Source organism: Harpia harpyja, chromosome 3 (assembly GCF_026419915.1).
Source record: "Harpia harpyja isolate bHarHar1 chromosome 3, bHarHar1 primary haplotype, whole genome shotgun sequence".
Lineage (NCBI taxonomy): Eukaryota > Metazoa > Chordata > Aves > Accipitriformes > Accipitridae > Harpia > Harpia harpyja.
The window spans coordinates 59,706,901-59,929,047 of NC_068942.1; the positions used below are offsets into that span (position 1 = coordinate 59,706,901).

At 37.4% G+C, this 222,147-nt stretch overlaps 1 protein-coding gene across 24 annotated transcripts; it reads right to left on the reverse strand.

Annotated features, from left to right (window-relative positions):
* Positions 1 to 62,115: 62,115 nt before the first annotated feature.
* On the reverse strand, positions 62,116 to 212,405 carry CEP128 (centrosomal protein 128). 24 transcript variants are annotated; one of them, XM_052782906.1, is made up of 25 exons: positions 211,664 to 212,039; positions 206,609 to 206,769; positions 205,090 to 205,176; positions 200,236 to 200,362; positions 199,161 to 199,282; positions 196,634 to 196,725; positions 195,817 to 195,889; positions 184,803 to 184,919; positions 174,781 to 174,867; positions 173,228 to 173,302; positions 171,846 to 171,978; positions 169,991 to 170,151; positions 157,356 to 157,706; positions 152,593 to 153,243; positions 148,494 to 148,658; positions 143,705 to 143,881; positions 140,389 to 140,448; positions 138,758 to 138,784; positions 138,592 to 138,640; positions 105,052 to 105,101; positions 98,361 to 98,384; positions 83,466 to 83,543; positions 81,383 to 81,496; positions 77,601 to 77,709; positions 71,668 to 72,175 (listed from the first exon to the last, which is right to left on the reverse strand). In XM_052782906.1, exons 2-25 carry the CDS (start codon positions 206,753 to 206,755, stop codon positions 72,069 to 72,071), a joined length of 3,183 nt encoding a protein of 1,060 aa, XP_052638866.1. In that variant the 5' UTR covers positions 206,756 to 206,769; positions 211,664 to 212,039; the 3' UTR covers positions 71,668 to 72,068. The 24 variants fall into 24 exon arrangements, 16 of the variants coding, with proteins under 16 accessions (XP_052638857.1, XP_052638866.1, XP_052638858.1 ...); XR_008234531.1 differs by lacking the exon at positions 71,668 to 72,175 and adding an exon at positions 135,879 to 135,935 and having other exon boundaries at positions 77,690 to 77,709; positions 138,742 to 138,784; positions 211,664 to 212,042; XM_052782897.1 differs by lacking the exon at positions 211,664 to 212,039 and adding an exon at positions 62,116 to 62,798 and having other exon boundaries at positions 72,041 to 72,175; positions 138,592 to 138,784.
* Positions 212,406 to 222,147: the final 9,742 nt, after the last annotated feature.

Here is a 222,147-nt window from a genome sequence, read left to right on the forward strand (position 1 = left end):
ACTCAAAGCCGATTTTAAAACAGCATAACTTCAGCTATTTAAGAAATACATTCTTTCTCTCAGAAAACTTAATGTTTCATGTGCCAATAGGCAGGATTAAAAAGGATCCTCATTAAAAAAGCCATGAAGAACAGATACAGGAATCATGAAAAATTTGGGGAGACAGCTCTGAGGCTACAATGTTACATCTGAATCTAGTTCGATATTGAGGACATTTAGATACAGAAATAGAACCTACGTTGTGGTCTTATTTCCAGTGCGAATCTGAACTAAACAATCTTTAAAACTGCCCTACCCCCACTCCCCAGTTAATTTGTTGATCTAGCTGTCTATAACATACATATTGCCAGTACACATATAAGCTTTAGTTGCTGTCACTCCAGAATAGCCTCAGGGGGAATCTATACTTTCACATATAAAACCAGTTTCAAAAACAAAGTGTGTATCAAGGAGGTTATCTCCAGGGGAGAGACAGAGGATTTTTAGGCAAAAAAAAACGGGCCACAGCCTTCCAAGTGGAAGGGACAGTTATGCAGCAATAAAAGTCTTATACAATGGCAAGGCAGGAGGGCCTCATGTCCTGCCACCTGCCTACTGCTCACAGTAGCTGTTCCTAGTTCCCTGGGATGGGGAATAAAGGCAGGTTGATTCTAACTCACTTTGCTCATTAATTTTCTAGGTGATGTAGGCAAAGCATTTATGGTCTCTGTGCCTCATATTCCCATGTGTGTATTCAACATAATGATATAAATTTATCTATATTTAAGGATCTGAGACCTTCCACATTGATATAAATGCTGGGATTCCACATATTTTTACATTAAAAAGCCACGAGCATGTGGGTTTTTACTGGCCCCCATTATTCATTTTGGTAAATGAAGACCTAAATCTGCAAAGTATATTTTGATAAGTAGAGTCCCTTGAATTTCCACTGATTTCAATATTCATTGTCTGTCTGTTGTCACTGCTTTGGACCTAAAACAGCTGGTAAAATCATGGCTTTGTTGAAGACAAGGGGAATTTGGTCTGGCTCAGTGCTTAACAAACATCATGTTCTGGTAAGATCTGATTGTTTTTTCCCAATGTTTTTCCACTGCCTTATTTCTGAGTATTTAAACACATGTAGATTGATTTGACCCTGCTTCTTACAGGGTCCCTAAATGTTATGCAACAGTGACACCAATCAATATCGAAGTCATGTTCTGTGCCACTGACCATTCTTTCACTGTATTTACACAAAAAATTCTACCACAGAAGGCCTGAGCAGGAGCAAAACATTTGCATATCCCTGGCAAAGGCAGGCTCCTCTCTGGTGCAGTACCACAACTCACTTCACATGGTCACCTCAAACAAAGCCAGTCCAAATGAAAATCACTGCAGTGCTGCAGGACCTGACACACTGATCTCTAACCACAGGTAATGCTGGGGAACAGAACTTGTTCTGTCTTCTCACAAGGGTGTGTACAAAAGTAAGAGCCCTCCTGACCTATACATCAGGAAATCAGAATCACACTTCACTGGAAACTAAGTGGATTCAAATTTTTAAGCCGTGCAAAGCAAAATTGCATGTTTTTAGGAACTCAGGTGTCAGCTAAGATTTCTGAGTTTCTCCTACAATGTTTGGGGAATGTTTGTCCCATGTTTGCTCTGACATCCAATTTTCAAGAAACAGCATTAGAAAACAATGTTCACTTGATGAAATGTTCAAAGGAATAAACCTGCTGCTCTGAAGGTGAAACAACACAAAGCCATCTGTGTCTTTATAGCCCTGGGTAGGGCTATATGTACATGAGGAAATGCAGATGAGTGACTTAAAAACATATCTGTTTACATATATAATGTGCCAAGGGTATATATACCAATAGGACATTAAGGACCATGGAGGACATATCCCAAAAGGCACCAGGGAGAGGCGGCAGAGAGATCTTGAGGACCCTTTTAATAAATAATCCATTAAGCAGATGCAGTGACTATAGCTTGCTGAAGATAGCTGCTGAAATTATTATTCATGCTGAAAGTTCACCTAAGAATAATCTACTATGTGCAGTGTTTGCAGAAAAGGCAGAGGTGCCTGGATAAAAATAGGTACCCTAAAATTCTCTACAGGTATTTGACTTTTTAATCTCCACAGCAAAATGTCAACCATGCCATATAAACACAAAAACACATGTATCTACAAACGTGAGGGCACAAACAAACTTCCCATCCAAGAACCAGTTACACTAATTCACCCTTCTATTGGGGAAATGAGCATGCTCGTGCTTTAACCTTTTGCTGTGGGGAGGAAAAGCAAACTGCTCATCAAGAGTGCCCAGCAGGGCTGGAAGGGGGCAGCCTGGTGTCTTAGGACAGCCACAGAATGCAGCTCTGTTCTCTTCTTCTGCAATCATATTGGCAAAGGGTCACCGTCTCTCCCAGGCCAGCACAATCTTCTTCTCCTAGTGATGTATAATGGTAAAGGCCACTTTTCCAGTCCCCCACCCTCCCCAGAGTGACAATGGGGCTGTTCCTACCTTTTCCCTCATCCGAAACTGACTTACTGCCATTTCCCCTTTCCTACCAGAGCTCAAGTCAGGCTCTTCCCATGGACGAGCCCTTAAGTGATGTAACAAGGTTCTGACATGAAGGTTAATCCTTCTATTTTATTGTGTCTTAAGTCCATATGGGCCACCAGTGACAACCTAGTGTAACCATCTATTTGACTCTCCTACCTCTCTTTACAGTGAATTGCCAGCAAGACTTCCTTTTGCAAGTAGAAGACATAAAAAAAAAGACAAAATATCCTAAAGTAACAAGTCCCTTAAAAAAAAAAAAAGAAAAAAAAGCCTCTTGGATTCAGTTGCTGCAAAACTGCTGGCTGCAACTACTTTCACTCACAGCCCATGCTGAGCCAAAGCTCTAAAACCGGGGTGTGGAAGGAGAAGAGCTCACTGCGAGACATTTCTGCAGGCAGCCTAATTGCCTGGGACAAGCAGTGACAGCTGCCATGTGCCTGCCTGACTTTCAGGTGTACAAACCCTGATCAGGATGCACACTTGATCAGGAGTAAAGTTTTGGCTATTTCTTGTGTCCACAGAACAGAACGGAGTTTGAGGACTTTGGTCCTCACGTCTGGGCCAATATCCATATGTGGCCTAAATGAAGCACCCCAGTTAAATTCTGAGATTTTGGGGGGTGGTGGAGGGGGCGAAATGTGTGCATGCAAAACACTCTAAGGCACTTTTTGAGGTGAAGAACGTTGTTGCATTGACTTAGCGGATGAATCCAGAATTGGTTTTCTATTAAGATACAGTTCGTACCTCTCAGGGCTGTTTGTGTTTTCAAATGCTGCTTCCTCAGTTACACAGTAGTTGTGTTTTTAAAGTAATTTTTTTTTCTCAAACAAAAGACAGAAGCTTGAATTCTGTGATAATCACATGACTCCAGCAGCTGGGGCCCTTGGCCCTGGTGTTTGTGATTTAACCCACCTCTGCGTGGTGAATTTTATGGGAATTGTCTTCATGGCTAGCACTCTGTCCTTAATAAAATGGACAGAACATTTTCTCATTAGAGCACATTCCTTCAGAGAAACTGTGGGAGGAAAGACATTAACAGAAGATTGTGTAACCAGAACCAATTAAAGGCAATATCCTAAATTATTTAAATCATAGGGCTCTTTGCCATTAACATGAATGGGGCCGGGATGCCAGTCCAGCTTTCCATTGCATTTTTCCTCTTTCATCCTCTTAAAGCAAGTATCTGCATCAGAATATCCTTCTAGAGGTGTACTGGACTTTTTCATGTTGAAAGGGATCCAGAAAGCTATGCAGAGTGTGTAAGTTGTGGGCATGATATAGTTCTGAGGTTCTTCACGTCCACACTGTGGTTTTTCTATATATCTCATTGATGTGTATCTCCTTGGTAAGCACCTAACAGATTTAAATTGCATCAGTCCCTGCTTTACTCACCACAAAGGTGGAACTTTGCAGCTGTTTAGTTGCACACAGCACAAGCTAAGGATTTCTGATCCATGAGCATATTGCACAGAACTGAAATAGCACTGAGTCTTTTCAGGTCAGCAGAACATGCTGACCCCCACTGGCACCAGCCTGCCCGCTGCTGACAACACTCCTACTCACACAAGTGCCATGAAAACATTGGTAACCACAAGTGGTCAGGGCTCTAGTTTTGTATTTCATTCCAAGCTCACCAGAATGGCAGAGCTTCTTAGGTCTCAGAGCTTCCTACAGAGCAACTTTTTCTGTGGGTGGTGAAAGTAGAAGTTGTGGTGTTTGCCCCACCTGCTGATTGTTTATAAGGTTATAAAAAATTGGCAGATAAAAAAATGTCAGCAGGCGTGTCTGCCATTCAGACCTCACCATCCACGACTGTTTTGGTCCATTTGAGCTGTTCTTCCTATGCTGGGAGTAGTTTTGAAGTTAGGACCACTCCTAAATGACCCCATTTGTGTTCTACACTAGAACCATGTTGTCTCAGGTAATTTGTACTCTTCCATTCTGCCATCACAACTGTGCCTTTCGTGAGTTATAAACTCTGTAAATAGTTCTGATATTTTCTTCATAAAAATATTTTCCTACCACATATGTGCTTTAGCAAGGAATTAGTATTTTTCCCTTCAGGCTTTGTAATGGCATACATCACTTTCTCAGCATCTACTCGCCTGTTCTGCTACTCGGCGACACACCAGAATTTGCATTAGGGCTCTTCTGCTACAATTCTATTCTGTATTGTTTTAGGTAATCACTTAATCTTTTTAACATATGCACTGCTTTGTAATAACACAAATTAAACCACCAAAACTACAGTGGGAAAGATTGTTCTCTACTGAGTAACAGAGGAGTCTTCATAATTGTTTTCTTCTGATTTTTCTATTACCTGTTTATCAGTGTGAGTTACCTAACTTCTGGGGATGAACTGACCTGCAGATGTGAGCGACAGTATTTGGGTGTTCTTCAAAAGACACATTTACATCGGCTTAGGTTATCAGGGGGTGGCAGCTCAACTTTTCCCAAATAATGTGTCCTTTCAAGATGTCTCAAGATAGGAACTCCACAGATGCGATAAATAGTGACAGCTTTGTGGAAACTGGTGCTTCATTCAACATCTGAACTCATGGAGGAGAACAGGGAAGCTCTGGCAAAGACAGACAAACCTACGTCTACTACTACCATGCCATAGCTTTTTAGCTGCAGAGAATTTCTATTCAGGAGAAATCAAATTGGGGCTGGTAACTACCATGAAATTCACTGAGAAGCACTAATAGAAGAAAACACCTTTCAAGAAAATGAGATTTACCTTGAGGTCTATTGTGTTCTTTTCATAGCCCTGGTGTTGCTTCCCTGTATATCGATATAATCACATTTCTTCAAGGTTACCCAAGGAACCTTGGGACATGGACATGGGACAACAAACAGACTCCAGCTGGTAGTATGTAACTACTATTTCTGACATTGCAATGGAATATCTTCCATTTGATTAATCTATTAATAGTAAATCATTGTTTAAAAATCACAACAGTTTTCAGCATCAAAGCATTTAAGGAAAGCCAAACCAACATTTCTTCTCCTTTTAGGTGGGCCAAAAGCATCTGTGATGTTTTATCTGCCTTTAGATGTAAGAAATAAAATCTTGGATGTTACATTTTGCCCATGTTTGTATTTTGGTACAGACATAAGAAACAACAGCAAAATAGAAACAAACCCCATAACTTTCCATCTGCAATCTCAAAATAAACACAAGAAACCCCAAATGCTATGTCATCTTTGGCTACCATAAGGTAGTAAATAACGGGTCAGCCTTGCTCTCACAGAGTAGTGGTGGCATTTCCCTCAGCTCCAGTGGGAACAGACCAGGGCTAATATACTCCAGGAATTCTGAGAAATTACTTGGAGCAAGACCTCCCATGTCAGGAGCTCATTAACTGTTCATAGTCCTAAATGAGTTAGGCATTTCAGTAACATCCTTCCCTTCCCCCCTCATTAAATCTGGTAGCACTGTTGATAATCTTTCCTTCAGAACCGATGAACCTCATTTAAAATTGCTTACTAAATCACGTGCCACCTTTGAGGATAACAAGGTAACATTTGTCATTTTCCAGTGGCTGGAAAACTGGCTTTCCATCAAAGACGTTTCCTAAAATGTGTGTGTATTTTAAAAACTTGTCCTTGGATTGCCATTATACATGTCATTAGGGAAGTGTTTGATTGGCTCCAGATGCATGTGATAAAACTCTGTGTGTATATAAACATTTTTATTTAACTTCTGTGAGTTTTAAAAGTTTGGCTCCAAGAGAATGTATTCAACATAATAGTTACCTTAGACGAGTGCTGCTTAAGTTGTCATTCACAGGCCATGGGGTGGCATCAGACCCTCTCACTTCACCAGCAGTGTGAATTTTTTCTGTTTTAGGAGAAGAATGGTCTAATGGAGGAAGCCACTACATTTAGGGACCCATTGAAGTCTAATGCCAGGTCAGCATATGTTCCTTATCCATATGTTCTATGCACCATACTTGCTGCTCTTTTTGCGTTTGTCTGTATTCCAGCAGTATAAATGATAAGAGAGTGCTGCTGTGCCTACAGTCAAGGAAAAGGCACAGGGACTGCACAAGACAGGTGCTGAACTAAGCACGTGTTCCTGTTCTTACAGGCAGCAGTCTACGCTTAGAAAACAGGTCCAAGAGGGAAGGCAGAGCTCTCTCTCTCTCTCTGTCTCAGGGTCTGGAGCACTGTGCTAGGGAGCTTGGGCTCCTTCCAGGGGTGGGGTTCCCCCCCATGTTCTCTGCTTGGAGATTGCTCAGAAGTAGTCCAGACTAAACTAGCAAAGTGCTGCTGAGCAGACAGCACCCAATTAATTTAAAATTGAACCTAAGGGAACTGCAGTGGCCAGAGCTGATTTCACCATGCCCAACCAGAGGATGACAGCACAGAGCTAAACTTCATGGTCAGTGGGATCCACCGGTGCCTATGCCAGGGTTGGACCCTGGAGCTCCTCATCAAACAAGGCTTGGCTGCAGGGCTTGTGAAGAGTAGTGTAGACCCACAGCCCAGTGGCCTTCACTTTTGCTAAACCTGTTTGGTCTTACAGGTAGATTTTAAGAGGCTCAGGGTTGCTCTGTGACAGTTTTCAGCTTCATTTCAGATAGTTGCAGCTGGGAACGCTGAAGCTGGCCAAATTTCCAGTGAAACCATTTGTTAGTTTTCAGTTTATTGCACAGATGATATACATGGTTATCATGTTTCTTGTGGGTTTTTGTTTTCCTCCCCACTCCATAAAAATATTTTATCATTTCTTGTTCCAAAAGATGCCGGAATGTTTGCAAGTTGAGAAGAGTAATATTTGAAACGTGACATAAGAACGTGAACTTTTATTTCTTTGACTCGGAAAAAAGAATATAGCTCTGGCTTGTGCTCTAACCATCAATGTTTCTTTTAAGAAAGGATTTATAGGACTTGAACCCAACACTTTTTGCAGCTGCTGACACTACAGAAACCTACACATAGGTCTTGTAGGGCACATTATTTAACAGTGATTGTGGTTTATGATTTCTGACTTGGCATGCTGTCTTTTGTATATTTTACTTTTTTAAATAAATGAAAGTGTAGGGAGTATGGGATGCAGCACTAGGGATGTAAACAGGACCCAGAACCTTCAAGAACTGGGGGATAGAGATGTCAGTGTCAAAGCCTGGGTCAGCAGGTGACAGATGTAGTCTGTGACAGATGAAGTCCCACTTGCCCAGAGACCGTGAGAGGTGATACCGCACTTGCGCAACATGGCAGGAAGCAGAATGCCAAACTGGTCCTGAAAAACAGAGCAGCAAAAGGTACGGAGAAGGCTACACTGGAGAGTGGGTTATAATAAAGGCTTTGGGAACTGACTGCAATCTAAACAGTCAGTTCAAGAGAATCAAACTGAACTGGTTCAAGCACAGATTACAGAGCACAAAGCCACAAAGGAACAGTGCTTGGTGCTCTGCAAATAGACACAACTATCCTTCCTTGGGAGCCAACAGAGAAATTAAGACAGAAAACATAGTTTGGGCCTGTCCAGTAGATGTTGACAATTTCAACTATAACTAAGTAGAGCTCTTGGAGAAAATGTTTCAGAAAGGAACTGAAAAAAAATGATACTGCAGTTGTGTACACTGTTTACAAGTACGAGGTTTCTGGTCTGGTCTTATCTCAGTTGTAACGCATGTCAGGAGACCACATGCCTTATATGACTGTTTGCCCTCACATTCTTCACAAATTCCAAACTCCTGTTCAGATCAAGGGCAATCTAGCATGGGAGAAACACAGGACTGGATCTGTGTTTGCAAAATATGCAGGGCTATGTTGCTATCAAGTGTATTAATTCACCAAATGGTGAGAGAGTAAATAATGGACTTGAATAATTTTTTTTTTTTGTTCCCTTCAAAATCAAGTTTGCTCTAATTTGGATACCTTTCTGCAATATACAGCAATAAAGGAGACCTCTGAGCCATTTCACACCAATGTATTTCTCCGTCTCAATTAAATCAACCGTTACGAGCATTTGCCTGTAGGATAGGTAATGATGTAGAAAGAGTCAAAAGTAATATCGAAGGAAGGGGGAAAACTGTCAGCTATAGCATGGCTGATAAAGTTACATTCAGGAAACGTTTTCAGGTGCTTAGAAGAGCCAAGAATGTGCTCTGATGCATTTTAATACATAGCAGAGACCTATTTTATAGCCTAATCGAATTTGATGGAGTTATTCAGCTTAGTTTGGGCCAGGCACAATAGCATATCTCATGGAAAGCAGCATCTGGCTTAATATGATAGAACTCCCACCATAACAAATAATTTAATGAATGCCCACTGCTCCCAGAGGTGCTTAAATTACATAAGCGGATTAAAGCACATTTAAACCTGTTAGTGTGCCAGTCCTGAAACACTATTACAAACTGGCTGAAAATTCTGCAAAAGTACAGCTTCTCAGATGCCAGACTCCTGATTGCACTGTTTTCTCATGATTTCAGCATCCCATTTGTCACTTGGAGCACTGTGTGCTTCTAGCAGGGAGAGCTTATGCAGAAAGGACTGAGCCAATGGCCAACAATAAGAGGACAGCCAGAGGCAGAGGTCTTGTATGTTACTTTTCCACCCATTTATGAAATGGTCTTCATAAAGAGTGGGCCAGACTCTCAGCTGATGCATAGATCAGCACAGATCCACTGACATCAGCTGGAGCCTTTCCAGCTCACAGTATGTGAGAACATGGTGCTCCATTTCTTCAGATACTTTGAAAATACTTTGTTCTTCACCACAGTTCAATAAATCTCTACTGAAATTATCACTAGCAATTTTTGCCTAACCACTGTGAATTTCAAAGCATTTTTAAAGTGAAAAAAACATAAACCACCACCTCTTTCATGGAAAACTAGCCTGAGACATAGGTAGATTAGGTGGCTTGATCTAACAGAAATCAACCTCACATCTGAAGACAGACCTCATGATAAAATTGTAATGACAATGTAACTACACTTTTGTTATACTAGGTTGTTGTCTCTGGCTAGATCTAAGCTGGTTTGTGAGTGTACCCCTCACAGGGGCTATGAGGTATATACATGCAAGTTTCCTTTGCCACAATCAGTAGCTGTTGCATGCTTCACTCTTGCCCTAAATGTGACTGGATTTAGGAGCTGATAAATGCTCTCCCAGACTTCCAGTTTAGACTTCTGTGACCAGCTTCCCAATTATCCTTTCTGCCTTGCTGCCTTCTATTGTTTGTTTACATTGCATAAATACCACACTTCTTCCCAGCCCCAACTTAGCTCTAAGAGTGCTTTACAAGCCGTGAAGGTTAATCCTCTCTCACATCTGGCCCGACACACAAAGGAGATGCCAACAGAGAATGTCTGATATGAACAGCTTCCCTAAATACATTTAATGAAAGGATTGGAAGAAAGAAACAAAGCAAACTTTCCTGCAAAACTGTGTTCTTCTGGGATAGGACAATGTGAAGAAAAGTACAAATGTGACAATGGAAAAAGATGAGGAAGATGAAGCAGTTTCATAAAACATGCTACTGCCATTGCTTCTACTATGAAATAGGTAACACGGGTCTTTTATTACCACCTTCCCACTGGCTTTGCTTTCTCCCATAGTGCTCTCCTGGAAACAGAAAATTGGGAGAGTCACAGAAAGCACTTAAAATGCTGACTCAGTTTGGGCTACCCCTGCACATTTCTAAATATGTATTAACACCATTTATTTGGAGTTCAGGTTAACAGCTCTTGCTGAGTCATATGGCCAAATAAAAAGCCAAAAGGAAAACTGTATTGTCTGCAGTCACTCTTTTTTATGGTGTGGTTGGATTTGGCAAACTGGCAGAGAGAGAAAAATATCTGAGGGATGGAAATTTCCAGGAAATCTTTCAACCATATAACTCTAGTACCCTTAAGATCACTAAGGATAAAGGTAAAGTGTATTGATTCTTATTCCTGCACTGCTTTGCATCAAAAATAGTTGCATTAAGGGAACAGAATTCAAGAAATTTAACACAAATTGAAGAACATAATTCCCTCATCACCATGTCCCTGGAGTATGCAATTTCATGTCTTGCAAAGAGTAGGAAAAGAGTTTTGTGATGAGTTGTCTCAACTTAAATAGCATCTATGGAGCTCAGGGCTATAAGATATGAGATTTCTAGGATTTAGAACCAGGTGAAATGCACATATGACTAAAGAGGACATCCTGATTTACATAAAATAGAAACAAAAATATTAGAGAAGGGGCATAAGACTGGAACAGCTCTCATGTGAAAGAGGGTTAAGAGGTCTACTAGACCTCCTTAGGCAGTCTAAGCAGGTCACAAGGTTGGTCCTCAGGTTGGATCCCTGATGGAACAAGTCTCCAAAGTAAGTGGTCAGATGGAGAGAACTGAAGGTCATTTTGCCATGTCCTGTCTCCCACCCACACCTCTGCCCAGGCACTGCAAACACTGGTGTTTGCAAAGCCTTGTTATGGCCCATCCTTGCCTCCTCCTACCCAAAATCTGAGGCACATGGGGATGAATTGGACAGGAGCAGTAGTATTGCACCAGGAACATAAGTTTTGCAAGTTGTCTATTAAGAAATCTAAATGAGAACGGCTCTCGCCTCACAGCAACTCTTACTCCTTTCTCTCTGTGAAACTGTTCATGTATAAACTTCGTTACTGAAAAGCATACGTGAAATACTGAGGGGGGGCAAAGGAGAAACTTTTCCCAATAGATAACACACCCAATTGTTCAATATGTTGTTTCAGGCACACACTGAAATGTACCTGAGATGGATTACTGTGAGGATTGGGAAGAAAACACTCATGCCACCAGCTTCTATAATTCTACACATTAAGAGAGGGTTAATAACATCTCATGCATTGTTGTTTCAGCAGATCACCAAAGATCAGGGATGAAATCCAGTTCTGTGTTTCAAAGAAGCCACAAAACTGAACTGTGGCCCAAAGGCACGGAGATGTGACATGAGTGCTGCCTTTCTCTGAAGCCTCAGGCATTCAGAACAAACTTCATGGATCATTGTTTGAGATTTCACAATCGTTGGTATTGAATAAGATGCAAAACTGTACTGAGTAGGGCGGGAGAAGAGAGACAGCATTAATTCTTCATGCATGCCTTTGTCACAGACAAGCGGACATATGGGAAGAAAAGATGGAAAGATGATACTGAGCTAATGAGAGAGGTAAACGTGCCATATAAATCTCTGAATTGCTGGTCATTCCAAGGAGAAAGGATTAAGTCAGAAGAGTTCATTTTTCTAACTCCACTATAAGAAGCTAGATTAACAACTACCAAGTATAGCCATCAGCAGAAGTTCGGTGCCTTGAACTTTGGGTATTTCATCACTCTAACAACTCATCATAAACTCCAATAAAATCTTGTAATAGGGAGACTGAAGAGTGAAGACATTTACTTCCTAATCCTTCTAGAAACTCAATTTTAAGGCGTTCACCCAAGGCCTAATTTAAAAAGATGAGATGAAAACTACAATTTTTTTCCAGTTCTCCTTTAGATGTGAATTTTCTTTTCATTCTGATGTACCTTTGTTTGCTTGCTAGATGGAAATCCTCCTCTACATTCCCCAACACTAGACCAGTTAAGCCTAACTTTTTCTAGCTCTTCAGCAGACTGAGGATAGGACATTCTGTGAATTCTTTCAAGTGTGAAATCTGCAGCATGATTAAAATCTCCTGCTGCTGTTTAAAAAAAACCACCCACATGGACAGGTTTAGATCCCCCAAAAAGCATCTGCAAGCAGTTTTTAAATGCAGCATAGTCTTCGCTAAAAGTAGGTGCACTTATATTAATAAAAGCACAGCTAAGCTTGCTAGCACTGCTACTTCGACATTAAGCAGTTTTCCTTTTACAGCCTTTTGAATAGCAAGACTCGGCATTTCTGCCTTTGTGAGAATAAAGCGGCGTCATGCTGAGACTGCTACCTCTTTGCAGCTGCTGAACCACAGGTACTCGCACTGTGGGTAAGAGCATCTCCTGGAAAAAAACCAACAAAGCAGCTTAAGAAACATTAACACCGCTGCTCATCTGGATAGATGCAGTCTTGGAAATGGGTGTGAAAAAGGGCAAAATGGATCCCCTTATTGGGGTTTCCTGATGATTATGTATCTTGAAACAAATGTGTGTCCTATTAGAGCTCTGTGCGCAGTTCTTCTCACTGCACATGAACATGTTCCTGAGGTACAAGAAAGATGTAAGAGGATGAAACCAGTCTGTGTCACATTTCTCCTCTTCTGTCAACATACTATTGCAGAGAGAGGGGACTTACTCCTTACACTCATTTGTGCTGTCTGCTGCATAGCCTTGGAAGTGAGCAAACATTTCCACAGACAAAGCTGCTTTTCTATATACACCTTTGTTTCTAAAATGGTTATAACCAATTCTTGCAGCACCAGGAAGAGCCAATCTAAAGGTTACCAGAAGCCACTAGTTAATGGGTTCACCTTGCATTTCAAGTGTACTTGCGGTGGCAGTTCTGCAGAGGTCTTTAGGTTTTTCCAGCTGGCGCCTGCAGTGGCATCCCGTTTCCCATATGCTTGTTTCCTGTAAATCTCATCATCACATGTAGTATTGCCTGTGCTCTTGGCTGCCATCAGACATATCAAGGGACCCTTACCAGGCCCAAATTTCCTAACTCAAGGAATCATAAAAGCATTTTTTTTTTTTTTTACTGCTACCTTATCTATAAGATACATCTGTCCATATACCTCAGTGCTTCACAGGATTCTTTCTGACCCTTAAGAAGTCATTTTTCTAGATACTAACTTCAGTTTCACATGGCTTGCTTGTGATTCATGAATCTTTTGATCTGGTGAAATGTTCTTGCTTGGATGTCATGCTTCAGGGCTGAATTCAGTTTAGAATCTGCGGTATATATAAACGTGAGACTGAAGAGACCTATTTTGTTCCATCTGTTTATCTTACTACCAAGGCTGAGTCATGCTCCATGGCAGATTTACTATTAACCACTCATCTTACATTAGTGCCAAAAAGTCTCTCTCAGAATTGGGGCTTTACTGTGCTGTGCACTATGCAAGCAGATGGACAGCCCTTGTCCAGGAAAGATAACAAAGCAACAATCAGTGTGCTTAAGTACTGTCCTTGTCTTTCTTCTGTCAATAATAGTGAAAAGCACTTCTGGCTCGGGTAAGGAATCTTTCTCCCCTGCCTTCCCAGAAACAAATTCAGAAATTTGTCATGACTGGAGGGCAGATTCTAGAACAGCTATTGTTGCAAAGGCAGAGGCTATACAGGCCTCCACATGACAAGCAAAATATGACCTCATCTGTAAGAAAAAGGTATCAAAATGACAATTAAGAAAATATCACCTGCACAGAAAACAGTTTTGTAGATAAAGAAGTGCTATAGTGCAGCAAAGGCCCTTATACTCTTAAGATCCCTCTTAAAGATGTAGCTTTTAGAACATCACAAAGGTTAAGTGACAATGATATTGCCATTAAGCATCAGTTTCAGTATTTGCCTTGAGTTGTATCTTCAAGACTTGGTTTCAAATTATACATGCTGTGCTTGTATTCTGCATGGTATGTTTAACTCTGAGGATTTTATATCCTAGTGAGCTATCAGAGAAATAATAGCTGAAATCAGAGCTCTTTACACAAAGAGAGCCTTTGCAAGCACAATGTTTTCCAATGGAAACGGCTACTGGAAAGAAGAATTAACTAAAGAACTAGATTAAGAGAGAGAATGGAGGAAAAAGATCAAATTTCTGACTTAAATTTGGCGTGCTACTTTGTACTAAAAGTTTATTCATTCTCAATGGAGAGTTAATGTTTTCCTACCCAACATTCTTACCAACTGCATCTAAAAAGTCCTTCCCTGACCCATTCCTATCAGGAACACATGTAAAGCTATGCTTTCTGTGCCAACGTTGAAATTCATTTAATTTGGAGTCCATTATAACACTTGCAGTCTGGCAAAGTCATTGAAGAGGTCCCTTCCAGCAGAATTAACTAGTTAAAGTGCAAAAGACTATGAAACTGGGGAAAAAGCAAAAGCAAGTGTTTTCATTCCTCTCTTGTGCATACAGCTTCCTTCTCACTGTCACACTACTGAGTGAGAGGAAGACAGATGAGGTGTAATTTGAAAAAAAAAAAAAAAAAGGATTAGGAAGGAGCAAAAATGGGAGAGAGAAAGATAAAGAGAGGAAAAGTTCGCAACATGGAAAGACACATATGGGAAACGGACACAGTAGAAACGGATGTTGATACATAACATCGTCTCATCATGATGCAACTGACTAAACCTCACCAGAGGTCATGCAGCGTAGGAAGAGTTTTCATTTTCATTTGGAGAAAGATAAAGGTCACCACTCAAACAAACTAGCTGCAGGAAACTTTCCTGCCTGTGTTTCTTTTGCCAAATCATCTTTAAAATGAGGCCTGGCTCTGCTACTGAGGCCTGGATCTCATTTAAGGGTGGGACCTGAAACTCTTGTCTTCTTTTTTGTGGAGACTTAAGAGAAGCAAATGGCTGTTCAGGATTTTTTTGTTTTCATGCTAAGCCTTTCCCTGTGTTTGCTAAAGTTTTTCAGGCATGTAGCCCTACTGAGGAAACTGAGTAGACCCTCTGCATGCAGGAAGATTGAAAAGGCTAAAGTGAGGGATAGATCAGAGACAGCAGGTACCACAGCCTCCACCAGGAGTACTGGGAGATGTACCCGTGGGACAGGGCTCGCTGGGGGTAGACAGAAAACCAGGGCAGACCAGGTACCTTAACAAGTGAGCCATTTCCTTAAGAAGGGAGAAGTTTCCCAGCTTTAACTGACTCCAGAGATTTTCACTGACTGTTTTAGGCAAACCTTCCTGCCACATAATCCTCACTGCTGCACACTTCTCCACCTCCTTAAGGCGTACGCTGGAAAGATAACGGCAACTTTGTTTGCTATAGGATGCATTTTAGCACTGGCGCTTACATCTTCTCCAGCACATAAGGGAGGGAGGGAGGATTATATTGCATGTGTTTTGAAAAGGAGGATAAACAGTAGAATTTTACTTGATGGTAAAAAGTTTCAGCATCAACTTATTTTAATTATGAAAAAGTGAAATTATGCAACAATTTTGCAGTGTGACCTTAGACAAATACTGAACTTAAAAGTATTAGACTGTATTAAACAGCCAGTGATTCTGAACTCCAGCACTTATGCTAGTCTGAAAAAGGGCAAATATAAAGAACTACAAAAATACTATCTGTGTTGTTTATTTTCACCTTTTGGTCTTCTGTAAACACTTTAGGACAAGTTTTACTTTCTGTATCACACTGCGAAAACATACTAGGTTCAAACACAATGAGCCAGGCCCAGAGAATATAATGTAAAGAATAATGATGTTTCACTGTTTAAATAATTTACTCTTTACTGCTACTGTTTGAGGATCATGGTAGATAAATGACATAGACCCACTCAGAACATTTTCAAATGATAACAACGCAGCTTTCTCCTCAAGTCCATTCTGGCAAGTCTAGTGCAATTGGCTTCAGTGTAGTTACATGGGGTACACGCTGGAAAACTGAGTTTGCCTTCACATATTTAGTGCCACAGCTCAGGTCTGGAAGCATTTCCAAGCTATTCTAGGGAGATGGAAATTGAGGTACACTTTTCTCTTTCTTCCCCTCAGTATATCTAGTACAAAGACATACACCCCCTAAATAGGTGCACATTTCTGACCTAATATTTCCAAACCAAACAAAGCCCTGAGTGGAGATTGAGTTCAGTGATGTAACATAGCACCTGCATGCCCAGGAGTATCCACAGACTGACCTCCTACCTACCCTTGTGAGCTTGTATCAATGTACCAAGTGCAATCCACTTACTGGCATTCATGTAGCAGTAAGAGACTTTAGGGGGTATTACTTAAAAATTACCAGTTCCTTTTTCAGCTTTATATATCCTCCTAGCACATTTCCAGATAAACTGTTAATTTAGATTCTCTTATGAACTGTTCATAACTTCTGTTATGAAGTACTGCAAGGACATCAAACTACACATGGGTGTCTCTTGCCTACCTCAAGTTACATCACATCTTTAAAGACCTTTTGTTTCAAACAGTAGCAAGCACCATTGCAAAATGAAAGGAAAGAGAAGGAGAAACTACTATGCAACCGTAGGGCCATGACCACCTGCATGATTAGGAGCAGATGCAGCTAATCAGTCTCTCCTAGCTGATTAGAGAAAGTGTTCTACCTTTGGAGGAAGGTTGAAGCCATAAAAATATATTTAGACCATGCTATTCCAGAGATCATTGATATCTTGGGAGGAAGACTTTGCTCTCCTGTACAAGTTACCTTCGTGCTATAGATGTCCCTGTTCAGGGGGGAGTGCGTACTACAAAACTAAAAAGGAAGTTAAAAATATGTGCAAGACAAGTCTCAAGGAAAATCTCTAGTGTTGAAGGATGTGCTGTGTGTTTGCTGAGGATGTGGGGAATGAAAATTACACAGAAATAGACTAAGCAAGAAGTATAAAACAAAAAACAAGATGCTGTTTTTTCTAAGCTGTTAAACTTTCCATTCACTCTCAGTGTAAAAAATAATTTTTTTTTTTTAGATCAGGTCAATGACAAAAGAAAAGTAAATAGTTTCTGTGAGACAGGACAGTAGGTGTCAATTCTGCAGCCATTAGCAGCAAAATGGGAAACAAAATGACATAATTCCTTGGGATTTCCAAGTATATTCCATGAAAAACTGAAGTAATACCATTAGATTAGACAATGTGAAAGACAGTCCGCTGGGATGATAAAATGTTTACTGTAATTGTTTCTCCAACAGAGAGTCCTTGTCCCAAATTAAAAAGCAAATTCTACCCTGATAAAATGAGTGCCATCAATATCTATCTAAATGACTTTTCCTCACAACAGATGGCAATGACTGAGGAAAGCAAGGCATCCTAAGGATGACTTTGAAAGAGGCATTTGTTTCTTCTTTGATAGCTCTATCAGTCAGAAGATTTTCTTTAAAAAAAGAAAGGAATTGCTGGAATCCAAGAAAGAAGTGTGCTACTCCTCTACAGCATTTTTGGCTTCATTCTTTCAGGTTAAAAATGAATAGATTACTACACAGAAGAGAAATCTTAACTGGAATACTCATACTGCAGTAGCTATTTGTCATTCAGCTATTGGCAATTAAAGTATTAATATTAAATATAAAAAGGAGGGAGCACCGCATGGGTAAGAAGAAAGATGAATAAAGTTAACAAGCCCTAACAAGAGCCACAAGTCAAAATTAAAGCCAGATTTCTTACTGATCTTTCTAAATGAAGAAGTATCTGGGGTTATATGACTACAGAGACTGTTTTTTACTTGGTTCTGAAGTAAATTTTGATATTGGATGTAACAATTTTTAAAAATTATTTCATGACATCACTGGCATGTATGAGTTAATATCTAATAGGTCTGGTGACAAAAGTCATCATAATATACCAAGTGCATATTTTTCTGAATTAAATCCATGAAAATCAGAAACAAAAGCAGTTCTAACAGGGTAACTGGAGCTGAATTATAACAATAGAATAATAAAGCAGAGTGTGTCCAAGAACAAAGCCCAACCAGAAAAAAAAAAGTAGAGAAAGAAACTAGATTAAAAATCCATAAAACAATAATTGCCTCTAGTATAATGAGCCAAATTTATCTCTGGAGTTTCACAAGCATTGCATTTGGCTTTAAGCAGGATTCTTATTTATGGGAATTCAGATGATGGGAAAGAACTACAACACAGTACCATTTTCAATGAAAGCTAACACAATTCAAAAAATCTAAGTGGGAGTTCAGAATGTTATCTGAATCATACAAGCTGTCCTCACCCAAGTGTTCATTTTGTTGGATTTAGGCAGTAGAAGAATCTACTACTTTTGCTAATGATGCACATGCACACGTACACAACTACTGGGCTATTTGCTTATGTAAAAGTACCACTGGAGGAACAAGTCACCTGAGGAGATTTCTATATTCCAAGTATTCATGTACCTCCTAGATGCGGTAGAGGACAATGTTCTCTGCATGGAGAACAGAAATGTTTTCTAGCTTATTTGGTGCTGTTGCACTGTTATACCTCCAAAGTATTGGTCTATCAAGGTACACGGATGTTTATTCCCATATGCACATGTGCTTTTCTGTCTCTTACTCCTCCACCCTTCACAAAAGAGACTAATAGGATGATGCTTCTATTTTAATATGAAGCTATGTTTTGATCTGAGACAGAATACAAGCAAAACTACTATAAACATATAAATAGTTATAGGGCTTGTAAACATGTAAGCACTCAGACTTTCTTTTTTGTGTTGGTACAGTACCTCAGACAACAAGGCCTGACACTACTAGGTGATTCTGTAATACAAATAGAAGTGGATAGACATGTCAAACACACTAATTCACCTGAAAATCTACAAAGAAAGTTTACAGCCTTAGCATAGTTAATATTTTCACCTGTGGGGAAAAAACAGTGCTAGAAATCCAGACATTACTGTATAATCCCTGTTGGTTATAGAGGACATAGAGCGGAAGAAAGTGAAGACCAGAGGCTTATGCATTTAATCATGTTTTATCAAGTTTCACGGCAGCTTTCAAGTTTCTCTAGACTTCTATACAAAGAAACTTCACCCAGCATTTAGGCAAGGGCAGCTTTTACATTGAGGAAAGCAGAATCCATCCACACTGGGACTTCATAACTCTTGGTAAAAAACTTTGTATTTCATTTCCTCCCTGTGCTGAGTGCAGGTGGTGCACACGCTAGCAGGCAGCCCCGCATCACCGCGTGCTGGGAGAGGAAGGGCACAGCACCCCGCGCTGTAGGGAGCTTGCAGTGGGGATCCCCACCACCTAAAAAGGATTAGAGCCACCATTGCATGTAAGTATGTCCACATTTTGCTCACTTAATCAAAGAGTTGGAAGACCAGCAATGGGAAAACAGAATGGGAAAAAACCCCTCTCTCCCTTAGAGGAGATTGCCTGTTTGGATGTGCAGAAGACGACTGTAGACAGGCCCTTTCAGCAGCAGCTTGTGTGTCCTGACCCAAACTTCCAATAAGCTGGCTCCTCATCCCTTGCCTGGAAGCATTCCCAGCCCAGAGACAGACATCACTGTATCACGTGGTCCTTTTATTCCCACTAGTAAGTATGTTTCGGTCTTGGTGGAGTCAGCTTTTCCTCAGAATTTCCACTCAGACGAGAGAGAGCAAACTCACAGCCACCACAATACTCACAGCCATTAGTCCTGGCCAGCTGCAGTAAATCCTTCCCTATTCAGTCAGCTTATTACTGGAATAAAACATCAGCTTCGTTCTATCGCTCTCTTTGCTCCTCAAGTGTATAATTACAAGTCAACTGTGGGTCATACTGTTACCATAACACCAAAGAACAGAGAGCCTGATAAGAGCCAGCAGAACAACTCACGCTGATTTTGATGGGATTTGCCTCAAACCTTCAACAACTATCACACTGGAAAAGTAGATGCAGGCCACAAGGTTAAATCATGAGAAAGGTTAAGGACGAGAAAACAGGAGAGTATCTGCACCTCGGACATCGCTTAGGAAGCCATTTGCTTCTCAGTATTTCAGTCTCCATCAGAAATGTGGAGGCAGTGGTACAAGGTAATTCACAGAGCTGTTGAAAGGCTTTATTCATTTATACTGATGATGCATTTTGTGGGGCCTCAAAGGTATGGGATGGTACTGACAAGTAATAAGAACAGCAAGAGAAGAATAAGGCTTCATCAGGGTCTTCCTCTTTCAGCTTTTCACTCAGGTGTGACATTAACTGCTGAAATAGCAATGTGGTCACACTTAGTCTTTATTAAAGGCCTCAGTATGGGCATCAGAACATCTTTTTGGTGACGAGTAACTTTAAGCTGCTCTAACACAGTCATAAGCGATGGTGAAATTATCAGGGAGAGGCTGCCTTCCCTATCATGTCATCTAAAAACATTAGAAAGGGACCCCTCAGCCACCCAAAACCAGTCAGGCAACTAGTATGTCAGCAACTGAATGAATTGCAGCATACATCATTTATTTGTGGCTATGTATTGATATGGGATTAATTTTTATCATGTGTATAAGAATTTTAAGCCACAGTGGTGATTGAATTTTCCCAGCAACAGCTTTAAGACTAGATAACAGTAAACTGCAGTAGAGGTAAATTAGGGTCTAAAATGAGTTGCTTCACTGATGTTCATGTTTTGTGCTAGTGTATATGCACATGTTTGCAAATGAACAACCTAATCCTTTTTTATTGTCTGGTACTCCCTAGTGGCTCCTGAAATCAGTATTCCATTTACACATTGTATTCTTGGTATCCAGTATGATTTTCAAGTCCTTGAGAAAAGTTCCGTACTTCAATTCTCCACATTACATCACCTTCCAAACATTTTAAAATCATAATTTTGAAACAGGAAGTTGAAGGTGCAATCTTTTTGCTGGCCTGACCACAAATAAAAATGAGAAAGTATTGGAAAATCATGCTTTTCACCAAGCCATGGAAAACAGATGAAGGTCAAATCATAGCGCTCATAGCTGGAAATTCTTTCAGACATCTTGCAAATGCATGACATGATTAAATGTTGTGGTTTCTGGCTTTTTTTTCACTCTGGAAAGAGATGTGACCAGACCTGGGTATACAAGGACAGGAAAAGAAATATAGCTCTGCACTGGCATTCAGTCATCTGTGATGGGTTCACATGCTCTTACTTGAGATTTCAGTAGATATTTAAGAAGATCTAATGGAGCACTGATGCTGAAAGAAGCGATCCTACCTTCTACTCTGTACTGCCACCTGCATGGTGCCACCCACTCCCTTGTCTCTTCTCTGGAGCTTGTCCGATGTTTTGCAGAGATGTTCCATTCTGTGGACTTCAAAAATGAGTGAGTGAGCGTGTGTGTGTATGTGTGTGTGCTCACTTTGCCCCGCTTTGGCTTGGGGTCCTTCTCATGAAGCCCCACACTTTTTGTGCCCTTTCTTTTCTCAAATACATCCATCCTGTGATTTCCTTTAACACTTTCTGCTCCATAATCCTACTGCTGGTTATAGACAGGTTACATAAAACTGTGCACCAGTTTGACAGAGGGAAAACCATAACATATAGAGCTGAAGGGCCTTGGGGCAAAGCTGAGAGCCAACCTCATAGATTCTTATGCTTAGCCTCCCTACATATTTTATATCCAAATCTCTGTCTTCCTCTTTTTACCTCTCTTATTCACTAATGACATTTTATTGGACTGGAATAACCTTTATGACTACAAAAGATGGAGTTACATTTGGCACTATTCATGTTTAGTAAATATTCAAAACACTGTATTTGTTCTTTTGTGCATCTTCTCTGGAGATAAGTATTTTGTCACTCCTAAGAGTGGGTGTATGCAATTCTATACTATACAGACTAAAAAAAATACTACATTTGTGTTGCCAGACCAGCTGGCAAAGTAATTCTAAATAGAGAAAATTAAGGGTTGAACACCAAATGAAATTATCATAAATAAATTCTTGCTAATACTGAAAACAAATTACAAGTATGAAAACCTGCTATGCCTGGACAAAGTGTAATAATCAAGTAATAACATCTGTCAGTGTCACTTCACTATTGCACAACTGGCTCAGCCAGCTCAGGAAACATGCCGAGGTCTGAGCAGTTGCAGTTATTGTGGACAATACATGGTACACAGCTGGTAATCTCCTAAAGACAGAATCTGTGAAGCACTAACTTAGCTTTGGTGGAGAAAATCCTATTAATCAAAAAAAAAAAAAAAAAATCTCATCTTCAGTGTATACTATCATTCCAGATAGTTGACACTTGACTGGAAGAACCACACCTAAGTGTGCTCAGATACCATGAGGGTATCTGTTACAATGCCCTCTAAAAGCAGCAGTGCCTCTAGGACACTACCACACAGGGAAATCAAATTCATTTCACAGTGTCAGAAACATTCCAGCTGCAGGACTAGGTTTATTTGTTTATTTTCACAACTCTCTCAAAGGAAATCCATGAAATTCTGTATTGGAGGGAAATCTTTCCCAAGATCTAGTTACAAAAAGAAACTCTCCAGACTGTGTGTGGCCTCGTTCTCAGCTGTGCCATTGTTCATTAGATGTAACTAAGGAGGAGGCTGAGGATGAGGTCCATAAAAAGCCAATGCATTTCTCTTATCCCGGGGCCAGTTCTTTGCCAGCCCAGCCCTTCCATAGATGAAAGCAATCCAAAAGCTGCTCTAATCTATACCAGCTGCTTCACCAAAGCCTGATGTCAGTCAGGAATTGCTGCAGCACAACCCAGCCAGGTTTCCTTCTCTCTCTCTCCCCTGCCATAATCTCCCCACAAAAGGCTCCAAGAGTGCATGATGTAGGAAGATGACATGTAACAGGGAGCTGTGCGTGGAAAGGATCATTCTGCCAGGGAAACCTGGCCACTTCCCACCCTCCTCTTAACACAGCAGCAATGAAAAGGGAATGAAAGGGAGACCAGTCCCGAGCCTCTGTGCATACCAGGTGTATTTATTGTTACCCATGACTCCAGCTCACAGTATTCTTCCTCACAAGCCTGCAGAAATGGCCCTCAGGGTTAACATGAACATGTCCCATAAAAAGTTATCATAAATCTCAGGACACCACTGTCCTCTAGGGATTTTAGTTGCTGAGGATCTCAGGATTTACGAGAGTCATGAGTTCACAGTATGACTTCAAATTATAAAAATCTGTGTGCTAGTATAACACTATTTAACAAATGTAAATAGTTGAATGTATTTCAAAGTTGGTTTTGGACTGCAACTATGAGGTACTCCAACTCTGCAAACCAAAGATCACCTTGGAAGTGGGGGGACAGGGAAGGATGGGCAAAGCCTTTCTCTGGTAGCCAGGTGCCAAGATTTTGTAAGCCCAGTGACAGTAAAGGCATTGTTGCCTGCTTACAGATCAGAGCCCGCAAATCCACATAGCATTCAGGATTTGTATCTCACCTTCCCTGCAATCTACAACATCAACTCAGCAGCATACTTGTTACAAGAAGAAAAGGAAGAAAGAAAAAAAAATGCCACCAAGGGCACTAAACTTTTAACCAGAAAGAAATATTTGTGTGCAGAAAGTTTCTGAAGATGAAAGACACCATGAATGGGAGCAAATCACAGTGGCCCCTTGCATGCCAGTAAGTGATTTATCATCAAATGGTCACAACTGTTCCTTCTAAGAAGTGATCAAAAGTTGTGGACATTACAAGAGCTTAGAAAAAGGATTGTGGTTCATTGTGAGATATTCTTTAGAGTACTCAACCATACAAACTCACCAGAAAAGTTGGCATTCATGTAGATGGACAAAGGTTAAAAAAAAAAAAAAAGGGGGGGGGAGGGTTGAGATTGAGGTCATTTGACAACTGGAGATTTACTGCTTTTTTGCAGTCTGCTGCTGTACTGGATATGCTGTTGGTCTCCAGTACTGCCCGATATCCTTTTACTGAACTATGCAATAGAAGAATGTTTTTTTTAAAAAGCAGGGAAGTCCCAAACACTATATGCTAGAAGAAAACAGTTCTTGCTCTTATTTGATAGTTTATATCTGTGGAAAAAAACTGCTCAAAGTAGTGAATTTATGCTTACAGCAAACCCCAATTAAAAGGGAAATGGCAACATTCATAATGAAAAAATATTTTTGCCATTGAAATTAAATTTTCACAAGAAGTAGTCATTTGTGTCAGCATTTTCTGTTTTGCTCAAAAAAAATTAAAAACGCCAACAAACAAATCACACAAACCTAAAAATTGCCATAAAGCTTTCTGGTGAAAAATTGGTCATTATCAAACCTTTAAAAACCTGACAAAATGCTTTTAAAATTCAAGCTGTACTTTTTCAATATCTTTAGTTTTGTTTTCAAAAAACATTTTCATAGAAAATGAAAAAAATAACATCATTTAAAATTATTATTATTATGGAATTGCTCTGTTTATAAACTCCCTTAAGTGCAAATAGTCTTCACCCCACCCCCTTCCTTTACAGAGTGAGAAGTGGAACCAGAGGGAAATTTAACAACTTGCAGCATTGCCATGTGTTAAATTTGTAGCAGAGTTATGATGGGAACCCCTGTGCCCAGTATTGCTTCCCACATCACCCCTTTTCACTTGGGGTGGTGCATGGGGAAGGAACTATTTGATACTTAAATACCAATTCCACACCTTAACTATATGTATTTATGCATATCTTAACAGTCCAGCCTCTTTAGCTCAATTTTTCTTCTGTGACCCTTACTCTACAATAGGAGTGGCATTTAAGTGAAATCTCTGTTTAAAAATATATTCACAAACTGTTCTGCCATTTTCCTGGCCAAACAGCATGTCAGTGGGCTTTGTGTGTTCACTGATGTCAGAAAATGTGCTGGCAAACACTGGGGAACAGCGCGAGAACCTCTCCGCGCCCGTTCCCAGGTTAGAACCCTGCAGCAGGAGCACACAGCAGCTGCCCGGCTGCCCAGCATCCTGCGGCATTTCCATTACCACATTTCTGGCATGTTTGATATATAGCATTAAGGTGTATTTTGCTTTGTTATTAGAACATCACCAGCGTAACCTCACCCAAATACTTGTCAGTGGTATTTTATTCCCAGTGCCTTGCCTACAAGGTGCAGCAGCATTCCTGGAATTACGTCTGCAGACTCTCCACCAGATTGTTTCGAATCACACAGAAGCACTTTAAGTTCCATTACACGCAGGATAAAACATGAGGCAGTAGCTGAAAAAATACTACTCATCTTTCTCTAAACACCCTGAAAAGACTTGCACAGAACTTGAAAACTCTGACTGGGTTTAATACATGGCTTTGGTTTTTAAGATTAGACATGTAATGCATTGTCACTGAGCAACTACTTTAGGGCGTTTGCTGGGTTTGGTCACAAAGGGAATGTATCCACTACTGCTCTGTGTATGCAGTTGTTCCTTAGAGCAGTAAGAGATTCTTATCAGATTCCTAGGCTGATATTTAGAAATCCTGCAGGGGTAAGAATCTCCAGCACTGCTCATCTCATGGCCCACCTTAAAGGTTAGGCTCCACAGTGACATTTCTTCTAAAAGGTTGAGCTCAGAGGTAGAAGACGCAAGCCCAGACTTTCATATTTAAACATCGTTCATTCTGACCTACTGCCAGAGTCCAAAAATAAATCAAACACCGGTCTTTATAGGACGGGGTACAAGACATACCCCTTTGTATCTCTATGAGAAAGCAGAAAATGCTGGATGGCCAAATACAGGTACTAAGTTCTGATTATCCAAGGCCAGAGAGTAGAATCAAATAGGGAGGTACTGAGTATGATGAAATATACTGAAATTTGGATGAATTTGCTTTTAAATAGCCATGTGCTAACTACCAAGGCAATCCCAATAAGTGAAGAATAAGTCACACCTTTGAAAAAGGAAGTGCCCAAGTGAATCCCATTTTATCCAAACTATGCTCAAAAGACACAAATGCAGATTGATTATAAACGTATGAGGATGGCTTTGTGTTTTGAGTAGCTTTAAAGAAACTTAATTAAAGGAGAAAAATAAACCATTCCTTGTTCCTTATTGGCAATACCCTGAAGCAAACAAACACCATGAGTCCTGGCCAAGATTCCTAACTGTTAACACAAACTCCATTCATACATTTAAAAATCAGTGCAAGGGGAAAGCATGATAAAGCCTGATATGTGAAACATCAAACTTTCTGCTTTAGTTATTCAGATCTGGATCTTGGGCTGTGGCCAAGCAGCATTTTGTACTACTCAGAACGGGGGACTGGAGTGAATGCATACATATGGCTTTAAAACCCCAGCTTGCCCCTAGAGTGCATCAGAGCAGCCAAAAGATTGTTCTAATTAACACCTGCTACTAACAGTTCCAAAGGGTCATTCTGACATCTGAGGATCCCAGAGCGAAGAACAAGGCAGTTTTTCTTGCTTCAGCAGTTCTAAAGGAAGGGGGACTGGACTTTCCTAAGCCATTCTTGCTGTGAGGGTGGAGAGATCTTCCAATATATGGAAGAACTTGGTTAAAGGAAGTTTTGAGACAAGGGAGTGTCACTAAATATATTTTGCAGTACTGGAAAAGTTGGGCCTATGATATATTTTGCTGCACATAATGAAAATAATTGTAAAACCTTTCAGTTTTAGTCAGCTTCTTCAAATGATCCCATCTTTGCCAGAGAGATTCCTTTCTGGAGACAGGAGACGGACTAACTTTTTCCCAAAGCTTATTATTAGCAAAAAATGGTTTACTTTATTTTTAATTTAAATGAAATTGATAAGCCCATTTGAGAAAAGGTACTCGAATTTTGTTGTCCTCGGAAGATGAGTGAAGAGTATCCTTTTCCCAAGCAATCCAGGTCTCCCAGTTACACTAGAATGAGCTTTTCATCTTCCCATGATATACAACCACCAGGCTGTGGACAAACACATTTTTACTTAGCACTCTCAATGCCCCAAGTCCTCCTCTCCCCTCATAGCATTCTTTCTGTGGGCTCTTAGTCTCCCATATCCCACTACCAGTGCTTGGCAAGAAATCCTGAGTGAGGGGTAAGGGAAGAGCAGTACAGTCAGGTGCCATCAGTCCATGGTATTTTGGGGGCTCCTAATGATTAATGGGTCTCAGGGAAGCTCCCATCTACTGACCTCCCTCACCCTTGGCAATACTACTTGGAGTATTTTTAGGAGAAATTTTGAGCACTTCTTTCTTCTTAAGAAAAAAAAGTATCTAGAAAATCAAATGAAAAAATAAAGTGAATGCACTGTTATGTTCCTGCAGACATTTATCTAATGACTAATGTTATCCATGTATATACAAAGAGGCATAAATATTTCAAAATTTGATCCAAGTCTGGTAAACCACTTTCAAAATCAGGAAATTCCAATTGAAAGGTTAGTTACATTTGCATCTGTATTATTTTCTGCTCTTGCTTCCATTTTTGGTGAAAATTTTAGTATAATCCTAGTCTCTTAGTCTATACTATAAAATAAATAAAGGGTTTAAGTTTTCATTGAGTCTAAGGCTAATTATGCCACTCAAGCAAGTAAGAGACCATGGAAAGGAATTTTGTTTGTTCACATTTAGTCTCTCAAAACAGCTGAAGGGATACAAAAATGTTTTATTGTAGAAGGAAATCAGACCCAAGTTTTTCAGAATGGCTGTGGTAAAGACCTCAGATCTGGAAAATTTCTGACTAAGAGCCTTTCATCTTAAAAGTCCATTTTTAACATTGGACAAGTCTGCCTCTTTGAGCCAACCTCAGCATAGATGAACTTGAGTGCAATAAAGAAAACAAACAGAGAACCCCAAGGAAAATCAGAATGTAATGAACTATTCTACAAAAATAAGTAGCCCTTATAGTACACCCAGAAACCTGTCAGAACTGAACACCACTAGCTTACAGATTGCATGAGCAGGATGCATTTACAGTTTACAGACGTAATTCTTAACATACCATCAACACTGAGATATATCAGAGTACTTACTGAACTTTAGATTTGGCTCAAATACTATACAACATATGAAAAGGGGAAAGAAGAAAAGAACAAAGGTGAACGAGAAGGAAAAAATACCATGAAGTAGTTTGTACTTCACTACACCTACTCTACGCTTATTGTTCAGAGCCATTTCCCTGCTACAAATACACGTGTGCCTGCATGAAAGAGGGACTTCTCTGGTACATGTGGGTACAGCAGACTGGTTCTTCCTGCTGCTACACATGTAGCAAGAGCCAAACCATAAACGAGACCCAGATAGATTAACATTTTACCACGTTCAGTATTCTTAAACCACCAGTAATTTGAGTTAGCTCCTAATATTTTTTAAAGGGTTACTAAGGAAGGAAAAAAATATTTCAACAAGATTCTTGCATTTCATACCTCAGCTGGTATATGAATCAGCATCAGTGCAACTTCACATTTTTCTCCAGGATCAATTCTCTCAGCTGAGAAAAGAAAACCACTCTTTCCTACCACTAGTGACATACTCAATTTTCTAATGAAGCATATGCAAAACTAAACAATGAGGGTGATAAAATAAAGACAACTTGAAAGATTAACAGCATTCAGCTGTACTGCCAGAGGAAGGGATTATCTGCTAAGTGCCACACCCTAGCTGTGCTAATTGAAGTGAGGATAAAGTGGGAAAGACCAGCCCTCACAAGATGAGTTCAGGTTCTGTTTCCTAATACTTCCCTCCAACGTCATCTGCTCTATGGATCTTAAAAAAAACAAACAAACAACCCAAAACCAAACACTAGGAGCAGTCTCAAATAAATTCACTCAGCAAAAGATGTCAGCCTAAAGGAGTGGAGTCTTATTTGTTCACAGAACATGTACAGCATGGGAAGCTGAACTGAAAGCTTCCTCTGCAGCCTCTTGCGGGTCAGCCTGCTCCCTGCCCTGGAAGAATGCTGGATATTTTGAGAAATAAGAACAACCGCAATTAGAAATATAACAGGTATAGAGACTTTCAGCATGTATCTTCACCACCAAGTCTCAAAACTGAGCAAGAATCATCAACATATGGCCTGGATTGGGGTTTGCACCATCTTTTCAGAGCACTGGTATTGCTTCCTCTCTTTAAGGCAAGATACTGCATTAGATGGAACAGGGGTCTGGTCCTTCTGCCTTTTGAGTCTGCTGACCCAGCAGTAACTGTACTGTGATCTTGAAAGATGCATTGCTACCAACCAGGAATCCACTATAGTCACCAGTTCATTTCCCAACAGTGTCAGATGATGGCTGAACTTGTGGCTACTCACAACCAACGCACAGATGAGAATGACTCGTTAACAAGTTCACAGTCACTTATGTGGTATGTAGCTCCAAGCTACTCTTTCATTTGGAATTACTTCTTTGATGGATTATGCATACGGCGACCTGATACAGTTTACCAGAATCTGATCACAAAACTCTTTTATTTGTGCTTTTCTTTCTAATTAATGCATTCATTTTGTCTTCTTCCAAGTTGTATTGTAAAGTCTTTAGAGAAGGGACCATTACTTACATGTCAGTAGACTATTTGCAGTTTGTCATATTTAGAACACATTTTTATAATTTTATTCTTCCAGCATTTAATCAAATTGCCTTATTTGTATAATAAATGAAAAAATTTTACTGATTAAGTGAAATTAGGAAGGAAGTAACAAGACTCTTTGTGGGGGAGAAGAATAAAAACTGAAAAGAATGGAATACAATCAAACACAAACTATTCACAAACATACACAGCTTTTCTAAAGACATCATAGCATGTCCTTTCCCTCTGGAAATTTTCTAGGCTATGAACTTCAATGCATGTGGGATATTGGTGCCTATATGCCCTCTGGGGTCTTTCAGTAGTACAACAGCTTTATCTAACCAGCAATCAGGTGGACTAGATCAGATAAAGTTTTCCATTCAGAAATAACAATAACACAGTTTGAGATACTCCCATCTCCACCCCTCATTTCTAGACAGTGGTGTAGTATCCCTTCACTGCTGTTGGCACAACTATATGTGGTATCACATTTTACACTGAATTAGGGAAACAATCCTGCTTCAAAATAACCCAGCAGAAAAGAATGGTGGTTTTCAGCCCTTGATCCAGTTTACAACATGGTCCCACAAAGACTTGTGCCAGCAAAACTGAGAGGGAAGTGCCAATGATAGCGTCAAAGTAGGGCAGTGGGTGCTTTGGTTCTTGTCCCATAGGGCATGGCCTTCTAGAATGAACCAAGCTTTTTAGAAACTTATTTCGACATTTGGACAGCACTCAAGTTTCAGTGGGAGCAACCACTGTGCTTTTTTAAGCACCTGGAAGCAGCAGACAAATGATGTAACACATTTTCCTGAGAGATAGCCATAGCCAAGACTAAATATTAGGGTTTTTTTCTGTTGGGAGCTCATCCAAAAAGCAAGGAGCAAAATCCCTTTCAACTCATGGTCATTATGATAGATGTTTTATTCTATGTCTTCATTTGTTTCAACAGCATCTCTTTTCTTCCATTTAAGAGTTTCTATCTTATAATAGGTCCACTGTCTAGCTAATCCAAGAGACTTGTGTCAGAAGCTTTGGAGAAAAAATAACACTCTCTTGTGTTCTGCCTGTCAGAAGCAGTAGGTACTCTCCCAGAGTTTTAAGGCTGCACAATTGTCCTTCCCCTGCCTCCAACCCCCATATTATCAATGGTCTTCAGTATGCAGAATAGCACAGTCCATTAGTGTGCCATGTGAAATGACAAGAGGGAAAGGGACCTACTCCATTTCATTCAGAACATTGTATCAGTTCCTGTAATCTTTTCACTGAAAATTCATGACACAGGAAAGCCTTTACAAAGGTGAAAGGATTTCACACACGGGAAGCTTATCTTATCTCCACTGCTCTTCCAAACTTTGTACTAGATTCCAGGAAGTATTGATTTTTTATTTATTTTTACATTACTGGAATAGATTCAAGAGACTCCTATTCTGAACACTGAAAGAGGTGAAGGTCTGACATTTTATCTGGGAAAAGCTGGAACATCCCAACATTTCACAGTACTCACTTACCACTTTCATAAGGCCAGGGCCATATTTAACAAACGTGGGGCCTGGTATGAAATCATGATAGAGCAAGCAGCAGAGAAAGATACTTGCAATGTCCAGGGCAAGGAAATTATCAAAACTAAACTGAATATGTAATGTTATGTTGCTCAGTACTGTAGAATTATTTTCTGTGCTTCCAATGGCTTGAAGATGGGCAACTTTTAAAGGGTATTATTACAGCTACAAATTTATAACACTGAAGTTGGTAGCACATGAAATGGTATAGTAAGTATACAAAATCAGGAATAAACTAATAAAAAGACAAGTAAGAGCTTCTGAGATCAGTATTCAAAGTTGCAAACAAAAAACCAGAACTAGCTCAGCTGGCTTCATTGCAAAATAAACATCGTTTCACAACTGAATAATAATTTTAAAGTTACTGTATCAATTAAAAATCCATATTCAGAAGCTTAGTTCAAAAGTGCCATATATTTTACTTCTAAGATTGGAAATAAGAAATAAATCTTCAATATCCTCCATTCTACCTGAAGTACCTTCTTTTCTCTTCCATCTTCCTTTCTCCACTACAGAGTCCTGGGCAGAGGCACAGATAGCACAAGCAGCAAGGGTTTAAAGATAATTCTGTATATCAGAGAGTTGTATCAAAGCTTCCTATTCATTCCTACACTGTACTCCGTGCTCCCTAATCTTCAGTGGGGCTCAAGGCAAAGACCCATAGATCCAAAACTGAACAATGGAGCCAAGGCATTTTTAAATGCCCTATTTTAAAACTAAAATTTTAAGGTATTTAACTTCACAACATTTATAACACACAACTCTGAATCCCTTTATTTATTTTTAATGAGATATTTTTAAAAGTAGACATACATCCCGTAATATTTATGCCAGAATGAACAGAAATGTACATAAGAAACCACTGTGAATCCAAAAAAAATAACTGGTGGTTTCAACTTGCTGGAGAAATAGATCATGAAGGTCAAAGTGGGTCCAGATAGCTTTTTCTCATATAAAGAATTACTACTGAAAAGGAGGAAACTAAAAAGAAACAACATATACCAAAAGCTGAATATGGTGAGGACTTATGACACCAGTAATCTAAAGGTCAGCTTATTATAAGCACTTACTGTAAAAATATATTGTGTCGTATTGTCATTTCTGATTATTTCTACAGCTGGGACATGCAAAGTAACATGCCAGAGGTTACAAACAAATCGGTGCCTGAGCTAAGAGCAGAAGCAAAGTATTCAATTCTGCATCCCTCTTTTCAATCAGTAGATAGCATAACTATATTTAAGAACCAGGTTTGTACAAATACATCTCCCAGTAAACATTTTTCATTGGCTGACTTTTTATAATGCACCACAGTTTAACATATAAAAGTAGTGTTCTTCAGTTCCATAACAAAAAAAAAAAAGTAATTCATTAGGTGAGCATGTTGGTATTTTCTTTCTGTCATCCTATGTCTTTCTATTTGCATTTAGCAAAATTAAATCCTCAGAATAAAGAAAAATATTGACATGGGTCTTTCTTCTTTAAAATATTAAGTTAGCAGAATAAAGTACTGTTTCTTCCCCATATGCTTCCACACATTTTACTGTTTTTTTTCTCAAGAGAAGCCATACACATCCCAGCTGCATCTCTTGTATTTCTCCTATTTAATCCTCTTTTCCCACAACTGCCTCTTGAAGCAACCAGTCAGCTGTTTGAGAAGGAAGCACACTCCTTGAAAGCCATTGGCACTGATCTCTCTGGTTTTATTTTCTTTTCTTTATAGTTAATTTGTAATATTATTTAAGCCACTGTGCTAGTGAAAATGGTGACTTGCTAATGGGACTAAGATCATCCTAGCAATGGCACTTATTATAAGAGTAAGAGAGATCCATCTGGTGCTTTGGCTGTGTGACAGTCCTGAACTCTAAAGATCTGAGTTCAATTTTCTGCTGTACAGTAAACATTCTGTATGCCTTTTAGCAAAATATAATGACCCTTAGTCCATCCAAACTGCACTGGTGAAGTATAGGTAACATTCTCTTGCTCTCCTATAGAGCTACATCAAGCAGCTTCATCACTAGAAGTACACTCCCTCTGCACCCCTTCTTTCTTTTTACTTTGTTCTGTTCTACAGCCACCCTCCCTATCAGCAGCTTCCTTCCACAGCTCAGAATGACCACCATTTATTGGATTCTCAGGACAAACCAGTACCACACATAAAGAGACTTAAGAAGGACCAGAAGAAAGCCAGCATGACTAAAAAGCAGGATAAAGTCAGCTTCTAAAGCGAGAAAGCACCCTTCAGAAAACTCAAGTGCTGGCATGTTAAGTGAAAAAAAAGGACAGTAAGGCAAGCCAAAAAGAAAAAAAAAAAAGCATGGGAAGAAACTTGCGAAAGACATAAGAAACTAATAATAAGCCATCAGCAACTTCTGTTCACCCCAAAGTTCTAAGGGAACTCAAGATGAAATAGGGAAGCACTAATTGTGGTACACTGCTTCTTGCCTAAAATTGCTTTGGTACTAGAAGATGGCCAACATGATGCCAAATTTTTTTCAGAAGTTCCAGAAAGACCCAAAGAAGACCTAACCAATGAGCCACACAACCCTCTAGGCAAGTTAGTGGAAGTTATTTTACATAATAAAATTAATGGACATATGGATAAATATGAATAGGGAAGAGTCAACATGATTTGTTTCTCGGGTTTTTTTTAAGGAAAGGTTGTGTCTTACAAATTTATTCTATTTCTCTGAAGAAGCAATTAAGAATGTGGACAAGGAGTATCACTTTGATACAGTCTACTTGTATTTTGAAAAGGCATTCAGTAATGTTCCTCACCCAAAGACTTTTAAATAAACTAAACAACATGGGAACATCCTTGGATGGATAAAGAACTGTTTAGAAGATGAGAAACAGAGCCTAAGAACAAAAAGCCAATGGAGTCCCATAGGGTTCTGTGCTGGGACCTGAAGTCCTCAGTGTATTCATAAATGAATCAAAGAGGAGAGAATACTGAGGTGACAAAGAATGGTGATGACACTAAACTATTCAAAGCAATAAAGAGAGACAGTTTCAGAAAAGCCTCATGATAATGAGTGATTTGGCAAAGAAATGGCAGATGAAATTCCGCTTAGATAAATGCATATGGGGAAAACCAACCTGAATTTTACATATAAACTGTTGCTCTGGGCTGACTATTACCAGGCAGGATGAAAATCTTGAGGGTTTAGCAAATAGTTTGATGAAAACATAATCTCAATATTTTGTAACAGTCAAAAAAAGACTGTACAATATTAGGAATCATAAGGACAGGATTATTCTACTGTATAACTCCCCGTCACATTGGTATCATGAAAATTGCAGGTTGGTCTGATGCCTCTTTCCCAAAAGAAATAAGGTAGAATTGGAAAGGATATCAAAAAAGGACAAGTAGTATTACCAGAGATAGGGAGGGCAAACCAGAATAACTAACTAAGATTCTTCAATCTGGAACAGAGTTCATTTATTCTGAAATATACTAGTGGTTTAAAAGATAAATAACTAGAGAACAGCAAACAAGATGATCAGGGCTAGATTCAAAAGTAACAGAAGGAAATACTTCTTAACCACCTATGCTTAAGCTATGGAACTCCTGGCAGATTCAGAAAGGGAATGAACAAACCCGCAGGAGGAAAATCCATCAAAGTCTTAAAGGGACGTGTAGATTCCTGGCTGCTGAGAGAGTGTACTTGCCAATGTGACGCCCATTTACAAGAAGGGTCGGAGGGAGGATCCAGGGAACTACGGGCCTGTCAGCTTGACCTCGGTACCGGGAAAGATTATGGAACAGTTCATCCTGACTGCGCTCACATGGCATGTGCAGGACAACCAGGGGATCAGGCCCAGTCAGCATAGGTTCATGAAAGGCAGGTCCTGCTTGACCAACCTGATCTTCTATGACCAGGTGACCCGCCTAATGGATGAGGGAAAGGCTGTGGGTGTTGCCTACCTGGACTTCAGTAAGGCCTTTGACACTGTCTCTCATGGCATACTTGAGAAGCTGGTGGCTCACGGCTTAAGACAAGTGTACTCTTCGCTGGGTGAAAAACTGGCTGGATGGACGAGCCCAGAGGGTTGTGGTGAATGGAGTTAAATCCAGTTGGCGGCGGGTCACAAGTGGTGTTCCTCAGGGCTCAGTATTGGGGTCAGTTCTGTTTGTCTTTATCAATGATCTGGATGAGGGGATCGAGAGCACCTTCAGCAAGTTTGGAGATGACACCAAGCTGGGAGGGAGGGTTGATCTGCTTGAGGGTAGGAAGGCTCTACAGAGGGATCTGGACAGGCTGGATCGATGGGCCAAGGCCAACTGTATGAGGTACAACAAGGCCAAGTGCCGGGTCCTGCACTTGGGTCACAACAGTCCCATGCAAAGTTATGGGCTTTGGGGAAAAATGGCTGGAAAGCTGCCCGGCAGAGAAAGACCTGGGGGTGCTGGTTGACAGCCCGCTGAATGTGAGCCAGCAGTGTGCCCAGGTGGCCAAGAAGGCCAATGGCATCCTGGCCTGTATCAGAAATAGTGTGGCCATCAGGAGCAGGGAAGTGATTGTCCCCCTGTACTCGGCGCTGGTGAGGCTGCACCTCAAATATTGTGTTCAGTTTTGGGCCCCTCAATACAGGAAAGACATGGAGGTGCTGGAGCGTGTCCAGAGAAGGGCAACCAAGTTGGTGAGGGGCCTGGAGCACAAGTCTTATGAGGAGCGGCTGAGGGAACTGGGGTTGTTTAGTCTGGAGAAAAGGAGGCTGAGGGGAGACCTTCTCGCTCTCTACAACTACCTGAAAGGAGGTTGTAGTGAGGTGGGTACTGGTCTCTTCTATCAAGGAACTAGTGATAGGACAAGAGGAAATGGCGTCAAGTTGCAGCAGGGGAGGTTTAGACTGGATATTAGGAAAAATTTCTTTACTGAAAGGGTTGCCAGGTATTGGAACAGGCTGCCCCGGGAAGTGGTTGAGTCATCATCCCTGGAGGTATTCAAAAAGCGCATAGACAAGGCTCTTCAGAACATGGTTTAGTGGGCATAGTTGATGGTTGGACTCGATGATCTTGAAGGTCTTTTCCAACCTAAATGATTCTATGATTCTATTCTGGGGAAATACGAGTATGCACTTATGCACTTACCTGTACTTATTGTCTTCTCTTGCCACCTTCTACAGGCCACTGTTTCTGGTTGGTTTTTGAGACATTCATTGATGCAGCCACGCTACAAATTTCGAACTGCAGATTTTGGAAGAACTGCTTATTCTTACAGTCCTGAATCTTTCCTCAAATTTTACCTCAGCTTCATACTTGGCTTTGCATATTAGTACTTGATGCTTGAGTGCACCCTAATTGACAGCAGTTTTGTACAAAGGAATATCAACAGAATAGCTGTGGGCATCCAGTAGTTGTAGTTATAAATCTTAATAGACTACTTGATCTGGAACATCTTTTCTACCTTCTTCTGCCCATTGTGTCTGCTTGCTTCCATGGGTAGCAATCAGTACTTGTCACCTTGGTGTCTATGTTCTTCACTATTGTGGTCCTATGCAGGGAGCAGCAGCTGGTTTCATGAACATCCCTGCCTCAGAGATCCTGGTGCAGTAAGGCTCAGGCCATGTGAGGGAACCACTGTTCCAGTGACCATTCACCTTATGACTCCAGTACATAAGTTCTCCTTCTTTTCCTGATACAAGTCCTGCTGGAGTTAGAGCACTGAGTTAAATGGATCTTTGGTCTGACTTGGCATGACTTTTCTTACCTTCATCACTATCTGCTTCCCTAACTCCAGTCTCCTGCTCAACTTCTTCCCCTATGCTCTATTTCTCACTGCCTCCTAGAGTTGCTGCTGTGCTTCCCACACTCTATTTGCCAATGCCTCTGCAAGCAGGAATGGCTAAAAGTAGCTGAAGAGGGTTGTGAGTAGAAGTGGGAGGACACAGTGCACAAGAACGTTTCCCAGCTTACTGTCTGGGCAGCAGTGGCAGTAATGGTGACTCTTTCCAAAGAGATAGAAAGGATCAGACTCCTGGTTTTTCATTATTCCACTTTGGTGGCTCCTTGTGTTTAGACTATTAATGGTCATGGCCATTCTCAGTCTTGACCTTCTGTCCTTCTACTAACTGGATCTGGGTAGTATCCTTCAGATCCTGTTCTGCTGTTCTTCATAGCATTCCAGGCTGGGGAAGTGAAATGAGAGATCTGGCAGCAGGTTTAAGGCAAAAACAAGGAAGAATTTTTCACTCAACACATTATTAAAATGGGGAATTCATTGCTACATGATGTGAGCACTAAATAAACAAAAAGGGTTCAGGAAATAGACTAATGGAAAGTAGGTCTATTATCATGGCTAAAAGTGGTCTGGATGCAGTTTCTAAATCACCGCTTAAGGGAAACTGAATACAGAGTTCACTCAATACATCCCTCTCTAAGAATCTTCTGCTGGACAGAAGGCAGGCTGGTAAGCTACATGGATCACTGGTCAGACAAGGAATGGCCGTTCACATGTTCTTACACTAGCATTTTTGTAATTGATTGATGTCTTTAACTCCTTGTCAGTGGGGAAAGGAGATGAAGGATGGATTGGCTACTAAAGTAACCTTCGGTAGAACACAGTTTGAAATTCTTGGATGTCATTATAAATGTCAGTCATTAATGTTTTATTAGACTGGGCACTCCTAGCACACAGAGCAGTTAAGCTGTCAGATTCATACTGAACTTAATATCTGCAAGGTGAAGGTGAAAGCGAGGAAGGTAAGGTTATTTTATCAACCAATCTGACTGCATTAGTAAGTAAAGCTGTTTCCTAGTTAAAAGACATAAAAGTTCCAAATATGGACACATTATCTATACTTTTTCTCCTAATGTTAAAAAACACACTAACCTCTTTTTTCCTTTGGCTAAATATTAGGAAAAATAATTAATAGCTATTGATATATTATTATATTAGTATTTAGTATATGGACTGCAATACCCTCCTGAGGTCTCTGCCAGTACCAGGACTCACTGTATTCACAACATGACACAGATCTTTCCAAGGACAGCACTGCACTACAAAGGTTACAGCCCAGGAAGGCATGTAGTGAGTGTACAGAAGATGAGAAGACAGAGAAGCAGCCAGACAAAATATTTTTGTGAACTTCATATTTAAACAGTCAATTACTCCCACTGGGGCAGCTGTACACTACTGTTCCCTGTGAATATTCAGGAAGAAATGAATAGCAATATTCAAGAATGGACTCTGATCAGTCCTGTCAAGGTCTGGAGAAACATCAATAGCACCTTAGGCAAGTGATATTAAAGGCATGTGCTAAATCTGAGATATTCAGCATATTCTTCCCTCAACAGGAGTTCATCAGTGAGCACAATCAGATCCCTCCCCACAGAATACATAATTGTATATGTAAAACTCACGTGTCACTAAAGATCCTACACCATGTCTTAAATGAGAATGAAAACTTCAAAACAGGGACATGCTGAAGATTTTTGTCAGCATCAGAAGATGGTTCTCCATTAGGGAAGCCAAAGGAAACCCAGAAAAGAGAACCCAAAGGAAACTGGCATCTTGCCTTTTAGTTGGAAGGCATTCAAAAATAAACTTCAGACAATGGCTCTAACATCTCCCTAGTGATTTTTACCAGCCAAGTAACAATTTGCAGTCACAGCTCAAAATGATGCCTGCAGCTCTAAAATGTCATTATGGAGCACTGGCTAATACTAAAGCAAAGATGACGACTGCATTTGCCTCTGCAGGATTGAATGGAAGCAGCACTCTGCAACAATGGAAGCAGACACTGTGGTCCAGATTCCAGGATCTTATGGACTCCTTTCCATTACAGGGTGTAAAACAATGCAAATTAAACACAATGCTCATAAGCAGGATGTGTTCTACCAGCTACACAGTAAAAGCTATTTCCAGCTTCAGAGTGTCATTTCAACTATTGTTTCAGCTGTGAGCTTAGGTAGTACATAAGGTAATGGAGCTTGGCCAACAAGTTACAGAAACAAAACTGTAATTTCATTTAAAGCTTCTCCACACAAAGAAAAGGAAGAGGAAAGACTGGGCTCCAGACTCTTGCAGCTTAAAAAGAATGTAGCTGGAGACTAAAAGCTGTAGTATCAGTTTCTTCTGTAGAATACAAATGTATCCAGATTCTGCCACACTGATGTTAGTCTCTGTAAATCTCTGATTTTTCAGTTTTGCTGTTACAAAGTTACTGAAGTAATGTTTTCCCTATCTTAAAGTAGATTGTACTGTTATAATACTACCTAAAGTACTTAGAAGTTCTGCATGGGATATAAAACAACAAATATCTTTGCACCCTACAAATAACTCTCCATCTGAATTTAGCTGTATCATCGGCTATGATTTTTCATTCTGTGAAAAGAAGTTTTATTTAATTGTACTATTCAGCCTACAGTCTTGATTGTGGGAGAGTTAGCAAAATCCTAAATTTGTTAGTAGCTCTACTGATACAAACTTGGGGTCTTTGAGTATAACTTGCACGGGCATGGCCATTGGCCATGATGACAGCTGTAGTTCCCAAATTTGTGCCAAAAAGAACATATGAATAGAGGAAACGTGCCTTTAACCAAAGCTAGTTAGAAGCTGTAATGGTTCCATAAACTTTTGGTGGACTTCTGGTCAAGAAAGAAAATGCACTTAAGAAAAAAGGTACACATACTAGAAGTGAAGTGTATCTTACTTGCATATTTTAACAAATAAAAAATTATGATCATGGGAAAGGAATGCTTGCTTCTTAACTTATAACCTTGTCATATTCAGCATTGTCTTGGTAATCTTCAGAAGGCAGCCTGATTTCAACAGCAATCCATAGCAATGATTTTAATAGCAAAGCTGGTAGAGTACTCAAGCTTTCAAATGTGGGTTGGGAGTAGAAAATATAAGTGGTCACCAAAAACTACAGTGTTTTCATCTTTTTTCTCAACTACAAGTTGTTGAACAGCTTTCTTGAATTCCAGATAAAAATCTCCAACTCATGACAGCTCTGTCAAGCTCTCTCTTTCCCTGGCAAAAAAGCTAACTCACTGAAGATCTAAAAAAAAAGTATCCTTTTTCCAGTTTTCATTAACTACATATTGGGCAAAGTATTCACAAACTTTACAAATTAAATCATGTTTGATATTAGACATCAGCAGTGAAGTTAGAATGGATTTTGAATTCACGTTGAATGAAGAAATTGTTCAAGGTTAAAGAAATACTGGTATTCTTTCTTTTCTGTATCTATAGCTGCAAAGTAAAGCTTTTTATATTTTCTATAAACATGAAGTGGCATCATTCTTATGAACTGTAAATGACAGTTCAGCTCTTTGAAAGAACTGTCAGCTGCTGCCTCAACATTAACAACTGGTTGTGATTGCAAGGGCCAACTGTAGACTTCAATACTCTCCATGTGTATAGAACGGATATCACACGGGGTTCTGACCCCGGCCCTATATTTTGACATACAATCAACAAATGGTTATTGGGGTGGATGATTAGGGATGCCATGACAGAAGTAGCCCTTGAGCTGTTGCTAAGTAGTGGTCAGGACTAGGTTTAAAATCTTTAGAATTGAAGAACTGGAGCATCAGCCTTACATGCTTAGATTCAGTATCCATAAAACAGGAAAAAAAAAATTTACACAGTTGCATTCACCTTCAAAAATGAGAAATAGATAAGACCAAGAATGTTTCTTTTAAAAACAGCTAAAAGGAACTTCTAAGAGAGTTAAATCTTTTCAAGCAGCATGGTGTCTAGCTAAAGGTGCCCTACTAGAGGCACATCGTGAATGCATACTACCTATTAGGAAGTCTTATGAAGAAGCAAAATTATACCAACATGGCTAAGTAGGAAGATGACACACATATTTAGTAAATTCAGAAAACTAAAATGTTAGCCAAAACAAAACAAACAAACAAACAAACCATTAACTTGTATGAGTTAACTTTAAAAATACCGTGCAGAACCACCATGCTGCAGACATAAACTTTGGAAACAACTTCCAAAAACCTAAAAAAACTTGGAGTAAAAAAGCTACACACTGTTGTGTAGCCTCTTGCTTGATATGATGTTGGTACCTAGAATGGCAAGGTGACATGTTTGATGCTAATTCTTAACTAGTATTCCAGTGGAGAACTGGAGAACTAGGGATCAGTAAAGGACAAGTTGATAGGGTCTGTAACAGAGAATAGAACTGATAAGCACATGGATAAATCTGATGTCCTGGGGAAACATTAGGATGACTTTGGTAAATGAAGTCATGGCTCACAACCGTGCTGGAGTTCTTTGAGGAAATCAATAAGCATGTGGGTGGAAGAGATCTGACTGCAGTCTATGTGGATTTCCAAAAGATGTTCAGCAAGGTCCTGCACCAAAGACTCTTCAGGAAAATAAGTAGCCATCACACTATAAGATGCTTTTTTTGTGAAATAAAAGATTTGGAAAATAGGAAGAAGAGGTATGAGTAAATATGAAGTTTTCATTAAAAATGAAGATCACTTGCCAAGCTACACAGAGATTGATGCTGGTCAACATATTCATAAATTACCCAGAAAAGTAAAATAATTAATTTACAAAGTTTGTTCATTAAATTAATCAAGTACTGAAGAGGACTTGCAGAAGGACTTCATAATTTTCATGTATTAGAGAAACAGAAGATGGTATGTAATCTATGTAAATGTAAAGTGCCACAGGTGGAAAAAAGAGATTAATTCAACTACAAATATAAAATTATGTGGCCTAAACTAGCTATTGCCCTCCAGGAAAGATCCTGTAACCTGCGAATACTTCTGAGAGAAGATCTTCTTAAAATTCTGTAGTGGCTAAAGAGCAGTTGATGTACAAAGAGTTATTGGAGAAGGAATAAAGAAGAAAACAGAGAGTTCTTTACACTATTATATGAATTGATGATGTCATTCTGGTTTTCCCATTTCAAAAAGCATATACTAGCAATGTTTTCAGAGAAGGACAACAGTACTGATCCACAGAGCATCCATACAAGTAGGATCTCCTTGTCTCTTCAGTTTGGAAAATGACAACTGGGATGGTGGAGGAAGGAGGATATAAGCATTTTGTCAAATCACTGGTATTAAAGACAGGTTGGAGAGAGACTGATTGTTCATTGAAATTCTAGGTGCACATAGATATGAACAGGAACAGCGAGAACACATGTGGGATTTCTCCATTGAGGCTCTACACTGGGCCAAGCCCTGAATCGTCAGGATGGAGTAGGTGAGCTTTGTTTGACAGATTCAGCCTGGACTATCTGGCCATGTCCTGCTGCTGTTGCTGCTTTCCCTGGGCCATCTAGACAGTTCTCCAGCCTCTGTCAGTGAAATTCCTTGAGACAGTTTCCCAGTTGCCATACTTGAACCCTGTATTTTATCATTTACAGATGTTAAGTTTGGGGTTAGGTTCCACTCCCTTCACCAAATCTTGGCTCACAAAGACAAACAAAGTATCTCAGATATTTCCATGGCAATAAATGCAAAACTCCTATTCCTGAATCACATGCTAAGGGACAGATACATTCAGAAGTCCCAGGATTCCTCCCTCTCAGATGACACCTGGAATGACAAAAGAGCTTATCAAATGTACTCCTCAAAGAGGCAGGATTTCCCAGCTCCTGCTACTTTTCAAAAAGAGAATGTCAGATGGGCATGTTCTCTTACCTTGCTTCCAGTATCCCCAAATCTCTTTCCTTTGCCCGTCCTCCAGCTGGTAGTCATAACCCCATCCACCTCAATTCCTCAACTTTCTGATCCTTTGCCCTCTTAGCAAGCATTTGTAGATGCACTGTATTTTATTCGTAGGAGTAAGTGGAGAGCTGTATGAATTCTTTGCATATTTCAGAAAACACTGCTACAAAATAAAAACTCACTTTGACAGACATATTTTAGAAACATTAATTATTCCTCCAGCATCTAACAAAGGGTGGAGCTAAGCTGAACTGACACTGTTCAGGTATCCTGCCTGTTACAGATCAAGCCTTAGGGCTAATACATGCCCCTTAAACTACCCACCTTGTGCAAAAGCCAGCCATCTGAAAGGCTGTTTGGCTGCTCAGCGCACACGTATTGTTTTACCCTATTTGACTGTGTTCTGTGGAGTCAAACTTCGTGGAACACCACTTAAATGTTGCCTGCCCCAAGGGAGCTCTGGTTTGCTCTCCACATGGAAGAGGACTGGCAGTATCCTCCATTAAAAATCTGTCTGGGAAAGAGTTAATATCTCACTAACACACCACTTCTAACCCAAGATCATTAAAGGAAGAGTATGGATTCAAAAAACAATCCAGCTTCACAAAGAGAGGCTTTCAATTTTCACTCTGAAGGCTCTGGTGTTCTGCTTTAATACCAAAACCATTGTTCTGTTTCTCATCAAAACCAGCAAAACGAGATTTACCAGACATTGTATTCATCTAGATGGTCTCAATTTTAAGATAATTGAAAAGTTTTTTGCATTCAAGTGAAATTCTGACCATTAAAGACCAGGTATCCTCAGTTGTCATGGTCTCAGCACAGGCAGGATGCTCTCACCATCTGTCAGGCTTTGAATGTCTTACTCATTTCCCAGATGCTTTGGGGCACTGGGATGGCACTTCTGTGCCAAAGACTTAGCAGGAATTGTATTCTGTTGTTTAGCTGGCTGGCCGATTTGCTTATTACTTCTCCCTTCAGATGGCTCTTTCTGATTTAAACCATATGTAGCCATTTTTTCAACCACCTTCAGGTTCCTCCTCAAAACTAACCAGTTCATAATGCAAACAAAACCTGCCATTCATACTATAGTACATATGTAAAACAGAATTGATGAAAATATTCAGAATACCGCAAGCTATAAATAACAAATTAAAGTTTTGCTACTTTTATGTGAAGGCATCTAAAGTCAACTATACCAATTCTGCAAGCTGAGTCACTCATCCTAATGAATTATCCACTCCACTATAGATATTAGCTCCTTAGAGCTGTGAATTTTTTTACAGGCTTTCAGTTTATAAAAACATAAACCCAATATGTATATTAATATTATAGAGCAACTTGCAAGAATTGGAACTGTGATATGTCTGAACTGAAGAAAATGTCAAGTTCAAGCATTGTGAAGTTTTTAAGATGGCCAAATTTGAAAAGAGCTGAAAGTTTTGTAATTTGACTATACCTTCTAGGTTGCAGCACGAAATACTGAATTTCATGTTACTGTTGTGGGACTTTCAAAATCCTGCCTGCATGATCAAAGATGGAACCCTGTGCACTAGATCCTGCACGTGAGCACCGTCAGGGTTCCATTCTTATTGACTTACAAGAATCAAAAGAGTGGAGATTGAAAGGGTCCTCAAAGGCACAAGAAAAGGGGATATACTCAAGATAAAGAGAATCCTAGTTGATTGTCCTTCCTGAAATTGATGGTAACTTTGCAGTGTGCTTGACTGGGACAAGATTTCACCCATGGTCTATATACACCATCCAGAAACTGAACTTTGATGCCTTGATGTCTTGCCTGCCTTTTGATTGCAGAGGGTTAAGTGATGTCTCATTTCTAACTGATTTTGCTGAAGAGTGGAAGTTCTGCTTCTTACCTAGATTTGTTAGACTTCTCTCCCTTCTTTTCAAATGTCAATTATCTTCCAGCATCTCAGAAACAAACTAGAGGGTATTTGAGATGTTTGCTAACAGAAACAACTTAATAGAGAAGTTACATAAAAGCACAAGCTCAGAGACTGCCTAATCAGTTTGAGTTAAGCACATCAGGTTTTGTTCACTCAACTGGAAAACTAACATTTGCTCAGCTTGGCAGCTCTTTGTGTTTACTGGTGTCTGAACGTAATGTACAGATCTCTCCAGCACAGTGTTTGTTCAGTACCTGTGCAAGCACCTACTGCTTGGTTAGATTAAGTTGACAAACTTCCAAAGGTACTTGGCATTCCCAAAGAAAATGTTTAAAAAAAAAAAAAAAATCTTTAATGCTTGGAAGGATCCTGTTTTCTTCTGTTTCAGATTCTCAGCTGTGGAAATTGGTACACTTCTATTGTCAGTGAGGTTTTGACCCAATCTCATTTTTTCTTTTATCTGTGCCATTTCAGATGAATAATTCAATTAATAAAAGTCATACTTCTTTTACCAGCAACTCAATAGCTGTGGGCAAGGCTACCCTACTCACAAAAGAAACTCGGACAAACTTTAAGTTAGCCTGCTTGGAAGACAGTCCTGCTGTTGAAGTACAGATCCTGACAGGCTATATATCCTGGATAAATTGAAAGTCATGTCATGCAAGCTAGCAAAGCATTGCCTTTTTCTTTTATTTAGAGTGTATCGGAAGAAGACTGGCTTGTTTCAGGAGCATGAGAGAAGGTATTTTAATAGGCACAACAGTGAAGTTTTCACTTCCAGGGACAACTTTGTTTTTTACTCACAAAGCTTTCCATGAACAGCTTGCAAAATGTTTTGACCTATTAGTCATAAACTTGCTTTATCACTTACCAGTTTGCCAGTAAACAAAATTATGTTTGCAGTGTTTCTTTATATCTCAACCTATTTGTCCTTTCACCCTTTTAGGAAGACAAATAAGAATCTAATTTTTCTTCTTCTTCTTCCTAATAAAATGAGTATTTCTTCCTCAAGTCATCTCAGTGTTTTCAGCATGCTCTGTTTGGTCTTTGATGGAGATAATGTTGTCTTGGATCATGTATTATATCTTAAACCTCTTCCTTCTCTTTTCTCTGCATCTCATTCCACTTCAATTTTCACTGGTATTTTTCTTAGCTCTGATACTCTTACTCCTTTCTTCCATCACTGATAATGTGAAATTTTTCCTACCTGTTGTCTCACATATTTGTTCTTGGCATTAGCAAGGACTTCTCACTTTGGTATCATTGTTTCCATCTCTAAATTTCTCTCCTAGAGCTGCCAACTGGCTATTATTTCCTTAGCAAGCAGCACAGCTACTAGATCTACTGCACAAACACAAGTTGATGTACGTATGCAGAGTAGACATTGTTCTTAGGTGACCAAGCTGAATTTCTGCAGTGACAACTTTATCGTCCCACATTTATTGTCTTCTTTCATTTAGCATCATTTTCTCACTCTGCATTTGATGAATTCTGATTTCACAGTCTCCTCAACCAGGCTTTTGCTGCTATCCCTCCAACAGTTCTGGAGCTCACAAGTCTCTGACTCTCCTCATTCTTTCTGTTCTGTTTCATACAGGTTCCTACATGCATTCCTCAGTGTCTGATAGTTTTATCCTGTTTGCTGGACTTCCATCCACCCATCTATCCATCCATCCATCCATCCCATTGTCAATTTTTGCTCATGCTTTACCAGCAATGGCTTGAGGATGGCAGATTCCCTTGGTTTTGGCAGCAGCCCTCTGCTCTCTCCATACAGAGACAGAAAAGCAGATGAGACTGACTGTATTGAATAAGGCAGGATGAGAATACGTTCCAGCCAAAACCAGTGACAGCTATGCTCAAGAAGCTGTCTTTTAGCCTTTTTTTAAGGTCAACTAAACTACAAGGCAGAAATCCCAGAAATATATGGTACTGACCTTCTTTCTTCTATATATTGTTTAATTTGTCATAAGATCCAAATGATACTGTCTTATGCTGTAAAATAATCTGAAACTTTAATGGAAAATGCTGGGCATAACTCTAGCTGTGATAATAGAAACTGAATATGAATCTTTGGTGCAATAAAAGAAGTATGACCACAGAACTGCAAAAAGCAGATAAGGAATATAGGAACTGATTTGTATTATGGTCTCTACACACACAGCATCAAACTTCTGATGCTCATCATTTTCATTCAGATAGTTTGTAATTGAACAGTACCACGTATCTGTGAAGGTGAAAGTGGTATTCAAGAAAAAGGTAAATACTGCCAACTACTTTGAATGAAGAACTGCTCACAGACAGAGCAGCTGAAATTTCCCAAAGTTACAAAGGCTATGACTATATTAGCAAGCAATACAAAAGGCTCTGTAGATCAAAGCCATTGGTTCTGAGACTCTGATATCCCAGCTGTCTGCTTTTCAGGGGATTTTACACCAGACCAGGTTCATATTGGTCACCTAGAATGAAAGTGGTCATGAACATGGTTTGAAGCTGTCTGAAAGCCTGGTTCTTGGTGCTGGTGTCTCTTAGGGGCTGCTGTGCATTAGCATGCTGGAGTGAAACCTCTAATTTAATTTCCACTGAATGGAGCCTTGTTCTTACGCACCAAAACTGCTAACTGAACTAATACATGACAAATTTGAATCTCTAGCAAATTGTACTCACTTTACCTTGAGCAATGCAGTTTTGATATAAGTAGTGGTCAGATAAAACAATCTTAAAAGAAGATGTCCATCTTTCAAGTTCAGTATCTAGACCCTCAAACAAGCACATCTGAAACAAAATACTAAAAGAACCATTTGCAATTCTGACTATACTGAAATTCTGGGGTTTTTTATTTTTAAGGATTAGTGCAAATCAGCTGGCTGTGCATCTGAGAGGTTTTTAAGGTGTCTAAAACTTATTTCACTTTAACGACCCACAGAAAACCAAGGGAGGTAGTAATGCTAGCTGGCATCTTGTTAAATCCTTATCCCTTAGCTCTGATGCTGTTTCTTTCACACACTCCAAAGTCTTCTGTTTCTGAGTAGTGTGGAATATATATCCTCATTGATTCACAGATGATAGACCACTTTGAGGCACAGGAGGCAATTTATATATGAATACAGAAAAAGTCAAAGTGACACTTAACAGCAATAGCTCCACTTACACAGTCCCTGTGGAAACAAAGTTCAGTTGGAAGCAGTGTGGAAAAGACAATGCAATCATCATGGTATTTTAGATTACTCAAGATATTGTGTAACCCAATTAGGTTACACTATATTGGAAATGTTTTTATAAGGTATTATTTTAGACTCAGGTGGATAAGAAAGGTTTTTATGCAAGATAAAGATCTTAACTGGAACTATCAGTGATTCTCTGCTTTTGCGTTTTTGAACCAACATAAATTTTATTCCTCCTTGAAGCTTTTTTTTTGCCAGGATATGTGCCAATGGAAAGTCTGATTAACTTTAAAAAACAAATAGCTTTGTGTGGCTGTTAGTGATATTCACTGGCCAATTTTTAAGAAAGGTTTGTGAAATTTTGGGAGCCAAAGGGTAATCATTATTTTTTAAAAGTTCTAATTAAGATGTCAGACTGGGCAGTGGAATGTATTTAGAATCCCATGTAATTTGATTGTGTTGGCCTATTTAGATAAATTGCTTTGGAAAGACAAATAAACCAGCTACTTAAAATGTCCAAGAGGCCCAGGCTTCGTTCCAGTGTTTCAAGCAATGACTGAAGCAACAGCCTTTTGTAACTAACAGCCAATCCAACGATAGACATCCAAGTGTCAAAGTCTGATACAAAGAATGATACAAGCGCCTGGATCACCGTCACTAATAGAATAAACAGTACACAGTGTTATTTAAGCACAAATGCTCAGCTTTTTTTCCCCTTTGAACTGCAGATCTTTGGAGACTAGCATTAAAGGAAATGAACACCCAAAGTTGGAAATATCTGAAGCTGAAACAGCGTCCTACATAAACCCCTGGGATTATTTGGGTTTGTTTAGTTAGTGTGATTTCCGTTCAGTAGATGTACTAAATCTGTATGGCAAACCCAGGATTTATAACATATTAATACTGTGCTGTCAGTAACCTGAGACTCTAAATCCATAGTACTATTCTTGAAAATTCAAAACAGAGTCTGGCCCGTTAATGTATATATATATATATATATCTCCAGTTTATCAGTTTGCACTGCAATGAACCTTACACTCTGTTGCCTTTTCCTTTTATCAGCAGGGAGTATCAAGAGTGGAAAGGGTTAGAAAAGTGTGTTCGATTTCCAGAGGAAGTAGCTTGGTACTTTCTTGTCCTTGCATCCATTGTCATAGGGTAAATTTAGGCATGGACAGCTCTCCCAAGGGGAGGCAGATGAGCTTCTTGGTAATCTACCCCAATGGTACACTTTTGGTGCTCTCAGAGCACCCTTTCGTCCCTGACCGTTGATTTTATCTGCTGCTCCTATGCAAAGGGCAGCATTTAAGCACTCGGTAGTGCTTTAGCTTCACTCATGTTTGGGGATTTTTGTGCCATTGATTCCAACCCGTTTTTTCTTGCACTGTGCATCTCATGTAACACAACCACAGCTCAGTTTCAGGGGCTTAGAAGGGGAATTGTGAAGTTGCCAGAAGAGATGAAACAAAACTTTTTCTTTGAGCTGTGGGCACAGCAAACACAGTAGGGGTCTGTGGTGCTTTGGCATAGCAGCGGGGGCATGCTGCCTCCCCAGGTCCCCTTCCTGTTCCCAGGCTGTACTGTGGATTATGCTCTGAACACCCTCCAGGGTAGCGGGACACCCGACTACTGTCATGCCAGGCAGCACCAAGGAGGACAAGAAAAGATATTTGCTCTTACTTGGGCAGACCTTGGTCATTCCCTTGATTTTTTTTTTGTTTGGTTGGGTTTTTGTTGTTGCTGTAGTTAAGCGGGGAGAGAACATTTTCCTAGCCGGAAGGTGAACAAAGCTTAGAAACAATTTTGCATGTCTTTGCAGCTAATGTACCTGCTCTAACACTGCCTGGAGACTTTATTGGGAGGCATAACTTACACCCGACTTCCATCCCCCCTCATTTGCATCTGAGCTTTCAGAGCTTAATGAAACAAAGTTATATTGAAATAGCCACCTTTCTTCAAAGATAACATGGAGAATAAGGCAATAGGATCTGAGGAAGTTATTACAACTATTAATTTTATGCTGGTAGCTGAAGTACTAAATCAACCCAAGTTACGATTCATTAATCAGGTTTAAAGCAACAAGAATAGAGTGTTATGGCACAAAATCAGAATAATCCCAAAGCCTTGGGGAACTGCAGTTCACATGACAGGCATGTATAGGAGCTCCCAGACAGGGCAGCAGGCAAATTATGTGAAACATTAGATACAGGGTAGGCCCTGGCATGCTCAACTTCCCCAGCGTGTTATTTTATATAATTAAAATTAAATTCTTCAGATTTCTTTTCTTTCCTTAAATAGCGAAGAAGATTGGGAGCAGGACTGATGTTTCCTGACAGCTGTAACCAGTCACAGACTCCTGCCTTTTGAAGTATTTTTCTTCCTTCCATGACTTGTGCATTTTCTTTCAAGGGCTTCCTGTGTTGATTTACTCCCAATTCCCCTAACTGATACTTAATTCTCCTCTGTGCTTGGCATGGGTGTACACTCCAATTGCTTACTTACACGGACTTAAAATTAGCGATGCAACATCTACAAAGGTAATCCAAGCCTCTTGCCAGTTCTCTTTAAAAAAATTCAAATTTGGTAAGTAGAAAGATATGTTACATTTTCTGATGAAAAATGTGCCACTGCACTCTTTCTTTCTGCTTAGCTTACTAACAAAGGCAACTTGTTAGACGGTTTAATGTCATTTTTAGTGCACATAAAGAACTTTACCCATAAATACCTTAAGTAGATTACTGCAGAGTCTTACAGCTAAAGCAAGGACACTTGGGACCAGGATTCTTCCTGGTTTAGCCACAAGCTTGCAGCTTTACTTTGGCCAAGGCACTTTACATACCTGGAAATTAAGACAAAAGTTAAAAGTAGATATCACTCCTTACCCACCAGGAGAAACAAGAGGGCAGATTTAATTACAGGTTTGGCATGTAGGAAGAAAAGCTACAGAAACAGTGTGAATAGTAAAACATTTTGCAGAAGTACAAACTCACTGAGGTTACTCACTGTGTGAGGGGCCAATTTTTAGAAAATTATTCTCATGCATAACACTGATTATTTTATCAGCCATCTTCACTGCATGTACAGTATTTGGCATGTAGCATTAAAAATACAATAAATAATAATTAAAACTTCATCAAATACACAATAGAGAAGACAAGCAAACACTAAACGGAGTAATGGAGCATTGAAAAGCAGGCTTTTACATCTCATCCCCCGTATAGCTTCCAGCATCCTGCTGGGACATTGTTTCAGTACTGAAACAGATGGAAGAACAAACCCTCTTGAGTCACCCACATCAGTACTTCTGGCACCATGGAGGATACTGCTGTCAGCACTGACTTTAGTGAAGAACAGCCCCTCCCTGCAATACCCTCTCTACTGCCTGTAGCATAGACTGCTAGCAGTAGGCCAAGACTCCAGTGGTCACAGGAAATGTTAAGGAAAAACACTCCTATATTCCACAAAACGATGGACTTCCCCCAGAACTGCTAAATTTGAAAAAACTTGGACTCTTCAGGATCAGACAAGGACAAAAACACTTCCAGATAGGCAGAGATGAGAGCTGATTTAAAAGCCCAGTTGTGTGCAGCAGCGGCCAGTATTCTGCAGATCAAATTTTGTGTATGCTTGAACAAAACTGTGGATGTATTGTAGGTTTGCCTGCACACTGTAGTATCTCACAAAGGGTAATTCCTTCCATGTTAGAGCAGTTTGTTGAGATCCAACAAAGATTACATAGGCTTTGAATTCCAGTACAAAACAACAATCCAATATGAAACAGCAATCTTCTACTGTTTGATAAAAAGATGCAGTTGCAGTTACATACCTGATTAGTCTAGGCTACTTGCGGGAACAGGGAACATCGTTCCTCTCCAACTTCATTCAGAAACTCCACTTTGAAGAAAGCAGTTTTGCTAGGCCCCAGGTGCCTTCTGCGCATTCATTGCCTTCGAGCATCTAAATGAGCTAGTCTCATTTATTTTATTAGCTGATCTTATCTGTTCAGTAGAACAGCCCTGGTTCCTCAGAAAAAAAGGTGTTCTCTTGAGACTAGGATGTGTCTAAGGGACAGATCCTCCATCAGACGTCATGGGATCTCTGGTTCATATGTTGTCTTCCAAGTGCCACAGAATAAAGCTAGAAGGGTCCAACCAACCTCTCTCCAGTAACTAACAACTCTAATAAATCTTTCTTTCTTGTTAAAAAATTCCCATCCAGATGGGATCCTTGCTGCTGAAGCACTTGCAACATATCAGGCAGCCACAGCAGAGACTGACCAGGAAAGAAACAACTTGATCCTTTTCTTTTCTACATTCATTTTAGAAGGACACAGTTTATAATAAAAGAAAGGTCTTCAGGAGACAAATTCTCTTTTACTATAGTAAGAATTAGATCACTTGAATTAGAAACTTGCAGGAGGCATTTTCAAAAGGGTGACAACACCCACACTGCAGGGTTAAGTAGCAGAACTCTTTGCTGAAGGATTTTATGGGTGCTAGAAGTTCATACAGGTTCAAAAAATGTCAGCACAAATTCATGGAAGCAAAAAGAAACCTCGAGGCTATTATTAAGTACAAGACTATCACCAGAGGTTCAGGAACTACATGAAACAAAAAATATGAGATGCTAGGAAAATACCCTTAAAAAACATGATATATTTGCAAAGTTCTCAATACTGTTCCTTGACATCTGGAGACAGGATTCTAGATTAGATGAAATTTTGTCTGAAATGGTACCACTGTTCTTGGGGTTTATGTTCCCAAAAGAGTATTGCCTTACTTTGCATTCAGGTACCTTTTCTTTATAACAGAGCATTTGAACCTTGGGCAGTTTGGGCTGAGCTAGGTTCTTGCCAATAAATGTATGATGAAAGTTGGCTAAATCAGGGGCTACTGCCAGCCAGTGCCAGCTGTAGCCATAGCATCAAGACACTTTGAGCAGGCAGTGATGGAACATGTGGAATAGCTGGAACTGAGCAAGAAAGGTTTCCTTTGTGAATCTGACCAGAAAGATCCCAAAGGAGCTGGAATATATAACTTTTCCTGGATTATCAAGAAGCTTCCTTACTGGAGGGATTATGTGCATGTTAAGTAATGATGTGATATCAAGAGGAAGAAAAATCTCTAATCAACTTGTGACTGGTTAATTGCCTTATAGTGGAAGAGGAGTAGCTGGTTCCTCCAAGGACAGAGGCTCGAGCTGAGAACAGGAGGCAGGAAGGAGAATTAGGGGACAGATTAGAATGGCTGGCAGAGAACAAACAGGAACAAGCAAATGAATGAAGATGGACAGGTGCATGTAAATAATCCTGCTGAGCAGCAGGCTTGTGTACTGAGGCCCTGAGGTAAAGGGTAATGAGCAGTATAGCTCCAGGATTTGGCCTGCTCTGAAAAGAGACAGAATTCTGAAAAAGAAAGAGCTTGAAGACACAGCATGATGGGGTCTTGAGTCAACCAGGGATGGAAGGTGGATCATCGTAAACAATCAACCTAGAGCAAATTCCCCCTCCAAGACTACAAAGATTTTCGGCAGGAAAAAAGAGGCATTGTCAGAACTCAGGTTAGAATAATTATCCTTTCTAAAAAAAGAGAAATCTTAAAATGTTTAAGTAAAACAGAGTAAGATTAAGTAAGATCTCTAAACAAATTTCCTCCTGCCCACAAATGAGTCCTTTCTTCCAGGCTTGGTCTCAGACCAGCAACATGGTGGTTTTCTGAGATGCAGCAAATGATGCACAGTCCCTCCTAAGTCCCCAGGAATGTTTATTTCCATCACACCTCAGTCTTGGCTGTGTGTCTGTTCCCTCCTTCTCTCTGCAATGCACTATTTTTGCATCTTGCTGAGCTCTCCCTCTCTGAGTGCCCCACCCCACATACTGAAAACTTCCCTGCCTAAGCACATTCAGTTACTCCTTGGGGAGAAGTCATCTTCCTGCCTTTCTCCAAAGGTTCCTGACCCCATCAGTCTCTTTTTAAAGAAACATGATGTATAAACTCAAACAAATAAAGCAAATGTGACCCATTGCATGGGGATTACAAGACAAAAGGATCTGGGAAATGGAAAGTTGCATGTGCCCTGAGGGTAAGATCAACAGATGAGATGCCAAGAGAGCAACTCTCAGGAACTCTGAAAAAATGACCAAAAACCTGGCCATAAAATCTGAAAACGTGTTCTCCTAACTTGATTTATGCTGGTAAATTTTGTTATGTCTGTATTCAGTGGATGTCCTGAAGGTTGAGTTTATTCTACTTCTACCAGAAAATGGAGTTTACAATAAACTAAGAGAAATAGCACTGCTTTTCTAGACAGGGTAGATGTGGGGAGAATTTTTGGAACCATCTCTTAGCATGGTCATAGTATAGTTTGTTCCAAGGGACTGTAAGGAAATCATAAGCAGCACTCATCTCTATCACTGTTGTTGGCTGCAGCAGTCTATGCTAGATTCAGTGTTATATATATCATTGCCTGCTTGGAAGTTATCACAGAACTGACTATTAATTGGCTTGCACATTGCTGTAGACAGACTGTTTCAGAATTCTCAACTCCTGAGATAAAATCCAAATTTCAATTTTCAGCAGTGCTTGTTCTTATTCCACAGTTCTTGGGAATCTTTCGTAGACCCAATCTTGTACTCTGGTGTAGTTCCTATCGGAATTTGAGGCATCAGGCCAGGACAGGAAGAAACACCGCTTTATAGTTCAGTGGGTTCCTAGCTTATAAAACAAGAATAAGGTGAGGTCAACACTACTGACCTAGGGCCAGCTGGAGCTTCTATCATCTGAGGACATAACAAATGCATTTTCCTGAGACTACCACTAAAATTCCCATGAAACCAATTTGCCTGCTCTTTGTATCAACCTACCTTCCTTACTCAATGAAAAATCTTGTTTGAGCAGTAATGGGGTGCATAGCCAAGTGCATCAGAGATGTTGATTGACTTGTCCTCATAGTCATCCTGTCTTCTGGACAACCACTGGTGCTTCCAGCAGTGGTTTCAGGCAGCCTTTTCCAGACAGTATTTGCTGCTTTTTCAATTCTACCTAAGGATCACATATTCTTAAAAGTATCCAAAAGGAGACTAGAATAACCTTCTTTTTTACTTCTAAAGGAGCCTGTAGGGTATTTGCCATCATGAGAGCGCTATTGTCAGGGGATACATCTCAGGCTGAAGTCTCCATTAGCAGCTGCAGACTGGTACCTCCTTCAAAAGCAACGAATTGATGCCCCATTACTTCGGCACAGTACAGTAGGCCATAACACCATGCTACAGGCCACTGATACAAGACTGCACCAATTAATGCTGATCCCCATCCAAAATTTCCAGTAGTTCTGAAATACCTTTCTTCCAAACCTATTGACTCCTGGGAGAATTCTATAACCCATTCTTTAGGAAAGATAGTTGAAACAAACTAATACAAAATTTGCATATACATTTCTACTTTTAAAAGCTTTTTAAAGGCACCTGGAGTAAGTTTTCTTCTTTTTGTGGTATTTAATACGGTCCTGGTTCCTAACAAGTGGTTTATTAATACAAACCCCATATAATAGGATGCTCCTGGCATTTTTTTTTCATTGTGGATTCCTAAGACTATTTATTATTCTTTTTCTAACTCTTTCGTCTTGTAAAGTGCCAGCAAAATTCCATCATGTTCTCTCTGGAGTACCTGTGACTTGTGGCAACTAAGCACTGACCTTAAAAAACATTTTAAAATGTAATGCAACTGCTTTGCTTTCAGCATGTTCATTGGAAGCTGCAGATGGAAATAAGAAACATTGGAAATAAACATCACCAAGAAATTGGTAAAAGCAAGGTAAATGTACAATATTTCAGAAGTTATATAGGGGACACCTGTAAAAATTTTTTTAAAAAAAATCTGGCAAACCCCAGTATCTTAGAGTTGAAGTTGCTCTTTGTTGCACTGCAAGGTAAAAATACCAGCCAACATATATTACAAAAAACAAAAAAACCCCAAACCAAAACAAAATGGATTTGTACTTGAAATTTGACCTTCAGAAGCAGTGGGAAGATTTTGAAAATAATAGTTTGTTTGGGTAGTGGTTTTCTCCCTCTTTTTAGAACCACTTGAAAACATGTTCATACTTACATGTCACCAACTACAAATTCATCTTAGGGAAAATGGTGTAAGAAATCCAAGCAGTTCTGGAATTAATGAAGCCAGGTTTCCTATGGCTCTGTGCCTTACAAGTGGAACTGCAATACTCTGGTGTGGCTGGTGTCAATGCCAGAATTTTGGGGGTTTCAATAATGGGATGGTCTACATGGCACCAGGCCTGCTGGTGTTGGATGGGATTCATCTTTCTCAAAGGGGTAAGAGGGTCTTTGCTCATGAGCTAGCAGGGCTGACTGACAGAGCTTTAAACTAAACTTGAAGCAGGGCAGGGATAATATCAGGCTCGCCCGTGAGAAGCCATGGGATGACATGCCAAGGTTTGAGGGACAAGTTGCTAGCAAGGTCCCTCAGCCTGTTGCTCTGAGACATGCTGGGTACACTGGAGCACAGCTGAAGTCTTACAGAGATGAGCCAGGGGCTCCTGAGGCAGTAGGAGCCAACAGGGAAACACCAGTGAAATACCTCAAAGGAATCAAGGTGACACCTCTAAAAAGGTGTCACAACCAACAGTCCAGCTGAAGTGCTTCTACACCAATGCACGCAGCATGGGCAACAAACAGGAGGATTTGGAAGCCACTGTGCTGCTAGAAAGCTATGACCTAGTTGCCATTACTGAAACTTGGTGGGACGAATCCCATGGCTGGAGTGTGGCTATTGATGACTACAAGCTGTTCAGAAGGGACAGGTGAGGAAGGAGGTGCAGAGGGGTTGCCTTCTACGTCAAGAAATTGATAGATTGTGAAGAGCTGTCTGAAGAATAGCCACAAGCAGGTTGAAAGCTTATGGGTAAGAATTAGAGTCCAAGGCAACAAAGGCAACCTTGTGGTTGGTATCTACTACAGGCTGCCCAATCAAGGGAAGCCTATTGACAAAGCCTTCTTACTCCAGCTACATGAGGCATTGCACTCGCAGGCTCTCATCTTGCTAGGGACTTCAACCACCCCGACATCTGCTGGAAAAGTAGCACGGCAAGCTGTAGGCAATCCAGGAGATTCCTGGAGTGCATCGAGGATAATTTCTTAAGCCAGGTAATAGACGGCCTTACCAGAGGGGATGCGTTACTGGACCTGTTGGCCACCAATGCAAGTGATCTAATCAGACATCAAGATTGGAGGCAGCCTGGGCTGCAGTGGTCATGCACTGGTGGCATTCGCAGTCCTGAGGGATATGGGACAGGAGAAGAGTAAAGTAAGGACCTTGAATTTTAGGAAAGCAAACTTCCAGCTGTTCAAGGAGTTAGTCAACAGGACCCCTGGGAAACTGCCCTCAGGGACAAGGGAGCAGAACAGAGCTGGCAGATCTTCAAGGACACTTTCCATAGAGTGCAGGAGCTGTCAATCCCCATGTGTAAGAAATCAGGCAAGGAAGGCAAGAGACTGGCATGGATGACTCAAGACCTGATGGTCAAGCTAATGAGCAAGAAGAAAATGCACAGGCAGTGGAAAAGGAACAGGTATCCTGGGAAGAGTATAGGGATGTTGCCTGGCTGTGTAGGGATGGGGTCAGGAAAGCCAAGGCACAGCTGGAGCTCAAGTTGGCAAGGGATGCAAAGAATAAGAAGGGCTTCTATAGGTATGTCAGCCAGAAAAGAAAGGTCAAAGAAAGCATAACCCCCCTGATGAACACGGCTGGCAAACTGGTAACAACAGATGAGAATGCTGAGGTACTCAAGAACTTTTTTGCTTCAGTCTTCACTAGCAATCTCTCGTCCCACACCCCTTGAGTGGACGGACTGCAAGACAGGGACTGGGGGAGCAAAGTCCCTTCTACCGTACGAGAAGATCAGGTTCGTGACCACCTGAGGAACCTGAACATACCTAAGACTATGGGACCTGACAAGATGCATCCCAGAGTCCTGAGGGAATCAGCTGATGTAGTTGCCAAGGCACTCTCCATGACATTTGAAAAGTCATGGCAGTCAGGTGAAGTCCCTGGTGACTGGAAAAGTGGAAACATTGCACCCATTTTTAAAAAGGGTAGAAAGAAGGACCCCAGGAACTACTGACCTGTCAGCCTCATATCTGTGCCTGGGAAGACCATGGAACACATCCTCCTAGAAGCTATATTAAGGCACATGGAGGACAGGGAGGTGATTTGAGACAGCCAGCATGGCTTCACCAAGGGCAAGTCTTGCCTGACCAACCTAGTAGCCTTCTATCATGGAGTGACTACATCAGTGGACAAGGGAAGAGCCACTGATACCATCTATCTGGACTTCTGTAAGGCCTTTGACACGGTCCCCCACAATACCCATCTCTCTAAATTGAAGAGATATGGATTTGATGGATGGACTATTTGGCAGATAAGGAATTGGCTGGATGGTTGCACTCAAAGAGTAGTGGTCAATGGCTCAATGTCCAGATGGAGATCAGTGATGAGTGGTGTCCCTCAGGGGTCCGTACTGGGACCAGTACTGTATAATATCTTCATCAATGACATAGACAGTGGGATCGAGTGCACCCTCGCAAATTTGCAGACACCACCAAGCTGAGTGGCGCTGTTTGATGCACCTGAGGGATGGGATGCCATCCAAAGGGACCTGGACAAGCTCAAGAAGTGGGCCCATGTGAACCTCATGAGGTTCAACAAGGCCAAGTGCAAGGTCCTGCACATGGGTCAGGGCAACTCCCAGTATCAATACAGGCTGGGTGTTGAAGGGATTGAGAGCAGCTCTGCGGAGAAGGACTTGGGGGTATTGGTGTATGAAAAGCTGGACATGAGTCAGCAACACATGCTCGCAGCCCAGAAAGTCAACCGTATCCTGGGCTGCATCAAAAGAAGCATGACCAGCAGGTCAAGGGAGGTGATTCTGCCCCTCTACTTCGCTCTGGTGAGACCCCCCCCTGGAGTACTGCATCCAGCTCTGGAGCCCTCAGCACAGGAAAGACATGGACCTGTTGGAGCAGGTCCAGAGGAGGGCCACAAAAATGATTAGAGGGATGGAACACCTCTCCTATGAGGACAGGCTGGGAGAGTTGGGATTGTTTAGGCTGGAGACGAGAAGGCTCTGGGGAGGCCTTATTGTGGCCTGCCAATACTTAAAGGGGGCTTATAAGAAAGATAGGGACAGACTTTTTAGTAGAGCCTGTTGTGATAGGACAAGGGTAATGGTTTTAAACTAAAAGTGGATAGATTCAGACTAGATACAAGGAAGAAACTTTTTACAATGAGAGTGGTGAAACACTGGAACAGGTTTCCCAGAGAGGTGGTAGATGCCCCATCCCTAGAAACATTCAAGGTCAGGTTGAACAGGGCTCTGAGCAACCTGATCTAGCTGAAGATGTCCCTGTTCATTGCAGGGGGTTTGGACTAGATGACCTTTAAAGCTCCCTTCCAACCCAAACCGACTCTATGAAGCTCTTTCTCCACATTGTTACTATTGTTAAGACTATGTAATTTATATGTAAGCAATGTGATTAAAAAATGTGGACCAACAAATACAATTACAGATTTTATTATCTATAACAACAGAACTCAGGTTCTCTGTTCTATTTCCCTGGCCTGATCACTTTTGGACTAATCTATCCTTCCTCCCACAGAGAGCAGCAGTGCAAAAAAATGCAACATTGATATGAAGAAAGAATTCCATATCCCAGTGAAATGCCAGAGGGTAGAAAAAGTGTATGTAACAAATTAAACTGGAATTTGGCTAGAACTACCAAGTTAAATCATGGAAGTTGGCAAAAACTCTTGAGAAGTTTGTCAAGAAAAGTGATGGCCAATATCCTTACACTTTTTTTTAATAACCTCATGTGGCAGTACATCCCGCCCCCCCCATCCTGCCAGCAGGAAACAAAACTTCTCCAGGAAGGGAGAAGGGGAAGGAAACCCTGGAGGCTGCAGGTTGAAATTTGAACTGGCCAATCGAGATGCGCCAGGTACACCAAGGTGACCCTCCTAGCCAATAGAATTAAATGACCACAGGTCAGATTCAACAGGGGTATAAACGGGTTCCTGCCGGAGGACACGTGGGCAGTCCTCCTCAGAGCAGCGGGTCTGCAGTCGGGGACTCCCCCTCGGGCCGGGGCACCACCCGAGGTAACTCCTCGAGGGAGAGAGCCCTCAGCTTTTAGGTGAGTGATACGCGCGTTTTGAGCCATCACTTTAAACCTTGGGAATTCTTAAGTTGGCCGTGTAGTATTAATTCTCTTTACATCATTGAGCCTGTGGTTTTATAAAATGTTACCGGACTTCTAACTAACTTTTGCTGAAGAATAAATCTGAGTTTTAACACCTGTTGGATTTGGTTAGTCGTGCATCCATAACACCTCAGCTGAGAGCTATTACAACTTAATATGTTTTAGGCCAACCAACCCCTAAAATCCCAGAAAATGGGATTAGCAGTGGGCTAGCAGTGGCTGGAGCCAAAGACCACTTTTTTACAACCAAGGAAAAGATATAATTAATGTTAGTTACTAAATGTTAATTTCAAATATCTTTTTTTTAATGTAAGAATGTATTCAAAATATATTTCTGTAAAATATCTGCTTCGATAAAACATAAAACATTCACAGTAAAATTTGTCCTTGACGTTGTTTCTGTGGCATCAGTGACTATTCCTGTTCATGTACTGCTTGTGTGTATGAAAACTTGCAAGTTCATGACTTCTGTTGACATAGCTACAGGACGCTGCTAAGTATCAGCTGCTTTTTCAACCTTACTGACCTTAGTTTTACAGGTAAAATTAGAACCAACATCTGATGCGTATTGGGTTTGTGTGGCAAGGTTTTGGTAGCGGGGGGGGCCCGAAATGGTTGCTTCTGTGAGAAGCCGCTAGAAGCTTCCCTTATGTCCGACAGAGCTAATATCAGCCGGCTCCAGGACAGACCCGCTGCTGGCCAAGGCCGAGCCCATCAGCGATGGTGGTAGCGCCTCTGGGATAACATATTTAAGAAGGGGGACAAAAAACTGCTGCACAACAGCAGCCAGAAAAGAGGGTGAGAATATGTGAAAGAAACAACTCTGCAGACACCAAGGTTGGTAAAAAAACGGTCTGAGAAGGGAAAAAGATGTTTGCCATAAAACAACTACAGACACAAAACTATGTAAAAGACATGCAAAACCTCTTAACTCCAAAAGGCAAGGGAATATGTAATTGAGGAGAACTGAATTAGTAAAATAATTACAGGCTTTAAATGAGTGATTTCTCAGGATATAAAGAAACTGTAGTTTGGCCATCTTTTCTTGAGAAACCAGAATAAGAAAGCTTCTTTATATGGAACCATGCAACACACATTATTTTATTCTTGGTTTTACTTTGTATTTTAAAATATAATGCAAGGCTTTGCTTTTCCGTGAAATTTAGCTCTGTGGAACTTTCCAGCAACAATGATTTTTGTTCCATTAAATACTGAGATGGCTCAACCTCTGCATGTTTAACTGCAACCCATTCCACTGACTCCAGTGGTGTTTTTTATTTAAGGTAATAAAGAACTTATCCTGAAATCCAGATGAAGCACACATAGATAGACCCCACCCTGCAGGTGGACACTGTGAACCCCGCCTGACTTGGGCCTATAATGCAGGCATATGCATCTAACGTAGCTGCGGGGTTTCCCTTTTTACTAAATGGAGATCAAGTCAATATAGTTAGAGCAGTTCTCTGCAACTCAGTGTTTACTTTGAGGTGAGATGAATGATGCCACAGATCCCAGGTACTCTGTTGACTACAAAGGCAGATTCATTTAGATTGAGGCATGTGTTCTGTCCAAACCCAAGTGCAGTCAAACGAATCTCGTTCACACTCTGTAAGAGGCTATAGGCAGAACCGCCTTGTCTCATTAAGGACACCTCTGGAAACACTCAGCGATTCATGGCCAATGTGAAGACCCACCCCTATTGTAACACTGTAATATGTTGCCAGATTTATTTTTTCATCCATAATGGCAAACAAATCTTTTACCTAAAAAAGTGTTTTAAAGACACACTTTTGAAGAAAACTACTGATTCTCACTGCAAAACAAGTGACCTTAGTTTTTAAACAAATTTTACAGTAGAAGAAAACAAGCCCCCCCTGAGCCTATTGTTCTTAGAGGCAAGTTAAAAAGCAAAATCAGACAATATAAATCCACATCACACATCTATATTTCACACAAAACAAAAAAGATCAATTACATAAAACAGGTCTTTACAAAAGTTTGGCAGTGTTAAGCAAATGAATACAGATGCTATCCACTGCTTGGAAAAATAATTTATTTTGTTAGCTTACAAAAATGACAACGTTTCATGTTACACTTTAAAGTACGAGCACAGCTAGCAACTTTGATCCTGCAAAGGTACTAACTATCTCCTGAGATGCAATAAACACTTGTGACCTTGCTTTCAGGAATAGCTTGGAGTAAGTCCCAAGTCAGCAAAAAGCAATGAAGTTTGATATTTTTGTTACTGCCTCATTGGCTAACATTTATATTCTGATTGCAGAAAGTAGGTACAAATGTTGACATTAAATTAACATATGAACTTTCCAGGTAGAGCCTTAACCAAACTTAAACATACCTGCAGACTCTGTGTCAAGCTATCAGTTTGCAGCAACATACTCACAGCACAACAGACAGTTTTCATATACTTCATACTGTAATCACTTGACATGATCCCAGCACTTAGTATTCTGATTGGTACTTATGCTTTATACACGAGGTTTGATTCTGGCTTCATATTGGTATAAATCAGGCATAGGCATTCTGAAGTCAATGCAGCCACACAAGAATAAAACTGGTGTGACACGAGTCAGACCTCATGTGTGTAACTGAGTATCATAAACCTCACAGGTTGATGAGGACCTGTGCTTCAGAATAACATGGTAACAAGCTTCTCCTTTTATACTTCTACAATGCCTTGTTCCTAAACCTGCAAGAGGGGTTCTGAAAATGCAAACTGTAGACTTAGTTTTATGTGCATCCATGTGATTCACAGAAAGTAATAGTCAAGCAGTAGTTTGGTTGGACTTACTGATCTTAAGGGTCTTTTCCAACCTAAATGATTCTATGATTCTATATTTTTTTAATTCATTATGTAGTTCTCAAGACAGCTAAGTTGTCTTTCCCTCCTCAAGATGGCAGATAATGGAAAAACTGGAATGCAAACACCTTGGGAAGCTATGTTGGAACAAAAATATCATAGGGCAAAAAAAAAGATTTGTTAGAGAATGTCTAACAAATAGTCAAAACTGGTTTTATTTTGTGAGTCTTTTGTTAAAAAAAAAAAGTCTATCAATAGTGTTGGTATTTGGATGTAAGGTATAATTAGCTTCTACCTACACATATGAAAATTCCCATTTTAGGTACTTAATGAATTACTAGATTTTGTTGAAAAACTGATAAATTGATGTGAAACAAAACATTTAGCAGTGAGTGTGAGATACAACTGATACACCTTAACAGATGAACTATCTCTCCTTTGAGAAGGTTTCATTATTTTGAAAAAGCTGTAGTAGCCCACATTGGAGTGGAACAAAGAGCTGTAATATTTCCAAATTTTGCAAATTTCATAAGCTTGTATTGATGCCATTTAGGAGTACAGCCATTTTCATTATATAACTAAAATTGTTTTAGTCTTCTTGAAAAATAAAAGTACTTATACAAGAACCCAAATGAACTCAAAATCCCATTTCTCAGATTTTGAAAAAAAAATCTAAAGTAGAAAAATGAGATAGTGCTAAATTATTCCGAATGTTTACAGTTTTGTATGAAATTATTTTTATAAGATCATGGATTTTTCAGTAAGTATTTGTTGCTCACCAGACCAGCACATGCTGTAGAATTGCAGACCTCCAAAATGCAATGAAAAAGCAGGTTGAGAAAATATTTCTCCCTCCTTTTCTCAAACTTAGCATGAAATTGTAACTCCACTGGTCTTAGAGACCAGGCCTCTGCTAGCTTTGGTGTAGTCAGGATTTCCAAGCACAAAGTATTAATTTTCTTTTTGACCAGTAAATTTTTACAGTGTATGAATATGTTTATGTATGTCTATATGTATAAGAAAGATATGTAATTATGTGAACAGGACTATACATGACATCTGCATAGCTATTAAAAGTCTGAACACACCTTTACATTTCAGAAATCAAGTTTGATGGAAACTGCAACAGCTCTGGTTACCACAGCAATGTCAGCTTCAACATGCTGCCTTCTCTGGTGCATTTTACAGGAACAAAAAGCAGCAGCATGTTTATACGTACACACAGAATCAAACTCATGAGAAAGGAGGATAAACAAGATGAAAATTTAACAAAGAAAAGCAGATACACATTTTTTCACACAGATGTCCCTAATACCCTGCTGAGAGTTGAGCTTATATGGGTATGTGGTCAGGGAGCCTTTTCTATTAAATCAGGAACTGGACTCCTTGCTTAACTACTGGCAAAGGCCTTTCAAGGTCTTTATGTCAGGAAATAATTGCATGTTGAGGAATTTCCTTCCACTATGCCTATCTCCATTACATTAACAGGTACAACAAGGTTTAGAGGTATGAAACCAACCTTTCCGACATCACACCAGTACACAGACATCCTGCATTTGTGTAATTCGTTGAAATTCTGCAGATTCCTTAAGGTCACTTCACAGTGTACTGCAGTGGCAACAGTAGACTCGGAAATGTGATGTAATATGTTCAGTGTCACATGTATAAGATGCCTGGACAATCTTAGTTTTAGAATTTCCCAACCTAAATGCTAGATCACAAGACTAATTTTGTTCCAGATTTAGAATACTAAATGTAAAAAACACTGTATTTTATTCAAATTAAATGAAACCAAAAGATCTGGAGGCAAATGACTCATGCATCAACTAAATTAATTAGGAGTGCTTGTAATGAGGTATCAGAATTAGCTGCTTTTTTAGTTATCCCCAAATTAAATAGAAACTGGCAGCATAAAATGACAAAACATGTTCCAGAACTCAAAAGTGACTAACATATTTTTTTGTCACACTCTCCAAGGAAAGAAAAAATTTTAAAAAATCAGCATTTGCTAATAAGCACATATAGAAATTTCAGCTTCAGAAGTGATTCACCTTCAAAACCACAGTAATACACTGAATGGACACTCTTACCTGCTTTCTAAGTGTTTATCTAGTTGTCACTTTCTTCCGGTAATGTAATACCAAGGCTCAAATTTGGACATCTGACCTATTTGTTAAAATACATTGTACCAGCCAGCACGCCATACGTAGCACATCAGCTATCACCAATGGATTATTTCAAGCCTAAGATTCCGTGCACAGTACACATAACAGAATCTCCCAAAGTATGGACATAATTAAGTCTAAATCAAAGCGAGCAATTCTTTCACAATAAGAGATGACACAAAGTGGGATTGATGTCTGCTGATTAATATATTCGGGGCTTCAAAGACAGTCTATAAAAAGCTGTGACTCTAGTGAAGTTTAAGAAATTACTCGCATTCTGGAAAAAGGAAGTGTTTCGTGACTGATACTTGATTTTTCCGTTTCAACAGAGGTTGTTTTATCTACCAAATAATAATTTTTCCCACTTTTTTTTTTTTAAACTTTGTTGATAAGGCTTTTGTTAATTTTACAGACCTCTAATCAAATCAACAGACAACATGCGTGGCTAGTGAGCCTCACCACTGATGTAGCTCACACTGACTAAGGTTTCTGCATTTTCTAGCTTTATGACTGCACTGGAGACCTCTCCAGTGAAGACAAAACAAAAACCTCCATGTTTCTGATGGACTTATTGACATTCTGTCAGTCAAAACATATAACAAAAATTCTGCCAGCTACATGATGTCTTCATGGTTGCAGCTGTTTGGATGAGATTGTGTTGTCAGTGCTGCACACAGCAGTGAAAGCCTCATTAAAAATGGTGCACTCATCGAGCTCCATACACAAAATAGCTTATGCCACAGATGCAAACTGCTCTTTTGGCCAGCAGTAAAACACAGCTCATCTTCATCATTTTCCACACTAAGTACAAAAGTGGGTCACTGGTGGTTTCTGTGAAGAGCCTAATGCCAGAACATAAATTGGGCTGGCTTCCCAGTTCAATGCTTGTTTAACAATGTGACACAGAAATCCACATTTGCAGAATGATACTGTGTCATCAGTTGGACTTGATGATCTTAAAGTTCTTTTCCAACCTAAACGATTCTATGATTCTATGATCATCTTTAGCAAATTTCGGTATTGCTTCTCAGAAATATTTTAGATGTCAGCAACTGTTTCTACTGAGGGCAATTTGATACTGACACGCTGAAGAAATACACTTTGTAATGTGAGGGGGTTTTAGGTTCTAGACTAAGCACTTAGGCAGATCTAAATTAGTTGTAGCCTCTTTTTCTGCTTGGAATCAATAATATTTCAGGGTTATTGCAGCAAAGTCTATCCTTTACTATTTCCCTCTACAAACTGATAGTAGAATGAATGGTAGCATTTAGAAAATCTAAACAAATGTAGTAAGACACATTTACTTTTGCCTGTGGGATAATCTTTAAAATTACGCAGCATGTGATCTGATGTTAGTCAGTTTACCAAGTAGGTTTTATTTTAGTAAACAAATAAGAGTGGCAGAATTCATATGAAAAGAGATCATGTTATAAGAAACAACTGCCTTCAAAATTAATGTCATTCCCTGGGCATATCAACTACCAAAATTATTAAAATGGGGTCTTCTGACATACTAGTGCACTGTAGATGGCAGATGAGAAAAGCAGTCTAAGAACAAAACAACTCTGGTCTGAAGACAGATGAAAATAACAGACAATTCAGAAACAACTGCTGTACTTATTCAAGCAATACACCTATTAAGGAGCCATGTCCCTCAATAAAGAGAGCACAATTATCCTAAAAGAGATATCTTTATGCAGTTCTCATATTTAAAGGTAATACTTTAATGAAAACATGTTAATAATCAGGTTCCAAAAATATTTAGTTCCAAATAGCACCAAGTAGATACCTAAATAAAATGACTAGAAATTTTAAAAATATCATCACTGCATATTTTCTCAAGGCTCATGATATTACAGATTTTGCCACTATTAAGGCAAGAGAAAACAAGATCTCATTCTTACAGCCTGAGAAATGGCAGATGTGCAACTTCAGCTTCAGAAACATTGAGAGCTATTGTTGTTAGCACAAATGATAAATGCTGGATGTTGCTGTATTTTAACCACAGCAATCTTTCATTTTTGTTGTCAACATTCCCAGAGGCATTAGTTTACAGATTTTTGAAAGACCGAGGTTATCAGATTCTGCTTTGTTGTACTTCTGTATGCAGCACTAAAATGTTCTTCAGATTTAAAATCTAATTTAGCCCTTTACATAGAAAAGCAAAACAGTTCATACTCACAAACGCCTAGACATGCTTACAGAAAAGAGTTGAGATGAGTTGTGCTAGAGTAGAAAGTATTTTAGTATGTAAAAAAAATAATTTATCCAAGATGGAATCTTATTTAGGGATCACTGTTATTTAGGTGTAAATACTAGCTCTAAAGCAGTTTTTAAATTAAGACACCAAGAAAAAAAGTGTTCTGTAATTTTAATTTAATCATGAGCTGCTTTCCATTCCTTCTACTACTAGTTTTCCTCTACATCTGCTTCTAAATTCTACAATTAGATCAAAAACACAGGAATTTGTGTGATGTCCTCCTGCATATCCATTTTTGACAAGGCTGCATCCCCAGATATTGGCCTGCAGCTCATATTAACTTCAGTATCAATTACTTCTGTGAATTGAAGACAGGGCTTAGAGAGAGAGATAAATATATTACTAACACTCTTTGAACATGAAGAGTTTAACAGAGCCATGGTAAAATTCAATTGTAACAAGTAGTCCTGCATAAATTTATGAATAAATTCTTCTGCATGTTGTAGATATGCGAATGTATTCAGGTTTCATACTACTAATTTTTAGCCATAAAAATGGTATCGGTGTTACAAAAATACCTACTTGGTTACTTTCAGGGTAATACTGGCACTTTCATTAATGAAAAATCCAATCAGTGCTGCACAGTGTAGAGACTATGCCTTGTAAGCCAGAGATGAACTGATATGCAGATTCCTTAGCTCAAAAGTGTATTTTAGAATAGTATTTTCTTTGTTCTAAGGAATTTTAATGTATCTTCTTTATTTACTTTGGTGGCATAGCAAGTAAAAATGTGGCTGAGGTTTGAATATCCAAGGAGTACTATCACCATCACTGAAGATCAGCTGCCATCAAAAATTTGAGAAGTAAATGTAAGAAAATTGCTTTGGTTTACACTGTAAAATTTTATTTCTTATCCTGGACTAAGTTTTATTTTTATTTTGATGTTTCTTCTTAGGATGGCATAATTACAAAATAAAAAAATAATTTTGAAAATTTAGTAAACACCACCTCAAAAGTAATTAAAAGTAAGTGCTCTTAAGTCTGCTGTAAAACATTAAGGAATTGAAGGGCATAAAATTTAAAGGTTAGTCAAGTGACAATTATTTGATGCTGAAATAAAGGGCCAGTGCATTTCTGAAAGCACAATATTGAACCACTGTATTTCAGGACAGCATTAAAAAACCACAGATGCCTGATATTAGCTTGTTAAATCTGTATGTACTTTGTACATACATACAAATTTGCCTGATTTACCAAATGCTGAGCAGAACAAAGAAACAAACCACCATTTTTAGGTTTGATACCACATTTTTTGAGTATTGAAAACTATTGCTTTGGGCAAGAATCGAGGAACAGGTCATTAAAGGGGTAAAGTACTAAAAAAATCTGATTACCAGAAGGGAGAGCAATTCTTAAGAGCTGAAATATACAAAATATTTTATTAAAAAATTATCTGGTTTTCCACTTTAAAAACTGAAACTGATCAGAGGAATATTACACCAGGCCAATATGGAAAAAATATTATTTCTTAAACCACAAAGGGACAGTTTCATATAATGTCATGAATGGAACTTTAGCCTTCAGTAAAAAGGAAACAAAATTCACTTTGTAATATGAACCTCTATCAAAGGTGGAAGAGAGACAAATATTACATGCTATCTGGACTGCCATGCCAAGAGGGTAAATTTAAGAAAGAATTTACTGGCTTTGGAGTCCATAAGCCTACTCATTAAAAATTCCTCTTTTTTTTTTTGAGGTTTGATTTCTTCCCTTCTGTTCCCCCAGTCCTTTTAGAAAATTTTAAAAAAGGATATAAAAGTCTGCTGAAAACCCAGTCACACGGCCAAAGGCAAATATACTAAGCACTGAGCATATTTAAAGTCTTAAAGCCAAAATTATTCACTTAGTAGACATTTCTGTTCTGGACTCTACAAAAATCAATTCAATACTTGATGTAATAATAAGGGAGTTCAAACTGCTTATCCTTAGTTTTTTAACACTATAAAGCAGTAGTGATACTGTTTTAAGAAAACATACTTTAGATTTCTGAGTTGCAAGTGAGGAAAAAAATGTATAAATACATAAAATGGTAAGAGCAATCAATGTCCAGATTTTTACAAATTCCTTAGGAAAAAAAGAGGACGTTATTTTTCCATGTATTACTTCTCAGCTGAGACTCTTAAAGCACAATTCATTTACCAACAGGCGCTTTACCTCAAAAATTGTTTCACCTTCAGTAAAGTGGGTTGGGCATACTTTTATCCATCAGCAATCCATGCATCAGACCTCATGTCCTAGTTTCAGCTGGGATAGAGTTAATTGTCTTCCTAGTAGCTGGTACAGTGCTATGTTTTGAGTTCAGTATGAGAAGAATGTTGATAACACTGATGTTTTCAGTTGTTGCTAAGTAGTGTTTAGACTAAGTGAAGGATTTTTCAGCTTCTCATGCCCAGCCAACGAGAAAGCTGGAGGGGCACAAGAAGCTGGCGCAGGCCACAGCCAGGGCAGCTGACCCAAACTGGCCAACGGTGTATTCCATACCGTGGGACGTCACATCCAGTGTATAAACTGGGAAGTGGGGGTGGGGAATTGCCACTCAGGGACTAATTGGGCGTCGGTCGGCAGGTGGTGAGCAATTGCACTGCGCATCATTTGTACATTCCAATCCTTTTATTATTGCTGTTGTCATTTTATTAGCGTTATCATTATCATTATTAGTTTCTTCTTTTCTGTTCTATTAAACTGTTCTTATCTCAACCCACGAGTTTTACTTCTTTTCCCAATTTTCTCCCCCATCCCACTGGGTGGGGAGTGAGTGAGTGAGCAGCTGTGTGGTGCTTAGTTGCTGGCTGGGGTTAAACCACAACACCTCATTACAACATGAGGTATTTTGAGAGCATGATTTACTGTTTCATAATACATTTTAAAATGACCGTTCTATATTTTTAGCCATAAATTGTAGGTACCATAAAGTCTGCAAGCTGGTGACATTTTATTTTGCAATTTTTAAATATTTCACCAGACAAACCAGCTAAAATATTTTAAACACCATATTTCCAGCTGTGCTCTGATCTAATTAAAAAAATAAATTACAAATGTTGGATACACTTAAAGTAAGTTTAGTTTATGGTAACTGTGGCTTGAGCTAAACACTGCTTCATGACATCCACACTCTTTGTAGACCATGACACAAACAGGTTTCTATTTGTCCTGCCTTCTCCAGAGTAGAAGTTTATTTGTTTATGTTTTTGTCTTGGCTCTGTCATTGCTGTTGAGATCAGAAGAGATGGATGGGCCTGTTTTGCTTTCTTGACATTCTGAGTGAGCAGATGTGCCAGAAGTCTGCAAAAAGCCAATGCCAGCACTACAATACATAGCATTATACACATAAAAAAGGTAAAGAAAACTTTTTTAACCATATTAGAATTTTTTTAAATTTTAAGTAATTTAAGTGTATAGAAAATGAAAGGAAAATTAATTCAATTTTTTTCTCATTTCCTTGTCTGATTTTGATGTTCTCAGCAAGAAGTTCTGTTTGAAACAGGCTGAATACAAGGGGATTGTCAAGTAAGTGCACTGTCCAGAGAATCCACTGGGACTGCAGAACACTTCTTCAGAAAATTTAAAACAAAAAAAAAGAAAAAAAAAAAAAAAGAATGAAAATGTCCTGTTTTCAGGTGGCACAGAGTGACCTGCTTGTCACATGTCTGAGACACCTACAGTGCTAAAAAAAGACAGTATTTCAGAGTAGAAGAAATATGAAAGAAGCCTACAAAACAAAATGGTTTCAATGGCGTTCATGTTGCTACAGTACTCTGATAGATTTGGCAAATTTTTTAAGGCAATTAGTAGTGATTCAACCAGAAGCACTAGAAAGGAGAATAAAATAAGGACCATCCGAAACACTTGCACTTCTTTTGACAGCAGAAAATTCTGCTGTGATGTGCTGTTTGAGACCACAGTAACACAGAATTGTATCCAATTTGTTTAGAATAGAGATATCAGAATAAATACAACTGTACGATATTGTATTTCCCTAACATTTTAAAATCAATATGACACATCTCTTCTAATAGAGAACAAAACAGAATACATAAATGATCAGTGAACCCTGCTATTAAAATTTTCACAGCCACATAGCAGTGCCCTTCAACATGCTTACTACAGATGGGTGAGATTCAGGTGCTGTTAAGTGCCTTACCAGAGGTCATCCGATAAAACTGTTCTGGTCAGAAGAATAATTCTAAACAGCTTATAACAGATATATGCTGTTTGAGGAAATTGTTTTGTTTAATATTTATAACTTCTTTCTTAAATAACTGTTGCAAACTGGAGAACCTAAAATCACAAATGTGTCTGCACAACACTGTATAATGACTCTCATAATAAATATTAGGACAAAGGTAATTTCCAAATATTTTTTCATTATTAATAATGTTATTAAATGTTATAAAAACCCAAATGTCAGTACAATTCCTGTACAAGGATAAATAACCTCATAGCAAAGATTAATATCACAGGTCTTTCATTTCATAATATTTCAGGAATACAATAAATTTAGTTTAGGAGGACTGCAGAAACAAATACAAGAGAATAGCATAATCCCAGAAAACCTTTGGTGTACAAGTTACATAAATTATCAGAAGAGTTCATTAAACTCACTCTTGGTGCTCTTTCATTTAAGTGTTTGGCAATAGCTGAATCATTAAGGGTGCATTACTCCTATAGCAGATGGAATTACTACTGTTCAAAACCAAAAAAAGAGTGGAATGGAATTTACCACAGAGAAAGCTGGTGTGTAAAATGTTCTACTGCTTCCCTCTTTCTGCTTGCAGCTTCATTTCACTGACAGCAATATCAGTGGAATCTTCCTTGGTGGCACTTGTATCAAAAGGAATCATCCTTTTCATAAGTGCTAGAAATAAGTCAGACAAAAAAAGTAATTAAACATCTTCAGAGAAACAGATACAATTTGCTGACCAACCATCAATGTTTATATGAAACATATATTTCATTATACAATATTATAATTTACAGAGCAAGTAATATGGTATTAATAAATATTCAATATTCATAATGCTATGAATTGAGAAACTGACTTATTTTTCTAGAGAAACAGATTTTAATACTATATAATACAGGCATGGCCAAGAGCTTTCTTACACAGAAGAAATGTAAAGTCTATTTTTTAAAATTTGATAATTCCACTAACATTTATTTTCCATTTAATTTTCCAGCATTTTTGTTTACATAAGACAAAACAAACCTGAAGGAATATCGTTACCAATAGCATGGACTGAAGTCAACAAGTGACACTGAACAGGTGTTCTTAGGATAACATGTATATACCTTCACAGCAGGGTGCATATATAATGCTTATTTCTAAATACATTATACTGCATCAAAATCTAGACAATCTGAATTGACAGAACATGTTATGATAAAGTGCTGGAGGAAAAAAATCCAAACATCCAAACATCTAGCAATAATTTAAGAAAAGGCAGAAATTAAGGGGAATAAAGTGGATATCAGCTTATACAACATACCCTTCTTCGAACGGCCTTCCTTATATCATAACTGTGTAAGAAAAGTGATCCTTCCTGACAGTTTGTAATAAATATCCACAGTGCAATTTTTTAATAGTCCAGTAAAATCTAGCAGTATATAACCAAAAGTTATTTAATAGGGAGTAAGTCTTCACAGTTTCATTAGGAGGAGTGAGATGTTTTCACTTTCAGAAGGAGAAAAAAAATCACTGTATTTGGGACATTAGTGAAAGAGTGAGCTATAATTTTTCAGCATAAAGTTTTCAGCATTGGTCTAAAACTATGCAACTGTGTGCTATTTCAGCTGTACCTCTTGTGGTCAGTATTCAAAGTAAAGTGAAAAATCATAAAGAAAATTCATTGCCAATCTAAATCAATTTACATTTTTCAAAGTGATGACGTCAAGTTTCCAATCATTCCAGGTTCTTATCCTTGAGCAGCCTTAGAAGGTTTTGTTCTAGAATGGTGTCCCACAGCATCATGATGTTACCATGTCTTTTTACTTTTAATTGTCACTTCTTTATAAATGTCAATACAAATAATCTTAAGAACTTATGAAAAAGTATACATAGAGGGATAAAGACAGACATCAGCATACACTGCAGGAGTTAATTGTTATGACAATAAAATCAACATTCAGAACAACTTGTTTTTCTTCAACCATGATATCATTCCTACTATATAACAAGAGCGTTGTGTATCACCAGAGCCAAAGGGTCAGAGAAGACTGTGATCCCAGCTACAGAGGTTGGGAAAACTGGTGGCTATTTTCTTCTCCGTAAAGTCACAGCTTATGAAGCCCTGGAACATAAATTCCCAACAACAACAGAAAGCCTGAAAGCCATATGGCTTCTGGGAAACCATCCAGGTTAAAACCTTGAAGTGATGAACTGTACAAAGGGAAAGGCAGGACCCTATTCACAAAGCTAATGCAAAGCATGTGTAACTCTAGGGACCTTTGTAGTACAAAATTTAAGAAAAATACAGTGGCCATGAAAAACATTTTCTGAGGATTATTCTTTAGATAACAACTAGCAGTTACTTTTTAGACCAACTGGTTTGGTCTCATAATACAGACTGCAAACCACGTCTAATGAATGCTTCCTTGTATAAATTATTTTCTCAGTTAAACTTCTTTCTTTCTAAGAAAATGGATGAGACAAGGGGAGTCAAAAGAATCTCAGTAGACATAATAAGGGGGGATGAAGGATGATGTTTAGCGCTTACATTGTTGAAATTAGCTGAGGCAAAGACAGTCTTTGATAAGAAGAGCTAGTCCCAAGGACCAGCCAGTGAGGTAAAGACAGCTCCTGATAAGAAGCAGGAGCAGGCCCCAAGAGCCAGCTAAGACTGGTCTTGTGGCTTGGGTGAATACCAAGAAATCACTGAGCCTGCGCAAGAAAAAAGGTTACTAGCGGTGACGAAGAGGAGTCATCTACCTTCATCTCTGCGACCACCAGACGACCACCATAAAGAGGCACTGCGCAAGCGCAGTTGAGAGGAGACTATGGAAATGACCTCTCGGAGCTAATTTTAATATGAAGCGGGGATAGGTCATGCATATGTATAGGCGTATTGTAAATATGTAACACTTGACTGTATAAACTTGAGACAAACTGCCGAGTTGGGCGCGCACAACTTTGGTGGGACTACCCCCTGTGCGACCCAACGCTGAATGAACATACCTACTTTACAATCTCACTGATTGTGGAGTCTGTTTTCCGCACGTCAATGGATATAGAAATAAAAGCTCATTCCCACAGCATCTTTAAAATAGTTTGTTATGGAAAAGCTGTTATAATTGTAGAAATTATACCAGCAACATGAAGACCAAACATAAAACAGAATGATAATGTTAATTACTTTTCCTTTTAACTGCCTGCTGCACTGGCAACTTCTTACTAAATATATGTATGGAAGCAGATTGTTCCCTTATTTATTTTTTCATACTTTTTGTCCTTCCTTCTTCAACCAATTTTAAACTGAATTCCCAGGATCCCCCTCGCAGACAAATTAAATTATATCAAACGTGTCTGGTCTCCTCCCTGGTGCTCTGTACAAGTCATAAGAGACCCACATTGGGAAGACAGCTTCTCATACTACTTATTGACTATATAATTTGTAAGGTTTCATGAATTTAAGAGAGATGAAGTGGGGAAACATGAAATCACAAAGGCTTGCAAAAACTGCTCTAAAAGGTAAATGAAAAAAAAGTTCATTCTTCTGTTTCTGAAGAAGTAAGGAGATAAATTAATCACAGAAAATAGGTGATGACATTTATAGGTAGATTTATTGAAAGCTACAGGAGGTTTGGGAGCAAAAGACCTCAAATTATACTTTGCTGTCAAAGTTTCAAATTATAACTAATTAGTATCATTACTGAAATTAAAAGTTCATGGTGTTTATGTGACTAACATGACTGTAGAAGCTGATTTTATCATTTGCCACTCACTGGCAATTACAAGAAAAGCTCCATAATGTTAATACCATTGTGGAATTTTCACTGTCCTCAAGAACTATAGCAACTTCAAAATACACATTTGACTGGTGGAGATCAGGTTCAGCATAAAGGTAAAACATTCAGTCACTAACCAAAATCTCTGGAGTAATTCATATACCTTAGTGCCATAAGCTACCACAGACGTCCACAAAGGGCTGTGAAAGATGTGATGGGAACTATGGAAAACCTATGCCTTCCTGGAATGACAGCTAGAAGCATACTCTAGGACATCTAAAATGACACCAGGTGTCTTCAACAGGCACCTGTCTTGCTCTCATATTTGCTTACTAAGCATAAAGAACATACAATAGCACTAACTCTTAGGAGAAAAGAATCAGCAAAGTGAGAAATTCAGAACACCACCTTCATTCTATCAGAGTCAAATCAAGTCAGGGATAGGAAAAATATTCTATGCCTACTTCTCTACTTTAGCCTCAGAAAACTTGACTAATGGATTTTTATAGCGTACAAGGAAGAAACTAAAACTCTCAAGATCTTTGTATCCAGTTCTATTCCCTTAAAAACAAATAGGAAAAAGTGAAACACATTCACTGTTTTCTTACTTTTTTGCTTTAAAAAAAAAAAAAAAAATTTAAAATAGCTCTTTACCATCTGGGCAAAAGAACAAAACTAAAAACACTCTCAGCACCATTCTGGGATATGGAAAATATGAAATATGAACATCAGCTTAATTTATGATGTGAAAAATACCTTCCTAAAAGTTTTAAGCAAGAAAAAAAAAAAAAAAGTCCCTCAGCCATGCCTGAACATGGTTTCAAAAGGAGCATTCCTCAAATGAGGAAGACTTTGCAAATATTTCATAATGACCAACATTGAATCACTACTGTCTTTCATTCAACACTTACTTTTCTACCTCCAGAAAGCTTAGTGCTGGTAAAAACCAGTTGAATCAGAGAATAAATACCCAGAACTGGTTCATCAGATTGGTATTCAGATCACACGGATCCTATTTCTCTGACAACTGTCTAAAATTGATTAAAAAGTACTAAAGTAACAAGTTCCATATTCAGGTTAAGCAATATAAAGATACTGTAATATTTTAGGAACATTTGTGCCACATCTTTAAATTCCAGCAAGTTTTTGCAGTGGAATCACAGAGTTGTTGAGGTTGGAAGGGACCGCTGGAGGTCATCTAGTCCAACAGGCCTGCAAGGTATGGGTTCTTTCTTTTCTATACCCCAACCAGGCTGAGCTGTACTTTGACTTGCAAGACTGACAGGAATTAGGTTAGGGAAAATGGAAAACCGACTCAGAGTCGGGGGAAACTGCTCCTGAAGTACAGATGAGATGGAGGCATTTGCTATTCCCTCTACTGTTATTCAGCATGCTCTGCAAAAAGATATTAATCACAACCCACAGATTCTGAAAGGAAAAGAAACCAATTAACTTTAACCTCATGAGATCAACTCAGGACTTACTGGTGAGCAGTAATGTACTGTAGCACTCATTCTAAGACGCAAAGGTTTGAAAGTGCAATGAAGCCTGAAATAGGACTTTCCATTACATAGAAGGCAACTTACTGAATAGGTTCCCAGTACACAAACTGGCTATACTGAAAGGAAATGGAAGGTGATATCCTTCTGAAGAAAAGTATTCCGACATCCATGTGCTGATATGCTCAAAAAAAACCTTAAAAAACTTTTTTTAAAGTTAGTTTTGACACTCATGCAAAGGTGTGCCTGTACCAGATAAAAATCTAATATTTCCTATCTTTTACTGAGCAGATCCTAGCTGTATCAGAGATCTTGTGATCTTGCATGACCACAAGTTGTACACGCACTAGGGGATAGAAAAAATAGTTAAAAACAACTATTGAAGTAGAAGCTGAAGTAGTGAATTCAACTTTCACTGTTAAACTGCTACACAAGCACGAGACTAACTGGTACAAATGAAAGATTTGGGAAATAATCCTTGGCTGAGGATGTCTCTCTGGTCCCTGAAAAGATACACAGCTAACACAGGTATGATTCTTCATGCAGAGATTCAGAATCCAAGTGCAGCCCTTTTTCTTTTGGTGTAGGTTTGGATGCCAAACAGAATATATTGTATGTCACAGTTAAAAAAACCCAAAAAACTATCAGTGGGAGGTAATGAAGTACTTCCTAGACAAAGGCATCCATCCAGTATCCAAAGCTAAAACACAGGAGGACTCTTAAGATGGTTCTAGCATATTTTTTTTGGTCAAAAGAGTCCTATTCTCTCAAGTAAAACAGCTTTAAAACAGGAAAATACATTACTTGTAGATTTTTTTTTTTCTGTGAAACAATACTTACAACCTGAATCTGAGATCAGTGAGCTGGACAAAAAGCTGTTTTGAGTTCGCCAACTAGAAGAGGGGGCAGCCACTTCTGTATCAGAAATTTCAGCATCCATTTTCACATCCTATGGCAGCCAAGTAAAAATAATTTTTCTGTTAATATCAAGCAGCTGCAAACTTTCACAAAAAACATACAGTAGCACACATACAGGTATATGCTGTGATTTCACACATGCTGGAAAATACTGATTTGAATTCTCAGAATTCTCAGTATTGCAGTTAGGTTCAAATAACTTTGCTTATGAATTTCATGACCATTTCATCACTACAAATCTCTGCAAAAAGCTGCTCTGCCTTGACAAAAGCATTGGGAGCATTGCAAGTTTTTGTCACTATGATCAGTTGCAAAAACACTCTTTCCTGTTTACATCACATCCACAGTTCAGGACAAAGCATGGCAGGGCAGACATCAGCGAATGATGAATTCCTCATCAATGAATGGTCCACATTAATTCACTGAAGTTCCACAAGTAAGTAGTAATAAAAATTAAATCCATTTTCCCTGCCACTGAGGAAACTCAATCTTCATTGATTTCTCATATCAAAATACCTGAAGTTGCTTTTCTATTTTTCTGTTAAACCATTAAATAAAGTCTGAAGTACAATGTTACTATTTATGGCTAGACCTATACAGCACAGCATTTTGGTGAGTAAAGTCATTTTGGTCTATAAGATAAAAAAAGAAGATCATTTTAAAAAGGCCATTTAGACAAAAATCTCTATAAATCTTTATTAGCACTGCAGCAAGTAGTCCCCAGTTGCAATATCTTCCAAAGTAAGATTAAGAGCTTGGTTTGGTATCCAAATTACTCAGTTTCTTGAAATGAGAAGAGATAATAATGCACAAATGCATCACTTCATAAAACACTCAATTTTCCTACTGAATTCTTATCATAAACAGCCTCAGGGAATCTTGTTAAAACATCTTGCAATTTATCATTCATGCTGATACTACGATGTGAAAACTAAACAGAAAACAAAAAAAATTCAACATTAATTTAGAGTTACAATGAGCTTTTGTCCCATCACTGAAGAGGGATTTATTCTATTAAGACTAATGGGAATTACACATATTAATCCCCTTATGTGCTGATGAGAGACTTAATACCTAAAGTGTACATAGCACAGTAACAACTTTTAAAGAATAAAAAAAGTTTGTGTCTTTTCATTCTGCTTCCAGAAATGCTATCTTAGAACAGAGCTTTTAAACAAGCAAGGTGCTTCTACCAGCATCTGCAACACAAAATGGCTTTCTCGCTACTGAAGTTTTAACTCACAGAATGTGTCTTGTTTCATGTGCTTCATTTACAGTTACATCTGTATGCTGCGTTTGACTAGCCGGTCAGTTGTTCATGGCAGGGAAACTGTCATAAAATATTTGCATCTACCCATCATAACATTCATTTCGAGTTTTCTTCTAGCTTTCTCTTTTGATTTTGCTTCAGTTAGTATTCGCTATTATTTATTTTATTTTTATACGTTATATTTACCTTTTTCCCCAATTTCTTCTTTATCTACTATCACTCAGCCCTTTCTTAGTTGAAAAGTCCTGATAGTTCTACTTGATGGTATTCTGCCAGCCTCTGGCCTCCTTTAGTACTGGAAATCTTACATTTTAACTCATACAAATAGCAATTATGATTTTCATGGGTGTCTAAGCAACTGGTATTTTACAGCCATCTGATGAGACTACAGAGGAGTAGGAAGACTGAGTGGGGACAAATGAAATCATAACAAAGGAAGAAAAATAACTGCTTTTAGGGGAATGTTCAAGTTTGGTTTCATTTTTGCTCCTTTAAATGGAAAGAGGGTAGGACGCAGGATTAGATAATGCCTGTCTGAGATTAATGTTGGCAAGCAAGCTGAAAGAAGTGTATTAGAAGAAAGGCTAGAAAGAAGATCATAATGGAGGAGAAAGATTAATTCCACAAGTAATTTTATCTAAAATGGTCAATGTAAGAATTTTACAAGAACTCCCTTTTTTAAAACATGCATTTTCTTATCACCTACCAAAATCTACTTTGTATAGCAGAAGCACTATGTTGTGTACAGAGCATGAATCAAAACTATCAGAAAGAATGAATTTTGATGTCCTCAAGCCTACACTCTTCCACCAATCAATTTCAGAGACTCCCAATTGACAAATAGTAAAATAAAAAAAAAATTAAACAACAATGTATTTGAGTTAGTCCCAAGAGAGAGTAAGAAAGGCAAGCATTAAAAAGGGTTTTTTTAGACTAAGCTAGCCTGATCACTGAAATCAGATTAGCACCCGTCTGTTACTTGGTTTTGAACATTCTGTTCTATTTGTAACAGCCGTGACAGCAGAGAGTACTGTATGTCATGCAAAAACGCAATTAGGCCTGACTAAATGGAAGCCATTAAATGCTCTCTGTTGTCTAAAGAAAGAGGAAATATTGGTTTAGAATCAGCTTTATACTGGATTCTGAATATAGAGTTCAAATTATGCAAGCTCAGTACATTCAGTCAGCTTAGTGCAATATTATATTCTACTGTCAGCTGATTGCATTCCACTTAGCTTTTCAATGTTTTCCAAATTTCAACAGCTACTGAATTAGTAACTCTTATGTGAAGGCAAGAGAAATTCAAGAAACTGAAGATTATCATTAGCAACATACTGAATCTGTCCTGTTTCTTCCTTTCAATTCTTTCTTACAGAAGAGCAAGGTGTCTTTTTCAAGTAGCTTAATACCTTCTTCTTACAATAGCAACTTCCTAGGCTAAAACACTATTTATTTTACCTTTTCCACTTTTTAAAAGACCTACTGGTAAGTATGTCCTCATTTTACAGAAGGAAGACCGCTATGGGGGAGGTGGGGAACACAAACAGCTTAAAGTTTTTTGATATGTGGTGTGTGATCCTAGATTTTGAGCTCAACTGCTCAGAGACACTGGTAAGATTCATTGCCAAAGAATCTTGAGTTGATTGTGATAAGTAGTAGAAATACTAGCATGATTCTTCAGTTCTGATCATTTATTTCAACCATGTCCACAAAAAATTGTAGTTCTGCTGAAGTAAGCTGCTATCACAATGACATGCAGTTAGAAGTGATATAACAATGAACAAGCTAACATGACGAGAAAGAAAGCATGTTAACGATTGGAAAGGTAAACTCATTACAGGCAATGTTTCTAAACAAGAGCACTGTATTTGTATTGCAGGAAGTTGAGTTAGGAAATTATGCTCAGCCCTGCTATCAGTCAACTGGTGACTTTTAGCAAATCACTTCCCCTCTGTTTGCCTGGATTTCATTTATGTATGAAATAAACATCATACAGTATCTTTTGTAAAGAATGCAAAGATCAACTACTGAAAAATCACTATACACAATCTACAAATTAATCACTCTTTTAATGGAGGAAACAGGTTTCTATATTTATCTTATACATGAAAGGACAAGGGAAAATTGAACAAACCAATCAAAAAATTGCTGTAGACAGCAATTTGACAAAGCAGGTAAACACTTCAGAGTAGTAAGACACAGTACGACACTTTTCTGTGAAATTTTAAAGATTTTTTGAAAGTATCCGTGGCACTTTACAATGAAGACAACACTTCTGTCATCAAATTTTAAATCAGCCATGGCAGCTACATAAAACAGAAACATTCATGAATGATAGTAGTCTGTGTTTGTACTAGGAGTTAATATACATAAAATAAGCTTAGGTTGCTGTTTGAAAGTAATCAGTAAACAAAAGTGGAGTACACACACATACCTCGAATTGTTGGACTCTTTGTTTTGAATCTTCCAGCTGTTGGTGTAGAGAACTCACTATTTCTTTATACTTTGTATACCTTTCCTCAATCATCTCCCTTCGGCAATGGGACTCCTAGAAATGCATTGAAAGATCTAATGATTTTGTAATGTGAAAAGCAGTTAATAAATGTTGGCTGGCTATTGTAAACACAGATATCACCAAGGATTTTCAATATAGGAAGAATGAATTAATTACTAACTTTCAGGGGCCATATGAAAGCATAATGTTCTATACAGAAAACTAATGTTAAAATGAAAACAGGTTAAAATGTGAACAGCCTCATCCTTAACAGGCAAATGATTTCTTGTAACTCCTTCCAAAATTCAGTAATATCATACCTTCTAACAAAGAAATTCTGTAATGGTGAAAAATTTATTACAATACTGTAGAAACAAGCACTTGAAGAAAAAAAGTGTTCTAAGGATATGGACTAAACAATATTTTCAAATAAGAAAACATAACGCTTCTCACTGAACTAGCTAACGATTCACTTGAATGAATACAACTACCAGACATCTTGTGAGGCATTATCATTTACTTTCTCTTTCCTTCTCCCTTCCTATGAAAACATTGAGGGAAGAACTTGCTAACAGTGGAAAGCAATGAATGGCTTTGAAATACTTCATTCATGCGTACCACTTGAGAGTAAAATATGCTGTTGTACAAAAAAATCCAATGTATTATTTTCAAATAGAAGAATTAATGAAACTCCAAACTGACATCATTCTCACTAAGGTATAAAGCTTAGCTCTCTTGAATAATAAATTATTTATTAAACAATACACAGTTGTTGGTAGGGGCTCATCTTAAGAAAACAGTCTTTAAAAACTAAGCATCAGGGAGAAGGAAAAAGCTCAAATACAAGCGAAGAATTTGGGTTCCAATCTCAAAAACGCTGGCTAAGTGATAACTACAGCAAACCAGAAAATGACAATGTCATTTCATAGTAATGTTAAGCAAGAGAGTGCAAGTGTGAAGGAGATTGTAGAAACCCCACATTCCAGCTTCTGCTTTGCCTAGCTGAGAGCAGAATTTTTCCTTTGGCAGTGCGGAACCATTGGAAACAGAAGGCAAATGTCAACCTCCATCAGAGCAAAAAGCTCTTCTGGGGATACCTGGAATGTGAAATTAAAACTATACATCTCAACAATATTTTTCTTTAAAAACCCAAACATTTCAATCAGCATTTGTGTTCCTAACTCTGCCGATGATGACAGCAATAAAATAGTGTACATGTATTAACACGTGACCTCATGCAAGAACACTGAGAATAAACGTTTCAAACAAGTACATTTTGAAATGTTTATGACTACCTCAGGATGAGAAATTCTATATAGCAAATAAAATGGAAATCATCATGCATTTGTCGATCTGTGATTTAATACTGATTTAAAATTTATAGTGTGCAATGAGGTTCCAAATTATTTTTTAGTAAACCACCAACTTCATGTATGGAAAGTAATAATACAGTGGTTTAGCCACTTAGCCACTGAAGACCTAATGTGAGGCTTATCACTCTTGACAGTACTCCACCACTACTGTCAATATGTCCCACTGTGTCTAACCAAACACACCTTGATTTGATAGTGGTACTGGGAAAATAAGTGACAATTATTGGCATTATGTTAAAAGAAAACAAAAAAGCTATAAAGCTCACTTATTTTCATTTATACTTTAAATATTGAAATGACTGGCATAATTTATTTCATTACAAAATTTTAATTTTTTAACAAGTAATATCAGAATTCACCACTAAATACAAATATTCTGAACCAGTAATTAGGACTTGACCTATTATGCCCAGTTATCAATATTTGCTAACGTTATGGTGCACCTCAGCAGTGTTACTAATTAGGACTAAATTTATAACCTCAAAAAAATCTGTATAAACATGAAAATACATTTCTATATGGTTTTGTCTATATAATATGTACATATGTAATTTTAAATATCTTATTAACCAATTTATACATATAGAGAGGACATTAATTAACCAAAATATTTTAGAACTGCTGGAAGAGTCAAATGAAGTCTTTCTCACGCCAGTATCTTTGAAATCTTCTAACAGGCTCAGTTTTTCAGGAACTGACTCCAGATGGTCTAAAGCTACTTGAGTACTCTAAAGAACAGAACACAAGATAAACATAAAAAATTAATCTTTCAGCCATCTCAAACATTAAAAACCTATTACATCTATGGCAACAGGTTTATAGGTATGTATGTGTCTGTAAATTAAACAGGTCAACAGTAAACAGGCTGCTAAGGAAAAAGAAGGACAAAACCACACAGCACAGTTTCCTTAATTTGAACCTTCATGAATAGTTGCCAGTTTACTGAGCAGAACAATACTTATTTACAGTTTTGGAGTTTATGTAGCCTTCAGAATGAAATTTTCTTTTATTGCACTTCAGGGAGTAAAGTACATTTAAAAAAAATATAAATGTATACTTACAATGTTTATATCTTTGTAGTTAAACACATAGTAGAAACGTTCTTCTTTTTTCAAATACAAATATGTGCAATTAGCACTTAGCTAAATATAGAACAATCAAATTTTGTATTTTTGGTTTAGACATACGGTGTGTACTGCTGAAAGAGGAATTACCACTCTAGGCAGAGTTAGGGTTTGACTCAACAACAAGATTTCACATCCACACCCGTAACACAAAAAATCTAGTCTATAGCAAGATGCAAACAACTGAAGAAAATGAGTATCATGTTTGGGGTTTTGTGCACAGGTGAGGTTGGTTAGTCATGCATAAAGAATAGTCATGCCCCATAAGCCAGATGCCTCTGGAACTTCTCAAAGGCTGCCCTTCTATTATTTGCTGAAGAGCAAGTAGAAACAATACTGTTTATCCTTTCTGAACAACAGTTGGTATTTCCTCTACAATTCTATAAATCACACTTCTTTGGATAAGGTTCTGTTAACCTGATATGCAATCTACCAATAAGGAGCTTCATTAACCACATTACTGCCCTAGCACTTTAAAGCAAAAATCTATACAACAAATAAATTTCATCAATCCTGAAGTCAAATATCGTTATGCTGTAAAGTCTGTACAAACTTGCCCTTAACTACAAAAGCTCTGTTGCTAGTTGGAAAGTCTCAATCTAATGAAAAACATCCCATTTAGATCCCAGACTTAAGACCTGAAGAGACTAAAACTTTCAATCACACCAGGATAAGAAAAATCAGTGGGAACCTCTCAGCACAAGTGCAGTCTACTCCAAAAAGCTGGTTTGTACCACCTAAAGCTCCCTGACAATCTTAAAAAGCAACCCAATGAGTCAAGACTGTAATAGTGTACTATGCTGGGTATAACAAGCCATGAAACATCAGTAGTATTAGCAAACAACAAAAATACTTCACCAGTGACTAATACCAAAGGAACTGTCCACAGGCTTCAATGTTACAAAAAAAAGTGTATATCCATGTAAGCTAATTCTTTAGAGAAGAATGTGATTCTTTAGAAGCATAGCTGATGTTTCTTTAGTTAAAAATCAATCACATAAAAATTTATTAAAGAAACAAAATGGGAGAAACAGCAACGAAATGAACACTCATGTGAGCAGGCAGCTTAGATAACAATATCAATATTGTTATATTAATATTTTGTTAATAATATTAAACACATTACAAATAAAAAGGACATTATATATTGTGTATCAATGTAATAGGTACATTAATAATTTAGTAAGATATTAAATAGCATTATATGCAATATATCTTGTACATAAAGCAACATACAAATATTATATATTTATATATTATCATAAATAGCAGTATTATTAAAATTACTATTTATACTGCTACCATGACTGTCTAGTGACCGCAGATCTTTTTTCCTACATGCTGCTATTAATTATATAGACAAGTAGTTACCTGCATAATGAACTAATCAAGCCATTGCTCCTATAACTTATAAGCAATATTGCAAATTATAATAATGCAATATATGAAAAGCCATCACGTTTTGGTTTGAACCAACCACTTGCTAGCTTAATTATATGCTTTCTCATTCCTATAAGAAAGAGTGTACAACCAATCTCTATTCATCTTCTCTCTGCAACTTCTCATTTTACAGACCCCTTGCGATCTTTCCCATTCATAACTTTTTCAGGCTGGAGAGTCCTAGTGTACTTCGTTGTTCCTCACATGGAAGAAGTTTCATGCCTTTGATCATTCTTATGTCTTGTGTAGCCTCTCTAGTTCTGTGGTTTTTAAGATGGAGAGGGGGAGAGAGGAGTGGGAAACCAGAACTGAACAGAGCAACCTAAGTGCAGACACACCATCAATTTAGAAGCAACGATGTCTGTCTTGTTATCTGCTTCTTTCCTAACAGTTCCAAACATTCATTTTTTAAGATTGTAAGAAATATGCTTTCCATAACAAATGAAGGTCAAGTTCCATAAACAATAGGATTCATCTGCATCTCACAGGACTGAATTGTAACCAATATTAAGTCCCAATAAACTAAATTAGGTAGCGGACGTGAGACTGGGTTTTCTGTTTCTGTAATTATATGTATGCAAAAATATTATTTATGTAAAAGCATTTATCTAACTTTCTGTAATCAGGAAAAATGTGTATTGGCAGTTAATATGCTAATGATATTAGGACCTATTTCTATAAAACAACTACTGGGTTAAATCAGTTTTCCAGATATTTGCATTCTTTTTCCTTCTGTGACTAATGAGGTTCAGACAACATCTCCCACCTTCTAGGAATAAACTTTTACCCTTGAGATTGTATGCTTAGCTAAAAAAGGGCTCTCTGACCCACTAATACATTCTGCAGTACGAATGCAAGATGCAATAGGAGAAAAATATTCAGGAATTCCCAGATCTGGCCCTTTTTTCCAGGATAATTTCTACTCTTCACACAGCACAGAAGATAACAAGAATACACTGCAGTCAAAGGTTCTAGAACAATAACAACTCCATTATCACAGGTAAGGGGAAAGAATTTTACGAGAGGGTTGGATGAATTGTTGCTTCAAGAACAACAGGAAGAGTATGAAGCATACAAAATGGGGTAAAAGGATTCACCAGCAAGGAAGGATATTTTAGATTTCAAGAAGTACAGGAAGAACTGTCAAAAGTGAAACAGAGTGAAAGAAAGATTCCTTAGTCATTTAGCAAGAACAAGAAAATAGAAACGAGACAGGGAAAATAAAGTGGAGTTAATTTAGGTGTGAACCCAAAATGAGTATTTTTACTTTTCTTTTATACTAACACATTTTGTTAGATTTTAAAAATGTGCAGCAATTATACAAGACCAAATATATGAAGTTATGCCTGAAAGATAGGTAAATCACTTCCTGAAATGAGCAGCACTGAGGACACCCAGTACAAAAAAGTCCTTACTGGGCATGTTGATATCTGACCATGGCAAATGCTGGAAAAAGCCTGGAAGGACAAAAAGGTGCATACTTGTGCTGAATTCCAGTGAATAAAGTAGGGCAAATCAGTTTTACAAAACTTGAAGTCAGAATTAATAAAGGTTATTTCTTCTAACAAGAAAACAGTACTTTCTTCTTTCTCACCTGCTACATGAGAAAGGTTAAGTAGATTTCACACTTAGCTAGCTGTGTTTTTCTCTTTACCAGAAAAAAATTACAGAACCTGCAGTTACATATTAATAATGAATTTGTAAAATGGATTCTTCTTCATATTTTCAGGATGCAATCAGGCTGGAGGCCTACATATTGCATTTAAACTGTTTTTCACAGATTATAGTGTAGAAATGTTTTTATAGTTACAATACTTTTTTTTTTTTTCCCAAATGCTACTATACATCTCCACTTGAAAGTAAAATTGCCTAGAGGTATCTATCAATCTCTAATGTTTCCCTCTTACAAGAATCAACCATTTCACTTTTACCACAGTAAAGCAGTATTCATTCATATTTCACACTTCATTTATAATGGCCTTATGTTCATCAAAGCATTGATTTTCCACTCCATTAATTTATGATGAGAGGCAATGTTTGCTGCTTCTTCCCAGAGTAGCCCCTGGTACTGGTCTGCATGTGTGTTTCTAAGGCTGGGAAATATGAGAGACAACAGACCCTAAGCAATCCAAACTTAACTATGTGTGAAACAAAATACTGAATCCTGATGTTCAGACATCATCCTAGTATCACACAGATCTGATGGACACATGCTCACAAAGTTTTTTACTTTGAACACCAACAACTCCCCTACCCTTTCAGAAATAAAATCCTTCCTCACAGGAAATAACCCCAAAATTGTAACACCCCTCAATCTCTCTTCTTGGTCCAGCACCAAATTAAACCATAAATATTTTAAGCTTATGGTTTATATTTCCTAACATATTTTGCTGAAGTATTGTACTTATGAACTGCAGAAAACTACATATTTGAGATGTCACACAGAGTTGACAAAGTTGCCTGGGACACAGGACACATTTAATGTAGTGGCTCCTCAGCATGCTATAAAACATATTCAATTTACAGCAATTTTTTTTCCAACTACAAAGATTTTTGCTTTTTCCCCCCCTGTTTCAATAAAGACGACCCGTGATCTGTTCTCAGCATAAAAGGAACTCAGGCCCTAAGTGTAAGCCCATGCCCTAAGCAATCCAATTTTTCAATTCTTTCTCTAAATTCTAATGCCAAGACCTCGTGTCAACAGTCTGTAAATGGAACTAAGGAAGATGCTCATCATCTGTTCTCCCCGAGTGTCTCCTAAATATATCCCTGCTATTTCACATACTTTTTATGAAAAAAAAAGAATAAAATTAGCTGTGCTTCAGCTAGTCCTCATTATTTGCATTATTAAATGTAATCTTGAAAGCAGAAGACCAGCGTTCAGGTTATATGCATACTTGGTCCTTAGTTTTTTGGTTTTATCGAGAATCATGTGGATAAAGGATGATATAGGCTACTTGGATTTCTGAAAGGTTTTTTAGATTCCCAAAATTTAAACCTAACTTCACACACAAAATGACAGGCTCTAAGCTAACCGTTACTTCTCAGGAAGTAGACCATGGGGTAACAATACATATTTCCAAGAACTTGCTAACTCAGTGCTCAACATCAATCAGAAAAGCAAAATCAACACTGGATATAATCAGGAAAGGAAAAAAAAAAAGCCAGAGAACATAATTATTCCTGAGCATGAATCCACAGTGTGCTTGCATCTTGACTACTGACTGCAGCTGTGGAAGTCTGTTTCAGAACAGAAACAGAGAAAGGTCAGAGAAGAGCAACAAGAATGATCAAAGTCATGGAGCACTGTTTCCGTGTGAGAAATGATTAAATACAATGACTTGAAAAAACAGGACTCTTCAGCCAGGAAGAATTTGCATAAAATCAGAAGTCACATAAAGATAGAAAATTTTATATGGGTTTAAGCAGAAAACTGGGCAAGTTCATGAATGAGAAAGACCATGGGAGGGTTCCAAATTCGTAGAAACTACATCTAAGTCTGGAAGTCTCTGAGCTTTGAATGGCTGGAATCAGAATGAATGAGTGGGAAACAAAATATACGTCAGTCCTGTTCATACACTCTAAGCATTTTATTTTGGCCTTTGTTGCAATGTCTATAGCTGGGCTAGATTGACCTTTGGTCTTAATCAGAACAGTTCCTTTTATATTCTAAAATTCTCACAGTCTTCTGAGCAGTTTATGAAGTTATTTTAATAGGATAACTCACAGACTAACATTTTCAGGGACAGAAATGTGTGCCTTTTTCACAAAACCAATGAAAAGAATGGTAGTGAAGTGCAAATAAAAACAGAAAAAGAAAAAAGTCAAGTTTGTTAGGGGAAATTTAATAAAGGAGGCTGCAACAAAAGAATACGCTGAAGAATGGGAGGGAAAGGTGATAAAAGAGCTTTTAGCTGGCCCACAGAATTGGTCTGGTAATTTAATGAAACACACAGCAACCTCCTCAATGTGGATCAAATGCCATACTTGTATCATTAATGACTGCACTCTATTCTATTAAAAGAGATGGATTTAGCTGCACAGATAAAATGCGAAAAAGGATGTCAGAAGCACCTGACATAGAGGGCAATTAAGTACTGTTAACTTTTTTTCCCAGAAGTCAGAAAGCTGTATGCCATAATGCATACAAATAATCCTAAAGAGAGCAATCACATCTGTCTGCTCATTGTTTAACAGGGAACAGAAGGTACTGACACAGTGCACTGATGGTACCGATAAGAGGAAGAAACTCCAACTGTACTGACTGAAGTACTATTAATGGTATTTTACTTAACAGCAGTCTCTTCCATAGAGTGAGTGCTATTAACCTTTCTGTTTTTAAAATAAAGATTATTTACTTTGAAAAGGGGCGTTCTGTGTTTTCACAGAGAATGATAAAACAAATTACTCATTTTCCATGACTTCATACAAATACTTTGATGTTTAAACTGCCTGTGAACAGTTAATCCTCCTATATTGATGTATTCTTGGTGATAGACCGTTTCACGGTGTCACAAGGGACAGATCTAAATCAAAATCAGATACACATTTTATTTTTAGTCTCAAAGCTGCAATGCTAAATGCAAATAAATCAAAGCAGGTTTGTATATAGTCCTCCTAAAGTTTGCCTTTATAGTCGATATATTGAAAACACATAAACATAAACTAGAAACCAAACTTCACTGACTTTCAAGTATAGTGCTCCTTTCTTTACTGAGGTAGGTAAAAACAAATGGCTATCTATATTGCACAGATATTTTTGAAAATTAGAGCTGACTTAAGTACCAGTTAGCTAATCCCCAAAGAATACCCATAAAAAGATTAAATGCAACTGTAATTTTAACTGACTGCGATGCATGTCAGCAGGCAGTTACTCACGATTCAGATGAAAGATGTAATGTTAAAGGTGACCTACGATGACTTATTTTTAAATGGCCTTAGCGTGTTGAATACTTAAAAATAGCAAGCATAGGATGCACCCAGCATGTATAAAGGTATCCTTTGCTTTCCCTGTTAACACCTGTAAAACTATGCATTGTCAGCTTCTAACTCCAGCACTAGACTGATACATCACGCTCCTCTTTTATACAAGGTGTGGTTCCACTTAAAAGGCCTGAGGTTCTCTGTTGACTTTCATATGCCAGACAAATTCCATGATAGCTGGGACATTCTGTGACGTAGTACATCATATGTATAGAGGGAACTTTAAGAGAAAACAAAAAAAAGGTATTTTGTGTCTTTATATTCCACATATACCATTACTCCAATTATACCATTGTTTTGATGATTTCAGCACATCAAGAAATCAGTTTACCTTTACAAAGATAAGCAACGCATAAATTTATTAAGTTATACAACATTCAAGTTCAATTGACTTTTTTTTCTATACTACAGTGTTTCATCAAAGTTTTAACCAGGAAGATTTTTTTTTAAGCAAAAACTACACTTATACTAATGAAAAACAAAAGACCTTTGTTAACAAAGCATTGCAAATGTCAAACTAACTGAACTTTAAATTTAGACTCCAGATGTTTTTGCATAGGGTGGCCCACATTTTAATTGAGAGCTTCATGGATGCTTCCTTTTCTGTTTGCAATGACATGGATCATCTCTTCTCTCATTCATGAGCACATAACAACCCTGTGGTAACTACGGGAATTGTTTACATGGAAAAATATTAGGAAAGTATTTCATGAATTTTTACTTGTTTGATGCATACTAGCAGCTGGAAATGTGGAGGAGACAGTGTGGTCTTTTGGCAAGACAGTTCTCTGTGAATCATCAGCTAGTGCTCCGAGTACTACTGGGGGTCCACAGGACTAATTTTTGAGAATCTATTCTTCATCATTTACTAAGATTTTGATCAAAGACATCCAGACATAATTACTGGAAATTAAAAGAAATATAACACAAGAGGCAGAATGTGTTAAGTAAAGCAACATTAGCAGGCACACATTCTTAAAAGGTATAAAGACTTCCGAGTCATTCATTCATGAATGCTATCTTCACCTTTCTGGAGCTTTGCAGGCTAAAAATCTTCACGTGTAATTTACATTAATGTTTTGTATGGTAAGAGTATTTCATCAAGCCTTCCAGAAAGCATTACAAAAATTCAATTAACACAGCCTTCATGGGAAAGAAGAAATATTGTTCAGTTTTACAGCTCAGAAAAATTGAAATAAAGAGAAGTGACTTAACCAAGGATTCACAGGAAATCAGTGGCAGAGTAGGAAAAAAAATAGGAATTTGGCTTATAGATGTCCCTATTTTAATCAAAAGATGCACAACAATGAGAGAAAAAAAAAATCTATGGTAGTGTCTATAAGTGTTACTGATATCTGCATAAGCATCCTACATTCTGTGGAAGAACTCAGATACACATTCCACAGATGAAAGACCAACATTTTTAAGGAGAATCCTGTGAATGGGACACATGGAATCTCCTTTAAAATTATATTTACATACATATACATACTATGTTCAAAAAAATGAAAGTGAAGACCACTGTATATTACTACTCCTAGTTAAACTAAGAGAAATAACCTAAGCTATCTAAAGAATTACAGTCTTTTGTAATAAATATTTATCCTGAGATTTTTACTTTCTCTAATGGAAAACTGAGAGGATTTTGCTTTATTAAAATCTGGCAAAAACATTCAATATTTGCAACATGTGGAACACATCTTCACAGTATTGAAAGGAGCTTTCTGCTTAGAGAACGTAAGGGTTGCATTAGGAGGAGTGCTGCCAGCAGGTCAAGGGAGGGGATGCTTCTCCTCTAGTCAGCCCTGGTGAGACACATCTGGAGTGCTGGGTCCAGTTCTGGACTCCGCAGCACAAGAGAGATATACTGGAGATAGTCCAGCGAAGGGCAACTAACATTCTTTAAGGGACTGGAGCACCTGTCCCACAAGGAAAGGCTGAGAGAGCTGGGACTGTTTAGCCTGGAGAAAGAAGGCTAAGGGAGATCTCATCAATGTGTACAAATATCTGAAGGGAGGGTGTAAAGAAGAGGGAGCCAGGCTCTTATCAGTGGTGCCAAGTGCCAGGACAAGAGGCAATGCACAAACAGAAACACAGGAGGTTCCATCTGAACATCAGGAAACACTTTTTCACTGTGAGGGTGACTGAACAGTAGCGCGGGTTGCCCAGGGAGGTTGTGGAATCTCCATCCTTGGAAATATTCAAAAGCCATCTGGACCCAGTCCTGGGCAACTGGCTCTGGCTGACCCTGCTTGAGGAGGGAGGTTGGATCAGATGACCTGTAGAGGTCCTTTCCAACCTCAACCATTTTGTGATTCTGTAATGTATTATATTACTGATATCACCATTGGAGAAACTATGAATTTATTAGACCAAGTTGTTAGACGTGCACCATGATTATTTGTCAATAAATAAATATAAAACTGTCATCCTGACTGCCAAACAAAGAGCAGTTTAATAAAGTTTAGAGTTACCTACATTTTGTAAGCTGCCTCTTACAGGCAATTTAGCAATAAATTCTTAGGCCAATATTTTAAATATTCTTTAACAAATACACAATAAGACATTCTTGATTGCGCTTATCTGCAAATTTAGTATTCAAAGTCTCAATATATATTTTTGTAACAATATGTTATTGCTTACATTAATTTAGTAATTCATTTTTTACAAAATAGTGAAGAACATTTTTAATAGAGAGTAACTTAAAAATAATGCTATTTATCAATTTTTGAGGGAAGGGGGATTAGAGAGGTGACATTATAAATATACATATATATGTTTAGTTTGTGGACTTTGTGCAAGTACACAACCTTAAATGTAATCCATAAATTAGAAAAGTTGTGCAGAATCTTATATTTATTTCAGCATTTTTGGTTCCTACTCTAAATCCCAGAATTAGCCAGGAGGTGAGAAATAAGTGTGAATGGGAGAGAAAGGCAATTGTTAAAAAAAATCATAGTCTTAAGAGCAAAATAAATTCTTTTACATCAAAAAAATATAAAAATGTTGGTGGAAGAAAACTAGAGGTGGCTGTATTAGCGAAAAAAGAAAAGAAAAGTAAAGCACCAAATGGTAGGGGCCAGAGGATAGGTAAGTAGCAGGGTATTCAACAAGAGCAGTAGATATGTAGGGGGAGAAGACAACATCAGGGGAGAACGGAAGAGGAAGGTGAGCATCAGGAGAAAAGAAACAGCTGGCTGCAAGCACCGTCAGGCAGCAGAAGTTACTTGGTGGAAATGAGCAGACGAAGGACTCAGGGAACCTTGGGAAAGTTCTCCACCGCCAGTGAAGGGAAGTGACACACTGGCTCAATGATGAAAGGAAAGGAAAGGGCAAGGCAGGCAGGACAGAGGATCTCAGACTGCTGCTCCTTTCCCGGTCGTTTTTATAAGATCAAAGAATGGCTGTGTTCTGGGAGGACCAGAAGGCCTTTGATGTAATGGTAGTTTTGGCAAGACACTACAGAAGCAAACCAAGGGGAGAAGAAAGCATTAACTCTTAGATTCAAGATTTCCTAAACATTCATGCATACAAAGTATGACAATCATGAAATGATCTCAAGAGCGGGGAGGGGAGAGAGCATGCACCCTAAAATGGATGGTATCAGGCAGTCACATAATCTCTCTGTGAGATGCATTGGGCATCATCACCTTTCCAAGTCTCCTTTTAAAATGGGTGATAAATCAGAAAACTGATGCAAATTTGAGCCTGCTACTACAGTAGAAGAATCTAATAGCTTTTACATTGCTGAGTGTGTGCAGACAGAAATTTGTTTTACTGGTATTCAAAACCTTACTTTCATGAACATAAAATACGAGTTACAACAAAATACATAAATGTTCATACTGAAAAGGAAATTCATATTAAATAACAATTTTGCAGAATACTTACATCATGACTGGAGTTAACCTAGATTTATAACTTTGTAACGAAAAGTTGAATCATGTCCAGAAAAGTCTGACCCAAGTATTCTAAGCAAGTGGTAACCTCACTTCTGGGTTCTCTACTGAAAGCAGCATGCTGTCTTATTGATCAAAGGATATAGAATGCATATGTTCACTGGAATAGCTTCAGGACATGGTTGAATCTCCCAGTCTTTTGTCAGACTACTACTACTAAGGCAGACGAATCTGACTTGCAGCTTATCCTCAAAAAGAACATGATGTAGTTTACAGAAGCAGCCCACTGAAGTCACAAGCACAGCATAGTAGCAGTGTGCACATACAAAATACACTCTGACCTCTTTATGAGAATTAGATACACTTCCCATTGTAGCTACATCTGAGAATACAAAACAGACTTTTTCCCAAGAAAATCATACACCTTTGCCTATAAATAATATAGAGCCAAATCCTGTATGTAAGAACTAAGATACACTCAAGAATAAACTAAATCATCTTATTTAAAGATAAATCATATTCCTTCCGGCAAAACATCAGACTATGTAATTGATTACTAAAGTAATCAGGAAAATTACTTGTTAATAGCTATGTAATAATTAAATTAACAGTATTAAACCAAAAAGAGAGCCAAACAAAACACATAATCTCTAGGTACTCAAAACCTCAGTTTTGCCTGTACTTGTTACTCCCCTGGCACTTCTCACGAGTTGAAGGATTATTCCAGAATACACCTTGGTTCTTCAGCTCCTTTTATAGCCACTAGGGAGTCTGCCTAAGTACCCCTGTTCTTCTTTCTTACCTTCCAGCTTCTGCTCCTGTCCTGTGCACCCTGCTGAAGCAAGAAGTGGTGCACCTATCTACTGAATCATACTGTAGAACTGATCTCATTGAAGAAGATGAGCCAAAAAATCCAAAAGCTTCTTGTGATGGGTACTATTTGTTCTCAGGTTCCTTAAGGGAGTGATCAGATCAGGTGTCATGTCCCGAAGGAGGATGGTAATACAGCACTTTCCTTGGGAACCAAGTGAGTTGGCTATGGAGAAAGAAGATCCAAGAAACTGTCCGGAATAGCAGACAGGATAAGTCATGAGTAGGAGATGGAGCTTCCAGCTCAGACTTCTGAGAGAAGAAGGTGCTGGCAGGGCTCAGATGATGCAAGGGACCCCTCTAGTTTGCTGCAACTTCCAAAATCACTGAATTGGATTAAGCTAGGCCTGGAAGGTTTATTCACCCAGAGCTCTGAAAATAATTTGCTAGGTTCTTGTCACATTTCTTTCCCAATTTTTTTTTTTGCCTAAGTTGCCAAGTTCATCACATGGCTACTACAACAATTTTACTGGCAAGTGTAGAAGGCAGAAATGAGTAGACTGTAGAGAAAGGGAGGGAGGCGAGTGGGCTGCCAAATATACCTCTCAAAATATGTACACGTACACAGTTTTCAGGTACAACAGACAGTTTGTTTAGGTTAAAATCTTAATCTAAAGATTTTAAAAATGCATTTACTGTTAGATGTACATGTCTTTTCTGTTGCTTAAAAAGGTATGTGCAGGGTAGAAACAATTTTAAAAGTGGCTGCAGGCGGCTTCACACTTGTGGTAAATCTGACAGTTCTGCACTAAACTTCATCTACCCCTGTGCAGAGCAATTTCTTCCACTATCAGGCAGAATAAGAATGCTGTGGAAGAAAATTCAGATAAGATTCCTAACCCAGCCATCCCATGGTCTCACAGTTTAAAAACAGCTCTGGAGAGTTGATGCTTTCCTATGCATTTTGTAGTTTGTGTATGTGTGTGTTCTGGCTTTTCCCTCTCTTGCCCTTTTTTGTATCTTGCATTTTGTGAGTCTCATGAACTGCCACCTTTCTGTCAAAATTCTCCTAAGAAAATGCATTTTCTACACAACTTGTGACTGGTTGTACTTTTTTGATGTTGTACTCTGAGCACTTAAATAACAGATGATAAGAAAATTACACAAATATATGAGTACCATAACTATTACATAGTCATTGTTATAAATGCTGCATAGCTATACAGATATGTAGACATATATACTGTATGTATAAATGTAAGGATTCTTAAGGATCCCTTAAACTGCAAGCCTTATTCATTCTTTTGCTTAAAGGCTTTTTTATCATAGCTCATCCTGACACATTCAGACCATGTAAGTATTACTCTGTGTGTATTTTCTTTTTAAGATTAGTGAAGTGGGGGGAGGAGAGAGAACGCTATCATCCTCAGAACTGAAACAGAGATATAAAGGTCAAACCCACTTATTTTAAAGTATCCACTATCAGCTATCTAACATCCAACTTTTGAGTATACTTAGCAATATATACAGCTGGAACTCCCACTGAATTTAGCTATTACTAAAACTTTGCATTTCTGAAAATCAGGCCTCAAAAGTCACAAAGTCAGATAGCCAGAAAATGAGAAACACAAAGTAATTAACAGTCTGTGAAAAATTTAGTTTAGTGATTTGCCTGACATCATAAAGGAACTTTATGGTAAAAGTAAAATAAGTGCCTTGGGAGCATTTGACAGCCTTAGTGATGACGATACTTTTCTTGCCTGCAATCTCGGGCTTAACATTACACATCTTCCAATGTCAGCAATAATGAAAGCAGTGATTGATTTCAAGCTCTAGGATTTAGCATCACAAATTTGCATTCAGGTGTTACCTCTGAACTTGCATTAAGAAAGAAAATTATATTCTACTGATAGTAATCCTCTTCCTCTTCTATCTGAACAATAACTTACAAATCTTCCTTCTTAAAGTAGAAGAGGTTAAAAGTATAAAAAGTAGAAAGGCTCCAGAAAAAATAGAAACAAACATTGTCACAAAATACGGATTGAATTTGCATGACGTTGTGCTATTTACAAGCAATTACCCTCTGCCTGTGTGAAAACAGCTCTGGGACCAGAAAGGACAAGGCATTTGCTGGTAGTTTAACTCATGGCTCATGAGAAACTGATGGCAGTGGATACATGCCTGACTAGTTGTCATGTAAGCAAACCATGAATAAGAGATGCTCCTGAACAGAACTAATGTCCTGGCAACACTTTACACTCACACAGCACTATGTGAAGTGCCAGGGCACTGAATTTGAGCATTAGCTCCCTACTCCCACACAGCAGGAGTTCCAACACTGCACTCTGATCTACAAAGGGCCTTTTTTGTGTAAATGCAAGCTTTTCTTAACATATTGAACATATTTTAAATATATTTTTTAAATCAGAAGCTGTTTTCAAAGATGCACAGACAATCAGGAAGGATAAAATAATAATTTGCACAAGCAAATTTAAAAAGTTTATATTTGCAGCGTTGCAATTGTCTCAGTGCTGGTTTCTTTAGATGAAATTTTCTGGATTTCCAATGAAAAGAAACTATGGGCCTGATACATACTATTGTGTGATGTCTTATTGGACATTCCTATATAAGACAAAAGAAGCATAGTTCAGAAATGCTAGGGCAAGCCAAGACCCATCCCAGCTATTCCACCTGATAGACTTACTAGCTTGGGACATCTGGATAATCCAGCTGCATTCATGGCATGTACATGCATGAAGGCTTTTGTCCTTCCAGCTTATTATCTTACTAAATTATATTAATTAATCATTAAAATGGTATTCCTTCATGCTTTTAGTTGCAGTGTTGATGTGGGCAGATGAACTGATTCTGTCTGCACATCCCAGTGTAAACATGTAAAAAGCACACGTAACAGTCACTGAAATGATTAGATCTATCACATGGACCTTGACCATTAGAAATGCTAGCAGTAGAAAAATAACATCCTTTGTACGGCTCATTATCTACGACATTTCTCTTCCCAGAGATGGGATGAGGATTGAACTGTACAGAAAAACTACAACATTACACTGTATTTCATATAACCAGTGCCCAAATACTGTAGTAAAAACTTACACAGAAAGGTGCAGTGTAAAATTATCACATCTTCTCTTAAAAGTAAAATGACAGTTAAAAACCCAGAACTGCAACCTTTTTTTTTTAAATACATAAAAATAATATTTTTCATAATTTAGAAAAATTATCAGCAATGTCATTGTGATTGGTTTGGAAATGAATTTAAGAAACTTACCACTTCTAAGGCCATAATACGTTCCTAAAAATAAAGTACAAGATGCCATTAGAAAGTAGAGAATATAAATGCAATGTAAGTTGAACAATGATGAAAAGGATTCACTTCGTTTTTTTGCTGGTCATATGTATGTTATTTTGCAAAAATCTCACTGAATAGGAACTGCTGTACTTAATTGGACGTCTGACCCATTTATCATACTATCTCACTTAGAAAGTTGTTCCAAAGAAAAGAAACTCCCCAGAATCAAGGTAAGAAAGAATTTGAAAAAATTTACTCAATGATATATTTTTTCAAATAGTACCATTAGATTTTCAATATTGTTGATTTTACTCTTATGTATCTCAAAGTTTGATTTCTTTTTTTGATCATCTGTGACTGTAGATCTAGCATGTTTTGGAGTTCATGTCACGTTAGCATCTGGTTTAGTTTTCTTTTAGTCATTTCCTTAAAAAACTAAAAAGTAAATTCCATATCTTTGTACTGTTATCCAGAAATAGCTCTAAAGAATGTTTTATTAATAACAAGATGACATTAGTCAAAGTTTGATGTCAGACAAAAATAAGATGCAAATAAAATAAGCTTGTGCAAGTTTTAATCCAGCACAAAATATAGAGAACCCAGAATTTATAAATTTACTGTATATATTTTAATGTCCCATTTTCATTTAAAAGTATCTTTAAGAAAAATATTAAGCTAGTAAAATCAAGATCATGTACTCTGGCACTATGTCCTGACTAGGTATGATATTTTAAGTAATCTGAGAAAACACACGTTCAAGTGTTTGGGTGAGCTCACATTTAGAGTACCTGACCATTAAGCCAATACAAGAACTCTTACTTTGCTCAGATATTACCTTTTTGAAAGTATGGCAGAGGGTTTTTTTTTTCCTTCCTGGGTGGATTAGGCTAAGAATCCTTATACTTTTTCCTGTTCTATCCCTCCCTAAGAGGTAAAAATAATTGTAATAATCTGGATTTATTCCTGCAGCATCCAAAGACCGTTAGACAAGTCTGAACTGACTTCACTATTTTGGAAGCAACTGGTACAACAAAAATTTCTTAGACCAATGGAAGAATTTGGGAGCCATTTGCAAGAATGCAAAAGTATTTTTCTTTTTTTTAAGACTAGGTGGAAATGAGTTACAAAGACTCTTCTAGAGTTATTACTGTCTTAAAAAACTTTAAAAATAATGGTTATGTTTACTAACTGAACAGGTGTACACATTTGTGTAAAACTGGTATTTATATATTGTATATTTACGTATTTGTGTAAAACTGGTATTCATATATTGTATATTTACATATTTGTGTAAAACCAGTGTCCCTTGGATTACTAAAGGGCTAACTTTTATTCATATAATCTCTTGAAGAAAAGACACAGTTCACCCTAGTGAAATGTTTAAAGCTCATTCAGGCACAGGGGGGTGGAGTGGGGGACATGGGGGGCAGGAGGGGAACAGGGATATGGGGGAACTTGGGCACGTGGGGGAGCAAGAGGGGATGTGTGACATGGGGTGCAGGATGGGACAGGTGGACATGGGGGGCAGGAGGAGATGTGAGGGGACATGGGGGAACATGGGAACAGGGAGGAGATGGAAGGACATGGGGACTTGGGGGACATAGGGGCAGGAGGGGATGAGGGACACATGGACACGAGGGGACACAAAATGAAGTTTGGGGTGCAAATGATGTTATTTTTCATCAGCCACTTACAATAGTTGCACCTTTGACTACAATTCTAAACCATAGGCAGAAAGTGAGACAATATACTGGAGGAAAAATAACTGCATCAAGTGAGGCTGAAAAAAATAAATAAAACAGCATCTGGAAAAGACTAATTGGTTTTGAAGATGTAAAAAAACCCAAGGAAGACTGTTCAGGAAAGTATGTACAAGGAAATATCTAAAGGGAAAACAAGAATGCACACATAAATAAGTTTGATGGAAATCTAGTACACTATCAAAATACAACTGTTTAAAAAAATGCTAACATTTTGCCAGTAGTGGATGTCACTAAACTGGCTGATGTTGGAACTGCATACACAGTGGTTCAAAACTCCCTGTGCATAAACCAATGATAAATAATAAAACAAATGTATGGAGAGAAAAAAAAATGCACTCCTTACCACTTTCAGTTACAGGACTCTTTCAAAGTAGTGGGTTTTAAAAAAAAAAATAGACAAAAGTGTAAACTTTTTTTTTTTTTTAGACAAAATGGAGGGTGATTTTATCCCTAAGAGCTGGGAATCAAAAAATTCAGATACATGTCTCAGATTTCCTATAGATTTATTTCACCTATGGCTTAGTTTCTTATCAGTAAAACTAGGATAATATGAGGTTCTAGAATACTTAACTTTGACTCGTCTATTAAGAAATGTTTGCTCAGTGCCCATTACAATGCATGGTAGTTGGAGATTCCAACTACAATGTTGCATAAGCAAAAGTTTACTGCATTTTACTAAAATTTTTTCTCAGAAAAGGTAGTGTATTAAATACTAAAGACTTTATTCTTTCTTGGAAGCAGGTCTGAGATACAGACTGAGTATTTCAGTACATCAGAACAAACTTATGACAAAAAATATCATGTGAAAAACTCAAAAATATTTATTTTGAGATGCTTGTTCCTCCATAAAATTGCAGTGGCTGTTACAAACACTCATATTTATTTACAGATTCTGCAACAAAACGCAAACTCATTACTATATAAAAGATGGTATTTACAGATCTCTTAAATTTGTGGTGATAGTGAACAGCAATTCAGATATATATTTCTTCAGTTAAAAAGGACTACTTTGAAAAAAAAAAAAAAAAAGCCTTAGAGTGTATTAGTAGGATGATTCCAATGGTAGAATATTTTAAATAGTGTTTTCAAAATGACTCATGTATTAAAAAAAGTGCATGATCTTCCTGCCAAATTCTAAAAACTGAATAAACTCTTACACTCTCAGCAGATAATTTTCTGAAGACTAGCATGTAATGTATTGGGAAATTTACCATGGATAATTTATACATTATCCATATATTTATATTTTCAAACTAAAATTCTGTATTTTATATGTAATTCTTTTTATTTATATTAGCATGTCACTAATTCCAAAGCAAATTAAAATGGCTTGCAATTGTTTTCCCAGAGAACATCCATACTGTTGAATATCGCAATTATCATGCATAGCATATTAGTTTCATGAATGCAATCTTTTGTACCATGGAACAGTTTTCAGAAAAAGAAAGGTGAAAACCTTATAATCAGACCCTTTTTTCTTCCAATGAAGTAAGAACAGGAGTGAGGGTATATTCTTGGTGTGGCTATCAAAGAGACTGTAGAAAGTGATCTAGACTACTCAGAAGCTAAAAATTGTATTATGCTGAGTACGAGTGCACATGTAACAACAGAGAGCAAGCACATGTGTAATGAGAACATAAATATTATCTAGAACATATATAAACTCATATATAGCTATATAAACTCATAAATATAAATTTATGCATAACATAGAAACTCTAGTCAAAAGTATGCAACAAGTTCAAAATGAAAAACCAAGAATACAGTGATGTCATCCAAAGCATCAGCCTCCTAGTTCCCAAAACACTCTATATCAAGGAACTGCATATATTACATATATTATGTGTCAAGATGGAAGCTATAAGACAAGAGTCAGGTTCACGTAGAGAGATGTAGCTATAAAGATTCCCACTGTCTACCTAACAAAGTATTATTTTGTCTTTGAAATGCTAATTGCAGTCCAACATATTCCCTGACTAGAAGAACACATGAAAACTACTAGCCTAATATTTCCGGGAACAATCCTCATAAAACTGCTTTTTTCTTTCTGTCTTGTCAGCTGTGGTTTTCAGCTGACAGCACTGTGGAAGCACTAATTGTACTTTATTCAAATTATTTTTAACAAAAGGTGCTTTTTGTCTCCCCTCAGAAAATGAGCAAACAAAAAGCATAATAAAACATACGTCCTTAGCTCTGGGGAATATTCTTGTTACTTGATGCAGAGACATGGCAAAGAATCTCATGGTATCCCCAGTCATCATTTGCCCACAGCAATACCCTGATTTCTGACAGAAGATTTCCTCATGTCTCTAGTCTTTCTAAGACTATGGTCAGCATTCATGGCTCACGTTACAAGAAATAACTCCTTCAGCCATGACAACCTGACTGCTTTCAATTGTCTGTCCATAGTCTAAAACGTACGATCTTTCTGTCCGCCTGCTTCCTGAACGTGCTTTATGCATATGGTCTGTTTAGACTGCAAACAAAATGCATCAAGGATTGACTTACTACATATAATTCTCTGTATATATAAGATACTTATCAAAACAGGATCCCAGGAACTGTAGACAAAAAGATAACAAGAATCAACACGACCTATTGTCTACTGAACCAAGGACTGAGTAGGACCTAATACCAAGGGAATCCTATCCAAGGACTGTAGGCCTTGGGGGCAGAGTGTGCTATTTTATTTGCTAGTGAATCATGGAATCATTAAGTTTGGAAAAGACCTCTAAGATTAGCAAGTCCAACTGTCAACCCAACACCACCATACTGACTAAACCATGTCCTGAAGTGCCACGTCTACGCATTTTTTGAACACCTCCAGGGATGATGACTCCACCACTTCCCTGGGCAGCCTGTTCCAATGCCTGGTCCTTAATTTGACAATTACCTTCTAGCAATCTACTTCAATGAAAGCATTCATACATTAACCAACTACACCCATGCTTTGCTGAACTGGTGCTCAGAAGAAAAAAATATTCCATGTCATCTGGTTAACAAAAGGATAAGTGTGCCAGTTTCAGCTCTGGGAAATGCCATGTTTAAAGGAACTCTCACTTTCCTCTTACTTCCTATGCTTTATATATTGAGATGCAACAGCTTTGGGGAGATTCAGTCATGATGACACGAGTTGTTGTTTTACAACTATTTGCTAGCAAAGTTGTACATATTCAGCCACTGCAAGTTTAGAATACAACATTACAAGAACAGAGGATCCCAGACTAGGAACATTTTGAAATATACTAAGCTGGACATAACACTATCTAGAAAAATAATAGATGTTTTTGCTGAATACTTTGACTGTGAAAGCATGGGCATGTGAAGGAGTAAAAAAGTACCATCAAGCATTTGAATACAAAAATCGCAGTTAGAGTAGTACAAGTCACACACTTGACCAGAACCACCAGTCAGGTAAGGGCATAAAGCAATTTGATCAGGAGCTTGACAGACCATCAGAAATACAGGCAAGCACATATATGCACACAAGACACTACTATGATGCAACTTTCTGCAGTATAAAATTACTCCTCATTCAATCAGAAGTAACATCATTAGAACAATTTGTCAACTATGGAGCTTCACATGAAAGCAGATGCAGAATTGCTTCACATGAAAGGAGATCTTTTTACATTGATGTAACTAGATATGCACCTGTGTAAACTGCTTGCGCAGACAAGCTCTCAGCCTTGTTGAACTTGAGCTGCCAGAAAGCTGGGCCAAGATTTTTGTTTGAACAGGAAACAGCTGGATTGGTGTGTTGTGTAACTTTTCAGTCTTGCAACTTATCTCTTCTTACTGGATCAAACTGTTTCTACACTAACTCTTTGATACCTCTAGCCCTCAAAATGCCTTCCATTTATTATACAAGAAGAGAAGGCTTATGTTCAAACAAACTCCTATGGTCAAAACTCAGGTCAATACATAATTTCATTTTCCTTAGCAGCCTTATCTTCATTAATTCACTCATAAATGTCTTGCTTCCAGTACACTTATAGAATGGTGCTTCATTGAGACACTCTTCATGTTGTATCTAAAGTTTTTTATATTCATGTTGGGCATTGTTTGCTGTAATTTGTTGTTAAAAATTTCTTTTTTTCCTTCTGTGTTCCGAAGACTACATACACGACCCTCCCTAACAACCTCCCAAGCCTCACAATTTAGACATTTCAGCTTGGTTTTGCTTTTCTAGCCATTTTCATTTCAAAGGAGTATGTTTTCTTTGACTGTAATGCTTAAATACTATTCCAAAGCTGAGCCTAGGGTAAATCTTACTTTCTAAGCGCAAATTTAAAGCGCTTAGCACAAGCAGCTTTACTGCTAGATGACATACAATAAGGATTTACTATATTGTGTCAAGTCCTAGCATATATTGACTGGTCCCTTCTTCCTCAGGAAGGTGATTATGGACATTTAATATTTCAGAGATTTAAAATACTTAAAATCTTTTACTTTCAGTTTTATTCAGAGATACAGAAGAAAGCAAACACAGCCCCGAAAATCTAACCCAACCAACAAAGTAGAATATAAAGTGGTTTTGCAGTTCTGAATGCAGATTTGCACTGCCCCTATTCACATATAGTTTCAGCGAAGCCAGCAGTATAACATAACAGAACAACTTCAGTATATAGTGTGACTTAAAAGCAGCATTCTTTTCACTGATGGACTAGATTTATTGACTCGTAGGAGAACGCAGACTACTTCAATATTCTCTAATGTGCAACTTAATTGGTGGGCAGAAACTCAGCAGTGAGTATTACTAGCTATCAGGTCTGTATTTGGCTGTATATATTTCCAAAGCTGAATTTAAGATACAAGAGAGTTCAGAAAATCATAATATTGTAATACAATTTAGTAATTTTAAGGGTGACAAAAAGTGTAGCTAGTAAATTAAGTAGAAAGTATACCTGGAGAGCTCCCATTTCTTCCTCTCTTCTGAGGGTCTTCTCTAGTAGTTCTGTAAAATGAAAAATGGAACTTGTAAATTCAACTTCCTGTGTCGTGGCCTGACAGAAAAAATATTGTGTAAAACAGTCAGTGAGTTTTTTGTTTTACAGCTTTCACAACATTCCTTTTCAGCTGATTAAACTAATTGATGAAATGGGTCAGTGATACAATTGTTTCCAAGCACGGGCTGTTGAGGTGACTAAAAAACAGCTACAGGAAGAAAGTTTGACTGGAGGAAAAAAAGTATTCAATTTCCCAGAAAAACTTGCCTATGCTTAAATCATTCTTTTGGTGTATTTATAGAATTGAACGAAAAAAATCAGATATTCACTCTGAAAATTGATTAAAACAGAAGTAGGTCATCAAAGCTATGAAAAGTTACTCTAGATTACTTTTTTAACAACCAAGTAACATCCTCTGAGGAAACGAGTGCAAGCAATTTTTACTATTATCACAATAATTACCTTCTCTCACTAAAATGGAACAATTTTGATAATGGAAATAGCCAGTTCACTGTAACAAACATATTAGAAAAGGGGTTTTTTTATAGTCTTTTTTTATAATCTTTACACCATAAAATCCCAATACCTTATATTCACTTGTGTGACAGTTGTATACATTGGCACATACATGCACATATGTAACATTTCATGTTAGAAATTAATTTCTGTTTGAGTTCTGTGGGATATGTCATATGAGTTGCTTTTCTATTTTATTTCATTTACATATTTTTATGATTAAAATTATGTTTTTGGTGAAGTGCATCATATTTAGAATTCTGGGAAACCTTAAAAAGTTATAAACTCATGGAGAGCAGGAAAAACAAAAAACATGCTGCAGGCTTATTACTATTTTAACTATCAGAATTTCACTCATGAGTTTTGCATGAGAAGAGCACTGCTTTAACTAAGCCAGAGACCAACTTTGAATCAAGATATGCCCCCATCTGCTAGCAATTAGGAGAGTTATGAGATTATGAAATTGCCTTGACAACCTCATAGGACTGAATTCTGACTGTTAATTCCCTCAGCATCCAAGTACAGAACAGCTAACTGGAAATACCTGTGTATATACTGATAAATGCATAGTTCAGTTATCAAAGATTAGTTTAAATGATTCACAATAAAAACTACCTAAAATATTCTACAGATATGAATTTGCCTTCTTTCCTTTATTTCTCTAATCTTTTCTTTCTCCTTTCTCTCGTTATGAAGCCTCCATGTGAACACCCTAACCTGTTACCTTTTTTTGTCATAGTTCATTATCCATTTCTGACTGCACACAGATTATTTGAGATTTATTTTCAGGCACCAGTCCTTTAAAAGCAATGTAGATAACATGCACAAAATTTTAGTTATTTCTTTCACAAGCAGAGACATTGACTTGCTGTTCTTTCTTCCTAACTTCTACGCAGTTTTTTTCAAATCCTTTCTTAAAATTAATAAAATGACTGTTTCTTCACTTTCTTTTGGCACATTCATGTTTTTCTGCATTATTCTTTGGTATGCTTTCCAGTACAGTGACTCAACTGCCATATAAATTACTGTAGCTAAATGTGGTGCAATCAACATTAGTTAGTGTGAGAATTTGGGTTTGGAAAGTGGCTGCCCTGTATGTTTTCCTTGGGTGTATTCCAGTATTGTAACTGAGTTGGTAAAAAGTAGTATTGTAATACTAGCTTTAAAAAAAAAAAAACAAAACCAAACGAGGAGAGAGGAATAAGTCTATGAGAAAGGGATGGGAAATGAAAGGTTCTTCCCCATGTTCCATCTGACCAAAAAAAGATTCTTATACTTCACTTTATTTTCATTCTAAAGCAATATTTGAGATTCTGTTGTACAGACATGATTGTTCTAAGTGAAAAGGATGTTATTACAAGTTTCTTTTCAAAGGCCTTTTATAAATGTAAGGTAAGTTGAGCTAATTTCTGCTAACAGTCTCTAGATATGAAAGTTCTGCATCTGAAATTAGGGATATTCTAGAATCCATTTACTTTATTGCACTACTACCTAAAGTAGCTGTCCTGCATGATGCTTCATAAAACTCTGCCCCAGAAGGACAGGTGGGCATTGAAGTGGTGTTATTTAACTGACAATATATACATACTTTACAGAATCGCCCTTTATGACCATATGCCTAAGAACCAAGTTCTTCATTTAAACTGATGATTCCATTTAATACTCCATCTAAACTGATAGCATGTTTTCTCCAAAGCTAAAGCAAAAAAAAAAAAGCAATACATATTAAACAGCTTTACAAAAAGTCCCATAAAAATACAGCATATTGTATCATTCTTTTAAACACTGCTATTATAATGACAGAATATATTTGCTTACTTGATCTGAAAAGTTCTATTGATTTGTTTTATAATTTGTAAAACATTTCCCATATTTAAGTTCTTGTGCAAACATGTTTTATATGTTAAGTGCCAGAAAATAATGTTACAATAAATTTAAGATAGAAAATGCACTGTGTCTGTAATATAGCAAAAACGGTCACTAGCCCTAGTGGAGGTCCCTTTCATCCATCCTGTGAACAGCCTCTGAGTTTCTCTAATTATAACTTTCTTTCCTAAAGGAAATTGCACAGTACCATGAGTTTCTACATTTGTGAACAATCCTGCTATGATCATCTTTCAAGGCCTAATGTAACCACAGGGTTCTTGGTTTTTTCCAAAGCAATATGTCATTATTCTCATGGGGTGCAGAACACATCAATTTATAGATTGTCTAGAAGAATCAGCACTAATGAAAAAGCATTACAAAGGCACCTTCAGGCATTGATGGTTCTTCCCAAAAGATGAATAATACATGGAAAAAGACAACAAGAGAAATTACTTTTAGAAATATATTCATCAACATATATCCTTTTTTTATTTTTAGCTCAATATGAAGCTCACAATCCTATAATGAGCTATAAGCTAAAACTATTAAAAAAATCAGATAGGATTCAGTTGTTTGATACCACTCAAAATCAACAGCAAGTTCAGGATATTGTCTGCAAAATTAGGGATCATACTTTTATGTAGTTTTACAAAAATAATTTATTTACAGTGGTTAAACTCTAAATCATCTAAGATTTATATCTCATTTAGCTATGTGTCAGTGAAAATCCAACTGAGTGTCCTTGAAGTTATACCACAGTGGCTTAGATTTATCTGATCAAGCTTCCAGGAAATATACACGTTATCATTTAAAACATGCCATAAGAATCATTACCTTTTGCAGTTTGCCTGACACTGAAACAACATAGTATGTTGCAATATATTGCAAATATTAACCTGGAGATGAAGATTTTATATTCCATCATAACTCTCAGATAAGTGAAGAAAAAAGGTATGCAATTATTCAGACAGACTTTTCACACACACACTCCCCAGTTGTAATTTTCACTGCTGGTGAAAAGTATCAGAAAATAGATTTAGGAGCAGATATTTGTTGCTTGGAATGAGTAAAATACAACTGTACTATCTTATTTATCCTAACTGATCCATTAATGTGCCAATAACTAACTCTAGAACATTAAAAAGCAGTTCAAATCCTTCACCTCTATGCTGGGAGTAACAAAGCTGGGAAACAGGACGTTGACCTTATATTACCTGGAGCAAGGAACTTCCCAAGCATTTGAACTAAAAATCACAGATTTATTTCAGAAAGAACACTGAACAGCCTTCATTCATTATTAAGTAGGAACTGGATTTTAAACAGTGCATGACCTCCCATTTTAAGAAACTGAAGACAGTGATAGACCACATTCTGCTTCACAGTCTCTGTGAAGATTGAAGTGCCAGAGAAAAGTCAACAAACGGGATCAATAGCAGATTTGTATGTTCACCACTAAGAATTTAAATTTGGTACCTGCTAATTCACAACTTGTTCTAGCAAAGAGGAATGCACAAATACAGAACTGTACACAGAATCAGTTCTTATAGTCACAGATATCTAGTCATATAGTCAAAAACCCTAAAATGTGATTCAGTTTACTCAGAAGTTGACATTTGCACTTCAATTCAGTTCTGCATACGTAGCTAGTATGCTGTAAACTACCCAAGATATCCGCAAGGTGCCGGCAGATCTGACTCAAGACTCTCACCCCTCTGAAGCAGCTGCAGATCACACAGGAAACTATATAGCAACTCATATAGCACACAAAATACTGCTACTATGTCGCATTAAAACAAGAAATCCAGGTTATTACCAGGAAAGAATGGCAGCTCGGAGAAACGTGTCAACCTGTTTTTTGCATCATCAAGCTAAGAACAGTTCTTCTCCAAAGCACAAGTCAAGGCTTTCAGATACACGTTAATAAAACTGGGTTTGATTTCCCAAAGTTTGCAACCCTAGAAATTTAGGGTTTATGTTACACAAGCATATGGAAACTCTTCAGAAATCACTTAATTAGACACCTTGATAATTTTATCTTTAAATTTGCTTTGATCAATAATTGCAATATATTTATTTCAAGTCTTTCCTATCTATTCTTACTTCAAATACACATCCCATGGCTTTTAATCATCGTTTGGATACATTTCCCATAAAGCTGCTGAACAGATACTGCAGCATTCCTGTAGATGCACAAAGCAGCCAAGCAGTTTTCCATCAAGCCTGAAGGAATTTTCAAGCAGCTGAATAAACCAGTTTCTTGCAGCTAGAAATTACTTATCTTGCACATGCCTACACAGCAAAGTTTAATCACATATTGTACCACTTACAAGTTTTTCCCTTCACACAATGAGTTTGACATGAAGGCCCTATTTTTGTGGGTGAATTAAACTGTTTCTAACTGAACAGTTCAAGCAAAATGTTTCAGAACAGATATACTCACGGCTAGTAAAGACAGAACCACTGCAATTTCACCCTGTACCTGTGTCAGTATGATTCTGGTGAATGGCTTCACAGTACTGTGACAAAGGTCCGGAAACACTCAATTCTAAAAGATGTTTCGATGAGGCTGGACCTTTGTACAGTCAGGCCAGACGCCACAAATCACCATGGCACTAAAACAACTGAAATGTAAACCAGCACTGGGACTCGCTTCAAACTCCTCTAATTGAAACAGTACTTGCCATGCATGTAAGCTATTAAGGGAATTTCTACATAAACATGTTATTATCTTAAAAGAGCTCTAGAGAAATAGGTATTTCTTAGAATCTTAATTTTTGCTAGTGTAGAACAAGGGCTATAAATTATGAGCATTTCAGAATGTGTTTATGTAATCCCAAGCAAGATTTACAAAAATAAATAAATCTCTGAAGTCAAAGGTGATACTGTTTGACTCAAATACAACATACAGTATCTGTAAGATACAGAATATTTCTATCCTGCTAGTTTCATCCCCACCACATTCATAGGTTTAATAAATGAAGATAAAGCAGGGAGAAATCTCAAAAGTTAGGGGTTTTTTTTTAATTGTATTCAGATGGTTAACAGTTTTCATTTAATAGTTTTCATGGCCAAACTCAAAGGTCACCGCATTTTTTTTTTTATTTGTAGCTTCTGCTAAACATAACAAGTCTTAAGTGATTTTTAATACTGATTAGAGCTTTCTAGTCCATTAGCAAACTGTTATATTAACATTGAGCACATTCCACTGTCTTTAAAGATTATAATTCAGTTACCACCACTGCAATCAATGCAGTAGTCATCACCACCAAGACTGAAACAGCTGTTTATCTGTATCTAAATCAATAGTTTTCTCATCCAAAAAGATCTCCAAACTCAAAGGAATACCATTTAAAAGAAGGGATTCACTTTTGCCGTATTCTTTGCCTTTATAAATTCTAGCAATTTATTAGCTACTGTAGTCTTTAGCAAGTAACATAGTCAATATTTCAAAAGAATATACTTTAAACAAAACTTTTAAGTTTTTTTTAACTAATTCATTCTTTTGATACCTTTTAGGTATATAGTTTTATTTTTGCTGTGGAACTTCAAAGCAGATTCTTAAACCTACAGTGGTGCGTTTGTTGGCATTAACCTGAAGCAGCACCCACAATCATAACATAGAATAGAAAAAAAGGCATCTGAAGCTAAAAGAGAAGGAAACGGTTCACTGTTCAGGTTCCCTAGGAGACTTATTGCTATGTAGGAAACAGAACATACTGTGTTTTCTTTCTAATCCCTGAGGCTTAGGCAGGTTTGATATTTTGTAGCACAACTTTCAAACTTTCACATCTCCAGTGCTGGCCTGGTCTGTATTTCCTTATTTGCAAAGAAGCTAATTGCTTTTGGGAAAAGAAAGGGATAACATATAGAAGGGAAATGTAATCATTTGGGGGGTGTGAGGGACAACAGAGTAGTGCAACTTAAGATTCTCAGATAATTTTCTATTCAAGTCATACTCGTGCTCATGACTTTTACAAGACTTTTAGGAATTAGTGGTATCTTACTGGGTCAGACCTAAAATCATGCAGCCTACACCCCACTTCAGACAGTAAGCATGAGTGGATATTAAGACAGGAGGATAAAAAAAGGTAATGTTATTTACTCTAATGGCAGCTTCCAGCAACGAGCAGCTGAAAGAATTCCTAAGAAAAAGGACTGCATCTGGACCATCCACAATCTATCTGACCTCCATGAACTTGACTACTTCTTCATTGAACGTGGATGTCAGAACATTTTGCAACAAGTTTCTATAACAGAAGCACGTACTGTGTAAAAAAAACCCGCTTCCTTTTGTTTTAAACATGATGTCTGGGCTGTCAAAGACTTCTTTACATGTATAAATCTTGCTTCTAATTTACTTCCTTCAATAATTCTTCCTTATGTTTCACATCGTTATTTCTCTTTATTATTTCCTTTTCACTTTGATTCGTGTTTGATGGAGATACTCAAAAGTGAGCTATCTCCCACACTTCATTTAGAAAATCTCTTCCAACTTTTCATTTGTCCCAAGAAGTTGTCCTAAATTCTCCTTATCTGTTCTATGACCCCCCTGTACCTACCATTACCTGAACTATTACAGTGTCTGCCTTACACTGAATTCAAAAGTACAAGAGTGGATACATATATATTTCACATACACAGTTTAAGTATACAAGATACTATGCCAAGTTGCTATAACCCCTTCTACAGTCCAAATATGCTTGCGCTGGAATAGTTTGTCTGAATGTGAGATTAAATACATTCAGAAAACTATACTACAAGATTACCAAACAAAAAATCATAGGTTCCAATGTGCTGCTTATGCACTTTTAAAAGAAGCCTTTATCAAAAGAATGAGATTATTTTTTTTTCCTAATGCTTACATAAGACTTTTTAGTTTTATTACTGGCTCTGCCACTTGTGCTACTATCTTCCTGGGAAATTTTCTGTGCTTCATTTAAAAATGGCTAAAGAAAATAGTTCCCTATCTTCACAGAGCTGTTGTGAGGCTGAAAGTAAAGTGCACTGAAATCCACGCAAAAGATATTCTTATGAATGCAAAAGGTGGTAACAAAACAAAATTTCATTATGTCTTAGCAATTGCCTAACTTATTAGCTGGGAGAGAGATGTTAAACTACATCTGCCATATTTATTTTGGGCCATATTGATTCTCAGTTGAAAGCTACTGCAGGAGGAGTAAGAGGAAGGGTTTTGAATATATACGTAGTTAACATATCTTGAAAAACAGCTATAAGTAATCAATCCATTGTTTTGCTTTGAATGACTCTTCTGTACCAGCAGACATGCTGTAGAGGATTCCAAACAGCTCCTAAGGGACCTTAGGGTTTCTAGTTAAAAAATTACTGAAGAACAACTTCCCAAAGGAAGCATCACTCCTAGATGCTTTAGTAAGTTCCAGTAAGTTTCAGTAAGAAACACTTAGCGACACAGACATATCAGAAGGCTAACCTTGAAGTGATAAAATAAAAAAATTGTCTTATTCTGAATCAAAGATGGTTCCATTATGAAAATGTGATCAAGGCACAGAATAATGGTCTTCTAGCTCAGTGGGACTGCACTCCCAAAGGTGTGTATATTTATTTATTACCAATATATATGTATATTTATTACCTGTGTATTTATTATCAATAAATAAATATATTAGGGGTGTGTGCTCAAAAATTTTTTACCGATGGGGTATGCAATCAAAAAAGCTTGGAGACTAGTGCTCTATACTAAGAACCACAGAAAAATCTCACTTCTGTAGTGAGCAGACTATGGCTGACAGCCAGCATTCAGAATTTGAATTTTTGCAATATAGGAATTCAATCTTCTTAAATCTGAAATGTTTTCTTTGCCTCTGTTACTCCAACATTCTTTCTCCTTTTATGTCAAGCTACATATTTCATAGCACATGAATAGAGAGGAAAAAAAAAGTTCAGGTAGAAGCAAGGTCTAATGAGAAGGATGTCTATAAGAAGAGAAAGAGGGTGGGAAGAACAAGGAAGAGAAAGGGCTAGATGAATTTACAGTAGAGGGACAGAACAAGCATGTGTGGCATATTATTCAAAGAGCGGCTCTCCTAGGAGCGGTAGATCATATCTAGAGACCTCACCATGGCTCTTGAGTCATTAGTGATGCATACCAACTAATCTTTATGAGGAGTGCCAAACACATCTTTGTATCTGGAAGAGGAACTGTCTGTATGGCAATGCAAATCTTTACGGAGATTTGTCATCTAGAACTATGAATGTATTCTCTAAACAGCTGCCAGTATTATAAATTCAGAAGTGGTGTCCCAGGTATTGTTTGTTCTCTGAAGTAGTGTTCAAATAAGCAAGCTGAATTCCAGCCAGAATAGAATCAAGGGTCTCTTCTAGAATCTAGTGAGTTGGTATGTCAAAATCAACACAGCTGGGACAGCAGCATATAGCTATTAACTCACAGAAGCACTGAGAAATTGGTGAGCCACAACTGCAGAGCTATAGAAAACCTTATGTTTGCAAAATGTTATTTGCTCAACTCTTCCCTAGGGAGATGTAAAAGCATATAAAGTCAGACCACCTGTATTTCAGTTTTTGGCAGCCTCATTAATCAACCAACTTGACTTCATCCTAAGCAGCCACTTTTCCTCAGCAGGAAGCGTTAAATCTCCTATGTGAGAGAGTGTCCTTGCACTATGGACTTTAATCTGCTTCATCTGCTGTAGGATGACACCACCACAGCTTTTCTTATTTGAAGCCTTCACTAAACCATAATTCTACTGACAGAGAAAACCACTATGGGCTAAAGTTCTCTTTGTGCCTCTATTTAATGATTTCTTTAAAAATTATTTTAATATAGATATTTTACAATAAACTAGTAATTTAAACAGAAAGAAGAACTTTCTTGCCTGAAAACAAGAACTACAGATGTCAAGAATGGTACAATGAAAAAAAAAAAACTGAACAAAAACATGGAAAAACGATGCAGTAACGCAAAAGTTTATCTGAAAGGCATGGCTTCTGCCATGAAAATTAAAATAGGACACACCAGGTACCAAGAATGCAGTTGCCAAAATTTAATTTTTTTCCAATTATTTTTAATGAATTTCTTGGTAGGCTGTTTTAAAAACAGTTTGGAGTTTCAGGATGCTGTCATTTCCTGATTACAAATTAAATATCAACTTACAAAAACTACATCCATAAATCTGCAGTAACCAGAAGGTTGCTGTGAAGATTAAAAAGAAGTCATACAGTCATTGATTGAATCTATCCTCAAATCAATGATTTAAACAATACAAACCCCCCCCTAATAATTGTGAGCCACTCCCATCTTGTAACATTCTTTATGTCCTGTGTAAAATTATATCTGTCAACAGTCATCATAGAATTGTTTACGTTGGAAAAGACCTTTAAGATCATCAAGTCCAACCATTAACCTAACACCACCAAGTCCGCCACTAAACCATGTCCCTAAGCACCACATCTACACATCCTTTAAATACCTCCAGGGACGGTGACTCAACCACTTCCCTGGGCAGCCTGTTCCAATGCTTGACAACCCTTTTGGTGAAGAAATTTTTCCTAATATCCAATCTAAACCTCCCCTGGCACAACTTCAGGCCATTTCCTCTCATCCTATTGCTTGTTACTTGGGAGAAGAGAGCGACACCCACCTTGCTACAACCTCCTTTCAGGTAGTGGTATAGAGCAATAAGGTCTCCCCTCAGCGTCCTTTTCTCCAGGCTAAACAACCCCAGTTCCCTCAGCCACTCCTCATAAGACTTGTGCTCTAGACCCTTCACCAGCTTCATTGCTCTTCTTTGGACACACTCCCGCACCTGAATATCTTTCTTGCAGTGAGGGGCCCAAAACTGAACACAGTATTCGAGGTGCAGCCTCACCAGTGCCGAGTACAGAGGGACAATCACTTCCCAATCACAGCAATCTTAATAAAGATGCCAGTGATTAAACAAACCAGAAGGCTAATGTGTCAATATCACATTTTTTTCCATTTAACATGCTCAAGTTAAGGATGAAAAACTGATAGAATATAGCAGGAAAAATCAGCATTGTTACTGCTTATGGCCTCCTCGTACGTGAGCTAAGGAACATTGTCCTGCAACTGCACTTCAACACTTCCAATCAACACAAAATCCAAACCTCAGACAGTAACAACTGTGATATTCTTCTAGTCATTGTAGCTTCTGGGCTATGTCTTCTACTCGCAGGTAAAAAGACAGGAATTTTTTTAAGTGCAGGATTAACTTCCTTCATAGCAAACAAAATTCTTAGTACCATTAAATGTAGTAATTAAAATATTTGAATTTCAGTACCAGAGAAAGCAGCTTCAAACTTCATCTTGCTTATTATCAAAGATACATATACCAAAGAGAACTCGTTAACACACATACACTTGGTATTTGAAAAGAAACACTTAGAGTATGTTGCAATGCTTTTCTTTTGGCTACTATTTACTGAAATATCTATCAAAATATAAAGACTCCAACTCTTCATTTATGCTATCCTTAGATTGGCACGGCTTGACTACAACCAGAGAAGTCTCTTTTCAGTTATAACTATACAGAGTTTCTTATGAGGAAAAAATAAGATTAAAACCCCCCAAATAAAGATAATTGAGGAGATCACTGAGATCCACTGAATTTAGAAATTATTTTGACACTCAAGAAACTCAAAGAAAAGACAAGTTACAATGAAAATGACATGAATGGGAAACTGCCTGCTTCATTGGCTTTTTGCAACCACCTACTCAGTTGCAGTTAGTGACTGAAATACACAACTAAGTCATTGGCTGGAATAATTGAACAAAAGGCCAAAAGGAACACATTGTGCTAAAAGAGAGCCCTTTGACACTGGTCTACCAGGTTTACTGTATAGGAGAGAAGTATAGTAACATGCAACAGTAACCAGCAGTTACTGGTCATTTAGGGTTCTGTGGCTTTTTTCAACTCTTTTTTGAAGATAACATTTTTTGGATCAGCACACATTTGCTTCATGTAAGTCTGATCTCACTCATGATTTCCGTCCCTGCAAAGGTTTAAAGAGGATATTTTTATTGTTTCAAAAGTGTGCTAGCTGAAATGCTGTAAATCCAGTTAGTAAATAGTTGTTAGAACCCATATTGACATAATCTCTAAAATAGTCTGATAAGTAACTGCTTTTTCTTCTACAAGTTTGCATGAATGTGAATTTGACAGCATGTGAGTAGCAGAATCTCCTCTAGATGAAACATATCAGTCAAGATAAATGACAGTACTTCAAAGAAAGTCCATATCTTATACTTGGGTTTGGTACTATCTTGAAGAGCATCAATCACAATGATTTCAAGCTTCTCATTGGGTAGGTGTAGCCACACTTCTTAAAATGGATGTAATCACAGTTTGTACAGAATTCTACCCCTGTGACAGGGTAAATACAATCTTCCATACACGATATAAAGGTCCAGACCAGGGGGCGTGAATAAATGTATGTTAAGTTTTTGCCGTTCCATTCAGTAACCTCTTGTTGACCTGTGAACCACTAAATTGTAAGTGGGCACAGATACCATTTCCTTGCTGAATTACAGCTACTAAGCATTTTGCAAAGATTATCAATGCTTCTAAGGACTTAAATGCCAGTGTTTCAATAATGAATTGATTCTACTACAAGATGCAGCTGTAACCATGTATATAGGTGTTTATTACTCACGCAGCAGTAACATTGCCAACTAGTGCTGGAATGCATGCAAAAATGTTCCTATTATAAATAAATCTTGAGAACAGTTTTTTTTAGAAAATCTAACCCACAATGCTAGTGAATAAACACTTCAAATTTTACAAGAGACTGAGGAGGCAGCAAACTTTTACCCTAACAGAATAATAGTACATTTATACTACATTGAAGTTCTTTTTAATTAAAGGAGTAATCTTTAAATAAGCTAGTTTGGGTACTAATGACTGTGTAATTACTCCTACTTCATGTCCCACAGAAGCTAGTGCAACCCCAGCTGAAATGGTGCTAGCACTGAGTGCTCCAGTTCCAACAGATGTGGTCAGATCATGTCAGAGATTGCATTTGCTAAAAGGCATGGGGGTGTCTTTGCTCCCTGCCTCTGGTTGTGCCTTGCTCTTGCTTACTTTGTCCTGGCAAAAATGCTGGACCTGGACCTCCACAAGGGTCAACTGAGTTCATTAAAATGAGAACAGAGCATACTGGCAAAACACACAGATAATCCTATGTGGCTAACAGTGACTAAAATATGGTTATAGAGGGCTCCAATGAGGACCAGACATGAAAGATGGGAAGGAGCAAGTAGCACAGATGGGAGTGAGAAATAGAAGCAAGAATTTAGCCTTTTGTCTGCAGTCACATTAAATGGCTCCATTGAATGGGAAACTGCACTCTGACCCACTAACTCATGATTATTTTGGATTTGCGTGCAAGAGCTGTAATCACACCTCTGTCCATAGCACAGATCTACCCAAGCTAACTGACCAATGGCTTTTTCTCCCATAGTTTTGATTAGAATATTAAATAACCTGGAAATAAAAATAAAAATAAAAAAAAAAGAGAGAGAGAAAAAGATCAGCATTATATAAAACAAAATATAGTAAGAAATGTTCTCAAAGTGAGGTCTTCAGAACAGTTGACATTTTAAACCGAAAATACAGGTGAGCATTCTGTTTTGTCACTGCATACAATATAGAATTGTTACAATTCTCTCCTGAATGGAGAAACATTTCCCTTCTGATGATGAATAAAATCTTCCAGGAGTACACAGAAAGAAATTGAAACTTAATTTGTTTTCATTCACCAAGTACAAGCTTGAAAAGATAATTTGCAATTTCTTGTTTTAGAAAATTATGTTGATAAGTTTATGGGCATAGTGGCTACATAAAAATTATGGTATGGCATATATAAATGACAAAACAGGAAATTGAATGCCACTTACTTCAGTGAGTTCTCTGTCTTAATATCCCAGGCTTTTCTTTTTTTGATGTTTATCATCCCAACCATATTTATGCATATCAGCAAATTTCCTTTTGGCTACATCTGAAAGGCAGCTGCATTTCTTAATGCAAAAATCCACAGAACTGATCTTGGACCTAACAGCTAAGGAAGGGTCAAAGATTAAGGGTATCAAGTTTTTTGTAGCAGCTAGTACAACTCAGTTGAATTGAAGTAACTGGGCAAACTGAAGGAGGCTGGCAGCTGCAAAACAGAAAGCTTTTCTAGCCAAGGACACTTGTCACTTGAGATGAGTAATTCTTTAGAGCTTAGAAGTGTATTTCCTAATTGGGCTGTTTGAAGATCAGAGCTAAACAATCCATTTGCAACGTTTGCAGCAAAGGACAGCAGATAACATTGGAAGGTGAAAGATACTGGTCCTGAAATTAAGTTTCCCTACCAATCTCAGAAAAAAGGGATCTTTTAGCGCTTGGGCATTTTAATAAACAGTCAGAAGAGTAAAGCACACAAAAAACTTATAGCTCTGTGGGATTCAGTCCTTGAAAAATACTATAAGAAAGCTTTTAATTCTACTAGGTGGCCCTATGTATCACTAAGACCCAAACAGCTTCTAAGAAAACATTCACTTCAACCAAGCACACACACACAGAGGTCAGCGTGTCTTGCTGCAAAACAGAATGCCCAAATTTAGGGAAGTTCCTTCTTTGCAATTAGACCAGTATTAGAAACCACAATATAATGCAACTAGCAGTTATATAACACACCACCTCCCTACACATGCTTTAGAGGAAGATGCAAGAAACTGTAAGCTGGCAATTATGAAGAAAACCATGATAGTAACTCTTACTCCTAATTTTCTCAGCTGTAGTTAGGCTTTGAGTTTCTTCCTTGTTGGGACAATCCTGTTGTACTGTCCCATGGTAACTGATGATATACAAATGAGACTTACCAACTCAGCTAGTAAACAGTTTTACTTTCTGTGACTGGCAACATTTCACTTAATATCTAAAACCCTATTTTGAAAATTTTAATATTAAAATGCAGTAACTTATTATTCCCTCCACGTAGCTGTGTGCAAAAATCTATAGTATAACAGTTCTAGTAAATTTTTCAGAGAAAATCATTTGATACATAGATTTGAGAAAAAAATCTCCTATACCTTAAAAGAGAAAAGACTATTAAGAGGAGAATGATGTTAAACATTTAAGTTAGCCATTGCTTCTCATGCAGAAGGGATATAAACATAAATTGAATTTTTCTTCCCATTTCAACAAACTGAATAGCAACACCAGAGCTTTGTTTTTCTCTTGTGCAGTGGAGTATATGCTATTTTCAACTGACACTTGACTTTTTGTTTCTGATCAATCTAATTCTTAGAGACTGATCATGACAAAACCAAATTCACACTGTTTTCACTGAGTAAAAAGGTAAGAGGGTATTAGTCTCAGAACAGAGATTACATGGAGAAATTAATATCCAGTACAAGCAGTATAATAAACGTATTATAAAATTCTATTTGTTACACATGGACATTGTAAACCTTATTACGAGGTTGACAAGAGCTGTAAATGAGTTGTTTATTACAGAATTGCTTATCCCATTCTCCCAACACTACATAATTTCTACAGGTAGAGACATTGAATTAACATTTAGCAAAGAAGCGGCAAAATGACTGTCAGAATCCCACTATAAATGGAAAAACACATTGTATATCCTACACACCTAATTCTTGTACCTATTCACATCATAGTTGCATGTCTGTTTAGTCTCAACAAAATGCTAGGAACGAACTGAAGTTTGCAAAGCTGATAAAATGTTTGATATGATATTTATGATATATGCCTCTTGTAGCACACTTCATAAAGTATATTGACAAACAGAAGCCTAGAAAGTGCTTTTAATAGCTGAGGCATCATCTCTTAGGTTAGGAATGAATTCTCAACAGTGTCAGGAATGGAGAGGTACCAAGCAAATAGTAAATGTGCTTCACTGGATATACCCCTGAAAGGTATAACTGTTACGAGACATAGGCCAAAAAGTACATTGATCTGCTCATGCCTCTTGAGAACTCTCTACAGAAAAAGTCTCTCAGAATATATGCTCAGTGTTGAAAATTCATAGTATTTACATAAGATTTTTTATATCCTTTAGCAATCTATTAATGGATAAATTTCTCTTCCCTTCTGTTTTTTATGCTGCATAAGACAAAACACAATGACAGCAGATTAAAGGTCCTGAGCCTAAAAGTAAAGGCTTAAGCCCTAGCTCTAAAATAATGTTTTGCACTGTGAAAGTACGGTTCTAAACTTTTTTCAGAAAACAAGAAAATAACCAAAATGAAAAGTTGGTTTTGCTTTTCAGAAACTGTTTTATGACTCTTACCCAAAAGTTTGTATCCTTTTCTGTGAATTCTATACTTTTTTCCCCTTTGTCTAGTATAATTTCACTTTGCTGCAACATTACATTTTTGCTGCCAGCATACTTATTTCAAAAGGTCTTTTAGTCAACATAAGGACCAGATTTTTTTTTTCTGTATGACAATCTACAGAATTAACAATGAAAATAAAATACAAATCACAGACAACTTTCAGTTTCAAAATCATCTTTGAAATTAATCATGCTAGGTTTCTCTGACTATATCAAGCTTTCTGACTTCTGACTATCAAGCTGGACTCTTTTCCAGCCCTATTCTTTACACATAGTATAAGGTTATAGTGCAACACACAACTGTGCTGCCCCTATACAGATTTGATCCTCAAAGTTCGTTTCTCCCAAAGGGCTAACTTTATCAATTATTGAGATTTTTTTCCCATTGAATAAGAACTTCTATTGTATCTTGTAAATGTCTGTCCTGCTGCTGTCTTGACATGTATTTTTACACTAGCAAACTGGTATACTTAGGCTGAAGGACAACAGTATTAGAACTTCTGAAATAAACTCTGTTTCTGTTGGACTTTGTTTGCTCTGCTGAGATAGTGCAGACAAAGTCTTTAAAACAATTTACTTAATTCAAGAAAATAGAGTTGTCTCTTACAGGCCTCAGATTAAGAGCAAGGCTCAGGAAAAAGAATAATCGCACATGAGCAACTTGCAGCCAGTCTACACCTGCACTACATCAGAAGAGAACAGAACATACGCAACAAAGTTTAAGGTACCAGAGACCTGACACTGCTTTGTCTTGACCTGGAGACATAAAATTCTGCAGTCATATTGGTCATTCAGATGGAGGAAGAAGCTACACAGCTTCTGATGACCACACACTTTCTATACAGCTCTGTAAAAATGCCCTGATTACAGCTGGTACCTCTATCAGTGAACTGACACTGATTACCAATATTTCTTCCAAACCCAGATGCAGCATGGTTCCTAGATCTGTCCAATACTGTAATGGTACTACTTATATAAGTTAGATTATTACAAGCTAGCAAATCATTGTCAACTTGCAGTATTTAATTCCTAAACAACAAAAAGAAATTAAATTTTAAAAACTATACGAGTAGCAACAAATAAAATGCTCAAATTAAATCATACTTATTCTGCAGAATACCATTTAAGGAAATAAGAAATTCTAACTTTGTGATCTAAAAATATTTTACATTAACTCCAATTCTTATGATAACAACAGGTTAACACATGAAAAATGCATAATTGTATAGCTGAATGACCTGTATAGTCATACCATTGATTCTCAATCACAGTAACGTTGAAAATTTTCATCATTTAGTAGTAATAATGCTGGTTTTGTTGTAAATAATTCTTTGGAAATAAAAATTCCCTTCTATATAACAAGCATAATCTGTTGATTACAGCAAGACTGCAAAATAATTATTTTTATTTAAATCAAGCTCTTTTAGAAATCAGAATCTGAAGTGTTTTAAGACCAGTTCAAAATAGGAATTCCAGTTGCAGTGTATGGTAAACACATTAGATTTTAAAATACGGTCATTTTTAAAACAGCCAAAAAAGAAATCTTAGGAGGCTTCCAGTTTTTACTCCCCTCAAAATGAAATCTTCCACAATGTCAGAAGTCAGCCTGGAAAAGTTACACTATATACATACTGTATATAAATACATATATCCGGAAGGATGGAATATGTTGATCTTTTAAAATTTGAAATATTTTTGCAATAACTTAGAAACAATCCAGCCTTAAAGGGCAGATCTTAATCCTGCTCTGTTGCTTGTTTCCTTGCAGCATGTGTTTCACTGTAATACATGAAAAATCCGTAGTACAACATCATTACACCAGTCTGTGTACGTAAGTCTTATAGTCCAAGAATGAAGTATTAGTATTTCTCCAGCTTTTAAGAAGAATGAGCATGCTTATAGAAGAATACTTACATTCCACTCTTACTTAAGAAGCTACTTTAATAATAAAACATAGCCCACCATACTTATAATCCCTTTAATACACTTGAAGAGCATCAGCTCAACAGCCTTGGAAAAGGAAGTCCCTTCTTCCTCAAAAACAAGGATGACATGAAGCTATGCAATGCAAACTTCCTCCAGGTTCCATCACACATCTCATGCCTTGACAGAAGCAAGGCACCTAAAAAACTAAGTTTTCTGTCAATTTAAATATGATCCTGGTAAAAACAGCAATTTGTAATGTTCATTAAGAACTTGACAGGGAAACTGTGGATCATCAAACAGCTGTAAGACCATGACAGAACCTACTTCCTTCCTTAGCCTGATCTGGGTATGTATTCAAGGACTTGAAAGACAAAAGACTTTCTTAGCCTCTGACAGTTTGAGTTATATAGACTTTTTACCATTTCTTCTCTTGGTAAATTGTAAAACAGTGATAATTATGAAAAAGCTTCTGTCTTTAGAGCAATGAGATTATCTTTTGAAGGAAATTTTCTTTTTTCCTACTTACCTCAAAATATCCCCAATCTCTTCTCTTAATTAACTAATATTATTGCTATTCCCACTACACCTCTCCTTGCATTCTATAAATGCATTTGCTAATGTACCCTTAGTTGTGTTCAACAACTCAAAATAGAAGGACCAAGACCTAAATGAAACTACTCAGTTCTTCATGCAATTAAACGCTTGTGGTGATTGACAGCATCAGACTGATATACAAATTCAGTAATGGAGTCTATATATTCTGAAGTAAAGTATTACCCACATTTTTCCTGTAAACGAATGTTAAGCTTGCTTCATTGCTCTGTAAGCAGAAAAAAGTAAAGTTGGATTTTTTCCTTCAAAATTGTTTGAATTTTATAATTACTCTTTTAGATTATTTCCAGTTCTTAACAATATCTTCACAGAAGAAATTAATATGGAATGAGATTGTAAAGGGGTAATAAAGCCAGGCACAAACTCTTTAAATTGATACTCTCACTTTTCAGTATGGATTAAATCTTTATGAATGCCTTAAAAGAAAAACCAACCTAAAAGAAGAAAGATGAGCAAAATTCAGAATAATGATTCTATTCTATTGAATTCTATTCCAACTAAACAGTACAGTGTTTGGATCTTAAGGTTTCACCTTTATTTGATACTACTTCAGACATCTCACCACTAAGCATTAGCTAAAAATTATAAAGCATACTTTTACTGACAGCATCCTAGGAGCGGAGTACTTTGCGGGAGAGTGCTTCCACTCAAGGTCTCTGGAAACTATCATTGCTTGAGCTAAAAGCCACCACAGTGCCTTCCCAGAGAAGTGAACCAAAATTCAGCTTTTCTGTTATTTGCAAACTATATGATTGACTGTCCATGACGCTGCCTCCTTGGCATTGTCCCACCTCAAGATGGAGATAAGTGAAACATTAAAGCGAACCTCCTTGAAAGTCACAGCATTTCTTAACAGGGTAATGGGAGCCAAAATACTGTACTGAAGAATGTGTTTCAAAGGCATAACTGCAACAACTGTATCAAAAGTGTTACTGCCCTTCATAGCATACATTACTACTGAGGGACAAAAAGTTTCTATTATATATTTTAAAACAGTAACTTCATCAGTTTCTGATTCTGAAATTATAAAACAAGGTCCTGCACATGGGTTGGGGCAACCGCCAGTATCAATACAGGCTGGGGGATGACAGGATTGAGAGCAGCTCTGCGGGGGACTTGGGGGTACTACTGGATGAAAAACTGAATATGAGCCAGCAACATGCACTCACAGCCCAGAAAGCCAATCGCATTCTGGGCTGCATCAAAAGAAGCATGACCAGCAGGTCAAGGGAGGTGATCCTCCACCTCTACTCCGCTCTCGTGAAACCCCACCTGGAGTACTGCATTCAGCTCTGGGGCGCCCAGCCTAAGAAAGACATGGACCTGTTGGAGCAGGTCCAGAGGAGGGCCATGAAGATGATCAGGGGGCTGGAGAACCTCCCCTATGAGGATAGGCTGAAAGGGTTAAGGTTTGTTCAGCCTGGAGAAGAGAAGGCTCCGGGGAGACCTTATAGCAGCCTTCCAGTACCTAAAGGGGCCCTACAGGAAAGATGGGGAGGGACTCTTTAACAGGGAGTGTAGTGCTAGGACAAGCGGAATAGCTTTAAACTGAAAGAGGGCAGAATTAGATTAGATATTAGAAAGAAATTCTTCACAGTGAAGGTGGTGAGGCACTGGAATATGTTGCCCAGAGAAGCTGTGGATGCCCCCTCCCTGTAAGTGTTCAAAGCCAGATTGGATGGTCTAGTGGAAGGTGTTCCTGCCTTCAGGCAGACGGGTTGGAACTAGATGATCTTTAAGGTCCTTTCCAACCCAAACCATTCTATGATTCTATAATATTTTGGCAATTTTACAATCTTTGCATTATACTCAAGATTGTGCTAAGTTAATTCTGTCCTTTGAACTCTTCCTTAATTAAAATGAGCTCCATGGATTCTAAGCATATTGCATTAGAATAAAATGCTTTCATTAGGATTTTCCATTTGATATAGTATCTTACCAGAAATGTCATACTCTCTGGTCATTTGACTTTGCAAATGGAAATGTTTTTCCATACATACAACATTCAAACATTCTTTTCAGAAAATGCTGTTCCTAGAGCTTGAAACTAATCAAGAAAGTAATGTTTTATGGCCAAGTTGTCAACTGTAATTGAAATCAGAAAGACAAACTTTTTGCCAAGGCAGCTGAAGTATGTACAACACACATTGATGCAGTGTGTACATATACATCAAGTACATATATATTTCTTTTTTTTTCAATGAATGCATTTTTTTGTTTGTTTTGTACTTGATTTCATTCTGTAGTGGTAGGTATCTCAATTTACCAGATATACTAAAAACAAACAAAAAACCCACAACAAAATCACACTTATAAGTGTTAGAACTGCGAAACAAGAATTACCGTGATGAATGAATTTTACATTCAAATATTTTCTGTTAAATAAAGGTTTACATACTGGCAGTATATAATGTTGCACAAAGGTGCTGTACAAAACCAAAAAAAATACTGAAAGTACTGCAATATGAATGTTTGTATTTAAAAAAAAAGGTGGTTTAGAATTAAGAAATTAGACCGAGAAATAGAAGACCCAGTTTTATCCTGAGTTCTCCTTTCTTTTACATAACCAGGAGCAAGCACATTATCTCTATGACTCAGATATTGTGTCTGTCCAGCAAGAAAACAATATTTTACAATGTTTAATAACAGTGCTTAATAACCTGCAACTGAAGTCCTTTACAAAATAGGCAAAAATATGCAAATCATGCCCAAGACTATGTTATGACCTTATCCTAAAGACATAATAGACCCAGACAAGAAAAATACTGTGAGTCTCTTTGCCCACAATAAAGAAGATTCAAATATAAGTACCCATTATTACAAGTGGATTTTTAATAAATTAGAGAGACACTTTTTATTTGGAAAAAACACTTCAGAGCTTATTGTTCTAATCACTGATACTGTATGAACTATATAGTTAATCTGCTTGCCATGCTTGACTCAAAAGGCAGAACTCTTAAAAATGTTTTTAATTACAAAATCTGTAAAGCATTTAAAAGTACCAATCACAGTTCCCATATTGTAAAACCAAAACCAAGGAGACTCAATCAAAACAGTAAAGGAAACAAAAGCTGAATTTCTGATAAAGCCAGTTGTTACCTTGAAGATGCTAATCAGAGTAATATGTTCATTAAATTCATTAGAACCTAGCAATTTGTCATATTTAAACCACTAGAAGGAAAACAATGCCAACAGATTAATTAACCACTTAGTTTATTTAATCTTTATATAGAAAAAACCCACCTCGTTTTCCTTTTTTCAAGGATTCACCTGTAATATCTATTTTGTAATTAAAACTATTTTGTTGTATATAGTCAACATTAAGAGTTGGTTTTACTGGTGACTAAAGCTCTTCTCAAAGTAAGAAATTTTTTTGTAGTGAAATAGAACTTAAATTTCAATTCTCCAAATACACAGTATCATTAGCACTCAATTTAGAAAAAAATGGTTTTAAATAGCATTGTCAGCTGAAAGGATATAAAAGCTGTTAATATATCAATGCAATACACTGCAATACATATTCTAATACAGCCTGACAAATCCTAGACAAAAATATAACCTTAGCTCTAATTTTAAAAGATACTGAATATATAATATAACAATATGCAAGATTTCAAATACTTTTTTAATTTCAAGAGCTTTATTATATTAAAAATCTTAGATAGTAAGTTCCTTTTCCTTTCTGCTCAAATTTCCAACATGATTCATCTGTAATTTAGACTAAAATGACTTTGATATGGCAATAGGTGGGAGGACCATGGAGCCCCTGGTTCAGTTTCATTTCCTGTAGGACAGCATATTATTTAATTAAACAGGCATCTTAATAGATATTAAAGAGTTTCCTGAGAATGTTATTTCTACCTAATGAAGACTGACAGATAGTGTGTTTCTGCTACGTACTTCTCAGGAAAATATTAAATTCAAGACACAAGCTTGAAAGTGCCTGTGTTGGGGGTTTTTTGTTTGTTTTTAATAGTTGTAAATCAGTGTTACTGATTTGGTATGGAAACACTATATAACCTGAAAGCATGACAACTCCTTCCATGCTAAGTCAAGGAGTTCTGATAAAGTTGTAGAGATGCTTATAAGATTCTTTTTATTGTGTAGTGTTAAAGCACTGTTAAGGTATAACTGTGATTATATACACTCCCATGCTATCATTTCAACAGCTGTAAAAAAAAACCCCAAACCCAATAGTTCTTAGAACATCAGCTCTTTAGCTTGGTTTAAAGAAAAAAGTCATAATTACAACAGGAAGAAAAGATTAAATAATAGATTCTAACTAGGTAATATACATTAAGTCCCCATCCCCCATGTTACTTTTGTTAATTTTGATTTAGTTTCCAGTATGTGTAGGTAAACCAAGAGGTAAAACGAGTAAATTTTGTCTCTTACTGTTAGTGTGCACTACAAACTCAGCAATTTAATGTTTAAAGGACACATAATGATTTCTAAACTATAAATCTGTACATGAGTTTCAGATAAGCATTTATAGTATGTAATTCAGAAAGAAAGAAAAAAAAACATAATCAAAGGAAGTCTTAAAAACATCTTAGCTACAGTTTGATCCCGTCTCTTACCTTCACTTTCTCACAATGGCAGCCATATTTTTATGAGTGCACAAAAAGATAATGGCAAACGAAAACAGTTGCATAAAATACTAGATAATTAGAGCAATGCACGTCCAGACTGATATTTCCAGTTTTCCAATACAAAAAAACACAGGGTAAGATTTCCAAATGATTTGGGCTTATTTCCATTCCTCTAAGACTCTGAATGCAGGTTCATTTTGGCAAAGTTTAAAATAACTTAGAAGTCCTCCCTCCTCCTTCCCCCATCACATTAAAAAAACCAAACATTATTTAAAGGGCAAGAACACTATTAAGAAGAAATTAATTATCTGAATAGTAATTATATTTCAACTTTATGCATTTTGAAGCTCACCATCAAAAACAAGTATTATGGAGAGTTTCTCTGAAACCCTTCAGAATCCTTCCTTTATGTATGCTTAAAAAGAATTTTCTTTACTTGATGTGCCCATTCACTGTTCAATAACAGATGATTTTAAAATACCTCACGATGTTTCTTGCTGCAACAGAAAAGACTGTGTTGTCATACAAGGACAATATGAGGTAATATATGAAAAAAGAAAACAAATGGGAAAGAAAGAAACAAAGCTGAAAGGGCAGAACAAGGCTTAAAGTTATATTCAAAACAGTATATGTACTTCACTATTAAATTAAACATAACAGTTCATAACAGAAAGATTTTGCAATATTTTGATTTTCACTGGTTCCCAATTTTCCACTTTTCTTTTTCCAAGTTAAACCCCAGAGATTGCTCAGTGTCAGTGTATTTGCACTCTATGTACTGCACTGTCTCTGTATTTTGAACCTTTCCACTTTCTGCTTTGGTGTTCCTGGCTCAAACAAAAATCGGACTTACTGGCTTTTAAAAAAAAAAAAAAAAAAAAGGGAAATATAATTTGGAAGAGAAGATTTTGTCAAAGCAAAGTTTTATCTACATATCAAATCTACTTTAATGTAATAGGGTCTTTGAATCTACATTTTCCACAGCAGTTAAATAACAAATAATCCTGACTGTACCTAACAACAACAACAAAAAAACCCAAAATGAAAATAAATGGATGTCTTGCTTCAGAGATCACTTACCAAAATCTTTGTAAAATATCCTTGATTTACCTTCACAAGTGATGAAACTAGTATGTTTCTTCTAACTGTATGATTAACAGAGATGATAACTAACACCAGCCAAATCTGTAAGTCTTCTAAAATTTGATTTTGTATCCTCAAATCTAAGACAATGCACAAAAAATATTTTTTCTTCTGACTCTTGATTACAATGAATGCAATTAGAATGAGAAGAGAATGAATGATAAATTTAATGCATAAAACAACACAGACTTGTCTAGGACACATTTGTGCTTGTGACAAAAGCATCTAACATAAGTCTATCATAGCTCAGGACTAGAATGATTACCTTCTTAAGCTTATTTAGCAATATAATCTACATCAGAGCAATTCTAAAAATGTAATAATTTAAGTGTGATCACAGAGTGTAGATGCTGAGAATTGGTATAGGATATGTCTTGCATCACCTGGGACTTTATGTAAAACAGTGTTTGCAGAATATTATATCTTTCAGATAAATTAAATCACTGTAAGGTCTGTATACCAGAGCAATGCACCCGCTCTTCTTACATCACTATAACCTTACTAACATGGCTTTATAAAAAAAAAAAAACAGATGTAGCCTTGCCAAATACATCAGGTCTTATTTTGCTAAACAACATTTCTTTGTTGACTACCCATGTCTTCTCTGAAGTAGCCATATATTACCTTGAAACAAAAGAACTGTGCAGTTCATGTCTCACTGCTATACCACACCATGCCTAGCGTCTGTACATTTCAATATATTCCAAGAAAGATTTTCTTGGAAGAGCTGTGTTCCAGAATCTGTTTATACTAGGTTTCCTCTCTGTACTCATTCCCAGAGTATAAGTGAGCCTTAATGTAACAGAAAAATATATACTTTTATATAGAAGGTAAGTATTAAAGCATTTAATGTTACCTAAAACCACATACTCTTAACACCTTCAATTAAAAAAATTATAACAAAATTACAAAACTGTAATATTTTACAGGGATTTAAGCAATAACAAACAAACAAAAAAAGATTGCTACAGCTTAATGTTGCTTTTTCTTTTAATCAGCTACTCTAACTGCACTTTATATATACAGGATTAGCTGTCTTCGGAAGTAAATTCAAGATGATAAATACTCTGGCATACCGACAAATATGGCCAAAGCTATTGAAATCTCACAAATAGAGAGATGGAAAGACCAAGAAAGGAACACGCATAAGTAAATAAGGTCAGGGCCTGAGCTCAACAGTCAATGCTATTCACTTAATTAATATATATTTTTTAAATAAACAGGTTATGTTCAAAGATAATAGCTCCCAAGCAGTTGAATCTATCCTTCTGAGCTAAGGCTGGCAAAATAAAATGCTAAAAACATTTGTGATCAGAAATTAAGAATTCAGACATACACCAAAGAGAGAATAAACTACTACTATTTATGCATGAGACACAGTTTGATTACAAAATAGACACAGTTTGATTACAAAATTTAGAGCGAGTGGACATGGTAAAAAATTTAAGGGGTTTGGGTATGAATGGAAATTTTTTCCTTGTGGAAAATAAAAATAAAATTGTAGCAAGCATCTTGGCTATGTTCTCTTGACGCTTAAGAGATGCTCTCAAGCTTCTACTCTTGATGAAAAGACAGATCTGATACCTTCTTTTGACTAAACCAACCAGCAAGTAAAGCAAATCTAAGTCTGTAAGACCAATGGGTGATCCCAGGATCAAATAGCAACTTTCACTGATTTCTATGATAAGCTTTTCAGACTACCCAATCTGGCTAGACTATATAAAACTGGATAAACGAAAGAAATTTGGGCCAGGTCTTGGGTGCAATTCAGGAAGATGGTATTTTTCCTACCTTCAAACATTTCTCTGTAACAATAATAAAATCCTTGTGATCTGAAGTAATTTTGAAACAGATCTGTAAGAACATGTCTGTATGCTCAGTGATTCCAGAATGCAAATGAAACTTAGTTAAGAAACTGGAATTTATACCTTTTATTTCCTCAGACCTTTGTCCACTTTGTGAAAATATTGAATACTTAGTGCAATGCTATTGAAATCAATTTGATTATGAGATCAAATCACTTGAAGAGGAGAAATCTAAGAAATTTTTAAGTTGTCACTTACTGAAATATCCCGTGGGGTGGCCTTCTAGATAAATAACTTGTTAAGCAGTGAACTGTATCCAAAGTGCAAATCAGAATCCACATCCTCTTCAGTTCTTAGGTATTTATAAATATTGCTAGACTTCTAAATTTCTCAGCTTTCCAGGATGGCACACTTATCAAGAAGGGAAGACAACTGTAGCCAATCTTGATGCATCACCAGAGAACTATGAAACTTCTGCTGTTCTGTAAACAATCCTGAAACTCTATACTACATTATTGTATTTTCCTTCATTTACTATTCTCTCATTTGTGAATCTTTATGATAGCTTACTTGTATTTGTCACGATTATACCACATAGACAGCCAGTTTACCATCACAGGTAGGAATGTGATAATGTTAACACTTCTGCAGAAATTCATAAGTAGGATCCAAAAACCTACAATATCCTAGATATTTACAAATGCTTCGGTGAAGAAGGGAAAAGACAAAAAACTACACAATTAAGAGTTTTAGTAGACTTATTTAAGCTTATATAACTTCCTGAAACATGTTTGTCAACAAAGCAGTTTAAATATTCATCCTACCTACTTAAGGTATACACCATAAATCTCTATTTTTATTCTTTCCCTCCAAAAACCATGAATAAACTATAATATCAGGTCCATTGAAGGGAAATCAACAAATTTGAGAATACAGTTTCTGTGTCTTGTTTTTATAATTTCTGATTTATGCAAACTTAAATTAATGGAGTATTTTTAGAGTATTTTAAGTACTCAGACAAGTGGTTTGTGTTGGTGGGGACAGTCAACCACATCCATACACATTCACAGAATCAGTCTTTCTGATAAAATGTTCCATCTAAAATCTGCATCATTCTAAATGTAGCAGAAAATATTTTCATCCTTTTGCACCAAATTTGACTGAAAATCCATTTTATTAAGCAATACTGTCAAGTATACTTTGGTGTTAAAAATAAAAAAAGAATGAAGGGTCTTTTTATCAATTAGAGTAAATCCATTCTGCCTTCACTTGCTTTATTATTGCATCTGGGTTTTGCCCATAATTTCATTACTGAATGTCTTAGTATTCTGTAAGTACTTCTTCCATTTTTTATGTTTAAGTAACAAAAGCCAACCACCAGTCTATCTTCTTCATTTAAATCTTCTATCATTTTGATACATTGCTTTCTGCTTTTGGCTTAACACCTTTTTTATGACATTAGCCATGTTTTCTTTTTTCCTTTGGGAAAGTAGCTTTTCCAATTTTCATGTCCAAGTAATATACACATTAAACTATTTACATGTTTACATTCTACTAGCTGCATCACAATTAAACCTGGGCTTTTCACTCAGTATGTAAGAGTATTTGTCCAAGAAAGGTTAATAGGCATATTTTATCTTGCAACTTTTTTTTAAATAAAAACCCCTTTATAAACATTTAAATGTATCACTTCATGAATAATAGTACTCAGAACTCACATTAACAGACATGCATTCTATTATTCCTCTACCTTCTACCAACTTACAGAAAATAACTGATTTGGTGTAGTGAAGACCATAGTTTTCAAATTAAAAAGAACAATCTGTTGACAGGACTGTGAAACAAACCAATTAAATTCACATGTAGGTTGTAAGTCCATTATTCTTGCACACACTGTCACAGGCACTGTCATTTAATTCAGTGGCACAAGAAAATGGTATTGAATACCAAGTCAACCTGCCTATTTCTTAGTGCATTAATAAAAAGATCTCAAAACTTTGTTCAATGTTTGTGAACATTATTATGAATTTCTGATCCCAGCTTCAAAATCGAAATTGGTATAAAAAGTGGTAAAAATAAGTTAATACATAAAATTTCCTTCCTTGGCATCAGGTAAGTTAAATTAAATGATCCTAAGGCTATTCCACTTCATCTGAGTACCAACAAAGCCACCAAATTTTCTAAGACTCCAAGTTTTATTATCATATTCCTACTCTTCATACTAAGCTCCCTCATGAAGAAAAGTGAGCCTACAGACCAACATCTATGAAACAGTACTAACTATCCCTTTCAATAACTACCCCTTTGTCACTCAGAGTAGCACATTCCTTACTCTAATTTATAGTTCTTCTATTTAGTCATCATGTTTAGATTAGTCATTTCCTACATAGTCCCACGTTGAATGCTATACAGACAACAGCCATACTATGTCTTCTGTTACATCTATCAGTTATTTGGTAACTACCAGCTATCTTATCAAATGAATGAAATACCAGGAAGTTGGTCTCGGATTACCTATGGTAAATCTCAGTTGTATTTTATTTCCCTGTCTCTAATAATTCGTTCAGTAAATGTTCATTCTAAAGTCTTGAATACTATTATGAGTAAAGGACCTATTGCTGGAACGCCTGTGACACCACAGCAGCTAAAGCTAAATAAATACACTGGTACTGGGCCAAATCATAACTTCATCTGTATCCACAAAACCCGTGGACTATCAGATCTAATCAAATTAGAATGTGATGAAGTGAATCATAAATTTGCACCCATGAATACTATTCTTAATTGTGTACATAACCAAAATTTGCTTTGTAAATGGAAGTACCTGCTTCCCTCCTCCAACACTGTTTTAGTGTGATCTGTTTTGGCCGTGTCCAAAAAAAAAACAAGCAGAAAAAAAAACCCCACCCCACCAAAAAAACCTCCACCAAAACCTCACCACTTTACATGACCAGGTTTCAAATTATATCTCATTAAGAAAAGGTGGAGTGTAAAGAGCGAATAAGGTGCTTGATAGTTACCTACAAACACTCCTGACTGCCTATTTCCCTATAAAACCATTACCATTAATTGCTTAAATCAGAAATCTTAAAAATTTTTTTTAAAAAATTAATCTTTTATGAATACTTTTAAGTGAAGACAGCAAGGAGGATGTTTTGGGAAAATCCACCAATAGCAGTCAAAGTTACCTATCTTTACCTGCTGCTGTCTTCATACCTACATGGCTCTGGATCCTCAGCGTGTGCATCTATCCTGACCCCAGGCCTTTAACCTAACACTGGCCTGCACTGTCAGCATCCTGTCATCTTTTTGCAAGTCCTACATCTCATCCTGTATTTGGTGGAATTTTAAAGCATGTTTACTGTTTTGTGTTACATAGAAAAATGTAACAACCCAGTAACTGTTATTTCCTTATTCTTACCTACTTTTAACCAGCATTTGCCTCTAGAAGTAGACAGAAGAGAACATAATTTACTTAGAATTACAGAAATTGTAATATGTCAAGTAACAAATGGAACTGAGCATATTTGTAGGGAACAAAGGAATGGCCCTTATAAATAGAAGGTATGAGATTACATACTATTTTTTGTGCTCAGTGAAGACCATTACTTTTTACCACTCTTTTCAGTTTAATAATTTCCCATGATAACTTTGCCTATAGCTTGAAATTTAAATGCAGGCTGTGAATTTTTCCACAAAGTCTAAACCAAATTAAGTACAATAGAATTAAAATCTAAATAAAGTTTGCTTTATTTCCTATGCACCTAAATTAAAAAAGGCAAATAAGGCCTCAGGGAGATCATCTTAGCAGATAATTATTCAAATGTAAGAACACTAAACCACTATTAATATTATATCAGGGTCTTGGCACTATCATTTTAAACAAATGAAGGATAACAATAGAAACATTCAAGCTTGAAAGATCAAAACATGTTCTCTTTCAACACTCTTTATAAGTGGAGGAAGAAAATCTTGACAGGATCTTACTATTCTTGTAAAGCAAATAACCTGCATTGTTTTAAAAAATATTTACAAGAATGCTTTTATTTGTTATTGCTGTTGTTGTTTTGCTATTGTTTTATTTTTCTTACAATATTTCACAAAACATTTTCAATAATAATAAAGTCAGCTACCAGAAGCTATAACTACACTTACTTAAAAGTTTACTCTCATCTAATCTGAGTCTACATCTGAATACAAAATGACTACATAACAAAATGATTAAAGAGAGTACTTATTCTGTCTGACAAAAAAATTAGCCCATCATTATCAGTACTGAGTCCTGAAGAAAGGCCAGAACAAAATTTTTAAAGAAAACAGATAAAAAGAAAACCTGAGAGGTGACACCTTCCTTTAGAAACTGAAGTAATAGAATACAATGAAATAGCATACCCTGAGACAGTGAGGTTTGCAAATAGTAGTCTAACATATGACATAAAACGATGCAAACCAGATGACAAGTCAGCCCTATTTACATACTGTATCAACCCATAAGGCAAGTTAATAGTTCTCAAGGTTTACCTACATGCAAACTTTCAGTAGAAGTACTTTATTCTCCTCCATAGGTCAAGTTAGCATCAGCCATTTATAGATGTCAAAATACAATCTCCTCACCAGGTAGCCTTCCATTTTTTCAGGCTTAGTTTTTTATATGAAAGAGGTGGAACCACAGAATCTATTTCAATATGGAAATTCTGATCCCTGGACCCTGTGTCAATCAGCCTGTTTTCTCAGTGATCATTTTCATGCATTGACTTCATCTCTCTTTCCTTTAATCACATTCCTTCTAGCTCTACCTGTATCCACATTTTCCTGATGCGTTCAGAAACTTGCTCTTCTGCTGGGACAGTACCTTAGAGGGAGAATGCGAGCAAGTGTACACACATGTGCATGCACTGGAGAAGTAATATTCTCAAAGTATTCAGTGCAAGTCTTGAGATAATGTTAAGCCTTAGTGCCAAGAACTAACCTCATACGACATTTCCTCCCTCCTCTCTTCTCATACAAAAACTTCTGTCTCCAGTTCCTGTGGATACAGAATTCTCAAAATTAGCTATATTATGCTTTTTATTCTACCATTATGCTTTTAGGCAATGATACCTGGGGACAGAAAGTTATCACCAATTATTACTATTATGGGAATATCACAGAATCATAGAATGTTTTGAGTTGGAAGGAACTTTTAAAGGTCATCTAGTCCAACTCCCCCGCAATGAGCAGGGACATCTTCAACTAGATCAGGTTGCTCAGAGCCCTGTCCACCCTGACCTTGAATGTTTCTAGGGATGGGGCATCTACCACCTCTCTGGGAAACCTGTTCCAGTGTTTCACCACCCTCACTGTAAAAAGTTTCTTCCTTACATCTAGTCTGAATCTATCCACTTTTAGTTTAAAACCATTACCCTTGTCCTATCACAACAGGCTCTACTAAAAAGTCTGTCCCTATCTTTCTTATAAGCCCCCTTTAAGTATTGGCAGGCCACAATAAGGCCTCCCCAGAGCCTTCTCTTCTCCAGCCTAAACAATCCCAACTCTCCCAGCCTGTCCTCATAGGAGAGGTGTTCCATCCCTCTAATCATTTTTGTGGCCCTCCTCTGGACCTGCTCCAACAGGTCCATGTCTTTCCTGTGCTGAAGGCTCCAGAGCTGGATGCAGTACTCCGGGGGGGGTCTCACCAGAGTGGAGTGGAGGGGCAGAATCACCTCCCTCGACCTGCCACGTTTCTTTTGATGCAGCCCACGATATGGTTGACTTTCTGGGCTGTGAGCATGTATTGCTGACTCATGTCCAGCTTTTCATACACGAATACCCCCAAGTCCTTCTCTGCAGGGCTGCTCTCAATCCATTCAAACCCCAGCCTGTATTGATACTGGGAGTTGCCCTGACCCATGTGCAGGACCTTGCACTTGGCCTTGTTGAACCTCATGAGGTTCACATGGGCCCACTTCTTGAGCTTGTCCAGGTCCCTCTGGATGGTCCCTCCACTCAGCTTGGTGGTGTCTGCAAATTTGTGAGGGTACGCTCGATCCCACTGTCTACGTCATTGATAAAGATATTATACAGTACTGGTCCCAGTACGGACCCCTGAGGGACACCACTCATCACTGATCTCCATCCGGACATTGAGCCACTGACCACTACATGCGACCATCCAGCTAATTCTTCATCCACCAAATGGTCCATCCATCAAATCCATATCTCTCCAATTTTGAGAATAGGATGTTGTGGGGGACCACATCAAAGGCATGGATTGGTAACTGTTAATTATGGTTTTGCTCAGATCCATCATGTATGGGTCAGTATACAGTGCACAATTTCTAAGTATTTTTCTAAGCACTTAATAAAAATCCCCTCTTGGAAATTAAAGGAAGAAACATCACAAAGGTAAAGATGCAGAGTTGCCTTCCAAAAGCAGTAATGACAGTAAATAAGATACACCTTTGAAGATAAAACTTCACAAAAAAATTATGAACTGACTATAAGAGCTAGTGACTCAACTCAAAGCAACAACATGTATAAATTCTTCCTGACCAAGACCAAGCCTACACTTCAAAATTTTACGTTTCACCTGAGTTTGGATTTAACAAGGATTCACTGTCACATTGTTTATAACAACCAAAGTGTTGATTTCTGACAGCAGAAAAAAAATCTGGTTTTAAGGATAAAAATAAAGATGTGCTGTAAATTGTTTATGTTCCAAGTTTGCTATAATGCTCTGGTTTTACTATAAAAATACTCTTCATTGAAATAACATGTTTAGTTACGCTACAGGCAACACCATATATGGGCTTGAACACAGATGAAAAGCAGAACATCGAAAGACTGAGATCTTCCTGTCTTCCTGAGACTCTAAAATAATAAGCTCATGATGAAAGCATGTTTCTCTACTCCTAAAAGCATTCTGCGCAAAGTCAATCTTCAAGAAACTATAAAATACTGAACTACGAGTACCTGAGCTGAGACGAAAAAATGGCCCTTGGCTGGGGACAGTGAGGTCCAACCTACCAGAACACTTATACCGCTCAGTAAAATCTGATTAGTATTTCCCCTTCATGACAAGCATGGATGGTATGGATGCTAGCACCAAGCCTGGCACACAACACTCCAGAGTAAGAATTACATGCCGAGAGAGAGAAAACTATGCTTATGTTGTATTCCATATATAACGTCATTCATTTTTATTAGAACCAAAGCTTATCTTATTTCATTTTGCAATACAGAAGAAAGAAAATTTGCCGAAGTTCTTTTTACATACAATTTAAGCAAAAGGGAGTAACTACACAGGACTTGAGACTGCTTTGTGCTCTTTCTTTTTGACAGATAAAAGCAGCATTACCAATGCTGCCTCAGACTCCTGTATAATTCCTCTTTGCCCGGGTCATGGAATGTCTCAGATGGTACAGTTGAAAAATAACTTCTATATCCACTGCCCATGTTGCAAACTCATGTGTTATTCAGCCACTGTACTGGGTTGAAACATAGTTGATTACATTTGCCTTTTTTGTCAGCAAGGATAAACAAAAAACCTAACTGTTTTCTTGGTTAGCACTAGCACATTAGCAAATTAGAGTCTGTAATAACTGGTTGATAAAATACATCTGAAAGTGCCATGGGGATTAAAATTAGTAGAATTTTAAAATTCTTTCTCCCTTTTATTAACAAAAATGGAACCAGCAACATACCTCTTTTTTCTCTGTGAACTTCTTCTAAAAGTTTTTCTTGCTTTTTTATCTGTTTAAAGAGAGATTGATGTTCAGCCTCCTTTATCTGTGTAAAGTGCTTGAGCTGTTCTTGGCTCTGCAGTAAGTAGCATCGCAGCTTTTTTTCCTTACTTTCTCGCTCCTTTACCTCCTCACACAGCCACTGAAGCTTAGTCTACATTGAAAAAAATGGGACAATAAAAGTAAAGAATGCTAATGAAAATAAGACAACATAAATGTTAACTGATCAAATTATCTTTGGAGTCACACATTACTCATTTGTACGTAGTACTGAATAATAATAATAAAAGGGGATATTCAGATATATTAAGAGGACATATGTTGACCTTCAAAGAGTCTCAAAAGACAGTTGTATTCTGGCTGATAATTGTATGTGTAGAAGCAATACACAGATTTTTTTGCTTTTTTTTTTTAAATTAGGAGCATGAGTTTGCTAGGGTAGGCATGGAAATTTGCATTGAATTAGTGTATACATAGACACCAAGAGATACTCCTTCCTTTCAGAATACCTTTCTCTGTTCTGTGTTGATGGAATTTAAAGCATTTATCCATTCTAAAAAAAATGACATCAATCCTTTCTGGTCAGCAAAAGTTAATATTTAAGGTTCATGCAGCGGAAAAAGAAAAGAGAGCTCATAGATAAGATAGGTCATGGTCAATATAGTAAATATAGAAGTGGTAAAAGAGAATACTTTCACACTGACAATTTAAAACAAAAGAAAAAAAAGGTGGGGGGTATTCTAAGTACTCATTCATTCTAGACTTCCCTCTAGCAGCTAAAGAAACTTAGGTGAGAAATACATGCAAATGATTATTAGGTGCTCTTTGAAAGGTCTTTTTAATAATATGTCAGTGTCACTTTCTTAAATGGAGAAAATACTTCCTGCATAACATTTCTCCTTTGATTCCAATCTTATCTCTGCTATCTATAGTGGGAGTCTTTCTTGGTCTACAAGTCTTACATAGACCATACATCACCAATAAACTTAAATTATCTTAGATGCATATAGGTGCAATTTTTCCTTAAGTCAATTCTCCTGTGGCTTTGACCTTTTTACATGAAGGGAAAAAAAAAAAAAAAAAAAAAAGGCATGTCTTCTACAGTTTCTCGTGATCTGCTTTGATCATGAGAAACTTACTCGTTTTAAAAGATATTGGATAAGAAATGTGTTTATGTGTAATAAACACATTGCAGCAGGAGCAAAGCTGCAAAATGAAAGGCAAGGGTTATAAGTTACCAGTCATCACTTTGAAGAAGTTTTCAAGCATGTATGCACCCACATTACAGGATTCAAAAGCTTCAAACAAAGTGGGAAGGAAAATGGTTCATTTTCCAAGAATCCAACCTAATATCTGTTAGATTTAATAAATAACAGCTTTACTTAAAATAATTTCTTGCCCTGTTATAACCCTGTAAAAGAAACTTGACCTGCTGACTACATTCTCATGTTTTTCTTGTCTGAAAATAATTGAACCAGATCTAAAGGCTATCAGTGCAGTTACTTCAATGCATTGTTTGTAAAAACAGCACTGCTATTTATTTTGCTATAGACAGCTATTCTTGTTGATAGTAAAATTTGGAAAATTATTCCACCAGTTGAAATAACAGTCTGGGAATATCAGAATTATTGCCAAAGGAATGCTTTTGTATTTTTCCTTTTCCTCTTTAAGTGCCTTTTCAAACACACTTTCAACTGAGTGATTATAAAAGTTGGATATTAGCTTATTCAGTAAAATTTCAGGAGGTTTGACTATTACCTTTGTTTCTGCTAACCAGCGATGAGGATCATTCAGCACTGTTGGTGTAAGTGATATTGCCTATGGAATAGTAGGAGAGAAACAAATAGGTATAAAAATGGGAATTAGACACAGAAAGGAGAAAGAGTCTCCCGCTTATTGGAAATTCATCAAATAAATATTCTTTGCTAAAAATCCAGCTTGGAAATGATATCTGTAAATGGTTTAATAGAACTACTTAACCATAAATTAGTCACATTTAAAAGCAAATTATGCAAACTCACTGATACAAAGTTTGTTTAACTATGTGACTTCAGTAAGTTGCAACGATAGTAAGTTGTATTCTGAATCTGTGTAGTTTTCTCCTAAGAATCACTACAATGATGCATTTCAAACATCCCCAGAACATACTTCTGCATCAAGGTGCATATTCTCAGTTTGAATCTGTATGTCCTTTTTTGAAAATATCATAATATTTCCAAATAATACAATCAGACTCTACTTTAAAATTACTATTTCTTAAAATCAAAGTCATTCAACTTTTTTTTCCTCCGTTCCACAGAACAACAGTGGCTGCACATAAACCAGAAGCAGCGGAACCACTTGTTGTTAGTCATTGAACTGTTATCAGTGTATCTACAGAAATGCTATGTGCAACATGATAAATGTCTTATTAAAAAGCAAAAAAGGACAAACCCCCAAAATCTTTAAATTATACTCCATGATGATGGTCTTAGTGTTTTCATGAAAAAAGACAAATCACTTGCTTTGAATATTTGATAGGCAGAAAAAGAAAATTGTAATTTTCACTACGTGAGTAAAAAGAAGATAAACTTGTACTAGAATGCTTCATTAATACTTCATACAATGAGAAAATGTGGTATGTCTTTTTTTCTGCATTCAAACTGAACTATGTTTAACTAGTTTTAAAGGTACTTCTATACATGTTTTCTATATTACTAATTAAATGTTAGTGATAATGGATTTTTTTTTCCTACTTTGAGTTGATACACAAAGGGAAGAAAAAAAATCTCATAAAACAGCTGTCAGCTGAAACCTATTTAAAATCAAGTAAACTATTAACCTTACGTCCAGCTCATCCTTTATCTCATGTGGTCCTATCCCATGATTACTACATTGTGCCTTTCTCCAATTTAAAGGTTTTGTGGGGGTTTTGTTAGTTAGTGTGTTTTTAATTTACCACATTTTGCAATTTAGCAAGTCTTTATGTACTTTTAGTCCTGGTCCAATAATTTTTGTCACTAGCATATTTCTTTAAGAGGTATTTATATGGGCCTTATTAACTACACTGAGACCAAAGGTGCCTAAACAGCACCATCTAATTATGTATACACATTTTACATGAAAATTATCACCACATAATGACACAGGTGAAAGGAAATGCTTTAGTAGGCACATTGACCATGACTTCACAAAGCAATGCATAGCTGAAAGTTGTGACTTCCATGGCAGCAAACCTCATTCTGTGCAACCACATTCAAAGAAGGCAGTATTCAGTTCATAGTTTAAACATGACTGGTATAGTTATTGCAAGCATAAGATTTCTTATAACAAAAGACTAATTGGAAAAATAAATCTGAACAATACAAGTGGAATTATTTGCTTAGAACACCAGTATGTGGTATTATAAAAAAAATACAGCACGTTTTTCATCAGGGAAGATTAAGCCTGGTGTTAAGCTCTCTGAATACAAGTATTTATCCATTAAATTCTTCATTGCTCACCTCAGTTGCAGTGGCAACTTCTTCAAGTAAAGAACTTGTCTGAAACCTTTTAGAAACCTTGGCAATACCTTAAGTACTGGGCAGAGGAACAATATAAGAAAGGAAACATCTTACCTTTTTTTAAAAAAAAAAAAAAATACTTTGGACCAGGCACCACAAAACTGTGTAGTGTTTGTTTTCACATTAGCTGTCTAGTCAAAAAATCAGATTCAACTCTGTTTTAAGTTTGCCAGTGATAAACAGTTAAACGGGATAAATAAGGACAAATGTGAAAACAGGGATTAGCAAAACTTTATCCAGAAGACAAAAACTCTGCAGGAGGTGGGAAACAAGTCCAAGAAAGCATGGTTCGATGATCAGGAATCTGGCAACTATAGCAGATCACAAAGACTTAATAAAAAAAGACTTATCTGTAAGGGTACAGAGGAGAAATCTTGTTTGTCAACAACATTTTCTTAGAATTCTCATATTTTTGTGTGCTGCAACATCCCAGCTCCATAGGTAAGTGGAGGAAAAGGCACAGCCATACTACAAGGCTGAAACAAAGCGACTTCTCTACACACCTTCAAACAAAACAGGTGAGCAGATAAACTTAAAATAGAAAATAAACCAAAGAAAAAAATATTAAAAATTTAATGGATTTTCAGTGTCAATGCTGAAAAATTTCTATTCCAAAAGCAGCCCAGCCCAGTCAAGTGACCAGCAACTGTAGAGTAGAAAGCATGCTCTGTTTAAACAGCAAGGCAAAAAAGGTGTAATCTGAGTGTACTCTAAGGTTACAGTTAAGGCTAAAAAGCCACCAGGTCAAGTACTTGTGATGTAAGTACCCATAATGCCAGTGAGTAAGGTGACAAGCTGAGTTGGACTGTCCGTTTTCTTTATTCTCAGCTGTGTACAATGTCAATTTAAGAGGATTAGTCATGTAGAATCATCTGGAGGGAGGAAGAGAGGGTTCGGTGTCTGGGGAGTGAATGAGAATGCTCAGGAAAAAAGCTAATGGGAGACAAGGGTTGCAGGAAAAGAAGTAAAAGAGTGAAAGAAAAAAAAAAAAAAAAAAAGAGTTACAGCAAGCTACAAGTTTCCTGGAACTTGAGAGTCAGTTTTCTGGATACAAGGACCTGCTCCACGAAACAGGAGGTTATAAACTCTTTTCACTTCCAGCATTTACTTCACTACTTAAAAAACAAAATATCTAAATGAATTTTTAATAAAACCTTTCTTTCATTTTTCCCAATTTTAAAAGACTTTTAGGTCTTTCCTGGGGACTTCCCACATCTAAGGAGGTGGCCTAGGAAAACCTACCTCAAAATTCTGCCTCATGTAAGGGTCTTTCACACAAGCAAACAAAAGGAGAACTATTTCTCACAAAAAAAAAAAGGTAAAAGCAAGCAGTAACAATTAATGCATGGGCAGATCTTCATAGTATCTGATTGTAATACCTATTAATGTACATCTGTACCGGCTAAATATCCATTGTCCATAAATTATCTATACCAGTTAAGCGATAGGCGACAACAATGCATACAAATTCTGCTACAAACATTCATCAAGAAAATAACAAAATCTGCAGCATACTTAAAACTTAGAATTACTTTGAATTTCTCCATGGAGTCCCGAGAAAAAATTTCACAAGCAGCATCAATTTCACTTCCTATCATGTTAAGAATGGATTGCTGTTCCATTTCTAAATGATGCAGTTGATCCTTAAACTGCAGTCTGGCCTCATCCATCCTTCTCAAATGATCTTCTTCATTGCTGATCTGTTTATCCTGGAGTGAAAGAGGAAAAACAAAACAAAGAGAAATTATTGCATTAATAATACAACATACATCATTAGCAACGTATCTTTCAATCTTATAATCACACTACACTCACTCATGCACTGAGTTCAGTTCCTTGCCATGTAAAATAATAACTTCTAATAGTACTCATAAGTTCCTCTCTTGATTCTCCTTATTCTCCTGTAAATCAGTTCAGAAGAAACTCCTACCAAATCCAAATGCAACAATCATAGAGCCTATTTTCAGAATTGAAACCAGACATTCTATTATAAATCTCTTTTTCACAAGCAGAAAGAGAGCCCACACAACAAATACTCCCCATATTTTCTTTTGTCCTGAACCAGTTACAGGCATCTAAATTCTGTCATCACAAAAAGAGATCCCTGAAGGAAACCTGTATTGGCATTCAGTGTGTTCTCAAAGGAAAAGTGTGTTCTCAAAGTCAGTGTGCTCTCAAGGGAAAAGAATATCTCACAGGACAGTGACTGGCGCTGAGGAAAGCATTTTATGTTATCATCCAGTGTCAGAAAGATCATTAAATATGTTACATATCTTTTTAAAATTCAGTTTCTCTTCCTTTGTATTTATGATAGAGTCACCGTGTAAAACTGAACCAGGCAGCAGTTTTGTTATACAATATATTGAATTATGCATTGTAACTAATATAACAAAACTCTTGTGAGAAGTGAAGTTGGTTCACACTTGTCTGCTGCTGAGATCAGGAGGATGTAATGCAGCAAAGGGTAAACACTTTAACAGGCATGTTTCAGTATGTGTGTCATAGTTTAACCCCAACCAGCAACTAAGCACCACGCAGCCACTCACTCACTTCCCCCCCACCCAGTGGGATGTGGGAGAAAATCAGGAAAAGAAGTAAAAATCGTGGGTTGAGATAAGAACGGTTTAATAGAAAAGAAAAGAAGAAACTAATAACGATAATGATAACACTAATAAAATTACAGCAGTAATAATAAAAGGATTGAAATATACAAATGATGCGCAGTGCGATTGCTCACCACCTGCCGATCAACACCCAGTTAATCCCCAAGCGGCGATTCCCCCACCCCTCCCAGTTTATATACTAGACGTGATGTCACATGTTATGGAATACCCCGTTGGCCACTTTGGGTCAGCTGCCCTGGCTGTGTCCCCTCCCAACTTCTTGTGCCCCTCCAGCTTTCTCGCTGGCTGGGCATCAGAAGCTGAAAAATCCTTGTCTTTAGACTAAACACTACTTAGCAACAACTGAAAACATCAGTGTTATCAACATTCTTCTCATACCGAACTCAAAACATAGCACTGTACCAGCTACTAGGAAGACAATCAACTCTATCCCAGCCGAAACCAGGACGATGTGCAAGTGCACTGAGAATGGTGAGAAAAGCAAGAATAACAATTTTGAAAATTTATCAGTTATGGACCTCTGCAATGACAAAGTGCAACTGTTTAAATCGTATTTATTGGAAATCTTCATACACTGCTCTCATGAGCCACCACTGTGGAGCTAGCCAATTTCTAACATACAAGTTCTGTGAATGGGATACATATGGAATCATAGAATCATTTAGGTTGGAAAAGACCCTTACAATCATCGAGTCCAACCATAAACCTAGCACTGCCAAGTCCACCACTAAACCATGTCCCTAAGCACCACATCTACACGTCTTTTAAATACCTCCAGTGATGATGACTCAACCACTTCCTTGGGCAGCCTGTTCCAATGTTTGACAATCCTTTTGGTGAAGAAATTTTTCCTAATATCCGATCCAAACCTCCCCTGGTGCAACTTGAGATCATTTCCTCTTGCCCTATCACTTCCTACTTGGGAGAAAAGACCGACACCCACCTCACTACAATCTCCTTTCAGGAGGTTGTATACATATATATGTATAGGTGTTACCTCTATTAGCAAAATAGGTGGTTTTTAATATAGGTGACCTTCAAATGTGAAAAAGCCATACCTGATAAGCAGCCTGATTTTTTTCATTTAATTCATATAAAAATACTTGAGTTAGACAGTAGCTATTTCAAATGGAAGGAATCACAAGAATTTTTAATACGCACAGGTTCCGGTATTTCTGCACTACACATATGGGAGTTGAAATAACAGTTCTGATCTAGATCAGTATTCTGAAGGTAATAAGATTGCATTATATGTGCTTCCGGTGTCAGTATTCTATGCCATCTCATTATTCACTGAATGCAGTCCATCACATGCCAAAGCTCACTACCAAAGACCATGACTAAAAGAGACTATATAACTCAGTATTTTTTATTTTTCATCTGCTTGATTTTCTGAGTGTGCCAATATTCCTCAACATTCATCTTGCAGAGCCTACAGGAGAAATGAAGTCACTAATGACTCAGAAGTGCACAGAAGGAAAAGAAAAGAAATGGAAAATTTTACCATTATTCTCTGCCCCTTCACGAAAAAAAATTAAAATCCAAGCTATCTGTAATACCTATGTTTCTTTGAATTAGTATTTGTACTAAGGATAGAATGACATTAAAAATATAAAAAGTGTGAAAAAGGAAAAGAGATAATTATTTTGTAACACAACAGGCTTCTGCAATACCACAATATGACAGCTAGTATGAGTTTTCTCAAGAGTTAATATTATTGTTTCCCCCATCCTAACACCACTTCTGACAATTCACAATAAAACCACAATAGTAAATATTCTCTTAAGTTAACTGATTAATGCAATCAAGTGGAACTCTCCATCTGCATTTACCTTCAAAGGTTGAGACCACAGGATTGTGTGCTTAAAAGCTTCTCCATTCCTTTTCAGCTTAGAGATGAAAGATCATCTCAGTCTAAAAACTTTATCTCCCCAATATTAGGGAAGGCTGGACCTAGTTTACAACTGACTGCAGAAGACTATGTACACTGCTACAAACACATTTCATTAATAATAGATCTTATAGCACTAAAATCCCAAGCTAGAAAAAACACATTTTGAATTTTCATTTGAGGTACTACTTATTAGTCTGACAAATTGAGTTTTTAAAGCACTTCCTGTTAGTTTAACAACGTAAGAGAAATCTAGGTTTAAGATTTTCTGATTCCATACTTTCAAAAATAACCCAACCCTACCCCAACATTTTTCTCTCAGGGCTAGTGGTCACAGCATACTGACAGTCAGTCAGTATATGCTGAAAATATAAGCAGTGTGACAAAAGTAGCTAATAGCATTTCTAAACAACCACTTTACCTAGACTGAAAATAATCTCATTAGATTTTAAGTTCGACATCTAAGTGATGTTGTGCACTTCATTTCTAACAAAAAAATAGGGGTTGAAAATTAAATTGAAAAACCTGAAAAGCCACAAAGCATCTACAATAACCATGATCCCCTTATCGTATTTAAATAGTTTGAAACTATTGAGCTAATGAAGAATTATCTGATGAGTATTCATCAGTCCATGTGAAATGAATGAAAACTCTTGTACCATGTTAATATAAACGCCTATATCAAAAAATTTCTTTTCACAAGGATGAGAAATTACTAAATTGACATAGAAGAGCAAGAACCTTCCAGCTAGAAGCTAAAATATCAATTTTTAAAAAACAAGGATATAATGAAAAATTTATAAGCAGTTTCCTGCAGGATGCACAATTTTTTTTGTTCGTTTTCTTGAATTTTAATCTAGGAAATCAAATTTGCCAAAGATTAGAAAAAATCATTTTCAATGTTGTCTTAATATGAATTTATCAAATACTGACAGGTATGTGCTTTACACTGGAGAAGGTAAACTTCATCGATGTACAGAAATACTTAACTGAAATCACAATGTTGCAGGAAGAGAAATTTAAGATATAAAACCAGCACAAGGTAAAATACATTCATGTTAAGAAAAACATTAAAAAGCAATACTGTGGAACCAGTCATGGAACAAAAGTAGAACTCAAGACAGCAGAAAGAGGAGTTACAAAATAAAATTCTTCAGCAACTCTGTATTTATCACTAGATTTTTGAAAAGAAAGGCTGACAACTCCAGGTTGTGAGACTGCAAATTAATATCTGATAGTAAATATTAATAACCGGAACACTAGGCAACAAGAATGGCTGGCAGACAGCGTCCATCTCTAGAAATACAATGCCAGTACAAGAAAGGGATGTGAACTTCCTTAAAAACTTGCCATGTTTTAAATATTCAAGCAGAAAATAATTTTCATCAAGTTATTTAGAATTTCTTTTACCATGCTTACATTGCTTATCTACTTCTAATTAGCTCTAAATTATTTATAACTGCACCACAACTTCAAGTAAATGTGAAAAAACTTAGAAGTGTTTGGTTAAACATTTGTTAGTTACCTATATTAGAAATAGGGCAGGCAACAGGACTTCTATTTCTACTCCTAAATAGTATTAGCAAATCTTTGGGGGGGATACAATTCATGACTCAGCCAAAGCACTTTGGCCTTCTTTGATTTGTATAGAAACTGTGTACTACAGTATGACTGTGTATATTCTTTCATATGTATGTGTATTTTTTGTATTTTAAGTTTACTATCTATTTCTATAATTCACCGCTTATTTTAGGTATTTATCAGCAGAGAGACTGACGAATCATGGTTAAAACGATGTAAGTTTACCTTTTTCTCCAGTTCTTGTTTTACAAACTCACATTTCCGCCTGAGTTTTATATTTTCTTCTTCATTTTGGGTTAATTCTTCTGTCAATTTATCACACTCAATTTTTATCTTCTCCAGTTGTCGACATTGAGTCTTGACTATGTTTCTCTCTTCTAAAAGTTCCATCTGATGGTAATGGGAAGATAGATTACAAAGTCACTATATGGGTTATTTTAAAACATTCCCAGACTGTAGAGTTTTAAATCCATGGAACACTATTACGGAAGGATAATTCTATTTAATTTTTTACACCTAAGTTATATCAAGTGCAGTCACTTATCTGAAAAAACATGGAAAACATGCATCACAGAGTTGTAGAACCATACAGTGTTTTAAAAGCAGTAAATAGAAGTCTCAGATTCTGCATTTCAGCTCTGCTACACTCATCAGCTTACATCACCTTAAGTAGCCCAGTATTTATGTAACTTTTCCATTACTGAAATAATTTGGAATCAGAAAGTCTAAAACTATCATTTCATTTCAGGACCTAATACTAAACTTATATCTGCAAGGAAATAACTGCAAAGATTTGGTATTTTTAATTTCTAAATTGTGTGGGTTTAATGCTATTCATGGAAACATTGCAGAGAAAAATGAAGAAAACATTTAAGGGCCTTGAAAGCCCTAAATAGGTGAATGAATAAAGTATATTGGCTTCCAGTGGAAAAGATAACTGACTGAAACTGACAGATTTGAGAAAGTCTCTGGAATATCTAGAAAATGCAAAAAAAATACACAGATGAAGGAAATTACACACACATGACTCAAAACCAGCTTCATATTAGACAAATTGTGGGATGCAGTTACACGCAAAAATAAACCTGCAGAATAAACTACTTCCTGAGGAAAAGCAAAAATTCTATTCTCCCAGTTACACTATAAATTAAACTTTTATGGGGAAGAAGGGTAAGAAGAGAAGTTTTACAAGTTAATTTAGACACCAGAGCTAACAGAGTACAAAATAAGAACTTTGGTGTCATAAGTCCACAAACACCTATGGACGCAAAGACAAGCCTGCAATGCCCAAAACATTTTCTGTGAATATCCTTATAAAATCAACTTTTCAGTTCCTACTAAAGGTAATTGTATTATAATGTCTATGCAGATGGACACAATTCCTCACTTATATTACCTTTAAGACACAATGGAGAAAGTTAATTTTTATTAATTTCCAGTATGGACAAGGCAGATGTGACCATAATTTAACTGATCTGGATTGAACCCATTCTCCACATCTGATAATCTTCAGGAAAATAAGAACTACACCCATTTGGTATATGTATAGAAAACAATTCAAAAACAAATACACACATATACACGATTTTATACATATAGATACATATCTCTATATAATCTTACATTAAGATTAATACTTGAGAGTGCTGTCAGGCAGATGAGGACATTTTGTATTTCATTATTCTAAGAGAACAAGGATGTTTTTAAAGCAAATGAGGGCATGCAGTAAAATTAGGGGACAGATTCAGAGCTTCTGAACACAGCTGATAAGGGACCACTAAGCAAACCACCTAATTTCCTATGCCTAGTTTATTATTTTAAATAATAAAAAAAAAGACATTACAGAGACATTGGTTGGGAATCCTTTAGGATGTTCTAGCAGAAACAGAATTAGAAGCTTAAGCACCAGAATTTCAGTACTGAGACAGTAAGATCCTTCTCAACACTGACATCTCATACAAAATTCTATGTTCTTCTCCAGTTCTACTGCAACATACAATATTCCTATGGTACCTCCCCTACTACCCCAAAAAAATCCTTAACTGCCTCATAATTTTTCAAGCCAGTGCAGCACTACAGAAAGCCAGATAAGAGTGAAGCAGAAAGTACCATACAGAGAAGGCAAGAGAAGGAAGAACGACAAGGATCAAAAGTCATTTCTTTTTACACAATAAGCAGCAGTTGGTCCTGTAAACACAGGGCAGGGCTCTGCACCCTTGATTTCCAGAAGGTAACACGTCAAAATTCCTCCTTTAGTTAAGTTTAAGGCTTTGGGTCTTAATAAATGTGTTATGTCTCCTTTTACTCCCCATGTGTCTCCCAAATGACCTTTATTTTTAAGACTTTAACATTAACAACCTTTGGACAGGGTTATGTATATTCTTTCTCAAAAGTTACAAAGGTTGGACAAGGCAAAAAAAAGGATAATAGGTAAAAAAACCCTTTCTGTTGGATTTCCTTAAATTCTACCCTAAACCCACAATATTTAAATACAATTTGATAAAATGCATGCTAAGTTTACCTTAATTTGGAAGTATGTCTGTAAAAGTGAAACCCAATTGCAATGTAATGATGAGTTCAGACAAAAAGTAGCCAAATCACCTGCATGATGACATGTTCTCATCAGATCTTCCTACAGATGGATATGATTATCTGTTTTGTTGCACTTACAGTCCTTGAATCAAGAGAATGTTGTGCATTATAATTTCCTGTACTTCTAAAAAAAGTTGCCTACCCTAATATCTTACAAAATTCATCTCCCTCAAGCCCTCTGCTCTTCTCTGTTTCAGAGACACAAAGCTGTAAAAAAAAAAAAAAAATGTACCTATATTAAGGATTCTGGGAAAGTCATGGCACTGTAAATGAAAGAAGGAAGTGAATTTTTAAAATATTCTGTTTATGTACAAGAATCAGTACCAATATCAAGGCCCTTACTGTAAGACAGACCTTTCCATAGAAGAGGAACACTTAGTCACAATCAGGTCAGATCATTTAAATAATGCTAGACACATTACAAATTAAGTCCCCAATGTTAAGCACTGCAAAATATTTTGATTTTAATGATCCTTCCACTAACAACCATCAAGATTTTTTTTATTGCTATCTTCATTAAACGCTTTCTGTATTAACAAGTGCTTAAGAATTATTGTCAATTATTATATCATGAATGATATATTAAATAACTAACCATCCTTTTCTAAGTAACGTCCACTCATAACTGCAAAAATGTGGAAAATATGCTTTTTTAACTAGTTGCATATTTGTGAGAAGAGAAAGGAAATAAATGTGCATATATTACTTATGATGAAGTAGATCATGTATCACTTAAGCTTTGATTAAGGATTTTATAGCTTTTTATGGTTAAATTGGTAGAATTTTGACATGAGCAAATTTTTAATTTGATGGGACTGAGGTGGAAAGCATATTTATAGTGCTTCAGAAGTGCACTCAAAATAGGTTGTAAATTACAACCTATCTGGAAAACTACTGCCTCCATTAATATGAATATATAAACTATTACTATTATTAGGACATACAAAATACTATCTTACATATATATTTAACCTTGTAATCAAAACTGCTTCAGTAAAAGTCCAATGTATAGCTTATACAACTGTTGACAGTTAATTGTGCAGTTTAGACCACTTCAACTTAACTTTTTAATTTTATTCAGACCACTTAAAGCCACTAAAATGCTCATTTTCTTTCCAATGCAATAGCCTTGAATCAGGAGCAAATGATGTAAACTAAAGACATTAACTTGTTTCTTCATTAATAAAATACTATATTTCATCATTTACTATATGAACATAGCACTTTTCTGAGAAATTGTACAGAAAATATGAAGTCTAAAAACTCTTCGAAATAGAAAAAACTATCAAAATTAATCTTAACAAGTGTTACACATTATCCCTATTCACATTCTGAAAGTGTTTCCAAATACAGTGACAGTATTTCTGCATCATGCAATTTAAATGTTTACAAAAATGCATCATCCCTGAAATACTGCAAGTTCTTTAACAGGGCCTTGACAATAATTGTAAAAATAACAGTTGAAGCAGAAAGGATCAAATCATATTAAAACACTACAGCCCCATATATCTCCTTCTGTTCTGATCACAGACATACCAATTTCACTACTTTTGAACTAAGAAAAGCTTTTGACCTAAAACTGTTACATTTTTTACCCTGAACTTTAAACTTTTATGATGACCTGCAATAAAATGTGTGTTAAATGTTTTAAAGCCCGTGCTTTATTACCTTCATCACTCGATAGGGAAGAAAAAAAAAAAAGTCTGACATTGGAATTCTTCAGCATAAGTACCTTTAGCATTCTAATCTGAGCCTCTGCATCATCCTTTTCTTGTTTAAGGAGTTTCATGAGCTCTTGGACGTTTCGTTCATGTTTGATTTTAACATTTTGTAACTCTGATCTAAGATCTGCCAACTCCTGTTGGTGAACTTCTCTTTCCATCTTCAGCTGCCTGTTAGCTGAAGTCATCTCTTCATGTTTAGATTCCTGCTGTTTCTGGAGAGCCGAGAGGCTCTTATGTAATTCCTTTTTGATTTTCTCCTCTTCTGCTATTCTGTTTGTTAGTTCCACACGTACAGAGCTTAAGTTTTTTACATCTGCTTGCATTTCTAAGAGTCTTTCCTGGTCTTTTTTATGGATCAAGTTACTAGTTGCAAGTTCTGTCTCCAAGTTTTCCTTTTCAGCTTGCACTTGATTTTGTAGAAAGACTTGCTTTTTCAACTCATTCTCCAATTTATTTACAGTACCTTGAAATTCTTTGATCTCTTCTTCAAGCGATACCTGGTGAGACTTCATTTCATTCAGTTTTACCTCTTTGCAGTGGAGGAGTTCTTCCTGCTGGGCTCTCTTTGTAAGCACATCATTCAGCTCTTTCCGAAGGTTTTCTATTTGGTGTATAGCAGAGAGAAGTTGACTTCTGAAGTCATCCTTTTCTTTGAGGGCCTAGGAAAGAAGAAAAAGAAATCCAGTGTGACCTAAAGTAATTAAAGAAAATAGTTGGAAAGATGTCCTTAGACATTCCTAATGTCTAATGAACAATTAGCACACTTTGTTCTGTGAAAATACAAAATTTTTGCTTGTTATGAACTCAGTTCAAATGTAATCAGTGTTTCTTTAAATTTAGACAGGGAACATTTGTGATCTCAAATATATACTTGTCCTTAAGTGATCTAGCCTCCTAAGCAGGGATAGTTTTGGTTAATCCCCTGCTTTTCTCAGCCTCTTTGCAGATTGAGATGGGTTTCTTTGCTGGTTCCTCCAAATAGCAAGATGGAAGAAATAAGGCAATACAGTAACACAGCAGAATACAGGGAGTACTATTGGTCAGACACACCTTACCTACAGGTCCATTTCATAGGCTGACCTGTTTTGCTTATTTTCTAAAATATTACATAGGAAGTATATCAACTTTAAATTATTTTTGAAACTGCACACAGTAGACTAATGAATAGCAGTTAAAAGCCTGGTTCACTCATGCATCAAAGCCAAGAAATGAAGACTTCATCTTCAAAATAAAAATCAGCCACATTTATTAAAAAATCCACTGTTTTCCTAAGAAGCTCAAGGGCTGGGGTTTTTTTTTCCAACATTGATATATTTCAGGTTAAAAAAATCCTAGAAAATGCACTAAATGACAGGAAAAATTTGCACTGCAAGCACATGTGTGTTACTAAACACTACATTTCATTAAACTCATGTTACGCACACTATTCCCAATTCTTACTTATCTCAAGTTATAAGTTAATTTTTTTAACATTCTGTTTAAAATAAGAAGGAATTTACAGTACATCTATCATAAGTCACACACAACACCTACTACAGGAAAAAAAAGAATGATAAAGGGACAACACAAGATTTTCCTGATGTATCAGATAAACTACTGATTCTTTAAACTGGCTTAAATAAATTTTATCCTGCATTTTACTGACTATTTCCACTAATTCCACAAACAGTAGACACTTCTCATAGATATAACAAAATTACTTGAAATAAACCAGAACAAAAAGAGGTTACAGGTTAAGGTAAACAGTATGCAGATTAAAAATAATAAAACAATTTGTAATTACATAGAAAATAACCAATGCAAAACAAACTAGAAAAATTAAAGAATCAAGGATATGTGGTAATGACCATTATAGTTTTCTTCTGAAAAATATCAGTATTTCAACCTTCCTAAAACTGTCTTGCAATTCTAGTTGTATAATTTGGCTGAAAAAAACCAGTAAAATTTAAAAAAAAAACAACAAAAAAAACCCCAAACAAAACAGAAGGAACTTGCTTTGAGTGTAAGCATGTTTTCTACATTCCGTACTTCGAAGAAAATACATTTCAAAAGACACAAGAGGTTAGAGATTCCACTGTCAACCAATATCAAGGATAAGCACACAGGCAAGACTTTAACCAAATTATCCCAGTAACTCCAAAAGAATGAAACCTAAACGATCTTTCTATAGCCCACCCATTGTCTGCAAATATTTGGAACATCTCATAAAATTGCAAGCTATGATTATAATCCAATTTTGAAAGTTTGCCATCAACCCTTTGAAGTCCTATAACAGAAAGCAAAGATAACAGACTACCATTTCTCCTTTTTCTTTATTATTTATTTTTACAGAGTTTTGTCACAGATGTTAATTGTCTGTATATTTCAAAGCTGGTTAAATTATGTTCATCTAGTTCCCTGAAGCTTATCACAAATGCTGCATCTTGACTGATTATATCCTCATATGGAAACCGTCTACAACTTTGTATTGAGAACATTAAATGTTGTATTTTTTTCTCCTCCACAACGATGCACAGTTTATTTGATATTACATATCATCCAATAAAGAGATTTTCTTCAGTGACAGCTGAAACTTGTTGGCAAGATGCTGACTATTTTAAAAATAAGAATGAATTTCTTAAATGGAGCTTAAACCAAAATGACTGCATTTAGCATTTTTATGCATTTGTCTCACAGAAAAAGGTAAAATCCTTGTCAAGGAGTCTTATGTAACACAGAAAATGTCAATGTGGACAGCACTATCAATTGCCATTACAAAGACCTGTCCACGCGTTTAAATGAACAGTGATTTCAGAGCCTTTTAGGGCTCCTCCTGCTTGTTACTCACAACACTCTCTCCTCTACTTTTTGCTTCTCATTTGTCTATTATGAGAGAGACATATGATTTCTAAATGATTCAGGTTTTTCTTCCTTTCTTTACACCTCCATTTACCTAGGCAAGAGATGACTAACTTCTTAAAATGTTTGTGAACCTTATTTCCCCAGACAACTGCTAGGGTTAACCAATACAACAAGATTACTATGGAATGAATTGTTGGAGCATGGATACAGCAAATAATAACAAAAAATAAGGAATATACTAGGGAGTTCAGGAGAGAAACAGCAACCCCAGGAATCACATCTTAGATCTGCTGGAGTTTATTAATTTCAACTCAGTATTACCCCAATTGTGGCTTCTCCTGTGCTTTGACCATGCTTACACATTCATGTACCAGTCTCAGAACAGGTTACTGGATCAGGAACAACACAGGATGAATACAGACATCCCACACTTCACATCATATACCCCTTGAAATCTACAGTCTTTGAGCAGGACAAAGCAGAGGATGGCATGGAGCCATCCCAAACCCATCAGATTTAGTAACTTAAACTGGATGCATGTCACTAGAAAATAAGTGAAAAGAGGTGAGGGAAGCTCTATAAAAACAAAAGTAGTCCATACAATATGATAGTCTGTACCAGCAGAGCATGTAAGCTAAGATAAAAGCTCACAGCATGAAGCTTAGCACTATACCAGCTACCACACGAGCAGGCACCTTTTGACCCAGCCAGAAAATACAAAGACCCACAGACTCATTACAAATAGAATGATGGTTTCTACTACTATTCCAAGACAGGATGATCAGCATTAGCATTGATGTGAGTGCTTGTCTTTAAAGCAGTGTCAGGACTAGAAAAAGTCAAAGAATTCTGCTAAGTCAAAAAAAAAAAAAAAAAAAAAAGACCCAATGTTTTTTCCTGAGAGACTATACAGGAGGAAGAAGAGATGAATAAGTGCTTTACCAAACTGAACAAAGACAAATGAAAAGCCCAGAAATGTTACATGATCAATTTTCAATTTGATTTTTTCAAATAAAAAGTTCTGAAAAGGTATAAGAAAGAGGCTGAAACAAAACATACATGAAAAGCATTAAGAAAAAAAGAAGTTACAAAAATACAAGGAACACAGACTCTCTATCCAGATCAATGGAAAAACCTAGGACCTGCATGGTAGGTGTTAGCAGCATGTTCATCCCAAATGCAGGTAAGAGTGCCTTTTTTGCTAAAATCTCCAGATTTTGCCAAAATCTCTGTGCATTCTTAAACAAACAAACAAACAAAATCTACTTTTCTGCCTCCAAACATCAAATCCAAACTGAACTGCAGTCCTTATGATATTTCAGAACCTGTAGTCTTTATTGGCAATAAAAGATGTCATTACATAACCTAGAGTCTGAGAAAAGCTTAAATACAGAATGGAATTAAAAATACACTAGTTGTGCCAAAGTCCATATAGCATTATGGTCTGCTAGCAATCTGACATACATGGTGAAAGTAAACACCTACTTTCAAAGATGTGACCACTGTCCACTACATGAGACAATGCATAACCTGAACATGGGTTATTACTTAATGTCATAAATTTTTTACAAAAAATAACGTCACATTAATTCTTTAAAAATTAACTAAAAATAAGCTAAATTAAGTTAACTGTTAACTGAAAAGATAAAGTAAAAGCAACATTCATAGAGAAACTTTCTTCTTTACAAGAAGAAAACTTTGATTAAGTGAAGAGACTGGAATAAATACTGGATAAAGAAGGGAATGTGGAACTGGGCAATAGCTAAAAAATATTGCCACCTATTAGCTGTTTTGTAGTTCACCAGAAAAACTTGGTCCAGAACTTAAGGCGGAAAGTGGTTTAAGTCACAGCTTGCATAAATAAACTCCTTACCTTCATTTCTAAAAAAAAAATGGAAAGGGTACAAACTGTCCCCCCAGTCAATCTTACCTGACTATTCTTGTCCATCAGTTGGTTTATAGTTTCACTTTGTTCTTCCACCTCACGATCCAGTTTCTTACATTTCAGCTTCCATTGGCGGATGGTCTCCTGTGCTCTCACCTTCAAATCTTCTCTTTTTTTCTCAATCTCCAGCCTGAGTGCCTCTGAATGCTTGAATTCAGTGAGGTACCGTTCTGCTTCCTTGGTACTCTCTTCAACCTGTTGAGCTAACTCAGCAGACTGGAGTTCAGTTTGTCTACGTTCATTCTCACAAGCCTTGTAGCAATTCTGTATCTCCTTTAGCTGGTCCAGCATTTTTTCCTGCTGCTTCTCCCTGTTTTCCAGGTCAGATGTTAACACCTGAAATCATCATAGCAAAATATGAAAATTCCAACTCTAAAGATACACAACATGAAACCTTATCAAACAACATACAGTGCTATTAAATCACATTTCTATCTAAAATAGGAATGCATAAAAGATCTCCTTGACTAGCAGGGAAAGCCCTGTTAGCCCATGGAATCTCCCCCTCTGCAATGGTAAAGAATTTCAACACAAGATGTAAAATACATGGTTACTCTATCCCGTATTCTACTTTCTGCATTTGTTCTTCTTCTGGTTGTTCTTGTTATTTTTATATTTTAAGTTTGAGAAGGAATCATTGACCAGGATCCTCATATGTTACACACTAGTCAAATACAGAATAAAGCAAATAGTAAGATGTAAGGAGATGAATATAAACAGATGAGGTGAAAAAGAAAATTGGCAAGGAAAGAAGAGCATTTACCACAACAAAAGTAACCTATAGTATATGAGCTAATTGTTACTCAGTTTCATGCTGATTGCTTTTACAGAAGCAACATGCTGAATAAGGGTATTTTGGAAAGCACTGATGAATACAAGGAGAATACAGCAGCTTGATAGATGTTTCTAGAACAAAGTGCAAAGATGTTTGAAAATTTAGCAAGCATATTAGAGCCAACATTAGCTGGCCTTTCAATACTGAATGAAATTGAAACTGCACATTTTAAGAACAACAAGCATTGCCTATCTCAAATCTGATGATATTTCTCAGGACAGTCTCAGAAGCAAGTCAGGAAAAACGTTCTCCATATACCTTCTGCAAGGGCATATTCAGAAACCAGTTATTGAAGCTTCACTAGCACAACTGAATTTTATTAAGATCATCACGTAGAATTTCACATTAGTATTCTGTATTTCAGGCCTATTTAGACTGCTTTCATACCATTCAGTATTTTCATTAATGACTTAGATTAATCCAGTAGGACTGTTCTATAGTCAGTCAAAGATATTATCAAGCTTCAAGGGATGGAAATACTTTAGAGAAGAGAATTAGATTTTAGAAAAACTGAAACAAATTGGACATGTAGTCTGAAACAAACAGGGTGCAATTCAGAAGGGAAAAATACTTTGCCTAGGAAAGACTAAGTGGTGCAGATGCACATAGAATGACTATTTAAACAAAGGTCCTTCCACAAGGGCTGGGGGGGGGGGGGGGGGGGGGGGGGGCACAAAGGGGATGGGTGTGGCTTGGGTTTGTTGGTTGGTTGGGTCTTATTTTGTGGGGGTTTTGGTGGGTTTTTTTCCCCCTCCAAATCTGGCCATTACCTCCTGGGAGACAATAAATTGTACTAGGCTTTTCAGGATAGCATTTGCTGTCCTGGAAAGAAGACTGCATGTGCACTCTTGCATGTGACAGACTGTGGTACTGCCAGAAAATACAGACAGGAAAGGACTGATGCTACAGACAAGATCAATCAGTCCAACTTACTACTCGTACCCACGATGCAAAACAGGAGTAGTATTACCCACTGAACAATCAGTTGCTCACCTGTAGGATGAATATTCCTGCTCTAGACACAACTGAGATACAGTTAATAAAACAATAGGTAAACACATTACGGAATAGTTGGGAGTAAATCTTACATGAGTGACAAAATGAAAACAGGAAAGTCCTTCTAGATTTACAGTTCTATATGTTAGAAAAAACCTGCACGTATTCTGCTTCACTATTATTTAAACAGGCATTTTCAAGCTCATCAGGCAAAACGACCGGGCCTAACCTTGTAAAAAGTCTTGATTCGTAAGACAAAACAACCAAACAAAAAAACTTGACAAGCTACAACTAGCAAAATCTTATCAAAATGAGCTTAATGTCAAATGCAAACTGATATTACAATACTTCTTTAAACGTAAAGATTTAAATTCTGAATGTAGCAGAAGTTAAAAAAAGCCTGATAAAATATAGTCAGATGTTACATTTACCTTTCCACAGATTTTCTAAAATGGGTCATCATTTCTTCAAAGTCACGTGATTATACACGCTATTATCACTTCTCATTTCATGTCTTTCTGGAGACACCATAGAGGATGTCAGCCTAAACTGATGTACTATTCAACTCTGCATCATTAAAAAATAGTTATTTATGCATAATTCCCCCAGAGAACACACTTCATTAATACAACTACAGTTCACACAGACTTTTTAATGAAATATGAGTCTAAGCTTAAACACAGAAAACAATGTTCAATTAATTGTAAACATTCATTTCACTCTGTAGAAGCAAATCTTAATCTCCTATTTATTGATTTACAGTAAAATGAAAAACATGGGAACATTTGGTTTAGATGTTTACCTTGAAGCACAACTAATTTATCAACATGAGCTATTTGCATGAGGAGGAAAAATGAACTTTGACATGGATGTACCAATATAAATTTTAATGTTTTATTTTTATAATTTGTGAAAATAGGATAGATCTCTGCAAATAGTTTGCACTTTTCTTAGAAGAGTTAAGTGAGCACAGCCTCAAAACAGTTGAAGTCAGCTGGAAAACAGCAGCATAGCATATCAACATTTCATGCAGCCTTCCCTGTAAAGCAAGGGGATAGAGAAACAGTGGGTGTCCACACTTTGTTTTTATAATATCATAACAGGGGTCCAAATGTACTGACCTGTACTTTTGAACTCTTATTTGACATGCAATAAACATATGTATACCTGTATGTTAACACATATGCAGTTGTCAAAGTTCTGTCCGATCTATAAGGGCTTGCCCTACTGGTATTTAAAACATTAAATAGGCAACTTTTCAGACATGGGCTGTCATAAAAATAAGAAAGTAAAAAGTCTGATATGAAATCACATTTATCATCTATACACATAGAGATACAGGTTTCCCAGAAAGAAGAAAGCATCTTTACAGGTATGGCATATACATACATTCACACGAGGGGAACAGACATACACAAGCACTATTTGTTAGAGGGTTTTTTTGCTTCAGTATCTGTAAGAGCACGCCTCAAACCTCACTGTCCATGTACAGAGCTTAAGTGTTTATAAAAAACAAAGGTTACGGTCCTGCCTTTTAGTTCCTTGGAAAATGCCAACACACAATCCCAATTTCTAAGCCTTCTGTAAAAAAAGTATGATGACTGTTTACAATTTTAAAAATAACATTTCTAACAGAACAGTTACTGGCAAGTAATCTCTTTGCCATTTGTCATTACCTGCCTCCACACATGTCAATATTGTGGTTGATTTCAACCCTTTACAATAATGAACATCTAGAGATCATCAGAGCCATCTTAAAGGACACAGTTTTCACTTAATGATTGGAAATAACAATCAACAGGGTTAGTAGAGCATACCTTGCTAAACACGATATCCCTTTCAGACACACACTGCTCAGAAAATGACTGATTACTAGCTTTTGTGGAACTGTACTATCAGCAGATAGTAAATAGTTAATACAAGACAAAGCTCCATTAAGCAAGTTACACTACTATATATTTTTAATGCCTAATTTTGATGTTATGAGAATTAAGATTGTTTTGATAGTAAGAAATAATTATGCAAATTATTGTTCTCATTGGAAGAACATTGTACTTGGCAGTGGTGGGCTGTGAAAGTATGACCTTGCAGTTTCATTTCATAATGATGATCTTATAAACTTAAGCTTTTAATTTCTTTCTAAACAATATTTACAACTAAAAGTAACTGATAATTGAGCTAGATGCAAGCATCACATTTTTCAATTTTAGCGTATTTTCAAAAGCATTAGATTTAATACATAAAATTTTAATAAAGTATGTATCACGTGCCTATTGTTCATAAGTGTGTGAAGACCCTCAGTCTTGAAAGCCACCTATTTTCTCTTAAAATAACAAAGTATCTTGCATAGAAAGTTTATATCTGCATCCTACTATGGATGCATATATGATCAGTCTTGAATATTAAAATAACAACACCTGGAATAAGTAGGCACCCCTATTTCCCCATCATGTTTTATATCATTTATATACAGACATCTGTAGGAGTCTCAATCCTCAGTTTCCCTTCAGCCTTTTAGTCCTCATCTTCCTCTCAACCACAGAATCTCAGTTGCAAAGGGCATTAAATATGCATGCAGAAAATACATCACAAAATGTTATCATTAATGTAAGGCACATAGCTTGATTGTTTCCTTTGCAAAGCTGTTTGTATGCGCATTCTACTGCAGCTGTGGCCAGAGCACTACTGAATATAGGTTCAGCACAGGCTGAAACTCGGATAGGGACTGGGTCAGACACTGTGAGAACCTATTCTGGTATTATAATCAAGTGTTGTACCACAGGGTTTTCATGATTTTTTGTTGGTTTATTTGGGAGGTTAGGTCTTTTTTTTTTTCATTAGCATTGAGGGTGAAATGCTGTGTTACTTGTGGGAAAGGAGTTGCCCTCATTAGGATGCCATATCATACAGAAGATAAAGAAAGTGCCACTAAAAGAAAAATAAATGAAAAACCTAACACAACAAACCTAAGTTCACTTTCAGCCTCCAGAGTTGTGGGATTTGAAGGAACTGGTCAAAGAGAAACATCAGTCCTTACCACAGACTACACCTTAATCCAGCTCCCAGGTCTGTTTAGATTTACAGTGCCCAGCACCCTCTTAGTGGTAGAGAAGTTGGAATTATCACAGATCTCAGTCTCCATCTTTGTTTTGGGAACACGTTTAAAATTAGTGCTTAAAGTTGTCAGCAGGCCCATGTCCAATGGAACATGTCTGAAAATATCCTCTTCAGTTCTGTATTACTGAAGCCTGGACAATGAGCTCAATTTCACAACCATGTCTGTGTACATTATTAACAGGGGTTCCACCAGAACTGCCGTCTCCTGAGCCTTTCAGGCTGCCCTTTTCTCCTGAGCCTTTCAGGCTGCCCTTTTACTATAGCAGGAGAATTTGGCAGAGTGATGCTTGCTTACCTTGCAGAAAATACCCCAATTTTCACACTCCTATCTTGGAATTACTCCTCTAGGTAATTCAGAATGTAAATATTTTAAGGATTTCTATGAGACAGGAATATAAAGACACATTTGTTTTGGGTTTTTTTTAAATATTCACCCAATTTTCTCCTTCTCAGTTGTGACTGTAGTAAACAAGAGTGAGATAATCTAAGAGAAAGGACAAGCAATGTCAGGAGATTGCACTTATTGGAATAAAAAAAAAAAAAGAAAAAATCACATACCTTGGACATCTGAGTTTCTCCTTCAAGTAGCAAGTTACTAAGCACCTGTGATTGCAAAAAAATTTCTAAGCAGATGAGAAATGCTGCTTTATAGATTAAGACTCCAGATTCCAAGGAGTATCTCACGTCTTTGGTGGCTGAAGGTCAGTCACACAGAGAACTCAGTGAGCTGCTCTGGATGCAATAGAAGCATGACCTGACACACTTTCTAGAGAGGTGTGCTGCTTACCAGGGGCTCATATCAGGGATGTCACCAAGAGACTACCAAGCCTCGTACAGTCCGCTGACTATTATCCGCTGCTGTTGTTTCACATGGGCACCAGTGATACAGCCAGGAGCAGTCTGAGGAGTATCAAGAAGGATTACAGAGCCCTGGCAGTGGCGGTAAGGGACTCTGGAGCACAGGTAGTTTTTTCATCAATCCTCCTAGTCAAAGGGGAAGGGGTTTGAAAGGGCCAGTAGACTCTAGTGAATCAATAAATGGTTACGTGACTGGTGCCACAGCCAGGGGTTTGGCTACTTAGACGATGGGACTTGCTTTGAGAAGCCTGGTCTACTGGGAGTCGATGGGGTCCATCTGTCAGAAAAGGGGAAGAGCATCTTCAGTCATAGGCTTGCTAAGCTGGTGAAGAAGGCTTTAAACTAAAGCTGACAGGGGAGGGGAACCTCAGTCCATCCCACTCCTACCAGTTTGATGCCAGTGCCAGCAATAGGTGCCCAGAGCCTGGAAAAGGATCCCAGGTCAGCAAGAGAGCACCTGAAGAGCAGCACAAAGGAATTCCAGCCACTCCAGCCAGTAAGTCACCTTCATCAGGGACCCAACTTAAATGCCTCTATGCAAACGGATGTAACATGAAGAACGTACCAGAGGAGTTAGGGAAGTGCACACGCCTGCAGGGCTAGGATTTTATTGGCATCATGGAGACGTGGTGGGATGGCTCCTACGACTGGAGTGTTGGAATGGAAGGATATAGGCTCATTAGGAAGGACAGGCAGGGGAGATGAGGAGCTGGTCTATGTCAATGACCAGCTGGAGTGCATGGAGCTGTGTCTGAGGATGGATGAGGAGCTGACTGAGAGCTTATGGGTCAGGATTAAAGGGAGGGCAGGGACATGTGACATTATAGTGGGGGTCTGCTACAGGCCACCCGACCAGGAAGACTGAGCAGATGAGGCCCTCTACAGACAGATAGGAACAGCCTCGCATTCACAAGACCTGGTCGTCATGGGGGACTTCAACCACCCCGATATCTGTGGGAGGGACAACATGGCAGGGCATAAGCAATCCAGGAGGCTCCTGGAATGCGTGGATGATAACTTCCTTCTCCAAGTGATGGAGGACCCAACGAGGAGAGGTGCTATGCTGGACGTTGTTCTCACCAAAAAGGAGGGGCTGGTGGGGAATGTGAAGCTCAAGGGCAGCCTTGGCTGCAGTGACCATGAAATGGTGGAGTTCAAGATCCTTAGGGCAGCAATGAGGGCGCACAGCAAGCTCTCTACCCTGGACTTCAAGAGAGCAGACTTTGGCCTCTTCAGGGATCTGCTTGGTAGAGTACCATGGGGTACAGCCCTGGAGGGAAGAGGGGCCCAAGAAAGCTGGTTAATATTCAAGGATCACCTCCTGCAAGCTCAGGAGCAATGTATCCCAACAAGGAGGAAGTCAGGCAAAAATGCCAGAAGGCCTCCATGGATGAACAAGGAGCTCCCGGACAAACTCAAACACAAAAAGGAAGCCTACAGACAGTGGAAGCAAGGACAGGTAGCCTGGGAAGAATACAGAGAAATTGTCCAAGCAGCCAGGGATCAGGTTAGGAAAGCTAAAGCCCTGATAGACTTAAATCTGGCCAGGGAAATCAAGGGCAACAAGAAAAGCTTCCATAGATCCATTGGTGATACAAGGAAGACTAGGGAAAATGTGGGCCCTGTCTGGAAGGAAATGGGACACCTGGTTACCCGGGACATGGAGAAGGCTGAGGTACTCAACAACTTTTTGCCTTCACCATCAAGTGTTCCAGCCACACTGCCCTAGTCACAGAAGGCAAAGGCAGGGACCGGGAGAATGAAGAACTGCCCACAGTAGGAGATAAGGTTCAAGACCATCTAAGGAACCTGAAGGTGCACAAGTCCACGGGACTTGATGAGATGCATTCATGGGTCCTGAGGGAACTGGCGGATGAAGTTACTAAGCTGCTATCCATCATATTTGAGAAGTCGTGGCAGTCTGGGGAAGTTCCCACTGACTGGAAAAGGGGAAATATAACCCCCACTTTCAAAAAGGGAAAAAAGGAAGACCTGGAGAACTACAGGCCAGTCAGTCTCACCTCTGTGTCTAGCAAGATGGTGGAGCAGATCCTCCTGGAAACTATGCCAAGGCACATGGAAAATAAGGAGGTGATTAGTGACAGCCAACATGGCTTCACTAAGGGCAAATCGTGCCTGACAAATTTGGTGGCCTTCTACAACAGGGTTACAGTGTTGGTGGATAAGGAAAGAGCAACTGACATCATCTACCTGGACTTGTGCAAAGCATTTGATGCTGTCCCACACGACATCCCTGCCTCTACATTGGAGAGACGTGGATTTGACAGATGGACAACTCAGTGGATAAGGAACTGGTTGGATGGTCATGCTCAAAGAGCTGTGGTCAACGGCTCGATGTCTGAGTAGAGACCAGTGATGAGTGGCATTCCTCAGGGGTCAGTATGGGGACCGGTGCTGTTTAACATCTTTGTCGGCAACACGGACAGTGGGATTGAATGCACCCTCACCAAGTTTGCTGATGACACCAAGCTGTGTGGTGCAGTCGACATGCTGGAGGGAAGGGATGCCATCCAGAGGGACCTTGACAGGCTTGAGAGGTGGGCCCATGCAAACCTCATGAAGTTCAACAAGGCCAAGTGCAAGGTCCTGCACATGGGTCAGGGCAATCCCAAGCACAAACACAAGCTGGGCAATGAGTGGATTGAGAGCAGCCCTGTGGAGAAGGACTTGGGGTTGAGGTTGATGAGAAGCTCAACATGACCCAGCAATGTGCATCTGCAGCCCAGAAAGCCAACCATATCCTGGGCTGCATCAAAAGAAATATAACCAGCAGGTCAAGGGAGGAGATTCTCCCCCTCTACTCCACTCTCGTGAGACCCCACGCAAAGTACTGTGTTCTGCTAACAGAATCAAGGGAAAGGATTAGAATACTTATGTCAACTGATTCGCCACCAACATAACATCAAATACTCTCCTCCTGGCTTTAATATCTGAAGATTTTTATAAAACAGAATTATGTTTGTGGAGCACTTAAAAAACATCATTAAGATTAGTTACTAAATCCTGGGGTACAGCATATTAATGCTTTAGAGATCTGAATGCAAGTATTATTTTCAAAACTGATTAAAGTTTATCAGCCCTCAGACTGCAACAGCACCACAGACATTTCAATTGACAGGCTCTGGCTAGAGATGACACAGAACAGAGGTGATTAACAAACTCAAAAACAGATGCAACATTTGCCCCAAGTAAAACAGTTGCTCATCTAGTTTTCTACATATCCAACATCTCAATATGTAATCTAGCTTTCAACTTTCATAAGAAACTGGAAGCAGAGAAAGAGGCCGACATTTTCCAGTTAGAGCCTAGTTGTTTATCTGAAGTATAAACTAATTACCACAGGCACTAAACATGTGAATCTGCCACTGTTCTAGTAACTCACATTAGCTTGACTACACATACCATACTTTTGACCTGCATTTTCAACACCCAATTTAAAAACAAAATCACCACAAAGTGCAAAACAAAATTAATTCTAGGTATAGAAAACACAACACATAGTGTATTCAGTGCAACATTCCTTAAAATTTTATGAACATTTAAAATGTAACTGAGGATCACTCATTTGCTACAATTTACAGAACTAATGCCTTATATCACAGTTATGGGCAAACATTCTACACTGATAAGAATACAGAAAGCCACATTTCACCCCACCATACTAGTTTCACCTGTATTTTTCTCCTTCCTCTCTTTTTTCTGCCCTGTATCTCAGTGGCACAGTCACCAGATTCTTATGCTATGTAATCACACTGTTTGTCATTGTTATTGTTTTCAACAATGCTATCCAAATCATGCACCTAATTAATTCTCTATTTTTTCCTGAATGCAGACCTCAAATAATATTAATTTATTCATCACAATCTGATCTGCATCTCTTGCCAATCATATTGTATCTAACCATCAAGAAACATTAATCCAGAAGGTTTAGATTTTTCATGGAAGCATAAATTCTGTGAATTGAATAATCAAAGATGCATATATTCAATCAGTCAAGAAGTGTATTCAATTCAGTAAAAGGTATAATGCACAAAATCAGTTTCTTAAAGTGATGCCTCCTCCATATTTTTCCAAAGCCTGAACTGCTATTCATTCTGACAGGTAAAGGTTTATGTAAATATAAGATACAGATAAAATACCTTTTTTTTTTCCCCAGGTTGATATGTGATTTTAGATAGAAACTTGATCAAAGTGAATAGCATCTGTACATTTTAAATCTATCTGTAGCACTATTTCAGCATTTGAACTCCATTGGCATGGCAATACAGGCTGGTCTGCAAAGGTATTGATTTCTCTTACTTTGCAATAATATCTCTTTAAATTCAGAAAAGTGTTACTTGTTCATTTTCAGATATCTTAATTGGCTCATATAATGAAAATAATTCGCTAACAGTTTCATCTTTAGAGGATGAAAGCAGCCATAAAATGAATTTTAATGAGGATAAGATTGTCTTCATAAGACTGAAAGACTTGTATTACTGCAGAATTCTAATCTTAAATAAACAAATCTATAACTTTCCCGCAGAAAATTTGAAATATTTTAACAAACTGACTGTCTGTTGTTACGCTCTACTGGACAATACCATAAGACTACTTTGACCTAATTAGAATGAGAAAGAATTAGTAAATCAAACAATTTCACAAGCATGAGTCTAAAAACGCTTATGGAGAAACTAGGGTATTACATCTTTGTAATTTGTGTACTTTGTTTATTTCTTAGCCATAAGAGTCAGGTCATAATAGTCAGCTGTAACAGCCCCATATCTATATAGTTCCACGCAGAAAAAAATATATTTAAGATAGTTGCATACATTTGCAAGATCTTACAGAAGCATCCTCAGGTAAACTACAACTACTGAAATCAAAATTTTCTCTATTAAATTTAAAAATGAATTTAAGATTGAACTCACTTCTAAACATGAGTTTAAGAATATGATTATAATTTTTTCCATCCTCTCCATTTTACGTCATATTGTGAGTTTATGGCAATTATCAGGGATTAAAAGTACAACACACAACTCAAATTGTTGAAAACAATGACATTTAAATCAGTCAAAAGAAATTTCTAATATCACATGTACAACAGAGGCAAGTGCAGTTACATCCTCTCCCAAACATGACTGGTCACTTCCAACTGGGAATCAGACTATCTGATAGGAGCAGCTGTTAGAACAGGCTTGACAAAACGCTTTGTTAGTACCTAAGTTTAGAAATTCACATCCTTGCATTCCTTGATGTCTCATTAAAAGAAAAACACACTAGCTATTTTCCTGTTACTGCCTCTGTAGGAGAATGGCAGTGGGAAGCAGATAAGAAGTACAAAGTATTTTCTGTTGAGATAATCAGGGAAGTCAAATATTTCTAATTCAGAGCAATGACAATGACCCTGACTGAGCACTCTTCCATCAGTATTTTCACAGAGCAGGAAATTAGTATTAGAACATCATTCTGACCCTCAGAAAAGCATGTACTACAAGCAGAAATTTAAAAAAAAATTGGTTTTCTATGGGTTTTTATCCCATCAACTCCTGCCACCAAAGTAATTGGAATTTCTCAGGCCCCACAAAACAAAAAAAATAGCATGTTTTGGGTTAGTCTGGAGTTGTATTGGCCAGCTAGAACACAAATGCTGATGGGCAACAGGAAAAGATTTCTGCTTGCCTTACCCTCTATAGAAGCACTCTAGGGCTTTTTAAACCAGTTTAATGACCAATTTTCATAAAGCATATAGGAACTTATTTTGAGACTTCAATTTTTTCCAAATGTAATTTGATGTATTAGTTTGATTTAAATGAGCACAGAAGTTGACAAGAGAAAAGAGCAGCAGAAGCAAACTGAACAGGGTAGTCCTCTAAATCTATGAAAAGACAAAAAAAAAATTCCTACTTTTGAATTTCCAAAGAAAAGTACCTTCATTAGAAAAATAAACACAAAATACAAAACCCCTGGTTTACTGAATGCCCCAATACAAGTACAACAAATGTTAAGTAGTTGTCTACTGAAATCCTACATAGGGTTTTGAAAACATCCTCATTTCTCCTGACAGTCATGAAAGACAGTAGAAAACAGTCACTATTCAGGGATCTTGCTACCAATGACGAATCTAGATGAGATCCAAAAATATAGAAATGTCCTGTCTTAAATAAAAAGGCTACTGCCTCATAGCTCATTTCACATTCAAGGTAAAAGTCTTCTAACTAAAATTCCAGTGGCAGAGACTGCTATTATTCTTTTCACAGAGAAACACTTTAAATAGTATGTGTTTACCATAAATAAGAATACTAACACTTATTAATATAATTATTATATTGCATCTAATTGCTAAAAAAAGAGCAGTTATGATCTATTTTTGTTACTCTACTGCACTGTCTCATAGAACAAGGTATCCCAGTTTGTTTAAAGTTAAACTTTAGTTCTGAAGCATGATGGAATGGGGAATAAGGAAGTAAATACTAATTTATAAAAGTAATTCCGGAAACCATTATTAATGGCAACTGCTGATAAAATCAGATCACCTTTTCTTTGCACATGGGAAAGAAAAGTAATCCAAAATATGAATTCATGGGTAATAACAAATACCTTTTTTGGTTTATTAACGAGATGGGAGAGAAAAACCTCTACAAACTCATATCACCTTTCAAAATTATTTATCGAATAAACCAAGAGGAGCATGACAGTTACTCTTAGTTTTAAAGGTTACTCTCTGATCTGGCATATCACCTACCTTGAACGTATGGGAAATTATTTAAAAAAAAAAAAACAACAACCAAAACAACAAAAAAACCCAACTCACCTGTATGTGCATTACAAGCTGTGCTTTCTCCTTGTCCTTATGCTCTATGCATCTCTTTAGATCTTCTACCTCTGACATTACAGCATTATGACTCAGCTTTGCTTTAAGCTCCAAAATATGTTTCTCCAGTTCTTGCTTCTCTCTCTCATATCTTTCAGCTACTATAAAATGGTGAGAACAGAACAATAGGCCCACTAGAAACACCGACCTGTGGTAAATTATTTTTTTCTTATTTCTCTTTTGGCAATTTTCTTCTCTACTTGAGACTATTCTACAACTATTGATTTTGATCAGTGTAGCTGTGAAAAATGGCTATACCTATATCATAACCTTTTACTGAATGAGACAGTATTTCTGTTTAGCCAGTCATTTTATAGGGGTTTTCCTACCCCCTAAAAAAACCCCAAACCCCAAAACAACAGAACCCAATAAAATAAAAGAGGATGGAAGAAACAATGGAGAAATTCTGGTGTAAATGAAACTTGGCCACAAACTCCAAGGCCAAGATTTTATCCCACCAGAGTAATATCTCCTGATTTGGAAGTCACTCTATCTGTGAATTTTATGTCTGAATCCTACAACCACAATAGAATTTCTTGATAAGCGTAAACTGCAAATTTCCTCAATCAGAAATTCAAAGGTCTTTAGTCATAAACAACTACTAGAGGCAAAGAAAATCGCCATTTGTATTCTTCCCATGCATCTTTGAAGAAACAGAAATAACACAGTAAGCAGAAACACAACTGCATAAATTATATAAATATATGTGTATATCTTAACCTTCCAGTACATTTTTTTATTTTCTTCATATTTTTACAACAGTTTTTCATTTACAATTATAAAACAAATGGAAAAATTAAAATATGCTTTCAGTAACATGAAAGGCATATCGTTTCAAATAAATTCACTTTTAAGCAGATACATTAACATGACTGGAGAAAAACTACTAAAATTACTATTTCGTGTTACATTTCTGAAGCTAAGCCATGTACAAAATCTAGCCATTTTCCAGTGCTCTGTATAAGATTTGTAAAACAGGGAGTCAGAGTCCTATTTTAATAACTAAGATAATTCAGTAGCTGAAGTATGAAAATATAAAAATAAGTCATTCACAGAGATAATGGACTTGGAGTCACTATTCCTCTATTATCTTGAGTAATACATTTCTATGTTAATAAGGAGAAAGATAAAGACTTTCTCTAATGCCTTTTTGATTGTGTTTAAATACAGATAGATAACTAACAATGTAGTGAAGACCTTGCTAAAGTGATAATTTACTATGCAATTACATCTTGAAATTGTTTAAAGTATTTTTCACCTAAATGTCATTGTTCCATCTCTAAAATTCTAACATACTGCAAACAGAAGCCCTGACTGCATCATACTGGAAAATTTTCTTAACCTCTCTGGAACATGTTGTTACTCCTTAGAAAATCTACCAGAAATTCATCAGTCTTATCTACCAGCTATGTAAATGACTTTTCCTATGATTTTCAAGACGGCAGGATTTAAACTGAAAATGGACTGAAATGTAACATTTCAGAAAAATTATTACTTAAAAATATTTCAAATGTTTTTCTTCTGTAAAAACACTATCCACTTCACTGAAATTCTCTCTAATAATCTTCATTTGTTTTAACTATGCAAATTATGGTATTTTATCCTAAATTTTAACTCTCATTGCTATTTATTTGTTAATATTCAGGTGCCAGTACTTATCAACTTAAAGCTGACAAGTTAAATGGCTGTTTTTGTTGAAACAGTAGAAGAATTAGAATGCAACTCAAAGAAAGAATTAATGTCCAGGCTACCTAACTAATTTGCAGGCCTCTAGTGCAAAGTATGAGAGTTCTACCTGTTCTAATTCTCCTGTCATCATCTTGTACATCCTGGCAGCTCTGGTGGTGCATAGCAACATGTGAAATTTGATGTTGCAACTCTACACGGTCTTCTTCTGCTCTCAAAAGTTGGGAACGAAGATCCTCAATCTAAAATGCATGTACAAGTATCAAATGTTTAATGAAAAACAGAATAAAAGAGTAAATAGCATACTTTTATTAAACACTACAAAAACCAAAAAAGACTATACATAATTAACATTTATAAATAAATCTCAAGAGTAATGCAGATTGTAAACAAAAAGACAGATTACTTCCTAATTATAGGCCACAAACTGATTATTCAAAATTAAAGCAAACATTTATGTTGACCACAGATGAGGATTAATTTCTCTAGACCAAACAAAATGCTACCATTTTATATGTTGCAATTGTCTTTTTACATTGCTAGTGAAAATATCTATACAAATTAAATAGGCAATATATTTTATTTAAATTCTACTCATTAAAAATACAATGTGTTTATTCTTAAGAAACATAGGGGCTTTTTTACATTTTTCCTTTCTATCATATACAGTCTAGCACTTACAAAGATGACATTGTGTATAGGAAAATAAAGAAGATATGACATGCTAAAATTGAAGGAATATAGCTCAAACTCATATTACCCATATGTGATATAGCACTATATTCTATGCACAGTGAGTTAAATTCAAAACAGTAATAAAGCCAACTCAAACTTCTGCTAGATACACAAGTCAAATGACTAAAGCTAACAGATAAGTATGCCAATTGCCTCCTCCCTATTTATTTCAATCTTTTTCCCCAGCTCCTCTGAAAGAAGGAAGGATTAAAAAAGTTTAGGAAAAACGACACTTTTCTAAAGCTATAATCCAGGTTCCTGCAACTTCTAGATTTAATCATATGTGCATCAACAGGTATTGTTTAGAGCACACTTTTTTCAGGTGTTTGGTTTTTATATATTTTTATCACATGTTAGTATACAATACAGCAAACACTTCTAGAACACTGGTTTATCTGAATTCACCAACTATAGCATGTGCTTTGCATAACATAATTACCAATACAGAAGTTGTTCTAAAGAATACTATGAAGGGCAGTTACAAATAATGTGTTTATGTACTTTAAAAGTACCATAACTACTACGACTACTATAATCATTATATATTAACATGTATACCTAAAAATTCAGAAAGCAGAAAAAGTATAATGAGAGCTCAGTCCACATATTTTAGACTCTTAATCCTGTCTTTCTGCACCTCCTTTTTCCCTTCCCAAAACAATGTTATCAGAGTATAAGATAGCAAGATTAAGCAAAAAGACTCAGACACAGCCTAATATGAAAACTTTAGGATTTTCACCACATCAAAGCAGTTACCTGATGCAAAAGAGCTTCTCTACTGCCTTCCGATTCATTCAGCTTTTTCCGGGACTGCTCCAATTCCTGCTCAAGCTTTCATTACAGAAGATGATGAAAAAAGAAAAGCAATGTATGCATCATAGTACAAAAGTGTATTTTAACTATTTAATTTTGGCACAAATTAATAGATATAAGCATCTCTTTAAAATGAAGTATAATAGACACAATATTTTTATTTGTCCAAAATTTTGAAGCAAACTTTCATTTGTACTAAATCCGTGCTATATTTGTTTAAATTACATAAAGAGAATTTAACTTACAGTCTATAATTTTTGTACAATATTCTATATCACATGAAGATACAAAGTGGTATATATAATCCAAAACAAAAAAGCATAAAAGCAAAATTTTACTGGGTTAAAAGTAAAAGAAAGGAAGATAAACTTTTTTTAAAAGTTTCAAAAACATTGTCCCTGGATTTGAAACAATTAAAAATAAAAATGACTTAACATTTGAAGTCACCTTTGCTACACAGTTTATTCATAGAAGTGTTAAAGATGACATGCATTGGTAGAACTGGTAATTGGTAAAGTCAGTGTTTTTTCTGTGTTGTACAAGAGGTATTTGGATTATTCCAGAAACAAGATGACTGAAAAACTGAAGTGCCCAGAATTCCATACAATTAGAATTTTTCCTAAAAATATTATATTAACAGAATTTTAAAATGTTTAATCAGAAATAGTCAGCACACTGATGACCATTTAGAAAAAAAAACAGAAAACAAAAGCTACAAAATATTGTCTGACTTCTACCATAAATAGTTCAAAGATCACAAAGATCCACATGGAAATAAATATAGTTTTCAACAGCAGAAATTGTTGCAGAGATAGCGATCTCAAAGAGGATGTTGAGAGGCTAGCAAATGGGCAAAGTAAACAGGACCAGCATTAATGGAATGGAGACAGTAACATAACATAAACCACTACATAGACGGTTTAGCGTAAAGGGGTATAACTTTGAAAGTATCGACAAAAAGGCTAAACTCGATGTAAGAGGGAAAAAGCTAGAAAAGATGACCCTAGCATCCAGCCAGAACAGAAATATAAGAAAGATTGTTTTATATGAACACAAAGAGAGCAGTATGGCAACAGATAGTTCAGTAAGAGTAATTAGTAATAACCATGGTGCAAAATAACTAGCATGCGTTAGCTGCAGGGATGAAGAAAAGTTGCATCTTTGAGCTGCTGCAAATAAGCAACAGCAGACTATGTATAAATTCAGAGACAAATCAGAGAAAGAAATCAAGGATAATCCCCAAGTTATAAACTTGTCTGCCTGGCAGGATGGAAGAATCATTAGAAGTAACACACTATAACTAAAGAGCTTTGAAGGAAAGACAGAAGTTCAGCATAGCTATATTTACAGTGCCTCTGATGCAAAGAAATCCCTTGTTATCTTAAAGACTAAAGAAAGTTTTATCCTGTTGGTTTCTCTGAAAAAGGAAGCATATACTGTAATATATGACACTGTAACTTATTTAAAACCAAACAAAGGAGAAAATTAAGTCTTACTTGGTTCTTTTCACTTTCATATCTCACAAGTTTATTTTTCATGAGTTCTTCTGTTTCATCTGCTTTAGCATCTTGCTTCCTTAAAGCCTTTAGAGGGGAAAAATACATTGTGAACTTCATTATAAAAGTTACAGAAGTCGTCTTTGTAAGTCTGTTAAAATGAAAGAATCTGATATATTTAAGAAAGAAGACCTAGACAAATGCTTTCCGACTATGTCTAATATTTCCATATGGAGCCAATGTATATTGTTATGAAAAAATAAATATAAGTCCATGCATATATAAACATACCCATGCACAGAACAGGGCCAAATACAAAGTCAAAACTAGCACTAACATCCTTCCAATGTATAGAGCTCCACATGCTCAAGGCTGACCCCAAACACTTTGAGATGAAGGTCTAAGAGGCTCAAGAGATGCCCTATAGATAAGCTATGAACATATCAGGTGAAAAGAATATATTCTCTAATATGAAATATGCATGATATGAAATACAATGCACTGTAGTAAGGAAAACACTACCATAAGGTTGTGTTGGAAGCCAAAAAGGAAAAGGTTATTTTTATTTAAATCTGGACAGATGCTTAGAATGGCAATATTAAGACAGAATCAACTGAAACTCTCCTGATCAAAAGTATCTGACATTATTGTGCCCTACTTTGGGGGGGGGGGGAATCCATGGGGACCTTTCCTGTCCCCCCCCCAAACTGAAGTATGTAAAAACACTTGTGTACATTTTCTAAAGCATCTTACAAAAATAAAATTGCCTTGAATATCATTTTCAAAATCTTTTCCCTCTGCAAACCAACACTATTTGCAGAACACAGCCAATCGCTGGCAAAGGAATGCATTAGACATCACAGACATTAACGACACATACAATTTGCAACATACACAACCCAAGTTTGGATATCTCAAGCCATAACAATGTCATTGGCTCATCTTAAATATCACTTAGACACACCAGCTGAGAGAGATCACTAGTCATACTGACAGAATTTGCTGTGAATTTGAGTAACTGTTAAAAAATCTTGGTTCTTTGCTGCGCAACATGACCAAGCAGTTTTCACACTAGCCACAAATCAATTAGAGAGCTTAGCATACACCTTTTACTTTCATCCAATATCATGAAACATAAGTACATCTATTCCTTCCACCATTACTTGCTAAAACTACAACAGAAACACATAGCCTGCCCAGAAAGAAATGTCTTTTTCCCAGTCTGTTTTACCTGAGCAGCATTTTTATGTTACATTTTAAAGGAATATCTCCTTAAACAAATATCCCTGAAATTTGCCCCTATAATTAGTGCAATTTCATTCAGTTTTTGAAGATTTTCTCTGCACTCTATACTGGGGAATGATTTCACTGTATGAAAACAGAAGGCAAGATATTAATCAACCTCAGCGAAGCCAGGCATTCAGCTTTAGAAGTTTTGCTTTTAAAAGTAGCTTTGTGGAGAAAATAAATGGATTTATATACTTATCTCAGTCTTATATCCTCACCTGAGGAAACATAAGGGTTTCAGTATAGTTTGGACTACTCTCCTGCTTGAACAGTTTACACTGAAAACTGAGATTGTGGAAGATATTCATCATAACTATGCCACTGAAAATATTATGCTACATAAAGAATTACACTTTTAATCTTACCGATTCATAATCGGTTACTCTAATATCTAAACACATTTAAGATATTTCTCTAAGTATTCAGTACAGATTCAAATCTATCATTCCAGTCAACTATAAAACTCAACACTGCACACAGACCTGACTCACTCCTGTTTTACTCAAAAAGACTCTAGGGAGAACTCCCCAAAAGCTACCTGAACAAAAGTCAAAGAAGATCATCACTTCAGCTAATGCCATTATTGCACAAGTTTGGGATTTTTTTAATGGCAGGAAGTACCAGTTCAGAACAGTCTGCTAGGGATATATGATGTGTACTAACTGAAATTAAGCTTCATTTTTACTAGCAAAATTAGAAGCTCTGTTATATACAGTCAACTGTATGGCAACCTTATTTTTGGCAGTAAATTAATAACTAATATAGGACCAAAAATGCATGTTTTCATGTGCAGATTTTGCTAGACATGCCAGTATCATAAGGAAAATATTAAAGCCGGGCTGGAATTAGAAATACTAGGAAAATTTTCAAAGATTTCCCTACCAAAGGCAAAAAGTATGTCTCTGCATCAGTAGTACATCCTAATTCCCAGAAGAAACTACAGAAATTAATATGCCATTTCAACTTATCAGGGTCACTGAATGATATTTAGGCTATTAAATAGCAATAACTTCAAACAAAAAGGCAGTCTTTCCTATCACTGATACTACAAATATTATGTTCAGTTTTATTTTCTGTATATTGTAAAAATAGCCCATAACTATTTCATTTTTAAGAAAAAAACAGTTCACATGTATATATATAATCTCAGAGTTAAATTACTACAAAAAGAATGTGATGTTACAATAAATTAAACATGTGCACTGCTTCAACTGTGAAACATGCATTTTTCCAGTAAGTGCTGTAGGCAATCAGTTAACCAATCAAAATGTCATTAAGAAATGGAAACATCTGGTCATCCACAGCCAGACAAACATCAGCTGTTACTGACAATTCAGAAACTGCATAGGTAGAAGTTAATTCTATGTTTTTCCTCCTTCTTGTACTCCTTTTTAAATAATTCTCTCTCACTGGTTTGTTCCACTCTTGTTTGTTCTCCACTAAAGGTTTTTCTATGTAAGGTTTCTCTTGAGAAAGGAAGAGTTAAAGAAAAAAAAAATACCATATAAAGATTCAACTGATTCTTTGATTTCATTTGTTGTCTCCAAAGAAGCGGTTGGGGAAGTAAAATGTCAAAAATGGGAACTAGGAAGGGGATGCTGAGAACAACAGTTCCAACACACGCTCCTCCCTGATGGCTCACAAGCAGCAGGCAGATGTTGCCCAGGAGAGATCTGCCTGGCAATGCTGAAGCACCAAGGAACAGGAACAGGCCTACAGTCATTAGGATTCCCCCACTAAGATCCTCCTCGTGAAAGCATTAATGTCCAGGATGGCCAGGAGGAGGCTGACAAGGAGGTTGATGAGGCCTTGGAGGGGGCAGGCATGGAGGAGGCCACAAGGAAACAGAGAACTTCCATGTAAAGAGGTCTTCACAGCATGGTTTCAGGATGGACAAGCTAGTAACAAAAGGTTACACTGCCTGCCTAGGCGGTTAGAAACAGGCTTTTGTCCCTGACAGACTAGATGAACTTTGGATTTGACCCAGTAGAGCAATTTTTACAGGTCTTTTTGAAGAGCTCACTAGCATAAGACAGTATTAGAATACTAACGTACCTGGTACACCCCAGCTCAACATACCTCATCCATATATAGTATATCAAACCCCAGAACTTCAAATAGATAAAATAATTTACTCACTGCTAGACAGATATTTTTTATTATATATGGGGAAAACTATGTGGAGGCCTCTGTAACAACAGTTCTCAATCTTTCCAGCTTATGAAAATCTTCTAATAGCAAATCATAACTTTTACTGCAATTTAAGCACACTAACTTTTCTTAGGGCTTGGGGTTTGGGTTTTGTTTGGTTTTGTTTTTTTAAATAAAACCAGTTTATTTGAAAGTAATGCACAGACCACAAACTGAAATTTGCTCTTTCAAGGTGAGACTGATCAGTGAATTATATTCATACTAGCAGAAATACACAAGCAGACCAGCCTCATGCTATACTTTAAGGCAAAAATGTACCACATCCTAATCTGAATGAAAATTCTTTCCCTAACTTGCTACATTAGCAGCTAGCATGGGTCCACGTATGCTACCTAGACACACCAGCCAGGCATTTAAGACAGACTGCCTAGATATTTCAGTGACATATATATGAGACTTGCTCATGTTCCAAGACAGAGTCAGATTCAAACTACAATTAAAACAGAAACCATTATCCACAGGTGGCATACCACAGAGCCAAGGAGCAAGTATCAACGATGCATTAAAACATCCAGATGGTTCAGAGCACAGATTAAGTTTATGTTTGTCTAAAAAGATCAGAGAAAAAGACATGCAAAAAGAGAATTTTCAATAATGCTTTTGACCAGCAGTCTACCCCACTCTCTGTTGAAAGACCACCAGACTCTTGCACTGCACAGTATGTGCAGTGGGAGGCAAACAGAATCTAAGTATCCAGTTGCACAAAGAAAAAGGAAAAAATGCTTCCTGGCCTATCCAAGTTATTAGCTTAAGACATAACTATAGTCATTGCCTTACCACAGTCAGTGGGTTCAAAATGTTCTATAAAGATGATTCTGTTCATCTAAAGCGTGCAAAATATGAACACACAGACTCATTTCACCAGAATCCAAGCACAGGAATTAGTAAAGCCATCCAGGACACCCACTGCGTATAAAAACTGTTTAAAGCCCATTTTTAAGAATGATACTTGATCTTGTTTTAGAAAATGGATGCATAAATGCAAACAAACAGTACAAGGTATTTGCATATTCATGTTCAAAATAAAGCACTGAAGAATCTCAAAATAGTTTTAGTTTACACAACAAATGTATTTTATTAAAGCAACTCATATATACGTGTCAGTAGCACTGGGAAGATGAGTATATTTGTTCTCCTTTCTAATCAGAAACATGTTTGTATCAGAATATAGAAGAACATGAAGATGTATGATTTGCATGAATTTGTTTGCTAATTGCAATTTTCTAATTTGCAGTAATTGCTGTTTAAACAGATAGTGTTTAAACACACCAATACACACTAAGTTAAAAGATACATAAAAACATAGAGAAAATAATTTTTATCCAGCCACACGCAGCACATACAGACTACAGATTCAAAATAATAACACAAATTTAGATGTTAAAGATGCAAAATTTTATACGACAAGCTTTCTTTATGGTCAGTATACAACTAGATATCTTGGTTAATAATCAGTCTATAATAGTAGTGCAATACAAATAAAAAGTTTGCACATCATAAAAAAGACAGACAGAAAGACAAGACAGACAAGAGAAAGACTGAAACAAATGTATCATCGTGTTCAATTAGGCCCTGAAAATATATAATTTAATAACTGAGATTTAGGAAGATGATTCTCTTAAGATGGTAAAATACTGACAAGTAGTGGTCAGTTACAGGCACTGCACTTTCCTTAAAATTAATAACTATTAACATTTAAACCTCACAAGATTTCTTAATTAAGGCATCTACTGATCAGATCCAAGTCAAATTTGCTTTTATTTGGTTTGAAATGTATAACAGGCAAACTAATGAAACAATTGTCTCATTAAATAGCCACAAATACTTTAAATAGCATTTCTTTGTAAATCATTCAGACCGTATTAAATGACAGGATTTCAGAACTCAGTCCAAACCCTACCACCCTCCCATCCAGTAATGTTACTTGGGAAGCATCTTGGAGAAATAAAAGAGGACAGAAAAGGACTTTAATAGAATATCACATCCACACAATGATCACCACAAGACTGAGACCACTGAAGAGCTAAGAGTCCATCTCACTCATAATTCAAATTACAAAGGAGAAGAAACAGAATAACAAAGTAAAAAGCTCCTCTTAAAAATTATGTAGAAACACCCTTCATCCAAATAATAATTGCAGTAAAATATTTAATTATTTACTTTACTCTCACTAGGGTATGCAAAAGTACACAAAGCAATTCAAATACATTCTAACATACAGCAACTTAAGCTACAGAGATACACACCATGCCCTAGGAACATTTATATGTTACAAAGACTACTTCTGGACAGTACATACTGTCCACACGCACTTCAAGCTCTCAGATGGAAAGCTTTCTCCTAATCAGTATCTGTAGGAAACACGTCTACCCTTCTCTCTCCAACATGTTGTATTTGTATAAATGGAGGACCATGTCCTCACAGTCCTCAATCACAGAGTTATTAAAAGAAAGGGGCAACAGAAGATGATGGGCAACAGAAGACAAGGGGCAACTGGGCAAACGGCTATCACTTCTCAAAGAAATTCAGGTTAGTGATAACCAGCATTCTGCTCTTAAGGGACTGTCCATACCCATATTTACATGGGTGAATCCAAGCACTCCACTCCAAATGGAGTAGGGACCAAAAAATTCCAAGACCATCACTATCCAGGTTAGCATTATTATTGCAGACAAGTGTCATTAAAAGAAAATTAGAAAAATGAAACCTAAATTGCTACCGTCATCTCCAAGCCTTCTTGCAGAGAACCAGCACAGATATTTATTAGAGTTTACTGGCTCAGGTTTACCCCTGAGTGTGTTCATGATTGACCGGTGAAGGACATCTCATTTACTGGAAAGCAGCTTGCCTGCTTCTTCTGATACCCCTGGCCAAATATAAGCCACCACAAGAGGAACAGCTGATCAAAAAGCCAAGCTGCAGAAAAAGGCAACTAGCCTCTCCCTGTGTTGACTGCATTCATTAAGAGTATTTTCATCTACAACGTCCCCTAAGAATCTTTGAGTGAGTACACACTGCTATGTATGTACTGAATGAAAGATCTACCTTTTTCAGTAGCCAGTCCTCAGCATCATTCTGTATATCCCATGAGAGATCAAAGGAGTGCACTAATGAGACTCCTGCAGTCTTGCAGAGACTCTGCAATAGCTGAGTATCAAAGCAGCATGAAAGAACATATTTCACAATAAGGAAGAAAGCCAGTGATGTCATATATTGTGTTAAGAAGTTGCTGTTCTTAAGGTACAATATAGTCACACTTCAACTGTAAGGCAGTGAAGAAATAAGTAAGCTTCCACACTGGAGTCTCTGAGAATCTCTGTTCTTGAAAATTCTCTCACCTATCAAGCAATCTTTATGGCAAATGCTACCACCAAGCGATGGATGACCAGTAAGAAAAAAGTTAAATGACATCAGATATTTTACACAAAATCCAATGATTCTTAGCAGGAATTTTATTATTTTATTTATCTTCTTTTAAATAATTACCTTGTAGGCTTTGCTGAAATTGCCTACTTAAAATAGAGCATATTTTTTTAAAAAACATAAAAAATAGTGTAAACTATTGAGTTTTTCTAACAACTTTGCTCAGAGATCTTTAAAGCCAAATTTGTCTATAGTACAGAAAAATAAAAAATACCTTAGCAAAATACATCAAACAATTACACTGATGCAAGTAATGAACAAATCAACAAGAAGCCACCTACTACTCAGCTTGAAAACATATTGTTGAAATAACAACCTTTTTAAACTATTCATATTCATAAATCTTAAATACTTCATGGTCATAAATTACATTATTTATTCTATTTGGTTTGCCATAGTGAATCTATTCATCTGTAACAGCACATATATAAAGAAAAAAATTTGAAAACAAAAAACAGAAGCTCAAAAACTCAAATCTGCTACACCCAATCCTCAGACTGTTTTGGCTCTGTCATTTTTTCCTGTTTGTTTTTAATTTGAGATTAGATCAGTTCTAAACTTTTTGCCTCCTTAGATATTCTTATATTCCTATTTCTTCTAAAATTTATACTCCATAACAAAGTAATTTTCTTCACAAAGCTTTTCCACACAGCAGCCTCTCAGGACAATAGTACACAGAGAGGCAGCATGCACAGGATCCAGATTATTTTGCTCTCAAAACCAAGCATTTTTCAAAAGGTAGGATGCAAGGTGGTCCAATCTGCCAATGTGAGAGCATCAAGAGATGTTGAACCATCCCTGATAAATACAAACACCATCCAGAAGTGAGACCATTTTCTACCTAGAGAAGGACAAATTAACATGAATGTTCAATGGGGAAGGAAGATGGGACAGCTGGATGGAAGCTTGTAATAAGGGTCTGAGATCTAAGGTCCTTAGCAATACTGAAGTCTAAAGATACCTGGGATGTAGGACGTTGCAACTCTGTCACAAAGATGTTCTCCAAGCTGTTAAGACAGCTATGAGAGAAGAAGTAGCAGGAAGAGGACATACTGTTTGTTGCTACCGGGAGCATAATGGAAGTCTGTGTTTCAAGGGCGATACTGTCTCCATATTCCTCTGTAATCTGTCAAAGAAAGATTACCTAACACCTATTGAAAGAAGCTCTCTTCTACACTTGTCATCTGACACCACCAGGTTCTATTTAGCATGTTAGAGGTCAGAAGTCCCTGAAAAATCCATAATTCATGCAACAGGGGTAATCTATGTTTTATTGGGATTTCTAAATACAGTGACAAGAGTCCAGTCCAGGAAATCCAGTCATGACTGAGATCAGCCACCCAGAAGGACAATTTGGAGATATAAGCCCCTGCTTGAGAGAGTGAAGATAATCATCAAGAACGTGATTCTCCTCCAAGTAGCAACATCTATGAATGTATGGCATATGGAATAAGCCTGTTCCAGTCAGGATTGGCTCTGAATCTTGGCTTGGGCAAATTCCTCATAGTAAAAGTTTACCAAGCAGACTAATAGGTGTTGAGCTTTCCTGTAAACTGAGAATGAGGACTACATACTGAAGTTTTGAACAGTGGTGTCAAAAAATCTTTTAAATAGAAAGGGTCTCCTCAAGAAAAATTATTTACAAAAATATGCACAGAGCAAAATAGAATTTGCAGGAGAAAGGATTAAAATGTCTTCATCTACAGCTGAACAGCTTAGGGGAATGGAAGGTCGGGGAGGTACTTTAGTATTTAATAGTAATTTTGCATGAAATTCAAAAGATGAGCTACTAGGAAAAAAGGTATCCAGCTTGAGGGCTAATGATCACATAGCCAATCATATGAAAGTCTTTGAAATGAATTAAGTGAATGAATTCAAATGTAAGTTTTCCTTCTAAGGAAACCATGGTAGTGTCAATGTATCTTTAAAAGTCATTTTCCCTTTAAAAGGATAAAAAAAGATTGTTCCAATCTGCAGATAACACTATCAGATGACACCAACTCATTTCATTAAGCATTCCTCTACCAGACTGAAGGCACAACCAAAGAATGTAGAAATGGACGTAGGCATATTAAAGAGCAACGAAAACTGTAATAAAGCACTCTAGTTCTTTTCACCCCCTAGGACTCAATAGGGGGAAAAATGAACCAGTAACTCTTTCTGAAATACTAGCAGAAGCACTACAAGTATTTTGATAAACACTAATTTTTATCTATATCAAAACAGCATCTTATCTTCTTAAATATGACCTCTTTGAAGAGTTTCTATCCTTACATGAAATACAAAGCGTCAATCTAAATTAAGGTTCCTCAGTATCACTGCATAGTATAAACCAACTGCCTTCCAAAAGGCACGTATACTGTCACTAACATTAAAAGTTAAAAACAAGGAATTGCACATTTCTTCTCAACTATAATATTCTATTGCATAGTTAGAGATAACATTGCAAATCATATCTTAAGGGGAGTGAAATAAAAAGTTACACTATGTTAAGACACAGATTTTCCAAATAGCAGTAAAATCAGAACCAGAGATGTATTTTTCATACATTTCCTAAAACAAGCAGGAAAAAAGCTACAAGCTGTCTTGAATTTTAATTCATAATATAAACATTTGTATTTGTCTCCTACACAATATTTTATAACTCATCAGATACTGTTGAATGAAACTGTTTGAATAGCAATGAAAATCTGTCTGGCCACTACAGTGCATTTGATTGCTTGTTGAAATAAATTAAAAATAAACTGCTCACTGCAAGCAAAGTTTACATTTTTGAAAACAAAATGTTTTAATTCAGACAACCCAGTTAATGACTTGCTTTTGTTTGTTTGGGGTTTGAGGGAGGGCACAGGGGATGGATTCTTTTAAAGAATGTTTGTGCCAATTACCAAAAAGGTCTAAACATAGACAAGACAGTATCATGAAGAACAGAGACTGTACTTGTTATTATCTGGTCACCACAACAAGCGGAGCCAGACTGATACAGCTAAAAGAATGTGCCAAAGATATGAGCACTTTTGTCAGTTTGACAGGTACAGGCTCACAAAAGCAACATGTTCCTAACTTAATCCTGAATACACAGGAAGTTTTCATTTGCATACCTCTTGTAATTGAAAAGACATATGTCCCAGCTGGTCCTGGCGTCTTTCTACAAGCTGTCTTTCAGCACGCATTTCTTGTTCTATCTCCTGAAGTCTTCTCTCTACCCGTTCTGATACCTTCAAAAGGAAAAAAAAAAAAAAAAACAACAACGCTGCAGGAAATCAGTGCATGTTTTACCACATATTAAGATAACAATGGCAAAAAAAGGTAAATAGAGCACGGGGCAGAAAGAAGAATGAACACAACTTTTATTTTATTAAATAAGATTTAGAATGGTATAGAAAATATCTAGTTATAGCAGCGTGTACTCCAGAAGTACTCGAGCAGGGAACTGACCTGCTATCTTGCTAGCAATACCCTCCTTCAGGTATATGCATATTTTTCTCTACAGTGGCGGTTCTACTCAAGTGCTAAATATCTCAATATCAAGCTTGGTGCAGCCTAACCCGAAGCTGCAATACAAAAATCTTAGCTTCTCTGCCACAGGCCTGATTAACCTCTGGAGAGACATTTCTTTCACATCTCCAGCCTGTAAAACAGACCAATGTTTGCCTCTTTCATACTCTAAAATCTGTGAGTGAAAAGTAGTAAACAAGAGCTAAGTACATGAGAATGACTGTAATAGCACAAAATAATTACATCACTTTAAGACCTTTTTCCCAATATTTTGTGGATCCATGTACAAACCAATACAAATAACACTAGTTATTTGTTACAGCAATTTTGATTATAAACACAATAATTCAACCTTAAACTATGATACCAGAACTACTTTATTTTTGCATTTCAAGCTGCTAGCAGACAGCACCCTCTCGTGGACAGCAAATTAAATTTATACTGTTAAAGTGAAGATTAGCAAGGAAAATATTTATATATCATTTCCTCCCTACCTTAAAACTAATTTTTTTAAACAATCACTAGGAAGCAATACACCTCTTACCAAATGGTATTTAGATAAAAAGAGAACCTCTTAAAACACCATTCAACTACTAGTTTCTGATGCATCTGGAGGGGAACAAGTTTTCATCTGTACTTTCATCATTAAGCACATTTCTACCGGCTCTAGGCATATGCGCAGATAGAAAATTTTAACATGAGCAAAACAATTGCGTAGCAACAAAAATGTAATTAAGGTTATATTTATATTCTGGCCCTCATGAGGACATCAGGTTTAAAGAATTAAACAGTCTTTTTTTTTTTTTTTTTTTTTTTTTACAACAGAACCCATCAGTTTGAAAACATTTCTTGTTTGCACAGCCAGATGAATAGTCAGCTTACAATTTGGAATTCTGTATTTTCTCTTAAAACCATCAGAATACGCTCAAAAAAATGTACTGCATCAAACCACACTCTTTCGTGTAAGTTATAAAAGCTCTGCAGTCATAATCCAGAATAATTACTTACTAAAAACTAATGTATAAAAAATAAGGACCACACCACAACATTTGTATTTGTTTTGACAACTACTACTTAGCGTTAGGTCTAATAATTCACAAAATACTCCAGCTAACAGAAACAGCAATACTATGTAGCAGGAACAGAAAATAACACTTTGTCATTAACTTGTTACATCTTTGCTGAAAACTGGAAATAGCTGTCACCCTTTTCTCCAGATATATCTGCAGTACACAAATGAAACAAAGTCATGTTTTTACATTTAAAAAAAATCTTGGCTACAGGTTTCTGAAGGCAGAAGCTTTCTCAGCTCTCTCACACATCTTTTCAAGTGAAGTTAAGCAAGAGAACACTAAAGCTATTAAGAAAGAAGATGTCTAATTTAGGCTTGACAAAAGATCCAAAAGTCACATCACCCCCACAAAAGACAAGGAGAAAACGAGAGATCAGTAACTTCCTCACTGACATGGGTCTAGTTCACCGCATGTACAGCAGGTGACATGACACGAGGCAGTACTAGGCAAGCTTCAGAGTCCTGCAAACTTCAGATTTCATTGCAAATTATCACTAATACAGAATGAGTAAGAAAGTAACTTCTTAGTAACTACAAGATATCAAGTGATTTGCCTTGCCTCTGAACTCTTCCAGCTCCCTCCAGAATAAAACTGTTTTATTTCTAATAAGGTACTGAAAAAGATGCATTCATTGTATTTGTCAAGTACACAGAAATTTCAGAGTTACAGACATAATCCTCTTTAAAAAAAAACAAACAACGAACCAAAACAAACCACCAAACATTTTGATGCTATTCATTGGGAAAAAAACTTCTAGCAAGAAACTATAGTTAGTATATATAGTATATCATTAGCTCATATTCTCTGGGCACCGAGCACAGAAAGAGGAGGCTAGAAGGGACTTCAAGGGCTAGCAAACTTACTGCCTGGCTAAACACACCACCTTTTATATCTATGTCATTTTTCTGCAAGTCTATCTAACCTGCTCAAAAACATTCACATTAAACTTTTACAGCCTCCATAGACAATTGATTCCATTGCCTCTAAACTGACCTGTTTTTCCTACAGTACAATTTTAGTCTTCCTTGCTGAATGAATTTTACACGTATTAACTGTGTTCTATACTCTTAAGCCACATCCAAGACTGGATACTGGATTCCAGTTCTGTTTGCCAACATACCTGAAGTCCATTTGCAAACATAACAAGCATCTCTATATTGCATCATCTAGACTATTAAAAAAACTTCAGAGAAAACCAGATCAAGAATACCAACACATAAAATTCATTTCACTAACTCCTCTAATTTTAACAGTGAACAGTTTACTAGCTACACAGGTATCTGGACAGTTGTGTGTTTATTCTAGACTACATTCAGTTTTACCATATTTTACTGAAAAGCTTACTAGAACAGTGTATGAAATTCTGTCTAAAAAAAGTTTTTAAAAATTGCATCAAGATACAGAAAACTACTGCTTCATCCTTGTAAATTCCTTCTATGATATACAAGTGTAATTTTTCATGATAAATCTGTGTTGTCTGCTACTTAAGTTTCTTGTTTGTTCTTGGATGTTTACAAATCAAGTTCTGGAAAAATAATCAGTCTATTATCTCCTTTTTCAAGATTTGCCCTTTTTCAATATTCCAAGAACATTTTTTCTAACTCACCCACACAGTTGTCCACGAATACTCCAAAACAGCCTTTAGTGGTTTTAAGATCACTTCAGATGGTTATTAAAGTTTCTTAGCTGATCTGCACCAAGTTATTTCAAAATATTTGACATGCCTTCCTTTCCCCCCCCAGTATTTTAAGCTGAGGTCTTACACCCCATTGCTGATCACTGGCTTGCAGCTTAACTTGTTGGCAAATATCAATGTTAAAAAGATGTTAAACAGGAATCAACTTTCTTGACACACTGTGTCAGTAGTTTCCCCTCTTCTGCAAGGAACAGTCCAAATGCTTTGGTCTCCCTGTGAAATGGTGATGTATTTACAAGTGAATCATCATTGCTCTTGATGTGTCTCTGTTGGTGCAGCCTATCATGTACCACCATGGCCTTTCCACTCTCATACATTTGCATTGTTTTTTTATGACTGTTCTTATTACTCTAATTTAGCTTCCACTTTCTGTGTTCTTTCTCTTTGTGTCTGAAGTAAATGCAGAGCTTCTAATTCAGCCAAATAGATATATTGCTATACTTCCTACACTTTGTTGTCAACTTTTCCTTTTTTAAGAGGATTTGCATAGAACATGTTTGAATATTTGCCCAACTCTCATTTCCTCCAAAGACTGAAGTTTTTTCTGCATGTAATGTCATTTCATAAATAAAAAATTTGCAACCTCACAATCTATTCCAAATATGTATGAAATAACAAAAGACATAGTAAGTAAAGAACAAATCTTAGACTATGAGCAAATTGACTCGTTAAAGCAATCATTTTTTCCATCAAATTTTTGTCGACTTTTTTGGTAAGATAGAGCTTGGCATACAGAACAGTTGACTATTAGTTAAAGAAAGTTGGATTAGGATAAAGGAATAGGTACCACATTGGTTAACATTTCTTCAGAAGGAGAAGTATTTTCTGGTAGACAAATGCTTTCTATGAAACATTGAATTAGCACTAATCCTGAAAAAAAAGATTAAACAAAGGCAGCCTCATAAACACTACTTTTAGCCTACTTCATAAAGAACAATACTTAGGAGATTATGGTCTCTCATTTGTGGTCCTCATTCCTTAGCATCCCCAAAACTCAGCTGAAATTGGCCAATAGATTCAAATGTTCAGGGGTACAGAGCTGTCAAACATATTTAGGCTTTGTGAGGGGTTTCAAGAAAATAAGATTCTAGACAGAGGTGATCTCAAATACTCCATTTAGGGAAACAAGGAGAACTCAGCCTTTATTCCTTTGTTTTGGCTGTCAGCAAAGTACATGCATTTAGTCTGAAATTAAGCATTAGCTTATTTAGCACTCTGTTGTGGTTTAACCCCAACCAGCAACTAAGCACCACGCAGCCGCTCACTCACTTCCCCCCCACCCAGTGGGATGGGGGAGAAAATCGGGAAAAGAAGTAAAAATCGTGGGTTGAGATAAGAACGGTTTAATAGAACAGAAAAGAAGAAACTAATAATGATAACACTAATAAAATGACAACAGTAATAATAAAAGGATTGGAATATACAAATGATGCACAGTGCGATTGCTCACCACCCACCAATCGACACCCAGTTAGTCCCCGAGCAGCAATCCCCCCCACCCCCACTCCCCCCAGTTTATATACCAGATGTGACATCACATGGTATGGAATACCCCGTTGGCCACTTTGGGTCAGCTGCCCTGGCTGTGTCCTGTGCCAACTTCTTGTGACCCTCCAGCTTTCTCGCTGGCTGGGCATCAGAAGCTGAAAAATCCTTGACTTTAGACTAAACACTACTTAGCAACAACTGAAAACATCAGTGTTATCAACATTCTTCTCATACCTAACTCAAAAACACAGCACTATACCAGCTACTAGGAAGACAATTACCTCTATCCCAGCTGAAACCAGGACACATTCTAAAAAAAAAATTATGTTGGAAGTATAAGAAAATAAAGTTAGCAGTGAAGTCAGAATGATGCAAAGTGTCCATGGGACTTTGGAGGTGTATCATGGTGAGGAGGCATAATATGGGAAGAACATGAAAGTTCTTGTACAAGGATTTAGATAACCAGAATACAAGTTTTTGTAGGGTGACACAAACACAAAAGCGTTCAAGTGGTAAGGGAGGAGACTGGGAAAGAAGGCAGAGAGCACGCAAGTCCATAGCAGATTAGGCTTTATTATGTTGCACCTTGCAACAGCACAAAAGAATCAAATACCATCACTTGTGGCTTCCCCTACATCCTCTGGAAAAACTGCCATGTCACATTCATGTCCTAGCAATGTTTAGCAATAAGACTTCCTGGAGTGCAGTAAACTTACCTTCTCCATTTTGGAAAATTTAGTATCATCACACTACCACAACCTGGGTCGCTTATCACTACATTTTCCAAATTATTTGTCATTTATGCTATGGAATAGCTGAAGTCCCAACACAGGTCCCTCCAAATCTGAGGCCAATCTTCTGATGTATTTCTATGTTGGAACCTGCCAACAGACTCCTTGGTCAAGACAGACGCAAAAAACCTAATACATTCTTTCTCCCATCCTCTCCACAAATGTTACCTCCCCTGAACATTCTTTCTAGTTTGATCATCTTTTTACCTAGTGATACTATGGCATTAAACAGGGTTTACCAGTGCATATAACTTTGCAACCTTTTTGTCAACTTTTTTTAAAACTTGCCTTACTGCATTTTTATATTTAACTGTTGAAGTTTATCTAACCTTTCTACTTCTCTCATTTGGCTATAACTTTTGGAAGGACTCCTTTTTACTTTGTGTCATTACATCAGCTATCTTTTGACTTCCCTCGTACCTTTTAATGGATTTATTTGAAGTCATTACTGTAGTGCATTCGCATCACTTCCACATTGTATGGAAATATTCTACTGTCTTCATTCCCCAACACTTTCCTAAGAGGTGTCATTATTTTTGTGCAATTTTCTTTTAGAAACCAAACATTATTCTAAGAGGTTTAACTTTTTTGCTCCAGTAGGGATGCCAAATGTAAGTTTGTTCTGGTCATTGTTACCAGGTTAGTATTTCACAGATTAAAAGCCACGCACGGGACACTTGTTTATAATGAACAACTGGTTTTTTTTCTTCTGGAACACGTCTGCTTATTTGCTCCACAAAGCAGTTAATGAACCACCTAAAAACATAGTTCCTCCAATATAACATTTACCCAGTCTACACTAGTGTAGACATTATCTCCCACAAGATTTATGGTCCCTGTTTTTGTAGCCTCTCTGGCCTTCCTTGGTTTGTCACAGAGCCTGTGACACACAACAATAGGGGTACAAAAAAAAAAAAATTAGAAGCAGTTAAGTGTTAACTCATTAATTAGTACATGCTGAAGAAACTCTAAAACTCACTTCTCTTCCTTTATCCCAAATAACCCTGACTCAGGACAACATTTCTACCATAAGAGTACGTATCTTCTCCTCTGGATCTTATCAAAAGCCTTAGTGTAGACAAGTGATTCACTGAAGAACAGTACAAAGAATATGGAGGTTCTACATAATGACATGAAATGCTAGCACTAAATTATTGCATTCACAACATATTAGAATGTGATTTCAAGGATGCATTTTTAGCAACAGACTACCTGAACAATAATCATGACACTAAGAGCTGTGTCTCTGCATAACACTTTCAGGTAGCAGCAAAATCTATGAAAATACATTAGGCTATCAAAAAGATCCTCCACCACCAATTAAACACAAAGAATAGAATGTCCTGTTTAAAACCAGGGTGACATTTAAGTCATGCAGCTAAATATAATCTTGTGGAAGATGCTGAGTGCTTAATCTACAAAAAGCAGCATCCTACTTCTTGAATTTCTCTCCTGTTTTTCAGCTTTCCATTGTTATTTCTAGTGCACAAGTCCTGCTGACTGAAATCTATTTCAACAGATTTTTGTTGCCTTTCTTGTTATGACCTATTTTATCATCAATGCAGACTTGAAACAGAAGTATTAAAATCACAAAAATAGCAAATTTCTTTCACAGATGTCACTTTAAATATTGTTAAACTTTTCCCTCATGGGACATGATCATGTGCAATATACATTTTACAAGTCACCTCTGCAGAGCCAAAAATCTCTATATTGGATCTTCTGAAGGACAACTCCTTATCTGACAATAATCCTGGCTCTCTGAGATATCATAACCACATTAACTCCATGTGAGACCTTTTTCACCTGACATTGCTATCTTTTTCCACAGACACAGCCTACACTAACATTCTAATGGCACCATCTCAATTAAGCATCTACTTAATTTGAACAAATCTGTGCTTCAGTGCAGTTGCTTTTTATGCATAAAGATCAGCTTCTTGTGCTATTTGGGATGTGCTTCTATACCAGGAGATTGCAACAACATATCCAAGAGGGCTACCTTATATAACCATAAAGTAAGTAAAGTAAAGTAAACATTCTTTCTAATTGTTTATAGGTCTGTATGGACATTTCTCTAGCAAATATCCAAACTCTTTTCAAGAAAAAAGGAATCTCACAAAATGTCTAGATAAGATAACAGATTTTGATGTAGAGAGTTGTAGAACCTGCAGTCTTTATACAAAACCACATGTAGATTTTCAAGTACAAGGCCATTGAGAGTTCTTGATTTGAAACAGCCATCCAACTATGCCTGTGTCATCACCTCAGATGTCCTCCATTTTTTTATACTGGGGTGGAAAAGGCTCCCTTTAAAGGTAAAATTAATGTGCATTGATTGTGCTGTGTGCCTCTTAAAAAATTATTCAGACTCAGCATCAAACAGGCTGTAAGAATTGTAACCTCTAATAAAAATAAATTCTGAACTAGTGACTCAGAACAACTGTATTGACTAGACCTTTATCACCACACATCTATATACAGGCAATTTTCAAACAGCACTGAAAATACTGAACAGTACAGCTTTAAGAATTTAGATGTATGTCCCTACAGAAATAAAGACTTAAGGACACTGAACTGAAAAGAATGTTTCTACCATGAACTCATCCTGTCAAATTATCAAGACTTCAAGTTGACAATTTATCACCAAGAACCATACAGTAGAATACAAATAAAAGGATGGCACTGCTGGAGATGATAAACAAACACTCCAAAGCGAAGTGATAAAAAAGTTCCTGCACAACTTTGCATAAGGAAATTGTGAGGAAAAAGTATTTCCCCCTACCCAACTCACTTTCACCAGTGAGAAATCAATTCTGAATTAAATAATCTCAGAAGAATTCCTAAACACAGACAGGTACTAAAGGATCTCAAAAATCTGCAATAACAGACCACAATTTCTACACGCACTCTAATCTCATGCTTTGCTATGCCCACCATTAGAGTTATTTTTATTATTAATGTCCATACTAAATTCCCCTCTTTTGCATATACCTCATCTCACCCATTCTGCCAGCTGCATCAGTGTAACAGTTTTGAACAAGGGCAAAAGATGCACACCTAGTATGAGAGCACAGGTAAAGAAGCAGTGCAGAATGTTGCTACCGCTAGGCTTTTTCAGTGGTGTGGAATTGCCTGGATACAATGAGCGATTAAGCATGTCAGAATTCCTCAGCCTGAAGAGAAAGGGAATCCTCTGAAAGGTCTCTGAAGAAACTGAACAAACTCCTCCACTGAAAATTAGGGATGAAAAAGCAGCTAGATTAAAAAAAAAAAAAACCCTACAACAATAACAAAAAAGCCAACAACAAAAAAACCAAAACAAACACTCCAACCAAAACATACCAAATGCACACACGTACACAAAATAACCAATAAAAACAAACCACCACAAAAGTGGCAGCTCCTCTCACAATACGTAATCTATCTGGAGAACTCCTTGCTATAGGACAAGTAAGATGATAAAGATATGCAAGTTATAACAAAGACTGGACAAGTTCCAGAAAAGAAATCCACAGAGGGATTACTAAGTACAGAAAGTACAGAGATCAATTCCAGACCAAGCAGCTCCCAAGCCACAAGTGATTAGACTAGTATTGTGCAGAATTATCATTAGATGCCTTTCTATTCTAATATCGTTCACTAAACATCCACTGCTTGACCATTCATCATACATGGCTAGATCTTTCCTAACTACATATTTCTTCTGCAAATTGAACCCCAGCAGTTGTTTTAAACTTTCAAGGAAGTCTTTGAATGAGTGGCCTTTTTTATTCCCCCCCCCCTTTTCTTTTTTTCCCTCTACTCTTTCTGGTCTTCTCTCCATTTGGCCAATGTTCTTCCTAAGATAATAAGCAGCAATGAGCAGAATATTCCAGCGGAAGTCTTACTAGTCCTATACATGAAAACCACCTCACTGCAGCTTACTGGAGTATTTGTGTCTTCACTAAAAGAATGTCATTAAACACTTCAGCTTTCATAGCTTTATTGGATGATAATGTTGTCTCTCAACTAAGAGACTCTTCTGGTATTCCCCTTACCATTAACAAACTACAGAAAGCTTCCTTGTTACACTTCACATGTCTCTTTTTTTGCTTCTCTCAGGTCAAAAGTTGTAACATTCGATTTCAAATCTTGAAATCCTACTATAGGAAGTCACAAAGAGTTAGTTATTTCTTCCATTAATGAAAAGACAGTGGCTGCCAGCATTCCAGAGGATTGAGGAAGAAGGTTTCTCTCGTTCAATTGAACAGTTGTAGGGTAGCCAGCTGTAGCAGCTATTTTCTTGAGAATGACCTTGGTTAAAACTTACTGAGTTTGCTCGTTTTCTGGTACATGAAAGAGAAAAAGAATAAGTATAGTGATAAGAAGGACACAACAAGAAAAACACAGAGTTTTGCAAGTATCAAGAATTCTTTATCAGATAAACTTATTTTATCTTACCAGGCTATTAGGAGAAAGCAGAGCTAACATTCTAACACAGATAGCCTGTTACATTTTCCTAGGAAGGCCAACAACACAAGTCTTCCTCCACTGATAGATTCTATTATATCAAGCATACAACTGGTACTGATAGATTATAGTCTCCTGAATCCCTGTCCAACTTCATGTAGAGTCAGGAACTTACACAAGTACAACTATTAAGTCTGCTGGTGCCAACAGGTGATCGGTGCCAACAATATTGTTATCAGTGACAAACACATCACTAAAGCTCTTGACAGAGCATTTACTACCAATTCATGCAATTTTAGGGCAAGATGAATCACCTATGGGAAAATAAGGACACACAACACTTGCTCTGAAAAGTCAGCATTGCTACTGATACCATATTAATATTTACATAAAGCATACACTCAAGCCTTATACGTCGAGAACTACCTACAGAATTTTCACCTCCTAACTACTGGGGAGGTTCTCAACTTCTTTTGTTCCTACAGCAATACACTGTGACTTCCACCTCAATAGCAGATCTCTTTTATATTTAAGAGAGATAGACTGCAGTTGGTCTACTTCCAGCAGATACAGGAAGTAAAAAAGAAGAGACTATCATGGCTGTCCTGCCTCCTTTGTTACATTTGTCACAAAGCCTTTAGAGAAGAGTGCAGCCCAAAGAGATTTCTCCTGTTACGCTGCACAGATGATAAGGACTGAAAAGGACAGGGAGAGAGGGGGGAGGAAGAGGAAACAATATTATTCATCATCATAACACGGGAAACTGTTACCTTTCAAAAGGTATCTTCAACAAGTATGATAGTGTTCAAACTGATGTTCAAAGTTAAAAAGCAGCTTTCTCCAAGACCATGAATTTTGAAACAGAAAAAATCACTACATACACACTTGTAAAACAGTCACTTTTACTTTAAACAAGTACCTGAAGTATAAAACTTGTCTTGCTGATTTCATTATGGAAGGGTAACATTATAACAACCTATAGTAGCCTAGATAAGAGCATGTTCAGATATACGTACTAAAATGTGGTACTCATTACCAATACACGCATTAAACTAGAAGTCCACATCCTGCTTAGAATACTAAATATACATCATCTTTTCACATTAGTCACACTCACCGTTTCTTGTCTTTGGGACTCAGTGAGCTTTTCAGACAACTCTTCTAGAGTCTTTCTTAATTCAGCATCAGTCCTTCATAGAAAAATATAGGTAAGAATATTCTACAGTACAAAAACTAAATATCGACTGTGATAATTTTAAACAGCAGCAATCTTCTGGATTTTTATGCTACTTCAATTTGTTCTACAGCCTTTAAATTGCTAGCGTAATTAGAGACCAGCCTCAAGTGGAAAATTCATGATAAAAAGCATTTCCATTCCTCAAGTGAACATAACAGAGCATCTAGTTTGAAAGGCTAGGTATCAGGTCAACAAGTACAAAATTACGAACACTTCTACACAGTCCTTTTGAACAGTACTAGTTCCTACTAGGAATTAGAAGACAAATTCCTGTCATTGCTATTAGACAAAGCACCATATGTTGAGACAGTATGTACTTTAAAAAAACATTATGGCCTGCATGAGAGCTTGCCCTCAAGAGACTCCAGTACCAAAAACAAATAAGGAGCAAAGTTGTAATAAAAGAAATTCCCAAGTTCTTGTTGGTTTGTCCATATATAAAAAATGGGGGGGCGGAAGCTACATACACTACACATATCAGAACTGATGGGTGTTACTTACATTTATAAATACTGCACAAGATGACATGGAATAAGCAGTTCATAACACTGCTTTTATCTACACATTGTGCAATCCCCCACTCTCCCCCAAATTATTTTTTTTAAATACAAAAGAACAAAGGAGTTTAAGAATTATTTAAAAGCATAACAATTATTTTCCACGCTATTCTTCACATGGAGTTATATTCTGTTTATACCGATTTCTTCTTGAAAGCTCCCGACTGATGTCGTCTCCTAGGCGAACTTGTTCACTACTGAGATCTCGAAGAGACTGGTGGAAAGAATGCAGCTGTAAATCAAAGTACACAAATTAAGCCAAGGCTTAGGAACACTTTTTTCTGTGATATTCCAAAAATACATATATACACACTTTATAAAATAAAGCAGATAAAAGTAACCTACAAAGTAACAAAATTCCATGAATTGCAGATGAGCCTAGATGAGTGGATGAGGCTTCCACGCTTCTATTTCAATCAACCCTTCACAACACTTGGTCATTGAAGTTTGATTTTCAGTACATTATTTATTAAACCAAGTTTCCCAACTATGGTTTTTTTTCTATGGTTCAGAGCTTGGTCATTTTGGTTACCTGACAGTGCACCATCATTTTAACCTAATGCAAACAAGCTGAAAGGTCTGAACAGGTGAAGTCAGGAAAGACACATTTCCTGCTAATAAATGCCAGTATAAGTGAAACAAAGTTCTGCCCAGCTATATATATTACTATAAAAAGGTGGCATATGAAATTGGAAGTGACCAAGCAGAACACTATGATGTATTCAGGAACTACTAAAGCACTAAGGAAAGGTATTTTACCTTGCCCAAGACTTTACATACTCTACTAGAATGCTATTTTCAGAGCTTGGGAAAAAAAAAACCACCATACATCTATTTTCCTCTGTAAAACCTCCCATTTCCCCATTCAGCAGGCCCCCAATTTATAGTCAAAGTTGTTAAGGGAGCAAATAAAAAAAGTAATAGGTTATCCATCCTTCATGGGATAAAAAGTAACAGTTAATCCATCGTAATCCAACCTACTGCTGTCCACAGCTCAGTGGCCAGGACCATCATTATGAAAAACCCTGGTTTATAATAACCCCTTGTTCTATGCCCAAGATTTAAACCTGGATCTTCCATAGCCCAGCTGACTGCCCTCAACATTGACACAGGCACTACCATCTCCCCTGTGTGACTAACCAGAAATTTCAACCTGACACAAGAGACTTTGAAAAACACAACATATTTTCAGAACATATCAGCCTAAGAAGGAGAGATACTCAAATGTGCCAAAAACCCGTTCAGCTGGAAAATTACCTTAGCTAGCAGCAGTCATAATGGGAATAAAGGGACTGTGGTTACAGAAAGAAGAAAAAGCCACAGCTTTAGTCAAGCAGTACTGCCTTCTCTCTGCCCCAATGTCTATCTATGGTCATGATCAATGACTACTTCTAGTTCATCATTCCTCAAAGCACTATACTCTTCTTACAAAATAGTTAATGATTGAGTAAAGCCATATTCACTCACTCAAAGACAAGAATAAGGAATAAATGAGCAGTTATCATCAAAACAGGAAAAAAAGCAATTTGCTTACATACTTAATATAAACTAGGAATTTTGTATGCATTGGAGTAACTCCCTTGAATAAAATTTCTAAGATATTTATAGAATATTTAGTAGTCTAAAATAGTTCTAAGCTTTTTGGAAGCTTAGGAGGAAAGATTTCCATGTAACATTACTTCCTTCCAAGGATTATGTTCCACACTAACCTTGGGGGAGGAAGGAATGGGGGAAGAAGTAGACTGAAAGGACAATGAAAGAGGGTTAAATAGAAGTCTAGGAATTTCTGTAGCACTCAGACTTCCCAAAAAGTCAACTGAGAGAATGTATTGTGGTTAAGTTTAAAACTAATTATTTGGAAGTTGAGACTGATTTAGTGAAGTCAACATGAACACCTTACAATTAGGTGCTTTAGTATTAGTCATAATACATTTCTCCTGGACAAATTAGTCCACACAAAGGGATTCACTCAAGCAGCTCTAGCCACTCTGAAAGAGCAAAAACAGGTACTGAAATCTCCTCTCTATCTGTAAGATATAGAAAGCCTATAATCTTATCCATTAAAGTAATTAATTCATTTTTTCTGAAGAGTCTGCAAGTAGACACAAGTTGAGGGGTATGAAAATTACCAGTGCCATACACATCCTCTCCTCCTCGCATCATCTGCCTGAAGAACAGGGTCAAATTATCCCACTCACAGGTCAGACCTAGAATTAAGATGGAGAACTAGCTGGCTCAAAATCAATCCAGGCTACACTGAAGTAAAGAGCAAAAGCACCAAGATCCTGTGCCATTAACTAATGCAGAACAATCCCCTTTATAGCCACACTGGATTTCAGCATGTAGGTGGATGTTAATCACATATTCAGAGATGATTTTTCTTTCTTATATGTGGCCTAAGAAGTACAGAGATAATTTTCATACATTCCTTTTGATATCACTACCACCTTTCTCTCTATAATGATAGATTTGCATGAAATTTCATGATGCTGATAAATACAATAAGTGACTGCCTAACGAAGAATGGCACGTAACATTGAAAGTACACTTCATAGCTGAAACATTCTTAGCTGCATCATCAGAATAATCTCATTTGATGTAAAAGCAAAGAGCCTGGTGACCACATATTGCCTATTTGGGGAAGCAACTCCCATTAGTGCTCTGTACCTGGTCCAAATTATCTGCCTCATTGACAAATCGAACACTTGCAGATCTAGACCTTCGATGTTTATTGCCCTGTGAGTCTCCATAATCCCTGAGAGGAGAAGTAGGCAGGAAGTGGCGGTTCCCTTTATGAGATAAGAGATAAAAAAATAAGTAGGAAGACAAAACTTTGTACTGGAAATTTTTCATTTTGCTTCATGAAAAACGTGTGTTTCATCTTGCCAATATCCTTATAGGCCACATTACAGACAAAACAACTACTAAAGTTACATAAAATGCACAGGCATACTTCTTGTTTAGCTCTTCCCAGGATTATTCTTCAACTGAAATATTTCTGGAATACGTGTGTGATGGGTAAGAAAGAGGTTTCCTTTGTTCCTCCAAGGAATAGGCAGTTTTTGATTCAAGTTTTATTTGCCCAAGCAACAGCTTTTCCTCCACCTGGGTCTATTATAGCTTCAAACTACAGTACTTCACAGCTTTCACATTAGAAAAATGAAAGTTTAGAGCTTTCTACTAAAATATATGAAATGGTACTTCTAGGAGGAATACTCCTCCAAAATACACCTTTTCCTAAAATATGAATTTGCAGAGAGACATACAAGAAGAAACTACTTTTCTGTAGGTTATACATTGGTCCAGTTTTTCTTTTTCTACTGAGCCTTACATAATTTCATCCACACATCCATAATCTCATGCATTTAAAATTTAACTTTCCTTTTTGCTGTGAAGCAAGCTTCAGAAGCTGCAATATCTTTTGGATTTAGCTTTAACTTGTATGTACCTACAACTCATGAAGTGGACAAGGAATTTTCTCTGCTGAAAGAATCAATGTGTCATTTAGATCTCTCAGGATACCAGCAGAAAAGACTATGTAACAGAAAGCTATAAGAATTTACCAAATAAACAACTGTATAACTTAATGCAGGTCTCAAAAATTTCTAAACTGAATTTCTTTGAAGTAATCAATGATAACTTCACGCCACTATCTTTACACACTTTTCTTCTTAATTTCCTCTTTCCATAGAAAAGCTATATGACACAATTTAAGTATACTCAAGCACCTTAAGTATTTTACCTGACACTCCTCCTCCATCCAGATCACTAGGATATAAGCTTGAGAGAGAAGCACTTCTCATTCCAGAGTTTCGGGTTAATCGTTGGCTCCTTAACTGACCTATAGATTGTTCCAGTGTTTCTTTTAACTGCAGAGAAATTACAATTTACTGAAATATGAACATAGACTGATTAAAAAAAACGACATGCATGTAAAATATTATTTTTCAAAAAAAGTCATTAAAAGAATCAAAACTATTTTTAAGCCAAGTATACCTATGAATTAATAACAGCTTTTCTTCAATATCTCATATGTCATATTCCTATAACTAAACAAAACATCTTTCCAACATTGGCAGCTTCAAATATGAAGTTTCTTAAAACAGTGGTGCAACACACCAGAAAAACTGAAAAAAAAAGTATGTCTCCTACAACCAAAATAAGACCTATTTGCCAGCAATGCTCAACAACTGCCCTGCAAAATCCAGAAAACAACTCCAAAGAATATTTTTTTAATTGGAATTTTTCTACCAGCCCTACCTGGAATCAATTTGACATATGGCTATCAAATTTCACTAGGCAGCTTTACATCAAGCCCAACTTTTAGTAGTTACACTTCCTGAAAAAGGCAGCCATTCCCAACTTAAAGTTCAGAACTAACTATATTACTAAACAAGTTCTTCATTTTTCAAACTTGCATCTTATCTTCTGTATTGGGCTTGTGTGGCAAGATTTTGGTAGCGGAGGGGGGGTTACAGGGGTGGCTTCTGTAAGAAGCTGCTAGAAGCTTCCCCCATGTCCAACAGAGCCAATACTAGCCGGCTCTAAGATGGACCCGCCACTGGCCAAGGCCGAGCCCATCAGCGACAGTGGTAGTGCCTCTGGGATAACATATTTAAGAAGGAAAAAAAGTTGCGGGACACACAGAAACGGCAGCCGGCAAGAGGAGTGAGAACATGCGAGAGCAACAACCCTGAAGACCCCAAGGTCAGTGAAGGAGGAGGGGGAGGAGGTGCTCCAGGCACCGGAGCAGAGATCCCCCTGCAGCCCATGGGGAAGACCATGGTGAGGCAGGCTGTCCCCCTGCAGCCCAGGCAGGTCCACAGTGGAGCAGATATCCACCTGCAGCCCATGGAGGACCCCACACCGGAGCAGGTGGGTGCCCGAAGGAGGCTGTGACCCCGTGGGAAGCCCACGCTGGAGCAGGCTCCTGGCAGGACCTGCAGATCCATGGAGAGAGGAGCCCATGGAGCAGGTTTTCTGTCAGGACTTGTGACCCCGTCGGGGACCCACACCGGAGCAGTGTGCTCCTGAAGGACTGCAGCTCATGGAAGGCACCCATGCTGGAGCAGTTCATGAAGAACTGTAGCCCATGGGAAGGACCTACATTGGAGAAGTTCATGGAGGACTGGCTCCCGTGGGAGGCACCCCACGCTGGAGCAGGGGAAGAGTGTGATGAGTCCTGCCCCTGAGGAGGATAAAGCAGCAGAGACAATGTGTGATGAACTGACCGTAAACCCCATTCCCCATCCCCCTGCACCTCTGGGGGGGCTTGGTAGAGAATCCGGGAGTGAAGTTGTGCCCGGGAAGAAGGGAGGTGTGGAGGGAAGGTGTTTTGAGATTTGGTTTTATTTCTCATTACCCTACTCTGGTTGATTGGTAATAAATTGAGTTAGTTTTCCCCAAGTTGAGTCTGTTTTGCCCGTGACGGTAATTGGTAAGTGATCTCTCCTGTCCTTATCTCGACCCACAAGGCCTTTGTTATATTTTCTCTCCCCTGTCCAGCTGAGAAGGGGGGAGTGATAGAAAGGCTTTGGTGGGCACCCGGCATCCAGCCAGGGTCAACTCACCACATTTTCTAAGATTGCATTTACTAACTTCGGTTCTTAGCCATTTGCGTTTGTCACACCTTTAATTTGACAATCCACAAAACATCCATTTCTAAAGGTTCACCTTCCCTCTCCCTAACAGAGGCTTGTACACAATGGTTAAATTGCTTCTTTATTCTTGCAGAATTATACACAGTGTTGGATCTCTCTCTGGGCAACACTTTTTTCCCAAAGCATAAAACACTATGTTAAATCTTTTCTGAAGCTTTCAATGCTTGCTTAGGTTCTTTTTAAAGTATTATGTTTTCATTATATGGTACTATAAGAACAACTTCATCATCACTAAGAAACTCTCAAACCAAAAACCTTAAGGATTTTCTAATGCTTTCTCAAAAAGAATGAGGCTACTTGAGGGAAAAAGATACAGCAATGCATGTATGTAACAAAAGATCACTTTTGTATTCAAAAAGCTGAAACTTAAAAAAAAAAAAAATCATGAATATGCCAGAGGATCAAAGAAAGAACAGCAATAACTCAATTTTCAAATCTAACTTGACTCTGTCAAAGACTTATCTTGCATCTTTAATAGGGCAACAAAAACTCTGAATTAAGCTACAGGTGCTCAATTTCAGTGTTTTAGCTTTACAGCACTCATTTTCATCCTTTCTACCTGAAACCAGACAGCTGGATTTTTTTATTATTTTTATTTTTTTAAACAAAGAACCATGACAGTGTCCAGAATTAACAACCTTGTTCTTCAGTCTGTTTCTTTAGAACAGAACAATGGCCAAAAAATTTTTTAAAAATTTTGAATTATAATTTACATTAGCAACATCGTCATATTTTAAGGTATCTGTGTTCTCTTAAAAAACAACTTAATTATTAAAAGAATGAAGAGAGGCTAGTGACAGTAGAACAGAGATATTAACATACACAAATTTGAACAGAATATCTTTAATATTCACCAATCTGAATTCCATTCCTCGACTTCTCATCTATAAGCTGTTTAAATCCCATCAAAACAGTGCCTAACGTTTTGGTCCTTTCCCATTTCTTCTTTCTTTTGTTGTTTTGTTTTGTTTTTAATTTATTTAAAGAGACAAACATCAGTGCCACCAGAAAAAAGAAAACAAAAAAACCCAACCAGATCTCTCTCAAAGGCTAATTACTTTTAAACCTCTCCAAAGCCTCACATGAGCAAAAAGAAAAAAAACCCCACTCCAAAACATTCTCTCCTCCCACTCTCCCCCACCTCCCCACCCCAAAGGGCAGAACAGAACCTTTACTATTCCTGTCCTCCATGGACATAACAAAATCACAGACCAACAGTGAAGTCAGCAGGAGAATAACATTGCTCTGGAACAGAGCACATATGGAGAGTACAATGTTCCCACCACTAGAGAATCAACAACAGCAAGAACAAAATAAAGTTCTGAGCAGCAAACCTTCCTGACCCTGTAAGATACATAGCAAGTTTTGCACTGATTCACAGGCAGACACCAGGCACCTCACAATGGGGTAGCAAGACTAATTTATAAATTAGAATGGAAAATAGCTCCTCAGCAGCCCAACAGTCACCAATTCATAAATGCAAATATGCTATACAATGGTCTGAAGAAAGTCTTTTTTAAGGAAAAGATCATCAAGAATTAAGAGTCAGACAGTACAATACTCGGCATAACTGACAGACCCCTAAACACGTATTTCATTTGGAGGAAAATATTCTTAGATAAACAAGTTTGTCTAATGCAGTAGAAACACTTGACTGACTATCATTGTGAAAAAAAACCCAACACATCACCATCCAAATGAGAAATTTATTCAAGTTTTTCTCAAATATTTATTATAGAAGGAAAATAGATACACTACTTCCTGATCCCAGCTGCTTCTTCCCACATACCAAACACATACATCTATTCTATGTGAGTGGAAACTTCTGCTTCAGAAAGGGAACAGGAACTCAGAGAAACATGCTATTTTTACTAATAAGACTGATTTTACTATTTAAAGCTCAGGCAAGAGATGGTTAGAGTCTCTAGATTTCTCCTCCACTTGAGCCATAATCAAAAGCCACCTAGCATGACTAAGAAGAATGGACATTAAGTCAAAACTAACTTTAAGTGATGTCTCACCTTGATGTTTCCTAATAGAAAATTTTTCCAGAATAACAATTTTGAACTACATTTAGTATCAGTATTTGTTAAAAACAATCTTAAATGGTTCCAATGCCCACCAGAAATTCCACAAATTCAATACCAAAGTAAAGCTTATAAAGACACAACCAGCATTCAAACAGAAGAAAAAAAATTGAGGCATACAATATTCCCAATTACTTCCATGCAGAGCTTGTGCATACTGATTTAGAAAGCAAGTTGTCTGAAGAAAACAAGCCTTCTTTTCTACATATTTACTTTTTCTTTTTCTCTCTACCTTCACATGCAAAATATTCCTATATCTCATATGTATGTTTCAAGGCAGCACTTGCTGCAGTTTGTTTGTAACCACATTAGAAACCTCTCTTGCCCTACCAGCACTAATTTACTTTCTCTGTCTAGACACCTGCTTTCAAACTTGTAGAAGCTTGATATTCATGAGTATTTCACCCTTTCTACAATTTAGAGAAAGCTGGTCACCAGATTCAGAAGCTGTTGACTGACAGGAAGCTGTAGAATGACAGGAAAAAAACCTACACCAGTATGATCACAATCTCATTCCCTGCTATAATTCAGCTTTTATCTTATCACTTATTAATGCAAAGGAAATATGTTCCCTAATACTCTATTTCAGCTATGCACCTTATACTTGGCATAGTATCATAACAACAATCTCTTTGGTGCTTGTAAACCAGAAAAGTAAGGAAGCTACAAAACCTTCATTATGTAACATATTACTATAGTTTGATTTAGATTGCTCAAATAAATATGAAAAGTTTCTGTTTACATCTACTTAACTCTTGATATAGTTTGTCCATTACTACAAAGTTTCCACCTATGAATGCTATTAGCAGAAAAGATTCAAGAAGTTAAGATAAACTGAAAGTTGCTCACAGTTGCTATTGCTTCAGTTTGTTCCTTGTTGTATTCTCTGTATTGTCCTAGCAAATGGTCAACATGTCTTAGATTTCTGTTGGTATCCTTAAAAAAAAAAAAGTTTGAGGAAGAAAAGTCAAAACAGAAACCTCCTCTGATCAAACATTACTGTTGTCTTCATTATTCTTGGTTTATAAGAGTAAATTGAAAACACAAGTGCTTTTTAAAGGGTCTAAGTATTCAAAATTCTATTCAAATAACCAGAACCTGAAGATGTACAGAGCAGCTAAAGTGAACAAAAAAAACCCAAAACAACAAACAAAAAAAACCCCAAACCACACTATCATTTACAGTACAACAGTAAGGCCTTGGCTTCAAATAAAAAGTTTTGTAAGTTTCAGCCACTCTGTAGAAAAACCTTTTTAATCCAAAGATCTTAACATTACCTGCCTGTAAAACAGAATTAAGTTAACTGAGAAATAACAAATTTTTGAAGATCAACACAATAGATAAGGTTTCTGCAGAAGGTCTCTGCATGAGCACTCTGACCAGATGAAGAGCTGGATCAGATGGCAGATCTGCTGAAAAGCAGTCCACAAAAAGCAATTAGCTTAAAATCAGAATTTCAAAAGAGCAGCTAGAAAGAGGTTAGACAGAAACAGGACAATACCAAAGAGTCCTTTTAAAAAATAGTCAGATTACATTCTTATTAAGTCATCTCTTTTCTAACTTGATGATTATTTTCCAGTAAAGAAGTTTTGAAGTTTAAATTCAGCATTCTATATAGACTTTTCTCTTCTCACATATTAAAAAGAAAAAAAAATATTGCCAGACAAACAATACTTCAACACAAGTGATAATACATAAGCCCACCCACTCTAGGTATTCAGAACTGTCAGCTAGAGAAGAATGGCAATAAATTGTGTCAAGACAGCTAAATGTCTCCTCCCACTTGCAAAACAGATTCAGAGATTTCCCCTGCTGCCTCCACCGAAGCAGCAGGAATTAGATGAATACTTCTTCCTGCTCAGGTATGGATCTCTTACAAGTTTACAAATACTGCTTCTCACTGTGCTGTTCCACATGTAGAAAATATTTGAATTGTAAGCTCTATCATGAGGGAATTGACTGCCTACATTTTTACTTCATCAGGAATTGGGAAATTTTACACAGTACAAGACAACAAAGATGGGGCTGGAACCTTCTGCTACAAAATTTAACATCTCTTGTGAGAATCTGACAAAGTTTATTTGGCATTATTCAGTTTGCTAACTTTATAAACAGTATTACCAAACATTTAATTGTTTCTAACAACATTCTATTACTGTCTGAAATAACAGCTGTATAAAAGTGTAACAAGCCACATACTTTCAGCTCAAGGCAATATGATCAACTTCCCAAAACCTTTTTGATTTGCACAGAAAGCAATATTTCCCATCAGTACAGTATTTTCCACAACTTCAGAAATGAAAATTTGACCCTATGTTTCAGAAATACAGACTGTATAAATACTTTAAAACCATATTTTGTAAACAACCTGTAAAGTGCTTGCTAAAGTATGGATCTTCTCTGTGACTTCTTCAGCACCATAGTTCCGAGCTCTGTTGTAGGTTGCTCTCAAAGGTGGCCGCCTTCCTATTCGACCCCTAAGAAAGTTGTCTGAATCACTGGATGAATCTGCCATTAGTATCTTGAAACCTAGGCAGGAAGACCAGAAAAAGTAATGAATGTTAAATCCTGATTGTGACTGAACAGTCTCTGATTTGCACAACACTCCTAGAGCAATTTAATAGCCTCAGACTACATTTACTTTAGCCTTTCTGGTTCAGGTCAGCAGGATGTACTTTTGAAGCAGATCTTCCAGCTGCTCCTCAGTTATTATGTTTGTTCACACCATGAAGCAGTGCCAAGATTCAAGAGGCAGAGCCCATTAGGAGAGAACTAAATCAAAAGATGCACTCTCACTACTTCTAAGTGTTCAGTACCCAGGATAAGACCATAGCCCAAAGCAAATTCTCCCCCCAAAACATACAGTGGAGACATCAAGGCTTTATCAATTGTTCTGGTCTGCAGAACCATTCCCCTTTACCTCGCACTACTTGCTAAGCTATATTCAGATTGGTCAGGGCCAATTAAGACAAATAACGCCAAGTAACTGACTGTCTGAAGCAAGTCTAAAAACCAGTATCTTAATGACTTAAGGAGAATTGGAGATATTATGGAAGAAAGCAAATGCAGTGTCTTAAAAAGAAGGGAAGGAAAGAAAACTGTGGCCAAGAAGTTATAGATGAATCAACTTAATTTAAATATGTGGAAAAAATTAAAATAGACTATTTTAAGTTTCCAACAAAAGATCTGTTCTCACAAAAAAAAAACCCACATCCATTGACATCCATTGATGTCAAATCAATCGATTTGGTAATGAGTAACTAAATTTGTTAAACAGGGAAGAAGCAGTACAGGTCACTTTTTTTTTTTTTTAAAACCTTGGACACACGACATTCACAAAAGTAAGCTAAATAAACATGAACTAAATTAAGCTTTCCTAAAATGGAAGAGGGTGATTATCAGAACACATAGAGCAGTTAACAGAAATTAAGTGGCAAATTGGAGAGAGGCATCAAGTGAGAACCTGGAGTGAATCCACTATATATTTTCGTTAAATGACCTGATAATGTAATATAATCTGTTTATTAAGTTTGCAGCTGACACTAGTTGTCTGACTGGACAAATACAGCAAGGAAAACAGAAGTCAGTAGGTGAAAGAGAAAAAAAAAAGGCTATTCAAGAGCTTCAGTATTTCAAGTTGAATGTGCATCAACAATGTCATGTTCTGAGAAGAAAAAGTTAACACCATACGAGATGTAAAAATAAGGGTAATTTTGTAAATTGGGAAATATTTCTTTTATCCAATGTTAATCCGAAGTAACCCAGATTACTATGTTGATGCTGGGGCAATTGACTTGACTAAAATTCAAAAATTACTTGAAGCAGAAGAAATACAGCTTGTGAGGAAAGAATGGGGATTGCTGAGGCTTAAGAATGGAGAGGTAGAGGAGGGTAAATAGGATAGCAATCATCAGAGACAGGAAAAGAAACTATTAAAAGCTACAGACAGCTATGACCAGTATGATAAAGTCACATAGTAACTGATTAAAATCACAGCCTTCAAAAGGTAGGTTAGATAGAAATTTTTTCTTAAACTATTACACACTACAGCAGTTTGCCTAAAGGTCACAGAATCACCATCACAAGATCTGTGTTAACAGCATCTGTTGGGAGAGGCAGTCTGAGCCTACTTTGGGGAAGAGGAAATAGACTGGCAAACTCTCGAACTCTCTTTGGTCCTGTAGTCAACACAAAAAAAAGCCACCATAAAAGTGTCATTCTTCTAGTCATTAAAGCCGAAGTTTCCCAAAGAAATCATAGATGAGATTCAATTCTTATATTGTATTTTATATAGAGGCAACTTGATGTTTTTCCAGAGCCTTATATTTCATTTTTAAAAGGTTGTAAATTTGTGTCCCCCAGACTTTTCAAACATGAAAGGAGAGTAAATCAACGTACTCAGTCTATTCCTTACATTTTCTGAAGTGATGAATTTATCTCACCTTCCCCTCCCCTTATCTCACTGAAACACATTTTTACTGCCAGTATCAGAATTCAGTATTCCAGTGCCTCTCACTCTGATCAGCTGAAGTGAAGTCTAAATGAGGCTGAGAAAGCATAAACACTGAGCACTGGGAAACAGGAAATACAGGATATTTTCAAAGACAGAGAAAAATAAAGAAACAAAACACCAGTATAAGTAACAACATGGAATAATATTCATTTTTAACATAATTCAGTACAAAAAACCCCAAACAACTTTGTCCTGCACATTACTACATCAAGCTGTATTTTCCCCTTGACCTTTACTAGAACCTCATATAGACATCAGCAAGATCCATATTCCAGCACACAGACCACAGGTATCACTGATAAACATGAAATGAGACTCCTCTCAAGCAAGTTTGGCATCAGCTGTTCTAGAGTAATTTTGAATTCCTTCTATAACTGCAGTGCCAGTTCTCTGGGCTAAAACTTCTCTTTCTGATCTTACCAAGCATGACAAGCAGCACAATGCCTCAAAACCCAATAAGCAACTGATTCAGTGATCAATTTCCTCCAAGCTTAACAAAGGTTTTCAGTTTCAGCATTTTGTGAAAATATCTTTAAGACACCAAGTAAAGGGGAGACCCTATTAATAGCCACACTAAGAATTAAGCACAAGATCAACCTTATTAGAAACTCAACCCTGAGACATTAATCCACAGGAATCTAGTCCTCATCTACTCATGGATCTACGTGCCAGCATATTTTGTCTGACTGTAATCATTCTTACAGTCACAACACATTCAATTTTAATGATCATAGCAAATGGCTGATGGTCTATATCTGTCATATATTACCTCAACTACAAAGTCATAGTAAACGTTGTTTTGGCAATTTAGATTCTTCAGAACTCCATTCACAGTTTCACAGGAAGAAAATTGTCTTTTTCTCCCAAACTGAGCAGAAAAGCCTATGTTGGATTTACTCTGTATGTAGAATACTGCACAGAAATACCCCACAAGAGCTAGAAAACTAACCTTACATTATGCAATTCATATAGCTTGTCTGCGAGTCAAACAGCTCCTAGTGAAAGACTAGGCTTAACTCTTAATTCCATCATGTCATATTTCTTTCTAGAAGCTAAAAGCCCCAAAATAACAACATCACTTACAACATTATCAGTTTCACATTAGTGAAAGAGGACTTTTTAAGGATACCCGAGTAGACAGAGAAATTAAGAACAATGAGACATGTAAGAACATTCAAATGATAGAAAGTGTTTTAACTCATTTCCTGATGAAAAGGCATAAGCCAGCATAATTCAAAAGGTTAGTTATTGCATCTCAGCTGATGGGAACTAAATTCTTAAAAATTTCTCAGACTCTTTTGAGAGTGGGCCTCTGAATATGGCCCTACAGGTACCTCTAGTTAGACAAGTATGGCAACTTGTAATGTCAGAAAAAGAGATAGGCACTGATAGAAATAAATGAAAAACAGCAGTTGACTTATCTGCTGAAAACATCGTTCTGAGAAGCATCTCAAACATAAGAGCCCCAACTACTGAAAAGCTACGACACTGGAGAAAACAAAAGGGAAATGAAGATTTACAGCAGAAAAGATTAATGGGCTTGTTTTCAGCTGTCCAAAAATAAACTCATTAAGATACTTACTGTCCAAAGCACTGAAGAAAGGCTAGTAAACAAGGTAAACAGAAAAGTAAATGCTAAACACAGGAGGACATTTTGTCTGAAGAAAACTTTCTATTTATGGTTAAGTAGCATTCCTTTTTGTTCTCATGAGCAACCTAAGAGGAACTTTAAGTCTTTTAAGTTGAAGAAGTTTTGTTTCATACAAAGCAACATCCTCATTTTTAAAGGAATTACAGAAGTTTCATTTCAGATTTAAAAAAAAAAATCATAAAGTACAAATTTGTACAAATATTCTGTATGTACACTTGCCTATTTAAACCAAAAAAAGCCTATTATCACTTTTTCCAAAAACCTAGACTGATTTCAGCACATGAGCATACAACCTACTTGACAGTGAGAATCATTTGTCTTTTACTGGTTTTTAGTCTACCCAAACAGATTATAACCTTTCTTGCACTGAGGAAAAACATCCATACTCAGTATTTTCCTTCCCTGTAGAAAACAGGGCATGTCAGTTACACTGAGGACTCTCTTGTTAAGAGATCTGCAGGATAAAGCAAACATAAAGTACAGCTGCCAATCTCAACAACAAGTTCTCCAGCTCATGTAAACAAAAGATAAACTAAGTATACACAAACTGATTACTTCTCAGGTATTTTTATTTGTTTAGCTCCATGAGGACTATTCTATCACTAGGTAACTAACTTAGTGCTTGCCCTGGTTTTGTCTGGGATAGAGTTAATTTTCTTTCTAGTAGCTAGTATACTGTTATGTTTTAGATTTAGTATGACGGTAATATTGATAACACACTGATGTTTTTAGTATAAACACTATTTAGCAATAATCAAGTCAAGGATTTTTCAGCTTCTCATGCCCAGCCAGCAAGAAAGCTGGAGGGGCACAAGAAGTTGGGAGGGGACACAGCCAGGACAGCTGATCCAAACTGGCCAAAGGAATATTCCATACCATGTGTCATCATACCGAGTATATAAACTGGAGGGAGCTGGGGACTAACTGGGCATCGGTCAGTGAGTGGTGAGTAATTGCACAGTGTGTCACTTGTTTTGTATATCCCAAGCATTTTATTATTACTGTCATGTTATTGTTATTATTATTATTTTCTTCCTTTCTGTCCTATTAAACTGTCTTTATCTCAACCCACGAGTTTTTTCTTTTTTCCGATTCTCTCCCCCATCCCACCAGGGGGGTAGCAAGTGAGCAGCTGGGTGGTGCTTAGTTGCTGGCTGGGGTTAAACCACGACAGCATTCTAAAGGCATGTTTGAAGCCCTATAGTTAAGACTGAGCATGACAAAAAATTCAATAGCTGTTCCAGAAATGGACATCACACCTGAAAGGCCCTTCCTGCAGCGCTTCTAATTGAGCCAGGAGAAGTTTCCAAAAAGCCAGGAAGGTGATCCAACATGGTGACATTTCACCATCATGCTTTCAGGCACCAGTACCACACTTTACCGCCAACTTACGACACCACGTTCCCAGCACTCTCAGCACCACGGCACAGAAAACGGTTCCTTCACACTGTTCGCAGCAAGTAAGCTCGACTAACGCCCTCTGCAAATCCTCCTCCGGCCGTGCACGTATCGAACTTTACTAACACCTGACCTCATCTCTGAGAGCCTCCGGGCCTCCTGGATCTTCTGCCCCGGACAGGATCGCGAAAGCCCCAGGGGTAGCGGGACAACCCCAGAACGGCGCCGGGCACGCCGACGGCCGGGCCTCCGCCAGGCCCGCCGGCTGCCGCCGCGGTCCCTCAGTAACGCCGCGGCCGCGCGGCCCGGCGCCGCTCACCTCGGCGCCCGCCCTCCCGCGGCGCTCCGCCAGCCCCGAGCGGCAGCGCAGCCCCCTCCCGCACGCCGCTCTGGCCGCAGCCCCCGGCTCTGCCCTCCCCGCGCCCCCAGCCCTCACGGCACAGCAGCTGCGGGAGGACGCCCCACCGCCCCGAAGCGAAGCCGACCCCTTCCCCGCGCACGCCCGACAACCCCACACGCCTCCTCACCTCGCCGCTATGGCAACTTGAACTAGCCGCCCTGCCGCCGGCTGCCAGAGCCGCCTTCCGGGCGCCAGCCCCGCCCGCCCCGCCCGCGCAAGGCTCTGTGGGACAGGCAGTCCACGGGCGGCAGACCTGCCGTGAGAGAGAAAGCGTGGAGGACCACAACTCCCAAGAGGCTTTGCGGCGGAGAGGCCGAGCGGGCCGAGGCGCGCGCGCCCGCAGGAGCGGTAACGGAAGGCCAGGCCCCGCCCTGCGCGGAAGCCGTTGGTTCTTCAGAGGCTGCGGCCGCGGGGCGGGGGAGGCGGCTGCCGGCAGTCGCTCACGTACGCTGGTGTTTATAAAAGTTATTAAAAGGTGAACCTTTACAAAATACACGTTGGCGTTTACAAACACTACAGCTAAATAAACATAAAGAGCAGAAGCTGTTGCCCTGGCAAGGCAGGTGTGTATATTCTGCTCATGAGGAGAGTGGGCACCTGGCTGATCCGCTGGGAAAAGGAGTGCGTGAGCCATGTAGAACAGTTGTTTCTTACAAGGGAGACATCTCCATTCCTATCACTTGACTTGTTGAACGATCACAGGAAACATCGCCTGGGCCTCTGAAACGTGGGCAGAACTTGCAGTAGTCCTAAAATCACTGGAATATTTGGCTACGGAATATTTGGCTGCAGATCACCTGTAGGTGAGCACTCAAGCCCAAGGTAAACACAGTGGGTTGGTTTTTTAATACAGATATGTCTGTATTGCCTCTGGAATCCATTCCAGGGAGTGACCATTGGCCTTTGAGCACAGTAATAAAGCATGGCTGACAATCCATACTGCCTACCTTCGTTCCTGTCTGGCAGGACTGTTTCATTTACTCACCCACAAGTCTAATGCAGCAGGCGTGCTTGCATGCCATATGATTACAACACACTTCAGGAGCGAGCCAGGCCCCCACACTGGCAGCATCCACCAACAGCCCAGGAAATGGCAGCTGGCTGCTGCTGCTGTGTCTTTGATCTGTGGTCATGCTCAAGAGGCATTATCCTCATCTGAGCTGAAGGCAGGTGAGATAGATACAGAACAGGAATGTGACAATATAATTTACCTCACTGTGAGCTGAAGCATTAGTGAATAATTAGCGAAGAAGTAAGTCTTCCCGGGCTTCCAATGCACGACCATTGCTCTGGCCTTTCCTCTGCAACCTGCAGCACGGTCGGGTTGTGCTGGCAGGTCTAAATGCAGGGTCAGGGCTTCTGCTCAGTCTCGTCTCACAAGGCTGCTTATGGTGGTCTCTGGGAGACAGGCCCTGAACCATTCTGAGCTCTCTGAGGGATTTCCTCTCCTCCCAGTTCTGCACCCAGCAGTGGGCTTGCTCTCCCATAGACTCCCAGAATTCATCCATGAGCAGATTTCTTTTCCTGCCCTGGTAGCTTCATTCAGGCCATCACAGAGGGGATGAAGGGGTAAGGAGGGTGTCCTGGATGTGGCTGGTGCACATATGATAAGTGTATTTGCATCTATGCTGAGTGTGAGCACATCTGGCTTGCTATCAACACAATGTTCCAGTGGAAGCTGATGCCAACACCTGAGACTGACAAACCAGGCACAAACACTGGTCCTAAAGATCATGCTAACCATGCATATATCAATTGTGAAGTAGCTAAACATTGCTATCTATGTGTATATTGGTCTAATGTTGTAAGAGAAGGAAGCAGATGCTTCCAGTGCTTCAGACAGCTGGTTTTGCACACAGCTACATTGTCAGCTGCAGCACTACCACTAACATTGTAACTCTTTTGCATATGCATATGAAATAAGGCTTATGCTACTGACTAATACATAGTTTTCCCATCCTCATCAAGCTGAGGCTTGCTTGGCATAAAAAGTGAAATACTAAAGACTGTCACAGAAAACATGTAAGTAGGCATGTTTGCCAAGACTCCTGGACTGTGTATATCTTTGCTGAAAAAGATCCAAACCGTCAAGATCCCACCACTTCCAACAGAGAAGAAACCAGCAGGCCAGTGATGTTTTCAAACTCAGTTGATTCAGTGAACACCAGTGTAAGGTGACAAACTGCTTGAAGCTCACTGTGTTTTTTGCACAACTTATTTAGTGCAAACTTCTTGTGTCCTCTGTTCCCTTCAAAATTCAAGAATGAGAGAGGGAACAGCTAAGTATAACAGGGTTGTTGATGAGGGTTGCTAGTTTACCTGTGTGATGAACTGTCAGCTCAGTAAAGTCTGTTCGTGGTACCTCTGCATGTTGATTTCCAAACTAGATGGATGCATTAGGGGTTTTTTACTGCACCTTTCTTTAGAGTAGGGAGAGGGCTAAGATTTGCATGCATGTATTTGTCACCGTGTCCAGATAGGAACATAAAAAATGCCCTGCTGGTCCATTTGGCCTAGCATACTGTATTCAAGAGTGACAGCAGGTGATGCTATTTAGGGAGAGCACATGAACCTGGCTACTTTCTGTGATCTAACCCTCTCTGTAGTTTCCTCCAGCACGCGCATTTGTCATGTCAGAGGACATTTGTAAGAGGACTATTTCCTTTGGTATCTGTTTACAGGCCTCTAGACCCTAAATTTGTATAATCCTGTCTGCTTCCCCAACCTCCTGGCAATGATTTCTGGAAGTTTACTTCTGGAAGTGTGAAAAAGTGATTTCTTTCTACTCTATGGCTGCATGATTTAAGGGCTTTTGCTGAAGGCTGTGCTAAAGGCTGAATGAAAATCTAAGTAAACTGTACCTAAAGTTCTGTTGACAGCTTCAGAAGACTTCCAAAATATATGAGGAATGTCTGTCTGTCAAAAAAGCTGTTTTGACTCTTCCTCCAAAGATCTTATTTGTACATGCATCCATTAATTTTATTCTTTATTATAGTTTCTACTAATGTACCCACTACAGTTGTCAGAGCTGAAACTGTATTCTTTGATTCTGGATTCTGTCATTCTGTGTTCTGGATTCTGTAGTCTGTATTCTCTGAATCTGAAATTCCTTTATTTCCCTTAGAATCTCTGTTAAATATTAGCATAATATTAATTTGTCCTCTGGTACAAAAAGGGTGTTAATTGAGAAGTATACCACAGTCACTAGTCCTGCTATTTCAATCACCAAGTAAATAAGATTTTGACTGGTTATTTTTCTCAAGTTGAGTTTATCTGTCTACAAAGAAATATCAGTCTGAGAATCTCTCCAGGCTCTTCTACAGTAAGCGTAGAAACAAAACATCATTCAGTTTTGGGGTTCTAGCTTTATCTCTATGTGCTCCTTTTATATGCCAATTCATCTACCAGTCTTATAGACTCTGGCAGCATTCTTTGTTTTGTTGCATTTGAAAAGCGATTATTAGTTTTTGTTTTTCACAAGTTGTTCCTCAACTGCTTTTAAGCTCATTTTACTGTATTTTACATTTAGCCTGCTAGCATTTGAAAGAAAACTTTGTGTTCTACCCTAAAACATTACATTAACTTATTGAAGGATGATTTCTTGCTTTTAATAACTGACCTTATCCTAGTGTTAACAATGCTGGCTTTCTTATGCTATTCCTGAAGCCTTATTTACTGGGTATGCACTTGCAGTTTGGTGTCCTTAAAGATTCACCATGAGGCATGCAAGGTAACTCCCTTGTCTGCCCCTTTTAGCATTTTTAACAAGTATCCTCATATTTCTGTAATTATCTTTTTTTGAAGCCGAACAGTACTGTGATGAATAATTTTGTTTACTTTTGTCATAAGGATGTTAAATGGAAGTGCATAGGATTGCTACAGAACATCTCTTCAGTTTGGAATGAGCATGCATGAGAAATCAATGATTCAACTATGCATAATAAACTACTATACTAGACATACTTCTAAAGAAGTTGTTTAAATTTACAAGCACAGAACACTTTCATGTTATTATATGAAATCAGAAATATATATGCCAGCATTCTGTTATCTAAAGTGCTGTGTTGAGACAATCACTTGACAGTGCTTACATTTAGAGAGGCCAGCATGGTCTTACAACTCAAGGCCACTGCTGCTTGATTAGTGCTATTATGCCCCTTGACTCATACACTTAAGGAAGATCATTGTTTTTTTAAAAAAGGAAATATTATTATGAGCCATTACATTACTATTTATATAAATAAATGTATAGGGAGCCTGAGGACACACACCTTAAGAGTGGAAAATCCAGAAGGACTATAATATTTTTTTTTAAATTTCTTTTTTTAGGCTTACATTGAAATTTTTAAAATCTTGGATTTGTCACTAGTGGTGTCTTTTCATGCTACACTACTTGTCGTCCATGACAAGTCATTATTCTTGTGGCTTTCAGGAGATTGTTTAGATATTTCTTTCAGAAGGCTATCAAAAAGAAAAGATAAGACAACCCTAAATAAATAACTGGCTTAAAGATTCATCTTTTACTGAGCTCAGAAAATGAGTTATTTTATGAGCAGGTATCATAGATGCACAAGAAGGAGAAGCACTGTGGGCTAGACGAATTGTCACCTAAGTCAATGAGCTTAAAAGCCATTTTTGATTTATGATTGTTGTAATAAACAGTCAAGCTCCTCTATTAAGCATGCTGGTCTCCATATCAAAGCAGGTATGTGCCATGACCCAAGTCAAAGAAAAGTGCAAGGTCTGTCTGAAGCCTGAATTATGAGGGCAGATAAGTTTTTGATGGATGTTATTTCTGAGACTGGATGCCTATGCAAGAGATGCAGGCAGAGCAGAATTAAATCAGACAAAGATGACTAGAAAGCTGGCTTTAGGTGAAGAGGCACAGGCAATATAAGCCTGAGGAAAAAAACCAACCTTTTTTAGCATAAATGCAGACAGGAAGAAAAGGTCTTGTAATTGTAAATAGAGAAGCTATCTTCTGTTCTGTGCCCCAGTCTGGCAAGGGATGTCAATGGCAATAAGAAGGACTTCTCTAAGTACTTAAGTAGCAAAAGGAAGACTGGGGAAAATGTGGGCCCACTGCTTAATGGGAGCAGGGGGTCTGGTGACAGAGGACATGCAAAAGGCTGAGGTACTGAATGCCTTCTTTGCCTCAGTCTTTGTTTTCAAGAGTGGCCTTTAGGAATCCAAGGCCTCAGAGAGCAGGGGGAGAGTCTGGAGCAAGAAAACCCCAGGGCAAAGTCTGAAGAAAGGAAGACTTACTCTTGGTGGAAGAGGATCAGTTTAGAGAATACTTAAATAAACTGAACATACATAAATCCATGGGCCCTGGTGGGATGCACTCATGCATGCTGAGGGAGCTACTAACATGCTGAGGGCCACTAAGATGATTAAGGGACTGGCGCACCTCTCCCATGAGGAAAAGCTGAGACAGCTGGGGCTGTCAGCCTGGAGAAGAGAAGGCTTGGGGGATCTCATCAATGTATATAAATACCTGAAGGGAGGGTGTAAAGAAGATGGTTTCCAGTGACAGGACAAGAGGTTATGGGCACAAACTGAACAGGAACTTTTTTCTGAATATCAGGAAACACTTTTTCATTGTGAGGGTGACCAAGCACTGGCGTAGGTTGCACAAAGAGGTTGTGGAGTCTCCATCCTTGAAAATAGTCAAAAGCCATCTGGACGCAGTCCTGGGCAACTGGCTGTAGGTGACCCTGCTTGATCAGGGGCTTGGGCCAAATGACCTCCAGGGGTCCCTTCCAATCTCAATGATTCTGTGACTCTGTGATTCTGTAATCCTTTCTGGATACAAACATACCTGCGTGAAAACAGCTTTCATAGTTCTTACCTTAATGAACTGCTGAAGTCCAAGGGAGAGTTTCATCCTACTGTTCTCTCTGAGCACTCTTAGAATTGACAACCTCAGGCTTTACAAGGCTTTACACAGCAGTACGTCCTACTTAGTCTTCAGCCAACTGAGTATTTCAATTTTCACAGCTTTTTAATGGCTTTTTCGTGAAATAAAGCAAAAGGAGAAGCACAAGAGTTCCTTAAGATCACAAAACCATAAGGCTCCATAACAACCTGTTCTTGAAGTCGAAGATAAATTGGTTATATAGGCATGAATCTTCAAGAACCTAGAATAACATTCTTTCATGTAGCTATTCAAACACTTGGTCTGATGAGTGGTGCTGTGTCAAAGGAACGTGTCTAATGTAATTTTTTCTGACAGACCAGGAATTATTTCAGATTCTGAAGTAGAAACAGGGAGGAAATGGCATATCTTACAAGTGTCTAGAATGGCTGAACATGTTGATTAATCAGAAAAACCCCTGAAGTCTTTATTCTACTCTACTGAATTATTTTCCCAGTTTGAACGCTTCCTCATACAGATATTACAAGATTTAACTGTTGATATCCAGTAATCTCTTGAGGAGTTTATGTGGAACACCAATTAGAGTTAATTGCTTCTTTCTTAGAACCTGTTGTGATATATCTGATTTGTGTATAAACCATGTAAGCAGTGCAAAGATATTCGAGATACCATATCAAATCTGGCAGATGATAATAATATTACTTTTTCAAAAATTACCCCAAAACCAATGGAATTCTGACCCTTGCAGTACTTGAGATGATAGATACTAAATGAGCGACTGTGGCTGTCACTAGAGGGAGTGTCTGTAACAGTGGAAAAATATGCTTGTCAATTTTTGCAATGTTTAAATTAATAGGAATCTGGAGGAGTCTTTGAAAAAGCACCAGGAAAAAAAAAATCTGTAATATACTGCAGATTTACAAGTGATTTTTCTTTCCTATTTGCTTATTAGGATCAGAGAAACCATTTAATTGATTAAAACTGCTTCATTTCTCTGTCCTCAGGGCATACAGGATTTTCAATGTCTGTTCTTGGGATTATGTTTTTAATTGTGGATGCACACAAGTTGGTGATACTTTTAATACATTAACATTTTTTAGTATATAAAAAAAGTAATATTTATTAATGTTCTACACGGGTTGTAAAGTTGCCAGTCACTCTAAGCTGCTAGATGCCATCACTTTTCAGAACTGATGTGGTCAGAACTACTGATTATTGTTCTTTTTTACAGCCTAAAATACTTGCAGTCTCGACTAAGCCAAGCAACTGTGTTCCATTGTTCCTTCAATATGGGTCATGTTTCTAAACCTCCTGTTTTCCTTACTATCCTGCGTATAATCCTCAGTTTGTCTACTTCTTTCTTGACAGATAAAGTATTCCAGACAAACTGATAAATGCAAAGTAAAGTGGAATAATTGCACAATATTCCCATTTTCCTGCCGTGCAGGCTTTGTCTTATTGCATGTAGCTACTTGCGTTTTTCTCTTCTGAATTTAAATTCTGATCTAGAGTTGACAGAACTCCCTAGCCTGGCATTTTCTGTAACTTTACAAATGTACTTTTCGTTCCACCATCTGCCTGCCTGTTCAGGAAAGTGCTGAACAGAAGGACCAGAAGGTGTCTAGGAGAAGCCAGAGCATGGCACCGCAAGGCTAGTGGCTCCCTCAAAGCCAGGCACCAGGAGCCACAGGGGATGCCCCGGGGGCAGCAGGCAGGGCCTGGCAGCCAGTTCTGTCCTGCTGGCCCAGCCAGGAGCCAGGCAGACGGGCGGCTCTGGGGCAGCCCCAGCCCCAGGCACTGGGCACCTCCCTGGGGACTGGGATAGGCAGAGGCTGGGCCAGGATGTCAGCCTGGGTGGCAGGCCTGGCTTAGCAAGGCCCATGGCCGGGCAGGGTAGGGCTGTGGGGAGCTGGAGATCAGCCCCAGTGTGGTGGCGCTGGGGCAGGGGCTGATGGCCCTGGGGGCTGACATGGGGTCCTGGGCTGTGGACAGGCTGGGGAGAGGTCCTAGAGGAGGCCAGGCAGGGGCAGTCAGGCCCATCAGTGCCATTAGCCGTGACAAGCGGCTTTAGGAGGAACAGCAGCCTGGAAACCAAGCATGGCCACAGCACAGATGGTGACCTTGCCAAGAAGACACAGTCCTGCAGCATCTCAGCAGGATTGGGTTGGTGATATTGACAGTCCCAGCAAGGCAAGGAACCAAATCAGGTCCAGGGTCCAAACAGGGAGAGCAAGAGACACCTGGAGACAAGACTACAATGTAGGTCCAAGGTCTATCAAGGAGACAGAACCAGAGAGAAGACCGGAGACAATGCTGCCTTCCACATAGGTCCACAGTCTACCAAGGAAAACTGGTCAGCAAGACAGGGCTGCAGGAATCAGGCTGGGAACAGGTTCAACTTCTTAAATAGCTCTGGACGTGTTTGCGTGCCCAGGCCTGAGCTGACCTGGAGCCCCAGAGCTGTCGCAGAGGGTGCGTGGTGCTGGGGTGGACAGATTGGCCAGGACAGAGCCCTGACAGAGTGAAACAACTAAACTGTGATTGCAGACTTCTAGCCAGCGAATTCCTTAAACATGCTAGAAACTACAATGTAAAAAAACGTCATTTTGCTTAGAGCATAACTTTTCAGAGTCAAGCCAGTGCCCGTGGAAATACCATGTGATTAGCAACAGTCCTTTTTCTCCCCAAACACTTACTGTTGATGTTCCTGGCTCAGAAGGTGCAAGCCAAGTCTCGAAGCCCAGGAGACAGTGCATCCAGACCCAGAGCTCTTCCCAGGCCAAAGTCAGATGTCCTGTCTTGTTTCCCTCAAGGCTATCGGGCCTTGAATGAGAGGAGGCCCTTGCTTCTCTCATTCAGGGTTCAAGCCCAGAAACCATATATTAAGCAGTTCTTTTTTATTTTAAAATCTGCTCAGAACATCTACAACTTCAGTATCAGCCTTGCCATTTCTTCGGTCTGCAATCTTTTATAGTTGTCATTTTTGATCCCTTAGAAATAGCTGTTAAGATATTTATTATTTCCATTAACATTTTCTGGACTACCACTGCTGCCACAGAGCAGCTGACACGCCAAAGCTTCTAATGCCAATATGTACTTGCATGCTCTTTTTCCTACTAAATAAAAGGTAATTCAAAATACTTTGCCCTCAGTGAAAGAGCAATGAAACAAATTACCCTTCTTCTAGTTTAAAAGCCTGAAACACAATTACTATGGAGTAGCTAATGCAGGGTAGCCTATTAGTAAAGGTAAGTAGCGTAAGGATACCTTTAGTACACCAAAAGAATGAGTATGATTTGCTTTATGAAAACCCACTGAAATTACTCAAATCTTGGGACTACTTATCTGCCCACTGATAAAACTATTATTCCTTTGCTTAGTCCACACACAGTGATACCCAGAAAGTAACACTGAAGTCGCAATAAAAGTGGGGGAGAGGGGGGTTGCAAAAAAGTACATCCAAGAGGTTGCAACAAATCACCCCAGCAGTATTGTCATTAAAGAGGGGATACACTTCCCTAGTCTTCTCCTGCTAACCAGGCCATGTCGTGAAAAGCATGGACTCCTCTGTTGTGCTCTGAGTTGTATTAGGTCATCAAGATTGGTTGCGAGAAAGCAGAGATTAAGCTGGAAGAGGATTTTAATGCTGCTGCTCAAAGTTGACAAGCTGCCTCTGGACAGTGTCAGGCAATGAGACTCTTGGCAGCTAAGAGACTTGGTCCAAAATAAGACAGAGATTCCTTTGGTGATACATTTGTTTTGCTAAATGGCTTTGTACAACTCTGTGTCAACCAAAATATTTCTTTGCCAAAGCCAAAAGGAACTGAGATTTTAATGCCCTATTGCTAATACACCATACAGTGTCCCCAGGACAAGCTGGATACTTTAGCAGTAAGAACAAGAAAACCAGCGGAGAATTTTGATATCCTGGGAAAACCCTGTAGGGAGCTGTAGCACTGTCTGAATTTTGTAACATGTAGCACATTAGGTGAAGTTCATTAAGTGGCTGATTACTCCCTTTAGGTAGAGGACCCAAGGCAAGCCTAACACCACTAAACTTTTAGTTT

Excerpts from the sequence above, each read along its gene's own strand:
- CEP128 (XM_052782897.1), bottom strand. The coding sequence starts at position 206,755 with ATGGCAGATTCATCCAGTGATTCAGACAACTTTCTTAGGGGTCGAATA. Across the intron at positions 195,890-196,633 it reads GAGCTTTCAAGAAGAAATCG|GACTGATGCTGAATTAAGAA; the intron begins GTATAAACAGAA and ends TTTTCTATGAAG. Across the intron at positions 83,544-98,360 it reads GTATTATGGCCTTAGAAGTG|AGTACTCAAGTAGCTTTAGA; the intron begins GTAAGTTTCTTA and ends TCTGTTCTTTAG.